Here is a 263,856-nt window from a genome sequence, read left to right on the forward strand (position 1 = left end):
AACAATCCCTGTGGCTACTGTCACAACCCATTGCTTGGGACAGTCCTCAGCACCCTATCCCAAGAGTGGGTTATGGGACAAGATGTAGAAAAACCCTGCCTTACCCCTTAGAGATTCCCTCCCCATAGAATATAGTGGTCGTGGGTTGGGCCCATCAATCTGGTCTCATGCTTCATCTCTACACTCTGGCATGGGAAAAATTATTATTACATGTCCTTCTTTGAAAGTAAAACAACTTCCCTATCCACGCTACTTTCAAAAGCTGGAGATCTGAGGGTGGAGACTCAGGTAAAGCACACGGGGAGGGATTTTCTTCAGAACTCTCCACAAGCATTTGGATAGAGCACAGTTGTAATTCATTTGCCTCACCCCTTCCCCCCTACCCTGCCAAGAGGGAAGAGGGGGTGATGCTGTGGGACCCTGGCCTGAGATATATGGCAGAGCCAGCTGCCCCCTACCCACCTTGTCCCCACTTTCTCCACTCTGCCGATTGATGCCTGCTCCTCCAAACTTCCTGATCACAAAAAGAATTACCCCCACCCAGTGTAGCTCAATTCTGGGCCTCTGGGAGTAGGGCAGGGCTATGGATCTCTTCTTCTTCTTCCTCCCGAAAGTAGGCTGGCTTTCCCTGTGAGCTGGGGGCCTGCTGGGCCTTCAGTGGACACGAGGCTACCATATGGCTGATGCTCTGGCAGAAATGGCACTTCTTGGGCTGGGGTGGCAGCTTGCATTCCTTGGCATGGTGGTCTAGACCTCCACAGTTGTAGCACCTAGTACAAAGCAGGATGGTAAAGTTGAGAAAGGAGTAAGAGCAGAAGCCTTCCTCTGAGTGAGGACACCTGGGCTCTGGTCAATTACTATGCTCACTCCCCTTCCTGGAAACCAATTTCCCCACTTACAAAAGGAAGGACAGGACCATGACTGATAACTCTTAAGTTCTTCAAAATCTGTAATTATTTACATGGATCTTCAGATTCAGGTCAACCTGAAAATACTGAAGTAACAAAAATGGAAATTATGGACCCCAACTGGGAACTGTAATTCAGGAGAAAAGTGAGATGCTACTGTACCCTTAAGAAAGGGTACCTGGTCAGGCAGCATGGGTGGCTCAGCGGTTTAGTGCCACTTTCAGCCCAGGGCGTGATCCTGGAGACCCGGGAGTCCCACATTGGGCTCCCTGCATGGAACCTGCTTCTTCCTCTGCCTGATTGTCTGCCTCTCTCTGTTTCTCATGAATAAATAAAATCTTAAAAAAAAAAAAAAAGGGGGTACCTGTCATTCACTAAAAATAGAGAAAATTAAAGGAGTCAGACTATATGATCTGTTCCAGCACAGAGTGAAGACAAAAGAAACCAGCCATTTGGAGACTTAGTGAAGAAGCAACAGGTATGTACACCAGCTCCACCCCATCACTCAAGATTTTCACATCCACGGTCTCCTTTGCTTCTAAAATAATCCTGTGAAGGGGTGCCTGGGTGGCTCAGTCAGTTAAGCGTTTGCCTTCGATTCAAGTCATGATCCTGGGGTCCTGGGATCCAGCCTTCTTCTTCCTCTCCCACTGCTCCCAAGCTCCTGCTCTCTATCTCAAATAATTAACTCAATCTTTAAAAATGTAATAAAAAATAAAATAATCATGTGACGCTAGCATCACTATCCCTAACTAGCAATTGAGGCTAGAGCTCACAGAACAAAAACTGCCTGTCAAGTAGAAGAGTTAGGTCAAATGCCTTCCTTACCTAGGGCTCTTTCCCCACCTCCCACATCCAAAGGCAGAAACCACGAACACCCAGGTGTTGCTAGGAACCACAGGCTTCATTTTGTCTTTGGCATCCTGGTCCAAGAAAGGGGCTAGATTGGGAGACCTCTCTCCATTCAAGTGGCCTTCATACCTGTCTCCCTTTGATCTGCGCTTCTGCATGTTCTTCCCTTTGGGTCGCCTCTCACTCCCAATACAAAATACTCCACCAGGTCCAGTGACCCGGATAGATTCTAAGCCTTTAGCAGACTTCTTAAAGGTGAACTCCACCGCCTCACCCTCCTTCAGGCTCCGGAAGCCCTCCATGTGCAGCTTGCTCTAGGGAAGGGAAACATGGTAGATTTGAATGTTAGCCTCCATTCCTACACCAAAACCTACATACACACATTCTTGTAAGGTATGAAGCACAAGTGTGAGAACAGTTCCATGTTATCAGCAAAACTGTCAATTCAAAGAGTAACCACAACGAAGCACAAGGGATCCAAGTTATGTTAACAAAGAACAATCATTACATAAACAGATGCTGTAGGGATGCCTGGATGGCTCAGAGGTTGAGCATCTGCCTTTGGCTCAGTGTGTGATCCCAGAGTCTGGGGATCGAGTTCCACATCGGGCTCCCTGCATGGAGCCTGCTTCTCCTGCCTCTGCCTATGTTTCTGCCTCTTTCATGAATAAATAAATGCTGTAACATTTTTGGTAAGTTATTCTCACTTAAACTAAAATAGAACAGATGGAAAATTCTTAAACTTAGCATTCATAATAAATCAACAAATAGGGGTGCCTGACTGGCTTGTTGGGTGGAGTGTGCAAATCTTGATCTTGCGGTCATGAATTTAAGTCCCATGTTTGGTGTAGAGATTACTTAAAGAAAGAAAAAGAAAGGAAGAGAAATCAACAAATATAAAATTACAGCCTTGTACACTTTAAAAATATAAACAGCCTTGTATACTTTAAAAACTTGAGGTCATGAAAAAGTCTGAATAAGTACAGAAACTAAACAATTAAGTGCAAGGCATGCGCCTTGATTGGGTCCTGGAACAGGGAAAAAAACATTAGGACAACTTAAAATTTGCATACAGGATATAGATAAATGTTTCGATGTGAAATGCCCAAATTTTGATCTTTGTACTACTGAGATTATGAAAGAGAATGACCCTAGTTTTGAAAATAGACGCTGAAATATTTAATGATAAAGGTACTTGATGTCTGTAACTTATGATTAAGAAAGAGACAACTAGGGCAGCCCGGGTGGCTCAGCGGTTTAGCACCGCCTCCAGTCCAGGGGATCCTGGAGACCAGGGATCAAGTCCCATTTCAGGCTCCCTGCATGGAGCCTGCTTCTCCCTCTCCCTCTGCCTGTGTCTCTGCCTCTCTCTGCCCCCCCCCCTCTCTCTCTCTGTGTCTCTCATGAATAAATAAATAAAATTTAAAAAAAAGAGAGAGAGAGACAAGTAAGTGTATCTATACAATGAAGAATGACAAGACAATGGGACAGAATATTAAGAACTGCTCAATCTGGTTAAGATCATATGGGAGTTTTTGGGTATTATTCTTGCAACCTTCTTTCAAGTTTAAAATTCTATCAATGTAATGTTACTACAAGGTAAAGGAAAAGACAGTATGATCTGAACAGATGGATTAGTAAGTTTATATATACTTGGATCTCCAAGTATATATAGAGATATCAACAGGTAAGGAAAAACAGTTCAAAACTGTAGAGAAAATTAGCTATCCATTTTGTGTGTTTTTTTTTTTTTTTTTAGCTATCCATTTTGAGCCAGACTTCTACACTTTATAACACATGTACACAAAATACATTCCAGAGGATATAAATATTAAAATGTTAAGAAACCTGTAAAAGTCAAGTCACATAGACTGATAAAGCTACAAGAAAGTGACTATAAAACAGTAAGAAAAAAAAAAAATCACAATATTTAACACCTAATACATTTTTGAATGAACCAATGAGCCAAGAGGTAAATCTGAATTATTGGACTTGGAAAGATGACTAGGTAATACTGATGAAGGAAAAAAAGATCTAGAATGCTTGGAACAATCCCACTAAAACACTATTTATACCAAAATTTTAAAATATCGGGATCCCTGGGTGGCGCAGCGGTTTAGCGCCTGCCTTTGGCCCAGGGCATGATCTTGGAGACCCGGGATCGAATCCCACGTCGGGCTCCTGGTGCATGGAGCCTGCTTCTCCCTCTGCTTATGTCTCTGCCTCTCTCTCTCTCTCTGTGTGACTACCATAAATAAATAAAAATTTAAAAAATAAATAAATAAAATAAAATAAATAAAAATATCAACATCTGCCCGGTAGTCTTCCAAAAAATATAGGAGTTTATCACATAGCTAGCTGAGTGGCAGAAACAGGGTCAGAAGAATCAAAGATTCCTGACTTAAAGCTCATAGTCCATTCCACCTCGCCACTTAATACATCAACAGGTACACATTGGTGGAGGACACAGCCTCTCTTGTATCCTCCCCAGAGTAGACTTCGTTATAGCTTTACTCCATTATAGTCAAACATCCAAGAGTTTGTCAAATGTCAACAAGGTATTGTTGTACAAGATAGGGTTCAGAGAAGCAAAAGGGATCACTGTGCACCCAGTCTTAGCTTGAAGGAACAGGAGTAAGTAACATTATTATATCATGGAGGTGGTGATTGTTAGGAATATTTCAAACTGGACTTACGTCTTAGGCGCAACATGCTCTTTAGCCAGATGGGATCCCAAATTTCTAATTTACATTGCTGTTTTAATTTAGATGGCATTGCTGAAGACAAAGATGCCATCGAGGTAATTGGTTAGGAGCATAAGCTTGAGTGCCAGGCATCATAGTTAATGAAATGCTGGTTCTACCAGTTTTTGGCTGCATGACCATAGTCAATCATTCACCTCTGGCCCTCGCTCCTTCAGAGAATGGGATAACAATAAGTTATCCACCTAAGCTTCTAATGAAGATTATGTGGGCATGGTAACATCAAGAATGTGCTCAGCAAATATTTCAAGTATTATTATCTGTAGCTTTTGTCCACCAGTTCCATCATAGGAATAGCCTCTCCCTTCTTTTCCTTCCCACAGGAACAGCCTGGACAAGAGGACTGCTACCCTCCCCCAATGTTGATACGAAGGAAGGGGCAGAGTTATGGCAGGAAATAAAAACACTGCAGAAAACTGAAGGGCTCTTTCCCCTTTCCTGTTGCACAGAAACCATCCTGATTTGAAGTTAGATTTGACTTGTAGAGGAGATCCCTGGGTGGCTCAGTGGTTTAGGACCTGCCTCCCGCCCAGGACGTGATCCTGGAGTCCCGGGATAGAGTCCGGCATCAGGCTCCCTGCATGGAGCCGGCTTCTCCCTCTGCCTGTGTCTCTGCCTCTCTCTCTCTCTTTCTCCCTCTCTCTGTCTCTCATGGATAAACTATATAAAATTAAAAAAAAAAAAAAAAAAGAGAGAGAGAGAGAAGATTTGACTTGTAGATTCTTATTTAGCTGGGACAAGCAGTTGGGTCAGGAGGTATAATCCCAGGTCCTCCCATTTGGCTAATGGGCTCTGAGGCTGGGAACTCCCAGTTTCAGTTGTGATTCAGAACAAGGGTTTGGGGTCTGAGGGCCTATTCTCTCCTTTCTGCACTGACCTATAAAATGAAGCAAATATTAATTTTATGGAGGAGCTATGAGGTTATGCAGGAAGAGTAGTGAACGCATAGCCCAGCCACATAAATCCTCCATGAGTAGCAATTATCAACCCCTTCAGACTGGATCAGGGCAGAGTAACGGTGACATCCAAGTGTCAAAAGACTCAAACTTTTAACTGTGGTATTTATAACTGTGGAAACTCAGAAAAATATCCATCTACCTCCCAGGCTTACTGGGGGAACAAGACAACAACCAACACCAGTGGGGGCAACGTGAAATTGAATTGTCCTCTCGGGTCACGCACTCCATCACTGGAGTATCTGAGGTCTATTTAAGACTCTCATAGTTAAAAAAATAACCCTGCAGACACCTTACCCTAGCCAGTCAAGATTTAGACTGGTGGTCTCCAGGGGTGGCTCCCTGCCCCCCCCACCCCGCCCCTTTCTACAGCACATAGTTTGAATTCCTCTCTTATCAGATAGGTAATCACTGTGCAGCCCCACTGAGCTGGCCTCACAGGGCCTGCATCAGAAAGGAGCCTGAAATTCTTGCTACCACCCCCACCCCACCCCCCAACCACACACAAAGCAGGGCCCGCCCCTCTCCCCATCCCCTCCGAAAAAGAAAAGGCCTGGGGGGGAGGGGCAAGACTTGAGCTCCCCCAATAGAGCCCAGCCCCAGGAAACAAAGAGTTGACACTGGTTGGTTCTGGTGGTCAGATTCCTGGAGTTCCAGAGGCTGCAGCTTCCCCCCACTACCCCCTACCCCACATTCACCACATTCATCAGTTCCTTCCTCTCCACGTTGGAGTTATGGTCACGGAGAGAAACGGACAGAGACACCTTTCTTCCCCAGTCAAGCCTGCTGGGTTTGCCAGCGTCACCACCAGCAGCCATTCCTTCCTTCTCCCTGACCTGCCACCCCAGCCTTCCACGGATAGAACTACACAGGAAGGACACCCCCGCACCCCCCGCCCCAACTCGTTACCTTTGGTCAAATCCTTTATGCAGGAAAATGAATGAGGGTCATTTCTTCAGACAAATTATTTTAAAGGTTAGTGGAGGAGGCAGGCTTCCTTTCCATCTTCCTTACCCAGTTTGTTCAGGCAGGAGGTGGGCAACACACAGAGGGTGGGGATGGATGGGGAGGGTGGCATTTAACCAGACAGAAAAGTTGCAGGAGGCATTTCTTCTTTTGGATGGCACAGGACTGGGGCCAGTTCAATTTTAGACCTTCTGCTTCCTTCATACCCCAGCACTGTCTACACTAACCTCCCCCTCATCAAATACTCCATCCCAGCATCAAGCTATGGCTTCAAGCAGTTGATATAAAGGAGCTTAGGGACCACTCAGGGAATGTGCAGTAAAAAAGCAGAGGAAATTTCCTTGAAACTTGCTCTACGAAGATCAGTCTACAATCATTTGTAAAAGCTGCCGGTCTGATTCCATGATAACTGGCTCCAACAATGCCCCTCCCCCTTTTTAAGATTTTATTTATTTATTCATGAGAGAGAGAGAGGCAGAGAGGCAGAGACACAGGCAGAGGGAGACGCAGGCTCCACACAGGGAGCCCGACGTGGGACTGGATCAAGCCCTGGGCTGAAGGCGGCGCTAAACCGCTGAGCCACCCGGGCTGCCCAACAATGCCCATTTTTAATCCCATCACTCCTTTCCACTAAAGTGGCAGGGAGAATTTCAGCAAACTTGCTTTGGTCTCAGGGTTCAAAGTTTGGGTTCCTGTGTTTTTGGCAACCTTAGCGCCACTCCAGCTCATGACTGTCTAGTGTGGGTCCATTCCTTCAGTCCTAGACACCAAACAGTACATGAATATTTGTGGAATAAACCAAGTTCTCCACTATCCAAAGTTGCTGACATCTATCCATGCTTACTATAGGCTAAGCAGAGCTCTAAGCACTTAACCCTTATACCAAGCCTGCCAGGTAGGCCTTATTATATGACCCTGTGTTACAGCCAAGGTCACAGAAGCAGACGAGTGAAGCACCTCGTCCAAATTCAGTGAGAGGTAGAGCCACTCTATCTGCAACTAGCCTGACCCTACAGCCCTGTGCTATGCAATGCAACGCAAATCACATATACACATTTTAAAACTTTCTAATAGCTATATATAAGTAAAGGAAGCAGATAAAAGAAATGACTCAGTCCTGAGGTGTCATCATGGGCCTACCTGAGCTTCATTCCTGAAGGTAGGGTTTGGTAGGGGCTAAGGAAACCAACCGGTTCTACCAGAAACAGTTTATTTGAGGATGTGTCAGGGAGGGTTGAGGAAAGAGATCAGTCCAGAACCAGAGGCTGCCAGCACCTCACATACCACTTCTGCTCAGACACAGCCAGGACCACCAGCTCCTGCCTGGAGTTCTCCACCAGATGGTGCTGCTCATCAGTCTGTCTGCTTAAAGGTGGCTGGAGAGACCAAAGGAGCTACCTGATTCTTAATTGAGAATCAGAGCTTTAATCTCCCCACCTCCCCAGGGCAAGGATCTTCTGTCTTCAGGAAAGAGTTTCAAGGGGACCAAACTTTCAAGGTTAGGGAGCTGACTTCTCACTAGGCCCCTACCCACCCAAAGGGCATAGAAGAAAAGGTCCTCACCCAAAGGGCATAGAAGAAAGGGTCCTGCAGTTTTAAGCCAGAAACCCAGTTAGTTGTTCTTGTGCTCTTTACCCTTTACAAAAACCATTTACTCTTCCTAGACTTTGAGTTCCTATCTGAATTAAATAACTCCAAGCTGAGATTAATTTGAAATTACTCTGTACAGGGATCCCTGGGTGGCGCAGCGGTTTAGCGCCTGCCTTTGGCCCAGGGCGTGATCCTGGAGACCCGGGATCGAATCCCATGTCGGGCTCCCGGTGCATGGAGCCTGCTTCTCCCTCTCTGCCTATGTCTCTGCCTCTCTCTCTCTCTCTTGTGTGTGTGTGTGACTATCATAAATTAAAAAATAAAATAAAATAAAATGAAATTACTCTGTACAAAAAAAAAAAAAGAAATTACTCTGTACAAATTATGTACTATTCCTGAAAACTTTCTCCTCCTCCTCCTTCCCCAAACTGCCTGACCCCAAACTTAATATAGATAGTAATTGTTACTCATGCCTGCAGGAAGAAGGGACGGGTGGAGGCTTTGCCTAGAGCAGTCCCCCCACACCCAACAGGCACTTCTAATAGAATTGTTTGATCAGGAATGTTCAAGACACAACCTTGCCCTCGGGAAAGTCACCAAAAACCACTTACCAGCCAGGCAGTAGTGTCACCAGCTGAGAGGTGACAAGTTTCTCATATTGAAAGCTCACTCAGGATAGCGTACAACCATTACACTTGGGGTACTGTCTAGAAAGCATGTGTCTTCAGAAAAAGACCCAAGAAGATCCCATAATGCTCAAACTAACCTCTACCAACTTTCTGAAAATCAGGGTGGTTCACTTACTTTTTAAAAATCTGATTTGTCCTGTTAAAATGAAAAACTAATGAATGACCACCAAACCTGTGGCTTGCTTCCAGCCCATAAGCAAAAACTAGAGGATCCTATCTGGGTCTCAACACTGTGACATTTACACCACAAACTTTCACGGGGCATCTAAGAGCCCAGCCCTATTTTAGACAGCAGTCCGGAAAGAACAGTGATCAGCTAATGCTCTCTCCCTTATCTCCAGTCTTTTTCTCTGGGGGAGGACCTCTACTGACAAGGCCCCAAAACTGTTAATGACTCAGGAGCTCCTTACTTCATCCTCATTCCTTCAGCCCAAATACAGACAAGGGAAGAAACTAACCAGACAGCCAATCCTGCTCTTCAGAAGAGCTTCTAAGTTAGAGGCGATAAGACAAGCACATCACTAACTAGACATGAGACAAGTAATCAGAGGCACCAGTAAGGTTATAAACCATGTGGGAAAGATCTCATTACATTCTCCCTCTCTTCCCCACCCCACCCGAAATCCTAATCCAGACCCTGCCTGAGGTTGCTCTCCCAACTCACCCTTTGCAGAAAAAGCAAGCCACGTGGCTTCAGCTGTTAACAGTTTCTCGGTATTGAAGTTTTTTTCTCCTAAGCCAAACTTGCTCCCTGAGACTTGGGCCTCCAGGCCTTCCAATACAGCCCTTTACCTAGAAAGCCACCTTAAACATATTTGGGTTCTGAGCTGCTGTAGATGAAGCAGGGAGCCTTTTCTTGTTCTCAAATTTGTACAAATCTTAGGGTTTTGGGAGCCACAAGAAACAGGAGTTAAGCAAAACTCTTAAAATGGCTGTGAAGATTTCAAAATTCTTGCTGAATCTTGGGAAAACAGTTTAGGGCTTTCTTGCTCCTGATTTCCCTGTATAACGTTCTTAGTTATGGGGGGTTCTACCTCCCAGGGGGGTTTTGGCACAACCCAGGGATGCCCTGAACAAAGAGTTATCCTTCTCAAAATATCACAAATGTTGAGGTTGAGAAACTTTGACTTAAGGGCTGGGCATCTGCCATTGGGATTCTTAAACTCTCCTAACCCCAGGGACAAGCAGAGAGTTCTAGATCTGAAGATGGGTGTCTTATTTAAAGAGTTGTTTAGAGAAATATCTTTGCCCTGATTTTTTTTTTTTAAGGGTTAAGTGTAGGTTTTCTTTCCTATTCAACTCCTGGAGGACAGGGTTTTGAGAGGGAGCACAAAAACAGTTTAGTGAATAGAATGTTGTGAACCAAATAAGCCCAACCTTGGAAAGGAAGAGAAAACGTTGTTTCCCCTCCTTTTCCTCTTTTCTTAGAAAGGGGCTTCCTGAACCTCTCCCCTGGCAGAGTTTCATCAGGACAATCATCCTTCTGAAAGGGGCTTCCTGAACCTCTCCCCTGGCAGAGTTTCATCAGGACAATCATCCTTCTCACCACCTCAGGCTCTAGGGTACCCACCACCAGCAGCCAAAGAAGGGGAAGTTTTCTTCTTAAAGAGAGCTGCCTTACTCCCACATAGACTTTGGGAACACGTTCCTTCCCTAGAACAACTTTTAGGATCATCCTGCATCTCCTTCATTCCTCTACATTAGATCCCCAAGAAGATATTTCAAATTTCTCAAGTGCAGGGACTTGAGAGAGTAATCACCAGTGTACTGCTACCGTAGGGTTTGAGAATCAACCCAAGTCCCAGCAGCATGCTATCATACCAGGTAAGGCTCAGGGAATTTCCAATCATTGTCCTCTATGACTATTGGTATAGGGTGTTTGGGAGACAAATTCTTGATTCCTTCCCCCAGCTCAACTCCTCTTGATAACTTATTCAACTGTGGAATGTCCCTGGACATTCCAAGACCCTGAAGTCCAGATTATCTCCCAAATAACCTATATGAAGGAGCATGGTACAGGCTCCACTCCCCAAACCTTAAAGTCCCTACTTTCCTCCATACCATCCAATTATTTTCCAATAGCTTTTGACCCTAATGTTAAGTGGACTGAGGGACAGTCCATTTGTTCAGGAAAACCTTCCTTGGGATTTGGATAGCACCAAGGAACACTAGATGAATGAGAGGCTACGTTCCTCCCAGCCCTACTGAGCAGCCTTTGGAAAGGAGGCAAGGAAATGTTGGGTCTCTTTTATTCCAAGCCTCCCAAAGTTGGGGAAGCTGTCCAGTCTGTCTCCAGACCAAGAGATTTTAATCTCTTTGTGATCAGATAAATGGGAGAGTGGGAGAGCTGGCTACCCCGCTGAGGAGGGCCATTCAAAGCTGGTTCCTGTAATAAAGTGATTTAATAGATCTAAAGAGGCCAATTCCCTTCATTCTCCCACAATTACTTCCTGTGGGTTATCATTCACATATGTAAATGAGACAGTGGGGGGGGGGGGACAGAGCCAAAACTAGTTGCCTGATCATGGGGTAAGGGGGGGTGGTTAAGGGTGGGAGGACATGCAGGACACAGCCAGGAGGTAGCTAAGCATCCTGCTGCACACCCTCCCAGGGGATGTTCGAGTAGCCCAGCGACTCCCAATACCCAACAGGAACTGACTTCCTGATCTCCTATCTCTCTGGTTTTGCCCCACCGTGTGCTCACTGGAGGCCAAGCTATGGAGACTCTCCTGCAGCCTCCCACCAGTCCACCCAGGATCTCCCTTCTCCACCCCTCCCCCTCCAGAATACCATCCCTCAGGCTCCAACCCTTAATCCCCACATCCTCCTTTCCCCTCCCCCAAGGCTCCTAAAGCCAACCTCTCCAAAGTAACCCCTCCCTGCCCGGCCTGGGTGTCAACCTACTGGACCTGAGATTATCAATTTCTCCTTCCCGGGTCTAAAACCAAACCTCCAAAGGTGGAAGGGACATAAGCAGCAACTTCCTTTACATGCTTGTTATGGGTGGCTGGTGTCCCAAGACCACCGGAACACTTCTAAAGATATTCAGGAGGGGGTGAGAGGAAGAGGAAGCCAGGGAGGAGGGAAACCTGAAGTCTCCCGCTTCTTGTTCGAGGCTGGAATGTTAGGACAGCAATCAATGGCTGTCTAGGGCCATAAATGCCAAGCAGAGAATAGGTCCAGAGGCTAGCCTCCCTCCACCCCCTGCCCTGCGACACTGAATTTCACCCCCACCAGGCTGCCTTGCTTTAACTGAGAACTTGGGGTTGTGACCTAACTCCCTCCCAGGCTGGACTAGGGATCTTCAAGGCCTGGGCTCCCTAGGTTTTCCTTCTGGGGAGAATTCCAGGGCAACAGCCCAGTAGGTTAACTATGTGCCTAAGATGAGTATTCTGGAAGAGTTTCAAGTCCCGGGTTCTTCAAGGATCTGCCAAACCCACTCAGGCCCCAGGGCTTGAGTTTTGGGTGACCACCTGGGTGGAGATCCGGCTGACTTCTCGGTTTTACCCCTGTCTGATCCCAGAGGGGTTTGCCTGCCTCTCTCCCGCCAGGGAGATGCATTCACACGTTAGTGAAAGACGCTGGGCGCTCAGGGCCCTGCTCTGAACGGGCATGTGCTTCCCTGGCCAGCCTGCTCGCCCTCCCCCCACCGGCAAGCACAATACAACCTTAGTTTCTGCCACATGGGGTCACCTCCCTGCCCCCTGCCCTCTTCCCAGGGGAAAGAGGTAACAGACACGTGGTAAGCCAGAGGGGTTCGGGGAAGGGTTGGGGGTGCTGATGACAGACTGCACCCCACCCCGTCCGGTCGGAGTCAATGGGGACTCAGAAACGGGGTGCCACGGCCCAGATGGGAACGCACAATGAGGGCTCGCGATCTCCCTCAATCCAACAGCCGAGTCGGTCCGCCCAACCTTGAATATGCGCGCCAACATCCCCTTCCCTCGGCAAAGTTCCCAGAATCGGTCTCACCTGGTGCACAAAGACATCCACCGGGGGGTCAAGCGCGACCCCGGCGCGGGCGGTCATGGACAGGAAGCCGAACCCCATGCGCACGTTGAACCACTTACAGATGCCGGCACCGTGCAGCAGCTGCGGCTCCTCTGCCGCCCGGGCGGCGTCCTCCGGCGCCTCCTCCGGCGCCTTGGCGCAGCCACCTGGAGGTTGGGAGGGCGCTCAACTGGGGGGCCACGGAATTGGAGGGCCCTCTCGAGACCCAGCAGGCAGACCCGAGAGTCCACCCCGCGGGTGGGCACCCAGGTGGCTGCAGCTACCAAGCAGCTGGCGAGGAGAGACCTGTCCTGGCCGCCTCCCGCGCACCCCAAGCTTACACCGAAGCCAGCGTTGCCCCCAAAAGTTTTGCTCCTCTTCCCACAACACGTTGCCCAGGGATAGATGGCGGGACAGGCCCCTCCTCTTCTCTCCCCCCGCCCCCGTAGCCTCGGCGTGCACGCCACTGGGACACCAGGGTTCCTTGGTCCAGAAATGGCCCCTGAAGCAGGAGGCCGCACAGACTTAAGGTCCTTCGGTCAGTCTGGAGGACATTTCCCCACCTCCCTTTTATGTGGCTCCTGGGCGCCCCTGAAGCCTAAGGTGTCCCCAGTAAGTCCCGAGCTCGAACCTGCAAACTGCTGGTTTGACACAGAGCCCATGGTAGTCGGCTGAGCCCGCGGCCCCGGGCCCCTGGTCGGGTGGCTGCTGGCCCCAGAGAAGTCCGGAGGCAAAGGGGTGGCTCAGAGAAGAGGCTGCTACATCTTCCCCAGCACAATAGCGGTGGGAGGGCCCACGGCTTTTCAAAGGCTCCCAAATTCTAAAAGACAATGACCCAACCCCCCGCGGGCAGCCCCCTCCCCTCCCCTCCCTCTTCTTTCCCCTCCCTTTCCCTCTGGCTCCAGCTCCGGCCCTCCCCCATCGCTGTGGTCTCTGACACCTCTGGGGTGTCCCTTCTCAGAACCTTGAGGTTTGACACCCCCTCTCCACACACACATCTGGAGATGGGGGTCGTCAGCCCTAGAAGTCTTGAGTACCCCGGAATTTGGGATCCTGTACTTTAACGACTTAGTGGGGGCCCCCAAAGCAGCATACAGGTGGGGGGCTCGTGGGGGGGGTAGTTTTAAAACCATGTGACTGCTCCCACACACACTCACACACCACCCCCACCCCCCGCGCAGATAATTATACATTCCAGAGAGTTGGGGGAGGGAGGTGTGAGCCTGGCAGCGCTGGCCAATCAGAGACTCAAACCACCTGTCAAGGGAGAAATGGATGAGCCCTCCCCCTCCCCCAGCTCTTGAGCGCCCCTCCCCCTCCCTTCCCCTTCAGGCCTCCGAGCTGACCCGGCTGCTTGGCGCTGACCCGCTCTCACCCCCCACCCCCGTGTGCTTAGATAGACCTGGAGTTCAGGACATTAGGAAGCCTGGGATGGGGAAGCAGGGGGGAGGCTGGAGACCCAGCAGGGCTGATCTCCAGTCCTGACCCAGGGCGCTGCTTCTCAAGGGGATGTCTCTGACTAACTGAGTGTCTCTGCCTCCCTGAGTTTCCCACAGTTTTTCTAGATCTCTCAAAGTGCTCCCAACTCAATCTGAGTTAAAAAAAAAAAAAAAATCCTCCCATCTTTCCTTCCAAATCTGTGTCTAAAATTGACTCCACGTGGTGCTTCCCGGGAGAGCAGGAGGAACCCAAAGAGGTTTGAAGTGTGCTCCTCTCTCCTCCAGCTGTCCGCATCCTGTCCCTATCCCAGTCGCGTCCCTATCCGTGGCAGGGAGAGGGACGAAGTTGGATAGGTGGGTGCAGGCATTTCTTCCAACACTCGGGACACTTGGGTTCCCAGACCCGCCTCCCTCCAGAGTCCCATCCTTAGTGAGCTTCCCTCCCCAAGGAGTGAGGTTGGTGGGGGAACTGGAGTAGAGGATCTTCTTACTTGAAGAGGTAACCTCCCCTTCTAAGAGATAAAGAGGGTTGGTCAAGGGGGTGGCTAGTGCCCTGGTCGGAGATGGACAATGGCCGGGGGCTCAGTGCACGGCCCTGGCCCTGCCCCTTCACTTCCGGTGCTCAGTTCAAACTGGACAATGCCAGCTCCGGCCAGTTCCCCTCCCCCACTGCTACAACCCATTTAAAGAGACAGAGCCTGCTTTCGGGGGCATCCGCTTGCTCTGAATTCAGTCTCCTCCACCAAGTGTGCAGAACCTCTCGCGTTTCTCATCCTGAGCCCCTGTGTGTGTGTGCGTGTGTGTGTGTGTATTTGCGCGCGCGAGCCCACATGTGTATTTGAAAAAGAGAGAAAAGGAATGAGTGGGGGTAGGGAAGAGAAAGAGAAGAGCAAGGGGCTGTGGAGAGATTACTTTTTTCTCTCTTTCCTACCTGGAATGTTCAAGAGACTAAAACTTGAGTGTAAGCGATGGCGGATAGGATATTGGGTGATAAAGAGGACAACCGTGCTGCTACTCGGCCTAAAAAATACATATCATTAACAAAAATCATTAGCAATGCCCCACTCCCGACTGAGAACCTTAATTTAGTTCTTCCAAGTACATCAGCCAAAGCCATTTTTATTTATATAATCCTACCCGTCTCAGAGTCTTATCTCCCCTCGTTACTAGCGCCTTTAAAATATAATGCACTTCCTGTATCTCTGTTCTTAAGATTAAAGAACAGGTGACTGAGGTCTGGGTGAAAGGAGGGGAAAAGTTTAGCGGTTTGGTTTCGCTTGGTCCGCTCACAAATGAGAGTTGCTCCCTCCGCAGGCGTGACCAGCCTCTCTGTCCAGGGTCCTGAGAGAGGCGGGAGCCCTGTCCACGGTGCTGAATAAAGCCAAGCTCTCCTGGCTCCCAGCTCCCAGCTCTGAGAATGCCTTCTTGACTTTCCACCTCCAAATCCATCCCAGAAAACCTAATTCTTCTCATCCTTTCAGCGACCCTGACACATTTGAGACAACTGAAGGGATTCTCTTAAACGCCAAAAAAGGGAACTTCCAGCAGTACAATGCTGTGAGAGAGCAGAGTAAATATCTCAAGCTCCCTTTCAGAAAAATGGATATAACTGTTAATTTAGCCACAAAGGGTGAGAAAAGAGGAGATAATGTTTCCCAATTCAAAGGAAACCAGAGTAGGGGCACCTGGCTGGCTCAGTGGATAGAGCATACGAGTCCTGACCTCAGAGTTGTGGGTTCCAGCCTCACATTGGGTGTGGAGATTATTCAAAAATAAAGAATCTTTTAAAAAATAAAATATTTTTTTAAAAAAGGAAACCAGAGGGACGCCTACGTGGCTCAGTGGTTGAGCATCTGCCTTCAGCTCAGGGCGTGATCTCAGGGTTCCAGGATCAAGTCCCACATCAGGCTCCATGTGGGAAGCCTGCTTCTCCCTCTGTCTATCTCTCTGCCTCTGTGTGTCTCTCGTGAATAAATAAAATCTTTAAAAAGAAAAAAAAAAAAGGAAACCAGAGCAGGAGAAACAAAACAAAACAAACAAAAACAAGGGAAACCAAAGTAGGAGAGAAACTAATCTTTGTTTTCAAATTATTTTCCTAATTAATAGGAAAATAGGAGCACAGATGTTGGAGTCAGCCTGCCCATGTTTGAATGTCGAGTCTACTTTCACAGCTCTGTGATCTGGGGCAAATTCATTAACCTCTCTATGCCTCAGTTTCCTCCTCTGTTTGATGGGGATAATGAGAATATTTAACTCTCAGTTATCATGAGGATAAAGTTAGATCATGCATGTAAAGCCTTTAAAATACTGCCTGTAAAAAAATAATAAAATAGTGCCTGTGATAGTTTTAATAATGTAAACTATAGTTATTATTATAGCTATTGTGCATATGATTGTTTCTATGAACCAGAAACTGCTGGATCATTTGCTTCTTAGAACTAGGCCATTCATGTGTTACTTCTTTCTGCATCTTCTCCCACATTCTTACTAGTATCTAGCACAGTACCTGGCACATAGAAGACACTCAAGAATCTCCTGAATAGGCTTTAATTGAAATAATAAATGTCATTAGAATCATCATATTTATTCTCTAGGCTATCTCTCTCAAGTCTACACAATACAACCTGGGAGGCATTCAGGGCCTCATAAAGTTGTATATGTAGAGGCAGCAGATGCTTTAGGAAGGTTCCCAACATAATTGACTCCTCATCCCCAGTGGATTGATTCTATGTGGGAGATGGGGACTCATGACCAAACCTTCTTCTTTTGGGTTCTTGTTTTAGTGAAAACTTGGTAGGTACCCACTGTGATCAGTCAATGTGTTAGCTCACAAGTTTGGTGGAAGAATCAGATAAGTAATATGTACTAAGTAGTATGATGACCAAAAAGTAAAGAAGAAACATGTCCATAGCATCTGGCTGGCTCAGTCGGTAGAGCATGTGACTCTTGATCTTGGGGTCATGAGTTCAAGCCCCACATTGGGAGTAGGGTTTTCAGAAAGAAAGAAAGAAAGAAAGAGAAAAAGGAAGAAAGAAATATTCCTTGTCTTCCAAGAACTTATAGTCTGGTTAGGGAGACAAGACCTTATATAGCTAAGTATTTCAAGTTTCTTGTGTATTTCTGGAAATGATAATCTCTCTGTAGGAAGAAAAAGGGCTCTTTAGACAAAGGTATCTAGTATTAATACAAAGAACATCTACTCTTTAAAGAATTTTGCCAAGTTTTTCTTGTGTAGGCTCATATATTTATAAAAGGAAGAGCTGAAAGAGGTCTTAGTAATGACTCACTCAACATTTAAAAAATATTTATTGAGCACTTCCATGTGGCAGGCATTGTTCTAATTGTTGGGAATACATCAATGTACAATATAAAAAGTGTAGTCTCTGTGGAGCTTATATTCTGACAGGCAGTAATAACAACAACTATTATTTATCAAGAATACAGGCACACTGCTTTACTACATTGTACATCTGAAATTCACATAACACTGTACATTAACTAACTGGAATTAAAATAAAAAGTTAAATAGCCAAAAAAAATTTTTAAAAGAAAGACACATTTCTTATCTCATTCAAGCCTGTCAATAACTCTGAGTAATAGGTATTAATATTCTCACTTTGTAGGAGAGGAAATTGAAGCTCAAAGAATCAATATAACCTGCCTAATGTAACTCAGCTAATACATGGCAGAAACAAATTTAAACTCACGTTTGACTCCAAAGCTCATATTCTTTCCACAGTCCTAGTAAATTGTGACTGGTGTTGTCCCTGTTTTATCAATGAGGAACAGATATATACAAGCAAAAAGACTGTGGAGCAAGCCTGTATGTTCAATACGATTAATAAATACGACCCAAGCTTGTGATTCCTCTTTCTTGTGCCACAGCTCATCTGTCATTTTTATTTATCACCCTCCCCAAAAGTCCTTGGCTTTGTAAATCAAAGAGCTGGCCAGAGCCAAAGCAGGTCTTTTTTTGGGCAATCATCTACATCCAACTCCTGTTTCTTTTCTTTTAAAAAAAAATATTTTATTTATTTATTCATGAGACACATAGAGAGGGAGAGGCAGAGAGAGAAGCAAGGTCCATGCAGGGAGCCCGATGTGGGACTCGATCCCGGGACTCCAGGATCAGGCCCCAGGCCAAAGGCAGACGCTCAACAGCTGAGCCACCCAGGCATCCCCAACTCCTGTTCTTGAAGTGTTTTGAGAACTCTGTGGTAAGTTCCAGGGTGGTGGTTTGGAGTTAAGCCCTGACCATCTGCTAACATGAATGGTGGTGTGCATTTGAAAAAATATTTCCCACAATGTGTCCTTCAGGAAACTAGTTCCATGAGATGATTAATACATTTTACTATTTTTAATAAGTTTCTATAGTGAAATATTTGGAAAATGTTAACTAGATTTCCTACGCAGGGCTTTTCAAAGCCTTAGTATACTCTGTGATTCATCAGGAAGGGAATACAATGCACAGTGTTTCCATTCATTCACCCAATCCCCTAACAAATATTTGAGTATCTATTGTGTGTCAAATGGCACGGTTTAAAGCACTGATGATACATCAGTGAATAAAATAGATGAAATTCCTGTCTTCATTGAGCTTACATTCTAGAGGAGAGGGACAGACCATAAACAAGTAATTAACTAAAATGTATAGTATATATAGTTCAAGCCTGTTGTTTTGCTCTATTATCTCAAAAAAGACACTTGTTTTACCCTTTAAGAGCAAAATGAGGGCATTAGATTATCTGTTAGACAAATGTTTCTTCCAACTCTGACATTCTAAAGCGATATTTGTATGTGTGTGTGTGTGTGTGAAAGAGAGAGGGAGAGACAGACAGACAGAGACAGAGACAGAGAGACCAAGAGACAGAGAGATTGAGAGAGAGACCCCATTCCTAATTACAGGAAGAAGCAATCTGTTTTCACCCATGCTGTCATCTTCATCCCACTCTAGGGACTAGGGCTTCCTACATCAAGTGGAATTGTGTACCTCTCACCTCTTAGGCCTGTTGAATTGGCAGAAGGAGGATGAGCCAAGGGAGTCCCCTTCCTTCTTTCAGTCCTGCTCCCCATGCGGGCCTTGCTTCACAGAGCAGGACGCCAGGCACTTGCTTTCACCAATAATGGCTTCATTACATTGAAAGGAGACGAGAGTGACCTCAGTGAAATAGACTTCCTGACCCCAGCTGACCTCTGACCCTCACCCTGACAGCCTCTAAATCTTTTCCTTCTGACACATCCCCCACAAGGTACAAGCAAGAGGAGGAAATGATGAGCCTGCTATAGCCCACTGTCCAATGACTGTAACTCACCAGATGTCCTGTTGCATGGAACTTGCCATGCCCAACCATAATTTACTTCATGGCTGCTGATCCTTTCAGTGATCTTCACTGTGACTCTAGTCCGGCCCACAGGTCACAGCTCATGCAACTGTCATTCACCTGGTATCCATTTGTATGTGTCCAATGATTGTCATGTATCATGGAGGCTGGAGGCAGGATGTCTAACCAAATGCTGTCATTTCCCCAGTACTACTTCAGCCTCGGCCTTTTACCTTCCCTTTCCTGACTCTGTAGGTACTGTTTATTGAGAGCTGATTATACTCCAGGCGTGCACTAAATGCTTTGTGTGTATTGTCTCTTTTTGTCTTCAACCATCCTAATCTGACCCCCATTTTCCTGAAGAGGAAACTGAGACTTAGTGAGTGGAGTTAGGTGATTTGCCTTGACTCACAAATCACAAAGGGTACATCCCAAATCTATCTCACTCCAATATTCTTCTTCTATACTTTTTTTTAACAGTTAAAATAATTAATGGATGTGATTTAAAAAATCAATTAGTATTGAAAGAATTATAATGAAAAACAATAGTCCCCTGAATACCCTACCCCCTCTGCTCCTATGTAGCAACCACTCTTTGAGCCCTTTTTTTCTGGAGGATACTTCCATATCTCTAAATAATATGTGTGCATCTCTATTCCTTGATTTATCAATTTTATTATTTTATTTTTTTTATTTATCAATTTTAGATATTATCCATTGATTTCCTATTATAGTGGACAAGGACTTGTCTTTCTTACAGGACTTGACTCCCTTTTTCCCTTCTTCCTAGTTGAGTTAAATCACCACTTTCTTTTTTTTAATAAAGGTTTTATTTATTTATGAGAGACAGAGAGAGAGGCAGAGACGCAGGCAGAGGGAGAAGCAGGCTCCATGCAGGGAGCCTGACATGGGACTCAATCCCGGGTCCTCAGGATCACTCCCTGGGCCAAAGTTGGCGCTAAACCGCTGAGCCACCCGAGCTGTCCTAAATCACCACTTTCAACCAAACTGATAACCAATGTTTATACTGTAGGATTATGGAAATGTTCACCATATTGCCAAGTTGTACACTAAGTAGAACAAAATTTATTTTCTTTGCCACATTTTATTTTCCCTGGGCTCTCTTACCATATTTCTTTCTTTCCTGCAATATTTGTAATTGAAATATCCTCAATTATTTTCAAGGGATTCATCACATTATGTTTTTCACTTAGCCCTCATTTTTCCCAGAGCCTCTTTCCTGAGACTTTCCTTCCTGGTTGCTTTCTGGGCATGCTTCATAGCTGTCACCCTGTCACCTTCACTACAGTGGTTAGAGCCACTGATTCCTGGACCCCAATCAATCTCTTTCTTAATCACACTTAAGGAGCACATCCACAAGTAACTGCCTAAGAAAGGGTGCATGGGAGGGAAATTTTCGGGACCTTACAAGTCTAAGTGTGTTGTTTTGTTACCTTTACTTTTTTGATGGTTACAAAGCCATACTCTTTACCATTCTGCTACACTGACCCCCTAGCAAAATGAAAAAAGACACTTGTCTTGCTTTGAGGACATTGAAGTTGGAGATGACTTTTCTAGATTCTGAAGTGAATCCAGAGTTATCAGTGGAACAAAAATTATGACAGTTAATGCTTTTTGATAGTTCACCATGTACCAGACACTGTGATGAGTGCTTTACATAAATTATCTCATTTAATCCTCATACCAAATCTATTAAGATAGGCATGTTCCCATTTAAAGATGAAGCCGGGGATCCCTGGGTGGCTCAGTGGTTTAGCGCCTGCCTTCGGCCCAGGGCATGATCCTGGAGTCCTGGGATTGAATCCCAGATCGGGCTCCCTGCATGGAGCCTGCTTCTGTGTGTGTGTGTGTGTGTGTGTGTGTGTGTGTGTGTGTGTGAATAAATAAATAAAATATTTTAAAAATTAAAAAAAATAAAGATGAAGCTGATGGGACGCCTGGGTGGCTCAGTGTTTTAGCGCCTGCCTTCAGCTCCCAGGATGTGATCCTGGAGACCCAGGATCGAGTCCCACATCAGGCTGCCTGCATGAAGCCTGCTTCTCCCTCTGCCTGTGTCTCTGCCTCTCTCTCTCTCTCTCTCTTTCTCTGTGTGTCTCTCATGAATAAATAAATATCTTTAAAAAAAATAAGCATATGTAACATACTGTGGAAACACTGAAAGCTAACTCATGTGATATGTTATGGAAGGCTTCACATGGAAATGGCACTGCACTTTACCTGGTGTAGGACTTTGAAAGCCAAGGAGGGCAGGGCATTCCAGAGGAAAATCACAGTAGAAATGAAAGCCAGGAGACTGAAAGTGAACAGCTTGATTGAGGAACCACTGCAAAGTTTGATTCCCACATTGGCAAGTCCCCTGTGTCCCTGTGAAGACATACAGAGAGACTTGTCCTCTTTTCATTCAATCTTCAATCACACATTTATTCAACATTTTGTCAGTTGAATGATAAAATGGTATGGTAATAAAATTCTGGGCTCTAGTCCTAGCTCTATCACTAATTCACCGGGTGACCTTGAGCAAATCTCTGGGCCTCGGTTTCCTCAACTATCAAATAGGAAGAGAAGATTTATGATCCTTAAGATCTCTTCCTGCATTTGTGATAATTACAGAGTGAGAATATGACAAAGGGTGTCTGAGTATCCTTGACTGCCCCCCTTAGAGTAAAGAGGAAAATCATATTTGTTACCTTCTGCTAAGTGCTAGGTATAGCCCCCTCCAACCACCCTGTGAGAGAGGTGTTATTTCCCCATTTCACAGAAGAGAAGACTGGGTTTCAGACTGTTTGAATAACTTCCTCAAATTCTCCCAGCAAGTAAAACAAAAAGTAAGCGCTAACATGTATGAGTGTTTACCATGTGCCAGACACTCTGTCAAGACCAACATTAGCTCATATAATCCCCCAACAACCAAAATCAAGGCTTTCAGATGACAAGGGACTGTCCCTTCCCTCTCCTCACCACTGGGTGCCTGTGATTTGGCCATGGTGGAGGAAAGATGACAGAAGGACAGATGTATAGAAGCTGTCTTTTTTTTTTTTTTTTTTTTTTTTGGAGCACCTGGCTAGCTCAGTTGATAGAGCATGCCACTCCTGACCTCAGGGTTGTGAGTCAAGCCTCATGTTGTGTGTAGAGATTACTTAAAAATAAAATCTTAAAAAAAAAAAAAAAAAAAGAAGAAGAAGCTGTCTTTCCCCCCACCCGGCCTCTTCTGAATACAAACAGCCCTTTGAGTTCTGAGAGGAGATGCCCCCAATGCTGTTCTAAAGGAGAGAGTACAGAGCAGAGAGAATGGAGACCCAGGATCCTTGATTCCAAGATTCTCAGGTCAAAAGAGACCTTGCAGATCAGCCAATGCTCTCCCAGGCCCCAAATTTGACAACAGCCATTTTCTAGACTCAGATGCAAACCTCCAGCAATAGGGAGCTTACAGCTTCTGGAAACCTTGCCCATCCTCTGATAGTTTGGATTGTCAGAAAGTTCTTTCTTCCATCGAATTGAAGCTGATCTCTATATCCTTTAGCCACTTGTCTTTAGAACAAGTCCTCTCCCTCTTCTGCAAAGACTCTAGGATCAATCTTTTATTCAAATCCCTGCACCATCCTTCCCCAGTTGTGTGACCTTGGGCAAATTTGTTAGAGGCTCAATGCTTCAATTTTGGTTGATTTCCCACTGTTCCTCTGGAAGCTAAGTTAAAGCCAGATTTACCCAGCTTGATCCTCAGCCTCTTTCTATTGTCTGTGCATTACTTTGTACAATGTTTTTGCAAACACAAAGTGTTTTCCCATTCATTGTCTTACCAGACGCTGGAAAACAGTTGCTGCAAAAGGAAAGAGGCAAGAGGGGTATGTGGTTATCTCAGTTTTGCAGGTGAAGCAGGTCTCTACCCCCAAAACCAGACTTCCCTCTAAACTTATACTCCTGACTCCTGTCAGTTAGCCTTCCAGGGCCTCCATACCCTTGCTCTCCTTTACTTCCTGGTGTTTTTCTGTGCTTAACCCTCTGCCCAAAGCATCAGTTCCCAAACTTCACTTTTCCTTTACTTATTCATTCTTTTTTTTAAAAAAAAGATTTTATTTATTTATTCATGACAGACACAGAGAGGGAGAGGCAGAGACACAGGCAGAGGGAGAAGCAGGCTCCATGCAGGGAGCCCAACGTGGGATTCTATCCCAGGTCTCCAGGATCACACCCCGGGCTGAAGGTGGCGCTAAACCACTGGGCCACAGGGGCTGCCCTACTTACTCATTCTTTTTTTCTTTTTCTTTTTTTTATGATAGTCACACACAGAGAGAGAGAGAGAGAGAGAGAGAGAGAGGCAGAGACATAGGCAGAGGGAGAAGCAGGCTCCATGCGCCGGGAGCCCGACGTGGGACTCGATCCCAGGTCTCCAGGATGGCGCCCTGGGCCAAAGGCAGGCGCTAAACTGCTGCGCCACCCAGGGATCCCTACTTATTCATTCTTTAGGCTCCAACATAGATGTCACTTCATTCAGGAATCTCTTTGCCTCCATCCACTCACTAACCTACCACCCCTCTCACTTGTTCTTATAGTACCCTATACTTCTATAACAGAGTATTTTCCCCATTTTATTATATTTGGCTATTTGTCTTTCTCTCCCATTGGCTATCATAATGTAACACCATGACATCAGGAACTACATCTGTCTTGTTCATTGTATGCCCAGCACACAGCATAAAGCTTGGAAAAGAGTAATTGCTTTTAAATGTTATTAAATGTTTGTTGAATGAATAAATGAAGGCTCAGGCTTCCATGGCTAATAATGACCCAAGAGTAAGATCCAGGTTTTATTTCTAAGTCCAAGAATTCTTTTTACCGTCTTTTGAACCTAACCTAATTCCTACCCTTAACCCCTACTGGCAGCCCCTGTCCCTACTTGATTCATTAGAATCTTATATTGTAAAAATAAATAAATAAATAAATAAATAAATAAATTTAAAAAAGAATCTTATATTGTTTATGTGGAAGAAATGTTAGAGCTCATCTGATTCAACCCCTTCATTTTACATGTAAGAAAAACACACACAGAAAGAGAAAGAAAGAAAAAAGAAGAAAGAAAGAAGAAAGAAAGAAAGAAAGAAAGAGAAAGAAAGAAAGAAAGAAAGAAAGAAAGAAAGAAAGAAAGAAAGAAAGGAAAAAGAAAGATAATGGAAGGAAAGAAAGAAAGAAAGGAAGAAAACCATAGAGGTTAAGAGGTTTGCCTAAGTCCATGTAGCAAATTGCGGCTGTCCTTCCTGACCACCAGACTGGTACTTTCCCAGAGCTCACCAATGAGTTCATGGACTCACAGGTCTTTGTCTTAGGGGTGGGAGCAGTTGCAAGTAATTCCATCCAAGTCCCTGCTTTTATGCTCTCTAGCTGCTCAAAAGTCCAGATACCAAGAGTTTATTCTGAAACATCTCATAGATAAAGTTTCAGGCAAGACAGGATGGAGTGGGGATGTATGTGTTGTGAGGAGGAGCAGGTCACAGGGAGCCAAGGATGCAGACATGAAAACCAGGCTGTGCAGCACAGCCCCACGTTGTGGGGTCCCTTGAGGCCCCCACTGTGGCAACACCACTCCCTCTGCCCCTGATGCTGACCTTTGGGGCCAGAGATCAATAACCTGGGACTTTGGCTTCAGCCCTCTTTAGCCCTCCAGTGACCACAGGCTGCTCAGAAGAGCTAGCAGGACTCAGGGTCATTAAGTAACTGTCACTCTTCCCCAGACCCACTTGGGGCATGGCTGGGGGAGGGGCCAAGAATGGGAACCACTATGGCGAGACATAGGTATGGTTGGTTCTCCTCCCCACCAGAGGAGTGACTTCTATTTCTTCTTGAGCCCTACCCTTTTTCCCAAGATTAACTCCTGCTCTCTCTTTGCTGCCCCTCCATCTTCAGCACTGAGCTTCCACTCCCCTCACTGAATCCCAACCTCTTCTCTGAGCCTCCATCCTGTTTGCTGAGCCCGATCCCTCTCTCACTGAAACCCTGTATTTCTCTTAGTCTAATCTTCTTAGACTCCCCCACCACACATAGACTGTGCTGTATAATCTAGAGATACTTCACACTCTCTCAGTCAAGGCAGTAGACAGGAATTCCTCATCAATTATTTTTAAATATCTCATCCCAGGTATCTATCTTCTCATCCCCCTCTTCTCCCCAAGAGCAAACCCACTCTTCTGCCCCTAACATTAACAGGACATGTTCCAGTAACACACTCACCCACCCCAGCCCAATCCCCCCCAACTTTCCATGATCCCTGACCACCATTCCCTCCCCACAGCCACCCCAGTGCCCCAGCCAATCATTCTCGATTGATTGATTAAGGAGGAGGAGGAAAGAGAATCGATGGAAGAATCTGGGACTATTCTTATTCAAAGCTAAAGGTCCAGGGGGGAGGGATATTAATTGTGGGGAGGCTCAGGGGCGGTCACTATGGAGCTGGGAGGAACATAAGGTGGTTGGCAAGACGCGGGGAGGCTGAGCCCAGGGCTCAGACTATTCCCTGGACGTTGGGAGCAGAGTTGGGATGGAACTCACAGAGGTTAGAAGGCATAAATTGGTAAGAGTCGTAAATGAGGTTGGGGTCCTTAAGTACTCCTCTGATGAGAAATGTATCACCCCATCATTCTTCCGGCAAGGAGTCCTGGGTCCCTGGTGCGTTGGTGTCCAGCAGGGGGTGCTCTACCTCCACATTTCCCCCTTATCACCAGCACCAAGTTCCTTTGTTCATTCATTCATTCATTCGTTCATTCAAAAATACTGAGCTCCACCGTGTGCCAGGCGCTGTACACCAGACACTATGCCACTAGACTGCAAAAATGCAGGCACGAAGGGACAGACAAACAAGGCCCAGACTTTGTGGTGAACTACAGTGAATAAATAATTATAGTGATTTAATTTGAGAGAAAGGGGATCAGGAAAGCCTCCCTGTGAAACTGACTTTTAAACTGAGACTTAGATGCCTAAATCTTGACCAGGTGACAATGTGGAAAAGAGGTTTAAATGGGGTGTGTAGGGGGTGCATTTCAGGCAGAGAGAACAATGTGCAAAGACCCTGAGGCAGGAAAGATCAAGACCCCTTCAGAGGGAAGGAAAGAGGCCTGCATGGTGGCTGCATTCAGCTTTGGTCAGAGGTTTAACCCTTTGTATTGTGGAACAAGCACAGCTGGAGCCCTCAACTTTCCAAGGTTCAATTTTCTTGATAATTGCCTTTTTTTTTTTTTTTTTTTTTTTTTTTTGGAGAAAGGGAGGAGTGAGAACCAGCAGGTCTCTAGGGCCTTTCTAGAGCAACCAAGTTTGGAAGAGAGAATTCCTGCTCACCCCCTTCCTAAGCTCAAAACTTTTTGTCCAGAAGGAGTGGAACAGAAGTAGATTTAGTTTTAGTAGATTTAGTAGATTTAGAAGTAAATTTAAGCTCAGGGCTCCTCCCACAGCTGTGGGGGAGCCAAGTCATGTGTGCACATATTTTTATAAAATGTACATAAATGAGATATTTTAATCACAGTTAAGAATTTGAAGTGTGAAATACCAGTAGCTATTCTGTTAAAAAGTAGTATAGAGGTGCGCTGGACAGTTAATACAAATTTTTTGTGTGTTCTGGTATTTTTTAGCTTTTAAAAGATGTGATTTAGGGCACTGGGCTGGCTCAGTGATTGAGCGTCTGCCTTTGGCTCAAGTCGTGATCCTGGGCTTCTCCCCCTGCCTATGTCTTTGCCTCTCTCTGTGTCTCCCTCATAGATAAATAAATAAAATCTTAAAAAAAAAAAAAAAAAAAGGTGTGATTTATCATGACTTCTTTTCTTATTCTAAGTAAATATTCAGTAGGAGTATACATTTCATATTTATAATTTTTGTTTTCCTTTGTTTAAAGAGGGCCAGGCCCAGTAGACCTGGATCTGCCTGAGTGGGACTCCAGAGACCCGTCTTCTGGCTCCAGATCTCAACGGGCCGCTGAGCCCTTCTGCCTTTGCTCAGTCTCTCCTACCCCTGTGGTCCACAACACCTAGGTGGATGGCTCATGGGTAATGAGAATGCTAGGAGAATAGAGCAGCACTCCCTTTTTTAAAAAAGATTTTATTCATTTATTCATGAGAGACGCACACATAGAGAGAGGCAGAGACACAGGCAGAGGGAGAAGCAAGCTCCATGCGGGGAGCTCAATGTGGGACTCCATCCTGGGACTTGATCCCGGGACTCCAGGATCATGCCCTGGGCTGAAGGCAGACCCTAAACCAACTGAGTCACCCAGGGATCCCCTAGAGCAGCCCTTTGGTTCCTGAGGGAATCATGTTGAGGGCTACAGAGTTTTGGATGGCCCGTCACCAGCCCCTCCTGAGCTGGCCCCCAGAAGAAAAGCCGTCTCCAACTATCCATGGTTGGATAAACCATTTTAGGCTAAAATGAGAGTCTGTGGAAGTGCTGCCATCCACTCATACACTAGTTCATTCCATCAGCCTGTTGACCCATCTAGCAGCTCTAAGGGGCTTTGTTGGCTTTGATGTCTACTTCACAGGCGTGTGTTAGTCCTGAGTCAGAGACATCTCAGATAGACCTATTTCCAGGTTGTGGTGCAGGCAAGGGGGCTCAATCCACTCACTGGAGTTGCATAGGTATTTTAAGATGGGGGGGTGGTGAGAATAGTTTGAACAGTGTAATTTCTTAGGATAGACAAAGAGAGGGGATCCCTGGGTGGCTCAGTGGTTGAGCACCTGCCTTTGGCCCGGGATGTGATCCTGGAGTCCTGGGATTGAGTCTCATGTCAGGCTCCCTGCATGGATCCTGCTTTTCCCTCTGCCTGTATCTGCCTCTGTGTATGTGTGTGTGTCTCTCATGAATAAATACATAAAATCTTAAAGAAAAAAAAGAGAGAGATAGAACCTCTGAGTGTGGGGTGCATCCCCATCAGGGACTGGGTAATCCTGATCCTTCAAACCCAGGTGGAAGAGCCCTAGATATGAAACTTAGAGATCTGGGTTCAAATCCTGCTGCACCACAAACTTAACAGCTGTGCAACATACTCTCAGTTCTCTACACCCTTGTAACCCACATTTGTAAAATAAGGATGTGGTAAGACCATTTTTTTTTCCAACTTCTACATGAAGAGCCAATGAGATCATTGATGCTCAAATGTTTTAACTTTTTATTTTTAGATCATTTCAGATCTATAGAAAAGTCACAAGAAGAATAAAAGTCTTATATCCTCTTCACCCAGATTCTTCAAATATTAAAAATTCTACCTCATTTGTTATTTCCTCTCCTCTCCCCCAGTTCCTCTACACTCAACTGCTTTTTTTTTTTTTTTAAGATTTATTTATTCATGACAGACACAGAGAAAGAGAGAGAGAGAGAGAGAGAGAGAGAGAAGCAGAGACACAGGCAGAGGGATAAGCAGGCTCCATGCAGGGAGCCTGACACGGGACTCGATCTTGGGTTTCCAGGATCACACCCCGGGCCAAAGGTGGTGCTAAACCGCTGGGCCACCAGGGCTGCCCCACTCAACTACTTTTGAGTAAATTGCTGAGCTCATGCCCTTTTATCCCTAAATACTTAAGGGTATGTGTTCTAAAAATGCAAGGACATTCACAAACACAATCATAATACAGTTATTAAAGTCAAGATGTTATAATCTATAGATTTTACTCCAGTTTTTAGAAATTACCAAAGTTCTATTTTTTTTAAGATTTTATGTATTTATTCATGAGAGACGCAGAGAGAGAGGCAGAGACACAGGCAGAGGGAGAAGCAGGCTCCCCACAGGGAACCCGATGTGGGACATCAATCGCACAACTCCAGGGATCACGCCCTGAACAGAAGACAAACACCCAACTACTGAGCCACCCAGGTGCCCCTACTACCAAGGTTCTAACAATATAATTTTTTGTCTAGAATCAATCCAGAATTTAATTTCCATTAAATTCTCACAACTCTTCTCTTCAATCTGGGAAAATTCTTTGTATCTTTTTGTTTCTCATGATCTGGCATTTTAAAGCATATTTATTTTTACACCCCATATGGGGCTCAAATTCACTGAGCCCAAGATCAAAAGTCGCATGCTCCACTGAGCTAGCCAGGCGTCCCTCACCACCTGACATTTTAAAAAGTAATAACCCAATTTTTTGGTTGAATATCCTTCGATTTGTCTGTCTGATGTCCCCTCCTGATTAGATTCAAATTTTGCATTTCTGACTGGCATATCACAGAAAAGATACTTCTCTCTCAGTACATCATATCAGGAAGGAGATGCTATTTATTTGAACCATTGCATGTTGAGTTTGAATTGCTTGGTTGAGGTATCAGGCTTCTCCACTGCAAAGTGCGTATTTTCCCTACAATAATTGTGTAGGGACACATGCCAAGAATGACACAAATGTCTTGTTTCTCACAAACAATATATGTGGACAAAAAGTCCACAGATGTTTTATCTAAATGATCTTAAAGATTTCTTGATTTAAGGATGTTAAAATTCTTTTGCTTTGCTTTGATTTTTTGATATTGATAATATGGACACCGTAAAGATGCAGTATGGAAGAGGTGTTTTAGACCAACTCCAAAAAGCATCTCACATCCACCCTGTAGTTTTAGTATCCCTTAGTTAGTTGCTGAATCATTTTTTTTTTTTTTGTATGTGTGATGGTTACCAAATGGTGGTTTTCTAATTACATTATCTCTGCATTTATTAGAAGAGATCTGCCTTCTCCCATTGTTTGCTCATTTATTTATTTATTTATTTATTATTTTTTTATTTTTTTAAATTTATTTATGATAGTCACAGAGAGAGAGAGAGAGAGGCAGAGACACAGGCGGAGGGAGAAGCAGGCTCCATGCACCAGGAGCCTGATGTGGGATTCGATCCCGGGTCTCCAGAATAGCGCCCTGGGCCAAAGGCAGGCGCCAAACCGCTGCGCCACCCAGGGATCCCTGCTCATTTATTTATATCAGAATGGATTAATGGATTCCCATTTTTATTTTTATTTTCCCATTTTTCAATAGGCTATAATCCATTCCTATCATTTTTTTAAAAGATTTTATTTATCCATGAGAGACACACAGAGAGAGGCAGAGACACAGGCAGAGGGAGAAGCAGGCTCCATGCAGGGAGCCCAACGTGGGACTCAATCCCAGGTCTCCAGGATCAGGCCCTGGGCTGAAGGCGGCGCTAAACCGCTGAGCCACCCGGGCTGCCCCCATTCCTATCATTTTAAAAAATATTTTATTTATTTGACAGAGAGAGAGAGATGGGAGAGAGAGCACGCGCACAAGCAGGGGGAGGAGGAGAGGCAGACTCCTCACTGAGCAGGGAGCTGGGATGGGTGGGGGGCGGTTTCCATCCCAGGACCCTAGGATCATGACCTGAGCCTAAGGCAGATGCTTAACTGACTGAGCCACCAGGCACCCCTATCATTTATTTTGATGCCTAATTGTCCTCAGTTGGGCCAGGGGGAACCCCTTCAGACCGGTGCTTGGGTCCTGTGTCCTCATCTTTCTTTGAGCACTTTCTTACTTTCTGGTACTTCAAGCTGTTCCAGCCTTACCTATATTTTCCCAGCCCAGTGATGAGATCAGCTATCTCTTCAAGGAGCCAAATGTTTTATAAAATGAATGTGATAGGCAGGAGCCGTATTCGTATTTATCTAGGACGTTAAATCTGTAGAACCCAGTATCTCCAATTTCTTTTTTTTTTTTTAAGATTTTATTTATTTATTCATGAGAGACACAGGGAGAGAGAGAGGCAGAGACACAAGTAGAGGGAGAAGCAGGCTCCATGCAGGGAGCCTGATGTGGAACTCGATCCAGGAACTCCAGGATCACACCCTGGGCCGAAGGCAGGCGCTAAACCACTGAGCCACCCAGGGATCCCCCCCCCCTTTTTTTTTTTAAGAGTATCTCCAATTTCTTAAAAAGCCTTTTACCTGAGAGAAGAGCTGACTTTGAACATGAAGTTTGCTTACTGACTTTATGATCCTAGGTAATATGAAATGGGACCCATAATACCTAACCCCCAGAGTTGTGAGGATGTCAACTCCAATGATCATTGTCTGCTTTTGACTATAGTGTCTCCAGCACCTAGCAAGGACCGGTGTGCACAAGGGTTTGAAGGGAGGAGCTGAGGTGACAGGTGTAGAGTGTCAGCATTGTGCCTCATGCTCAGCCAGCCTGCAGGTAAGGGTGGCTTCTTTCGTGTTTACTGGACATGGTCTTCTTTGTGGACTGTTAGTATATGCCCAGAGTTAGAGCTGATCATCAGGAGTGCACTGGTTAGCTGGAAGCCTCTGCCCCTTTCAGAGGGAGAAAGGGTTCCGACTGAAGAAGCAGAACTGAACTAGCTTAAGTGTCCTAGGAAGATGGCCAAAGACAGGCAGTGGAGTCCAGAGGAGGCTGCAGGTAGCAATTAGCCAGCAGTTCAGGAAGGCGTGGCAGAGCTGGACCTGTAGCAGAGGGTGGAGTGGAGAGCCCTAATAGAAGCAGACTTTTGGGAGATGGGAAGCTTTGCCACTAGACTTGGGGAGATAAATTGATGAGGCTGTGTTTTGGAGGCCCCGTATTAAACTCTTGATTTAATGCAAGACACAAGCCTCCTCATCTCAAAGGGAGACCAGGACACGGCCATCTAGGAACTCCTAGTCAGATGAAGGAGACACAGACCTCACCCTTGGGGACCTCATACCCTGATCTCACCACTAACCCCCATCCTCCTCATTCTGCTCCCTGATCCCCCTCCAAATCTGATTGGACCTCACGCTCTTGGCTTGTCCCCCTTCTGTCCGGGAGGCCTTGCAATCTTGCACCAGGCTACATTTCTTAAAAACACCCTCCTTCGCTCAGCCTCTGAGGGTTTCCTGGAAACGGGGCGGTGTTGAGTCTGCTTCAAAGTGGCCAGGGGTTGTTTTGGAAGGTGACACCTTCCCCCTTGTCTACCACAGCCCCCTTCCAAAGCCTCCTCACCTTCCAGCACTCAAAGCTGCTCTAACAGCTGACAGGGGGGAAATGCAAATACAGAAGCTGAATCAGTCTGCTCCAGAAGGCCACAAGTAGAGGGCACAGTGAGCAGCTAGGTTCCTGCTTGGCATGCCCAAGTGGGCACAGGATGGGGAGTGCAAGCAGCCTCTGATGCCACAAAAGCAGTCACATTGCCATAAAGTCCTCTGCCCAGGAGCCTGTCTCTACGGGACTTGGAACTGCAGGTCCCCAGAGACAGGGATGAGCCTCTCTTGTTTGTACCCATTTTAAGGTATGGAAACTAAAGAAATGGATTGAAGAAGTTCCCAGAGCATTGGTGGCAGAACTAGGCTAGAACCCAGATTTCCCACCTGTCCTGTATCTTCTTTCCACAAACCCAATTATCCTTGGCTAGGCATCAACGGAACTCAGAATTTTCCAAAATGTTTTTTGAGACTTCATGCAGCATTCTAAAATGCAATCAAGGCTAGTGATATTTTCACCCTTTGAAATTTATTGGAAAAAATAATAATAAATAAATAAAATTTATTGGAAAAACATATGCATAATAAAAATAAACACGTTTCTATGATTGATCCTGGTGTGACATAATCATTGCCTTTAATTAATGGTATGCCACACCCAAGCACTGTGCAGGGCCCACCGTAATGGCAGAAATCCCTTGCCACATTCTCTCCAAGACCACACTTCCCATGGCTTGCCCCCGGGCAGTGACTGAGCAGGCAAGGGCTGGAAGCCAGGGCTATCTTGGGAGATCAACGAGTCTTCTAATGGGCAATTTCAGATTGAGGAAGACCCCGTGGCTCTGCTGAAACTTTCTTAAAATTTCGTCACAGTCTAAGACTTTCCCAGCCCAATCTTCATTCCTTCCTCTCTGTCCTCCATCCGGGTCTCACTGGCGCCATCTCCTGCCAGCTCTCCCAGCTTCCTCGGCTCCTTTTCCCTCACGAGTCTTTTCCCCAATAAATCTATCCCACCACATTTAATCCCCTCCTGACATTTGCTTCCAGGAGGACCTGAACTAACACATCAAGAAGTCCTACAAGCTTCATGAACTATTCCCCAGTGCACAAATGCATTGCTTCATTTCAACAAATATTGCTTCACTTTCATCTTAATTAATGTGTTCTCCAACCAATACTGAATTGCATTTAAGATATTTGATAATTTTACTGTGTCTTGCAACTAGTCTTATAGTTTCAGTGACTGTGGTGCTCAGTACTTACTGTCTATTCAAAATAGGAATACATTTTTTATCATTTCTTGTAGCAGTTAATTTGTGACACCTCTGTTGTTTTGTGAGAGACTGGGATGTCTCCTTTAATCTGGAGGTCGTGACCCTCTGGTGGTGTTCTGATATATTCTTACTTTAAGAGTGTTCTATGGGAAATGAGTTTGTGAAGAGATGCTCCAAAGCCAGCTGGAACATGTTCCTCCTCAGTTCCTGACACTGCTCAGGGCAATGAGCTTTAGACAACTTCTGGCTGAGGGCAGAGCAGAGACTGGCATTGCCATAATCCACAGGGAACAAGTCTTCTAGAATCTGTGCCTGCCCATCCTGTGCAGAAAAGAGGACCCTCAGTTTCTTCAGCCACCTTGGGTTGACCTCTTTGGTTTTCTTTAAAGTGTTAAGAATGACTAAATCTACAGGTGGTAATACTGTTGGATGCCTTGTGGGTTTTGATCAAGATGAGAATTTTTTTTTTTTTAAGTAGGCTCCACACCCAGTGTGGGGCTTGAATTTATGACCTTGAAGCATGACCTGAGCCAAAATCAAGAGTCAGATGCTTAGCCGAGTGAGCAACCCAGGTGTACCTCAAAAGATTTTTACCGTGGATGGTGTCTTTAAATTTCTCTCATATGTTTTCCAAATTGCTCATTTAGTTCTTAAAAAAGATTCTGTGATTCTTAGAGTTAAGAGTTAGGAGTTAGCTCTGGAGTTAGGCCTGGGTTCAAATTCTAGCTTGTTATATAACCTTGGGCCAATCATTTAAAATCTCTGAGTCTTATTTGCTTTTCTATGGAATAGAGATGCTATCTCCTCTGGCAGGATGAAGTGAGGTCATGTACATTAGTAGTGGGCAGGGAAGGGACTGCTAAACCAGAGGGTCTGGAAAGCCACTGAAGCATGGAGCCATTAGTGACACAGTAAGTTGGCCTTCTCTGGACAGCAGAAGGAAAGCTCCCTGCTCTTTATTCCTTCTACACTTTCTCTGTCTCTTAAAGCTTTTCATCATTGTCCTTATTGTAGTCTGTGGTCCAGACTGGGAGATTTTGGATGGCCAGAAGATTTGGAGTCTACTGAGGTTCAGACACTGTGGGCTGAAATGAATCCAGGAAGCCATTGTGTACAAGGATTGCCCCTGGGAGAGTGAAATGGCCAAGAAACTGAGTAACAGCCACTGGGTCTGATAGGCCAGCAAACCTACTTGTCAGAGCTGAAGGAACTGCTACCATGAGGGGCTCTGATATATCAGAGAGCAAGTCGGGCTGTGTTGGCTCCCCTCTGTTGACAGAAGGGGACCCAGATATGAGAGGGATATTCTTCCCATTACTGAGAGCACAACATTGCTTTGGTATGGTAGGCACGACTTATTGGCTCAGTGTTTGGGGATCCCCAGGAGACAGTGTCTTTGGCTCCCCATGGAGACAACTGGTGGCATCCCTCAGGTAGCATGTTTGAAAGCCCATCAGGCCATCCCCAAAACTCCCCAGATAAAATCCCCCTCACAGTTCCCATTCATCCAGCCTTTTTTTCTGTGCAAGGTGCTGGGTTAGGCACTTTCCATGCACAGCCTGCTACAACCTTCATAACAACCCCAAGATCTATTACTAGTCCTATTTTATAGATAAGGAAACTGAGGCTAAGGCATGTTTCAGAAGTTGCTCAAGGTGCAAGCTAGAGCTCGCTTCAGCAGCACATGTACTAAAAAAGGTGCAAGCTAGAGTAGCAGAGGTAGCATTTTAATTTAGTCCAGTTGACTCTGGGGCCTTGGGCTATTAACCAATATAATGAACAAATAGGCAAAATAACTGAGAAAGGTTTCAAGGTTGGGTTGGGGTGAAATTTAAACCATTTCTTTTAACATATCCTCATTTATTTCCAGGCTTGGTAAAGCCTGAGTGTTTGAGTTACATTTACATTCCGGGTTTGCTACACATCTACCTGGCATCTGTAAATATCTGTTATGACAGAGTTAAGGCAGCAGGAGTCAGAACCATGGGCCTTCCTGGTATCTAAGACTCTTGCCTCTCGTGCGGGAGGAAGCTGTCTGGCCTTGGCAGTGCCTCCTGACCAGGGCTCGGAGGTTCTTCTGGCCCCAAGCATAAACACTGTCTCTCAGTGTCACAGTATCACACCTGTGGTCCTAGATGCTTTGTTCTTTGTACATGAGCCAAAGATGGTAAAAAGCTCAACATACCTGGCCTATGATTCAGCTCTGCTACTTATTGGCAGTTTGATCCCAGCACGTTAATGAGCCTTTCTGAGCTCAGTTTCTTTTCTTTTTCTTTTTCTTTTTTTTTTTTTTTTAAGATTTTATTTACTTATTTGAGAGAGAGAGAGATAGCAAGAGAGAGTAGCAGCTGGGGGCAGGGAGAGGGAGAAGCAGACTCCCCCCTGAGCAGGGAGCCAGATGTGGGGCTTGATCCCAGGACTCTGGGATCATGACCTGAACCAAAGGCAGCCACTTAAGCTGACTGAGCCACCAGGTGCCCCTGAGCTCACTTTCTTATCTGTAAAATAGGAGGAAGAATAGCCACCTCATAGGAATTAATGAGGAAATAGATGTCTAAGATGTAACTCACTAAAAGAAATCTATCATAACAACAGAAAAGTTCCAATTCTTTTTCTCCTCTTGGTTACTATCACCACCATTACTTTGTATGACTTCTGAATCTCATAGTTTCTACAGCCCACTGAGGAAGCTTCTGGGTCTGCTCCCTGCAGTGGGGAGGCAAGTCAGAGCCAGGAGGCCTATGTTCTCTCAGTAAGCCACCAAGTTGCCATGAGACCATGGGCAAATCACTTTCCCTTCCCAAAGATCAGTTTTCTCATTGGCAGGCAGACAGAACAGTGCCTTGCTTGCCCCACTGGGCTGTTGTGAGATTAAAGGCTACAAGGAGCATGAAAGCATTTGTAAGGGGTCAAGCCCTTGAAGAGATTATCGTGTCCCTTGAAAGAAGAGCAAAAGATGCAGGAACCCAGAAGAGCTAAGCTGTCTCCTGCCTCCAAGTTTCTGCCTAGAGCTCTTCCTCCTCTTTGCCTGCTTCACTTATTCATTCAACATAAATTAGTTGAGATCCACATCAGAAAAAGAAAAGAAAAAATTTGTCTCAAATCTTGACTCTGGACCCTGTGCAGACACTCTTGCAAAAACGGTTGACCTAGAACCTTTGACCTCTTCACTTTCACCTTCCAAATTTTACTCAAATGTATCTAGAGCAGAACCATATTCACATACCCAGAGTCCTAACTGCAAGGGATTCTGGGAAACTTAGGTGTTTTTTTTTTTGTTGTTGTTGTTTTGTTTTTTGTTTTTTTTCTTCACATTTCACCTGTGTCCACTTGTGTAGTACAGGAAGTTTGGGGTTGTGGTCTTGGGGCCGTAAGATAGAGCCCTGTGTCAGGCTCCACATTGAGTGAAGAGTCTGCTTGAGATTCTTTCTCCCTCTTCTTCTGCCCCTCACACTTATTCTCTCTCTCTCTCTCTCTCTCTCTTTCTCTCAAATAAATAAATCTTAAAAAAAAAATTACAACCATCCTAATGGGAGCAAAACAGCATTCATAGTGGTTTTCATTTGCCTTTCCCTAATGATGTATGATCCTGAACATTTCTTTATGTTTACTGGCCATTTGTATATCTTCTTTGGAGAAATGAATGCATGAGCATTTTAACCCATTTTATAGTTGGGTTATTTGCCTTTTTTCTTTTAAAAGTCTTTATTTATTTATTCATGAGAGACACACAGAGAGAGAAGCAGAGACACAGGCAGAGGGAGAAGCAGGCTCCGTGCAGGGAGCCTGATGCAGGACTGGATCCCGGGGCTCCAGGATCACGCCCTGGACTGAAGGCGGTGCTAAACCGCTGAGCCCTTGCTTATTAAGTTGTAAGAGTTGCTTTTATATTTTGAATACAAATTCCTTATCAGCTATTATGATTTGAAAATATTTTTCCCATTCTTGGGTTGTTTTTTCACATTTTTAAACATAGTAAAATTCACATCACATAAAATTAACCATTTCTATTTTTTGCTACTATAAATAGTAGGTAAACTAGACTTTATAAAAACTTTTCTGCTTCAAAGGATTCCAAGAAAGGAAAGTGTGTCGGGACGCCTGGGTGGCTTAGCGGTTGGGCGTCTGTCTGCCTTTGGCTCAGGGCAGCGATGCTGGAGTCCTGGGATCTAGTCCCGCATCCAGCTCCCTGCATGGAGTCTGCTTCTCCCTCTGCCTAAGTCTCTGCCTCTCTATCTCTCTGTGTCTCTCATGAATAAATAAATAAACTCTTTAAAAAAAAAAAAAGGAAAGAGTGTCTATAACTAAAAATAAAGGTAAAAGAAGTGTTGGAAAAATTGTAGAGAAATTGGAACACTCATACATTGTTGGTGGAAACGCAAAATGGTGCAGCTGCTGTGGAAAATGATTTGGTGGTTTCCCAAAAAGTCAAACAAAGAGGGGTGCCTGGGTGGCTCAGTTGTTTGAGCGTCTGCCTTTATCTCAGGTCATGATCCTGGAGTCCTGAGATGGAGTCTTGCACTGGGCTTCCTGCTCTGCAGGGAGTCTACTTTTCCCTCTCCCTCTGCCCCTCCCCACCACTTGTGCTCTCTCTTTCACTCTCTCTCTCTCTCTCTCTCTCTCTCATGGTCTTTCTTTCTCAATAAATAAATAAAACCTTTAAAAAAAAGTTAAGCAAAAAAATTACTGTATAACCCAGCAGTTCCCCTTCTAGGCATATACCCCAAGAACAGAGAACAGGTGTTCAAATAAGCACCTGTATACACATGTTCATAGCAGCATTGGGATGGTTGTAATTTTTAAAAAGTATGTAATAAGAGGAACCTGGCTGGCTCACATCTGTAGAGCATCTGATTTCTCTGCATTGTTGCCAACCGTTGTCTTTTATTATATATATACATAACATTTAAAAAAGTAATCTCTATACACAATGTGGGGCTCAAACTCACTGAGATTAAGAGTTAGATGGAGACATTAGTAATCCTTATCTTAGAAGATTTTTTTTTTAACCTTGAAAGATTTTGAGGAAGATTAAATGAGACAATTGTAGAGGTTTAACATGTAGGAGTCACTCAGTAAATGTACCCTTGCTTTTTCCTGGCTGCACAGTGTTTTGTTGCATGGTTGCACATAATATGTAGTGGACATATAGGTGGACTTCAGTTGTTCCATTTCATACAGGGTGCAAAGGACATCAATGTGCATGGTATGTAGCATTGCATAGTGGTGAAGAATATATCAGCCCTACTGGGTTTGAATCCAGTGCCTGTGACTTTTTTTGATCTCCTATCCTCTTGGAATGATCGAGATGAGAGGATGGGTGGGTTCAGGTATTCTTTGAAGACATCTCTTAATTTTGTCCTCAGGACTGGAAGATCACAGGTGGGTGCAGGGGAAGATGCAAGAGTCTTGAGGCCCCTTCTGCAGATGTGAAAGCTGGGGCAGCCTATCTCAGGATCTCCCCACCCTAGGGTGTGAAGCCAAAACGAACTCATTGCATCTGGCAGACTGTCCAGGGAGATGAGATAAGTGAGTGTCAGGCAGGAGGAAGGAGGTGTCAACCACAGAGCAGAGTGAGGTGAAAGCACGGAGCTCCCCACCCTTAGCCCTGTCCAGAGTCACTTCCACACAGCTGCCTAACCCTCTGAACCAATGACAGTCCCAGATCCCCTCCTGACTTGGATCCCTTACCTGGTGTCCTTATAAGTATCCTTGTGACAGAGCTTCAGGACCCATGCACTGAGCCAACCTCAAGAGCTCAGCTGTGTGGCCTCAGGGTTGGAGGTAGCCATAGCTGTGGATTGGAGAAACTTTTGAGGTTTTCAAAGAGGAAGTAGGGCTTTTGCCCGTTGTTCCATTGTTTCTTCCTCTTACTGCACAAGCCAGCCAGACGCCCCTGGGTCTACTTTGCCCCCCAAAGTAGAGTATGGCTATTCTAATAATAAGTCCTGAGAGTTGCATCCCAATTTCTATTTTAGCTGCATCTAGCAAGGCTTCTGGTAACCAAAACGTGAATTTCCAGGGTCTGGGTCATATTTCCATGGGCTATATTCCCAGCAATTAGTCCAACGCTGAGACATAGTTCTCATAGTCCTAAAGGAAATCAAGACTCCACTGTACCACACCTGTGGCTCTTTTTACTTCTTCAAGGTGCCCCTCAAACAAGTCTTCCTTGAGCTTTCCTTCCTCTCCAGGACATTGCAGCCCTAACTTGGGTCATGTGGTCTTGAGCCAGTCACTTTCTTTTTCTGAGTTTCAATTTTCCTGCCTGTAAAATAGGAATATAACTATTCATCTTGAAGTGTCATTGTGCTGATTGGGTTAGGCAAAACATGTCAAAATGCTTTGCAGGGTTCCTGGCACATATTAAGTACCCAAATGCCAAAAGCTGTAATTATTGTAATGTGCAGACTGACATAAGGGCAGGACAGCATTGGGTGAGCACAATGGTCTCCAACTAGGGGCTAAAGAATAAAATGGAATGTAGTTAATCTTTCCAAGTGTGATGTTCAAATTCTGGTCCTCCACGCTGAGCCAGGAACATTCATTACAACTTTAACATTATTAGGAAGCTGACTTGCAGATACTTGCCTAACTAGGGCAAGGGTTGATGTACAATAATAACATTAACCCACGGTTGTCAAGTGCTTGCTTTGGGCCAGGCACTGTTCTAAGAGCTTTACATAAATTAACTTGAGGAATTCTCAAAAAAACTCCATGAAGCAAGTACTATTATTATCCTCATTTGATAGATAAGGAAGAGGCACAGAGAGGTTAAGTGACTTGCATAAGGTCACTGAGGTGGGATTAAGTCCAGCAGAGCTGATATTCTTAATCACTCTGCATATACTTCCATACAGAGGTCTTTTCCAGTCTTGTGTAGAACAGGGAAAAATTGGAAATCCACAATGCAGGAATGCCATATAGTTTGTCCATCTCTGTAATGGAACCCTATACAGTCAGGAAAAAGTAAGAGGCAGCTGTGTATGCTCTGCACGAAATGATGGTCACAGCAGATTGCTGGATACAGAGAACTGCATGCACAGTAGATGTATTGTTATAATCCATGTCATATAAAAATAGAATTTAAAAGTTAATTTATAAGGTGCTTGGGTGGCTCAGTGGTTGAGCATCTGCCTTTGGCTCAGGCCATGATCCTGAGGTCCTGGGATCTAGTCCCACATCAGGCTTTCCACAGGGAGTCTGTTTCTCCCTCTGCCTATGTCTCTGTATCTCTCTCTGTGTCTCTCATGAATAAATAAAATCTCTTAGAGACTCCTGGATGGCTTAGCAGTTGAGCATCTGCCTTTGGCTTAGGGCCTGATCCCAGATTCCCAGAATCAAGTCCCTCATTAGACTCCTTGCGTGGAGCCTGCTTCTCCTCCCTCTGCCTATGTCTCTGCCTCTCTTTCTGTGTCTCTCATGAATGAATAAATAAAATAAAATAAAATATTTTAAAAAGTTCACTTACTTGTTTGTAGGTTCATACATAAATGTCTGGAAGGATAATTACCAAACAATTCACATTGACCACTGGGAAATTGTGAAAGAGGGGAACTTCCATTTTTGTCCTTTTGTTCTCTGATGTTTGAAATGTTTACCACTAGTATGTTTTAATTTGTAATTGACAGAAAGAGAAAGAAAGTAAATGCGCATGAGCCAGGAGCCTGCTGACTTCTCTCTAGCCCTCCAGTTCGTCAGTTCTCACTGGCATCTCTCACTGACCCTGGAAGGCCCCGAATCCTATTTCCCCTCCACGTCCCAATCTCCTTCTTCTCCTTGAAGACTTGGCATGGTCTGGGTCTCTCATCTGGGTCCAGGCACTGTGCAGGTTCCCTGGCTAAGAGGCTGTGGTCCCATGCCTGTGCTACCCACCCCGGGTATGTCCAACATGGTGACATCACAGTTGGGCCAATGACGTCACAGTGGACCTGGAGGCTGACAACACAGAAGACCTGACAGGGCCCAGGAGATGGGAGCAAGGAAGGGATTGGTAGGTAGAGGGTATTTTGGGTGGGAACTTGAGGGACCACCTCCCAGCACATTCCTAGCCAGGCCTTTCAGGGATTGGAGACCCAGAAATCTCCAAGGCCACTTCCCTTTTTGTTTCTAATCAAGAGGTTGTCTAGACTTTTTTGAGAGTTGGGAGCAGAGTATGATGCCAGGAAGGGGTGGAGTTGGTCGGTGGTAGGTGGAAGCCAACAGTGTGTGCAACTCCTCCTTGGAGACGAGTCTGCGGCCTTCTGTGGCTGCCCCTCTGGGATTCCAGCAAGGCTGTAGGGGAGGCAAACTTGTGGCCTTGGAGGCTTGGAGGGCTCTAGCTTTTGGGGCATGGAGTTTGGGTGGATCAAGACTACAAGGGTGTTGTGGGAGGAACTCCTCCATTAATCTGGAAAAGGCAGGAAGCTGTTTACACAGGTAGCTAGCCACTCACATCCTTGACTATTCCAGCCTGAACCCTGTTGCTTCATCTTCTGTTCTGGGCATACATTACGCAGGATTCTTTTTTTTTTTTTTTTTTTTTTTTAATGCAGGATTCTTGATTTTAGCTATAGAAACCATTTCAGGGGGATTTAAGAAAAGCAATTCACTTAACAGATGTTGGGGAAACTCACAGGATGTCTGGAAAGGCTGCAGAGCCGGGCTTAGAGAACAGGCTGGAAGCCCCAGGACCACATGTCCCAGGACCAGCTCAGAGACGATTCTACAACCTCCTCTGAACCCCTTTGTTTCCCCTACTGCCATGGAAGACAACATGGCATCATGTGCAAAGTGGAATCTCCACTGATCTCCACAGAAGCCAGTGGCCCCACTTCAGGGCCACTGGCTTCTGATCCAGTCTGGATAAGGGTATCTAATTGGGCTAGTCCACGTCACGTGTCTGTTTCATGTGCTGGGACGAGGAGTCAGAATTAAATGCAAGGCCAGCCATTTTGGCTTTTATTTATTTATTTTTAAAAGATTTCCTTTATTATTTTGGCTTTTATAGTGGGAGGTGCCTTCTTCCTCCCTCCAGACTCATGTGGGGCGCGGGGGCGGGGCGGGGGGGAAGATCCAAAGAACTGGGCATCCAGAAAACCCAGCAAATGTCTACAAGGGAAGCAAAAATGAGTAGACAGTGGTCCCTGTCCTTGAGATGCTCCCAGACACGCAGGAGTCAGTTATATGGGAAGATAATTATGATAGGAAGTGATGGAGGCCATAGGGAAGGTGATCAGCAGCTAGGGGCTGGGCTGGCAGAAAAAGAGTGACAATATGCCCCTGGCTCATGACAGAGAGTCCAAAATGTCTTTGTGTGTTCCAGGCCACCTAGATGCAATGGCTGGGTGGAGTCTGATGACGGGTTGGGGCTGTGTCACACTGGGCTAGACACTGTGTGACACAGACATATGGACCGGGCAGGGTTTGCGTCTCCGGAAATGATGCACCTTTTTTGCTCATAAAAATAATGAAATTGCTTGGCCTAAAAAGCTGCTCCCTGGCTAATGGAGCCTCCCTTTTGATAGCTAGCCATGCCTCATCAGCTTTTTGCTATGTTCTTGAGTTAACCTCTTGCGCCCACTGGGGCCTCAGTGCAGCATCTAGATAAGAGAGTTTCTCAGAAGAGGCAGATCAGAGTTGGGCCAAGAAAGAGCAAGGTGTTTTTGCTGCCTCCTCGGCTTCTGCTCTGTGAGATCAGGTTCCTACTGTCTTCTCTGCTTCACCCCGTATCCTTCTCTGTTGCCTGCTCTTGTCTGTCTGCACCCATTTCTGTCCCTGCATCACGTCTTTGCCATCATCATCACCACTTGCCTCTATCTCGGCTGGGCTCCTATCTCCAGAGGGACCCCAGCTCCAGCTTTTCAGCCCTGCTCTGTCCCTCTTGGGCTCAGCCATCTGGGTTCTCTTACAGCCAGACATAGCAACCCCCACCCCACCCCACCTCCACACACTGACATTCCAGTAAGCCCGGTTCGTGGTGGTCCAAAATCAGCACTTTGTCTTGTAGAGTTGCCACAGATAGGTAAAGGCTGGTGGGCGGCTCCCTCTCATTGGGTCTCACGGGGCCCCATGCCTGCCCGCCTACCCTCTTCCTATTTGTGGCAGCTTCAAATGTAGTGCCTTCCTGTCATCTCTCACACTCACCGGGGCCCCAACCAGAGCAGCTGGCTGCCTGCCCCACCTCCTTGCATCTTCCAGAGCGAACTTATGCAGAGCCAGGTGAAGAGCCTCATGCCAGCAGGTGAAGAGCCTCTGCTGGGTAGGGTTGGGAGGAGTCGGGGAAGAGAAAAGGGAGACTGGGGTTTGGAAGGCTGAGATACTCGAGTGAATGGACCAGGGGCACTTGAGAAGGAGGGATGTGTGGCTACTGAGGAGAATGGGAAGGAACCTTGGGACACTCGCTGAGCTGAGGTGGTCCCTGTGCTATGTGGCCCTCAGTGAAATAAGGCAGAGAAGCAGAGTCCCAAGTAAGCAACAGCCGAGGAATCAGGGCATCTTCCCATCAGGCCAGTCAGGAGACCCAGAGGGTTCTTGGCCTACTCTCTCAGGCTGTCCCTAGGGAGGGAGCTAAGTCTGGCCCAGCTTCTTCAGCTGCCCAGAAAAGCTGTGTGGATGATCGAGGATGCAGGGGCACCCCTTGGTGGGAAGGTTGTGGTTGGCAGTCATGGAGGCAGAAGTCCCTCCCAGCACGGAAGGAAGCAGATTCTCAATTCCTGGTGTCCTCCAGAAAATCTGGAATGTTCCTTCAGGTCTCTGAGTATACTTGGAAGTAACATCCATGAGAAACTTCCTCTCTCTCTTCTCCCCTGGGGATGAGGATAAGGCCAACTCTGCTTCTCACCTCTGATTGTCTCCATTCAGTCTTCTGACACCTAGCAAGAGAGCATCACTGGCCTCTAAATGTCAGTACTGACTCCTTCACACATCAGCCTGTCCAACCCTCATGTTTTGCAGATAGAGAAACTGAGGTCAAGAGGGGCAGTGACTGGCTCAAAGTCACATGGTGATTTAGTGGAGGGGTCGGCTCTAGGAGCCAGGCTCCTATTTGGAGGTCCTTCACTGCCCACTTATGACCAACCTGTCTTCCCAGGTAGTAAGGGCATAAAGTGGGAATCTGCTCCAGAACGACATTGCCGCCACAAGGCTAAGCCTCTGGGGAGTATAGGGAGCTCTCTGTCCTCCAGCTTGGATTCACAGCTCTGCCAAGGCGACCAGGTAAGGAAGGATTCCAGACTACTTATGGAAGGGAGAGGATGTCAGGATGAAGTGGGGGAAAATCGGAAGGGACCAGATTCCCATCATTCCTTGGTCCTCAGCATCCCTACCCCACCCAGCACATCGAGGGGATGTGCCCTTGAGGTGCCAGAGACCCTCTCCCATGTCCCAGGGGCCAGACTCTTCCTCCAGGGCATCAGAAGGGATAAAGCCTGCCTGCTGGATACTTGGCTGTCTGGCCACAGCCTGGGCCTTCGAGGGAGGGGAACTCAGGGCCATCTTTGGGGGTTTACAGTCTTTGATGAGGATTTTCTCTAAGTTCATCTTGGCTCCATTCAAAACACAGTTGATGGTCTGAGACACAGTGAGGCCAGGGCGGTCAGGAAGGGAAGGTGGAAGAGGGAACAGGGCTCAGGAGAGAGAATAAGGCCAGAACCCCTGGAGAGTAGGAGGGCATACTGGGGTGGGCATCAAAGTGCCCCAGGAAAGAAATTTTCAGATGAGGGATGGGAAGCCCTTTGAGCAGCAGACGTGGTGGAAGGCAGCTCTTAGCTTCTCCTCTCCTTTTATTATTATTATTATTATTATTATTATTATTATTATTATTTTAAAAGATGTTATTTATTTATTTATTTATTTATTTATTTATTTATTTGACACAGAGGTAGAGCCAGAGAGCATAAGCAGGGGGCAGGGGCAGAGAGAGAAGGAGAAGCAGGCTCCCCACTGAGCAGGGAGCCTGACACGGGGCTCGATCCCAGGACCCTGGGATCATGTCCCGAGCCAAAGGCAGATGCCTAACTGACTGAGCCACCCAGGCACCCTTCTCTTCTCCTTTGGGAAACCAAACAAAAGCTGGGACCATCCCAGGGACACAGATGTCCCAGCTCCCCACCTCAAGCCCCTTGCCTCCTGCCTTCCAGGTCTTCTCAGCTTGCAGGCCACTCTCTGACACAGTGGATGCCCGTGGCTCATCCTGTGCCAGCTGGCTGTGCCCCTCACCCCTGGCACCAGCCAGGTCTGCCTTGCTGACCTGTTGCCAAGGCCTGGACCTATACCTGTGCACCCTACAGCCCACACCATTGGGCACAGCCGGGCAGAGTCTCAGAAGTGATGTCTTGAGCACAAGTAAGCCCAGGGCAGAGGGCTGTACCTTGATGGAGGTGGGAAGTGGGAGGCGGGAGAGGACTCTTAAGTTTCAGGACAAGATAGTGAGGGGACCCAGTGCCACTGGTGAGGACAGTGTCTCAGGCACACTTTACTTCCATGTTTAGGCCTGGAGTCTTGGTTTTGGCAGTGCGGGGGTGGGGGGGAGAGGGAGGTTTCAGGGTGACACCTGAGCCAGAGGAGATGGAGAGTGGCTTTCTCAGGCAGGGAGATCTGGAGTAGGTACGGTCAAAGTCCTGGGGATTGAGGATGGGGCTTTGTCTGCCTAGAATGTTTGAGCTAGAGGGTTCTTTTTTTTTTTTTTTAAGATTTTATTTATTTATTCATGAGAGACACACAGAGGCAGAGACATAGGCATAGGGAGAAGCAGGCTCCATGCAAGGATCCTGATGTGGGACTCGATCCTGGGACTCCGGGATCACGCCCTGAGCCAAAGACAGACACTCAACCGCTGAGCCACCTAGGCGTCCCTAGGTGACTCTGACTGGGAGCCAGAGAGCTGAGGGTGGAGTCCTGGTTCTGCTCCTTCTGGATCTGTGACTTCAGGCACATCACTGAGGCCAGTTTCTTCTTCCATGAGAGTAGGATCCCGCTATACCTATATTCTAGGTCTGTTTGGTAGTAATGCACTATCTCATTACACACCTGTGACCTCCTGGAGGGCAGGAGCTTTGCTGCTATGTCCCTCATTTACCCAGCACAGAGCACAGAGTGAAGCAGTTCAGTGAGGTTGGCTCAGTGAATAAATGAGAATCCAAGCAGACAACCTACTTCATGGCATTTTTTTTCTTTTTAGTATTTCACTTTACATCCCTCCTAGCTTATCTCTAGCCTCCCTGGCTGTTGCATCTCAGTCTCCCTTGCTAGTTCTTCTCTACTTACCTCCAAAATATCTCTATGCTCTGGACCTCCTTCTCCAGAGCCTTCTTCCCTCCCCTCTCCCACTTTAGTCTCCTCTCTCCTCTTCTTGCCCTCCTCTTTGCTCTCCTCTGCTTCATGGAGAGTAGCACTTTTTTTGTTTTTGTTTTGTTTTGTTTTTTAGATTTTATTTATTTATTCATGAGAGACACACACACAGAGAGAGAGAGAGGCATAGACACAGGCAGAGGGAGAAGCAGGCTCTCTGCAGGGAGCCCAATGTGGGACTCATCCTGGGTCTCCAGGATCACGCCTGGGCCGAAGGCAGGTGCCAAACCGCTGAGCCACCCAGGGATCCCCTGTTTTTGTTTTTTAAGATTTTATTTATTTATTTATTTATTTTTTTAAATTTTTATTTATTTATGATAGTCACAGAGAGAGAGAGAGAGAGGCAGAGACACAGGCAGAGGGAGAAGCAGGCTCCATGCACTGGGAGCCCGATGTGGGATTCGATCCCGGGTCTCCAGGATCGCGCCCTGGGCCAAAGGCAGGCGCCAAACCGCTGCGCCACCCAGGGATCCCTAAGATTTTATTTATTATTCATGATAGTCACACACAGAGAGGCAGAGACACAGGCAGCAGGAGAAGCAGGCTCCTTACAGAGAGCCCAATATGGGACTCAATCCCAGGACCCCAGGATCACTCCCTGAGCCAAAGGTAGACGCTCGACTGCTGAGCCACCCAGGCATCCCAAGTAGCACGATTTGATAGAACTTCCTGCAATTAGGGATACCATCTATGCTTGTGCTGTTTGCTACCTTGCCTACTGAGCCTTTTAAATGTGGCTGGTACGATGAATACCCACCATTTGCTTTGACGTGGATGGACCTGGAGGGTGTTATGCTGAGTGAAGTCAGTCCATCAGAGAAGGACAATCATCACATGGTTTCACTCATACGGAATATAAGAAATAGTGAAAGGGATTAAAGGGGAAAGGAGAGAAAATGAGTGGGAAAAATTAGAGAGGGAGACAAATCATGAGAGACTCCTAACTGTGGGAAACGAACAAGGGGTTGTGGAAGGGGAGGTGGGCGGGGGGGGCGGTAACTGGGTGACGGGCACTGATGGGGGCACTTGACGGGATGAGCACTGGGTGTTATACCATATGTTGGCAACTTGAATTTAAAGAAAATATTTTAAATATTAAAAGTGCCATAAAAAAGAATAAACTACAAGTGCTAGGAAAAAAAATGTGGCTGGTATGAGTGAGGAACTGAATTTTTTATTGTACTTATTTTAATTAGTTGAAATGTGATCACATGTCAAGTGACTATTTTGGACACTGCCGATCTGGCTCAGGTGGTCTCATTAGGCAGGGCCCCTGGCACCCAAAGGTGTATCTTCAGCTTGGATCTCTCCTTTAAACTCCAAACCATGGGATCCCTGGGTGGCGCAGCGGTTTGGCGCCTGCCTTTGGCCCAGGGCGCGATCCTGGAGACCCGGGATCGAATCCCACATCAGGCTCCCGGTGCATGGAGCCTGCTTCTCCCTCCGCCTGTGTCTCTGCCTCTCTCTCTCTGTGACTATCATAAATAAATAAAAAAATTTAAAAAAAAATTTTAAACTCCAAACCAAATCACCAAACAAACTCCAAACCAATTCATCCACCTGCCCACTTGACTTCACCTAGATGTCTAATAAGCTTCTTGAATAGTTTTCTTTTTTTTTAATATTTTATTTATTTAAGAGAGAGAAACAGAGATATCGAGAGAGAGCTCGAACGGGGCAGGAGAGGGAGAAGCAGGCTCCCTGCCGCTCTGGGGCTCCATCCCAGGACCTGGGATCATGACCTGAGCCAAAGGCAGACTGAGCCACTGAGGCGTCCTTGAATAGTTTTCTCTGTCTAAAATTTTTGAGCGCTGCATAAACACTAGCAGCTTTTGTCGGCAAGCGCAGACCAGGAAGGCTCAGAGAGGGGAAACACCTGTCCAGTCATCCAGCAGGCTTGCAGGCTAGAGGGCTCCCCCACCCCGGGGCGGGCCAGGTTGGATGGGGAGCAGAACCTTCCCCCAGGCTGCAGCACCCTGACCGCCCTGACCATCTTTCTTTTCCTGCTCAGAGCACCAGCCACCAGGGCCGAAGGCCGGCTCCATTGATGATGAGAAACTCAAGGCCAAGTACCCTGCGAGCAGGGACAAGAGGGAACGCGGGCAGAAAAGAGCTGGCGAGGGGGCCCTCTGCTCATCCTTCTCTCCTCCCAGCGGCTCTTCCCCGACCCCCTGCTGGAACAGAAAGAGCCCCAGCCCTTTAGCAGTCTGCCCCTGCCCTCTGCCCACTCCCATCTCCAAAGAGCTCCCATTCTGCCTCCACCCCATCTCTCCTGCATATCCACTTCTGCTTCCTCCTTACCCCTGCACCTATGGGGCCCTACCTTCTGTCCAATGTCCCCCCCTCCTCATGCTGCCCTCAGGCTCCTCCTACCCCACCATGGCTGTGCCCAGTTTGCTGATGAAAGTCAATGAGCCCGGGCACCCCACTGCCCAGAGGGACATCCCGTATCCTTACCCAGGAGCCTCCCCAGCCTCTGGCCAAATCCAGCCTTCCCAGGCCAGGAATCGAGATCCTGGAGCTGCCAGGACCTACTCCCCAGGGCCAAAGAGCACTGGCAGGGTGGCTGCAGCCAGGCGGGCCCCAGCAGGCTCCCGGCCGGGCACCACAGCGCTGCCTTACCTGCTGAAGAAGGAGAACGGAAAAACCCTGTACGAGTGCAACGTGTGCAGCAAGAACTTCGGGCAGCTTTCCAACCTCAAGGTATCTGCCTCCCAGGCCCCCGCTGCTCCCCTCAGTGTCCTTCCATGATCCCCTCCTAAGCTGAGTTCAGAATCAAGGACCTTAAAGCCACAGCAACTCCTGGGCAACCTCTAGGCTGTGATCTGGGATGGTTCCTTTGGCCCCTCACTGTCATGTTTGCAGAGAGGAGACACAGGATAGGATGGCCTCCGAACTCCTCCCCACTCTAAGAGACTGTCTAGGAGAGCTCTCATTTCAGTCAAAAATGGGGCAGCCAAGGGAAGGGTTTCCCCAAGCTCACTTTGGCTTAATGGTGAAGTTAGGCCTTGATATTAGCCTCTCGAGGTCTAGCGCAAAGCCCTTTCCTGAACAACTACCTTTCTGGATTCCCGGTCAAGCCTCCTCTGATTTGTTTGTTTGAAGGTCCAGTGTGGGGGGCACCTGGGTGGCTGAGTGGTTGAGCGTTTGCCTTTTGCTCAGGTCATGATCCCGGGATCTCTGGAATCGAGTCCTGCATCAAGTGCCTCGTGGGGAGCCTGCTTCTCCCTCTGCCTGTGTCTCTGCCTCTCTCTGTGTGTCTATCATGAATAAGTAAATGGAATCTTTAAAAGAAGGAGGAGGAGGAGGAGGAGGAGGTCCAGTCGGGGAATGGGTAGATTTTAGTGAGTTTGGGTCACAGACCTGACAATTAGCCTTTTTCACATGGGATCCCACAAAGCAGCATGGCGCTGTTAGTGTCATCATCCACATGGTCCAGTGGGGGCATCGTGGGCACCTCTCTGTGTGGCAGCAGAGAGGGTTCTAGGCCCATGCTGACAACTCTGAAGTTGAGTAAAAGTTATGATTGTTGAGGAACGATTCTTCTAGGTTCTCCAGGGTGTGAGTTCTTAAGCTTCAATGAGATTCAAACCTGGAGCCCTAGGAAACATGCAGATTCTGAGGTCCCAGCCCCAGAGATTTTGATGCAGCTGGTCTGGGGGCAGGGCCTGAGCATCTGCATTTTCCACGTTTCTAGGTGATGCTAATGCTGCTGGTCAGTGGACCAGACTTTTTTTTTTTTTTTTTTTTTTAAGATTATTTATTTGAGAGAGAGAGAGACCAGGGAGGAGGGGCAGAGGTAGAGGGAGAGAGAGTCCCAGCTGACTCTGAGCTAAGCATGGAGCCCAATACAGGGCTCGATCCCATGACCCTGAAATCATGACCTGAGCTGAAACTAAGAGTAGATCACTTAACCAACTGTACCACCCAGGCACCCCTGTGGACCACACTTTGAGCAGCACTGCTCAGGATATATATACATGGACTATACCTTACCTAGCCTTCTGACACTGTCACACCCCCGCCCCCGCTACTGGGCACCAGAAAGAGTGAGGGTATCTTAGGGAATGGAAGAGAGGCGCTGAGGGGAGTGATAGAGTACCCAGGAGATTGAGAAGCCTTGGTGCTCAATAGAGGTCCTGTGGGAGTGTGGGGAGAGATCTGGACAGGATCCCAGGCTCTGCTGGAGGGTTCTGGGCAAGTTGGCAGCATTTCTCCCACATCTTGCTCAGGTCCATCTGCGTGTGCACAGTGGGGAGCGCCCATTCCAATGTGCCCTGTGCCAGAAGAGCTTCACTCAGCTCGCCCACCTGCAGAAGCACCACTTGGTGCATACTGGGGAGCGGCCCTATGAGTGCCTGGTGAGAGCCTCCTTCCCCTCCCCTGTACTCCTGCAGGCTGGTGAGTAGCTCCAGGCCCCTGGAGGGATGGCACCTATAGCCTCCAATCTCCAATCTTCCTGAGCAAGTGGAGACAGGCCTGGGGGCAAGGGTGGAGGTGGGGAGGCAGGTGGAGGTGAAAATGACCCCTGTCAGCTTGGAAAGACCAGAATGCAATATTGGAAGTTACTCCCTGGGCCTGGAGTGAGGACTAAAGATGTACGTCTATGGGAGGAGGCTAATAAAGCTGGGGAGTCCTGGGGAGTGGAGTCCCAGATAAGTAAAAAGCCTAATGTGTGCAAAGTATGCAAACACTACCAATAACATCAGCTTGATGTGAGCTCCTCTCTTTGAAGTCCTGCTACATCCAACAGCAGGGATTTTTCCCTGTTTTACAGAGGCAGACATGAACAAAGCATAGTGGTTCTCTGTCTTCTGGGCTACTTGGCTTCAAATCCCAGCTCTCCCTCCAACTTGTGTGACCTTTGGCTAGTGGCTCTCCTCCTCTGAGCCTCTGCCTTCTCGATGTAATATTGGAATTAGGCTAGCACTTAGTCATGCCTCTCCAGGGTCCTGGGAAAGACTATGTGAGACCAATTCCTGGCATGTGGCAGCTCCCAGTAAATGTTAATTACGCCCACGAAAGCTGTAGGCCCACGCGTAAGGGTCCTGTGTGATGATCTCATTCTGTCCATCATACCTATGAGGTTAGGTATTAATAGTCACATGTTACCAATAAGGAGAGCAAGGCTCAGACAGGAGATGTCACCTATGGAAGGTCACACAGGGAGGAAGAACCAGGATACTAACCCAGATCTACCTGGCTTCAATGTGCCAGACACCGTGGGTCCCAGGGAGAAATCTACAGGGGACAGCTTCCAGGGTCTGTGCTACAGGGAGGCAGTGGTGGTGGTGGTGTGTGTATGTGTGTGGGGTGCCCACAGTGGGGAGGGGAGTAGAGATCCTGAGCCAGCAAGGTGCACAGAGCTGACACCAGTGCCCATTCCCACCAGATGTGCCACAAACGCTTCAGCAACTCCAGCAACCTCAAGACCCACCTGCGCCTGCACTCGGGGGCCCGGCCCTTCCAGTGCAGTGTTTGTCCACGTCGCTTCACCCAGCACGTTCACCTGAAGCTGCATCATCGCCTGCATGTCGCACGGCCTTGTGGCTACCTGTCCCTGGCATCTCTTGCCTGCTTTGCCCGATGGCACCAGGAAGCACTGGATCTTGTGGCACTGCCATCGGAGAGGCAGACGGGTTGGGATTCAGAAAAGGTCAAGGTGTCCTTGGCACCTGGGGAAAAGTAGGGGCAGCCAGCCTGAGCCCTCGTGCCTGGAGAGGAGGCAGGAGCAGAGCAATTAAAGGATTTTCTCTATGGCAAGTTGAGGCCTCCTGAGCTTCAACACTGGAGAGAGAAGTCACTGTGTATTTGTCAGGCCTCACACCTCACCTGGAAGCAGATCAGGGAACACAGCCAGGGAGAGCCTGTGATGCCCACTTATGGGGTGGGCGCTTGCAGCCATCCACATCTAGCTGGGTTTGGGTCCTGCTTCCTTTCTGGGATCTAGTCCTCCAATCTCAGCTTGCCAATGGATAGTCCACCTTCCAGGACTCTGCATGGTGCAGACTATGTTGCCAAGCACTGGGCCCACTGCCCTCTTTCCTGAACAGATGTTCTAGCACCTGCTGGAACACCTCCATGTACATCAGATGTACATCTGATGCTTCCCACCACCTTCTTGTCTCCCAGTTCACAGGAAACTAGTGTGCCTCCTTAGCTGGTACTCCCTGCCATGATCAGGAGGGGTGTGCTCCTCTCTCCGTACATGCTGGGATCTGAGCCGCCTGTGGGGGGTGGAAGGGCAGGAACACAAGGATGTCAATGTCCACTCCTAACCAGGAAACACCATGCTGCCCTGTGTGCCAGGACCATTTACCGCGAGGGCAAAGAGCTAAGGAGGTCCAAGTCTAGGGGAGGGGCAGAGGCCCTACAAGGAGTGTAAACAGGTAAGAACTGGCAAAGAGAACCCAAACGAGGACTCTCCTAATGACCGGCCTCCCTGCAGTCCCAGAGGATCCCCTCAGGTGTGCAAGGTGTTCTGCACCTCTGGACTCCTGGGAGTTAGCATCAGGTGGGAAAGGACACTGCCTGGAAGCAGGAGACCCAGGTTATAATCAGCAGCTATTACTGAACAGTAACAGCGGGCCAGCTTCCAGCAGGGGGCTCCGTTCGCGCCCCGTGGGTTTGAGCGCGGCTTACGGGCGCTGGGCCAGATTCCCGGCGTGTCGTAGGCTCTCCAGGAGCGCGCGCGGGACAGCTGTCACCAGGAGCCCACCGCGTCAGGGCACGGCGGGGGGGCTTTGGCCTCCCCCGGACGTGGGGATCAAGGTCCGGGTGTGAAGCCCACCGCGTCAGCCCTTTGGCCCTGAGCCAGATGCCGAGCACTCGGGCTGAGCCCCACCCGCTCCGCCAGGCCGCGCCCCCTCCCGGTGTTGCCCCGCCCCTGCCTCCTGGGGAGCCCCCGCCTCCGGGCCCCCGCTCGCGGGAGGTTCCTCTCTCCGCGCCCACCTCGTGCACCGCGGGCGTGGGGTCGCCGGCGCGCGGGGCGCCCCTGATGCCTCCCGAGGCCTAGAGAAGTCGCGCGGACCGCGCGGAGAGCACGGCAAGGGCGGGGAGAAGTGGGGCTCAAGCAGGGGGCCCCAGCAGCCCGGGGGCCAGGGCAGCCTCTGGGTCCGTCCCCCGCCCGCAGGGACTGCGGGCGCGGCCGCTGTTTGCTCAAGGGGGCGGGCCGGAGAAGGCGTTTCTCTGCAGGGGAGCGGATCCGGGTGGCCCCCGGGGCCCGCAGCGCCGTTGAGCCTTGGCCTTGCCATGGCCGAGCGGCACGGGGGGCTGGGGGCGCGCCTGGCCCGCCGCTTGGCAAGGCTGGGGCTCTGGAGGGAGCGCCGGGGGAAGCGGACCCCGGAGGAGGCCAGAGCTCGGGATAGGTGAGGGGGATGGCGGAGGGCTGAAGGGGCGCCCCCGGGCCCTGTGTGTGTGTGTGTGTGTGTGTGTGTGTGTGTGTGTGTGTGTGAGAGAGAGAGAGAGAGGGTAGTGGATGTTCAAATAAGCGTGAAGGAGCGTCTCAGAGCATAAAAAAACGTTGTTAGTGTGCTGCGATTTGGGGTATATGTGAACCCGGTCTTTAGAAAGTACCTGTGCTCTTTTAAAACTTTAAAACAACTTTTGCAATTCCCTAAACAAGCAGGCGGCCGGCGGACAAGGATTTCCTCTCTGTAAAGGCAAACGTGGTAGCTCCTCCCGCTCCTGTGGACTTTGATTGTCACATCACAGGCCAGTTTACCTCTAGTCTTCATTCCCTTTGTTGTGAGCATGACAAGCATCTGAGTTGCCTTAGACTGCACTGCATTTGCCCTTAGATGCCACGGGGACGATTTCCCCTGTCATCCCAGATCGTAATAACAATAAAGCTTTGTTTGCCCCTTGCTTCAGTGCCTTACCTGGATTATCTCATTTAATCCTCACAGCAGTTCTCTGAGGCAGGTAGTTGGAGTGATTCACATATGGAGATGGAAGTTCAGAGAGGTGAAGTCACCTGCCCGGTCACACAGCTGGGAAGTGGTGGAGCTGGGTTGGAAGCTTAAGCAGTCTGACTACTCCTGAGCCCTATCCTGAAGCACTGGGCTGCTCTGTTGCCTGGAGACATTTCAGGACTGCCAGCCAGGGGGCCAGAGCACCATCCTAAGCCTAGCTGCCACTGGCCTTGTCACCTTGAACAAATTGCTTCCTCTGTCTGAGCCCATTCACTGGCAACTAATATCCAGGTGGTAGGAAAAAGGCCCTGGATGGCAATGCTGAATGGCTGGGAGGGACATAGTAAAGAGGACCCCAGTGGTTCACAGGCCCTATATCTGAAAAGAGCGTGGAATATGCTCGCAGGCCTGGGGTGTTGTGTATCTAGGTAGTTACCAGGCAATTTGTTCTGATCTTATCATGACACCACTGTCTTCAGCAGCACTGGGAGGGGTGGGGTACCTGAGGACCAGGGCAGAGTGAGAGGAGGGGTTTGTTCTGCTCTCTCACACCAAAGAGAGAGAGAGAGGAGGGGAGGGCCTAGCCACCCTGGAAAGCCTGGAAGCCTGGGTGCCCCTGGGGGTGCCCACACCCTGCCACTGCCCTGCCCGCCCCCACCTGGAAGACATGCCCTCTCCCATTACCAGGTCGGTTGGTTGGGCAGGAACCTGCCCTATAGGCCCAGGTGGTGGCACTGCCCCTCCCTTTCCCCACTTGAGAGGAGGCAGGGTTGGCATGCAGGTGAGTCAGGGGTTGGGAGGACAGGGGAGGGACTGTGCATGCTCATGGGCCAGTGTGATGATACATCCCATGCAGGCAATTGGACTCGGTTCTCATCAGATGTGGGAAAGGGACTCCAGCATTAAGACACAGACCTCTCTGATCCCTGCAGATTCCCTGGGGTTGGGCACAGGGTGCACAGAGGAGGCATTGGAGGCATTCATTAGTGTCGTGATGTCCAACCAGCCCTTGGAATGGGACAGTTCTAGTGTCCTAACTCCAAGGCTCACCAGCTGTGTGACTCCAGGCAAGTTACTTCACCTTTCTGGGCCTCAGTTTCCTTATCTGAAAAATGGGGGCATAGTATCCACCTTCTAGGATTATTGTGAGGCCTGAAGAAGACCACTTGAGCACCATACCGAAGGCTCAGCTTGGCACTGGGAGGGCCTCAGCAAATGGCAAGTCTTTGAATTATTGAGATGCTGTCCTTTTTCTATATTCTGGCCTCGCTACAGACCTAGTCCCCGCTTTTGTCCTAAGTTCATCCCTGTCTCTTTCTCTCTTTTGGAGGAGTAGACAGCTGTGGGAGGGAGCAGAGGGGAGGCTGCTGTGTAGACCCTACCCCACTCCCAAGGGTTCAGGACCTCAGCCTGCCCGTGTGCCCTGAGTGAAGTGGGCGAGGGCCCCAGGGTCCAGTCTGAGGGTGAGAAAGGAGGAGGCTACTTCACTCCTTTCCCTGTGCTTCCTTCCTAGGCCCTGGGGTGGCCAGAGCTGCCCTGACCTGGCCCAGGGCCTGGGCAGCACCAGCAATGTCAGCCTCCAGGTAAGAGTGAATCTGAAGGGGTAGGCCGGGAGGGGGTTTCAGAAGCTCTGGGAGGGGCTGCGCAGGCCCTGAGAACCCTGAGTTCTCTAATCTTCCCTCTGCCACTGATTCACTATGTGCCGTGGGCAGTCCCCCACCTCAGATCACTCCCCCACCTCAGTTTCCCTATCTGCAAAATGGGAACAATGCCACTCATAGCTGTTGTGAGAAAGAAAGTCATGGATGCAGGACCTCCAGCGAGGGGCCTAGATGCTCTGGAAGCCTGAGCTTCCTAATTCCCAGGCCCTCGGGGAAGCCTGAGGGCCAGTTCCCATGCCCAGGAACCCCCTTTCCATACTCCCTCAGCTTGACCTTGTCTCATCTTTGGCCCCCTTTCCCCACTTCCTGGCACAGCACCTCAGGGGTGAAGCTGGACCAGTGGTCTCACTTACTGGCCACAATTCCCCTGTCTTCAGTGGGGACTTGAGCCATGGCTTGAACAGTGACAGGGTGTCCTCCCTTTGGAGGAGCAGAAGGCCTCCTCTGGAGGTGGCTCAAGCAGCCATGTGTCTGCGGTCCTGAATACCATTAGTAATTACTAGCATTTAATTGAGTGCTCATTATGTGCTGGTTACTCTGCACGGCTTATCTCATACTATCTTCACAACACTCCCAGGAAGCAGGTACTGTTATTATCATACCCATTTTACACACTGGGAAGCTGAGATTGTGGCTAGGAAGTAGCAGAGCTGTGATTTGAGCCTGGGTTGCCTCGCTCCAGCCCCCCACGTGAATCACAGTGCCATCCTGTCTCTTGAGGTATTCAGCCCTTGGGGAACAAGAGGCTGTACCTATTTCACAGATGAGTAAATAGAGGTATTTGGGATCCAAGGCCCCTGCTAGGAGGACTTTTGAGCCCAGACCTGACTCCTTCTTTACCAAGGACACAATCCTGCCCCTGAAGATTAGTGGTTTGGGGAGCAGTGTCCATAATGGGTGTGGAATCCCTGGCCCTCTCCCTTCACTCACTCACATGGCCAGGCTGGGCCGCAGGGAAAGAGAGCAGATGGAGGTTAGGTTTGTCCCACTTTCAAGGGAACCCTCTTCCCTGGCTCCCTCACGGCCCATGTACACCTCTATGCCCAGGTACCTCCTCCTGGGTGTGCTTGGGATTCTCATGCTGCGAGGTACTAGGTGTGGGGGCTGGTGGCTGTAAGCTCTCTGGAAGCCTGGAGTGGGCAGAGGCCATAGACATTGTAGCAGGCATGCCCATGCAGTCCCCAACCCCCAGAGAAGTTGCTGCCGAACGGCCAGAGGTCTGTGGATGCCTGGGAAGGTGGCTGTTGGCCTGAGAGTTGGGCCCTCATTGAGTGACTGCAGTCAAGTGGGTGTCCTCTCTGGACCTCACTTCCCTCAGATTAGAAGCAGGAGAGTGAGTTAAATGCTGAGGTCCTTCCCAGAGCTCTGCCCTTTTGTCCAGTTCTCATGACCTTTAGGGCAGCTCTGCTTGATGTCAGAGCTCTGTTCAGCTTCTCCTGTGCCAAGGAGGGCAGTCAAGGGTGTTGAGAGGTGCTTGGAGGGCGAGGAGTGCTGTCACCATTCTCCTGCTTTTGCATTCCCTTAGGCCCAATCCCGCAGCTGCTCGGAATGGGACCTTCAGGCGGGGAGCCGTGGTTCCTGGCTTTGGAAGAGGCGACACACCTCCGGGGAGTCCACTCAACCCCTGGGGCGCCTACAGAGGCCAGCGGTGGGCAGTGCTTCCGACCTGGCCAACTACGCCTCCGTGGGACGGGAGAGCCTGGCACTAGCGGCAGAGCCTGCTGGTGCCAGGTGCCCCTCATGCCCGGTGCCAGCTCCTGAATGTTCGGAGCAAGGAACCCCAGGTCGCACTGGCCTGCAACCCCCGTACACTGCCCCGGAGGTTCCACTGAGGCCTGAGCCACCGGGCAACCTGGAAAACCTGCTGCCCCGCCCAATGTCTTTCCCCGAGGCAGAAGGGGCAAAGGGCGAGCCTGTCACACCGGAGCCAGCCCTGTCAGATCCAGCCCAAATCCTATGCGAGTGTCCCTCTGCCAGGAAGACCCGCTACCACATCACTATCACCCTACAGGGGCACGGGCAGGCACCTGGGGAGGAGGCTGAGGAGCCTAAACCGGCCCGACCAGCTCTCCACCCCTGCGGCCCTGAGGAATCCAGGGGCTGGCAGGAGCCTCCCCAGGGGCCCCGCCCCATCACAGGGTGCCTGACAGACCTGCCCCGGGAGCCCCGGCGGAGAGCCCCACTGCACCAGGAGATCACAGCCCAGTGGCAGGAGCTCCAGGGCCACTGGACGCCCGGGTCCCCACGCGGACGGTGAGTAGGGTCAGTCCCCACGTGGGCCGACAACGAGAGGGGCAACTGGCCTGACTGCCCCCTCTTGGGTCCCTGCCTGGTCTCTGGGCTTTTCCAACCCAAGGCCCATTCATTCAGCTCCCTGGGCGTGAGCTGACTCTGTCCTGACCACCCAGCTCTGCCCTCCTCTCCCTCCCCTCATCTGCAAGCTACCTCCGGGGAACTAATGCCTCTCTCCTTCTCTGTCAACCTGAGGAGGAGGAGGATAGCTTGTCATGGAGGGGAGGAGGAAGGGTCATCTTCTCCTCAGCAATACCCACCACTCCTTGGTTCTGTTTAGGACACCACAGACCCAGCCTGGGGATAGGTGCCCAGCCAAAGTGCTGGGTGTCCTGGGACAAGCTGCTTAACCTTTCTGGGCCTTGAGCTGTTGAATAGATTTGGTAGCTGGAGGTGAAGAGGGAGGAGGTGGTCATGGGACATGCTTTGAACTCCAGGGAATTGGGCCGCTGAAACAGCAGGGATGCTCATTACTAACGCCTCAGTCGCAGCAATAATTACCCCACCTGGCTCTGGGGTGGGGACCACAGACCAGCCTTGAGGTTCCCAAGCCTCAGTTTTCATTTGTGTTAAAATGACTCTCCTGAATCTGTCTGGTAGGCCCAGAGGTAGAAGGGTGGGTCCCTTAAAACTCAGGAGGGCGTGATGTCTCTAGGGCCACCAGGAAGGGGCACTGGGCCTTATACAGGGCCCTGAGAATTCCTGAGGATGATGGTTGTGGCTGTTACTTATGGCTTGTTTTCTAAGCATCATTCTTTTTTCTCTTTTCTTTTTTTAAAGACTTCTTTATTTTAGAGAGGTGTGTGTGTGTGTGTGTGTGTGTGTGTGTGTGTGTGTGCGCGCGCGTGCACACGCGCAGGGGAAAAGCAGAGGGAGAGGGAGAGAGAGAATCTCAAGCAGACTCTGCCCTGAGCGTGGAGCCTGACTTGGGGCTTGATCCTATGACGCTGAGATCATGACCTGAGCCGAAACCCAGAGTCGGGCACTTCAGTGACTATGCCACCCAAGAGCCTCCTAAGCATAGTTCTTTTTAATCCTCAAAAAGCCCTGTGAAGTAGGCCTGATCTTGCTCACTGCCCCCATTGCCATAGGGAAACTAAGGTTCAGGGAGGTCACATCACTTGCCTAAAGTCAACTAAATTGGGAAAGAAGACGTCAGAACTTGAACCTGGAGGCCTGTGGCTCTAACCACTGCTTTCTCCTGCCTCTCCCAGAGGCTTTGTGGGCCCTGTGCCGCCAGTAGAGGGTTGAGTGGCTGCTGTAGTGGTTTTTCAGTGACCCTGTGGAGGTAGATTTGGCAGCATCAGGAATGCCCAGGCCCCCGGGTGGGAGTCAGGGTGGGTACCTTGTTCTGGGGTAAGGAAGAGGGAAAGGCGGGAGCCAGGCTGGCTCAGACACCTGCTCCGGTGCCCCAGTGGGGAGAGAAGGGCTGCAGAGAGAGGGAGAGTGGGGGGAGGAGGCAGGCCTTGGAGAAGGAAGAAGCAGTAGGTTTGGCTGAGGGGACTTGGGCTCTACCTGCCACACCCCGGCTATTTTGGGACCAGGTAGCTAATGACAGACTCTGGCTGGAGGCTAGGCTCACTTATAGAGGCAGGAAGCGGACCTCCAGGGATATTATCCTTCTCTGACCCCTTTCTGGGCAAAGCAGTCTCTGGGTTAGGATGGGCAGATGTTGGTGGGGGGCGGCAGGGATGTGGGACAGAGTTGGGGCTGCAAGTAGGATTGTGTAAGATATGTATGCATTTGTGTGTGTCTGTGTTCAAGTGCAGGCAAATATCAAGAGGAGGAGGAGGAGGGCTGTGTGTTGACCGTGTGTCCTGTGACTGTGGGCATGTGTCACTAGGTCTGTGTGTTTCTGTGAGTGTGTGACTCGTGCGTCCACCGTGTCTCGGAGTGTCTTTAACTCTGACTCTGTGAGTCTGACCCTGTCGGTCTGTGTGTCTGTTTTTGTGCCCGTGTGACTCGGTGGGTCTGTGTGTCAGCGTGTGCCTGTGTGACGCAGCATGTATTTGTGGGCCTGTGGGCCTGTGGACTGGTTTGGCCTAGTTTGGGGGTGACTCACAGGTAAGCGGGGAGAATCCAGGACTTGTTGGATTAGACAAGGCTCTTTCCCACACTCCCCCCACCCCCTCCTCAGCCTCTCCCTTTCCCGGCCCCACACACCTAGTTTGGAGGTCACAGTCATCCTGCCAACAGATCCATTTCTGGTCTGGGGCCCCAAAGAAGAGAGGGCTCTGGGAATGAGGACTTCTGCTAGCCTAGGAGAGGCATCCTGGGTCATTGGGGTGTGTCTTCAGAGCAAGGACACAAGGGGGCAGCTATATTCAGGCAGATTCCAGCACAGTTTGAAGAACACTCCAGCAGTCATGACTATCCAGGGATAGGACAGGTCAACTGTCAACTGGTGACCTCTATATCCCTAGAAGTATGCAAGCAGAAGCCAATGACCACATGTTTATGGAATGAGTGACTGGCAGGGGTGTTGTTCAGGGGCTGGGCTGGCTTGAGAAAGGCATGGAATTCTGATTGCTAGGAGGTCATTTACAATATCTGATCTGATGACCAATGGCTTCCTTTGAAGATGTTCTCTTGATGCTTTGCCAAAACCAATAGGCCCTTCCAAATGTGGCTCCTGTTTTTTTTTTTTTTTTTTTTTTTTTAAGATTTTATTTATTTATGATAGACATAGAGAGAGAGAAGCAGAGACACAGGCAGAGGGAGAAGCAGGCTCCATGCACCGGGAGCCTGATGTGGGATTCGATCCCGGGTCTCCAGGATCGCGCCCTGGGCCAAAGGCAGACGCCAAACCACTGCGCCACCCAGGGATCCCTGTTTTTTTTTTTTTTTTTAAAGATTTTATTTATTCATGAGAGAGAGAGAGAGAGAGAGAGAGAGAAGCAGGCACCATGCAGGGAGCCTGATGTGGGACTCTATCTTGGGACTCCAGGATCACGCCCTGGGCTGAAGGCAGGCACTAAACCCCTGAGCCACCCAGGGATCCCCTGTGGTTCCTGTTTTTACATCTAATTCTTTGACCCCTGAACTCCTAGGATACCATCTTTGGGTGAACCAAGCCAGGGCCTAACACATCACCTAACACTGGATGAACAAATGAATCAATGAATCAATCAATGACTTAGAAACCCAGTCTCAAAAAAAAAAAAAAAAAGAAAGAAAGAAACCCAGTCTCTGCCATTTAATGTTAATGTCCTCAGGAGCAGGGGATCTCAATGGAACCCTAGTACGTATTATTGCAGAAATAAAGAGGAGACTCAGTGGGGGGCTCAGTGATAGGTTGAAGCTCCTTGCCCGGAGTCTCAGCAGGCACAACAAGGTTCTATTAGAAGGAAAGGGGCTCCTCAGTGAGGGGGGTGGGGAGAGGAGCCTCAGCAAAGGGCTCTGATGTGGGGCCTCAGATGTCTGGTTGTGTCCTGCTCTCAGGAATTCTGGTCTGGGGAAAGGTTTGGAGATTCATGTCAGGCCCCTCCCTTCCCCATATGCAAGGATTTTCCAGGGCCACTCAGATCCTGTCATAGTTTCCCATGGTTCTGGAGTCAAGTCAGGCTTCCCTGGGCCTCAGCCCCTTTCATCTCTGTTCCTCATAAAACCTGAGTCACTTCTAGGGCCACAGAGCAGGATCAAAGTTCTGGGTTCCACTGGCTTCTCAGGAGGGAAGAAAATAGAGGTGGGGGAGGGGAGTTGGGGGAATGGGGGCATTTCTGGCCTTAATGTCCCTTATAATGGCCCGAGGGGCTGCCTCATGGAGAGAACTGGCCTGGAGATGGGCTGGCCCTGAGGCTGAGGATGAACAGCCTGACCTCTTAGATCCTTGGGATCTGAGAATAGGGTTGTCCTGTTCAGCACAGGCTGGAAGTTGGAGTGGGGGCTGGGTGGTCCCTCCAGCACTACTGTGGCCCCCCCCCTTTTTTTGTGGCCCCCTTTAAAAAGTAGAGTCTCCAAACCATAGAGTCTCTGTTCACCAAATAATTAACGTTAGGGAGTTTACTCCCTAATGATGGTCAGGTGCTTAAGGTTGGGGTTCAAGTCTTGCCTCTGCCACTGTGTGTGATTCTGGGCAAGTTTCTTAACCCCCCTGAGCCTTTTTTTGTTCTCATCTGCAAAATGGGGAGGTTTGTTTAGAAATGGTTCTTTGAGGTATCAAATACATGGGATTCTTTTGAAGATTCACTAGGACAATGGACATAAAGCAGTTAGCAAGGTGCTCCGTCCTGAGTAAGCCCTAAGCCCTCAAGAGATGGCTATTGTCGTTATTATTACTATTACTATTAAACCAGAGAGATTCACCTGAGAGTTTCTAGAGAGCTTATTGCTATCCCCTACCCATTAAAGGAGATAATAGAGACCCAGAGAGATCAAGGAAGGATTAGGAAAAAAAATAAGACCCAGGCTCCAGCCCTCAAGGAGCGAATGTGAGATGTGCTTGCTGAAGAGGCTCATGGGAGTAGCAGGATGTGCTCAGAGCCTTGGCCTAGTGGACAGGAGGGAAGATGCCCAGACACAGATTCAAACGGGAATTCTAACCACAGCCTGGCGGCTTAGCAGCTGCACCGCCCTAAGCCAGTCTCTTCTCTTCTCTTCTCTTCTCTTCTCTTCTCGGACCCTCGGTTTCTTCATCTGTACAGATAATCACAGAGGAGAAAATTGAGGGAAAGTACATTCACAGGCAAAGTGCTATGTGCTGCTGGGCTTCATTCAGACTCACAGGTGCACTTAGGCTCCAGCAGCTGTCACCACATGCTTTGGCCAGCACACAGGTGTGCATGCCCGTGAACATTTGCTCACAGTTTTCCAAGGTGATAGTGGGAAATTTTTGTTTTGTTTTGTTTTTGAAGATTTTGTTTTTTGAGAGAGAAGGAGGGAGAGAGAGGGAGAGAGAGAGAGAGAGAGAGAGCACTCGCGCACAAGCAGAGAGGAGCTGGGGAGGGGCAGACTCCCCACTGAGCACAGAGCCTGATGCAGGGCTAGATCTCAGGACCCTGAGATCATGACCTAAGCCCAAGTCAGACGCTTAACCAACTAAGCCACCCAGGTGCCCCTCCAGTGTTTTTGTTTTTAAGCAACTTGTCATTCTTTCTCTCCTATTGGACTTGGACAATAACTATGAGACACATACCCTTAGTATTCCAGTTTTGTGACTGGGGTCCCTGAAGCTTGAAGGGGAGAAGTGGCTGGCCCAGGGTTATTCAGCTAGTAAGCAATAGGGTCAGGGGAAACTTGGCTTTGCCAGAGCCCACATCCCATCTTTCCTTACCTTGCCTTAAAATGATCAGGGACAGGGTCAGAACAGTTGCCTGGTTTCCTAATGTTTGGCTTCTGGAGGACTAGACCCGGGGCTCCTTGGGGCAGAGTCATGGCCCTATCCACAGGCCAGTGAATCCAACCCGTATGTTTTTTTGCTCTCTCCCCTCTGTCTCCTTCCAGGCTCGGGCCTCAGCTTCACCTCTTGAAGGACTCTGGCATTGGGGATCATGTGAAAGTGAGGAGATGGTGGGAGAGCTGGGAATATCATGCCCATTTTACAGATGAAGAAACAAAGGCCCAAAAAGTCAAATGACTTGCCTGGGGTTACTGAGCCTGAGCTTGGCAGGGGTAGTTACTCTGTACTGCTGAGAGCCACCCTCCCCACCCCTTAACCCTGTCTCTCTTCTTCCTGGCACCATCTGCAGGGAGCTGGACCATACTGAGCCAAGGACATCTCTGGACAGGTTGCTGGGACCCGACATGGAGGGGGCAGGTGGGCCCCTGGCTCAGGCTGAGGCCCCAGTGGTGAGCACCACACTGGCGTGGCGGCGGCCCCCTGCCCAGGAAGAGATGAGACACCGTTTTCACAAGGTGTCCCTGGTGTCAGGGGCCCAGACAGAAGCCCCCCGGGAGGAGATGTTGGAGTGCAGCCACAGTCGAGAGGAAGTCAATGGCTTTGCAACCCGGGAAGAATCGACTATAAGTTACAAGGGACCCCGGGATGGGGTTGGCTCCAAGAGCTTCCAGAGCCACGGGCCCATCTTTTCCAAGAAGTACATGCTACTCCCCAAGGAGAAGAGACCAGTGGGGAGACGGAAGGAGGCCGTAGACCAGAGTGACAGCAGCCCCCCAGAGCCCAGGACTGAGCAGGCCAACCCGGAAGCCCTGGCCAGGACAGAGCTTTTGGTGCCCCTGCCCGGGCCCCGGGAGCCCAGCCCCCACCCGGGCGTCAGCCTCAGCAGTGGGAGCTCCCGGAGCCTCGAGGAACGCCGGGTGACGCGCACCGTGCAGACCACCGTGGTGGTGGGAGGGCACGTGGAGCGGCGGGTGAACAGCTCCGTGACCGTGGGCCCAGGGCCATGGGGCGAGGCCCAGCCCAGGGGCCGCAATATTGTTCGCGCAGTACGGGCAGTGGTCGTGAGCCCCCAGGCCGAGGGCTCCCCTACCCGCAGTCAAGCCCGGGAGCTGCTTAGTAGCCTCGTACCTACTGAGCGGAGCCCCGCTGCCAGCCGGCTTCCCAGGCCCATGGCTGTTGTGCCAAGGAATCCGGGTCTGGGTGGCCCAGGGGGCGCGGCCTCGGGGCAGCTGCCTGAGCCAGGGATGGCAGAGCCAAAGGACAGATCTGCTCTGGGCCCTGCAGGCAGCTCGGAGGATGGTCACCCGCCTCCGAACCAGGACGTCCCTGCAGCTCACCCAGAGCAAGACCAGAGCCGAGCCCCTGAGGTCCTAATGCAGCAAGGAGCCTCCGGTCCCACCCAGCCCTCTCCCCAGATTTCTCGGAGCCATGTGTCATTACCCTCCTCTCTCAGACGCCAGACTCCTACTCCCTCCCTGGACCCAGAGCACCCCCCAGAGCAGCCAGCGGTGCCCACATACCCCAGGACCCAGCTTACTCTCAAGCCCAGGGTACCCCAGGCGCGGCCCTCCATAAAAAGGGAGGGGCTCACAGATCCCTCTGTTGTCACCAACCCGCCCATGGCGAAGAGCGAGGTGCTTGTTACCGGCCCTGGACAGTCTCTTGCTCCATCCTCTACAAGACGGAAGGCTGTTCCTAGCTCAGGAGCGCTTTCGGCTCCATCCTCCCCGGGGAATAAGCTTGTTCGGGACTCTGAACATGTCCCTGTCTTCTCCCTTACCCAGGCAGAGGTGGTGGCAGGCCCTGCTGCTCCTGCAGCCTCATCCCCCAAGCCAAGCAAGGTGGTCCAGGCCCCAGCAGGCAGCCCTAGCACCCCAAAAGAGGCTGTCCATGATACTCAAGGTAACCTTGCTTCTTGTCCCAGCCAGGATGAGGCTGTTGGAGGCCTGACCACTTTCACTATCCCATCTCCCCAAGAGGAGGAGATTGTTGAGGGCTCCAAAGTGAGCCCCATCGCATCTCCCACCCAAAAGGAGCTTGTCCAGGGTCCTGGTGCTTCTGCTGCCCCATTTTCCACCCAGACAGTGATTGCCCAGGACACTGCTGTTCCCCCTGCCCCCTCCTCAGAGGGTAAGGTGTCCCCCAGACCAGGAGGACCCCCTGCCTCAGTGCTGATGAGAGCAGAGGCCAGCCTGGAGTCCCAACTTGTCCCCAACTCCACTGATGGCGAAATGCTCCCAGAGACATCCAGGGAGGAGGAGGAGGTGGCCCTGGCTGCTGACCTGGAGATGTTCCTGGATACTCTGCGGAGCATGGAGCCGCCCGAGATCCTCCGCACTCACCGGCTGCCACGAGCCCCCCGGTCCTCCTACCTGGCCATGTATGCTACGCTGCCTGCCATCGAGGAGGACCAGCCCGGACCATGGGTGCTGGGACCCAGCCCCCAGGAGGTGCCCACACTAGAAGGGAAAGAGGAAGAGGAAGAGGAGGAGGAAGAACCAGAGAACCCCTACCTAAGTGACGATGAGAAGCTCCAGCGCAGGCAGGAGAAGGCCGGGCCTAACCCCTCCTGGGACTCTCGCCCTGCGAGGCCCCCCCAGGTCTCTTGTTCTCCTCTGGAGATGATGAAGAAACATGTAGCAGATGCTAAGGGCCCCCGCCCAGAGCTGGGGCCAGAGTGGCAAGCAGGCAGTAGGCCCACTTCTCGTCTTGGAGGCAGCCTTCTCTTCAGTGGTCTGGTGTCTGCCACCCAGGAGGCCCCCATCTTGGAACCACTGGGCACAAAACTATCTGCTCTGCCACCCCATGTGACACCTGGCACCAGGAAGGTGCCAGGACAGCTGCCCCTGCTCTGCAGCGAAAGGCCACCACCAGAGAAGCCTGCTTGTGCCCAGCCCCTGGCGGGGTGGGTGAGTGAGACCTTGGATGAGCAAGGGAGGGTGCCCGGCCTCACCAGGGGCAGGGTTTGGGTGGCGTGAGGACTGTGGCACTGGGAATGGAGTCTGGAGAGGCCAGAGGCTTGGATCTGATGTCTAGTTCTGTGTGACCTTATACAAGCCACAATTTTCTGGGCTTCAGTTTCCCTATTCACACAGCAGGAGGCTTACAACTTTGGAATCCAAAGGGCTTAGTGGCTCTGATCTCTTGGAAGCTGGGGAAAGGGAGTGATAGGCACCTGCCCCCTGGGATGGGTGATGAGGTCCCTGGAGTTAGTGACAGCCTCTGTGGGCAGCTCTTTGGGTATGGAGGCCAATAGGGAGCAGGTGGGATCCTTGGAATGACAGGTTGTGGGGAGGCAGTAAGGAAGCCACACCATAAGACTTTTTATCACCTCCCTCCGTGCCAGAGCCCAGCACTGAAGATCCAGGGCAAGCTGAACACCAGGCCTGGAAAGGTAGGGGGGAAGGCTGTGGGGAGGGGGAGCAGCAGGAGGCGGGGACCCGGGGACAGGGCCTGAGGATTCCCTCTGCGTCCTCTCCAGATGATCCTCTTCTCAGAGCCTGGCTGCCAAGGCAGCAGCAGGGAGGTCTGGGAAGACACTGCTGACACCTCCAGCTGGCCCCGGGTGGCCTCCGTGAGGGTGGTTCGAGGCTGGTGAGTGCAGGCTGCCAGGGCGAGGCAGGGGGCTGCTTGTGGACCTACAGGATTTCAGAGCAATGAGATGTACCTGGGCCAACCTGACCGAAACCCCCTCAGGCACCCCTCCTTTGCTTTGTGGGTACATCCTCTACCCACCCATGACCCTGGGTCTCTGTGCCTACAGCTGGGTGCTATACGAAGAGCCAGAGTTCCGGGGCAGGAAGCTGGTTGTGCCTGAAGGAGATGTGGATTTAGGAGCCCCAGGGCCAGCGTGGAGCACCCAGGGCATTGGCTCTGTGAGGCGGGTTGTCCGGGTAAGTGGTTGGGAGCGGGTACCAGATGCTCCCCAGGCCCTGAGGACGGGGACAGCCTAGGTGCCTGCAGTTGGAATGGCTAAGAGAGCTTATATGGATGAGGAGCCTAGAGGGGGCTTATTATGAGGTCACCTATAGATTCCTGACCTTAAAGCTATCTGGGGAAGAAAGGATTTCTGGGGTGCTTGGCCTGGCTTGGGGAGGCAGGGGGCAGACAGAGGCCAAGCCCCACCTTGGGAGAGCAGCCTGGGAAAGTATGAGCTGGACTTGGAGAAGGATTCAGTTAGAGCAACAGAAATGGGTGGGAGTGGCTATGGGTGCCAGCCCACCCCCCAGGGCCCAGGATCTCCGGCCCACAGTTAGACCCAGGGTGCCACCGCTGTTTGCTCATTTGCTCACCAATGCTGGTTAATGTCTGCTGCATGCCAGGCACCATGCCAGGCAATGGGTGGGTGGGGAGATCTGCTCTCTGCCCTGCAGGACTCATGGTTGAGCTAGGGTATGAGGGTTGGACTTGAAGCAAGAAAGCCAAATAATCAGATTAGGGGTTTATAAACATCCCTCTGGCTACCAGGAGGAGAAATCTGGGACTCAGGAAGGCCAGGCAGGGCTGTGATTTCCAGGTGAGGGGCACCTCTGACTTTGGAGGGAGAAGTGTGTAGTTTGAAAAGGCATGGTCAGTGTTATGGTTTCATATAGTTTTTGACAAAACTGTCTTGGCCACTAGAGACACAGAAGAGAAAGCAGTAACTCTAAAGGCAGGGCCTATCAGACTTTTTTTTTTTTTTTTTAATTAAAGTTTGAATAACTCCAAGACAGAGCTGTTGCAATACTCCTGGTAAGAGGACGAGAGCTGACGAGTCTTAATGAGGGCAGTGGCCCAGCTATGCAAAGGAGGGAATAGTTTTGAAAGCCTCTCCGGAAACACACAAATGTTTGTAGACAGTTTATTGAGAGCTTCTCACGATAAATTCATCTTCATGTAGGAGGTAACGAGGAATAAGAGAGAAAAAAAAAAAACAAGAGCTTTGAAGTCAGGTGGGGGACCTAGTTTGATTTGATTCGTTCAGCATCGATTGGGCACCTGGTGTGTTCCAGGCATGTGGGAGGTGCTGGTTGCAACAGTGAACAAAAACCATATTGCTCTGTTCTTTACCCTGCTACGTACAGGCTTTGTGCCCAAGGGCAGGCCGCTTAACTTCACTGAGCCTCACTTTCCTAGCCTGTGAATGGAGTAATAACTCCTGTTGGGAGGGCCAACTGAGATGGAGTAGGACATGCCCTTACCACAGTGCCTTGCACTCAGTAGATGCTTCATAAGCATCTGATGAAGCAGCGAGGGAATGATATGGTCCTGGCAGGAAAGAAACACCCAGAATGCCGAGAGGATCCTCTGCTGCCTGGGATAAGTTGCAGATAGAAGCCAGCCTGGACTAGGGCAGGAATTGTTTACAAAGGAAGAGTCAAAGTTAGATCTCAGGAAACAGCTGTCAATCCTACTTGTCTCTGGGTTGGAAATCACGGTACCCAGAGGCATGGTACTTGGCAGGCTCCTGCTGGGAACTTTGGACCTTTGGTGCCAAAGGTCCAGCGCCAAAGAGAGGGCTTTGGTCTCAGGCTTGTCTGGCCCACTTTGCAGAGAACGCCCCAGTTACCCTTCTGGCTTCTGTGGAGATCGCCACAAAGGGTTCCCAGAAGCGCTCTGGAGCCCTGGTTGGACACAGTTGGGGAAGCAGTTACTGGCAGGGTGTGGGGGGTGTTCTCTGAGGAGCACTGCTTTACACTTCTTTTTCACCCCTTTTTCCTTCTACAGGACTACAGTACCCCAGAGATCATCGTGTACTCTGAGAAGGGCCTCAAGGGGGAGCAAGTGGAGCTAACCGATGCCTTGGAGGACACCCAGGGCCTGGAGAAGCCCCTGCAGGCCGCATCTGCCACTGTCTCTGCAGGACTGTGAGTCTGGGCTATTCTGGAAACCCTTCATTTTACATTCATTGTTCTAAGTGCTGGGGACACAGAGGTGATGGGACACAGCTCCTGCCCTCAGGAAGTGCTTAGTCTACTGGAGGGGACAGGCAAGTAAAAAGACAGTGGCAATCAGAGTCCTGGTATGGGGCAGCACAGAAAAGCACCGAAGCAGCCTGAGGTCAGAGAAGCCTCCCTGGAGGAGGAGACACCTCAGCAGGGATGAGCCGACCACAGAAGAATCTCAGCATAATGAGAGCAGGGCATGAGGGACTTTGTAGGTTTTGTTCACTACTCTCTCCCTGATGCCTGAAGTAGGGGCTGGCACAGGGTAGATGCCCCTAAATATTAATGAATTAATTTAATGGGGAAGAGTATACCTAGTGGAGGGAACAATACCTGCAAAGGCTCAGAGGTGAGAGATCTAAGCCTCAAAAGTTGAGTCTGGCCCAACCAAGCAGCAGGTGGGGAGATGTGAAGACCAGGAGTATGATTGGGGGACAGATCAAAAGGCCTCTGTGCAGCTGGGCTATCTAGTGGGAAGCTACTGGGGGTCCCTAAGCAGGTAGGTGTGCAGGAAAGAATTCTCCAGCTGCTGTGTGAAATTACAGCGCACTGGGCCAGAGGAAGAGGGATCAGTGGAGTGGCTACTGCAGATTAGGGGGTCCTGAAATATCCTCCAGTGTCCCCTTGATGGGGGCCTTTTCCCCTAAAATTCCTTCTCCCCTCTAAACCTCCCCCCTATCCACCAAACTGTGTCCCTGGGTATCTGGGGTAGAGCTGCCTCTCTGCCTCCTCCCCAGGTGGCTGCTGTACCCCAAACCCTCCTTTGAAGACTCTCCCTGCATTCTGGAGCCTGGAGAGTACCCGACCTTGGAGGCCTGGGGTACATCTGACCTCAGAGTGGGCTCCTTGAAGCCCATGAGATTGGTAAGGGGCAAGTGGTCACAGGTAACCTTGTCCTGCAATTCTGGGGGAAGAAGTAGGGCCTGGGGGCTCCTGCTGAGCATGGGATGGAGAGGGGGGCGTGGAATTAGCCCAAGGGGTGAGGCAGAGGAAAGACAGGGGTTTGGCCATTTTTAGGGGTTTCAGGATCAAGTAAATCCTGGGTTGCCAGCCCCCATCTGTCTTCTTCCACCTCTGGGCTGGTGCCTCAGCTTTGTCTCCTCTGCAGGGCTGCCCAAGCGTGGAGAAGCCGAGGGAGCCCAAGGTAAGAGTCTGGGCTGCACTGTCAAAGACTGCCTTTGGGTAGGGTGTGTATATGCGTGTGGCTACCTTAGCCTGGACCAGAAGACAGGAGAGGAGAGTGCTGGGAAACAAGCTGGCTCTGGGAGGGTGGAATCCTATGGGCTCACTGGGAACCGGCTTTTGATGTGTAAGGAGCAGGTCAGAGAAGAGACAGCAGTTACCTAAGGGATTGGAGCTCAGGTTGAGAGTGGGAGGACTTAGCTCTGGGCTAATGCTGGGCAGGGCCTCCCTGGGCTGGCTGGGTGTTTCGGGCTAGATGGCTCCCCACCACCTTCACACCACCCCTTGTCCCCAGGTTGTGGTTTATGAGGCCACAGGCTTTCAGGGCCAGAGCTGGGAAGTAAGCAGAGACATCTACAACCTCCAGGAGCCAGAGGACAGCCAGAGCCCCCACCTGGCCTCTGTGGGGTCCCTGCGAGTTCTTGGGGGCTGGTGAGGACACAGAACCTTTCCTCCTCTTTCATCCTCGCCTCTTACCTCTATGGGGGGGGGGGGGGTGTTAGGGAGTGGCCCGCGCTGCCTAGGTGTGGGGGCAGCTGTCTTATTATACATTCATGGGCCTTCCATGACCCAGTCCGCTTGTTCCCCTCCTCCTTCCCCCAGCTGGGTGGGCTACCAGAAGGCAGGCTTCCGGGGCCACCAGTATCTGCTGGAGGAGGGGGAATATGCTGATTGGTCACACTGGGGAGGCTATGACGAGGCGCTGACCTCCCTGCGGGTCATCCGGACGGTAAGCAAGGGCAACTGGGCCATCCCTCTACCTGGGGCCACAGCCATACTCCTGCCGCCCCACCAAGTACAATCTGTGGAGGGAAGAGTTTGTTCCCTCTTTCCTAGTTCTCCTGAGTACCTGGAAGTGTTCTTGAGGTCTAGGCTCATGCCTTCCTGCTGCTCTTCCCCAGGCCACACTGATCGCCTTACTCCAAAGTCCCCTGGTGGGCTGTGTCCCCCGGGTCTGGGCACTCCCAGGGGTTTCCGTGGGTGGGCAGGAGAGACCTGACTATCCTCGGGGCCCAGGACTTCGGGGACCCGGCCCTCGTGCTGTTTGAGGCCATGGACTTCGAGGGGCACGCCGCGGAGGTGAGAGAGGCATTGCCGGACGTGGAGCTGGCGCGACACGGCCCCCACACGCAGGCCATCCACGTGCTCAGCGGCGTGTGAGTGACCCCGGCTCCGGGAGCCAGGCGCGGGGAGCGGTTCCAGGGGAGGAGCCGGCCCCGCCCCGCTGACCCACGCCCCGCCCTCCCTGCAGGTGGGTGGCCTATCAGCAGGTGGGCTTCTCCGGGGAGCAGTACGTGCTGGAGAAGGGCGTGTACCGCACCTGCGATGACTGGGGCGCGGGCAACAGCGCCCTCGCCTCGCTGCAGCCGGTCCTGCAGGTGCGCGCCAGCCGCGGGGGGCGGGGCCCCGGGGGCAGGGGCTCGGAGCCTGGGCGGGGCCCACCGCGGGGGGCGGGGCCCACGCCGGGGGGCGGGGCCATCGCGGGGGGCGGGGCTGGGAGGCGCGGGCTCCGAGCGCGGGGGCGGGGCGCCCGGGAAGGGGCGGGGCTAACACGGGCCTGAGCTACCCGAGAACCGTGGAAAGGGTCGGGAAACCGGCTGGAGGCTTGTACCTTTCTTACGTCTCGAAACTTTGGGCCCTCCCTTCAGGTCGGCGAGCACAATCTGCACTTTGTCTCAAAGGTAAGGAACTGTTGGGGGGCCTGTCTCCTCTTCCTCCTCCATCCCGTTCCATCGCCCTCCACTCTCAGCTCTTCCTTTCTCTACCTGCAGATTCAGCTTTTCTCTGGCCCCGACTTCCTGGGCGACCACATCTCCTTCGAGGATGACCAGACCTCCTTGCCCGTCTCCTTCCAGCCCCAGTCCTGCCGTGTCCACGGGGGCAGGTGAGGACGTGAGGGAGGGGAAAAGCGGGGCGCACCTGCCTGGAGTGCTCAACTCAGGTGGGGAATCTGGGCTGCAGGAAGGTCTTTCCTTCAAATGATTTCTTTCCTTTGGCTTCCTTGAGATTACCTGTTCTGTCCCAAATCATTCAATCTTAAAACAAACAAAGCCAAATAAAGTTTTAACGGAAAACGTAAAGCTTGTAGATAGTATAGGATGAAGAACCCCAATCTTGTTTCATCTATCCCTTTGGTTTTTTGGGGGTTTTTGTTTGTTTGTTTGTTTGTTTGTTTTTTAGTGGTGCAATTAAAATTCCCAACCCAACAAAATTTCGCAGGTAAATACTTCAACATATATATATTTCTAATATGAAAGGAGCCTCCCCAACCCACATAGTTGCAATTTATTATTACATCTATAAAAATTAACAATAATTTCTTGATATTACCTAATACAGTCCATGTTCAGATTTTGTCTTTAAAAAAATTCCTTTGTGAAATTGGTTTGTTTTGTTTTTCTCAGGATCCAAACAAGGTCCACACATTGCTTTTGGTCAACGTGGTCTTTAATGTATAGCCATTCCCTGCCCTTCTTTTTGTTTTATACCATTTATTTAAAGAAACTCAATAGGGATGCCTGAGTGGCTCAGTTGGTTAAATGACAAATTCTTGGTTTTGGCTCTAGTCATGATCTCAGGGTGGTGAAGTCGAGCCTACCCACACCCCCACCCCTCTGCCGTAGGAGTGGAGCCTGCTTGCGATTCTTTCTCCTCTCCTTCTGCAGCCCCCCTCCTTTTCTAAACAGGAAGAAAGGAAAGAAGGAAAGAAAAGAGGAGCACCTGGGTGGCTCATTCAGTTAAGTGTCCACCTTTGGCTCAGGTCAAGATCTCAGGGTCCTGGGATTGAGCCCCACATCGGGCTCCCTGCTCAGCAGGGAGTCTTCTCCCTCTCTCTGCTCATGCTCCCATTCTCTGTCTCTCAAATAATTTTTTTTTAAAAAAAGAGAGACAAAGAAAGAAAGAAAAAGAAAACCAATAATTCACCCTGTAAGTTTCCCATCTTCTGAATTTGGCTGACTACTTCCTTCTAGTGCCTTTTCCCCCCTTTGTGTCCCATATTTTCTGTAAACTGGTAGATCTGGTGGCTTGATGAGATTCAGGGTGTTTCATTTTGTTGGCAAGGAGACTATATAGGTGGTACCCTATATAAGTAGTACTTCTTTTTTTTTTTTTTTTTTTTGAAGATTTTATTTATTTCTTCATAAGAGACACAGAGCACGAGAGAGAGGCAGAGACACAGGCAGAGGGAGAAGCAGGCTCCACACAGGGAGCCAGACATGGGACTCGATCCCGGGTCTCCAGGGTCACAACCCGGGCCGAAGGCAGCACTAAACCCCTGAGCCACCCGGGGTGCCCTAAGTAGTACTTCTTACTACCTCACCTCAGGCACATGCCTGGTTGTCCCACTTTTAATGACATCAAGATCCCTGTATCATAACATTTGCCATTTATTTATTTATTTATTTATTCATTCATTCATGAAAGACACAGAGAGAGAGAGAGAGAGAGAGAGAGGCCGAGACACAGGCAGAGGGAAAAGCGGGCTCCATGCAGGGAGCCTGATGTGGGACTCAATCCCAGGTCTCCAGGATCACACCCTGAGCTGCAGGCGTTGCTAAACCACAGCACCACAGGGGCTGCCCAACATTTGCCATTTAAAAAAAATAAGATTTGCCATTTATGGCTCACCTCATGGTTTTAGCACCCACTGATGATAATGACCTAGACTCGTTATTTCTTTAGAGGTTACAAAATGATGATTTTAAGATTTTTTTTTTTGGTATTCCTTTTCCATATGTTAGCTGAAATACCTCTATAAAGAAGAGCTTTTCCTTTTCAACTTTTTGTTTCCCTGAAATAGTTTATACAAAAAAGGCAGTTTGATCCTTTCCCAACGATCAATTTCTCTTGATCAATTTTCAGAATAATTTCTGAGTTGGTAGGTACCCTAGCAACCTCCATAGCTGACTAATGAAATATTTTTTGAATGTTGTTATGAACTTATGGATATATTTGTAATTGAAATGCTTCCATGCATTGGAGCTACTGTTCTTTTGTGTGCTCTAATCATTCTGTCTTTGGCAAATGGGAGCCCCTTCAAATAGTCTTCTTTTGATGCAACTCCAATAGTTTGGGTTTTTTTTAAATAATTTACTTGCTTTTCTGGTACAATAAGATGCCCTGGGATCATTTCATACATTTTTGCCTGAAACTTGGAATCAGTTATCTACCAAGGGACTCCAATTCCAGTGGTATTTAGACGAAAGCTGGATGTTTCAAGACTATAATACCAATATTACTACTAATGGTAAAAAAGCAGCGAATGCTGTTTGGGGTTTCCCATGGTTCTTTTTGTCCTCAGGACATTTACCAGCATCCCATTTGCTATGTGCAGTTCAAAATATCATTTTTAAGATCCTTGAAATAATACTTTTTGTGTGGGTGGTTATGTCACCAACCTGACATACAGTTAGGTTCATTTATTTAAATTTTTAGGAATAATTTCCATTTTTACTTGTTTTTTAATTGCATAAAATATTTGCAGTGTCCCTGTCTTAACTTGGGCTGCTATAACAAAATATCCTAGACTGGGGGGCTTAAACAATAGGAATTTATTTTCTCCTGGTTCTAAAGGCTGGGAATGTCAAGGTACGGCCCATTTGGTTCCCTGGCAAGGACTCATTTCCTGGATGGTGAATAGCTGCCTTCTTCTTGTGCCCTCAGGTGGTGGAGAACACTCCTGTCTCTTTCTCTTTTTATAGGGACCTGTTCCCATCATGCGTACCCACCCTCCTGATCTCCTCCGAACTTCCCAAAGGCCATAATATTTGAGGTTAGGGCTTCAACATATGAATTTTGCAGAGACACATTCAGTCCAGAGTAGCTCCAAAGCCAAGTCAATCAGGAGGATCTACTCTATTCCTGTGATCTTTCCCCCTCCTCCCTCATAGGTAATCTTTTTTTAATTCAATGTTTAGTTAATTCATCCATTGTTTCTTTTTGAAAAATATAAGCAAATATACTCTCATATGTATTTTTTAAAAGATTTATCTATTTATTTATTTATTTATTCATGAGAGACACAGAGAGCAAGGCAGAAACATAAGCAGAGGAAGAAGCAGGGTTCCTGCAGGGACCCCAAGCCGGGACTTGATCCCACAACCCTGGGATCACTACCTGAGTCAAAGGTAGACGCTCAACCACTGAGCCACCCAGGCATCCCTCTCATATATAAATTTGCATAAAGCTATAGAAACTAAATATATTTGTTGCCCTCCTCCCCCATTTCCTTACACGAAAAGAAGGATACTACAACCTGGTGAATATACTAAAGACCGCTGAATTGTACACTTTAAAAGAATGAATTTTATGGTATGCGAATTGTATCTCTGTTTTTCAAAAGGAAAGCATTCTATAAATACTGTTTCCCCCTTGTTTGTTTTTCCTTAGCAGTTTGGAGATCACTTTATTTCCCCTTAAGACCTCTTCCTCCTCCCTTTTTACTGCTGTATTATTATACCCTACATCCTTAGTTTAATCAGCTGTGTCCTGCTGATGGACTTTTGGGCTGCTTCCACTCTGCTGCTGCAAACAGTGCTGCTGTATGAAGAGCTTTGTGCAGGTGTCATTTCATGTTTTTGAAGGAGATTTTGAGATTCCGAGAAATGGGATTGCTGAGTGGTTGTGCGTGGGGTTTTTTTGCTCAGTATTGCCCAGTTTCTCTCCATAGGGGCAGTAGGATATCATCCAATCATTTCTGAAATCTCGACCTCAATCTCTTGCTGCAGGGCCTATTCATCCTTGACCTCCCGTGGACTTGGTGGGGGAGTGGGTCACAGTCAAATCTGCATCCACTCTGCTGTATCTCAGAGGGCCTGAGGGGCCAAGCACAGGATGGGACAAACTCAGATCCCTACTCACATCCCCCTACTCTTCCCCTTCCCCAGCTGGATCCTGTTTGGTGAGAAGAACTTTGAGGGTGACCAGTACATTCTCTCTGAGGGCGAGTTCCCCACTCTTACAGCCATGGGCTGCCTATCTTCCACAGTCCTGGGCTCTCTCCAGAAGGTACCCCTGGTGAGTAACCTTGTTCAGTTCCAGACAACCCCTGAGGTAGGGTGTACTGCTGGGGGAATGCCAGGTACCGAGCCTCTTCTCACTGTTGGCTAGGCTGCTGGAGCTTGAAGTCAGGCTTCTTCAGAACCACTCTGGTTGCCCTGACCCGGAGGCTTCAAAGCCAGTTCCACTTACTAGAGTTGTATTGAGTGGCCACCGTGTCATGTCTTGGGGACACTGAAATAAATCAGACATGGCCCTGCCTTCAAGGAACCCATGACCACACTGACATAAAGATTACATTGCAGAGTGGTGTGTCCCGATATAGAGGTGGTACGGGGACAGTAGAGACTAGCACTCGGGTGGACTGGGGGCAGGCGCCAGACTTCTGACATGCGGGTTCTGTGCAGGAAGGAGCAGAACAGAGAGCCAGCTCCGCTGTGGGTGGAGGCCAGATGGGTAGGGACAAGGCAATAGGTCTACTGCTACAGAAAGCCAGAATAAATGATGGTGTCCTAGACTAGGGAGGAGATGGAGGGAAGTGGCCCAGGCCATATTAAGGAACCAGAGGCTGTAGGACTGGGTGGGCCAGCCATGGCAGCACAGCAGACAGCTGTCCACCGAGCATGTACCAGGCTCCAGGCAGTGTTTAAAAGACTTCCCAGGGCAGCCCTGGTGGCACAGCAGTTTGGCGTCGCCTGCAGCCTGGCGTGTGATCCTGGAGCCTGGGGATCGAGTCCCACGTCAGGCTCCCTGCATGGAGCCTGCTTCTCCTTCTCCCTCTGCCTGTGTCTCTGCCTCTCTCTCTGTGTCTATGAATAAATAAATAAAACCTTAATAAATAAATAAATAAATAAATAAATAAATAAATAAATAAATAAAAGACTTCCCATGTTGGGCAGCCCAGGTGGCTCAGCGGTTTAGTGCCACCTTCGGCCCAGGGCATGATCCTGGAGACCTGGGATCCAGTCCTACGTTGGGTTCCCTGCATGGAGCCTGCTTCTCCCTCTGCCTGTGTCCCTGCCTCTCTCTCCCTCTCTCTCTGTGTCTCTCATGAATAAATAAATAAAATCTTTTTTAAAAAATAAATAAACATAAATAAATAAAAGACTTCCCATGTGCTAAGGCATCTAATCCCCACCGAGACCCTATGAGGTTTGTTACCACCATCACCTCCCTTTTCCAGATGTGAAACTGAGGCACAGAGAGGTGATGTGACTTGCTCCAGGCCACAAAGGCTGTAACAGGCAGAGCTGAGCTCTCCTTAGGCGGCCCAACTGCTGAGCCCAGGCTTTACAGCTACATCTTAGGCTGTGAAGGCACGCACATCTGCTTCTGAAGCCCAGCTCTAGAGACTTGAGCAAGTGGTTAATCTTCTCCAGACTCAGTTTCTGTTCTGTTAAGCAGGGATGATAATAATAGCACCTACCTTATAGGTTTGTTGAGAAGTTATGAGATCAGGTAAAGCACTAACGCAGTATCTGGCATGTGGTAAGCCCTGAATATCTGACAACCGCTATAATTACCCATATTATCATTACTATTCTTAGAAGTACCATTTATTGGCACTGAGGGGAGGTTTGAGGTAGCATTGGGGGCTCAGTCTGAGAATCAGGGGGGACACCCAGCTGCCATTGTCCAGAGCCCTGCAGGGCAAAGCTTAGGAGGGAGGGAAGATACTGATCCAGAATTGGAGTATCTGGAATTTGGGGCCAGGTTTGGGACTGGGGCCAGGGCTCTCTCAACCTCACCCCTTCTCCGTGCCCCCTGCCCCAGCACTTTTCAGAGCCTTCCATTTTTCTGTATGGACTGGAGTGCTTTGAGGGTAAGGAGATCGAGCTGGACAGAGAGGTGCGCAGCCTGCAAGCCGAGGGCTTCAACAACCACGTGCTGTCCCTGCGGATCAAGGGGGGCGTGTGAGTGTGGTGGTGGTGGGGGGTGCTGCTAGGGAGCCAGGGCCAGCCCTGGCCTCTTGCTCCTTCCCACTTCCCTTCCATTACCTGTGCCCCCAGTCAGGAGGGAGGGAGAGGTGCAGGCTGAGGAATGTCTTGGACCTCAGCATGGATCCTCCAGGACCCTCCTCTGCCCTGCAAACCCCAAATGTACTTCCCAGCCTCCCTCTCCTGCCTCGGGACCCTGACACCGGGCAGAAGCGTCTCAGAATAAAAGCAAAGGAGGTGGAGAATGTTCTGACATCCTTGCCTCTTCTTCCCCGTCTGTCTGTCTTCCTCTCTGCATCTCTGGCACCTGCTGGGCCCAGCTGGGTGCTGTGTGAGCACAGTGACTTCCGGGGCCGCCAGTGGCTGGTGGGCAGCTGTGAGATCACCAACTGGCTGACATACAGTGGGACACAGAGGGTGGGATCCCTCTACCCCATCAAGCAGGTGAGTAATGCATCAGATTGTGTGTGTCCATGCCGATCTGTCTGGCCATGCGTTCCCCATGTTTCCCAAGCTCAATGTTTGTGTGCCTTTGTCATAATTTTGCCACACTGTCATTCCTCTTGAACCATTATCTACTCAACATTTTTCTCTAAACCAACTCATTTTTAAAATTCACTTTATCCTTATCCTAAGGATTATTATCCAAAAAATCATGGGTTTGATGTGTATGATTTTCTTTAGTTGACATTATAATAAATATGTTAACATTACATTTTTAGCGATAATGTTTATCCACTTAGGACTAAAAATCATGTCATATGAGGCTAGGAGTAATACATAGGCTCATTCTGGGAAACACTAGAGCCATACTTGGGTTTTTCCAGGTCTGTGAGTGCACGTCTGGACCTGTTTCTGATTCATGTACATGTGCATTGATGCAGAGGCATGGCTGGGGGCGGGGGGGGGGGCACACGCATGCATGTGTGTATGGACACACACATGTCCTCTGATCGTATTTCTGTGGCCATGATGTCATTTGTATCTACGTGTCTGTGCTCTGGAGGTGACATGTGGTTGTGTGGGAGGTGTGGGAGGTGTTGTATGACCACACTTGCCTGTTTTTGTAACACTGTTGAGACCGTGTATCCTTGGATGAGGATATTTATGCTCCCAAGATTCAGAGTCTTAGGACATTGTTGCTAGAAGAAACCTTGGAGGTTATCTCCACCTCTCATATTTACAGATGCAGAAATAAAGGTCCACCAAAGTGGACAAGGCTTTGCTCTGCAATCATGGGCAAGTACTGTCCCTCCACGGGCCCCTGTTTCCTCATCTTTAAGATGGGGATAACATAGGGGCCACCTGGCTGGCTGCAAGAGTGTGCAACTCTTGATCTCAGGGTCATAAGTTCAAGCCCCACGTTAGGTGTAGAGATTACTTACCAAAAAAAACCCCAAATAAAGTCTTTTAAAAAACAAAATATAATGGGGATGACACATATGATGGAGTTGTCTTGAGGATTTGAAGATAAATATTTGTAAAGCCCTTAGAACGGTACTTGAGTGGGTAAACACTCAACACATGTTAGCTGTGGTTCTTCTGACTGCGATTACCATCACCACGACTCAAGATTGGTGGCAGAGCCTGGTCTGATGTGTGACAACTGGGTGTCTACTTTTCCAGTATGGTCATGAGTGTGCACATCTGTGTTTCTACACACATCCATCCCATTAGCAAACATGGAGTGTGGAATAGGCAAGGGGGACCCGTGCATCGGTTAAGACGTGTGTTTGCATGGCCACCTGTGTCTGTGTGTTTGTGTCTGCTGCAAACTTCTGCACGACCATGTGGACTATGAGCGTCTCTGCCAGCGTGTCCCTGTGCACGGGGCTGTGGGTTTCAGTGGTCATGGTGCTGGGTGGCCGTGGGTGTGCACCATGAGTGGCCCCCTGACACATGTGTGAAAAAGAAGGGACTTAGAAGCAGGGCCATGGAAGCAGGGCTTGTGGGCTGGGGATACTCGGGGGGTCAGAGCTGAGGGTGTCAGGTGCCCTGGTGGGAGCATCCCTACCCGGGGACCCCTCACTCTCAGCTCCCCCTACTCACCAGCGCCGGGTTTATTTCCGCCTCTGGAATGCTGCACTGAGGGGCTTCCTGGCGGTGCCAGACCACGTGGAGGACATGAAGGCGGGCCGTGTGGTGGTGTCCGAGCCCCAAGCCGGAGGCAGCTGCATCTGGTACTACGAGGATGGGCTGCTAAAGAACCAGGTACTGGCTGAGGGGCTGGGCCAGGGACACCAGAGCCTCAGGTACCCCGAGGCTCACTGAGAGTCAGGAGCAGGCCCTGCCCTCCAGCCAGAGTACCAGGACCCTGGGGAGGTGGAGACTGCCAGCTCACACCCTGGGCAGTCTGGGCTCTGCTCTGGGCCTCAGTTCCCCAGCTGCAAAACGAGAGCATTGAACCAGATACTTCTAAGGGAACTCCCAGCTCTGCTATCCTGGGCCAGAACTTGGATCTTATTAATCATGATAGAATTCACTCCACACACATTTCCTGCACACCTGCCATGGGCTAGGCCTTGTTCTAGGAGCCAGGAAGACAGCAGTGGGAAGACAGAAATGACTCCTGCCCTCCTGAAGTTTCCATTGTAGTGGGGAGAGACAGAAACCGTTTAAATGAGTAAAATATCTCAGTACATTAGGTGAAGAGAAGTGCATGGGGGGAAAAATAAATGAAAGGGGAGTAGGGAATATCAGTAGCTCTGACGGGGCGGGGGGGACTTCCTAAGAAGGTGGTATTTGAAAGAGGCAACCAGGTGGGTGTCTGCGGGAAGCGTGCTCCAGGCAGAGGGAACAGCAAGTAGAAAGGCCCTGAGGTGACTAGCCGGAGTGAAGGGAGGGAGGGAAGAAGCAAGAGAGGAAGTCAGAGAGGTTATGGGGATGTGGGTTTTTGTAGGCCACTGAAGGAGTTTCCATCGTTTACTTGAAATGAGAGAGAACTTGGCTCTGTGGCAGATGCTGTGTTAAGCCCTTGACACGAATGCCTCATGTGATCCTCAGAGGACGCTGTGGGGGCAGGTGTTATTTTACTCTGTTTCATAGGTGGGGAAACTAGAGCACAGAGAAGTTAAGTAACAGGCTGGAAGTCACACAGGCAATTAGTATGTGAAAGCTTGTCTGATTCCAAGTCTTGTGCTTTGGGAGTCAACCGTGAAAGGCTTCCTGGAGGAGCTCCTTTTCCAGACCTTTTATGATATTTCACATTGAATGCTTGCAGCTGCCAATACTCAGGGATTCCCATTCCCAGGGAACCTGGTGCTCAGAAGGATTAAGAGATTTGCCGAGGGTCACAGTCCATGAGAGCCAGGATTCGAAGAGCTGGGTGTGTGTTAAGGGTATCGGGCGCAGAGGAGTCCCTGTGGGAAGTAACTGTGCCTGATGACCTCCTGGGGCCTCAGGCAGCCCCTACCATGAGCCTGCAGGTGATTGGGCCCCCCAGCCCAGGCTCCAAGGCTGTGCTGTGGGCCGAGAGCCGCCTGCCCCGTCAGACGTGGAGCATCAGTGAATCGGGCCATATCTGCAGCCAGATGTTCGAAGGCCGGATCCTAGATGTGAAGGGTAAGGGGGCCTGTGTGTGGGAAGAGGCACCTGAGGGGTCTGTTGGCACTGGAGTCCTCGGCAATCTCTGACTGTCTCCCCATCTCTCCCCTCTTCCCCCAGGTGGCCGGGGCTATGACCGGGATCACGTGGTGCTGTGGGAGCCGGCCAAGGACCGGGCGTCCCAGGTCTGGACTGTCCATGTGCTCTGACCACCCCTGCTCCCCAGCCCTGGAGGCTTTCCCTGGGATGAAATGTTTTTATAGGTTTTTCTTGTTGTAACATAAGATGTTTTCTAATATGCTCCCAGGCATCCTCATCTTTGTGCACCTTGATATTTGGGGCTGGGGTGAGGATCTATCTGTTCCCCTGCCTTCTTTGCCCTATACTCACCCTACTTCTTCCCTCTCAGCTCTGGTTCTGGGGTTCAGATGTAAGGCCTCCCTCGGCCACCAGAGGGGGCCCTGGGCCCAGACTAAGGGTGAGTATGTTCTCTCAATGCTGTCACCCAAGTGACAAGAGCCTGCTCTGAGCCAGGTCTGGCCCTGAGCTGTGTGGCACAGACATGAGCCAAGCCCCTTGGTACCTGCCCTCAGACAACTCATGGTCTAGTAGAGGATTCCAATGGGTAGGGTGATGTGTTCAGTGACAGGATAAGCATGGAAGCAGAGGGATACACAGAGGAGGAACCTGAACCACTTAGGGGGCACAGGGCCGGCAGGCAGCTTGGAGGAAGAGATGCTCGGCTGAGATGTGGAGGACCGGAAGGGGTTGATCAGGCTAGATGGTGGCAGAGGAAAAGTGTTCTAGTGAGGCAGGTAACCCGAGGGGTGAAGACCTGGAAGTTCAGTGTGATGGGGTCGTGGTAGACCAGGCAGGAGAGGTGAATGGGAGACACTCCCCAAAGGACCTTGTCCACCAGCATTCCTCTTCATTTCCTCCAACTCTGGTCTCAAGACCTGAAGGTTTGGCATCTCTGTCAAAGAAGCCTAAACAGGGGGTCTGGGTTCTTAAGCCCAGCCTAGAGAAGGCGGAACCTAGAAGAGGAACAGCTCCCTCCATCCCAGTCTAGCAGGCACTTCTCAGCCACCCCCCACAAGGTCCTCTAGGAAGACGCAGAGGAGTTCAAGGCCCTTGGGGGCTTCTCTGGAGCTCCCTTCCCTCCTTGCACCTCCCAATACCACCACTGCAGACCCAGGAGGATAGAAGTGGTGGTTAGAGCAGTTGTGTGTCCTTCCCACCTTCCCAGCCTGGGGTAGGTGGGGAATGGGGAGATGGCCTCCTCTTCATCCTTCTCAGCACCCCTGTGGACCAGTCTCCAGTGCCCGGTGAGGACAGGAGGGTGCCTGTGGGGCTGAGACCCCAAGAGATTGGTGGGGGATGTTTCTTTGAATCTACCATTCTGAAGATACCCAGGTACTAGGGTGAGGGACTCTCTGAGCCTCACCAAGTAGGGATGTCCAGGGGCAGGATGGGGGGAGTCCTCTGGGACCATCATTCCCAACACCCAGGGATGGGTGAAGCAAGTGCAACTAAAGAGGATGGCAGATTCTGGGCCATGTCCCTGCAAGGTGATCCTGAGAGTACAGGCTTCCACCCTGGGCCTTTGGGGGTAGGAGCTCTCTGCTGCCTCTCCTGCTGCTGGGGGCACGAGAAGATCCTTGGAGCCCAGTGACCACACACAGCACCCTACCGAGTACAGGACATGTTTATTGACCCCCAGCTGGGTGGTGCTTGCCCCTCCATATCAGTACCTCCCTGTGTCGGTCATTGCCTCCAAGGCACTACCGTTTAATTCCAACAACCTGGTGATCTCTGGCATCCACCCCTCCTGGACCTGTCGTGGTGGGTGGGGGGAGCTTCTCTCGCTAGCGATGGTGGCAGCTATCTCAGGGGGCACAGGGCTAGGGCTGAGGCATGTCACCTCAGCTGAGGTAGAAGAGCTGGATGAGGGTGTTGGCCAAGAAGAGAAGGACACTGCCACCGCCCAGGCTGCTGAGTGCTGGGGTCGCACTCTTGGCTTTCTTGGTGGTCACTCGAGGAGTGGTACTGTTCCCCAGGACTCCAGTTTGTATCTACAAAAGAAGAAGCGGGGCAAGCTCAGGGGCTTTTGAAGCTCATGTTATTTAGAGACCTAGGCCCCCTACCCTGATACAGTAGTTCTCGGTCCACCATGACCACGACTTCTGCCACAAGGTCCTGTGGGGACAAGACCTTCCTCTCTTGATACAGGCAGGGTCAAAAGTGGCCCCTCCACCACGTCCCATGGAAACTGTCTCACCTCCGCCAAGCCACCAGCTCCTCCAGTATGTGAGAGACAGGAACCTGTGGCTCAGCCCTTGACCTGACTAGCTGGGCTGGGAGCTTAGCCTCTCTGAGCCTGCTTCCTCATCTTCTGAATGAGCCCATCACAGTCTTGAGACTGTGTGAGACAAGGCACCTGGCAAAGTGCGGGTGGGTGAGGAGGTGGGGAGAGTGTGACCTCTTGCCCAAGGAAATCGCCAGATGGTGATCAAACTGTTCTCAATGCTTGACTAGGCTACAACTAAAGCTGCTCCTGATGGAGATTAAGCTGTTTTTGATGGTGATCAAGCTGTTCTTGATACTTGATCAAGCTGTTCTTGATCTAGAACTTGATGGCTCTGGTCTCCTATGCAGACGAGCACCCTTAGGACACATGGGATGCTGCCAAAGCTGCCTTCTAGAATTGCAGTTGAATTTGAAACTAGCTGTTTCTGGAGTGGGAGATTTCTTTCTTTGCATTCCCAAACACACAGGCTTTTCTCCCTGGAGTGGTTTCCTGCTATCTCCAGGACCAGGCCTGGCTCCACTTGAACATATCCTGGCCCCTTCCCAACAGGGCCACTTCTCTAGCTTTCCTGGGGATTGATGCCACCCTCCCTCCAAGCTGTCTCCCCAAGTCTCGAAATTCCTATTCCACAATACCCTCCTGTGTGCCTGGTATCCTGTAATGTTCCCCAGCCTCAGTTACAGGATTCTGGTCAGAGGCAGACCTCAAGTGGTCCGACCCCAGTCAGAAGGGCTGGAATGCTAGGACCAGCCCCCCTGAGTCGCTAGTTCCCCTACTGGACCGTCTGCTCCCATGAAAGAAGGCTGAATACCCAGGAGCCTGCATTTACCCACTCCCATGCCAGGCAGGTCTAGGGAGTCCTGGGTGGTGGTGTCAGGGGCTCCGAGGGACTATTCTTACCTGAATCATAACCAGGAGACTGATGGTAAGTAGGAGGAAGAGGAAGCCCTTCATCTTTGGAGAATCTTGGTAGCTGTCTTGATAGCTTTTAGAGATGAGTGCAGAGTTGTCTGCAGGCCTCTTGGCTTGGGTGCTTTTGAACCGAGAGGCATCAGAGGAGGCGGGGTAGAAGCAGGAAGAAGGAGGGCCTATGGGTATGGGGTGGGGTGCTGCTTTCTTTCCACAGACCTCATGATTGAGGACACCAGGTCCTAAGTTCTAAGGCCCTCCATAGATGGTAGGTTCTGGATAGGGACTGAGGCAAAGGTCGGGATGGGAGGTGGGTAAACCAAGGGAGTAGAGCCCTGGGCTTGGAATCATGCAGAGTGGGGAATGAATGTTGGCCTAATCCCCTGTCAGCCCTGGACCTGGCCTAGAAACTGTCCCTCTTTGAGTCTTTTTTTTTTTTTTTTTTAAGATTTTTATTTATATATTCATGAGAGAAACACAGAGAGAGGCAGAGACAAAGGGAGAGGGAGAAGCAGGCTCCCTGCAGGGAACTCGATCCCAGGACCCCAGGATCACATCCTGAACCAAAGATAGACACTCAGTCACTGAACCACCCAGGCATCCCCCCTCTCTGAGTCTTTAATGAAAGAGCTGCCAGAGCGTTAAATACAATATAATTAAGAAGATTGGAACAGGGGATAGGAGCTGAAGACAAGGCTGGGATAGGCTTAGGTTTCAAGGTAAGGTTGTAGATGGCTCCACAGGGTCAGAATGAAGGCTTCAGGAACATGAAAATTTAGGATTAATGAATTTCTGTGAAATCAAAGCATGGCTTTAGGAATCCAGGGACCTGACTTCTAGATGAGCCCATTCCCTCCGGGCCTCAGGTTTCACCTTTCAAGTGAGAAGACTGAAGTGGATTATTATTTTAAGGCCTAGAATTTTGTGATTTGGATACAGAAAATAGCAGATGGGTTGTTTGTATGGTTGACCTTAAAAATGAAACAGTTAGGGATCCCTGGGTGGCTCAGCGGTTTAGCACCTGCCTTTGGCCCAGGGCATGATCCTGGAGTCCTGGGATCAAGTCCCACACCGGGCTCCCTGCGTGGAGCCTGCTTCTCCCTCTGCCTGTGTCTCTGCCTCTCTATCTCTCCCTGTGTCTCTCATGAATAAATAAATAAAATCTTAAAAAAAAATGAAACAGTTACTTGATCAGCAAAAAGCTTTATTGGGGAATAGCAGAGAATTGCAATTCAGAACAAACAAGCTGCACTGAAAACCTGAGTCTAGACCAACAGAGGAGAGAAACCTATTTATTTATTTATTTATTTATTTATTTATTTATTCATTCATTCATTCATTCATTCATTCATTCATTCATGAGAGACAGAGAGAGAGGCAGAGACACAGGCAGAGGGAGAAGCAGGCTCCACGCAGGGAACCCGATGCAGGACTTGATCCCAGGACTCCAGGATCAGGCCCTGGGCTGAAGGCAGGCACCAAACCACTGAGCAACCTGGTGTCCTGAGAAACCTTATTTAAGGGAGAAAAAGGAGGAAATGGGGAGTTGTTTTGAACAAAAGTCTAAAGGAGAGAAGCCAAGTGCAGGGTGCTGATGACTTTTCACGGGCTGAGCTGCTGGGGTAGCCCACTACTTGCAGGAGTGGCCATGGACAGCTTTTCCTGTTAGGGCCTGTAACTGATCATTCTTTCTGTAATTGAGGTTGGGTGGTATGGCATAAGGGCATAAGGGCCCCCTACCCCGCTTCTGACCTCTCAACTCCATTGTAGTGAGGTTTCCTTTTCTTTCCACATTTCCTTCTATTTTTTTATATTATTTATTTATTCATGAGAGACAGAGAGAGAGAGAGGGAGGCAGAGACACAGACAGAGGGAGAAGCAGGCTCCATGCAGGAAGCCTGATGTGGGACTCGATCCCAGGACTCCAGGATCACACCCCGGGCTGAAGGCGGCGCCAAACCGCTGAGCCACCCGGGCTGCCCTCTCTCTCTTTTTAGATTTTTATTTATTCGTGAGAGACACACAGAGAGAGGGAGAGACACAGGCAGAGGGAGGAGGAGGAGGCTCCCCATGGGGAACCGGATGTGGGACTCGATTCCTGGACTCCAGGCTCATGCCCAAAGCTGAAGACGCTCGACCACTGAGCCACCCAGGTGTCCCTCCTTTTGATCAAGATCTTTCTCTACAAGCATCCCTGATCAAGAGTCCAGTTTTCCCAATTCAGTGGCTTTTTGTCCTTCACTGCCAGGAAGGGCCTTCCCTGAGTGTCATTTCCACATCTGGGAAATTGTACAGGTTGGAAATTCACATTCGAGTAAGAAGGAAGGGAAGCAGAACTCTCAGGCACTTCCCACCTATAGTTCACATTTATCAAGAACATAGTATTGGAGATATCTCCTTGTTGGGTACGTCATTTTGGAAAGTTTTGGCAGGCAACAAGTACAGAGCCAAAAGTAATACAATTCCCCCCCCCCCTTTTTTTTTTTAAGATTTTATTAATTCATGAGAGACAGAGAGAGGCAGAGACATAGGCAGAGGGAGAAGCAGGCTCCTTGCAGGGAGCCCGATGTGGGACCCGATCCTAGGACCCCAGAATCATGTCCTGGGCTGAAGGCAGATGCTACATCACTGAGCCACCCAGGCGTCCCTAATACCACAATTCCAAATATATAATTGTGGTTCCAAACCAGGACCTTAGCTCTGAAAGTAGCCAACTGAAAATACTGGCACTTATTCCAACATGGGGGATAAAAGTCCTCCCTGTGGGGGCAAACCCCAAGTCACGCGTGCCTCCTGGAAGTGCCTGCTTAACTCAGCCATTAAAGCAGAACAGTGGCTACTGCAAAAGCCTATTGAAAGAATTGAGTGCATTTTTGAAGATATAGTGCAAGTATGAAAACGAAGCAATAGTTGGTGAAGTTTTTGCAAAACTTCAAATATGCTTTTATTTTTATTTTTTTAAGATTTTATTTACTTATTCATGAGAGACACACAGAGAGAGCAAGAGAGGCAGAGACACAGGCAGAGGGAGAAGCAGGCTCCATGCAGGGAGCCCGACGTAGACTCGATCCTGGGCCTCCAGGATCAGGCCCCGGGCAGAAGGCAGGCACTAAACCGCTGAGCCACCCAGGGTTCCCAACTTCAAATATGTTTTTAAAACAATATTATCTCAAAAGAACTTGTTACAAAATGTATTATCAGTAATAGCCTGTAAAGTTGTAAGAAAATGTGCATTTGGATAAGAATTCAGAGTCAGTTAATAGTCTACGTGAAAAAGAGAGACTTCTGTGAATCCTGAACCTTCTAACAGGCCTGCTCTGGATATCTCAGGAATGCTGTCTGTCTGCTCCAATTCCGGGAAGTCACCAGGTGGTGTGCAGGTCCAATCAGGGTTTGGTGCTTTCCTGATAATGTGTCATATGACTCCAGGACAGGATTCTAGTCCTTGGAGTTTGGCAGCACCAGAGAGGGGACTTTCCAGCGAGGTTGAAAAGCCTTTCTGGAGGTCTCTCTTCCAATAAACAAAATCTCCAGGTGCAAGCTGTGGTGTTTAAGGCCTTTGTCTCCCAAGAGTGCAAGATAAAACCATTGCTCTACCAAAGCATGGTTATTTTTGTTTGTTTGTTTAGAGAGGGTGGGAGAGGGGGAAGGGTCACAGGGAGAGGGAGATAAAGAATCTTTTTTTTCTTTAAAGATTTTATTTGAGAGAGAGAGAGAGCACATGCACAAGCAGGGAGAGGGACAGAGGGACAGAGAAGCAGACTCCCTGCTGAGCAGGGAGCCCAATGAGGGGCTGGGATCCTGACCTAAGCTGAAGGCAGACACTTAACCAACTGAGCCACCCAGGTGCCCCAAGAGAGAGAATCTTAAACAGGCTCCATGCCCAGCAGGGAGCCTGACCTGGGGCTCAATCTCACAACCCTGAAATCATGACCTGAGCCCAAATCAAGTTGGACACTTAAATGACTGAGCCACCCAGGCACCCTAGCATGGTTATTTTTACATTTTAATTTATTTTAAATTCAATTAATTAACATATAGTGTATTATTAGCTTCAGATGTAGAGTTTAGTGATTCATCAGTTGCATACAACATCCAGTGCTCATTACATCACATGCCCTCCTTAATTCCTGTCGCCTAGTTACCCCATCCCTTCACCTGCCTCCCCTCCAGTAACCCTCAGGTTGTTTCCCATAGTTAAGGGTCTTTTATGGTTTGTCTCTCTCTCTGATTTCATTTTATTTTATTTTTCCCTCCCTTCCCCTATGATCCTCTGTTTTGTTTCTTAAATTCCACATATAACTGAACTCATATGATAATTGACTTTCTCTGATTGACTTATTTTGCTTAGCATAATTCCTTCTAGCTCCATTCATGTTGTTGCAAACAGTAAGATTTCTTTTTTTTTTTTTTTTAAGATTTTATTTATTTGTTCATGAGAGACACAGAGAACCAGAGACACAGGCAGAGAGAGAAAGCAGGCTCCATGCAGGGAGCCCGAAGTGGGACTCAAATCCTGGGACTCCAGGATTACGCCCTGGGCCGAAGGCAGATGCTAAACCACTGAGCCACCCAGGGATTCCCTACGATTTCTTTTTTTTTTTTTTTATGGCTGAGTAATATTCCATTGTATGTACATAACACATCTTCTTTATCAATTCATCTGTCGATGGACATCTGGGCTCTTTCCATAGCTTGGCTATCGTGGACATTGCTGCTATAAGCATTAGGGTGCAGGTGCCCCTTCAGATCACTGTGTTTGTGTCTTTTGGGTAAATATCTAGTAGTGCAATTGCTGGGTCATAGAGTAGCTATATTTTTAACTTTTGCGGGCACTTCCATACTGTTTTCCAGAGTGGCTGTACCAGTTTGCATTCCCACCAGCAGCATAAGAGAGTTCCCTTTTCTCTGTATCCTCGACAACATCTAATGTTTCCTGACTAGCCATTCTGACTGGTATGAGGTGGTAGGTACCTCATTGTGGTTTTGATTTGTATTTCCCTGATACCAAGTAACGTTGAACATTTTTTTCATGTACCTGTTGGTCATTTCTATGTCGTCTTTGGAGAAATGTCTGTCCATGCCCATTTCTTGACTGGGTTATTTGTTTTTTGGGTGTTGAGTTTGATAAATTCTTTATAGATTTTAGATACTAGCCCTTTGTCTGATTATACATTTGCATATCTTCTCCCATTCTATAGCTTCTCTTTTGGTTTTGTCGACTGTTTCCTTTGCCATGCAAAAGCTTTTCATCTTGATGAAGTCTCAATAATTCATTTTTACTTTTGTTTCCCTTGCCTTTGGAGATATGTCTAGCAAGAAGTTGCTGTGGCTGAGGTCAAAGAGATTGCTCCCTGTGTTCTCCTCTAGGATTTTGATGGATTCCTGTCTCACATTTAAGTCTTTCATCCATTTTGAGGTTTTTGTGTGTGTGTATGGTGTAAGAAAATGGTCTAGTTTCATTCTCCTATGTGTGGCTATCCAATTTTCCCAACACCATTTGTTGAAGAGACTGTCTTTTCTTCCACTGGATATTTTTTCCTGCTTTGTTGAAGATTAGTCAACCACAGAGTTGAGAGTCCATTTCTGGGTTCTCTACCCTGTTCCTTTGATATACATGTCTGTTTTCATTGCCAGTACCAGCATGGTTATTTTTAATGGAAGCAGTTATGCCTTTACCATATTGAAGTTCATCTCCTTTTATTAACTGTGGGTCAAAGGAGGCAGGGGCCAAGTGCACTGGACCTCCTATGACTATCTTAAAGGGTGAGAGTCTATGTGTTCCCAAGGGGGTGGATCTGAGATTTAGAAGCAAAAATAGCAATGTTTCAGGCCAAGGTATTTGGAAGGTTTCTACAAATTTTGCCAATTGAGTTTTAACAGTGCCATATCTGAGGATTGAGGATGGTATGCACAATGAAAATGTTGCAAAACTGGCCAAACAGCACAGACTTGTCAAAGCAGTCTAGTAAAGTGGGTTCCCCAATCACTGATGTTCAAGAGGGGTTCCCCAGGTAGGGATAACAAAATTTTAGCTACAGAAGGGTCACTGGCCTGTCTATGAGAGAAGGCTACAACTCAGTGAGAAAGCACATAAACCATGACTATAACATATTTATATTGATGGAACGGGGCAAGATATATGAAATCCATTTGTCAAAACTCAAAGTTTTAGTCCATTAGGCTATTTTAAGTGTCTGGGAGCAGGGCCAACAGATTTCCCTAGATTGTATTCTGGACAAGTGGAACAGGTGAGATAGGTACTATGGATCCTGCCAATATCAGTTGAAGATTTTGCCCATAATAAGGGTGATATCTGATCCAATAGGGACTAATGATCAGTGTCCCCAGATTCAGCTATGGTGCCATCAGAAATAGAGCAAGTAAAAACAGTCAAAAGGTCATTTAATTCACCTGCTTCGCCATTTTGATTGCTACTGTCAAATTCTAGAATTATTTCCCCCTTTTGGGAGAAGGAAATTCTGGTATGATACTTCTCTCAAGAAATCTTGGCTGAAGGACACTTGGGTGGCTCAGTGGTTGAGCATCTGCCTTTGGCTCAGGTTGTGATCCCGGGGTCCTGGGATTGAGTCCTGCATCGGGCTCCCTGTGAGGAGTCTGTTTCTCCCTCTGCCTGTGCCTCTGCCTCTCTCTGTGTATCTCTCATGAATAAATAAATAAAATCTTATTAAAAAAAAAAGAGAGAGAAATCTTGGCCTAACAGCCACATGGGTGGCTCAATCAGTTTAGTGTCTGATTCTTGATTTTGGCTCAGGTCCTAGTCTCAGGGTCATGGGATTAAGCCCTGTGTTGGGCAGTGTGAGTCCGCTTGTCCCTCTATTTCTGCTCCTCCCCCTAGTGCTCTCTCTCTCTCTCAAATAAATAAATAAATTAGTTATTTAAAAATAAATAAAGTCTCCCTGAGAGGATCCAACATCTAAAAGAAGACCAGAGTTTTCTTTGGAAACAGTCTGAAATGGATTATGACAGTCATGAACAGGTTCATCAGATTTTTGTGTGCAAGCCTGAATTTTGTTCCAATTAGCAGGTTAGGAAAAGCTCTAACAATTGCTCAGTGGAGGTTTTCAGCAAGCGTTCTAGCCATAGGTTAGGGGCTTATTTATTTTTAATCCTGTTCATGATGTTCCCATCAGGCAAATTTTAGCCAAAGTTTGGCCTGGTCCTCACCAACAAACTAACTGATATAAATCCGAAGAACTAGGTTGGTAAGTATTAATAGATACTAATTCTTCAGCAAACCTGTGATTGTCTTCAGTTGGTTTCATAAGAAATTCTTTCACTATGGCTCAAAATTTGGCCTTCAACCAGGGAGCAGAAGACATTGGGGATTTTTTTTTTCCATTGGGGGTTATTTGAATTCTCGGGAGACTTAACTTTTAAGGGATTGTGTGTTTGGAAACAAAGGAAATGGAAGAGGGAAAAGAGAGGCCTCATAAGCCCTTTTGTCTTTAATTGTTTGTTTGCCTCAGTCCAGAAATTGTATTTTGCAGAGAGGCAATTTTAGATTCCTGATAGCATTTGGAATCTTTAAAATATCAAAAAAGGCATCCCATGCCATTTTGACTATTTTAAAGCCACGGCTGTTCAATTCTGAGAAAAGTAAGTTTGGGGTGATCTAAAGTTCCCCATAATGAGCATTTGTGTTCTAAATTACTTTTGGTTAAGTGATCCATTTTGTTAGAAATGCACATGAAATCTGCCTTCGGCTCAGGTTGTGATCCTGGGGTCCTGGGATCGAATCCCACATCAGTGTCTCCCCAGGAAGCCTGCTTCTCCCTCTGCCTATGTCTCTGCCTCTCTCTATGTGTCTCATGAATAAATAAATAAAATCTTTTAAAAAATGTAAAAAAAAAAAAAAAAAAAAAAAAAAAGAAATGCACATGAAGGGCAGCCCCGTGTGGCTGAGCGGTTTAGTGCTGCCTTTGGCCCTGGAGTCCTGGGATCCAGTCCCACTTCGGACTCCCAGCATGGAGCCTGCTTCTTCCTCTGCCTCTCGCTCTCTAATAAATAAAATCTAATAAATAAATCTCTAATAAATAAAATCTTAAAAAAAAGAAATGCACATGAAAAGGAACTGCAATTTTTAAACACAAAACCAGCTGGGGTGCCAGAAAGGAGGGATACGCTTTCAAAGCATTTTGATTACTGGGATCCCATTTCTTACAGGCTTTTCTAGAGGGGAAAAGTTCCTAAATAGCATAGTTCCAATAGAAATAGCCCAGTTCCCAAAAGCGGTCAAACCCAAAGCCAGACAAGTACTCTTGGAATGGACAAATCCTTAAAACAGATCCTGAATAAAGCCTGGAGAGCACAAGACACAATGAGAGTGGAGCTCAAAGTCCAGCAGAGACTTACCTTCAAACTCCAGTGTGAGAAAGCTTCAAACTCATCGGTCTCGGTACTGGCACCTGTTTGCTCACTGGCCTTGGAGTTGTTGAGCAGTAGGTAGGGAATAAGGTCAGCTCTGGATCCCACTTCCGACACCAAGTGATGTTAACCTTGAAAATAACTCTACTGGGCAGCTTGGGTGGCTCAGTGGTTTAGTGCCACCTTCAGCCCAGGGCGTGACCCTGGAGACCCAGGATGGAGTCCCACATGGGGCTCCCTGCGAGAAGTCTGCTTCTCCCTCTGCCTGTGTCTCTGCCTCTCTTTCTCTCTGTGTCTCTCCTGAATAAATAAATAACATTAAAAAAAATAACACTATCAGTTATTTTGCCAACACAAATGGGTTGTTTTGGGCATAGTAGAGAATTACACTTTAGAACAAACAACCTACAGCAAATACCATAGGCTAGTCCAACAAACAAAGGAGAGAAATATTATTTTATGGAGAAGGAGAAAATTGGGAGGAGGTGTTTTGAACGAAAGTCCAATGGAGAAAAGCACGGGTTCAAGGTGATGACAGTTTCTCATTGGCTGAGTTGCTGGGGTACAATGTACATCTCTTCCTGTTGGGGCCTGTAATTGATGATTCTTTCCTGTTGACAATTTTTCTGTTAGGGTCTGTAATTGGCAATTCTTCCTTAACTGGCCTTGAGTGAGATGGCATGAGAGCTCCCCCTTCTGTCCTCCCAACCACATTTTAATAAGGTTTTGCTTTTATTAATTTTCACAGTATCAATCTAGGATGAGTGGGAGGAAGGCTAGTGGAGAGACAAGCAGGTGACTAAACCTTAGTGGAAGGGATTTGCGTTGGGGATGGCTATGAAGTTATAGTGAGGTGTGGAGGATGAGATAAATCACAAAACTGCTTAGATGGTGCTCTATTCTTTATCTTGCTTTATTCTTTCAGTGGGGCTCTGCAATAGGTTTTCTAATTATCTCTATTTTGCTGATGAGAAAACTGAGGCTTAAATACTAAGTGACCTGTCCAAGGTAGTAAATGGTGGAGCCAGCCTCATTTGAACTTGAACACAGATCTGTCTGAAGCCACAACCATGTATGTAACCTCTGGCTGCCCTAGAAGTCCCTGATTCCCTGCCCTTCTCCCTCTTAGAGGACCCAATGGTTGGCCCCAAGTCCAGCTCTAGCCTCATCCATTCTTTCTTCCTTAGTCTATTTTGTGCCTCATATGCATTCCAGGTAATACAGGAAACACGTCTCACTTCCCTTCTATGGTTTTAAGCCTTCTGTTGCAAGCTTTAGAAGAACTTGAGTGGGCACTTAGGGGCCTCCATCCCTGGCTAAAGAGAAAGAAAGAAAAAAGATCTGAGTCAAGACTGGTGAGAGAAAGCCAGGAAGTGGAGAGGGAGGGGGCAGGGCAGGAGTCTTGAGGCCCCTGCTGGGTGGGATTGGGGAGGTGTAGGCTCAGAAGAGAAGCAGGAGGAGCCCTCAACTACATATCACTAGGGTCCAAGCCCTGGGAGGGAGGGGAGGGAGTTGCAGCACATATTACAATATGGTCTGCCTTGCATTTTTCATCCCCACTGAGAGAGGGCTGTGATCTAATAGTACCACAGAGCACTCTAAGGTAAACCTTCCTCCATCCATCCATCCATCTGCCCATCTACCCATCTATCTGATTTCAGGCAATTTATTGACATCTACTGTGTGTATCAAGCAAGATGAATGAGTGAGGGTCCCTTCATTGAGTTCATAGTCTAAGAGGGAGAGACATGCTGTAATAATCACAAAACTGAATAAAAAATGCTGTAATGGCAGCAGGACTATTAGAATGTGGGGTGTAATTCTGCTTGGGAGAAGTGGGTGTATTCATGGAGGGAGGGACACCTGAGCTAGTTCTTGAAGGATTAAGAAGGATTTTCCCAGGGGGAAAAGGCAAAGGTGGATGTTCTCACTGGAAATCGAGTCCTGAACGCAGGAGAGCGCGTGATAGATTCTGGAACACTGAGAAGGGCAGAGGACAAGATTCATAATCTTAAGGCCCTAAATGGCAGGTTAAACTAGAAATCATGGGGCTTGACCCAAGGTGGCCTTGATGTAGGTGGGAAGAGGGGAAGATGGGAGAGATGGCCAGGGTTTTATTCTGAAAGGAATATATGGACTTAGAGGACTTCTCTCTCCTTTATTATTTACCTTTCCTTCCTCAGCTCCTAGGACCCAATAAACTCTTTAACCCCAAAGGGGTTAAATTGGTAATTGATAAGGGTCTTTCAGGAAATTACCTAAAAGCAAAGAAAACTTTGTCGATTCCCAAGAATAGAGCTTCCAGAACCATCTGGTGCCAGGTCTGGGGTCTACTTCCTCATCTTACAGGTGGGCAAATAGGCTCAGAGAGAGACTTGTTGAGGACCTCCCTCCTCCCAGTCCAGGGTCTGTCTACTGTTGTCAAACAGGGAACATCCACCCTGGGATGGAATGAAAAAGAAGCTGAGTGGCTCCCACCCCAGAAGTCCAGCAGGAATCCTTGGAAGCTAGACAGAGTAGCCTCCAATGTCCTCCAAATACTCAAGTCTTATGTGAGCCTAGAGATCTTGAAAAGATTTTCAGAACCATCTAAGATGAGAAATAGTGAAATCTAAGTCAGAAAAGTGACTATGAGGTGAGCTTAGACTCTTGTTTTGTTTTCATAATTCTATTTCTGGAAAACATCTTTTTAAAATCAATAATGTGACAATGTCATGAGATTTAACTTGCACAATAATCCCATGAGGTAAGGGGCACCTGGGTGTCTGAACCGGTAAGTGTCTGCCTTGGAGTCAGGTCATGATCCCAGGGCCCTGGGCTGGAGCCCTGTGCCTCACATCAAGCTCCCCCCCGAACAAGGAGTCTGCTTGTCCCTCTCCCTCTGCCCCTTCCTCCTGCTCTCTCTCACACACTCTGTCTCTCTCAAATAAATAAATCTTAAAAAAAAAAAGAATCCTATGAGGTGGGTTCTATTAGTATCTCTATTTTATAGATAGGGAAACTGAGGCTCAGTGAAGTAGCTAGAGCAGGAACAGCCAGTTACAAGTGACAGATCCTAGATTTATAGACTTGATAAGTTATGCTGACCCATAATACATCCTTGATAAATGATAGCTATAATTATCTTCCAAGTTTCTTTTTTTTAAGATTTTATTTATTTATTCATGAGAGACACACAGAGAGAGAAGCAGAGATATAGGCAGAGGGAGAAGCAGGCTCCATGCAGGGAGTCTGATGTGGGACTCGATTCCAGATCCCGAAATCACACCCTGAGCCAAAGGCAGACGCTCAACTGCTGTGCCACCCAGGCATCCCATCTTCCAAGTTTCTATGTGAAAATGTATACTTAATTTATTTTTTAAGATTTTATTTATTTATTCATAAAGACACACACACACACACACACACACACACACAGAGGCAGAGACACAGGCAGAGGGAGAAGCAGGCACCATGCGGGGAGCCTGACAGGACTCGATTCTGGGTCTCCAGGGTCATGCCCTGGGCTGCAGGCGGTGCTAAACCCCTGCCCTGTATACTTATTTTATAATAAGGCTTTGACTTCTCCCAATATATTTTTTTAAACTAATAAACTGGCCTGCCAGGGTAGAGGGATCCCACCTCTCTCACGTGAACTAGATGTTTGAGTGTCCTCTGCTCCAGGACCATAGGCTATGCCTCAGGTTCTGGGTAGGAGAGAGGTATGTGGTAAATCCTGATGCCCGGGTAAATGCCAATCCACCTTCCCTATTCTTGCTGAGGAGGGAGGAGGTAGGAAGACGACAGCAGAGCTCCCAAGGCAGACCCCTTCAAGGGCAGAATGAATGTAAACAAGGTGACAGTATAAAGTTGTTGACCATAGCTCCAACCTCCCAGAAACAGTTGGCCCAGTATAACCTAAAGGTTTCTCAACTCCTATACCTCAAGCCTCAGAGAAATTTCTAAGAGAAGCTCAGAGGCAAGAGCACTCTCCCACCTCTGACTTCCAGTTACACTTTCCACCTGAACTCCTCCCTTGACAGGAGGCCTGTACCACTTGCACCTTGGCCTATCTTCCCCTGCCTGTTTCACCAAAGTGGGAGCTTCTAGAAAGAGTACAGAATTTGGAGGCAGATAGTTCTGGGTTTGAATACACTTTTGCTGATTACCTGCATAGTCCTGAGCAAATCTCTTCACTTCTCTGAGCTTGTTTTCACATCTATAAACCTCATAATGTTGGCATCTGGCACTTGGAAGGCACTCATTAATTCCTAGCTCCCTCAGCCTCCAATTGGTGTGTTAGGAATGCCTCAAGAAGCTGGTCCTCTCCTGAATGCAGATTAGACAGTCAAATGGAAAACATTACAAAGTCAGTCTGAGATATGCAAGAGAGTTTTGGTGGTTGAGCCCAGGAGTAAGGAAGTGGGTGCCTGAGAATAGAAGTCATAGATTTTTAGACCATCACCGCTGAAAAGCTGAGAGACACTGATAAAAATAGTTGAAAGCAGCAAATGTTTTTGAAAGCTTACCCTATGTGGGTGTTGTGATAGGTACTATTAATAATTATTTCATTTAATACTCAGGGCAACCCTGCAAAGGGAGGGTATTCTCCCCCATTTTACAGATGAAGAAACTAAGGTGAATAACTTGCTCCAGGACACACAAGTCAGTCAGTTGGACTCCTGCGGCCAGAGTCCATGCTCTTAATCAAACTGCCTCAAGCTGATCTAATCTAACATCTTACTTTTTCTGATGAGACTGGGGAGGGGAATTATCTCTCTCAAAGTCATGTGTTACCCAAAGGCAAAGGGAGTCTCGGAGTCTTAACTTTCACACAAAGGAATTAGGATTTGAGTATCCCTGATAAGGCGCCATCTGGGCAAGAAGCGAGCAGAGAATTTCCGATTTAGGAAACGTTTATTGAGTACTTGCATCATTTCAGTTCATGCTCAAAAAAGGGGCGCTTGGGTGGCTCAGTCGGTTGTCTGCCTTGGCTCAGGTCATGATCCAGCCAGCATCCACCTAACTGCTCCGCGGGGAGCCTGTTGCTCCCCCAGTTTATGCTCTCTCTCCCTGTCAAATAAATAAATAAATATATATATATATATATTTTAAAAAGCACCCCCGCGCTTGGTACTGTACAGATGGGGAAACAAGAGAGTCAGAGGGATAATCTCCCCGCAAATCAAGTGTGCAAAAACAGTGGCACTGTCGGATTACACATTCAGGTTTCAGAGGCTTCACGAATCCAACCCCAGGTTCCCCCCCTTTCTCGGGGTGGGAGGGTGTAACCGGACCCTTCATTTCTCCAGATTTCGAACACGCTCAGGGCGGTGGCTTCTGGGATTTGCAGCATCCCGCTAAGAGTTTAGACCCGCAGACCAATAGCATTCGAGCACAGGCGGTGGGACCCGCCCGGGACCCTCGAACTAGCCAATGAGAAGCGCACGGGCCCTGGTCGCCTGGGAAACCGCGTGACAACAAGATGGCGGCGCCGCGGGACGGCTCCCAGGCCCTGCGCGGTGAGTCCCGGCTCAAAACTTTGCGGCCCCGGCATCCCCCACGCAGGCGGGGGCGCTCGCCCCGAGAGCCCGGGGACCCGCGAGCCTCGCGGCCGGGTCGCCCCGCAGGCTCCCGCGGCCTGGGAGCGGCTTCGGGCCCCCGCCTGCCATGGCTCCGCGAGGAGGCGGGAGGAGGTGACGCGGTTCCCTGGGAGGGGTTGGGTCGTGACTCAAGTCGCGTCGTGAGCACTTCCAGCTGGAGACTGAGGGCTGAAGGCGTGCAGCCGGCCGGGCCTTGTCGGCGCTGGAGAACACTGGGGCCTGACTTGGGCCCCAGAGATGTGGGGGCATGGGGCACAGCTGTCCTCTCCTAGCCCCGGCCTGAAGGGGAGACAGCCCAGCCTGAGGGGGAAGTCACAGCCTGGAAGCCCCCAAGTGAGGGGAGTAGACGTAGCTCTATCCTTAGATCCACCCCCATCCCCAGTCTGAGGGAGGAGGAGACATAGTCCCGCCCTCGCGCCGGAGTCCCCAAACTGATTGGGAGATGCCGTCGTCACCCTCAGAGGTCTCATAATCCATGGGGAAAATTAATCCGGAGACAGTGTGTTGGATGGACTGGAGGTGAGCCGGAAAGCAGGGAAGTCAGCGGCCATCGTGACAGCCCCAAGGAAGGGCAGTGAGAGGGCCGCTAGGAGGGCCACCGTGGGCACAGAGAGCAGAGCTGTGTGAGAGACATTGCAGAGTTTAACCTGCAACGTTTGGCGGTGGGTGGGATTAAGAGAGAAGGAAGGAGAGGAAAATTTTGTAGTTGGGTGATGAGGTCCCATTAAGTAGGGGAAAGTGCGAGGAGCTTATTTTCAGGGAAGGTGTTGGGTTTGGTTTGGGGACCTTTTTTCTGTGATAGCTTTGTTGAGATATAATTCCCATACTGTATACTTTACCCCTTTGAAATGTAAGTTTCAAGTTTTTAGGATATTCATGAGAGTTGTACAAACATCACCGCAATCAGTATAGACATTTTCTGGCATCTGAAGAGAAACTCTGTACCCTTCAGCAACTACCTCTGTTTGCCCCACCCCCTCAGTAGCCCCCAGTCTTAGGCAATCACTGGTCTACTTTCTGTGTCTAGATTTGTCCATTCTGGACATCTTAGATCAATGGGGTTATAACAATATGTGGTGTTTTGTGACTGTCTCTTAGCATAATGTTTTCAAGATCCATTCATGTGGTGACATGGCTTCCGTTGTAAGGATATACCAGACTTCTTTATCCATCCATTGGCTGATGGAAATGGTTGTTTCCATTTTTGGATATTATGAATAATGCTGTTGTGAACGTGTAGATGAGCTTTCGTGTGGACATAAGTTTTCGTTCTCAGGTGGGTGGGGGGATGGGGTGACTGGGTGACAGGCACTGAGAGGGGCACTTGACGGGATGAGCACTGGGTGTTATACTATATGTTAGCAATTCAAACGCCAATAAAAAAATACACACACACAAAAAAGTTTTCATTCTCTTGGGAAGCTACCTAGGAGCAGAATTGCTGAGCCATAAGGTAGCCTTTTGAGGAACTGCCAGAGGGGTTTCCACAGCTGCTGTGCCATTTCCATTCAAGCTAAGGTTCCAATTTCCTCACCTCACCAACACTTGTTAATGTCCGCCTTTTTAAAGTAGTTTCTTCTGAGGGGTCCTTAATGGTGATAGGAGTTTGGAGAAGGGAGGGGTAATCAAGCCCAGTGGAAGTTCACACAGGACAGTGTTAGCCACAAAAGGAACATCACCTGATAGCAGATGAAACGTTCTAAAGATTGATTGTGGTGATGGTTTCACAACTCTGTGAATATACTAAAAACCACTGAATCGTACACTTTAAAAGAACCAAGTGTTTGAGTTAGGTCTCAATAAAGATTTTTTTTTTAAGGTTGATACTGTGTGTTTCCACTTATACAACATTCTTGAAGTAAGAAAACAGTAGTGGTTTCCAGGGGTTGGGGATGGCATGGGTGACTAGAAAGGGTTGGCATGAGGGAGAGCCTTATGGTGAGGGGAACTCTGTGCTGATGGAGTAGTTCTTTATTTTGACTGCAGTGGTGGTTATCTGGGATGCACATGTGGGTAGGATAGCATAAATAGATACACACATAGAGTGTCACTGTTGGGAGCAGCTGAGTGAGGGCAGACAAATCCCCTCTGTACTATTTTCCTAATTTCCTGCAAATCTATAATAACTTTCAAATAAAAACTTAAAACTGGGGGATCCCTGGGTGGCTGGGGGGTCCCTGGGTGGCTCCGCGGTTTGGCACCTGCCTTTGGCCTAGGGCACGATCCTGGAGTCCCGGGATCGAGTCCTGCAACGGGCTCCCGGCATGGAGCCTGCTTCTCCCTCTGCCTGTGTCTCTGCCCCGCCCCCTCCCCTCTCTCTGAGGCATCGGCCTGATCATCTATGTTAAGGAATTTTGAATTTCTTTCCTCTGGGTGAGAAGGAGCCATTGGGAGCTTCATGCGAGACACACACAGAGAGAGAGAGAGAGGCAGAGACAGGCAGAGGGAGAAGCAGTCTCCCTGCGGGGAGTCGGATGTGGGCATTGATCCCAGGACCCCGGGATCACAACCTGAGCCAAAGGCAGATGCTCAACCACTGAGCCAAAGGCAGATGCTCAACCACTGAGCCACCCGGGCACCCCAACGTGTTAGCTTTATGTTTATGAAGATCCCTCTGGCCAGATGCTGGCGCAGGGAACCATGAGGGACTGTGTACTTGGTGCCACACAAACTATTAGGATGCCTGGACAAGGCAGCAGGGACTGGGGGAGGCTAGGGGCAGATTGGGAAGGCTGATGGTAGGGATGAGGCAACACTAGACCTGGTGGGGTATGAGACCCAAACTCCAGAATGAAGACTGAGAAGCTGCCTCCAGCCTCCATGCTGGGCAGCTTCAGGGGCAGGGTGGAAACCAGTGCCATACATTTTCAAAGTGAAACTGCCTTGGATTTGTCCTAAAAAGGCTTGATTCAGGCCCTGATGGGGGTCCTCTGGTTCTAAGATTTCTAGATATTTAGCCACATAATGTACTAATTCACTGAATAGTGTTGGCCTTTATTTATTTTTTTAAAAGATTTTATTTATTTATTCATGAGAGAGAGAGAGAGAGAGAGGCAGAGACACAGGCAGAGGGAGAAGCAGGCTCCATGCAGGGAGCCCGACGTGGGACTTGATCCCGAGTCTCCAGGATCACATCCTGGGCTGAAGGCAGCGCTAAACCACCAAGCCACCCGGGCTGCCCTAGTGTTGGCCTTTAATTCCATCACTGATGTGCATTCATCTTTCCAGAAGGAAGAGGAAAGGAAGGGAATGAACATGTTTGAGTGTCCTCAGTGTATAGCAACAAAAGCCATAACATTAAAAACTTTTTTTTAAGATTTTATTTAAAATTTCAAAATGTATTTTTATTTTTTAAAAAATATTTTATTTATTCATTCATGAGAGACACAGAGAGAGAGAGAGACAGAGACAGGCAGAGGGAGAAGCAGGCTCCATGCAGGAAGCCTGACGTGGGACTCAATCCAGGGTCTCCAGGATCACGCCCTAGGCTGAAGGCGGCGCTAAACTGCTGAGCCACCAGGGCTGCCCATATTTTTTTATTTTTAACTAATCTCTACACCCAACATGCGGCTCAAACTCAGCCCTGAGATCCAGAGTTGCAGGCTCCACCAGCCTGAGTCAGCCAGGCGCCCCCACAGTTTACATTTTTCCATGCCTCCCCTCGGTGTGGCACTGGGCTCCGTGCCTTATGTGTGTTATCTCTGAATCCTCTTGTTAACCCTACCTGGCTGGTACTGTCACCATATCAAAGGAGACCAAGGCACGGGTTACCTGGTGGACGGCAGAGCCTGTGCAGAGCCTGGGCTCTTGATCTCCCTACCACACAGACTGTGCCTTGGTCGAATCCTGCCCGTGGGTTGCTCCTCTGTGGCTCCGAGAGTCAGAATGACAGCTGAGTTCCTGTAGGAGGGAACAGGACACTTGAGCTTTGTGTCCACAGCTCCTTGAAGGATGGCTAAAAGCCCCAGGCCTTCTGGATAGTCTGGTGACCCGGCTCTAAGTTGGGAAAGTCCCAGGCTTCTGGCCCATCTCTGTACCCCATCCCCCTTTCCCAGCCAGTCCAGGGGCCCCCAGGGCCAGAGCAGAAAGCAAGATATTCAGAGGATCCAGCAGATGTCAAGCACACAGATCGTGAGGCCAACCTGCCTCCAGAAACCTCTGCAGGGGCGGTGGGAAGAAGTGAGGGGTGCTGCTCCCTGGACAGTGCTCCCTCCTGGGAAAAGAAACGAGGGAAGAGGAAGTTTCCCTGATCCTGAAGCCCTGGGCCCCCTCTGTCCCCTGGGACTGACTTCCTTCCATCTTCTCAGGGAGTTCCTGACAGCTAGAATCTAGAAGTAGAGCTATGAGCTCACCTTTGGCCTCCCTTGGCAAGACCCGAAGAGTCCCCCTGCAGTCAGAGCCTGTGAATCCAGGGTAAGGAACCGGCCTCAGGGGGTATTTATGTTCATGCCCCTGCCTCCTCTCAGCCCAGTGGACTAGGAGAAGGGCTCCTAGTGTCTCCGGGAAAAGGTGAGGAGTCACATAGCCTTCCCTGACCACCGTATCTTTCTTTTATAACTTCTTCAGAGAGGCTCTGCCGTCTGAGCAAACACTGGGTTGTGCCGTCTAGTAGGGTGTGGGCTGGGTGGGAGCGGTGCGGCACCCAGTTATTCATCGTTCTCGTGTTCATTGGCAAACACCGATTGTAGGACTCCTCTGGGCCAGCCACGTGCTGGTCCTCAGGAAGAGAACGCTTTACATCTGTCTAGCACTTCATCCCTTTGAAGCATTTTTTTTAACCTCTCTTCTTGCTCTTCTGAACACCACTTTGAATCATTTGAAGGCCGGGGAGATCTAGAGCAGTCAAGGGACCCACCTGGGGTTCGCACAGTCATTTTAAAACACAGCTGGGGCTGGGCTTCTGGGCTTGGGAGCTCTGTGTCTTCCACCCAAACCTCTGCCCTTCAGCCCTTCCCCACCCTTCTCCACTGGGAGGAGGGGACACCTCAAAGCCTGTCCCTTGGCTTGCCCCAGTGCCAAGGATGCGATTTGGGAAGGAGATAGCCTCGGGAGGCAGAGGCCCAGCCTCCATCTCCTTTAGGCTTGGCTGGGCACCTAGACTGACCCCCTGGGACATTCCAGAGGGTCCTAACTTGTCTATCTGTCTTTTCCTTCCTGCCTGGGTTCCTAGGAGGCGAGGGATAAAACTCTACGGAGATGGTAAGTGTGGGCTCTGCCCTCGTGTCCCCCTCACTTCCCACCTGCTGGTCTCCCTGGGGTGCAGATGGAGAGAAGGAACAGGATGATCACCCCTGTCAGCCAGAGCAGCTGGCCCACCTGCAGCTCCCTCATCCCTCCCCGAGGACAGGGCTTCCTGGCAGCTTTCTGATTAGGAGGCGTACCCCCTTAGAAGAGATGTCATTGCTAGCATTTGAACCCCTCCACTTACTGTGGGGTGGGCCAGTGGGTGCCGAGAAGCCATAGGGGTCAGACCCCAGCCTTCTCCAGCCCATTACCACCTTTTCTCCCAGAAGTCCCATCCTCATTTCACTGCCCTGCCTCCTGCAGGCTCAGACTTTAGCATCCCAACCCCATTCTTGCTGCCACTGTGTGGCTGGCATTGGCTAACTCAGGTCCTCCCAGGAGCCAGGCTGTCAGAACTACAAGAAGCCTATTCTGGTTGGACCCTTGCTCCCTGACATCCCACATGTTCTATTTACATACACTTGGGAGTACAGCATCCAGGCTGTTTTATCCAGGCCAGAGCTCAGGGGCCCAGCTTCCTCTGGGCCTCAGCCCCAGAGCAGTGACCTGGGCATCCCTGTCTGCAGAAGACGAGGTGGACGTGCTAAATAATGGACATGGCTCAGAAGAAAGGATCTCCATCCCTTCATGCTATGGCGGCGTAGGTGCCCCTGTGAGTAGGCAAGGTGAGAACAGAGGCCTAAAAGGGTCTGGGTCCCTAGCAGCCGGAGAAGGTCTCAGAGAGGGGGCAGCCAAAGGAAGCCCAGAGAGGCACAGACCTACTCTGGCCTGCTGTGGGTGAGCCCACGGTCCCCAGACAGCCCTCCTCGCCTGGCCTGCACCCTCCCCAAAGAGCTGTGGTGATACTCATCTCAGAGGTCCCCAGATGGAGCTCACGGGGCAGCTTCTCAGAGGAGGGAGGATGGAACGGGTCCGGACATGGGGGAGACGTGGGCAGGTAGGGTCAGAGTCTGCTGCAAGCCTGGAGGAGCTGGGAATGAGATTAGAATGTTCCGCTAGCTGTGATATCTTGGGTAGGCAACATTCTGTGTCTCTGCCTCCCATTTCCTACAAGGTCTGTGAGGTGGGGGGCAGTCCTCCACTGAACACTCCTCTGTGTTATAGGACAGGGATTTGAAGTGGGGAAAGGAGACAGAAGAGCCTGGCCCCACAGCCATTCAGGCACAGAGTCAGCCCAGCTGGGGACACTTTCCTTAGTAACCCCAGTAACCAGCTCCTCCCCTTAAGGAGCCATCCCAGGCACTCTCAGCCTCTCCCCTGGCATCTGCTCCTCACCCCACTCTCAGCCAGTGTCTGTCCCCACCGAGGTCACAAACAAGGACTTGCCTGTCCTGTCTCACTTCTGTGCACAGCAGCATTCCACATGGGTCACCGTTCCCTCCTTCTCAGATCACCCTGGGCCCTTGGCCACCATGACACTGCTCTCTCAGATTTCTTCCTGCCTCTGAGGCTCTTTCCTCTCTTTGCTAGCTCCTTCTTTTCCTCCCAGCTTTTCAGTGTGATGCTCCCTCCCCCCTCTCCCTCTCTCTTTTCTTCCTTCTCTCTCTCCCCAGCTCTCCCCCCTCCCCTCTGCCTCAGTGAGCTCATCCATGCTCTGTGCGCTGACCAGCCCAGATGTCTATCTATCTGTTACAAAGCTTTGACTACAAGTCAGAGAAAACCCTTAATCAGTTAGCATGAACCTTGAGGAGGACTTGTTGTCTGGCATACCATGAAGTCCAGGAGGCAGCTCCAGGATTGTTAATCCATCGACTCAAAGACATCATCGAAAGTCCAGGTTTTGGGGCACCTGGGTGGCTCAGTGGGTTAAACATCTGCCTCAGCTCAGGTCATGATCTAGGGGTCCTGGGATCGAGCTCTCCATCGGGCTCAGCGGGGAGTCTGCTTCTCTTTCCTCTGCCCACCCCCGCCCCCAACTCATGTGTGCATTTTCTCTCTCAAATAAATAAAATATTTTTAAAAAAATATTTTATTTATTTATTCATGAGAGACACAGAGAGAGAGAGAATGGCACAGACACAGGCAGAAGCAGGCTCCACGCAGGGTCCCCAGGATCCTGGGGTCCCCAGGATCACACCTTGGGCCGAAGGCAGCACTAAACCGCTGAGCCACCTGGGCTGCCCCAAATAAATAAAATCTTTAAAAAATTTTCAGGTTTCTCCATCTTTCCACTGAGCCATCCTTGGCATGTCAGCCCATATGGCTGCATGGTGAAAAATGCAGTTCCTGCTTCACATACAGGCCAGTGTGCAGGGAAAGGAGGACCTGTTTCTCCCTGTGTGTCTCTCGGTTTCTTTTCCCAAACTTCTTATGTTGAAGAATTTCCAGCCTATAAAGAAATTAAAATAATAGTATGGTGAACACCTCTATGTCTGCCATCTAGACGCAACAATGAGTGACATTTTGCCACTAATTTGCTTTCTCTCTGTCCGTATACACATATCTATGAATGTAAATGTATTTTGTTGATGAACCATTTGGAAGTCGATTACAGGTATCATGACGTTTCACCCATAAACACTTCAGTGTGCCTGTCCTAAGAATAAGGAAACACATGACCACGGAGCAGTGACACCACCTAAGAATGTGGATGATGCGGTGATACGCTCAAGCCTCTTCTGCGCTCCAATTTTCTATGCTCCAAAATGATCTCACAGCCCTTGTTTTTCCTGATCTAGGTTCTAATCGGGGTCATGCACTGTATTTGTTACACCTCCGTAGAACAGTGACTTTGCCTTTTTAAAAAGTGACACTGACTTCTCAAGGAGTCCAGGCCGTGCACCACTTGGAGGGCCCACATGCAGATCTGGGTGCTTGTTTGTCCTCGGTGCTGACTCGCTCCCCTATCCTCTGTGTTCCTGTAAACTGAGGCGCATTGTGGGGACAGCATGAGCTGACATGAGCAGAGTATATAGGATAGTCCCTATTATCTAAGTGGCAGCTACTAGTACTCTTATTTCTGCTTCTGGAGATCCCTGTCCCCGTCCACTGGCCCCCCACGCCTCAGCCTCTGTTGTAGGCCTGGGCTCTAGGACTTTGTCCGTTTGGCAGTCCCTGTATTCCATGACTCAGAGCTGGTGGCCACCTTGACCAGGAAGATGCGGGACCTGGAGCGGCAAGTGAAGTCTCAGGCTGATGAGCTTCTGTCCAAGGTGGGACCCTGGTGGGGAGAGGGCCAGGGTCTGGTCTGAGGGGTGGAAGGGCCCAGGCTGGGGAGGCCAGTGAGCTTACTCCCGCAATAAGCCAGGGTGGGTGGGTTCTAGAACCATCTCTTCCACTGAACCTCCCAGTTCAAGGACCAGGTATGGCCTGAGGCTGATCTGGATCCCTGTGACCTGAGCAGAGGGGTTAAGGGTCTTCTCTACAGCCGAACAAGGCCAGTAGCCTTGGACTAGATGGCAGCAGTGCTGCTGAGCTCTGGAGCACTTGGGGTGCTCCACACCTTTCCTCACCACAGTGGAACCACAAGCATATCTGAGGTATAGGAGCAGTGGCTGTGCCAAAGAGTGGCAGGGGCAGGGTCTTTAAACTCCCCAGTGCCCCACAGAGGCAAGAAGTTTGGATCTTCCCAGCTGAAGGGGGAAGTCCCCAGCAAAGTTCCCTTGCACTCTGGGAACCCCCAAATCTGCCTGCCCCTCCTTGTCTTGCTGCTGCAGGATCGGAAGATACGGGCCCTGGAGGAAATGGTGCAGACCTTCCAGGAGCACGAGGGTAAGAGGCACGCTTGGTGGGCTGGTCAGCCCTCCTGGGGCACCTCCCGTGGGCTGGTGGCTCCTGGGCATCAGGGCTCCAAGACCATCAAGCTGAGTCCTGTAGCGCGGCCTGGACATCTGAGCCCAGACACAGGCAATGGCACACCCAGGACAGTGCCCTCCTCTGTGGGACTGAGTCCCCTGGGTGCACACATAGCCCAGCCCTGAGCACAGGGCACACTGTCAGAAGTGGAAGGAACACCGCCCCGCCCCCTCAGGAGCCTTGGGGGGGGGGTGTGAGGTTGGGGGGCTCTCCTCTCAAGGTCAGGGGGAGAGGCCAAGCAGGCAGTCTTCAGGGGAGCCCTCGAGTTCTCAAGGGGCAGCTGCTCCAAATGCCCTTCTTGGGGTAGAAGGTTGGGGAAGGCCAGAGGTGGTCCAGCGGCCTCCCTGCCAGCCGCAGACCCCTCCTGATCCTCCCCTGCAGGCAAGGTGAAGGCGCAGCAGCAGCAGGAGCTGGAGACCATGTGCTCGCGGCTCCAGCGGCAGGTCGGGGAGATGGAGGTGAGAGACACGGCGCCCCACAGCTGTCCCCCCGCAGGACCTGGCCCGGGGCGCACCCGTCTGGGTCCCCCTCCCGTACACCCCGCGTTTCCCTCCTCAGCACCAACCCAGAGTCTGGAGAGCGCGGGAGGGGTCTGGTGCCCGACCAGCCAGCCCCTGGGTCCCGCTGGGGGCCTCTCCTCTCAGCCCGGGCCTGCCTCTGCGAGACCACGTCGAGCTCTTCCCACCTCCAGGACCTTGGCCCGTGCTGTTCCCTCTCAGAGGGTACAGAGAATTCACAAAATATTTAGATATTTAGAGGGGTGACATGGTAGAGATGAGCCGGAGCCTGAACCGCTTGGCGGGGTGGCATCGGGCAGATCTGGAGGCCGAGGAGGGGCCGGGGAATGAGCGTCAAGGCCGCAGAGTAGATGCGGGGCTCCGCGGCCTGCCTCGCGTCCTGCTCCGCGTCCTGCTCCGCGTCCTGCTGCGCAGACTTTGGTGGGCTCGGGCCTGGCGGGCCAGAGGGAGAGGGCGAGGCGCGAGGACCATCGGGGGGCTCGTCCGTCCGTCGTCGTGCGGGGCTGGATTGTCCTCGAGGATGGGAGACCCTGGAGAGGTCCCAGAGGTGTGGACGGCGAGGCGGGTGGAAGCGCAGTTGGAGTTGTCGGGGCGGCGACGCTGGGGCAGGGGCGCAGCTGACAGACGGAGATCTGGAGGGCTGGGGCCCGGCCGGGCCGGGAGGGCCCACAGCCGTGCCCCAGGGGAAGGAGCCCATCTAGAGAGGCCTGGGAGGCCCGCAAGCGTGGACGCTGGGAGCACGAAAGGGTGCGGGGCGGTCCGTGTTGAAGGGTTGGCCCCGGAGGCCGCTAGGGCTGCTGAGGGGGTTAGGAGAGCAGGGAGCTGCAGGAGCAGCCACAGGAAGTGTAGACGAGTCAGAAGTCTCCCTGCGCAGAGGGGATGGGAGGCCCTGCCCGGTCCGTCCCTGCCCCTCCTCCACTCAGGCCACCCACGGGGTCCCTGCTGCCATCAGGGCCGCCTGCGGAGGGTCCCACGGTGCCAGATGCCCTGCTTTAAGCCCTCCACGTGAATTCTCTTAACTGAGTCCTCCCAAGCTTATGGGGCAGGGAAGAGCCTGTGGTTCCAGGGGGCGAAAAGGCTTCCCACGGTCGGGTGGGAAGCAGCCAAGACCCCCGCGCCCATCCCTGCGCCCAGCTGGCTCTGCGAGCTGACGAGCTGAGGAGCTGAGTCTGAGGCTGGGGACTGGCTGCCCACACCCCCACACACCCCCACCCCCCACACCTGGCCCTTCTCTCCCTGCAGCGGTTCCTTGGGGACTACGGGCTGCAGTGGGTGGGCGAGCCCGCAGACGACGAGGACTCAGAGGACCAGTCAGACTCAGAGGATGGCAAGAGGGACTGGATGACAGCCAAGAAGTTGTGGAAACCAGGTAGAGTAGGGGGGCCACCCCCGACCCCTTCTACTAAAGGAGTTCCCCAGCACCCTCCTTTGGGCCAGCAGCTGTGCAGAGCCCATCTCATTCGCCCCTGACCCAGGAGCAGGGAGGAAAGGCCTCAGGCTCCGTCACTGACCACCGAAGCTGCCTCGGGCCCTCTGCTTGCTCCTCTCTCAAGGGCTCCAGAGACCCAGAGACAGATGGAAGAAGACCTCATTTGTCTCAGGCTCCAGAGTTTACACGGTGTCGTCTGCCCCAAAGTTGTTAAAAACTGAGTCCTCTGCTTTGGAAGCTGCCCGCGGTGCCGGGCTCAGTCCCCTCTTCACGTTCCTTTTTCAGCCTTGCTTGTAGCCGGGCCGTTGAAATCACCCCGGTTCTCTAGGACGCCACCATTCTTTACTCTTAACTTGATGCTCATGTCCAGAGGAATGCACCCCCCAGACATGGGGCCATAGAACTGGCCATTTCTGCAAGCCCAGCCCATTCTCTTCAAAGAACGAAGGTGATTGCCCAGAAGGTGCTTTTCCAGGCTCTGGAGCCAGTCACACCTGGATTCTCATCTCCATTCCACCACCTGTTCCAGGTGTGACTTGGGCACATGGCTTCTGTTCTCTGAGCTCCCAGTTCCCCATCAGTAAGTGAGGGTGTGCTCTTCCCTGCAGAGTTGGAAGGAGTCAGTGGGGTGGATGCAGAGCACCTAGCACCAACCTTGCCCGTCCTTGTGCAAGGCCTACCAACAAATAGGGCTTTTCTTGTTTTCCATGGTCAGGTGGCAGCGGCAGCCTCCTGGGAGCGGGCATGAACAGGGTTCCCGAGGGGAGTAGTTGGAGAATGATAACACGGTCTTGATTCCATAAATTTCAAAACATGAAGAGTCCTCTCTCCCATTCAGGTCTGAGCTTTGAGCAGATCCTCTGAAGTCTCAGGGGACGGTTCCCTCACTGCTTGTTCTGAGAACATCACTTCCCATTTGTACAACACTTGCACTTTCAAAGCATTTTCATAAATAGCCTTAACATGGGCCAGGGGTTCCATTTTATAGATGGGAAACCAAGGCTCCTAAGAAGTCTGGAGACCGTTGAGTGAAGGGGGCAAGACCTGCCGGGGGCAAGACCTGAGGCCGAGAGCCCATTTAGGAGGTGGTTACAGTCATCCAGGCAGGAGATGAGCTGGTGTCTGGTGGAAGGGTGATCCTGGCAGGCACGGTGAGGAGGGGCAGGGCAGATATAGGCGGTGGAATCTGTGGCCTTGGTGATTGTGCATTAGGGAGCAGACAGGAGGAAACGGACGCCTGGGACAGCCCCTCCTGGGTGAGAGGTGGAGCTCTGAAAGGTGACTGCCAGATGCCCTAAGAACGTTCCTGGGGTCTAGGGCCAGAGGCCTGCCAACACCGCACCCTGGTCCCCCACATGCCCCTGCCAGCTGAAGGGCAGCCTTCCCACTGGCCAGTGGGGGGCCTTCCAGCGCCTTTGGGGGTCAGACCAGATAGCTGGTTCTGGACCTGGCTCTGTGGACTCCTGTCCTACCCAGTCCCTGCCAAAAACAGAGCAGCCCTCTCAGGTCTGTGTTGTTTGTGCTCAGAATAAGCTGGCTCTGAAGCTGAGTGCTTCAAAGCTAAAGCACTTGTGAAAACCACCCAGCCATACGCTCCCTCTGTTCATCCTCCTCCTTTTGCTCTCTGGTTCTTAAACAAGGAGGGGCCTCAATTTAGCCTTTTTTTTTTTTTTTTTAAGATTTTATTTATTCATGAGAGAGACACAGAGAGAGAGGCAGAGACACCGGCAGAGGGAGAAGCAGGCTCTGGGTGGGGAGCCTGATGCGGGACTTGATACCAGGACCCTGGGATCACAACCTGAGCTGAAGGCAGCCCTCAACCACTGAGCCACCCAGATGCCCCAATTTAGCCCTTCTGCCAGATGAACAACATGTTTTTCATTTCCAGCAGCTTTTCCTCCTCCCACTCCCACCCCCAACCTCTCTAGGCTTCTCTTCCCCCACTGCTTTGTCCCCAGGCACCAGGCTGCTTCTGCCCTAGGGGCCCTCAGGTGCACAGAGGGGGCCCCTTGCTGGCCCTGATACTCTGGCTCATTCCTCTGTCTCTCCCTCTGTTGGATACCACTTCCCACAGGCCTCAGGCAGCAGGGGAGGGTGGGCCAGGGCATCTGTATGGTGCTAACCAGTCTAGTGCCAGGACTCTTGCTTTGGGGAGGAGGGTCCACTGGCCTGTGAAGGGGACCCAGCACAGGGGAAGCCTTGCAAGGACCTGGCCCCAGGCTGGATCATTCACCACTCCCTGCTCTCCCCACCAGTAAATTGAGCATTAAATAGAATACCTGGTGCTTCAGGGCATGCGGAGACTTGAAAGGGACAGTCCTGCTCAGTCACAAGCCATTGTCAGGTGCTGAGCCTCAGGGCTGAGAGCTCCTTGCTTCCTCTTCACTATCCCCTCTGAGCTCCCCACTGTCACTCATCTCCATCTCCTCTGAGCTCCTCTTCCCCTTCCCTATTTCCTGCAAACTCTTCCTCCTCCTCCCCATCCCCTCTGAGCTCCCTCCCCCTCATCCCTGTTCCCTCTGAAATCCTTGTTCCTTCTTCCATGTTCTCTGAGCTCCCATCCCCCATCCCTATCCCCTCCCCCCCCACTAATCTCCCATCTTCTCTGAGCTCTTCCTCCCCTTTCCATGTCTCTTATGAACGCTTCCTCCTCCTCATCCCTGTCCCCTCTGCAGCTCCTCATACCCCGCCTCACCAAGTTCTTGCCCTCCCTCTATCTCTCCTCCCTCTGCCAGCCTCTGCCTACCCCCTAGCATCCCTCCCCCAAGCCCCAGTCTCCAGCATCTGGGTGGGAGCCTCTTCCCTCCTCTGCTCAGGAAGCCGTATTGACTCCAGATCTTGTCCCTGGGGCTCCTGTGTGTCCCCAGTCTAGACCCCAGGCAGGCTAGTGTCCTCCCCACCCGCAGTATCCCCTCGAGCCTTTACTTTGTCCCCCCAAGTGCCTTGCCCCCTTTTATCCTCTCTTTTGAAGCTTAGCTGAAACCCATCCCATGGAGAACCCGCTGGGAGTACCTGCAGCCCAGCGCTGCCCGTGCACCACCCGGCCTGTGGGAAGGGGCTCTGCACTGGAGTGACTGTGTGGACAGCTCCGGCTGAGGAGCCAGGGGCCTGTGTGGTGAATGCTTCACCTCTCAGAGTCCGCGTCCTCATCTGTGAAATGAGGAGACAGACTGCTGATGCCCAGGCCACTGGGGGCACCAAATGCTGTAGTGCACATGGAGGTTCTCGCAGGCTGCTGGTGGTGGATGAACGAGGCCCGTGAGCCCTGGCCGCTTAGCCCCCGTCAGGCCGCAGAGTGCCCAGCATGGGACACAGTGCTCGGCTGTGGGCCAAGGCTTGGTGGGAGTGCCTGGGTGCCCAGGCCTGGACCATCAGGTGCCCTGGGACAGTCATCTGCACAGGATGAGGTGGGGATGGGTGGCACGATGCTCAACCACAGGGGCCTGAGAATTAGTCGTGACCCTGGCAGTGGTGAGACTCTTAGGGCCTGTTCTCTTTCCCCTGAGGAGCAGAGGGAATGTAGATCCCTAGAGCAGGGCCACGCCTGCAGGGGTGTGGAGATAGCGGGTCTGTTTCCTGTTCAGCCTTTGGTGAGGTAGTGGGGACCGGCATAGCGGCTGTAGGGTGCACCTTAGTATTCACAGCAGCAGGTGTGAGGAACCAGCCCAGAGCAGGCCTACCACTCACCGGCTGGGAGGGCAGGGTCTGGCCCTCCTCTGGGCTCTGCAGCCTCCGCAGTGGTCCTACTTATTACCTGCCATGGTCACTGCTGTCACCCTGTCTCCTTCACTCAAGTATGAGCTTGAGGAGGGCAGGATGCCAGGTGTGGGCATAGCCATGATTCTCAGGGCCTAGCAGAGCTTGGCCACTCTGGACATGCTGGTAGGATGGAGGGAGGGATGGATCCAGTTTATGCTTCGGAGCACCCACTCTGGGCCAGGCCCAGGATGCTCTACTTGCATTCATGGAGTGCCCGCTGTGGTTGGAAAGATGAACAAACCAAAGGACAACAGCCTGTGATAAGTGCCAAGCTCCGGAGTGGGCCCAAGGCTCCAGGAGCTCAGGAGGCTTAGGCTCTGGGCAGGGAGGGGCTCCTGGCAAGGTGTCTCAGAGGAGGTGGTGAGCAAGAGGGTGGGATGTGGGTGACAGCAGCCACCACCTGCCAGGCACCTCCTCTGAGCCTCACAGCCACCTATGAAGTGGGGACTTTTATTCTCCTTATTTTATAGAAGAGGAAGCCAAAGCCCAGAGAGGTTGATCCACTTGTCTAGGACCACACAGCCTGGAAGCTGTACCCCTGGCAGTATGGCTCCAGAGAGGAATGGGGGAACAGGTTGAGGGGAGGCCAGGGAACCTGGGTTCCCAGGGTCTTGGGCTTTGGGCGAAGGAGCATTGTCTTGATCTCCATGCCTCCCTAACTCCCCCTTTATTATTATTATTATTTTTAAATTTTGTTCATGAGAGACAGAGAGAGAGAGAGAGGGGCAGAGACACAGGCAGAGGGAGAAGCAGGCTCCATGCCGGGAGCCTGATGGGGGGACTCCATCCCGGGACTCCAGGATCACGCCCTGGGCTGAAGGCGGCGCTAAACCGCTGAGCCACCCAGGGATCCCCCTAAGTCCCCTTTTTAATAAAATCATGGGCGCTTAAAGTTGGATGAGGCTTCAGAGATGATCTCTCTGCACCACACCCCTCCTTAGAAAAGGACCTCAGGAGCAGTGTCCAAAGAACCAGCACTGATAGGCAGCCTGCATGGTCACAGAGACTAGAGTCTTAGAGTCCCCTGGGCCCCAAAAGCTGCATGACCAGTAGCACGTCACCTTATAAGGCCTGGTTTCCTCATTTCTAAAACGGGAGTGGTAATACCTGCCTCTAGGTGCTGGGCACGAAGTGGACACTCCCGGAGTCATCCTTACAGTCAGTCCCCCCGCTGGATCTTGTTGGGTGGGATAAAGGTTCCTATTCTCTCCCACTCCAGGGAGGGAGAGCTGCAGCTCAGAGAGGAAATGCCTCAGTAGACCTCTGACCTGGCTCACCCCATGTGACCTGGCGACAGGCCAGGCTTCTGTTGTGCATTCCCTGCTAGGTGGTGGCAGCGCTGGGCTTCCTTAGTCTCAGGCCTGGTTTGCCTGGAGCTGCGGCTCTATCTCCTGGACCCTTTGGCTCGCTGCAGGCGGCTGCACCTGACACGTGCCCACCGCACCCCACCTTGACGTCTCCACGCCCTAGGCCCACTAGCTGAGAGCCTCTGGGGCTGACTTTCTCAGCAGACTCTTTTCCTTCTAGCTGCTTCTTGGCATCCTCCCCTGGGCTGCCACCTGCCCCCTCCACTGCCCACCACCCCATGTCCATCAACTCCCTGAAAAAGCCTTGGCCCCAGGATGCAGCTGGATTGGCAGTCACCATATCTGCGGGGTCCTGGCTCTGCTTGGTGTTGGCTATGTGAGCCCAACCCTCTGACCTTTCTAGGCCTCTTTCCCTATCTGGAAGAACATAGGGATAGGGGCAGGAGTTCAACGAGATGAGCTTTTCTGTTGTTATCTTTAGGTTTACCAGTGTGTTCTGAATGTAGTTCTTTGTTAAAGGAGAATAGTGGCTTGATATTGTTCCGACTCATACCAGGGATGCCCAGGGATGTTCTGTGAGTTTTTCTTGGGTATCTCAGGAACTTCAGGGGACCCCATGAGGAGGTGGGGGCAGGTGCAGTCCCTACAACCTAGCAGATCTAGGGGGATGGGGGAGTCCAGCTGAGGCCTTGAGCAGCCACAAGGCAACAGGAAACAAAGCCACCACATCTGTACTTCCTCAGCACAGCCACCACACCTCCAGATTCTGAGGAAAGGAATTGGGCCTCCAGAGTCCTGACCCACATCCTGCTGCAGCCTGGCTGTCCTGGTGAAAACAGGAGGTTTTGTAGGGTTACACCCTGGTGGACGACTTACTTGGGAGCCAGATCCCTTCCAGGGCTGACCAAGGACCCCCAGCCTGTACCCCTCCAGCATCCACCTGCTCTCCAGCTGTTCTGTTCTAGCATCTGTTGTGGCTGTCCCCACCACCCTCTGAAGCTTAGGCACACCTGTGTGTGCAATACTTTTCAGAAGAGGAGGCCAAAGCATGTTAGCTTCTCAAAGGGGTGCGTGACCCAGAAATAGTTGCACAAGCCGAGGTCTGCCACAGATCTGTCCAGCAGCTGTCCTGACATCCACCCCAACAACCTTGTGTGCCTACCCCAACCTCCCCCTCCGGATGGTGCAGATGGGTGGGAAAAGCAGACTCTAGAGTCAGCCCCTCCTCTAATTTGCCAAGTGACCTGGGGCAAGTCATTTTTCATCTCTGAGGACCTGTTTCCTCATGTGTAAAATGGAGATAAATGACTCCTGCGTCATAGCCTCTGGGTTGGCCCAAGGTCCATCTGTGCAAGGTAGAGTTGGCAACAGTAACCCACAGGACAGAGTGCTTGCTCCGAGCTGGCCCTCTCGTGGTCCACCTTCCCAGACCCTTGTAGGAGAGGAGGCTGCAGTGCAGAGCATTACATGATTTGACCAAGGTCACAAAGGTGGAAGCCAAAGAGCTAGGATTTGAATCCAGGCAGATAATCCAGAGCTCTGGGCTGTGCTTTTTCAGCTGCTGACACAGGCAGAGCTGGGATCAAATCCTGCTCCTGCTCCTTCCTCTGTGCATCCCTAGGCAGCCTTTAACCTCCTCTAACCTGTGGTTTCTTCATCTGAAGAATGGGGGTGATGACAGCCCCTACAGCATAGGAGTTGGTATGAAGAGAGTGGCACAATAGTTATTAAGCCCCCAGCACAAGGTGAGTATTCCGTAAAAGAGAGCTATTATGTAGCAGTAACTGTCCCCACCCCCACCGGGCGGCCACTTACAGAGATGCAGAGGCTGCTGCTTAGCGTGCCAGGGGCCATGGCAGTCAGAGCTGCTGGAGCACACAGCTGCCATGAAGAAAGGCTCATGGGTGTTTATCCTCTTTGCCAGGGGACTCATTGGCACCCCCCGAGGTGGACTTTGACAGGCTGCTGGCCAGCCTGAAGGATCTCAGTGAGCTGGTGGTAGACGGTGACACCCAGGTGACACCAATGCCCGGTGGAGCACGGCTCCATGTCCTTGAGCCCATCCCACTGAAGCTCTATCGGAATGGCCTCATGATGTTCGATGGGCCCTTCCGGCCCTTCCATGACCCCTCCACACAGGTAGGAGTGGTGGGGAGGGGAGACAGACCACTCTGGTGGCCTTGCCCCACCCTCTGTCACCATTAGCTGGAGATGGGGGGGTGGGAGGGTGCAGCTCCACCAACCCTCCATAGGTACCCAAGCCCACGTGCAACTTGCAGAGCACGCCCCCCCCCCCCCCCCCCCCCGCTCAAGTCCTGGAACCCTGGAAATGTCCAGAATATGATCCATTGGGTAGACCCAGGGCCCAGAGCCTGCCATCCAGACAGAAAGCAGAGCAGAAGGCACTGCACAGGTCCAGCCGGGCTTCACTCTTCCAATCCCTGCCACAGCGCTGCCTCCGAGACATACTGGATGGCTTCTTCCCCTCAGAGCTCCAGCGGCTGTACCCTGATGGAGTCCCCTTCAAGGTGATGGGCTGCTCCTCAAAATACCCGGTGTGAGGATTTTGGAGGAGGTGGGGATAAACTGCTTCCTTGGACATCACCCAGTTTGAAGTGGGAAGCCACTACCCCCACCCCCCAAGAGAACCCTGGTCTGTTGACTTCCCAGAAGAGGGTGAGCCTGAAGCTAGGCTGAGAAGGGCGTAGGAGGAAGGCTCCAGGTGGCCTCAGTCGCTTCCTTAGTGAGGGCTGCGGCCTGTGGCTAAGCGGCAGGGGGTGCCCCCTGCTGGCACCCTGGAGGCACAGTCTTCAGCCTTGAGGTTCTGTGCAAAAGTGGCCTGGCTTGGCCTAGAAGCTCCTGAGGCCATGTGCTTTTGTGGAAGGCGGCACTGTGGGGGCAAATGTTGGGATTAAAGGACTTGGCATGAGCTGGCCCCCTCCTGGCAGGGGTGGGTGGGGGTGAGATGGGGTGCTGTGGCAGGGTGTCATGATGTTAACTCACCAGCAGCAGCCCGGAGTGTGGTGCGTCATTCCACAGCAAGGGGACATGAGGGGGTGTGCACCACCACCACCTGGGCTTGAAAACCATGTGAGTCATGATTGGGGGTGTTTGAGGCAGTTCATGCCAAGATAAGTCTTTGCCCTCTCCTCACACCCTGGCCCCTTGATTCCTGGCTGGGTCCTGAGAGGAGCTTTCTGGGGAGGATGTTAGTACAGCGGCTCCAGCTGGCGCAGTGAGGAGTACCTGTAGGAGCTGCGCCCAGGTGGGTGACAGTAGCATGAACTGCAGCTCTCTCGCTCTCTTGGGGGCTCAGTTTACCTGAAAAATGGGGATTGCATCAGACTATCCCTTGAGCCTATTCCTGGGACAGTGGGGTGGGGGGCTGGGGAGGCCTCTGGGCAAGTGTGGGGTGGAGCCCAGGGCTACAGGTCTAGGTCCCCACTGTTGCCTTTCCTTCCTGCCAGGTGAGTGATCTGCGCAATCAGGTTTACCCAGAGAATGGGTTGGATCCATTCCCAGGTGAGGGCCGTGTGGTGGGCCGACAGAGGATGCACAAGCCCCTGGACAGGATGGAGCACTCAGGTGAACCTGGCCCTGAGGCTGAGCCAGGGGGTGGGGGCACTGGGCAGGACCAGCTCTGGGTGGCTTCCTCCACTGTCAGCCATCCCTCGCAGTCCCTCCCCAGGCCCAGGCTCCCAATGCACTCCCTGCAGGCTCCAGGATGACTGCTGAGAAGTTTCTGAACAGGCTCCCCAAGTTTGTGATCCGGCAAGGTGAGGTGGTTGACATCCGGGGACCCATCCGGGACACCCTGCAGGTAAGGCCAGCTCTAGCTCCCCCAGACTTCTTGGGCTCCCTGACCCAACCTACCAGAGCAGTGGCTAGTCTGGAGACTCAGGCTCAGGGGCTGCTGAGGAGGGCCTAGATGGAGAAAGGAGGCTCTCAGAGCAGTTCCACTATCTCCTGAAAACAATCTGGGGCGGGCTCGGGTGGCACCCAGAGAGGGGCTGAGTTGGCAGCAGTGTGGCTGCAAGAAAGAAAAAGTCAGAGTCTAGGCCAGGAGTTGAGTCCAAGGCCTGGGTGACCTTGTCGAGGTCCAGACCGGAACATCCAGTTCAGTCCTGGATCCCCCTTCCTGCATCTGCCCTTCTCACTCCCCATCCTGCTGCTCCTCCCCCATCTCCACCTGCGGAAGGGACCCAACCTGTTTCCCACTGCTCTGCCTCCTTCACCCCACATTGCCAAGTCCCGCCTGACCTGTCCATCTCCAGCACCTCTCCCGAACCCGTCTCTTCTCCCCATTCCTTCTGCCCACTATCTGGACTAGGTTCCGGAGTGGCTCTCAAGACACTTGCAGCGGCCTCTCTCTAGCCTGCCACCTCCACTCCTGTCTTGCCAGCTGTCCTCCCCCAGCAGTCTCTGTGCTTCTGTTAAACCTAAACCGCATCTGGGCCTTCCCTGTTGAAACCCTCCAGTGGTTTTTGGGTAAGGCCAAGCTCTCATCCTGGCACTCAAGGCCCACCATCCCGTGTTGGTCCTCTTCCCATATCCAACCTTTCCTCTTCCAGTCCACCTGTCAGCTTCAGTCACATGAACTGCTAATACTTTCTCAGATGTATCATCCCACAGAGAAGTTTTCCCTGACCAGGGATTCTTTCCCTGCCCCCAATCCATTTCTCTGGACTTGTCCTTAGTCACAGCTCAGGTGTCATTTCCCCTGAGAAGCCTTCCCTGACCCATGCTAGATTAGGCCTCCAGCCCAGTCATTGTGCAGGGTTCTGTCTCCCCTCCTCCCCTGAGGGACCTCAAGGCTTCTTAAGGGAACATTGAGGCTGCCTCCCAAAGCTTCCCTTCCATTTCATCCCCCTCTGGCTCACTGGTCTCATCCATCCCTGGTCAGGGAGAAGGGTTGGGGGAAGGGTGTGACTCTGGCAAGGCCCAGGGCTCTGTTCCCTTTCATCGATGCCTTCCAGAACTGCTGCCCACTGCCTGCCCGGATCCAGGAAATCGTGGTAGAGACACCAGCCTTGGCTGCTGAGCGTGAGAGGTGAGGGACTGACTAGTGAAGAGGTGAGGACCTTGGGGTTGGGCCACCAGGGGGGACTGATGGCCTCTAGGCCCACAGGAACCAGGAGTCCCCAGAGTCACCAGCACGCCTGCTCTCCATGCTGCGCATCAAGTCTGAGAATGGTGAGCAGGCCTTCCTGCTGATGATGCGGCCTGAGGACACTGTTGGTGATGTGCGCACCCTGCTTGCACAGGCCAGGTGGGCAAGAGGTGGGGCTGGCAGCTATAGGGGGTTCTCTGGCCCCAGGACCCAGCCTGATCCATTCTGCTGGGTCTCCAGGGCTGTGGATGCCACCACCTTCGAGATCTTCAGTACATTCCCACCCACGGTCTACCACGACGACACGGCCACACTGCAGGCAGCAGGCCTGGTGCCCAGTGCAGCGCTGCTGCTTCGGGCGAGCCGGGCCCCACTGCCTGACCCAGGACCCAGCCCCAGCTCCAAATAAAGCGCCCGCTCCCACACAGGCTGCTCTGTGAGGCTCTCTCAGCCGGGCAGCCCAGCTGGGCCTGGGAGGGGGCGGTGCCGACCTGCCCCCTCTGTAACTTGAGCCCCAGCTGGCGGGCCTGGCTGCTGGGTCTTTGTCCTCTAGTTTCCTCTTTCTCCCCAGATGGGCTAAGCAGATCCAGTGGAGGGAAGGCAGGCTCCAGCTCAGCCTCAGCTGATATAAAAAAGCCTCATGTGCAAGTGTGCCACCAGCAGATCCCTGTGCACACATATGCACAGAACCACAAGCACATGGGGACACTTCCCCAACACTGTGCACAAAGCCACTATCTTGAAAGGGGTGGAACTGCAGCTGTGAACCCACTTCCATGACACTCCCACACTTAGCCAGTCAGCTGCAACACAGGCAGGTGGCCACATGGCATGGTTAATTACTGACAAGCATACAGATGTGCTATACTCCCCAAACTGGGCGTGTCCGGACACTATCACATGCATGTGAATCAGGAGGTGACCCACCCACTGTTTCCAGAAACACACAGTTATGCATATGCCAGACATACACCCACATATGTGCACAAACGCACACAGAGGTGCCACACAGGAGGCTGTTCAACCAACCTGCCCACAGCACAGCCTCAGCACAATCCCATCTACCAGCCTTGCTCAGAGCTAGGGCCCAGGTCATATCAGACAGACACAGTGTCAATGGAATGGGACATTTAATTGTCTCTAGGGTGTTCCCAGGACGGGGAATGCGGGGCCTTTGGCAGAGCCCTGGTTAATGGAACCAACAAAGGTGCCCATCAGCCAGTGCCAGGCAGGGTGGCAGCCTCAGGGCCTGGCTGAGGACAGCCAGCACTTGGGCTGTTGCTTAAGACAATTTTTGAGACTAGTGGGTAAGGAATGTCACCTTTGAATGGAGGAGAGAGGAGGAGAAGGGGCTTGGGTTGAGGGGAGAGGTTCCAAGGTCAGAAGGCTAGGAACAACAGGGAGTTATAAGGTCCTTCATGGCCGGGCGGTGGCTGGGGGATGTGGTGATGGAGCCCAGTGGGCTCAGGCCAATTTCAGGAACTCCTGCAGTGTATTTTGTTCCACAGCCTCCACGAAGAGCTCATAGTCCTAGGGGAGGGGAGGGGAGAGACAGTCACCTGTATGCTGGTGTTCTAGCTCAGGTCTCTGACTTCTGGCCCAGGAGAAGTCCTATACTTCCCCGCTCCCAACCCCCAGGGCCCATACCCCACAGTACTGGTCCCCGTTGACAATCTGGGGTGGGGTGGCCTTGGGGTTGCCCGCCAAGGCTCGCATCTCATCCCGCAGGGCGTTGTCCTGGGAGATGTCCACTAGCTGGTACTGGATGCGCTTCCCATCCAGGATGCGGGTCACCTCGCTCTGCTGGGACTTGATCTGGGGGTAGAGGGCGGGCAGGGATTAGTGAGTAGGCTGGAGGATTTATGGGGGGACCCTGGGCAGAAAGAAAGGGGCTGTGGGCAATAGTTTTTGTCCCCCTCCACACCCTGGGATGGGGTTCTGGCCACCAGAGAGTGAGGAGGATGAGTCAGGCTTGCGGTGGTGCCCGATGAAAGCAGGACCACCTTAGGGACGCAATCAGAATGAAAAAGGGAAGTGGGATAAAGTTCTGGGTGGGGAGAAGCAGGAGATCAGCGAGGGGAAAGCAGGGCAGGCTTGCGTGGAGGCTGGTAAGGGGCCACCCCGGCCCAGGAAAAAAGTAGAGGAGAGGAAGGGCACCATCGGGACGTGATCGGGGTGGCAGTGAGGTTGCTGAGAGTGTGTGAGTGACGGGATGGGCGTGGGCAGCTCGTGTTGGGGCTGCCTAGGATCCAGAGTGCCCCACGGAGGGGTCCGAGCCTCGGAGCCCACCTCGGACCTGACCCGAGAGGCCGAGCCCCTCGCCGCCCCCCCCCCACCCGCCCTCACCCTGGGGGCGGGTCTCGGGCGCCGGGCCGTAGCCGGGCCACCGCCGCCAGCGCTCTCCCCCAGCTCTCTCCCCGGGCGAGCACTCACCTCGCGGGAGCCGGTGACCGACGTGCTGTAGACGCGCAGGCCACTCATGCTGCGGGTGGACGAGCGGGCCGACAGGCGGACGGACGGCGGTAGCGGCAGCTGCACGGCCTGGAGACGACGCCGCCGCGCTCGGGAGCGGTTTCCTTCCTGCTCAGCCCGCGAGTCACCGCTCTCGGGACCAATGGGCGGCGCGGGCAGGCGTGCGGCCGGGGTGGAGCCTGCGCGACCCCGCCCCGCGCGCCGCGGTCCCCCTCCCCTCCCCCCTCAGCAGCCGGGCGTGCCGAGGACCCCGGGGTGCCGCGCAACGCAGCCCCTTCGGCCCTTCCCTGATCTAGGGCTCAGAGTGAGGCTGGGGAGGGGGCCCGGATGGCCAGAAAGGCCAGGAAAGGCAGGGGTGAGGGTTTGCCAGGGGCCCTCTCCTCAGCACCCCCAGGTTTGCTGCACCCAGCTACCCACCCCTGGTGCCGCAATAGTGCAGCACAGCTCGGCAGCTCGGAGCTTTGAAGGCTTGGGCTGTTTTGAAACCTACAGTTCCTTGGCTAGGGAACCTCAGTCCAAGGGACCCCTTCCCACAGTCCCTGGGATGACACATACACATAGCTAACCTCATGGCACACCAAAGCAGGGTCAGCCCCTGCTGGGAGACTTCCCCAAAAGTTCCTCTCCACTCAGGCAGGTTTAGACAAGGTAAGTTGGTGGCCAGAGACAGGGCCACACCCTCAAGGCACCAGATGGAAGCCGAGGTAAGCAGCTACTAGCTCTAGAAAGGGTGGAGGCAGAGGCTTGCCAGGACTTTTGAGGACCTGGCCCCCCCACCCTTGTAAAAGATCCACAGCTAGTCTTAGGGTGGCCCTAGCTCAGCCTCAACCCCAGATGGCATTCTACTCCCACTCCTGCACCCCCCAAAAAACCTACAAGGCTCAGAGAGAGCAAGCTCTAACAACAAGCCCAAATTTGGAGGCTTGGCTGTCTGAGGTTGGACAGGACTCCCCTCACAAGTTCCCCCCAGGTCCAGGTCCAATAGCAGCCCAGGAAGACAAACTCTAGCTCCCTGAGGTAAACGTGCCCTGCCTGGTTGCAGCCACTTCCTCACAGCAACCTTGAAGCAGCTAACTTCCTCTCACAGGATTACTGAAACGCTTTTCAATGACAGACTTGCTCAATGACTCAGGGCAGCCTTACCCAATAGAAAGTGGTGTGAGAAGAGATCTTATTTGTCCCCACAGAGAACAGAGGAGCGGAAGTGATAGAAATACAGGCAGGCTGGACCTGCCAAAGGTCCCTCCTTGCTGCCATCTGGGGAACTTGGCTAACCACCCAGGCTTTGGCTCCAACAAGCCAAAATGAAGGGTGGAGTAAGGGATGGTGATGGAAAACTGAGGAGTTTGTTAAATATTTTATTTTATAATCAAAATAGGCAATACAAACCAGTTGACATAACAAGGATTCATATAAATAACTGCTTATAAACTTTGAGGAAAAATACCCGTGAGCATGGTGGCTGGGCTCCCAACACAGGGTGGAGACCAACCAGACAGCTCTGCTTTTAGGAGGCAGGAACGAGCCCAGAGGCTGAGAGGATGGCTGGGTGGGGCTGCTCTGAATGGAAGGGATACATCATTCCATAAATAAGACACAAAATTGTAAAAACACTTAAGGAGTCTCATTCAGACCCAAGATTGAGGTTCAAGATGTTTCTCTGACAGCTCAAAGCTTAGCAACAAACTCACAGTAGCTGGCCCCTGAATTGCTCAGTGTTCCTCTTACCCTTACAAAGCCCTGGCTTGGCCTGGTTCCAGATCTAGAGGCGGCCTGTGGCTAGTCCAACCACCAGATACAAACAATTGTGTTGTGAGATGCTCCCTAAATGAGGCAAGAGAAACCAGAAAGCACAGGGTCCAGGGGCCCCAAACAAAACCCAGCAAATACAGAAAGTTATACCTTAAGAGCCAAACTATAGTGGGTACTCTGAACTCTCAAGAAGCCCCAAAGCAAGAAAGGGAAAGGATCCTGTCCCCAAACGAGAGGCACAAATCAGGGCTGGTCACCCACCCTAGCCCCAGAATGAGGTGGGGAACTTGACAGTTACTCTGTGGTATTCTAGGGGAAAATCCTGCCCAAACCCAGAACCATAAAGAGTTTACAAGAGACTACCTGACTGGCCGGAGAACCAAAGAGAAGAGAGCTGTGCTAAACACATGGCCAGGACCCCAAGGGACAGGGGACCCCAAGGGACAGATGCAGCTGGAGTAGGGCATCCTGTAAAATGACATGACAGCACAGATGAAGGAGGCCTGGCCATAGTCCTTAGGCCAATTCTAGTGGGTACTTTGCTAATAAACAGATCACCCTGAGGAAGCAGCAGTGAGACCAGGCCTAAGAATACCCAGAAAGTCAGCTCAGATCCCAGGTTGGCTTACTAGCCTGAGCATTCTCATATGGCCGTTGTGACTGGTACTCAGCTTTTCAAGGCCCTTCTACTGAATTCTGGGCATCAGCAGGACCAAGCTATGAAGTGGGAATGAATGTGGATCCATCCTAGAAGATGGAAAAGGGAACTGAGCAGCCTGTTTACCCTTGACATCAGCCTGGGGCTGGGAACACTCTGAGAGGACTTATCAGTCAACCTGCAAAAGTTAATTAGTAACTCACCCTCAAAGGGTAAATCAGGATGACAGGACAAATGCAATCCAACAAGGCAAAGCCAGTGTGGGGCAAGGCAGGCACAGTTCCTTAATCAGCCCTTGGCCCCAGATCCAGATTCTTACCCCCTCCACCCCTTCTCTCTGGGAATAGCAGCAGACAGGAGGCGAGAGATTGTCAGGGCAGGACCTGCCAGACTGGGCTCTCAGCAGACCATATCGTCCCCTGGGGGAACAGAACCTGTGCCATCCCCAGCATTCCTCACTGTGTGACACAGTTTTCTCCCATATCCTGGGCATATCTGTCTGACATGGTGGTCCTTAAGTCCTCGATGTCACGGCGCAGCTGTTGAACCTCTTCTAGTTTCCTCTTGATCACATCCGGCTTCTGCAAATCCAGCTGAGTCCCCGGGTGCTGCGCAGCTGAGTAGGAGAGCATTTCAAGAGAATTGTTAGTGAGTCAGTTACGAGATGCTTTCATGTGGACAGGGCAGTGTGGATAAATAGTACTTTGAGGCCCATGATCTTAGGAAACGGCACGTTGGGGTTTTTTTGTTTGTTTTAAACAATGCAGAGCTTGAACTCATGACCCTGACTGAGATCAAGACCTGAGCCAAAATCAAGAGTCAGATGCTTAACCGAATGAGCTACCCAGGCATCCCAGGACATAGCATGCTTTTAGAAAGGTAGATTGGGGGTGGGGGTTGGCTCAGCAGTTGAGCATCTGCTTTCGGCCCAGGGCGTGATCCTGGAATCCTGGGGTTGAGTCCCACATCAGGCTTCCTGAATGGAGCCTGCTTCTCCCTCTGCCTATGTCTCTGCCTCTCTGTAAATAAATATAATCTTAAAAAAAAAAAAAAAAAAAGGTAGATGGGGATAGTGGGCTGAAAACTTGCTGCCTATGGGCCATTTTCTGTTTGTCCTGTATTCAGGTATCCATAAAGATGCCTGTTTCCAAAAAAAAGATTTACCATCTACTTTGCAAAACACAGGAACTTCCAGGGAACAGTGACCAAGCCTACAAAGCCTTATTCACATATTACCCTAAGGATGGGAAAGCTGGGTGGGGGTGACAGGAGAATGAAAGCCACTCTCCTGGGTACCGGACTGGCCTAAGGACTCACAGTGAATGCCTAGGAGCAGGGAGAGATTGGGATCATGGCCCTGGGCCCTCTGGGTCACAATGCTACAGACAGCCTGCAGATCTTGAAGGCAACTGGCCAACTCCTGGTGCAGCTCAAATGCCAGCTGGGCTGTGTCTGAAGATGGAGACCCTGGTTGGGCCTGGCGCAGGTGTTCCTGGAGTGTCAGATTCTTCTCAATCAGGTCTTGGTTCTGCACTGAAAGCTGAGTAGATAGATGGGCAAACACATTAACCCAGGCCCAGGGAAGGGCAGAGTATCTGTACATGTGTGTGGATATATGAGTCACAGGTGATATCCCTCCCCTCCTCACCCCTACCAACAGGCCTAGCACTCCCCCCCACTCCCAGTATTGGGCCTAAATTCTCCTGCAGGTGGGTCAGGCCCGTAGCATTGGAGAGGAAACCACTCCCCAACAGACTCTGAGTCATCAGCCTCCAGGTTTCTGTTAAGGAACCAGAGAAGACACTCCTGCCCCTCGGAACTCTATCTGAAGCCAGTCCCTCAGCCAACTCTGTTAACCAGGCTATTAGAGAAGGCTTAACGTGAACTGTGAAATCTGAGGAGACACTGGTTTCAATCTCTCCCTGTCACCCTGACAAAAGTGGCCACCAGCCAGACTGATCAGTGTGTGTCAGAGGAATAGAGGGCAAGAAATACAACAATACAGCTAGCAGCCACTGGGTGGAGGGCAGGAGAAACTAGGAACCTGGAGAACACAGTGTTAGAATGTGTCCTGCCTGCCTTTTCACACCTTCACCTCAGTGGACTCAGGCTTCTCTACAAAAAGTTTTAAGAACTGTCACTGAAGAACATTCATGTATGTCTGTTTCCTTCCCTGAACAGCTTAACTCATTCTCCCCTCCCTACCTCTATTCTGTTTTAAAGACACTGAATAGAGTTCTTCCTCTAGTCCCAGTCCTTCACCCACACTGGGCCATGTACAATCCTAGCTCTGAGAGACTGGTTCCTAGGTCAGTGAACTTGCTCACCCCTTGCTGACAGCTCTGTTTACCCATGAGGACCACCAAGCTCTAGGTCTTCTTGGACCCTTCCTCCCCAACCCCACAAACCTGTGGCTATCAGAAGACAAAGGGACAGAAACGGACTTCCCACATCCAAAAGGTATTCCTGGGTAATTATGGCCACTCAAGATGGGCTTAGGGTCTTTAATATATAGGATGATGCAATGTCTCTTCTCATTCTTCCACCAAAAAAGCTCAGCAGGGACCTCTCAAACATGAGGGCTCCTGTGGGAGCCGGGATGGGGAGGTTTCTCAGAGAACTCAGGTTTGTGGAGGCTAGAGAGGCCCAGCTGCTCACCTCTTTCACGGCTGTGCGCAGCTGCTGCAGAGCTGTCTCCCTCCGCTGGGCCTCCTCTTTTAGGGCCTGGCTTATTCCTTCTTCCTGAGCCACTTCTTGCTCTAGGCTCTGAATCCCACGGCAAGGAGGGGTAGGATTACACATGTAGAGTAACAAATTTGGTTCAGACCATATCATCTCTGGCCTGCACTAAACAGTAAAGCCCCACCCCACCCCCACACTGCTAAGAGATTACCTTAGAACAGCCCTGATCTGCTACTTCCCTTTGAAACTCTCCTGTAAGTCACTGACCATGTACCAACTAGAGGCCAGCTTTTCAGCAGGGCATTCCAGGCCAGTTTGGCCCTTACCTACTTTTCTAGCCATATTTCTTTTTACCTTCCACACAGCCTCCACTCCAGCCACACATAATGACTGAACAGCCTTCATTCCCAAAGGCTCTAGGTCCAATGAATGCAGGTGCTCACTCTCCTTCCCCTCTGCCCAAGCTACTCTTCTGCTCTGCCTGTCACCTAGGAAACCTTCAAGGCCCACCTGAGCCTTCCTCAATCTGCAAATCAGATCCTATTTTTTTAAAAGATTTATTTATTCATGAGACACACACACACACACACACACACACACACAGAGAGAGAGATAGAGAGAGAAAGAGAAAGAGGCAGAGGGAGAAGCAGGCTCCATGCAGGGAGCCTGATGCGGGACTCAATCCCGGGACTCCAGGATTACACCCTGGGCAGAAGGCAGATGCCCAAATGCCAAGCCACCCAGGCTGCCCAATCAGATCCTATTAATTGTACTCTTGCCCTGCTACTTATACCTCTGTCATGGTTCATGAGTACGTTTGTTGGCTGTGTACGTAAACCCCCCCACTCTGTAACTTTCTTGAGGGTAAGGAATGTCCATTCAGTTGAACTCAGTATTTATTGAGCACTTATTGTGACACACACTGAGGATACTGAGAATACCAAACAATACCGGTCTTTGAGAAGCTCATACCCAAAGCCCTTGAGAATACTGTATAGTAAATGCTTCTGACAGAGATAAAAGGTAGGAGGGTGTTCCCACAGGTACCTAATCTAGTTAGGAAGGACGGAGCAAGGGAGGGGGAGAGAGAAAGAAAGAGAGACAGATGCGGGGAGGAAGGAAAGAAAGAAGAAAGAGAGAGAAAGAGTGTGTATAGGGATGGTCAGGAAGAAGGAGGTATTTACACTTGCTGTTTTGCCTCTTATTCTATTGATTCCAATCCCCTATCCCAAGTTTGAAACTTATTTGAATAAAGTATTTAAACATTTTCTGAATTTTCCCATTTTATATTAATAAAAAAAATTTAACTGCCAAAGGAGAACATCTCATCACCATGAAATATCCAAGGCGACCATTTAGAATCTACCTGATTCCAGCAAATTCACCTGATACTTTAATTTGCCTAAGGAGTTTCATCATGGGTAAATGTACCACTTAAATGTTGAGCTTTTTCAACTTTTGCGGAACCTGAGGGTCTCAGGGAGTGTATCTGAGATATATTAAAAACTGTACTAAGGGATCCCTGGGTGGCGCAGCAGTTTAGCGCCTGCCTTTGGCCCAGGGCGTGATCCTGGAGACCTGGGATCGGATCCCACGTCGGGCTCCCTGCATGGAGCCTGCTTCTCCCTCTGCCTGTGTCTCTGCCTCTCTCTCTCTCTCTCTCTCTCTGTGTGTGTGTGACTATCATGAATAAATAAATAAAATCTTAAAAAATAAAATAAAATAAAAACTGTACTAAGAATCTGGGATTTAAATGGGTATAAACACTTACTAGGCTTGACTATCCTAACAGGACTTGAAATAGGGGAACTAGACAGCATAGCCTGACCCACATGATGGCAAAGGCAGAATGGCAGCTTTGAGCTCTTCTCAGAATGAGTGCCTTTCACTTGTTCTGACGTGAAAATCTCTTTTGGAGTCCAAAGAGAACCTGAGTGAACCTGCTTTGCCTAGGATTTCTTGAAGAACCCATTAAGGACACCCCCCTACTCTGGCCCAAAATAGACACCAGGAGTCGTCTTTAATTTTTCCTTATTCTTTAACCCCCTACATCTTGTCAATCACTGATTCTTCTCAATTTTACCTTCTAAAATTTACTTAAATCTGTTCCCTCACATCTTGCTATGCTGCCTCATGCCAGGTTCCTTCATCATCTCTCACCAGAATTTCTGCAATACTCCACCAGCCTCCAGCCTCGCCCTTCTCCAAGTGCCAATCTTCTTTCCACACTCAAGCCAAAATTGCAAACCTAACTACATAACACCCAAATTAAATTCTTTTTTTTTTTTTTATTTATTTATGATAGTCACAGAGAGAGAGAGAGAGAGAGAGGCAGAGACAAAGGCAGAGGGAGAAGCAGGCTCCATGCACCGGGAGCCCGACGTGGGATTCGATCCCGGGTCTCCAGGACCGCGCCCTGGGCCAAAGGCAAGCGCCAAACCACTGCGCCACCCAGGGATCCCCCAAATTAAATTCTATAGTAGATTCCCATGGGGTGCCTGAGTCACTCTGTCAGTTAAGCATCTGACTCTTGATTTCAGCTCAGGTCATGATCTCAGGGTCCTGAGATTGAGCCCCAAATAGGTCTCCACACTCAGCGAGGAGTCTGCTTCAGATTCTTTCTCTCCCTCTGCCCCTCCCCTTGCTTGCATGTGCGTGCTCTTTCTCTCTCTGAAATAAATAAGTCTTTATAATAGATTCCCATCACCTATTGAAAGAATAAAAGCAAACTTAATTGGATGAAGCACTTCCATAGCCCAGTTTCTAGTCACCACCTTACTTTAACAATACCAAATTGCTTGCAGCTCTATGTGGAAACTCTGCTGTTTCATGCCTCCATGTTCCTACCAGTGCTATTCCTTCTATCTGGAATTCCAAAACCAAACTATCCAGCTTTTCTTTGCCTAACTCTTCTTCCTCCTTCCAGGCTCATGATCTCCAGAAACCCTTCCTTACCCTCCCCTGCTCTGACTCTGTTCTCCCAAAGTAACATGCATATCGCTCTCACAATACTGTACTGACACTCCTTCCCAAAAAGACTGCAGGCTAAAAGCACTGATTGGGTCTCATTCTTGCTATACTCCTAACACTAGCAAACTGCATGATACAGAATAAAGAGTTGAATTCCAGAGATTCCATCAAGTCCTGCCCATCGTGTCACAAGGACACCAGCTCACCTGTACTTGTAAATGCAGCTGATCCATCTTCTGCTGTTGCTTCTCCACAATCTGAAAGCAAAGTTACCAAGGAAGTCTATAAATACAGGCTGGCAGTGAGGTCAGAGGGCAAGTAACTACAGGAGGATCTGTGGTCTGGCTATTAGCCCCATTGGTTATAGCCAATCAGTAGTGAAACCAGAGTGAAGACAATTTAGCTCTACTTACAAAAATATAAACCAGACTCCCTATCCTAGTTAAATAGCTTCACAATTCTGTGCTTTACTCACAAAGAGGTTTAAAGAGGAATGCAGTGTAGATCTATGACCACTACTTGGGGGAAGAGGGGAACCCATCCTGATAAGTGTGGGCCAGTGGAATAAACTTTATATATATATAACCAGTGTACATTCTGGTTCTTTAGTAAAGGGCATAACTAAAAATTCAGTTTAATGCAGTCTGCCCTATCCAGGGCTGTGATGGATGCTATTATTTATAGTTTTGGTCACACTGACGGTCTAGGGAAAGAACCTGAACGGGTCTCCTTTGAGACCTCAGATATTCTCTGAACCATTTCCAGGTCTCCTTTTTTGCTGATCTGTCATTAGTCTCACCAACAGGGTTGGAGACTCTCCTCTCTGCTGAAATACGCCACCTCACTGGTCAGATCTCTGCCCAACGCAAGAGGTTCTGTATGGGGCCTAAGCCATGAATGAAGGGCACCAAGCTTCAGTGTACCATTTTAGAGTACCTAGTATTCTAGTTGCTCAGAAGCATATCCTCCCCTAACTCTGCTTGTCTGTCATAAAGATAAATATCTAAAACGCAAACTTTATATAATGCAGGAGTGGCTTCTCAGAAAAGGGAGGAAAGCTCTGGGTAACACATCTTAGGTGGCCTAGGGCCAGAAATTCATGGTTCCTTCCCAGTACAGAATCTTCTCTTTCCTCTCAGCCTGCCCTCTATTACAGCCTGGATACTCTCAGTCACCTTTTGGAGTGAATCACATTCTTTCTGCCAGGACTCCATTTCCGCTTTTGGACCTTCTCCCTGTTGGGCTGGACCTTCTCCACTGGCCTCCTCCACACACTGCTTATCTTGTAGGCTGAAAAACAGTGGCCTCTTCAAGAATTTTGAAGTCAGGCAGATGTGGCTTTGACTCCTTATTCTATTATTTACTGTATATTTTGGGGCAAGACACACTCAGGCCGTTCCAAGCCACAGCTGGGGATAATGTTAGGTCTGTTGTAACAGAGGGTGTGCCACACACAAGCTGCCTAGTGTATGTTAGTTCCCTTCCCTAGAGGCCAGCATCTATCTAATGTGCCACCAATTTTCCACCTGCCCAAAGCTCTTTTATATTTGTTTTGATATTCAAAAATAAATATTCACCTCATGTACTTAGATTATAAAAGTCATACATGTATACTGCAGAAATTCTGGGAAATAAAAAAAAAATCTTTTTTCTTGGCACACATAGTCTGGAGCAGAGTCAACTTTGACCCCAACCTCTCTCTGACTCCAACCAATCGTCTCCTCCCATGGATCCCCACAATCACTTTCATCATGGTTCATCTGCTGAGATAAACAACAGGGTCACTGTGGTTGGATATGGGATGAGAAATCCAATCCATCCCATTAGAAACTGGATTTGGTTCAAGAGGCTGCTGAAACAGCCATCACATTTTCAAAACTGCAATATGGAAGAGGCTCTCAAGACACCCTGAGAGTACATTATGGCATCTTGTTTTGTTCTTAGATCCTGTTGTGACAATCGAGAATAATCCCTAGGGCTGAAGAGAAACAGATGTTCCTGGTAGCCTTTAGCTTACAAGGTTCAAAATGTAGATAATCTCTTTCCTCTCCATCCTTAACACCAGGATCTGCTTTTGCAAATATACAGATAACTAATTTCCCACTTTATAAAGTGGTTCCCTTCATCTAACACCTACATACTCAGGGATTATTATCCAGTATTATTATGCTAGGCACTGGGCTGTACCTTCCGAAGGATACAATAACAAGCCCCCACTACACCACTATATCCTTCACTCTCCATCTCAAAGACCTCTTCCTTACTTTATTGCTAAAATATACTAATCATCATCTGAGCTTTCAGTAAGTCTTAATCACTGATCACAGATCACTCTAACAGACATAATAATAATGAAAAGAAAGGAGAGTGATTTGCCCAAAGTCACACAGGTAGTGAGTGGAGTAGACTTAGCTCTCCACTCCTTTCCTCAACCACACTGGGGTATTTACCTATGTCTAGCGGAGAATTCTGTTCCTTTCTGTCTCAGGCTTTCCAATTGAACCTCCTTCTCTCTGCAGGCTGCCTGGGTCTCCTCCAGCAAACTCTCCAGCTCGGTCACTCTCTCCTGCAGCTCTGTACTCTTCAACTCAGAATCCCTAAGCTGAGAGACAGGATCCCACACTTAGGTCAAGGAAGAATATCTGGGTCTCAAAACCTTTGCAGTCCCGGCGCAAATTTGACAGATAGGAGTCTGGATATTACTCCTTTGGGATTTTCCTTTCAGGAACCACAGGATAACTGCATACAGCAGAGGCTGAGAAAGTGCCCCTGCTTGCCCACTCCCTGTTTGCCCCACATATACCCAGAAATTGCTGCTACCTGCTGGCTCTGCTTCTGATGGTCTTCCAGGGTGGGCAGGTCAGCCAGGTAGCGCTCCAAGGTCTCAATACGCTGCTGCTTCTCCCGGTTCTGCTCTGATTCTTTCTGACATTTCTTTTTCAAATTATTGATATGTTTGTCACGACCCTTTACCTGGGAAAGAAGTGTCAAGAATCTGTCTCCATGGACTCCTCTAGGACCCAAACATATTTTTTTCAGAAGTGACCACTGTCTATGCCCCTAGGGCTGTAAATGTTGTTTTACTGCAATCAAGGCAGGGAGCTGATCAAATTTTGCCATTTAAGATTAAGGCATAAACTGCAGAGTAAACACATCTGAATTTTCCAATCAAGGGTAGGGAAGAAGGGCTCCCTGGGCAGTTTTTAAAAACTGGTAGCAGTTCTATATACAGGCATACCTGGGTGACACTGCAGGTTTGGTTCCAGACCACTAAAATAAAACGAATATCACAATAAAGCAAGTCAAATGAATTTTTTGGTTTCCAGTGCATGTAAAAGTCATGTTTATATTGTAGTCTATAAAGTGTACAATAGTATTATATCTAAAAAAATGTACATGTCTTAATTTAAAAATATTTTATTGCTGGGATGCCTGGCTGGCAGTTGGTTAAGTGTCCAATTTTTGGCTTCAGCTCAGGTCATGATCTCAGGGTCATGAGACTGAGCTCTGCATTGGGCTCCATGCTCAACATGGAGTCTGCTTAGATCCTCTCTCCCTATCTGCTCCTCTCCCCAACATTTTCTCTCTCTAAAATAAACAAATCTGAAAAAAAACACCAAACCTTTATTGCTAAAATATACTAATCATCATCTGAGCTTTCAGTAAGTCTCAATCACTGATCACAGCACTGTAACAGACATAATAATGAAAAAGTTTGAAATATTTCAAGAATTACCAAAATATGACACAGAGAAATGAAGTAAGCAAATGCTGTTGGAAAAATGGCACCAACAGACTTGTTTGAGGCAGTTGCTACAAACCTTCTATCTGTAAAAAAATGCAGTATTTGGGAAACACAATAAAATGAAGCACAATAAAACAAGGTATGCCATGGGGCACCTGGGTGACTCAGTGGTTGAACATCTGCCTTTGGCTCAGGTCGTGATCCCAGGGTCCTGGGATTGAGTCCTGTCCTGTACTGGCCTCCCCACAGGGAGCCTGCTTCTTCCTCTGCCTATGTCTCTGCCTCTGTGTCTCTCATGAATAAATAAATAAAATCTTTAAAAACAAACAAACAAAAACCCAACAAGGTATGCCTGTAATAAAAAATTTGTCTGATTTTTGTCTTGGGCTTCCAGTAGAAAATTTCTAAACTCTTAGAATTTCCCAAATAATGGAAGCATCTTTGTTATTCATGGTGGTCTGATCTGTCCTGGTGAGATAGGTAATGCATTCTTCCTTAAACACCACTCATGATTTAAAGCTAAGCAACCGGCAGCCCTGGTGGCGCAGCAGTTTAGCGCCGCCTACAGCCCAGGGTGTGATCCTGGAGACCTGGGATCCAGGCTCCCTGCATGGAGCCTACTTCTCCCTCTGCCTGTCTCTGCCTCTCTCTCTCTGAATGAAGGAATAAACAAACAAATAAAATAAAGCTAAGCAACCAAGTGGAAGGGTTAATGATACTCTCAACTTTTTGAGAGGAGCTGTATCCATTTTGCTCATTATCATAGTCACAATACATAGCACAATGCTTGGCATAGAGTGGACACCAACCAAGATTTGCCGAAATAGAGACCTTTTCTTCATTATTACGGTTTTTTCCTTTGGCTTGTGAAAAAAGGATGCTGAAGAAGCAAAAGAAAGCAGAGAAATCTACTCAGGAAAATCTCAGGCAAATCTACTGATGTCAAAAGGAAACACCTAATTTAAAAAGGAAACCTAACCTAATTTAATCCGAAGATAAGAAAGTACTAAGAGTAGATACCTGAAAAATCAGCCAAAGGCTTTACGCCAGGTATAATCTGTACCCTTCAAAGCTCTAAACCAATGATTCTCACATTTTAATATGCATCAGACTCAACTGGGAAGCTTACTGAAAATGCTGATATCCTTGAGTCTGGAATCTCCCTCATCTGATTTTTCCAGAGAATAAATCTCCAGTCTCCTGTTGGGGAAATCTTTGAATAAATGGTGAATTACCCAGAGACATTTATCTCTTCTACTTTTCAAAACATTTCTAAAATGACAGGAAGGAAATAAAGTATTAATTTTTAAAAGTTAATAAAGGAGGAAACAAAAGTGTATGAGAGATTTCAATGTGTTTATAGAAGATCAAAGTAGACAGGAGATAAATTACTTAGAGGAAGAGTTATAACCTGCAGTGGGAGTTACAGACTACATGGAAAACAATGAGCCCTTCACACCTCTGTACTCAAAGCTCCAAGTATGTCTGAGCCAGGCATCAGTCATAGATCTGAAAACAGGGTACTCACTGGAGGTCGACATACAGGTTAGCTGGATACCATTTTCATCCTAGGTTTCCCCAACCAGAGACTGGAGATTTATTTGCTGGAGAAATCAGATAGGGGAGATTCTGGACTCGGGTACATAAGTCATAGCAGAGAGAACGTGACTGGGTTGAAAGTAAGTATAAGTAAAAATGTATGTACAGAACTGTGGCACTCCAAACCTAACCTTTCTCAATATTGAGATCCTAAAGGCCAAAAAAGCATTCCTGGCCTTAGCCTCCCAACTAGGCAGCAAACTGAAGATTCTTTTCTGGAAGAGAAAAGATAAGACAGACATTCAAATACTAATATTTGAGGGTTCCTAGGTGAGAAGGAAGTCTAAATCTGATTATCCTATAATGTAGTCCACCAGACAATTATCATGAACCCAGAGCTTCTATCCAGCTTTTAAATATTTCATTCTTTTTCTAAAAAAAGATTTTATTTATTTATTTATTTATTTATTTATTTATTTATTTATTTATTTATGTGAGAGAGAGAGAGAGAGAGAGAGAGAGAGAGAGAGAGAGAGAGGCAGAGACACAGGAGGAGGAAGAAGCAGGCTCCATGCAGGGAGCCTGATGTGGGACTCGATCCCGGGACTCTAGGATCGTGCCCTGGGTCAAAGGCAGGCGCTAAACCGCTGAGCCACCCAGGTATCCCCTAAATATTTCATTCTTAAACATGAGTGCCCATTCATTCAAGGATCACCAAGCCTCTGACATGAAATAAACAAGAACAAAAGGTTCTGAAAAAAAAAAAAAAAAAAAAAAACAAGAAATAATACTATAAGCAGATGTAGATATCCCAAAAGATACAATCAATATCATCAGAGAAAGAAGATATTGTACCCATGAAACAAAAACAGCAAAAACCTCAAGAATACGACTCAGAAATACAAAGGTATGTCAGGAGAAAAAGAGTTAAGGATGGAAATCTTTGTGGAAAGGGGCTGGGTACAGAGCTAATTTTATTATAAATATACTGGTATTTGATGATTTAACTTAGATATATGTACTTCTGACTAAAAGTTTTTTTGTTTTTTTTTTTTAAGATTTATTTATTCATGAGAGACACAGAGGGAGAAGCAGGCTACCTGCATGGAACCTGCCTGATATGGGGCTCAATTCAGGACCCCAGAATCACTACCTGGGCCACTAGGAGCCCTAAAATTTTTTTTTCAAGATTTTATTTATTTATTCGTGAGAGACACAGATAGAGACAGAGAGAGAGAGGCAGAAACACAGGCAGAGGGAGAAGCAGGTTCCATGCAGGGAGCCTGACATGGGACTTGATCCCGGGTCTCCAAGATCACGCCCTGGGCTGAAGGCAGCACTAAACCGCTGAGTTATCTGGGCTGCCCTAAAAGTTTCATTTTTAACAAGCTTCTAAGTCCTTGTTATACTAGCGACATAAACATCACGTGTGTTAAAAATGCAGGATCTCAGGCACATCTAACCCCAGAAGTACTAAATCTGGATCTACATTAAAAAAAAAAGGGGGGGGGGATTTTATTTTTAAGTACTTTCTACATACAACATGGGGGTCAAATAACTCCGAGATCAAGAACCACACACTCTACTGACTAAGCCAGTTAGGCTCCCCTGGATCTGCATTCTAAACAAGATGACCCAGTGATTCTTAAGCACATTAAAGTTTAAGAAGCACTGCTCTGGTTGATCTTGATGCAAGTGGTCCAGAACTAAACATTACTACACTGGTCCCCCAAGAACATCTGCATTAGAGTAAGGTGTGAACAGAAAGAAAAGATTTTGAATCAGCTCCTTCTATGATGACCAATCTTACCTTAAGGCAATTCTAAGAGTACTAGCAAAAATGTACAAATTTCCAAACTGGATGCACACATGGAATTCTTTTCTACTTTTTAGGTAGAATAAAGAAAATCCAGGCTGAATGATGTGAATTTACCACAGATGTTTAAACATCTTGCAACAGTACCATCCGGTATGACTGCTCAAGCTGGTTTTCAACCCAAGTCAGTTGGAGGCATATCACAACCTGGGGCAGTGAGGGACTTTCTCTGTCTGTGGCACTTTTGTGGAGATGAAGTGAAAAGGAAGGGTGCCATTTCTAGCAGCCCAGTCCTGCATGAAAAGTCAATGTAGGATCTCACCCAATTGGCTCCTCCTAGTTCCAAGAATGGGGGCCAGAAACAACTTAGGGTTTGGCAGGAAAAGGCTGACTGCCAACTCCTTTGTGAGTTAGAAAGCTACCAACTCCTTAGCTCACCCTTTCTTCCTGTTTCTTCCCCTCCTCTGAGTGCTTCTGCAACGCCACTTTGAGTGATTCTCTGATGAGCTGGATTTCGACTTCTGAAGCAGAGAGTTTCTTTTCAAGCTCGATCTTTTCTTTGCTCAGGGCTTCTGTCTTCTGTGCAAACTGTGCACGTAAGAAAGTGTTCTCTCGCTGCAATTCCTGCATAAAGATTCTCGATACATAAATGTGCCTCACCCTTACAGCCCCATATACTTTACTTATCCTCCGTATACTTTATGCTCAAATATCAGCTTTCTGTAAGAATTTCTTCAAGCAGTGCTTTTCACAGTGGGGTCCTAGGACTAACATCTTCTGCATCACCTGGGGATTTGTCAGAAATAAAAATTCTTTTTTTTTTTTAAAGACTTTATTTATTTATTCATAGAGACACACACACACAAGAGGCAGAGACACAGGCAGAGGGAGAAGCAGGCTCCATGCAGAGAGCCTGATGTGGGACTCGATCCAGGGTCTCCAGGATCACGCCCTGGGCTGCAGGCGGCGCTAAACCGCTCTGCCACCGGGGCTGCCCAGAAATAAAAATTCTTGAGCCAACTTCTAGGTCCCTGAATCAGAAACTCTGGGGATGGAGCTCAATAATCTGTGTTTTAACAAATCCTCCAGGTGATTCCAATGCACACTCAAATTTTCTCCTCTACTCATTCTATATATGATCTTAGGCAAAAGTTCTTCCTCTTTCTTGGGCCCCAATCTTTTCATTAGTATATTAGAGGACTAAGCTAGATTTTATGTAAGGACCCTTCTCACTCTAACATTCTAATTCTGTAAGATAGAACACTATTTTAACAGGCCCACTAGGTGGCAAAGCCAGTACTATAATCTAATACCCATCACTCAAAAGCCCATATTGCAGAAGTTAACAAAGCAGGCTTTTTTTTAAAGGAGCCATTACCCTCAGGGAAAACATGGCTTCCTTTAGTTGCTCCTAGACATGGAAAAATAAAAATGAGAATGGCTCTAAATCCCATTACTGGGGCAACCTGGGTGGCTCAGCGGTTTAGCGCTGTCTTCAGCCCAAGGCGTGATCCTGGGGCCCCAGGATCAAGCCCCACATCGGGCTCCCTGCATGGAGCCTGCTTCTCCCTCTGCCTGTGTCTCTGCCCCTCTCTGTCTCTCTCATGAATAAATAAATAAAATCTTAAAAAAAAAAAAAAATCCCATTACCTCTGCTTCTCCCTCCATTTGGCTAAGGCTCGTATATTATTTATCAGAACATTTCCCAACTCTAGAACCTTACTACGTACCTTGCCCTGCCTTCATTTTTTCCCAGTATGTCCTGACACCAAGGCATACCTGATTCTACCCTCGAGCCTTTTCTGCCTCCAGAAAGGCGGAACAAGGGATGCTTTATAATTAGGATGCCTACACTTTGAAGGCAAGGATACCTTATATCACTTGATCCCTTTTCTATGTCTTGGATACCTACTAGTACTAAGCAAGGGAAGACACAGAGTTAAGATAACCAGAATGCCATTCTGGCTGCCAATGCTTACCTGCAGCCTCAGCAAGCAGACATCCCCAAAGGGGGCAGGGCGGCCCAAAAGGGCACTGTGGACTTGCAGTTCACTTTCTCGTACTTTCTGCTCCAGCTGAGAGATGTGCTTTCTCTGCCTGCAAAAGCCAGTAGAATGAGGTCCAGGGTCCTGACACTAACCCACTTGCAACATGAACCCCCACCTTCCTTAGGTGGGTACAATTCATACTATGTAAAGCAAGGCCTTGTGTCTGGGCAGTACTGTTCTGCTAAAGGAGGAAGAGCAAATAAGAAAGCTGACTTGGGGGAAATGAGGAAAGATCAATTACAAAGAACTGGCTGCCCGCTTTAAGGACTCCCAGAGCCCCTGCAGAGGATACACAATTGGCCTATCACATTAGTCAGATACAGGACTGGTTGCTTATCAACCTAGCTCTACCATGAGGCAAGGCGTGGACCCAAACAGAGAGGGATACACTATCCTTTGGGAGACCTCATTAGGTGCCCTCAGTGGGGGCTGGGAGAGCAAAGGCTGATCCTAGGGCACCCCTTGACCTCTTACTTGTCAATGAGGAGCTCCTTTTCCTTCAAAAGGTGTTCATTACTGTTTAAGATGCTGATCCACTGTGCTGGTTCTAATGTGGGCAGTGATGGAGCAAAAGCAGCAGGATGGTGGCAGATGGCTCCATTCTGAAGCTGGAAGACAAGAAAGCCCAGAGGGGCTTGATCTTAACTACAGACACCTGAAAACACCTGAGCGGTATCCACTTGGGTCTCTAGTCAAGGCTCACTTTGGCTCAGCCTGAAGAGGCCCAGTGTTTATGAATAATTTTAGCTCTGATGCATGACTGGAAAGAACCTGCCAGGGAGACTTCTGCCAAATGGACACTCCCTGCTTATAAAGGCTCCAGTTTCTAAGAAAAGGTCACTTATCTTGCATTATCTGGCAAGAGAGACAAACCAGGAGCTAAGATGTCCTCACCAACCAGGAAAGGAGACTATGTCCTGCTTCTTTCCTTCCCTTTCTTAAGCAGCACAAGGCCTTTTTTTTTTTAAGACAAAATTGGTATATGGAAGAAATATACGGTTTCAGAGGTGGTTTTAAACCCTAGTTCTGCTGCTTACCAGCTTTGTAACCCTAGACAGATTATTTATTCTAAGAAACTGGTAAACTGGGACGCCTGGGTGGCTCTGCTCAGCGGTTGAGCGTCTGCCTTTGACACAGGGCATGATCCCAGGGTCCTGGGATCGAGCCCCACATCAGGATCCCTGCAGGGAGCCTACTTCTCCCTCTGTCTGTGTCTCTGCCTCTGTCTCTCATGAATAAAATCTTTAAAAAAAAAGAAAAAAAAAGAAAGAAAGAAACTGGTAAATTTCTGTATTTACCTCATCAAAGGTAAAGGATTAAATAAGATGCTGTAAGCAAAAGTACGTAGCCTAGTGACTGGTATATAAGCACACAGTGCTAATGACACACCTTTTGGGGTCTTCCGTTGTAACCCTCTACTCTGGAGGATCTACCTAGTATTGAATTAGACCACCAACATATTCAATGGCATTCACAAGCTTTCATTTCCCTTTTATTTATTTATTATTTATTTATTCATGAGAGACAGAGAAAGAGAGAGAGAGAGAATGAGAGAGAGAGAATCAGAGGGAGAAGTAGGCTCCATGCAGGGAGCCCGACATGGGACTCGATCCTGGGTCTCCAGGATCATGCCCCGGGCTGAAGGCAGTGCCAAACCGCTGAGCCACCCGGGCTGCCCTCATTTCCCTTTAAGAAACATCTTCTATCTTTCTTTTTAAAATATTTTTTAAATCTATTTATTCATGAGAGACAAAGAGAGAAAGAGAGGCAGAGACACAGGCAGAGGGAGAAGCAGACTACATGCAGGGAGCCCGATGCGGAGCTCGAACCTAAGACCCCAGGATCAGGCCCTGGGCTGGAGGCGGCACTAAATCCGAGCCACTCGGGCTGCTCCATCTTCCATCTTTCTTACAAAAAAATTTTTGAGTCAAAATTTATAGGACAAAATCTATATAGTTCTTTTTTTTTAAGTCAGTGTAAAAATCTATATTTCTAAGATCTGCAAAGAACCCACAAAAATCCAAAGAAAGAAGGGCCTCTACCTGCATTTGTTCCATCTGTAAACGGATCAACTCCAGCTGCTGCCGACAAGTGCTGAGCTCACAAGATCGCTCACGAGGGTGCCAAGGGTCAGGGTTCGGCTGCCATACCTGAGAGGGTAGAGGCTTAGAGAAGCCAGGAGCAGGCTGGAGTCCCAAAGGGAGCACTCCACTGCTATTAGGGTGAGGTCCATTCCGCTCACATACCACCCCACTGCCCGGTGCCTTCTTGGTCTCAGGCAACACTTTGTATAACTCCTTGTTTGTGTCAGTTCTTGGGTTATGAAAGTGGACTTGGTAGTGGGGATCTGAATATAGTGTCTCCATCATTGCCGACTGATTAAGGGTAGATTCCATACCAGGAATATCAAACTTCCTCATTTCTTCTTCTCTTTCATGGCCCACTGCTGGAAACCAGGACTGCTCAATTCCATTTTCTCCAGTAGCACCACAAAGGTATGTGAAATCTCTAGACAGGCCTGGAGAACGTTTCATTGCACCAAGGTCTCCATTTCTTGTCATCCCCACATTTTCAGCCAGCCCTGACAATGGGAGTTTGGAGGAAGAGAGTCCAGCAGGTAGAGAATTTGGCTTGGCAGGAGAGGTCCCCAAAGTAGAAGGTATCACGTGGGCTGTTGGAATGGTTATGTGGCTTTTGATGGGCTGGAAAGAAGGGCTGCTACTCGAGCTACAAAAATCTGCAAAGAAAATAGTCTTCTGTAAGTCAAAACTAAAGCAGCAAGCTTTGAGTCTGGCTGCTATGCCCGGTGTTCTCTGCCTGTCCTGAGACCAGGCAGGATATAGACACTATCATCACAAGTACCAGGCAGAAAGACAGGCAGCCTACCTGAGAAGTGTGTATTCTAGAATCTCAAATGCCATTCACAAGGTAAACCAACAAAAGGCAACATCAGCTTTACTTTCAACTTAAACTCTGTCCTTTTTATTTGAATAAAAAATCTTACCAGTCAAAAACAAAGCTGAAAAATGAACTTAAAAAAACAAAAACAAACAAAAAAAAACCACTTACTTAAGGGAAATGAATTAGGTCCTATTCTTCTGGGAGCTGGTCAACTCTCAAGCCATAATCCAATCCAATAAAAATATCCTTTCCAAGGGCTGCCAAAATCCTCTGTGGCCTCCAAAAGCTTCCCAGTGAAGGTAAGCAATGAATCTAAACTATCCAAAGAATAGGCAAAGTGGACAGTGCTGCTCTGTATCCAGGGCAGGGAGTATAGCATCTGAATCAGGATTCTATTCTCTCTCCCACACACCAGACCTGACTGCCTGGATATGTGAAGTTATTCTTAGTAACTCTCAGGTTTCACTCTAGCACAGTGAGCACTCTCAAGTGGGTACACACTGAAATCCTCTATTTTGTATTTGCCTTTCACTTCCCCCTTGTTTATATCCAATTATAACTTTTCATTTTTCCTTCACACTGGATTTATGCTTCTTTTAACTCTTGTCTAGTTTTGGGAGACAACTCTCTGATTAGACCAGCTGCAGAAGGTATACATTTCTACATTATTTCCAACTTTTAAGCTCCACTCTGAAGACTGTAAGTTCACAGAATTAATGTGCCAAGGCAGTGGGCTTCAAGCAAATAAGAAGACTGGAATGTTAAGAAACATACATGTTACCTTCAGCAGGGAGAAATTTGATTAAGGGGACAAGGAATATAAATGTCTTCCTTTTTCAACTATGTCTAGTACTCTTTTCCAAACCAAACACATCTATCGTGGAGAAGAGTAGACTACCAATTTAATTCATTTCTCTTTTTTCTTTCCATCAACCAACACAGAACACACTCAGCTAATGAGGACAGATATTACAACCTTTCCCAGAATTACTACGGATCAACTACCATCTTCTCATATGGGTTTGTGAGTAGCTCTTTAAAAACATGGACATGGGGGGACGCCTGGGTGGCTCAGCGGTTGAGTGCCTGCCTTAGGCCCAGGGTATGATCCCAGGGTCCTGGGATCAAGTCCCATATTGGGCTCCCCGCGTGGAGCCTGCTTCTCTCTCTGCCTGTGTCTCTGCCTCTCTCTCTCTGTTTCTCATGAATAAATATAATCTTAAGAAAACAAAATAAAACAAAACAAAACAAAACAAAACAAAACAAAACATGGACATGGGGCACATGGGTGGCTCAGCTGAGTGTCCAACTTTTGATTTTGGCTCATGTTGTAAGACTGATAACCCCAAGCCAGACTCCATGCTCATGCTTGAGATTCTCTCCTTCTCTCTCTGCCCCTTAAGCCGCTCATACTCGTCTCTAAAATAAATACATTTTTAAAATATTAAAAACAAACAAACAAAAAGGCGGTGCCTGGGTGGCTCAGTCAGTTAAGTGTCCAACTTTTGGTTTAGGCTCAGGTCATAATCCTGTGGCTGTGGGATCTAGCCCTACATCAGGCTCTTCGCTCCGCATGGAGTCTGCTTCAGATTCTCTCTCCTTGTCCCTCTCATGCTCTCTTCCTCTCAAATATATAAATAAACCTTTAAAAAATACATAAAAACAAACAAAAACCCCCAAACCATGGACATGCCCAATTATCCCTTATAATGTATAGGATAATGCAAAGTATCTAATTTTCTATACTTAGGTGATCTTGGGGATATATATAAAAGGCCATACTGAAACAACAGTAATTTCTGATAAATGTGTCTGCCTTTATATATTTATAATAAGGAAATTAGCCATTGTGATAAATTACTATAAAATATGTTAAGTTACAACGTAAGTCTGGTTTGTATTTTGAAACTTTTTTTTTTTTTTTTTTTTGACAGAGAGAAAACACAAGCACGGAGAGGGGCAGAGGGAGAAACAGACTCCCTGCTGAGCAGGGAGCCCGAAGCAGGGCTTGATTCCAGGATCCTGAGATCATGACCCAAGCCAAAGGCAGATGCCCAACCCATGGAGGCAACCAGGTGCCCCCTGTATTTTGAAACATTTTAAAACAAAATAGCAACACTTATTTTCAAAAAGGCCACTTATTTTTACAATTTTCAAAGGCTTTCAAAATGGGATATGTGATTTTTAGAAAAGTCTGCAGTTCTCAGAATCACTGGGTTTCTGCCACTTTAAGGATATTCATATTTCTAAATCTCTCTTCTCTTCAATCATACCCTCTGCCTCAACACCCAATTCTTTTTAACAGCCCTGCTTTCTTGTTGAGGGGTGGATTTAGCTATTTCGCTCTTGCTAAATCTTACTGGTTTCTGAAGTAAAGTAGTCTGAACTAAGCCAGTAATTATTTCAGTCTGTAGCAAAGAGCCGAAAGCCTTCTGGGTTCTTCAGTATCTACTTCTACCCCACCCCTTGAGAATCTTCAAGGTAAAACTTTTTTTTAAAAGGATTTTATTTATTTATTCATGAGAGACACACAGAGGGAGGCAGAGACATAGGCAGAGGGAGAAGCAGGCTTCTCACAGGGAACTTGATGTGGGATTCAATCCCCAGACCCCAGGATCATGCCCTGAGCTGAAGGCACACGCTCAACCACTGGGCCACCCAGGCATCCCAAGGTAAAACATTTTAATGAATAGTGGAATCAAACGACCTGTCCAGTTTAAAGATGAAACGATGACTATATTTTATACCAGTCATAAGGGTTCTTGTCAACAGGGCTCTAAATAAAACCAAGCTAGATTCATGAACAAAATGAGCAAGGATTAAAAAAAAAAAACAAGCAAAGATTAAGATAAAAGCCATTGTACTAACAAACACAGCAGAGAAGACACCTTGGATCTTTTATTTATTTTTTTAAAAGATTTATTTATTTAGAGTGGGTGTGTGTAAGCAGGAGGGGCAGAGGAAGGAGAGAATCTCAGGTAGACTCCTCAATGAGTGCGGAGGCCAATGAAGGAATCAATCTCACAATCTCACATGATCTCAGCCTGAGATCATGATCTTGGCTACAATCTAGAGTTGGGGGCAGCCCAGGTGGCTCAGCGGTTTAGTGCCACCTTCGGCCCAGGGCATGATATTGGAGACCCAGGACTGAGTCCCGCTTCAGGCTTCCTGTATTGAGCCTGCTTCTCCCTCTGCCTGTGGCTCCCTGCATGGAGTCTGCTTCTCCCTCAGCTGGTGTCTCTCCCTCTCTCTCTGTGTGTCTCTTGTAAATAAAAAAAATTTTTTAAATAAACATAAAAAATAAATTCTTAAAAAAAAAAAAAAAGAGTTGGATGCTTAAATGACTGAGCCACCCAGGTATCCCACCATGGATCCTTTAAAAAAAACAAAAAACAACTTCTAGACCAATGGCTTTGGCCACTACATCAAGGCTACTACAATTTATTTTTTTTTAATTTTTTTTAATTTTTTTTTTTTTTAATTTATGTATGATAGTCACAGAGAGAGAGAGAGAGAGGCAGAGACACAGGCAGAGGGAGAAGCAGGCTCCATGCACCGGGAGCCTGATGTGGGATTCGATCCCGCGTCTCCAGGATCGCGCCCTGGGCCAAAGGCAGGCGCCAAACCGCTGCGCCACCCAGGGATCCCGGCTACTACAATTTAAAGAGAATGCACTACACAGGACATAGATTTCCCCCCAAAGGAATAAAAAGCGCACAGTCTATGTAACAATGTGACTGAATTAAATACTGCCAGTCAATTCAATAGGGGGAAAATCTAGACCATTGTTTGATTTTTAAGAAATCTATTATTTAGTCAAAGTGAAAAAGGTCCCATGATTGCACATGTAGACAAATCTTAACAAACAACTAAATTGACAATAACACTTGATCATACAAGTGACAGAAAGAATACCACAGCTGGGAGACCTGAATCTGACTGGTTGTGCAACATTAGGCAAATTATTTAACCCCTCTGGGAATTTTCGTTCCTCACCAGCAAAAAGGAACTGGATTAAATGACTTTCGAAGTCCTGCCTAAAACATAATCTATAATTCAGTACTGCTCAACTGCTGAGCACCATGCCCATATACATACAGCTATCAAACTATTAAAATTAAATGTCATGTGTCTAGGAGTCAATATTAGTAAATATCTGTTTGATATTTTTTTCTTTTCATTTCTATTTTCAAACATTTCTAGCCTTTTCTTTTTTTTAAAGATTTTATTTATTTATTTGAGAGAGAGAGTATGAGTAGAGGGGAGGGGGAGGGGCAGAAGCAGACTCCCCACTAAGCAGAGAGCCTGATGTGGGGCTCAATCCCAGGACCCTGAGGCCATGACCTGAGCAGAAGGCAGATGCTTAACCGACTGAGCCACCCAGGTGCCCCCATTTTTGCCCTTTTCTTAAGAAAACAGCTTTACTGTGGACTATAACTCACATACCATTAAATTCACCCACTTGAAGTTGTACAATTCAATGGTTTTTAGTATACTCAGTATTGTGTAACCATCACTACAATCAATTATAGAATATTTTATCACCCCCCCAAAAAAAACCTTTTACCCTTTAACAGTCACATTCCATTTACCTTAACTTTCCTAGCCTTGAACAACCACTAATTTATTTTCTGTCTCTCTAGATTTGTCTATTTGGATATTTCATATAAATGGAAACAGAAAGGGGCGCCTAGGTGGCTCAGCTGGTTAACCGTCTCCCTTCGGTTCAGGTCATGATCCCAGGGTTCTAGGATCGAGCCTCGCATCGAGCTCCAGGTTCCTTGTGGAGCCTGCTTCTCCCTCTCCTTCTGCCTGCCATTCCCCCTGCTTGTGTTTTCTCTTTCCCTGTCAAATAAATACAATCTTTATAAATAAATAAATAAATAAATAAATAAATAAATAAATAAATAAATAAATGGAATCATACAGTATGTGGCCTTTTGTGTCTGGCTTCACTTAGCATAAATGTTTAAAAAGTTCATCCATTTCATAACATGTTTTAGTACTTCATTTCTTCTTATTGTGGAATAATATTCTATTATATAGATATACTACATTTTTCTCATCCATTCATCAGTTGACAAACATCTAGGTTGTTTCCACTTTTTGGCTACTATGAATAATATTGCTATGAATATCTGTGTAACAAGTTTATGTGTAGACATATGTTTTCATTTCTCTTGGGTATATAGGTAGGAGTAGAACTGTTGAGTCATAAGGTAACTCCATGTTTACTCTTTTGAAGGTCTGCCAAACTACTTTCCAAAGCAGCTGGAACATTTTACACTCCTACCAGTATTGTACAGAAGTTCCAATTTCTTTACATTCTCACCAACACTTGTTATTATCTCTTTGATTACAGCCATCCTAGTATGAGTGACATCTGATAAAGTACTAAAATGATTACTTTTGTGACTTTAACTAAGCCATCTAATCACTTTGAAATTCAACTTTCGGGGATCCCTGGGTGGCGCAGCAGTTTGGCGCCTGCCTTTGGCCCAGGGCACGATCCTGGAGACCCGGGATCGAATCCCACATCAGGCTCCCGGTGCATGGAGCCTGCTTCTCCCTCCGCCTGTGTCTCTGCCTCTCTCTCTCTCTCTTTGTGACTATCATAAATAAAAAAAAATTAAAAAAAAAAAAAAAAAGAAATTCAACTTTCTTGGGGTGCCTGGGTAGCTCAGTCGGTTGAGTGTCCAATTCTTGGTTTTGGCTCAGGTCATGATCTCATGGGTCATAGAATCAAAGCCCTTTGTAGGGCTCTGCACTCAGCAAGGAGTCTGCTTGAAGAGTTTCTCCCTCTACCCCTCCTCCCAATCATGTTCTTTCTTAAATAAATCTTAAAAAAAGAAATTCAGGGATCCCTGGGTGGCGCAGCGGTTTGGCGCCTGCCTTTGGCCCAGGGCGCGATCCTGGAGACCCGGGATCGAATCCCGCGTCGGGCTCCCGGTGCATGAAGCCTGCTTCTCCCTCTGCCTGTGTCTCTGCCTCTCTCTCTCTCTCTCTGTGACTATCATAAATAAATAAAAATTAAAAAAAAAAAAAAAGAAATTCAGCTTTCCCATCTGTAAAATAGAAATAATAAAATATTTCATAGAGTTCTTAAAGATGTTAATGAAAAATGGAGAAAAAATTTAGTACAGTATCCATCATAAAGTATTTAATAAATAGTTATTAATTATTATCATCAGATCCTCTGTCCTTTAGGAACTATCTAAATGAAAAAATAAAATACTCTTGCAGTGCCTGACTGGATCAATCAGTAGAGCATGAGACTCTTGGTCTTGGACTCATGAGTTTGACTCCCACATTGGGTGTAGAGAGTACTGTCTACAGGTATTACTAAATTTAAGTAATAACTGCCCCAAATGGCAGACACAATAAAGACACAAGATTTCAGAGAGGGATATCAGTAATGGGTGAAGAGATTGGAAAAGTCCTGTCAGACACTTCACTAGTTTTTGAAAAATAAAATCAGCATAGCTGGGAAGGGCAAGAGGAGGTATAAACAGCACAAACGGGCCCAGATAAAAGAAGGAAAGAGCTCAGATATCCAAAAACAACAACAAAAGTTCTGTGCTTTTTCATTGCACAGTAAAACATCACACTTTGTAACAGTAAGAAATGTATCTGAATGGGTGGGATAGGGCCAGATCACAGAACAAAGACCTCTGAATTTTATCTTCCAAGTAACAGCAGTAGTCAAAAATTTACTGGAAAGGGAAACTATGAAATCTTTTAGAAAGATTAATCTGGCAGTAGAAGTAAAGACCTAAGGCCAAAAAACCTATTAAAAAGTTGTTTAAGATAGGACAAGGAGTAAAAACTGAGAGGAAAGGGCAGATGTAAGAAACATGAAGTAAGAAAAATCAAGCACTCCTTGGCTGAAGGGACAGTTATGAATATTCTGGAAATGACAACACACCTGGAACACAATCTGAAAATGACAACACATATTAGTAATCAAAACATTAATTCAAACTTACCCTCTGCAATATCTGAGCATGACGTGCCAATGGCTGTGTCCCCACTGTCAGCAACACTCGAACAGCGGCTAAAGCGACTCCGAAAAGCCTCTGAGATAACTGGGGTCTGCCATTCAGTCCCCAGGGAGCTGCCCTTTTGAATTACACCGGATCCTGAAACAAGTGGCATTTCCCATCTTTAGTGTGAACCAACTGATGTAACCTCACAAGACTGTTTAAATAGAACACTTAAACCTATGGAAAAAAATAGCATCACTCTACCCTTTTCTCTCTCCTATGCCTATTTCAGCTACTCTTAGTTAATTTTAAATGGAAACAGCATGAGAGCTGAGAAGTTCACAAACAGAAATAAGACTTACCAAGAAGCCAGGGATACTACATAAAAAACAATACTATCCAATAGTAGCCATCATTTTTTGAAACCTAGAAGCCACAATACTTTACCAACATGATTTCATCTACTTACTGAACAGTATTCATCATCACTGTTTTACAGAGGATAGAGCTGAGATTTGAACCCAATTTGTTTTGATTCCAATATCCACATTCTTTCCTCTCAGAGGATTTCTCAATAGGTGCTTCTGGCATAGTGGACATGACAATTCTTCAATGTGCAGTCTATACATGGCAGGATGGTTTTTTTTTTTTTTAAGTTTTTTTTTTTTATTTTTTATTTTTATTTGTTAATGAGATACACAGAGAGAGAGGCAGAGGGAGAAGGAGGCTCCATGCAGGGAGCCCTATGCGGGACTTGATCCTGGGACCGCAGGATCATGCTCTGGGCTGAAGGCAGACACTCAACTGCTGAGCCACCCAGGCATCCCTGCAGGATGGTTTAGCAACCCTGGTCCCTTATTAAATGCCAGTAGCAGTCCTAATCCTATTCCACCAACACAGTGACACCTGAAAATATCCTCACATATTTCCAAATGCTTCCTAGGGTAACACGCAGTCCAATTTCTCTTGAAAACCACTGTTTAGGGGCCTGCGTGGCTCAGTCTGTTAAGTGTCTGCCTTCGGCTCATCAGGATACAGGGTCCTTGGGTCAAGCCCCACATAGGGCTCTGCTCCCCTCATTCATGTGCATGTGGGCGTGCTCTCAAACAGAAGGGGGGTGGGGAGGGCACCAACCATTGCTTGGCTGAACTGGGGTACTGTGTGGGCAGGGTAATCCAGATCAAGGTAAGTCTTAAAAGTCAATCTGAAGAGTTTAAGACTTTGCAATGCAAAGAACCATTAAAATTTCTGATTGGGTAAGACAGATGAGATTCATTTAACTTTATTAGCTTACTACTTGAGGGCTAGAGGGTAGAAAAGTGTTCAATAAATACTTGGTTTACTTGTATTTATTGTTAAAAAACCACAATTTTTCTAGGCTTTTATCTGATGATCCATGTAAACAAACAGACAAGAAGGTGGCTACTTATCCATTTAAAGTGTCAGAGTTTGAGTTGAAATCAGAAAAGAAGGTTCTATAGACTCCTTGATTTGGTGGGAAGCAAATGATATTTAAACACAAATCACCTTATTCTCTTCTTCCAATTTTACTGCTTCTCCCATCTTTTTAACTCACTTTCTTCTAATTTTGCTACCCTGTGCATTTTACGGAAGGCACTCTTGGGGTCACAGTGGACTGCTTGATGTGAAAGAATCTACACATATGCAGCAATCGGTAATAACCTTTCACAGAAGACCTACCCAACAATCAGAGCTTCTGATCAGCATAAGAGCAGCTGGTGTTACTATCTGTACTAAGTATAACTCAAGGTAGAAGGAAAAAAAATTGATTCTTGATAAGTCTATATGGTGTTATCTCTCTAGTCAGTAGACAATTTGCCAGGTCTTTTGAAATAATAAAAATTGATTGAAGGCCTTTATTACCATCTTCCTGTCCTCTTACTTGTTAATAGTACTAATCTTCCATTCTTTACCAGTACTTTACTATCTGCTCACTCCATACATCAATTCTGAAGACATATTTAGTAAAATAAAAATGTATTTTGAGGGGCACCCAGCTGACTTAGTCGGTAGAGCACCTAACTTATAATCTGGGGTTGTTAGTTTGAGCCCCACATTGGGTGTAGAGATCACTTAAAACTTTCTACTTCCTATTTAAATATACCGTATCTACTTAATATGCTTATTGGGTGTATTTATTTACATATTTCTGTATTTATATATGTTTAATATATATACTTAATATATCCACAGAGCTTTCAAAATCTTGTCAATCCATTCTAAAGATAAATTCCCGAGTCTCCAGTGACAACATAACTGAGTCTGTTGGCATCCAAGAAGAATTCCAATCTTTGTGGGCCAGCAGATGACTGACCCACCCACAGGACTACAAAGACAACATAGAACACAGTAATTTATGCTGTGTTTTTCTGATTTCATTTGGAACTATGTTCCAAAGTCATTCTGTTCCTTCATGTGTCCTCCCCTCCCAATCAATCATGTGGTCTTGTTGGAAGCCATGTAGGACCAGAGATAAATAGTTGCTCTTTTAGAGAGGGCTGTTTTTCTACTCAATATAGCTTTATGTTATTTTTATTCTTTAAGTACCAGCATTTCAGTAAATGTTTTTGTGCGTAGTATTTCCTTTAAAGGAAATTTCAGTTATGAAATAACAGAGCAAAGGTCAGAAACTTAACCCAGAAAACTCTGACTACTCACCTGGTGAAGTGACATGAGAGATCCTCTCACTTGGGTATTTCTCCTGCATGGCCATCAACACTGTTTTTTGAGCCAACTGTAGAATGAAGGAATAACCAGTCAGATCTATCTTTTATTTTTTTATTTTTATTTTCTCAGATCTATCTTTTAATTCCTAATTCACTCCCATTCAACTGAAACTGTCAAAACCACACGCAATAGTCCTCCACGTGTTTTACTCTTAAATATATTTTTTAAGGTAAAGCAACTCCTAATACTCTATCCTACTTCTCTTCCTAAAATAAAGGACAGAAAACCTAAAACCAAATGGAGATTTCCAATACTGATCCTATAAGGTCCTAGAATTCCTCAATTGTTGCAAAAATTAAAAACAATTGGGATCCCTGGGTGGCTCAGCAGTTTAGCATCTGCCTTTGGCCCAGGGCGTGGTCCTGGAGTTCCAGGATTGAGTCCTGGAGTCCTGCATTAGGCTCCCTGCAGGGAGCCTGAGTCTCCCTCTGCCTGTGTCTATGCCTTTCTCTCTCTCTCTCTCTCTGTCTCTCATGAATAAATGAAATTTTAAAAAAGAAAAATAATACTTTTATTTTTTTAAAATACTTTGAGAGAGAGAGAGAGCACGAGAGGGGAGGAGCAGAGGGAGAGAAGCGGACTTCCCACGGAGCAAGAAGCCCAACTCAGATCTCAATCCCAGGGCCCTGGAATTGTGACCTGAGCTGAAGGCAGACATGTAACTGATTGAGCCACCCAGCCGCTTCATATTTCTTTTAATTAACAAACTTGGCCAAGGATTTTTTGAGCCATGAAAACAGGATGGGAGAGTAAGGCAAAGAAAGAACCAAATAACCAAACCAACAGAGAAGTATTATAACTTCAATTATGATTAACATAAATCTCCCAATTCTTCTAGTAATGGAAGTTAGTTATATGATACACAAATAGAATTCTTGATCATAAGCAGAACCCCAATTCTCAGCTGGGAACGTGAAGTTTTCCTCCCATTTCCCTACTTCTTAGAACATTTATATTTATTCTAATGATAAGCTGTGAGAATTCAGCAGAAGTCTGATTTCTATCTGCGTAAACAAAAGCTTTAATTAACTGTAACTAACAGAAGCAAATACTAATAATATATTTGCATAGTACCTGAGAGTCACGGAAGTGGTTCAGTATATGCACTCAAGATCAGATAGTTTAGGCTTATTTAGATGACGAGGCATTTGGCTACCTTAAGAGAATCATAGTTACTCCCGCTGTTTACCCACGCTTCATTGAATTTCTTCCTTTGACATTCAGAGCACTGGCAGAAATCAGTTTAGGCTTAAAGTCTGACTTAATTAGCTGTGTAACCTTGGGCAAATTTCCTAATATCTTTGTATCTCAGTTCCTTCATATAAAAATAAGGATGGGGGTGCTTGGGTGGCTCAGTTGGTTGCATATGTGACTTTTTTTTTTAAGTTTTATTTATTTATGAAAGACACAGAGAGAGAGAGAGAGAGAGAGAGAGAGAGAGGCAGAGACACAGGCAGAGGGAGAAGCAGGCTCCATGCAGGGAGCCCGACATGGGACTCGATCCCAGGTGTCCAGGATCATGCCCTGAGCCACCCAGGCTGCCTGGATAGGTGACTCTTGATTTTGGCTCGGGTCATGGTGTCAGGATCGTGGACAGAGCCCCATGTTGGGCTCCTCACTCAGTGGGAAGTCTGCTTGAGATTCTCTCCCTCCACCCCTCCCAACTGCTTGTGGATATGCACTCACTCTCTCTCCCTCCTTCTCTCTCTCTTCAATAAATAAATCTTAATAAAATAAAATAAAATAAAATGGAAATTAGGATAGGGCAGCCCGGGTGGCTCAGCAGTTTAGCGCCACCTTTCAACCCAGGGTGTGATCCTGGAGACTGGGGATCCGGTCCCGCATTGGGTTCCCTGCACGGAGCCTGCTTTTCCCTCTGCCTGTGTCTCTGCCAATCTCTCTGTGTCTCTCTCATGAATAAATAAAATCTTTTAAAAAAAAAGAAAAGACAATGCAGATAGGAGCACCTATGTGACTGTCAGTTATGTGTCCCACTTTTTAAAGATTTTATTTATTTATTCATGAGAGACACAGAGACACAGAGACATAGGCAGGAAGAAAAGCAGGCTCCCCAGAGGGAGCCCAATGTGGGACTCGATCCCAGGACCCCAGAATCACAACCTGAGCCAAAGGCAGATGCTCAACCACTGAGCCACCCAGATGCCCATGTGTCCAACACTCTTGATCTCAGCTCAGGTCTTGATCTCGGGCTGTGAGTTCAAGCCCCATGTTGGGCTCTATGTGGGGTATGAAGCCTACTTAATCATCATCATCATCATCATCATCAAATGAGGATAAAGACAGGACCCAATTCATGCTAATTCATTTATTTTTATTTATTTATTTATTTTTTGCTAATTCATTTAGAATTAACTCACAATAGTGTCTGACACACATTGAGTCCTTAATTATGTTATTTCTTGGCAGTTTACATCAATAAAAAGTGGCATATGGGGGGGTCTCTGGAAGATAAAGTATGAATTTAGAAACTGAATTTATAAGAGCCCCCAAAGAGTTTGGGACAAACTCAGTTGATAGATCACAATTCTTAGAGGAGAAATCCAACTTTGGTAAGAAAACAGAGGAGATATATATGTATCTATATCTATAAATTCTCTCTCTATATATAATTTCTCTAATGTGCTTTACTGACCTCTAGAGTTTTCTCTTAGTAACAACAACCCAAACCCTAATTCACTGCATCTACAACAGAAATGGTACCATCCCCTGAAATCCCAGGTCTTCACATAGTGGGTAAGAGGATTATTCAGTCAAAGCTTCAATTTATGGCTATTAACAGTTAGTGTGTTAATGGTAACACAGAAGGATTAGATTGTCTACCTAGTAGTGATATCAAAATCCTTTTCTTCACACATTTCTTTAAGGCATAACAAAATGATAGTAGGTCCATTGGATTCTGAGACCTTTCCAAATTCAGATGAGTTGAAAATAGGATGAGAAAAGAACTCAGTTAAGCAGAGTTACTCTATAACTCAGCAATTCCACTCCTAAGAATATGTTCAAGAGAAATAAAAATATGTTCACACAAAATTTTGTACATGAATGTTCAGAGCAGCATTATTGATAAACCAAAAGGTAAAAAAACCTCAAATGTCCATCAACTGATAAATAAATTCCATTTATGTGAAATGTCTAGAACTAGCAAATCCAGATAGACAGTAGATTAGTAGTTGCCAAGGACTAAGAGGAGGTGGGTGGGGGAATCGGGAATGACTGCTAATGGATATGGGGTTTCTTTCCAGGATGATGAAAATCTCCTGATATTAGATAGCAGTGGTGCTAAAAAAAAAAAAAAAAAGTGGTGGTGCTGCACAACCGTGTGAATGTACTAAAACCACTGAACTGTACACATATAAAATTGAATCTTATTGTACATTAATTTTGCCTCAAAAAAAAAAAAACTCTCAAAAGAAGTAAAACAGTATGGAGGAGATAATTTTTTTTCTTAAGTAGACTCCACGCCCAGCCACGCCAGCACGGGGCCCGAACCCATAAACCTGAAATCAAGACCTGAGCCAAGACCAAGGGTCAAACACTTAACCGACTGAGCCACCCAGGCGCCCCGTAAGAGATAATTTTTGAAGTCCTACAAAGTTCACAAGTAAATGAGGTACTGGTACAAGTTTTTAGGACCATTTGAAGGATATAAAGATTTCTTGAGATAAAAGTGAGAGAAATGAATTGTAATACAAATAATCAATTATACAGCCAAGAAAGGTAGGAGTGAATGGAAGCAGACAGAAAAAAAAGCACCCAACATTGATGGTTTATATCTTCAAAGCCTTTTAAATTACCAAAGTATTCATTCAACAAATTTAACATATGTTGAGTACTTATTTCCTACGAAGCACTGTGCTAAACACTCTATAGGTATAATGTCTTATGTTTAATGCTCACATCAAACCTGTGAAGCAGATACTATTATGACCCTTATTTTATGGATGAAAAAAATGAAGATTTAGAGAGGTGAAGGCCATATAGCTAGGAAGAGACTTCAAAGCCAGGACTGTGCTCTAATGTTATACAGTCTAGTCAGCATTCTTGTGTGACAAAAAGAAATAAAGTAAGTTACCAAGGTACCATAAATTGGGAGTTTCTGCTTCAGACACAGCCAGAGCTGCAAGCCCTAAAGAAGTTAGGGGCAGGAGAGCTCATACGATTTCTTCACGTTGCCCTTTGGTCACCACCCAGGCCCTATTTCCCAAGTTGCCACCCAAGACTTAGGCTTCAACTGTTACAAGTATTTCCCCCCTTAAAGAATTATAATCTTAGGATGGAACGTCACACTTGGCAGCTGCTGAGAACCACATCAAGACTGTGGAGGATTTGAAGGGATACACAGCTGACAAAAGCACATTAAGAATCTCACACCATCACACTATTTTCATGACCTTGATCTTTCATTAAACCAGACCCAAAGAAAGAGAAAACAAACCCTGCCAAGTAGTTGCTTTTACAAAGTCCTGATACATACAAGGCCACCAGACTATTATAAAACCTACAAGGCCTAAGGGCAGGTAGTGAGGCATGGTTATCTTAATCATCCTGGTGGTATCATCACCCCTCCCTACCTAGCACACAGTATTCATCAATCAAAATTTACTGAGGGCCTACTATTTGCCTGCCTCTGTACCATGTACTTTTACTGCTTTAAAAGACAAACGGGGTTCTGATCCTCCTATTTTATCCTGATGAGGTGCTGAACACCCTCTATTGAACAAACTCGCTATAACCCACTAAACTTGTGGTTCATCCAAAGCACCAGTTCCTCCTTGTCTAGAGCAGGGTTCCTCGATGCTCCTGATATTTTAGGTCAAAGAAGTCTTTGCTGGAAGGGGGGGCGGGGAGTGCTGTCCTGCGCACAGTTGGATGTGTAGCAGCAGCCCTGATTTCTACCCACTAGACACCAGGCGTAATCTCTGAGTTGTCGCAACTAAAACTGTCTCCTGACACTATCAGATATCCCGTGTGGAGCAAAGTCGGCTCGGAAACTCCAGCCCAGTGCGTTCACAAGAGCTGTCTCCCCAACCGTCCCTATTCATCCTGTAACCCTCCACCCCCAACTTCCCTTCCTTAGGGAGGGCTCCCTGCCGTCCGTCTCCCACTACACTGGCGCCTTGTGCCTAGGGCCGGGTTCTCCGGGCCACACCACTGAGGGTTAACCTAGCCGTCACCGGCTTCACGTCTACTCTTCTCCCCGGATCCTCTGCTCCGCGAAGGCAAGCAACGTGCTTCCCGCCGTACCCCCGCCCCGGCGACTGGCACAGGGCCTACCCTTTACAAAGGTAAAGCAACTGCTGTGGAGTGGACCGCGGAGGAAGCCCGGCGAAGAGGGCGGGGAGGCGACCGAGTCGCGAGGGGGCGTGTGCGGGGCGTTATTTTAGGAAGCCCAGAGGGTGAGACCTAGAGGGGACGGTTTAGCGGCTCTGCGCATGCGCTCCGCTCTCCCGCGGCCCCCGAAGAAGGGTAGGTCATGAGTGTCTGGGCTCCTCCGGTGCTCCCCAAGGCGGGGCGGGCTCTACCAGCCCGACAAGGGTTCCCCAGGGGAGGAGGACTTACGTGGGGCCGAAAACGGGCAGCGAAATCCCTCACCCAGGGACGCTGACTGCAGCCACCACGTCAGCCGCGGGCGGCGGTTCAGTCACCCAGCTCCCCTAACGGCCGTTACACGCCCGCCGGGCCGCGCGCCTGAGAGCGCGCGCCGCCCCGCCCCCGCCCCTTTCTGACGCCCGCGGCCAATCAGGAGTCGGGCCGCGCCGATGTCCCGCCCCTGCACGCTGCGCTCGCCGCCGGGAGCGGACGGATCTCTCTGCGCATGACCCCGCAGCTCCTCGGAGCCTTCTCTGGAGCCCCAGCCCGGGTCTCGCCTGTGGGCGGAGCTCTCGTCCCTCGGGTCTGCAGTGACTCGCCGGGCTTGGGCTGTTCGAGAAGCTGGAGGCCAGGGAAAATCATTCGGGAACCGCCCCCCCCCCCCCCCCCCCCACACACACCGCCTCACCCTTCTCTCATTCCCCTGTCAGTCCTCCTACCTGAAATGAAGCAGGGGGTTGGGTTGTGGTCCCGAGTTAGGGTGTGACCTGGGTCACTGCCTTGTCAGTGTTAGGGCTCAGTCCGTGGCTGGGATCAGGGCTAGCGCTGGTTGGGTCAGACAGTAACCAGCCCTCGGGTTGAAGGGTAACTAACAGATCGATCTTGCCTCCCTACCCAAACTCGGTCTCCAGGAAAAGTACTAAGTTCGTTTGCGTTCATATATACTTAAGAATCAGACTGGGGAATTGTTAAAAGGAGGAACAAAGACATGAGCCAAAGTAGTGAAAAATTCCAGGTTTCTGGAAACCTGACTTGAGGGGGAGAGGCATTAAAAAGTTGTAGGATTTCTTAACTCTGAAGAACTGGGCTTAAAGAGAGTTAATTACTGGATGAAATTCACTCTATAGTTAGGACTCTGGGGACGTGCTCCAAAATTCTATTCCCGGCCCCCGGCCTCATATAACATTTTAAGGTAAAAATATAGAAGGCATAGAATAGGTTTAATGGATAATGAACCTAGGTATGATGTGATGGATGCATTTAGGGGATATTCTCTGAAATTAGGACCAAACACTTTTGTTAAAACAAATGGTAAGAATAAGTATCTAGGGATCCCTGGGTGGCGCAGCGGTTTGGCGCCTGCCTTTGACTCAGGGGGCCATCCTGGAGATCCGGGATCGAATCCCACGTCGGGCTCCCGGTGCATGGAGCCTGCTTCTCCCTCTGCCTATGGCTCTGCCTCTCTCTCTCACTGTGTGCCTATCATAAATATAAAAAAAAATTTAAAAAAAGAATGAGTATCTAAATGAATAAACTTGTGGACTAATGGTAGGAAGTAGACTGGTGATGGAAACATCTACTTGACTGCTTCTATTTCTTTTGTTAAAAACTTCTGTGAAGAGAGAAAGCAGGGGCATGTAGTGGACTGAGAAGAGCAGGGAGGATTTGAAGAGCTGTTGCAGAGAATGGAAGACAAACCTGACTGGAAACATAGTGGAAGTGCTAAGATTTAAATTTACAAATGGCAAATAGTGCATTTGTACAGTTTTCTCCAGTGAATTTTTTAAAAGATTTTATTTTTAAGTAATCTCTACAACAATGTGGAGCTCAAACTCACAACCTGATCAAGAGTTGCATACTGGGGATCCCTGGGTGGCTCAGCGATTTAGCACCGGCCTTTGGCCCAGGGCGTGATCCTGGAGTCCCGGGATGGAGTCCCACATCAGGCTCCCTGCATGGAGCCTGCTTCTCCCTCTGCCTGTGTCTCTGCCTCTCTCTCTCTTTCTCTGTGTATCTCATGAATAAATAAATCTTAAAAAAAAAAAAAAAGAGTTGCATACTCCACCGACTGAGCCAACCAGCCATGTGACCCAGATATCTGTATTTTAAAAGTAACTCTGTTATTTTCAAATTTGAAATACTACTAATTTTCAAGTGTGAATGAATCTTCATATTTTAATAAAGATTTGGTGTTTATTTCAGAGAATATTCACAATCAATTTTTAGGTAAGAAATAGTTTTAAGTCTTAAGTTATTTTATTATTTTAAAAAGACTTGCTGTAAGGGGCACCTGCATGGTTCAGTCCATTGTCTGTCTGTCTCTCTCTTTTTTTTAAATTTAATTTTATTTTTTCCATTGTCTGTCTCTTGATTTCAGCTCTGATCCTGGGCTTAAGCTCCCATTGAGCCCCACAGCTCAGCAGGGAGTCTGCTTGAGATTCTCTCTCCCTCTGTTCTTCCCCTACCACATGCTCACTCTCTTTCTCTCTAATATATATATATATATATATATATATATATATATATATATATATATACACATATATATGTGTATGTGTCAATTGTGTGTGTGTATATATATATACACCTCTAAAAAAAGACTTGCTGAAAATTTAATAAAATGTCAATGGAACTATCACCTGACATGACTGAAGAAGGAGCCAGATATGTCCCACCCAGCTTAATCAAAGAAATAGGAAAATAAACTAGATGCAGTTAGTTATAATCATCATTAGAGCTACCACTTTCACATGCATAAGTGTTGTCTAATGGCTTACTTTATAAGCATCTATTGTTATACAGCTCAGAGGCTTCTTTCATGCAGTCAACTAAGTATAGTTTAAGTTCAATAGTTTCCTTGTTTACTTAATTTTGTTTCATTCCATTTTCTATTGGAGATATTCAACATAATATAGCCTTTATACTTTAGGATATATATTTTTTAAGATTTTATTTGTTGATTTGAGAGAGAATGGGAAAGTGCATGAGAGGGAGAGGGGCAAAGGGAGAAGCAGACTCCCAACTGAGCAGGGAGCCTGACATGGGGCTCAGGACCCTGAGATTGTGACCTGAGCCAAAGGTAGAAGCTTAACCAACATGGGGCCACCCAGTTGCCCCCAGGATATATTTTAAATAAGGGCAAGGATTAACGCCTTCACCAACAGGTCTATTTAAATACTCATAAATAAATAAATAAAGGACTCCAGACCTATAAAGTGAATATGAATTCCCAATGAAATATAATTACTTGCATGCTGATTTAATAAATGTGTGCCTTTGGTGTACATAAAAAAAATAACATGGACTGATCATCCAATTTAATTTTTTCAGGAGCTGTGAAAGCATTAAATAAAAAGAAAAGCCTTGAAAATAAAATGTTAGGACTGTTGAGACACCTAGGTGGCTCAGTGCTTGAGCATCTTCCTTTGGCTCAGAGCATGATCCTGGGGTCCCAGGATTGAGTCCCGCATCGGGTTCCCTGCAGGGAGCCTGCTTCTTCCTCTGCGTATGTCTCTGCCTCTCTCTCTGTGTCTCTCATGAATAAATAAAATCTTTAAATATAAATAAATAAAGTTAAATTTAAAAAGTTAGGACTGCTAAATTTAGCTTTTATTGTTGTTTATACCAAAGTATTTTCCCAAGAAATTAATTTCCAAGATGATCATGGATAGCAATCAAAAATAGTATTTTATTTCAGGAACAAAACAGGGAACCCTGGGTGGTGCAGCGGTTTAGCGCCTGCCTTTGGCCCAGGGCGTGATCCTGGAGACCCGGGATCAAATCCCATGTTGGGCTCCCGGTGCATGGAGCCTGCTTCTCCCTCTGCCTATGTCTCTGCCTCTCTCTCTGTGACTATCATAAATAAATAAATAAATTTTTTTTAAAAAGCAACAAAACAAACAACAAAAAGAGGCCTCCTTGTGATTTTGTGAAAGTGCCACCTCTGCCAACTTATAAAGCCTGTCCTGTTTCCTGGTCTGGTCCACACCAATCAACTATCCTTTCTGTAAGGTTTTGACTGTGTCTAATGTACTGTTGATCCTCAGGGCTTAACATGGGAATTGGTACACAGTAGATTCCAACCAATTTTTTTTTCCAACCAATTTTTAAATGGATAAATGATAGTAGCACAAACACTGCTCTCTATTTCCGCCTCTACTAGGAAGAAGGGGGTTATGAGGTCAGAAATAATAGGCAAGATAATGTCATGTGGAATCATTTAATCCTAATTCTGAAACTGAATAGCTCTTGTCCATTCTGCAGAAGAAAGGAGACAGGACCAGTTGGCCATGGCCCAAGAACCTTCCCTGGAACCAGAGTCCCTGTGTTGAAGCCCAGATCATCTGGTCAAATTCTTTAACATATAGGAGAACCAAAACCCATAGAGAATAAAATGACTTCTCACATATGCATATTCCTCGTTCCTCATAAAGTGCTGAAGCTTTGTAGTCAGATCCTGCCCTTGGAAGAGTTCCGGAGATGGGAAGGGATGGTGGGATGAAGCGCAGCCCGAGGCTCAGCAGCCACATTTCTTACCAGATAGTAGTTGGGACCCATGGGGGTTCCATCTTCACTCTCTAACAAGAGGATAGACTACTTCTCTTTCCCTAAGTTTTTCTCCACGCCATCCTTACCTCAGACAACAAAACTAGAAGCCAAGGGTTAGAATTGGGGGATATATCTGGGCAGGCTTTTTATTATAGCATCACACCTGTTACCATCAGAAGAATGGGTGATTCAGGCTCCTGCAGAAAAGAAAGCAATGATTACAAACAGGATTCGATGGCTTTGGGAGCCTTGGAAACTTTTTAGGCTTAGATATTCCACTTTGGGGAATTCTTTAGTAATCCATTCACGCATTCTTTCAACAAAGCTTTCCTGGAACCCCATGTCCCAACTGTCTGACATTCCCTCCCTTAAATTGGGGGTGAGGCAGATGGAGTATAGGGATGAAATGCACTCTCTAGTTCAATGGGGACCCCACTCAGCCTCTCTCATTTATTACCTTACTGGCCCAAACCCTGTACTCTAAGTTATTTCTGGATAGTCTCCGGTTCTCATGAGGTGTAAAGCTCTGTGACTACCAACAACCCCACAGTGACAGCTCTGCCATGTACTGCTGAGTAAGCTGAGATTTGGAGAGGGTAACTGACTTCTCCCAAGTCACACAGAGTTGAGCAGAGACAGGTTCCAAGACCAGCACCAGCCAGAACCCAGTGTGCACCCCCAGATGCTAGTGCATCTACCCAGAATTTCACACCAATACCTGTGTACCAACTTGCCAAACACCTGCTTCTGGAGGCTTTGGACTCTGAAACCACATAGAAAGAAAGACTGAGCTTGAGAAACCATCCTGACAGGATTCTCATTGTTTCATCAAGATTGAAGGGGCCGACCCTTTGTTGAAGCAGAGCCTCAGAAGAGTGTGATGATGACTCTTCTGTCTCTAATTAGAATGGGCTTACTAAGATAGGCTTTCCTGGGAGGGTCGAAGCTTTGGAGGACTGTTCTGGAATATTAAGAAGAGACTGTTCCAGACCAGCTAGGAGGATATATATAAAAGCAGGCTGGCACAAGGGACAGACTAGAAGAGTGAGCTGATGTGGCAGGAAAGGTAGGAATGAGAGGAGAGGAGTAGAAGTTGAATGAGAACAGGATCTGTGAGGGGAGAGGACCCCTCTAGAGCAGAGAAGTTGAGGACCTAGGTTTGGGGAGGATATGGACCAGGATTGAGGGAGGAGTGTGAGGACAAGAAGGTAGGAGGGGTCTCACAGAAGTCAGTGGGAGGCTCGGCAAGAGGAGCCAAGGAGACTCCTAAATGACCCAGTTACCGCTTGTCGGGTTGGGCTTGAACACCATCCAGCCCGCCCGCTCTCCAGGAGCTCCTGGGCTGGGATCTCCCAAGCTTCATTTCTCCCAGGTGAACTCTCCTGCCTACAGGTCTGCGGGGGGGGGGGGGGGGGGGGGGGGGAAACAGCATAAAGGTAGCGAGGTCCCTCCCAGCTTCAGCCAGGGAAGCCCTTCGCCTGAGACAACAGGGAGTTGTGTTTCCCCCAAATCCCGCCCCTTAGTTCTAGCCACAGGCCCCTAGCGCCACGAGCCCCGCCTCCGGTCCCGCCCCCGACAAGATAAGCCAATCCCCGGCACCGCCGTCCCCCAGGCCCCTCCTTGGTCCCGCCCCCGGGACGGCGGCATTGGTCCGTTGCGCGGGGTCTGGCTCCCCAGTGGCGGTCCCTAGTGGCCAACCCCAGCGACGCCAGCGATGCCCCGAGGCCCCGCCCGCGCGTCACACGAGGTCACCCGGCTGTGCAGGTAGAGCGTGTCGTTGGTCACGAAGTGGAACAGGTTGAACGAAGGTCATCGTCACCGGCCGAGAGGCCTCGTGGGCCCGCAGGCCCCGAGCGGCCGGTTGCTGACTGGGCAGCTGTGGGGAGAGGCAGCGTCCCCCACCGTTAGGAGAGCCGGCTTGGGCGGGGTGTGGACGCAGAACACGGATTCCCGCCCCCCCCCCCCCCCCCCGTGCTGTTTGAGTGTAGATGCTGCGTCTCACACACAACTTTACGTGCTTGCTTTCATTCCATCCTCGCATCAATCCTAGGAGGAAGACTATACTTTTGTTTTTTCCCTTTCTTTGGCTCTCCTCCGAGTCCGTTCTTCCCCTCTCCCTACTCCTCCCCTCCCCCGCCTCTCTCCCCTTTACATCTTTTCTCTCCCTCTGTTTTGGTTTCTTCTTCTCTTCACTATTATTATTTTGATGGGTGGTGCCCGTAATTCATGGCAAGGTCAGCCTGCTTCTCCCTCTTGCCTGTGTCTCTCATGAATAAATAAATAAAATCTTTTTTTTTTCCAAAAATATTTGAGAGCCAGAGCCAGAGAGAGAGCACAGGCAGAGGGAACAGCAGAGGGAGGACAGACTCCCCTTTGAGCCAGAAGCCTTGATCCCAGGACCCTGGGAACCTGACAGACTAAACCCCCCAGGTGCCCCCCAGGAGACACTTTATAATAAATTCTCCTGTCTTCCCTGACCAGCCTAGATAGTTTCTGTTACTCATCTGGCAAGTTTATTTTTTTAGAGATACTAATTTGTTTTGTTCTTTGATTTCCTTCTCATTCCAACAGGTAGTCTGGGCCTTGGGAGTTTTGAAGGACCTAAACTGTTTGAAGTCAAGGACACTTTCTGTCTAGTAAATGTCGAATCTGAGGAGACAACGCTGGAGTACCAGCTGCTATAGGCAGTGGAGCGTGCCACTCTTGATCTCAGGGGTGTGAGTTCAAACCCCATGTTGAGATTATTTAGAAATAAAATCTTAAAAAAAAAAAAAAAAAAAAAAAGAAGAGCTAGCCCTGAGGGTGGTGAGGAGGGAAGGAGAGAAGGAGGAGGGAGGGAGGGAACAGGGAGCCCCTTTGGAAACCAGGAGGAAGGGGCATCAGCATCTTCAAGGCCTCTTTAAGACTTCTTAGTCTCATGAACCAACAAATTCTGTTTCATTTTCTTTCATGGTTTCAATTTATTTATCTATCTATTTTGCTCAAGCCAATTGGAGTTGGGTTTTCTGCCACTTGCAGTACATGGTGTCCTGATACATGTCAAACAGCCATGCTTTGGGGGTGATGAAAGAGAAGCTAATACTTAACCCTTCCCTTCTTTCTGTGTCTGCTCTCTCCACACTTTCTATTGAATTGGGGATGAACTGTTTAAAAGTCATTAAAAAGCTAAATGTAGGGTGGCCCAGGTGGCTTAGCAGTTTAGTGCAGCCTTCGGCCCAGGGAGTGATCCTGGAGACCCGGGATTGAGTCCTATGTCGGGCGGGCTCCCTCTGCCTGTGTCTCTGCCTCTCTCTCTCTCTCTGTCTCTCATTAATAAAAAATAAATAGGGATCCCTGGGTGGCGCAGTGGTTTAGCTCCTGCCTTTGGCCCAGGGCGCGATCCTGGAGACCCGGGATCGAATCCCACGTCGGGCTCCCGGTGCATGGAGCCTGCTTCTCCCTCTGCCTGTGTGTCTCTGCCTCTCTCTCTCTCTCTCTCTCTCTCTCTGTGACTATCATAAATAAATAAAAATTAAAAATAAAGACTTAAAAATAAAAAAGAAAATATTTAAAAAATAAATAAATAAAATAAAAAATAAATAAAATCTAAAAAAAAAAAGCTAAATGTAATGGAGACACTAGTGTTAAACGTTTCTGGACTCTTTCATTATTTTGAATTTAAAGACTTTTCTCACTTTCTTTTTAAAAGAAGCTCGCCATTTCTGCTTTGGCAGGTATGTTTGGTCAGAGGGATGGGTTACAATTTGAGGGGCAGGTGCGTTGTACCAATGTGTGTTCAGTGGGACAGGGTGGGGGTTGAGTCAGTCACATAACTTTCTGCTATTGCAATCGAAAGTATATGGTGATACCGAATGTCAAATAATAATATCAATAAAGCTAACCCTCAAACACGAATGCTATGCAATAAACTTGCTCTTGGGCAGCCCGGGTGACTCAGTGGTTTAGCACTGCCTTCAGCCCAGGGCCTGATCCTGGAGACCTGGGATCGAGTCCCACGTCGGGCTCCCTGCCTGGAGCCTGCTTCTCCCTCTGCCTATGTCTCTGCCTCTGTGTGTGTGTGTGTGTGTGTGTGTGTGTGTGTCTCATGAATAAATAAAATATTTTTTAAAAAATGAAATAAACATGCTCTTATTAACCCCAGCAGAAGAAAATGAGGCATAGTTCAAACCCAGTCTATCCTGCAGAGTCCGTGTTCTTACTAACCTGGAAAAAAATTAACACAAAAAGAAAAGCTGTCTCCTTCTCAGTGCATGAAAACACAATGATATATTTCATAATTTCTATGGAGGGATAAATGCAGTATTTTACAAATGAGCACACCACCCTGGTCTCACCAATACAAGTTGTTGACAACTTGTCCCCTTGTTGTCCTCTTGTTGACAGGGACAACTTTCTAATGAGCCCTGGGCTGGACTCATCACCCCAGTCACCTCTGCCTGCCCAGCTCTGCATGACTCTCATCTGAATTCCTCTCTTCTACAGCCAGCTATATTCCATCTTCCTACAGCCAGCTATATTCTACATAAATATTCCTCAGAATGAGGATTCTAGGGACAAACAGTCTTGGGAAATATATGCTATAATTTGCCTTAAAAATATGGTTTTTGAGGAAGTCATAGTGGATAGTGGAATATTAAAGGCTCTGACAAGTCCTGCAGTTAAGAAACCATTGTATTTAATCCATTATTTTTTCAATATATTTAATAATAGAACCTCACCCTTTATTTATTTATATTTTTTGGTAATGTCTATTGAAACCCCAAAGCACTGGTGTCCCATAAAACACATTTTGGGAAAAAAAAAAAAAAAAAACACATTTTGGGAGACACTGACTCCTAAGTTGAGCACTGCCTAGTTTTGAATATAGTGGAAGCTTCATTCCAAGACTAGATTATCTAGAGACGAAAATAGTAATACCAAAGAAGTATGTTTGAAGGAATTTGATATTTTAAAAAGCCGAGTAGTCATTTTAGGAAAATCAGAATTTTATAAAAAACTTAAAGGTTTGGGAGTTAGAATTATTTTGACTATGGCAGACATATATTTGGGGGACACCATCATCTTTTTGATTCCCAGGACCCGGTTTCTGCCCTGCCAGAGGATAAGCCTGGGAGTTACTTGCACCGCTTGAGGGAGCCCCTGTGAATTCAACCTCTCTGTAATATCTTGCCCCAACAACTACCTAGCCCCTCTTGCCTCTGCTGGGGCTACAGCCTTTGTTTTTGGTGGATCATCAGCTCCTTCTTTTAGGAAGATTCATTGTCTGGCCAGTAATTGGGATCCCGGGGACTGGGGGCTGATGAATCGTCCATTCTAACTCTGCTACAGAGTTAAATGTAGCACACGTTACCTTTAACATATGTTAAATCCTAATACCTAATAACAATGGGTATTAGGAGATGAGGCCTTTGCGGGTGATTAGGTCATGAGGATGGAGCCCACCTGGATGGGATCCATGCCTATATCAAAGAGACCCTAGAGAGCTCCCTTGCTCCTTGTACTATGTGAGGACACAGAAGAAGACAGCTGTCTCTGAACGAGGAAGTGGGCTTTCACCAGATACCTAATCTGCTGGTGCCTTTATCTTGGACTTCCAGCCCCCAGAACTGTGAGAAATAAGATCCTGTTGTCTATAAGTCACAAATTCTGTGGTATTTTGTTCCAGCAGCCTGAACTTACTACGATAGCCTCATGTGCTCAGCTACCTGTTCTCTTACTAGAAAATCACCCGTACTCCAACAGACTCTTTAGATGCCAATGTCTGGCCAAACCTCATGGGCTCTCCCATAGCCATTGGACACACACATTTGTCTGGGCCTTCCCAGGGTTATCATGTCCACTCTGGCCCCTGGGCTCTTCTTTGCTGTACAGACATGAGGTGCTCAGACTCACCTGAGTGGGCATAGTAGCTGTCATTGCACATGCAGACTCCTCCGCCAGCTGGGTACTCATCCAAAGCACGGGCTCCTGGTTCAGGACCACTGCTCTGGGTGCATTTAGGGGAAGCTTGACTGGACCCAGTCATGTCAGAGGACTAGGCTGTCCCCGAGGAGCTGGGGATTAGGGCTGTCGAGTGACCAGCTGCCATCTCAGTGACTTGGCTGCTGTAGTGCCAGCACTAGGAGCTGATTCCACTGGCCAGGAAGGTGTCGGTGTGGCCATGCTGTGATGTGTTTCAGACAGCACGTTCATTATGAGGGCTATTGCTGGGGTTCAGGGCACAGCTGTAGTTTCCCCTTCCTGAATCCCAGACATGGTTGTTCCGGGAACAGTTGTCCATAGGATAGTCAGGGTGAGTGAAGGGGTGTGGATTACTGCATTGGTTGTCATGGGTAGAGATTCACATCAGTGATCTTGTTCAGTGTTGTCAGGGATACCACTGTAGCTGACTTCTCAGATACAGTGGCTGTCAGGGACCCCGATGACGTAACGGCATCACCTGGTATATTTATTGCTGTTAGAACTGTGATCGTGGCTGATGTCTGAGAGTCAGTGAACACTGATGATTCCAATCCATTGATTATAGAATTTGATGCCAAAGGGACTGTGGTTGGAGCTCTCTGATTCTGTTTTAGGGCTTAGCTGAAGGGGCCATGCTGGACAATGCTGTGCCTCTGCATCTCTCATCCTGAGTCTTAAGTATTGGGGTTGTCTGCTCAGTGGACCCAGCAGAGCTATTGGCTTGTGGTGAAGTGGGAGGAGTAGCTGGTGTTGGACTCTTGTGGAACTCTGACATTGTTGTCCTTCTGATTGTTGGGGAGGTGTTAAGTGGCACCGCAGAGATGTTGTCTCTCCCATTGATGGATAGCGCCAAGGTTGTCAGTGAGCATGCTGCAGGTCCCTTAAGCACAGAGACTTTGGTGGAGTCCATTGTATTTGACTCAACCCCCTGAGTTGTAATAGTGCCTGTAAACAAACAAATAAACAGAAACCAATACACTTGTTCCCTCCACCAATTCAGAGTTCTTTTCTTTTTTATTTTTTTAAAATTTATTTATTTATGATAGTCACAGAGAGAGAGAGAGAGAGAGAGAGAGAGAGAGAGAGAGAGGCAGAGACACAGGCAGAGGGAGAAGCAGGCTCCATGCACTGGGAGCCCGATGTGGGACTCGATCCCGGGTCTCCAGGATCACGCCCTGGGCCAAAGGCAGGCGCCAAACCGCTGCGCCACCCAGGGATCCCCAGAGTTCTTTTCTAATGTTCTTAATTAACCAAGTATCTTTATTGGAAAATTCAATAAAAATCATATCAACACCAGCTACATTATTGCTGGCTCACATTTCGTTTATGTGCCAGCTCTGCTAATAGACCTTAAATAGTAAATGATCTTAATTCATCTTAACTGATTACTTTTACTAGTGCTGGCAATTATGTCTCCCTCTGCTCAATGACTACTCTAGGGACAGAGTCAGCAAAAGATGAAAATCTGTCATTGCATTTGGTCTTTGGTATCTGGATGCCTTTTTTTTTTAATGTGAGTTTCCTACTGCATTGAATATGGTTCTAAAATTTAAAGATTTTACAATATTTTGGTATAATATGATCCCTAATTGCAATTCAGGTGCTTCATTTAATGCAATAGCAATCTAGGATATTTTTTTACATCATTCAGTTTCACCTTGTTCAAATAAGGTGCTGCTGCAATGCATGAGCATTGGTGCATTGAATCCTCACAACCAACCCCAAGTAACGATTATTATTTCTATTTGTCAGATGAAGAAACTGAGGTTCAAACAGGCAAAGACATTTGTGCAAGGTCACAGGGCCAGGAAATAGTGGCACTGCATTTGAAACGAGATCCATCAGACTCAAGAGCCCAATGTCTTCCCTGTCACACTGCACCGCTTTGCAAAAATATAGCTTCATTCTCATGGTTGAGCCAACCACTCTAGAGAGAAAGGCCCAAGTCAGCTAGATTTGCTGAGCTGGATCTCTTGGATACCTTCCTCTTTTCCCTGGGCAATGGGCAGAAATAGGTCCTTTACCTGATGCTCTGTCATTGCATCCTTGGCACAATTGTCAAAGGACTAATTCCAAAAACTAGAGATGACCCAGACCAGGTGGCAGGCTCTTCCTTCCCACAACCTCAATCTGAGGAGACACTGACCCTTGCCTTCAATTCTGCCCATCCAGCACTTGCTCCTTCCACACACTTTATTCCAGTCCTATGCAGAGCTAAGGGATCACAATAGGGCAGGAGAGCTGGCCAGAATGTGTGGAAAGAGGACGAGCTAGGTTCTAGACCTAGCTCTATTATTGACTTGTGTAATCTCGAGAAGACCCAACCCCCTAGTGCTTCCATGTCCCCCTTCAAAACAGTGAGGGACTGGGATCAATCTTGTATAAGTCCTCTAAGCTCTAGTGACCTGTGGGTCTATCCGCAACAAAAAATTCTGGCTATGGGCAGCCCAGGTGGCTCAGCGGTTTAGTGCCACCTTCAGCCCAGGGCCTGCTCTTGGAGACCCAGGATCGAGTCCCACGTCGGGCTCCCTGCATGGAGCCTGCTTCTCCCTCTGCCTGTGTCTCTGCTGTGTTCTCTCTTGCTCTCTGTGTCTCTCATCAATCAATAAATAAAATCTTTAAAAAAAAATTCTGGCTATAATGAATAGATGTCATGCCACAGAGATCTCAAGGGTTTATTTGCAGGGAGGGATATTTCCATTGGATCTGATTTTATGGAGTTCTTTTTCCATGCAGTTAACCAGTTGTGCCTGCTGCCTTATGGAAACGTCCATCCTTTCTCAACTGATTTGTCATGCTTTCTATCATTATGTATCCAGACTGATTTCCATACTCTTTTATTCCTTTGGCTCGCTTGTCTATTGCGGCGCCAACACTATATTATCTTCTTTTAAATCTCAGCTTCTGGTAGAATGAGTCTCCCATCTTGCTCTACAAAATTATCTTGGCTATTGTTGGCTGTCGGTTCTTCCGTATATTTTAGAATCTGCTTATCAAGTTCTACAAAAACCCTGTTGGGATTTTGTTTGGAATTGTGCTACAATTAAAGATTTGGTAAGAACTAACAGCCTTATGATAATGAGGTTTCCTACCCACAGCTGGTGTTTTGAGAAGTGGAGTATAGACTGGCCTCTGAAGTTGGACCTGGGATAGAATCCCAGCTGTGATAAGGGACATATCACTTCATGTTCATGAGCCTCAGTTTCCTCAGCTATACAACAGGGATAATAATAGTACCCCCTTCACTGATGGTCATGAGGGTTAAATGAGATAACACCAGTAAAGCACTGAGCACAATGCTTAGCATATAAGATGCTCAATAAGTAGAACCTGCTACTGGTAATGATTATCCTTTCTGCTCCTCTCACCAAGATTGGTATCTGTTTCCTGGTGCTTTGCCAAGGACACTTCTCTCTGGCAAAAGTTAGGGATTCATAGGAATGATGAGACATGCAATTTTCTGCCACCTTCCAATATCTTCCCCCATGTTCCTACCTCAGGCTCAGTGAGTCATTAGAGGTGGCATTTGTTCCTCATTGGAGTAGGCAGCAGGGGTTCAAGGCCCTGGGCCCCCAGTTCTGCACCATCTTGAGAGGGAACTGCCCAAGCTATCTGCCCAACACAGGGAAGGATAGACAGCAAGGGAGAGACAGCTGGGATGATAGACAAGATGGAGGGAATAGACAAAGATAGTATCCTGGAAGAGGATGGATGAGCAAAGCCAAAAGCTCCTTGGAAGTTATCCTGTCACGCTCCTGCCTCGAAATTCATTGGTGTCTCAAGCCATTCAGACAATTTAGGGTCGGGGTGGGTAATGGCTGAACTCACGTTATAATATTTTCTTGGGGACACTACCTTCTGTCTCTTCTTTTGTCACCTTCTTCCCTCTTTCCCTCTCATGCCAGCCAGAGAAAGGGCTGTGAGAGCCCCCAGAGAAGGACAGATGGAAAGGGTATAATGTGGGTGCTCACCAGAAAGACTGAGGGCTCCATCTGCAATAAACAGCAGCAGTAGCAAAAGACACTAGATGCCCACGACTCTGCTGGTCGATGGTCCTGGAGGGCACTGAGAAGGAGTCTTGGTTCCAACAGGGGAAAACAGACAGCAGCTCCAAGATGATGAGGCACTGCTGGCACTAGTACCATCTCTCATCTGCCTCCTGAGTATATCACCCTCGTCCCCAGTCATCCAGACTCCTTCCTGACTGGCCCCCAGGGGCTTTACAGGGCTGGAACCACTGTAGATAAGAAGGAGATGAAGGGTGAAGTTCCCCATCAGCTTCAATGAGTGGGCCTCTGGGGACTCCCATTCCAACTGATGAATATCCCCAAGGCCCCTAAATGTCACCCTTTGCTGACCAGCTGGCAGAGCTCTGGGCCTTCCAGCCTTCCCCCTCAACCCAACACCAGGGAATCAGAGTCTCAGTGACATGGATGAACTTACTGGTCTCCCAACTCCTGGGCTAAGAGCTGGCCAGTTGATTTTAGAGCTGGAGATCAATCTGACCCTCTCCCCACTGCACAGATGGGGAAAATGAGGCCCAGTGACTTACTCAAGGACGAGAATCCAGTCCTCCAAGGCAGCTCTTCCTATTGCCTAGGACTGCTGCAACTTTCTCAAACTCCTGGGTGGCCTAGCTCAGGAACTTGCTGTGGCTCTCAATAGTCTTTAGTCTGAAGGTCCCAAGGAGACCTCACAGGTCCCAAGTACCCCACCAGATTTCATTCACCTGACCCACAAACTCCTCCTCCTATCTTCCAGCAAACTTCAGTGCTCCTCACCTCTGGAAAGCTGCCAAGATCCATGCTTTCCCAGTTGCTCTCCATTGTCCCAGGATAGAAGTGCCTGTACCTGTATGACTTGGTCAGTGGGTGATCTCATCAGAAAAGAGCATCCCAGAATGAGGGCCAGTCTTCTCTACCTTCAGGCTATCTCCTTCATCAGACTGGGGTTTCCAGCCATGAGAAGCAGATTCCCACCCCCTCCCCCAACAAAAAAATTAGAACACTAAGGGGAGATTACGTTTTCAGGGTGCAGATTCGCTCTCCCATCAGACTGAAAAGCTCTAGAGGGCAGTCAGCAACTCTCCCTCTAGACAATCAGGCTTTTTTTTTTTTTTTTTTTTTACAATCAGGCTTTTAAGGGGCAAGATCTGTCTTGCCCATCAGACTGAGGCAAGATTGCCCCAAGGGGATTGGAGATCCACCACTCAGGCATATTGATCCCAACACACAAAACTTTATTGTCAGTACACAGATGCCTGGCCCCACTGGCCTCACCTTTCTCCTCTTGGTGCTTAAGCCCACTTAGGCCCCAGCTAGCTCTGGCCTCAAGCAGGGGGCTAGAGATGTCCACCCTTAGGACAAATCCTGACTGCCTTGGCCAGCACCCCCCTTCTGTGCTCATCCTTGCTGTGGGGCTCCCTCTCTTCTCCAGCATCCTTGTCCATCTGAATTCCTCTGGACCTGGGGCTCACAGGCACAAGCCCTGGAGCCGCCACCCCCTTTACAGCCCCAGGCCTCTGCCTAGGTGTAAGGGAGAGGATGGTCTCAGGCCAAGCTGTGCCAAGTCATGCAGAGATGCAGGAAGATGCAGCGGCTGGGTGTGTGTGCTCAGGCCCTTTGGCTCCCATCCTGCCTCTCATCGGCTAGTCTTGTGTTTGTTAAGGAGTATGTTCGGGTTGGATTCCTGAACCTGCAAACCAAGGGGTTTGTCAATCCCCTACCTTCACACGGCACACACTCCCTCACTGCCCTCCACTAGCTTCAGCAGCTACCCCACCAGGCTTCCCGGGGAAGTCTTCGTATGTCAGACTCTAGCTGCCTAGTATCCTCTCCCAGCTTGGGAGCCCAGGCTGTGGACATTCACAAGGCTCCGGATCATTCTAGCTCAGTCAGGTGCAGTGGGAAGCAGAGAAAGTAACTAAGTCATGTGGGTGTGTGCCTTTTTCTCCCTAGAAGCTTCCTCCCTCCGGAGGAGTCTGTTCTGATGCACTCTAGCGAGAACCCAGGGATCCCCTGCCCACCGTGGGCTTAGGTATCTGCCACAGGGCAGAAACTGAGCTGGCTCCAGCCATCCTAAGAAGGGGTAGGTTTGAGGGCAATAGAGACTTAAGTGACTCAGTGGGAGGAGCCTGATGGGTGGGGGCAGAGCCTCTCGGAGGAGGAAAGGGTGGAGGAACCTAACCGGATCAGCGCTGGCTGCTGCAGTGCGTGGGAGTCCACGCAGGGGATCAGATCTTGGATTAAACAGAAAGTTTGACTAATGGGGCAGAGGCTAGGCTGGGCTGGGGGAGGGAGCCGGGCGAGCACTTATTGGGTGGGAGGGGGAAGCTGCATGCACCTTTTCCCTGTTGATGAGCGCAGTGATCAAGTCTTGCTGGCAGGTCATGTCCCGGATGTCCAGGGAGGACCCGCTCTCCACCGACCCGTTCAATGACAAGTGCTTGTGCATCAGCTCCTCCTCCTGCTCCTGGTTGAAGCGGATGGAGCGTACCTCCTCCACTATCCTGGGGGCGGAGGGGTGAGTACTTTCCAAGGGCTGGGGGAGCGTGGGCGGGAGCGGAAGAGTGGGCTGCCCTCCCACCTCGTCCCTGGCATCCACCCCGCTTCGCCCTCCCCCTTCACTCTATGGAGATCCAGGCCAGGCTGTGAGCTCCCGTGAGATGGAAGGAACAGGGTGATCTGGATTCCCGCTCCTCCACCCACGGACCCCCAGCAAGTCATTTAAACCTCTCTGGGCCCCAGGGTCCACATTATAAAATGGTGAGGGCGTGAAGCCAGAAGAATCTGAGGCTCCGCTCAGCGGGGACTCACGGGACTCGGGGTACCCCCAGTACCCGCCCTACGTGTTGAGCTCATCTCGAATCTCCTTGTACTGCATCAAGTTCTCCTGTATTGCCTCGAGCACCAAACAAAAGTTGTCACAGGTGTTTTCTGAGAGGTTAGATAGGTTGCCCCCCGAAAATGGCTCCAGAGGGAGGCCAGACATCTCCAAACGGGCGACCACACAGTGTACCAGTGGCAACTCGTTTCTTCCATCCTCCACCTCCTTGCCTCTCTGGGAAGAAGGAAATGGGGAGGAGACAGACAGCTCAGCTGCCACCCCTCCCCCAGCTCCTTCCTGCTTGGCTAGGGGGGAGGATGAGTCTCTTAGGACACCAAGGTTCTAAAGCCCCTCATCTCAGCTCCAATCTTAGCACCCCCTACCCTGTCGTGGGTCCAATCTTAGGACCCCCTACCCTGCTGTGGGAGCTCAACTTCAAATGCATAAGCCCCTCCCCCACCTCTGAAAATTCTCACTCCTTTTCAAAACTTAGTGTCCAGTTTCACTCCTGATAAATCCTACCCAGCAAACTTCTAAAGCCTGGCCAACTCTCAAGTCATAGCCCACAGTCTATCGACACTTTGGAAAGTACTCCACCCTCCACTCCCACCAACCTTTTGGAAGTTCCACCCTTGAATGAATAACCCTGTAGCAAACATTTAATGAATTCTACATGTGTGCCAGCTACTGCTCATTCATTCATGTAATTCTCATAATAGTCCTATGAGGGAAGTATGATTATTATTCCCATTTTACAGAGGAAGAAATCGAGGCTTAGGTTGGTTACCTGCCCTAAGGTCACCCCACCACTCAGTTTTGAGTTGCCACAGAAACAAGACATCAAGGAAATCCACACCCTTCAGATGGCACTTAAGGTAGGGGATGCTGCCCCCAGGTCTCAGGCTTGACTTTCTCCAGGCCCTTGAGTGTGCAAGCGTGCCTGTGCGCGTGCATGCGTGCACACACACACACACACACACACACACACACACACACACGGGTGCGCTCAAGTCAGCACTCATACGTTCACCCTCTCTTCCCTTCTGCCCTCCCCAACCCACTCACCTCATTGAAGTTTATTTGACACAATTTCCCGTGCTCTCCTGCCTTCATCATTTGCTCCAGATTCGTGGTCACCACAACGACCAATAAGTTGATGCCAATGAAGGCACCGATGGTGATGAAGGTGGCAAAGTAGATGGCGCCCCCAATCTCCATTGCATACTCTCTTGTCTCTATCCTGGAGATGGCAGGCAGGGGCCCCATCACCTCCCTGGACTTTTGAGTCTCAGTTTCCCCATCTATGAAATGGGGTCATTATTTCAAGGCCTACTGGGACTTCTGCTACCTCACTGCTGTTGGGCAGATCTAATGCCCGCTCTGACCATCTAAGTACCATCTGAGCACCTGCTGTACTGCCTGAGACAGGCATGGGCCTCAAGCCAGCCCTCTAAAGTGGGACATCAGCATTATCAAGTTTAATCTATTGGCCATACTCTTTATGTTTTTCTTATTATCATCAAAAGTAATTCAAGCTCATTATAGGAGGATCAGAAGGAAGATATATAGGAAAAAAGCTTATCCATTCTTAACACTTTATTATGAATCTCCCCTAAAATATTTTCCTAGGTAATAAGGTCTTTCTCCCTTTCTCTCTCTTTCCATACACACAACACACACATATATATGTGTATATATATATTCTGTGCCAGGCTCTCTGCTAAGAGATTTGTACAGCTTTTCTCTATTGATCCTCATAGCAATTCAGACATAGTTAATTATTGTAATCCCCAAGTGGCCGGTGAACAAGCTGAGGCTTGGAAGAGAGACAAAGTAATTTGTCCAAGGTTGCATGGCTAGTGTCATGGAGCAAAGACTCAAAAGCCCAGTCTCCAGTTTACCTTTATTGCACACCCTATGATTTTTCTACTACCTATATCATAATGGACAATGCCTACAAAAGCCCTTTGCCAACTGTGCTTCTACTCTCACAAGTGATAAAAAGAAATCAGTCGGGGGACCCATTCCCTGGAGTGGACTGGACACAACTAGGGTTTAGATGTAATGGAAAAGAAGTAAAGAACAGAATCTGGTGACCATCTGTGACCAAAAATGACCTTGGGCAGCAAGTCTAAGAGTGAATAAAATGAGACTCTAAATTCCCAGGAGTCCAGGCAATGGGCTTGAATGTGGGCTGGGAGGCTGTCCTGAAGCCTCAGATCTGCTTTCTTGCTCAACTACGCAGTTGTTGAGCTTGACAGGGGAAAATATTCATGAGCAGGTCTGCCTTAGGATTTCGTAGGGGTGAATTTCAAGGGGGACAAGGCTTCAAGCTGACCAAGACCAGTCCCAGGGGTCTCCTTTTCACCAGTTTGGAGCCCCAGGCAGCCCCCTCCTGCTGGGCCATTCTGTTCCCAAGCCCTACCCCCACTGACCTGCCCTGCTTGGGGGGGGGATGGGGGAGACACCCCTAAGGCACTCACTGAAAGTCGTTGTAGATGTCCACCCAACCATCCTGAGTGATGCAGATGAAGAGGGTATACAGGGCAACCTGCATGTTCTGGAAGTGCATGGGCAGAAACGCACCAAAGAGGGTGACCCCAAACACAGAAAACACCTGCCCAAGAGACCAAAGAAAATGGCTAAAGGACCTTGGAGATATGAACATGCAAATGCCATGCAAATGAATGCTGGCAAGGGAACCACAGGGATGCAGGCCCATAGGCTTCTCCTCTTCTCCAGATACCCCTGTATCCCCAGTGACCCAAGGGACCCTGTTCGGGGAAGGGGAGCAGCTGGGGATAGGGGAGGGCACTGACCAGCATGAAGAAAAGGATGAGGGTCATGATATTGGCCATATCAGGCACCGACTGCAGGATGACACGGATGATCCGGGCCAGAGGCTCCACCGCCATGCATACATGTACCAGACGAAGCGCCCTGTGTCACAGCCTCTCAGGGGTGCCCCTCGGCCCTTCCGAGACCCTCCTCCCCACTGCCCCCTGACCTGCCCAGATGGGCAGAGATGATCCCCACCATCCATCTCTTTCCCAGGGTCCAGACTGGTCCCCCCCTTTTTTTTACTGGTCCCCTCTTTACCCCAGAGTTCCCGGCTCACCTGAGGGTATAGGTGATAGCGATGACATTGAGTTCATTAATGAAGAACCCCAGGAGCAAGATAAAGATGATAAGGAAGTTGAGGATGTTCCAGCCGTCCTGGGAGGGGGGTGGGCCAGCCCCAGTGGGGTCTATCAGGCCCAGCCCCTGGGGACATCCTGGGTCTGCCCTCCCACCATCCCAAGGATAGGAGTGTCAATGTTCCTCTCAGGGCAGGGCTGGTCATCTGCCATCCACTGCTCTTACTTCTGCTGCCCCCCAAATGTGCCACAAAACACACAGGCACTCGCTGTCTCATATGCACGTCAACAGCCAAGTGCCACCTCAGAGGCATACAGTGGACACTCACATACACACAGCTAGTTTCTAAGCTGAGCACCCACCTTGGCTAGTGCAATGCTGAAAATGGCCTTGCCCTACAGTTAGGCGATGGGAGAATGCTTGGATGCTTCAGGTTTCATGTGACACACACGACAATATTATAATACAAATAAATACTAAGAAAAACATTAAAGAATACTGCTTCAGTGGTCCATTCAGAAGTGAACTAGCTCTCACTGTATGAGAGAGAGAGGGAGAGAGACAGAGAATTTTTACAAGTGCTTTGTCCAGGAAGGCACAGAGTCATATAGGAGCAGGGACAAAGGGTATACCTGGGTGGCTCAGTCAGTTAAGTGGCTGCCTTTGGCTCGGGTCACAATCCCATGACCCTGGGATGGAGCCCCATGTAAGGGCTCCCTGCTCAGCAGTGAATCTGGTCCTCTCTCTGTCTCTCCTGCTTGTGGGCACACATGCACTTTCTCTCGGTCACTCAAATAAATAAAATCTTTAAAAAAAAAAAAGGATAAAGAAAAGAGTGGGGACAGAGGAAGGAAGCTCCCATGTACAAAAAGTTCAAGCAGAGCCACCAAAGAAGGGAATTTAGGTAGCAAACAATGGATGCATTCACCTTTTTTTTTTTTTAAAGATTTTATTTATTTATTCATGAGAGACACAGAGAAAGAGAGAGAGAGGCACAGACACAGGCAGAGGGAGAAGCAGGCTCCATGCAGGGAGCCCGATGTGGGACTCGATCCCGGGTCTCCAGGATCAGGCCCTGGGCTGAAGGCAGCGCTAAACCACTGAGCCACCCAGGGTGCCCCAGGATGCATTGACTTTTTAACCAGTGATCCCACTTCAGAAAATCTGACTCGTGGGAACTCTGGTCCCAATACAAAATGACATTTGTGTAAGGTTAAAAAACAACTCAGGTGTCTGGCAATGAGACACTGGTTGGGTAAACCATGGAGCACTATGTAGCCAGAAAAGAGGAATGAGAAGGATCCATGTGCTGATGATATAGAAAGGTGACCAGGATCCATTAAGTGACAAAAGCAAAGTACAAGGGAAGGCGGATACAGGAAAGTGAAGGTTAAAACATGTACATATTAGCTTATGATTGCAAAATACACTGTGAGGATAAACAAATGATGATGAATATAAACAGATTACAGGGAAGGGGAGGGGAAGAGATGAAGAGAAGGAATGGAAGGAAATATTCTCTGTGTACCTTTCAATATAGTTTTGACCAATCTGTATCTGCATTAAATATTCAAAAAGGAAACTATTTTTGAAAGATATTATTTATTTATTCACGAGAGACATACACAGAGAGGCAGAGACATGGCCAGAGGGAGAAGCAGGCCTCATGCAGGGAGCTTGATGCGGGACTCAATCCCAGGACCCCAGGATCCCCACCTGAGTCCAAGGCAGATGCTCAACCACTGAGCCACCCAGGTGCCCTGGAAACTATTTTTTAATGGAAAAAAATGTTCTTAAATGTATCGGGCATTCCAATGAACACAAGCCCTCCTGGTATCCCACATTCCGCATGCCTGTGCCTACACATCCAAAAGGAGATGTAAGTCTGTACAGATCCAGCCCCCTCCCCAGTCAGTATGAAGCTCCTACTATATGCCCAGACCCTGAACCCAGAACTGGATCGTGAAGAAACAGGATTTCTGCCCTGTGGGGCACACAGACTATTTCCAGGAAGAGAGATAGTAAATTTAAACTCCATGTGAGAGAGATAATTACACAGTATCAGGGAGGGATAGCAACACCAAACTGGTCTAGCAGAGACAGGAGGACTTCCTGGAAGAGAAGACATCTAAACTGAGTATTAAGCTGTAAGCAGGAATAAAGTAAATGAATAAAGTGTCAGGGAGCTCTCTTTTTCCCTATCTGGGCTAGGGGTCAGCTTGGACAAAAGCATGGAGGTAAGAAGCAGCAGCTGTGTGTGTGTGCGTGCATGTGTGTGTGTGTTGGGGAATGCAACTACAAGCAGTTTGGTGGTTGGTACATCAAGGGCAGGGCACAGAATAATAAGGCTGCAGAAGTAAGCAAGCCACATCACGGAAGGCCTTCAGCACTATAAAGCAATTGGACCCGATTCTATGAACAGTAGGGAACCACTGCAGTAATTTGAAGGATTTGAGAAATATTTAGGTGGTGAAATAGTGATTAATAGGCTGTGAGGGTGAGGAGGAGGAAGGGACCCCACAGGGAAGAAGAAAGGAAGAGCTGGGGACAAAATTTTGAGGATTCCTGTGGGGCTGGGTAATATTTTGAGATATTAATTTACAGAATTTCCTCCCTTTCCTGCATTTCCCCTTTCCCTCCTCTTGCCTCCCCTTCCACAAGAGCCATTCAACAGGGAGCAGGTTTTGTAAACCAGGACCTAGGGGAAGGGAGGGGGGTGAGGAAGGAGGAAGCAGAAGCAGTCTCTAACAAGCCCTGGCTTTTGGCACTGGGATCCTGGACCCCATGAAGGTTAGGGTTTAGGACATTAGCGCTTAGCCCGGGGATGGTTTTCCCCTTCAGGGGACATTTGGAAATGTCTGAGGACATTCTTGGTTGTCACAACTAGGAAAGTGCTAATGACATCTAGTGGGGAGAGGCTGGGAATGCTTCTGAACATCCTCCAGTCCACAGCCCCTACTACTAAGGATTATCCAGGCCAAAATTTGTCAGTAGTGCCAGCCAAGATTGAGAAACCTTGATTTAGGAGATAAGCAGAGTGCCTCAGAGGAACACAAGATTCTCAGTCAATTCTTTTGTGCTAACGAAATGCTGGGGCTTAGTCTTGAAAGTACAAGCCCCCTGGGGCACATGGCTGGCTTAGTAGAGCATGTGACTCTTGATCTCAGGGTCATGAGTTCAAGCCCTACACACTGGGAATAGAGTTTACTTCAAACAAACAAACAAACAAAAGAATAAAAAAAAAAAATAGGGGCACCTGGGTGGCTCAGTGGTTGAACATCTGCCTTTGCCTCAGGTTATGATCCCAGGGTTCTGAGACTGAGTCCCAAATCAGGCTCCCCGCAGGGAGCCTGCTTCTCCCTCTGCCTATGTCTCTGCCTCTCTGTGTGTCTCTCATGAATAAACAAAATCTTTTTTAAAATTTTAAAAAACAAAAAAAAAATTTTAAAAAACATTGTTAAGAAAATGTGGACTCCCTAACTCTGCTGAAAAGAAACCTCAAGAAGAGATGAAGAAGGAGATGTTTTCTCTTAGGGAACAGGTGTCTGCCTGTGCCCTGGGGCTAGTTCTGGTAAAGTGGTACAATGAAATGGTGACAAAAAGCATGGCACCTACTCTCCTCTTAAGTGTGGAAACATGTAAATATGCACCAGCCCATTCTTTTCTGTTAATAAACATCACTGCAAATGTTATTTGCACAAAGCAGTCTTTAAGACATCCAGACTTCAGAAATGTTCTGGGTTCTATGCTCTGTGTTCTATGGAGTGAAACCTCTAACCCCTGGAAAGCTTATAATTCTAAATGGTTGTCCTGGTAATGGTATTTATTTATTTTTAAAATATTTTATTTATTTACCTGAAAGAGAGAGAGAGAGAGAGAGAGAGAGAGAGAGAGAGAGAGAACAGGAGCAGTAGGAGGGGCAGAGGGACAGACTCCTCGCTGAGTGGGAAGCCAGCCAAGGGGCTCCATCCTAGGCCTGGGAGACCATGACCTGAGCCGAAGTCAGACTCAATGGATTGAGCCACCCAGGCACCTCCTGGTAATGGTATTTAGATGATATTTCCTTTTTATGAAAGGTATAAATACTTGACAGTTCTTTTTTTTTTTTAAGATTGTATTTTATTTATTCATGAGAGACATAGAGAGAGAGAGAGAGAGAGAGGCAGAGACACAGGCAGAGGGAGAAGTAGGCTCCACGCAGGGAGCCCGACGTGGGACTCGATCCCGGAACTCCAGGTTCATGCACTGAGCTGAAGGCAGACACTCAACCACTGAGCCACCCAGGCATCCCAACAGTTCTTTTTTTTTAGATTTTATTTTATTTTTTTATTTTTTATTTATTTATGATAGTCACACAGAGAGAGAGAGAGAGAGAGACAGAGACAGAGACAGAGACAGAGACAGAGAGAGACATAGGCAGAGGGAGAAGCAGGCTCCATGCAGCGGGAGCCCGACGTGGGATTCGATCCTGGGTCTCCAGGATCGCGCCCTGGGCCAAAGGCAGGCGCCAAACCGCTGCGCCACCCAGGGATCCCTAGATTTTATTTTTAAGCTGTCTCTATACCCAACCTGGGGCTTGAACTCACAACCCTGAGATCAAAAGTTGCTAGCTCTACTGACTGAGGCCCCCAGGCCCCCCGGATAAGTTTTTTTTTTTTAAGATTTTACTTATTTATTCATGAGAGACACAAAGAGAGGCAGAGATATAGGCAGAGGGAGAAGTGGGCTCCCTGTGGGGAGCCTGATGCGCCACTTGATCCCAGGACCCTGGGATCATGCACTGGGCCAAAGGCAGACAACCACTGAGCCACCCAGGTGCCCCTGATAGTTTTTTTTTTTTAATTTTTATTTATTTATGATAGTCACACAGAGAGAGAGAGAGGCAGAGACACAGGCAGAGGGAGAAGCAAGCTCCATGCACCGGGAGCCTGACGTGGGATTCGATCCCGGGTCTCCAGGATCGCGCCCTGGGCCAAAGGCAGGCGCCAAACCGCTGCGCCACCCAGGGATCCTGGTTTTTTTAAAGCCTCTTCTCAAACATGCCCAAAGGCAAAATACATCCCTTGACTTCAGAAATCATTTGACTGTAGAAGTCCTATTAGAAGAAAGTTTGAGTCTTTGTGTCATTTAATGTAGCATTAAGACCTGTTCCCACCCAGACAGTTCGCTGACACTCTCCAGAACTGAGTCAGCAAGCTATAGCCGGTGGGCCAAATCTAGCCAGGGGCCTTTTTTTTTTTTTTCTGTAAGGCCCTCAGGCTGAGAATGGCTTTCATATTTTTGAATGGTTAGGGAGAAATTCAAAACAATATTTTGTGACAAGTGAAAATGATATAAAGTTCCAATTTCAGTGTCTATGAGTACTACTTATCGAGAACACAGCCCTGCTCGGTTTGTCTGCACTGTCCGCAGGGCTTTTGGGCTCCGCCGCAGAGGTGAGTGTTTGTAACACAGACTGTATGGCTCACATAGCTTAAAGTATTTATTTGGCCCTTTACAGAAAGTTAGCTGACTTCTGCTCTTGAACTCTGTAAATTAAGGTGAAAACCCTCAAACTTATTTCTCAGATAAGGAAATCAAGGTTTTCCCAAGATCACAGAGCAGGGGAAGGCTAACCCAGGGGCTGGGACTCAGGGAGGCTGCAAGTTATTTTCTGCTGCATCACAGACGTGTCAGGAATAGTCTCTCCACACCACACACACACACACACACACACACACACACACACACACACACACACATTCAGCTTGTTAGATCGAAAGCACAGGGGTGGGGTACAGTCCCTAAGGAGGAGTTGGGGCAATGGCAGGGAGGGCCCAGGATCTCACCTTCCAGAAAATCCAGAAGCCATTTAGCCAGCCGAGGAGAACCTCACAGATAAGGATGGTCAGCACAATGTCATCTATGGTAGAGAACAACTCATAGTGTTTCTACATGGAAGACAGAGAAAAAGAGAGGTCAGGGAGGTCAGTGGAGCAGAGCCTGGGTGAGGCCGGAGAGAGGAGCACCTGTGGGGGAAGGAAGGCCCATATCCCTGCTGCTCTTCATCCTCAGCATCTTTGCAGTTCTCATTAGAGCACATTTTCCATGTACATGTGTCATTCATGGTAGCATCACCATCGTCCTACAAAGTTGGTTTTATTCCCATCTCAAGGAAGAGGAATCAGAGAGTTGCCCAAGGTCAGCCAGTTAGCAGTAAAGACTGTTATCTGACTATAAACCTTTGCTCCCAACCTCTAGAGTAGGGGTACTTGAGAAAGAGAAGTTGGGGAGAGGCAGGACAGGCTCCAGGATTGGGAAAAAAAAGCCCTGGACCCTGAAATGTTGGACACCAGGCCCCATCCTTCCTTCTCTGCTTGTCCCAACTACTCCTGATGCTCCAGCACCCAAATTCCCCAGGGAAGGCCTGACCAGACTCCTGCACATCCCTCACACTCATGGATCCAGTTCCCTGGGTGGACTGATGGATGATGGATGGAAGATTTGATGACCTTGAATTCTTTTTAAAATCCAACTCACTTTCTCCCAGTCTTTCATGAGGCTATGACCCTACTATAGTTTGTGACCCCACTAACAGCTCCCAGCCCTCAAGTCCACTTTGGCAGTTACCAAAGTCTTGTAAGGACTCTTCCCTTCCTTCACTTCCATGACCAACAGACTCGGTGACTCAAGAGTCACTGCTACACACAGAGGCCTCCTGGTTCCCACACTTTGCCATCACCTGTATCCACTGGCCAAAGAGAGGCTGGGCAGAGCTTCTTAAACCCAGACAGGAGGTTAAGGTTATGGGCTTCCTACCTGTTCCAAATTCCCAAAGGGCATCACAGGCCAGGGATGTCAGTCTACAATGAGGAAGCACTTCCTTTTCCCTCATCTGTCCCCTCAGCTCCATTCTGCTGGCCCCAGGAGGCAATAAGCCCTCCTCCCTGTCTACTGCAAGAGCTTCCTAAATAGTCCTTCTTCCTTCTTCAAGTCATGAGCATCTATGGCTAAATCAGAGTTGCTATCTTTACCCATAAGCCTGCCATGGCTCCCAATAGCCTGCAAGGCAAGGTTCAAAACCAGTCTGGCATTCACAGGCCCCTAGGATTTGACCTTCATGGATACATATCCTCTACCAGGGCCTTTAGCATGTTTGACTGGGACCCACAGTAAGAGATGTGTTTTATATTTCACAGCAAAATACTCTGCCTCCCTCTTGCTCCCACCTCCCCTTCTCCTTCACATACACACATACAACTTCTATTTCATTATTTTTCATTCTATATCAAAATGTTGGTATCTGCAGTCTGAACTGATTTCACAGTTGACGGATGGAAGCACATTCATTCTGCCATCTTGGCTGTTGGGTTTATGCCTCCACCACACTAGAGGCCACTCTTGTCAAGGCCACAAGCATTAAACCCAGGGATGCACCATGATCCTTCCCCGGCCTCCTCTTGTGCCTCTTCTGGCCCTGCACATCCTCCTTGACAGCACATTCTCCTGGGGCCTCCCAGTCCTCTGGCCACCCGTCCTCAGTCTCCTTTTGTGCCTCATCCTCTATTCTCTGTCCTTCACTGGGATGCTCTCCTCAGTGCTCTGTCCTGGCATTCGTCCCTTCTCACTGGATACTCTCCAGGTGGCCTCCTCTACTCCTTTATTATTATTATTATTTTTAAAGATTTATTTATTTATTTATGATAGACATAGAAAGAGAGGCAGAGATACAGGAGGAGGGAGAAGCAGGCTCCATGCTGGGAGCCCGACGCGGGACTCGATCCGGGGACTCCAGGATGGCGCTCTGGGCCAAAGGCAGGCGCCAAACCGCTGAGCCACCCAGGGATCCCTCCTCTACTCCTTTAGCTTCTGGCAGCCATCCACTCAGATGCTGTCCACCCTCATTTTGCCATCTCTACCCCCGACCTCTTGGCAGGGTTTTAGAATTGACCTCTAACCTCTCCCTAGACATTTCTGTGTGGATTTTGCATGCACATCTCGAACACTACTCAACTCAAACTGACCTCAGCATCCTCCCCAAAGCTGCTCATGGTCCTATGTCCCCCATATCCCGACAAACACCATGGTCCCCGCACAGCTGCTCAAGCTAGAAATGAAACTCCTTGCTCTCCCTTTCTCTACATGTGTGAGGTGACAAGGTATGTTAAACAAGGCAGCAGGTAATAAGTGCTCACTAAGTGTTAGTTGTAAAGAAAAGCAGTCAGGGGATGCCTGGGTGGCTCAGTCGGCTGGCTAAGTGACTGACTCTTGATTTCAGCTCAGGTCATGATCTTAGGGTCCTGGGATCTAGCCCTACCTCATCAAGCTCCTCACTCAGCAGGGAGTCTGTTTGTCTCCCTAGCTCTCTGCCCCTCCCCCTGTTCACTCTCTCCTCTTTCTCTCTCAAATAAATAAATCTTTTTTTTTTTTAAAGATTTTATTTATTTATTTGAGAGAGAAAGAGCATGAGCACAAGCACGGGGAGAGGCAGAAGGAGAGGGAGAAGCAGACTCCCCACTGACCAGGGAGCCCAACGCAGGGCTCAATCTTTGGCCCCTGGGATCATGACATGAGCTGAAGGCAGACACTTAACTGAGTCACCCAGGTGCCCCAATAAATAAATCTGAAAGCAAGCAAGCAAGCAAGCAAGCAAGCAAAGCAAAGCAAAGCAATCAGGAAGGCCCATGAATTTGACTCCTTGATGTATACAATCTCTTTTACCCATGACCCTTGCCCAGATCTAAGCCCCACCATCTTTCACTTAAAATCACAATATAGTCCTGCTGGCCCATCTTTTCCCGCTCCTAGCACCCTCTCTTCTATGGTCCACCCTGTGGGAGTGAGTATAAGTTTTCTAAAACACATGTCTGGTCATGTGACTTCCAAGCTTTAAACCATCTCCTGGCTTTCCAATGACAGAAGCCATCCTCCTTAAGATAACATAAAGACCCTACGCCAGCTTGCTGCTAACCACCTCTTTGAAATCATCAGCCGCCACACTGGACATTTTTAAAATACTGATTTCAAATGGTGCAATTTGTGGATGTAGTATACTCCTTGTAGGAAATTAAAACATCAAGGATAGGACCAAAATCATACTGGACTTCAAGATGGACATACAGAACTTGCTCACAAGCTGTTTCTTCCATCCCCAAACATGCTTTCCCACTTGTTTCTGCCTGGCTGACTTCCACTTACTTTTATTCTCATCTGAAGCATTCTTTTTCTTCCCAGGAAGCCTTCCCTGATGGTACAAATTAGGTTTGATGCTAATTCTGAGCGCCCACGTACTCCGTGACACTCAGGCAGGCATTTATAATGACACACTTGTGTCTGAGACAGACTTAGGTCTGCTGTGATCATACCTAGAACCCTGGCACAGAGTGATCTTCTCATGGTGACTATTAACTAAAATGGGATACCCTTCCCCACCAGGCACCCATCTGTCTGCCTCTGCACACACCATTTTCCTCCTGCCCTGCCTCTCTACAGATTCAACGCCTTCCTCAAATCTGGGTCCCCTCCACCATGAAGTCTTTCTTGATCTCTAGTTCCCTAGGTCAGACCTGACAGGCCCTTGAAGAACATTCGATGCAATCATCATGAACAGATGAGGAGCCTGAGGCCCAGAGACAAAAGCGCCTTGCCCAGGTCCACCGTGAGATCAGTGGGGCCAAAGGTCAGGCTGGAGTCCCACCTGGCCAAGGAAGGAGTTGGTGCGCAGAGCAATGGTGATGGCGTTGACCACCAGCAGCAAGGCCAGCAGGAACTGGAAGGCCGGGTGTCGAAGCAGCTGCTTGACATACATGCGAGTGATGAACTCCTGTATGTCCCAGGCATCCTGGGAGAGGGTGGGGGACCTTCCTTCAGGCAGGCGTCACTGTGGGAGGCCTCTGCCTGAATGTTTGTTCTCAGTGAATGGGGGCTGTGGGGGGGATGCTGCTCTAGGGGGAGAAGTTGCCAGAGAGGGGTCATGAAATGGGGTCATCAGTGTAGGAGCCACTACCTAAATGGCCACTAAGAGAGGGTGACTGCTGGGGGATCTTTGTGGGAGTCATTGCAAGGGAGACCTTTAGGGGCTCTGGTAGAGAGTGACTGTCATTATATAGAGGCTCCCGTGGGGAGCACTGCCAGGTGGGTCCTAACAAACCATGATGGGGTCACTGCAGAAGTCACCGCTGGGGAGGGTCCTCAGGGAGGATGTTTAGAAATTAGAAGAGGGAGAGTTATTGTGACAGCCTGCTGCCTCCCCACTCCCCGGGAAATACTGCTGCACAAGGGTGACCGTGGAGGCGGGGAGCCTGCAGGTGCAGCCCCAGCTTCCTCCTTACCTTTGTGCTCATGATGTCTTGGCGGTTGATGAGCACTTGCTCCTCAGGCCAGGCGTAGGGCTCGTGAGTGGCCCTCTGCAAGGGTGAGGAGAGAGCCCATCGGTGCAGCCTCTGTCCCCGGGACCCAGCACGATGCACCTGCACCCCCACTCCTCCACCCCCCAATGTGCCCAGCTTGGTGGGCCAAGGCAGGGGCCACCTACCATGACATTAAAAGGTTTAACAGTGGTGTCAGTCCACTGCTGCCACCACTTCTTTTGGCTGTCTATCATAGCTGCTCAGTCTCCTCCCACCTGTCAAAGAAACTTCATTCCAAGTGGTCTTGCTCCCCCTCGTGGTGATATCATAGAGGACTCTGTGACCTCCAGCTGTCCACATTCCACCAAGGAATTCTTGAGCTTCAAGAAAAGCTCCTCCCATTGACTCCCCTGGGTACCCTACGGAGGAAGCCTGGGGCACTGAGGGGCTGGGCTGGGGTCAGAGGCTGATGGGAACAAGTCAGGTTTCTTGTACACCCCTGGATGGAGACAGAGGGGCATGGCCCTACTCTGGGTCCAGGAGCTGGAGGGGAGACTGGGAGGAGGAAGAGAAGAGATCCTCTTCCCAGAAGACCTCAACCTGTACCTGTCCCCACCAGCTTCGCCATCCACAACCTGTCTCAGGGCCATCCACCCTGTCCTTCCACATAGGTATGTTTCTCCATCGAGAGAGAAAGGCCAGTCTCTTGTTTCTCTGTGCCTCCCTGGGGACGGGGCAGGAGAGTACCCCCTGGTTTCTGAAGGGTGGGGAAGAGGTGGGTATAAGTGGAGGCCCTCACTGGCTATGGATCAGCAGCTCTCATCCTGTGAGGCACAGAACTTCAGGAATAGGGCTCAGGCCAGTGGTATGCACACGTGGCAGACCAGTTACCAAGAGCATTGGTAACTGTCCTTTTTTTTTTTTTTTTTTTAATAAATATTTTATGTATTTATTCATGAGAGACAGAGAGAGAGAGAGGCAGAGACATAGGCAGAGGGAGAAGCAGGCTCCATTCAGGGAGCCCGACAGGGGACTCGATCCCGGGTCTCCAGGATCAGGCCCTGGGCCGAAGGCGGGGCTAAACCGCTGAGCCACCCGAGCTGTCCATTCCTGTCCTGATACCTTTCCATCCTTGTCCCCTCTGGGAGCAGATTCCTGGTTCTAATATGGAAGGCAAAGGCACATGTGGATTCATTTTAGATATGATTGATTTTATTTTGTTGAAAGTGTTTCTTGTGTAAAATGAACACCTATACAAGACTAGGCGGGGAGTGGGTTTGTGCCCCCACAGGTCAGAGGATGAGGTGGGAGAGAATTTCTCGCAGGCCAGCTTCCCACCACTTCATTGGGAAGAGAGAGGATGGCACAGAGTTCACTTCACTTGACCCCACTCCAGGGGAGAGAGGAGCAGAAATGGTGGACACTTAGGCAGAGGGGGCCATCTCGGGGTAGCACTACTTCTGACCTTGAACAGAGCTGGCAGGGGCCCTGTCCTGGGCAAGTCAGAGGCTGGGGGGTTGAGGTGGTCTTTGAGGCCAGAGGTCAGGAGCCAGAGTACTGACCAAGGTCAGAGGTCAGGAGGCTGGAGGTTGCTCTCTGGGGTCCGGGGGCAGAGATGGGACTGCTCCTCAGGGTCAGAGGGCAGGGGGTGGGAAGGCTGTTCTCTGGGGTCAGAGCTCAGGACTTGGGAGGGGCCTTCAGCTTGCACCACTGCCCCGGCCCCCAGGCTCTCCAAGTAGAGATCTTGGTTCTGCTCCTTCCACTGTCGGAACTTCTCTCCTGTCAGCTCGGGGTCACCCAGCACTTCCTCCAAAGCCTGAAGCTCCTGCAGCTTTGCCTGTGAAGAGAGTGGGAGCTCGGGGGCATGATCACCTAGGGAGAGGGGCAGAGCCCGAGCTCAGGGCTCACTCTGGGGTCCAGTGCTTGGAACCCAGCACCTGGCCCGCTCCAGCCCCAACCCTCACGAGGAGAGGCTGGCTCTGGGAGCCTGGAACTGGTTCGGTCCACAGCTGGGCCCAGAGCTCAGGCCAGGAAGCAGAACCACAAGCCCAGAGCCCTGTCCTCCACCATGCCCAGTGCCCTCCAGCTGACCTTGAGTGTGCTCTGTAGTGCTCGTACGCGGTGCACTAGCTCATTTTGCTGGGGGTCTCGGTTGCGCCGCATGAAAGAGCTCCGCCATTGTTCCTGAGTGAGGGGCTGCGGCTGGCCCAGGAGGGACACGCCACCCTGCCTCAGCCCCCGCACCATTCCTTCCAGCGCCCCTTCACTGTTGTCTGCGGGGGAGGGGGGCAGATGACCATGTGCCCAGCCCTGCCCCACCCCCTGCCCTCCATCTCCGCTCCCAACCCCAGCACAACACCTGTTGGTGAGCCAAAGGATGTCCGTGGGCTGCCCTGCGTCGGGGTAGCTGCAGGTGATGTGTCTCCATGGAGCGGACCCCAGACTTGGGCTGGGCAGGGCTGTGGGCAGAACAGAAGTGGGTATCATTCTGAGCGCTATGGATGTACCCCACACACACACACTCATCTCCTACTCACCGAGGCCGATCGGGACCCAGCGTCATCGTCCGGGTCTTCTGCTTCTGTCTCACTGTAGCAGTCTGGGGGAACAGGAGCAATTGGGAGCCCACTAAGCATCACAGGGTTTTAGGAGGCCAGGGAGTGGGCTAGGGCATTGGAGTTCCCAGCCCCATCCCAGGAAAGACAGAGGCTCAGCTGAGACCTGGTGAGACCTACCCCTGTGAGACACCCACCTTCTTCTCGGGGCAGGGAGGCCCGGCGTGGAGACTGGTACTTGGAAATGCAGGTAATTAGATGGCGCACCCACCTGTGTAGGGGCAAACGGGTCTCGGAGTTTCCGTCTACTGTATGCTAGGGGATTTTCACCTGTTATCATCTTCTAACTTAACCCTCAGAGTACCTCTGAGAGGTAGGAACTCAAACTAACCCATTTTATAGATGATGAAACTGAGGCTTGGAGAAGTGAGTGCCTTGATCAGCCACCATCAGAGAACAGGGATCAGAATCCAGGTTCCTGAGCCAGGCTCACAAGCACTCATGTGGAAGCTGGGAGGTAGGGGGGTGGGGATGGGGGCTGGCACTCACATGCTCAGATCCTCCAGGGTGTCAGCAGCGAAAATGAAGGGTTTGTACACGTCATGGGTGAGCTGGAACACACTGCCAGGGAGCACAGGGGCCTCACTCAGCCTGGCTGTGCCCATCCAGAACCTATGAGGCTGCACTGGGAACCCTAGCTACCTGGTGCATCCTCCTCCCCCCTACTTCTCCTTCTTTCTCTCCCTTTCTCAGCCCACCCCCCAGTGTCACACTCCAAGACTTAACTATTTTTTCTTCTGATCCTGACCGCTTTCCAGACTGTAGTTGGAAACATTGATGAGACCTTCAGCCTTCTCATCCTGGGGGGAATTACAGGGTGAGGGTCAACCTGCAGCCCCAAGACCGTGGAGGCCCAGTCAGGCTCCTGGGGGTGGGGCGGTAGAGGGGCAGCTCCTGAGCTCTCCAAACACAAATCTCCCAATGCCTCGAGCTCAGGGCAGGAATCTGGGATGGGGCAAAGTGTGTGACCAAGGGGTGCCTTTGAGCCAGGAAAGAGGAGCCAAAGATACCCAGGAAGACGGCCACAGAAGAAAAGACTGCTTATGCATTTGTTGTGTTATTAGAGATGCAGGAAGCTGCTCCATACCCCTGAACTTTGCAAACTCTCTTCTCCCTTCCTGGTTTTTTCATCTTTCCATCTGACTAACCTCCAGGCATTGATTTCTCAGCCTTCTTGATGCTCCAGGTTGGACTGCCCACCTCTGCAGGGCTCCTACCCACCCCTGGGCTTCTCCTTTATCATAGCATGGGTTCGCTGAACTGGCCTGGGGTGTGCACTCATCCTCACTACTACCAGCCTGGAGTAGCAGGGACTCTCCCATCCTCCCTCTGTCCCTAGTACGCAGCCCAGAGCTGGGTACACAGTAGGCACCTGAACATTCATTGAATGAATAAGCAGTTGAACAAATGGCCCATCACTAGGATAGACAGGGTAACAGAAGAGGAAGGAAAGGTGGGCAGAGTAAAGGTGACTCTCTCTACACTGCCCGTGATACCTTTCTCAGGCTGCTCTTACACACATATTAGTTCATCTTTCTCCAAAGAGTGATCTTATTCTATAGATAGGGCTCAGGGAGGGGGTCCTGTGGCCTTCCTGTGACCACAGGGGGAGCAGACTGGTGGAGTAAGGATGAAAATCATGGCTCTGACTTACTTGCTAACCCATGTATGTGGTGGGGGGGCTCACCTGGGGCTGGTGGTACCAGTAAAGCGTGTGTCTCTTGAGCACAAACCAGCAGCGGCGCCAGCGCGGGCCCATGAAGCCACCAGGCACCTTGCGCAGCAGGAGCCAGCCGTCACAGTCTGGCTGGCCCAGTTCCCGGCAGGACACCCGCCTGCGACTCAGTCGAGTCGCCACGCCTGCAGCAGCACAGCACGGCCTGGGTGATTAGGAGCTAACAACGGTGTCCTGGACTCCCAAACCTGCTCCCTGCCCCCCTACCAGCATTCCCAGCTGATACTGCTGAACCCGTGCTCTGTGCTTGAAATGTCACAGGTGTCTGCCTGAGGTAGAGCTGATTCTTCCCATTTTAGAGACGAGGAAATGGAAGATCAGAGGATGAGCCATTAGCTCAAAGTCACAGAGCTGGTGAGAGGCCCAGGCTGGAAGCACAGGTCTGTCACACCCAGCTGTTCAGGGGAGGCTGTGTGTGCAATGTGAGGGGTGGTCTTGCCAGACACTATAAAAACTTTGAAGACCTCATATCAAGGGACCCCCACCTAGTCAAGTACATCTCTTACCTTTTGATTTCTTCCGACCAGGAACAGGACTCTGAAAAGGCCATAAGGGGTTACAGAAGGGTCCTGGTCTGAAGCCACACAACTTGTCCTTGCCGAGCCCTCACCTTACCTTGTCAGGGTGTTCTGGGGGCTTCTGAGTATCTGCTACTCCTGCTGGGAGTGTGGCTGGGGATGCAGGGGGAATGGGCAGGGACTCAAGGTCGAGGGAGGTAGAGTCTGTCAGGAGGAACGAGAGAGAGGAGGGTCCATGAGCCCAACCCCAGGCTAGGCAGTAGGGTGAGGATGTCAGAGTTTGCGGGTCTGAGCCAGGCATCCAACATGTCTTGCCCAGGGCATCTGCTACCTGGTGGGACTTTGAAACTACCTGTCCAGGCAGTGCTGGGTCCAGGCCTTGGGTTTGAAGTCAGGTCAAAGGCAAAGATGTCTTCAGACAGGGTGCTGGGGAGAGCGAGGAGAGATGAGTGAGCCCAGGGCACTGACACCAAAACCCACCTGGGGCAGAGCCTGTTACCTGGGAGATAGTGGAGGGGAGAGCCCATTACCTGGGAGACAGTGGGGGGAGAGCTGGTGAGGGGGGTGACAGGATCGTCTGCTGTGGAGAGCCCAGGGCTTGAGGAGAGGTCTGGGGGAACAACCAGAAATGGTGATGGAGCTGGTGACAGGGGTCTGAGAGCAGGACAGGGGCAGGGCTGGGGGCAGGTACCTGTGGAGGGGTCTTTGGCACCGGGACCTTCTTCAGCACTAAGGTGGCCCCGGCTGGCTCCCGCAGCAGCTCCCTCATCACATTCTTATGGGGCCAGCCCACCTGGGGGACAGAGCAGGGGGCGGGCAGGGGTGCTGGGTTGCTGGAACTGCCCAGGAGGCTCTGAGCTAAGCCAACAGCCCTTGCCCTCACCCTCCGCCTCCTGCCACTCCTCCTTCAGGAGGCCCCCACCAGCCCCTTCACCTTGACTCTACCAAGGCCACTCTGACCCGGATGGCAGCCCCCATAAGCCTGGTCTCCACAAGGGGCCCTCCCCACCCACCAGCCCTGGCTTCTATTCAGTAGTCCCTTCACTGCCGCCCATCCCCTATGTCCCTCCCCTTCTCACTCACCACCACCTGCTCATTGACCTGGACAATCTCGTCTCCAGGCAGGATCTGCAGCCGAGTGTCGGCAGGGACCTGGTAGGTGGGGTAGGCTCATAGGGTTTGCTCTCCATGGGCCTGAAGTGGGCTCAGCTGGAGGGTAATAAGGGGGCCTTGGGGCGGGCAGCTGAGAAAGGCGTGGGATTCTCACCTGGGTTCCCACACGGGACACAAAGTGCAGGCAGTTACTGGTGGTGTGGATTCCCAGGCCCTGCCAAGGCAGAGGCGGCAGTCACCGAGAGTTATGGGGGACCAGAATTCTTGGGTGGGTGGAACTGGGGAGCGAGCTGGCCCCAGGACGGCACTGCCCAACCTGCTGTGTGACGTTGGGCCTGCCACTCTTCTCTGGGCCCGCCTCCTTCTCCAATAGGGGCCAGAGGGAAGCGGAGCTTGTGGGCTAATGAGATTCTCAGCAGCCCTCCAGAAAGGATAAGCAGGGCTGGGGCAGGGCTGGGGCAGGACAGGGGCAGAGCTGGGGGCTCTGGTTTTCTCAAGCAGTCAAAGATTAAAGCAAGAAAGTCCCAGTCCCCTAACCTGCCGTGTCTGTGTCCCAGGGCTGGAATGTGTCACCTGAGACCACACCAGCTAAAGCCCCTCAAGATTGGAGAAAGTACTTAACGACATGAGACCCCAGGAAAGCCCTCTGGGCCTTTAAGAGCTGTACAGAATACAGGATTCTGCGGGTTCCTAGAGCCATATTTCAGGGCCCAGACAAGGCTGCCAAGAGAGCAGGGCTCACCAAAGGGTCATCCAGCTGCACACGCTCCAGCACTGCCCTCTGCTCCAACAGCTCCTGGGGGCTGCAGCTCAGGATGTTGTGGCAGATCCCGACCACGTGGCTGCACTGGGGGAGGGGGAGCAGGATGGCCAGCCTGAACCTCGTCCCACTGCCACCCCAACTCCCCACTCAACCAAACCCATACTCACAATCCTCAGGACTTTGCTCTCCTTCTCAGCCGCTGGAGTGTCCTAGAAGCAGAGAGGGCATCAGCCTTCCCCGAGTCAGGGGCACTGCCTTCTCCCAAGGGCAGAGGGGGCTTCCCTATAGTCCCACTCTGTCCTGCGTGCTGGTCTCCTTCTAGAACTACACAGCCTCAGAGCTTTGGCTCCAAGGTCTCATCCCCTGACGCCAAGCCCAGAAATCACCATACATGCCCTCCCTGGCTCCACCTTTTCCTGAGAGTTAAACTTCCCAAGCCACCCCTGCCAGCTAGAAGACCCCACACCCCCACTACCCCTACCCAGTGGCCTGGCCGCCTTTCTTCCTGTGCCTGCCTCTTCCCAACCCCCACACCTGATCCTGTGCTGATTCATAGGTTATAAAAAGCTCTAGCCTGACTTGGTCTCTATGGCCCAGGCCAAGGCCGGCCCTTGGTTCTCCTACCTCCTGCAAGGCCTGGCCCAGCTCCCCGCACAACTCCCCAATCTTCTGGCAGGCCGAGAAGTCATTTAAGTGGGAGAAGAGGTATCTGGCAAGGGGAAGGGTGGAACAGTGATTAGGGGGCTGTGATGACCAGTCAAGTCATGGAACCACTCAGAGCCAACTACCCATCTGACACATGGGGAGAGATAATATCCGCCCTGATGGGTTTTGGTTGGGGTAAATGAGATGACTGATAAATCTAAAGAGCTTAGCAAAGGACTTATTTGTCAAGTGCATAATACACGCCAAGCCCTGTTCTAGGCACCAGGGAGACAGACCTTAAACCTATGATTACATCAATAATGATATGACTTGATCTGCTGTGAAGTATAGGGAGCTCTGAGAACATATAACAGGGAAGGCTTCCCAGAGGAGGTGACATTTGAACAGGGACCTATGGGATAAGCGGCAGCAGTTGAAGGGAGTAGAGAAACTCTTCATGCAGTGTTATGACTGTTCTGATTACAAGCTGGGGGTGGGTGGGAAGCCAGGTGCCCTGATGCCCCCAACACAGACCAAATAATCTTCTTGCCCTGCTCCACATCGGAACAGCCAAGCTCTGTTCTTCATTCCCAGGTCCCAGAGGAGGCCAAGGATGAGGAGGGTCCCCCTCACCAGCTGGCCCAACCAGGGTCTTAGGAGGAGCCCCGGGTACCTGTTGAGCCAGAAGAGGAGGGTATGGGCCTCATGTATCAGTTTCACAGCTGCACTGAGGACATGGGCAGGGGGCTCCACACAGCCCTCCAGGTGACCTTGGACTAAGCCCTGGAAAGCATAGGTCCCCTCCAGCAATCTCTCTGTCAGGCTCTGAAGGTTCTCTGTCTGTAGCCCAGAGCTCTGCACCAGAAAAAAAGGCAGGTTATCTCCTGGCAGTGGACGGCCCAGATGGGTGGAAGCTGCACAAGTGTGGCCACCATTCACTCACCAGGGCTCGGAGCTGTTCCACCCCTTCCAGGATGAGCTCCTGGTGGCCCAGAGGCCACACGGTCAGAGCCTCAAGGCTTCGGGGACAGAGCTGGAGCAGGTACTTGCCAGGCAGTTCCCATTCCTCAAAGCAGTAGTCCTGTAGGGAGTCATCGAGGCCTAGAGGGAGAGCAGGGCTTTCAGGCCACTTCTTCATTCTCACAAAGCCCTCTTTCCTCCCATCTGCTCCTAACAACAATCCTGGGACCCAGGGTGTGTTCTGCCCATTTCACAGATGAGACTACTGAGCAAGTAATTTAATCACTCTGTGCCTCAGCTTCCTCACCTGTGAAATGGCAACAATAAAAGCACCTACTTTCTGATCATGTGGGTATTAAATGACATGGAACACGTGAAGCACTTGGACCATTCCCTAGTTCACGGTAGACAGTAACAGCTGCCATGGTATCATCACCAGACTCTACCCTGATCAACAAGGCCCTGTATGATCAGGCCCCACCTGACTCTCCAGTCTCATCCTCTGGCACAGCCCCTCAAACTCAATACTCTAGATCCAGAGCCCTAACACCCTGGAGCTCCTGGAATGCTCTTTTGCCTCAGGGTCCTCGCATGCACTATTTCTTCTGCCTGGATTCTTCTAGCTCCTTCACCCTCCTTTTTAATCTAACTCCCTCCAGGAAGCCTTCCATAACTCCCCAGGGTGGGTCGGGATCTCTCCAGCTCCCACTGCCCCTCATGCTCTAGGCCATCAAAAACTGTTCCTTCTTAACTCTAGCCCATGCCTGGCACAAGGTAGACGAGGCAGACCGAAGACAGGAAAAATTCCATTGAAAGCTTATGTGCTAGGCAAGATTTTAAGGGTTTTCTATGTAGTAACACTTTTGGTGCTCACTGAATGTAGGAGGTAACGACTATTATTATCCTCATTTTATAGGTGGGAAAATGGATACAAATAGAGATGAAGTAGCTTGCTCACTCTTTGAAGGAGTTCCTTCCATCCCAAGTGAGGCTCCATCATTAGGGAACGTGAGCGGTCATTAATAGCTCTTCTTCGTTCCCCGTGTGACATTAAGAACACTGGACTGGGAGTTGGTGGACCTGCTACTCCAGGGCTCCAGCCCTCAGGCGGCTCCTCTGCCGAGGACGGTGACCTTGCTGCGCCGCCTTCCTCCCAAGTCTACCTTGAGCCACGCAGGCTAGGCACCTGCTGCGATGGTCTCTCTTTGTCTACTCCATGAGATGGCTGTTGACTTTCTAATCTTACGGATAGAGAAACTGAGACCTCTGGTCGCAGAGCTGGTGAGTGGAGCGGTGGGGCCTGGAACTCAGCCTGGGAGTCGGACTCCAGCCCTGAAGCCCGGCTTTTCCAGGGCTGCTCGGCCTGGGCCTGCCAGCAGGGAGCTCCACTCCCCTCCCCGCTCGAGCTGCCCGGGAGGGCTGTCAGGACTCCCCTCCCCTCTCCCAGCTGCAGTCTGGGCCCTTTCCCCGCCTCCGGGGCTCAGTGACTGGCCACCACGTCCTCTCCCCCGAGGCCCCAGGATGCGGCTGTGCCAACCCCTTCGGTCTGCCTGGGCCTTCTGTTTCTCTCAAAGTGGAGAGAAGGGAAAAGACAGGAGGACGGGCCCCGTTGCCCAGCCCAAGCAATCACTTCCTGGCTCAGTGCGTCAGTTTCCGCTTCTGATAAATGGGTTTAATACCAGCCCACTGAGCCCTGGGGCGGAGGGAAGGTGAAGGCGGTTGGGCGGCCGTGGGCGCCGGCCCGTCCCTCTGTTTTCATCCCCCAGGCGCCGCCTCCCCCGCCCGCACCGCGGCGGCCCCTCGCGGGGCGCTGGGGGACCCCAGCTGAGCCCCCGGGCCCCGGGTCGTCTCGTCGATCCCTCCGCCTAGCCCAGGGCCGCGTACGCGGCAGGCGCCCCGAACTACTTGTTGACCAAGCCGCTGACAGACCTGGCACGTCCCTTCTCCGTTTCGTCTCCTCGTGCCAGCGCCCCTCCAGCCCGACTCTGCCCAGGCCCACCTCTCAGCCAAGCCGCCACCTTCCCGGGGCTCCAGGTCGCTACTGGCTCCATGGCCCGGACCGCCCGCCCGCAGCCGCTCCCGCCGGGCCCGCCCGCGCAGGAATTTCCGCTCCCGGAGTCCCGCCTGGGGAGGGACCTGGGGAGGGACCCGGGCCGGGCCCCGGGCGGAGCCAGCGGCACACCTGGGCGCACGGGCACGGCCAGGTGAGGCGCTGCCGCTGCCATTGGCCCGCCGCCGCCCCGCCTCCCGCCACCGCGGGCTGCCCGGCCGCCTGACCCGGGGGCGGTGCCGCCGCTGTGCGACCCAGGCGACTTTGGAGCGGGCCGCGATCCCGCCCCAAACTGCACTTTGACCTCAAAAGAGGCTCCTCAAAACAAAACAAAAATAAGTCAGAGCACAGAAGGAGCCAGAACCCTGGCAGCGAAAACCAGCTTTGCAGCTTGTTAGCTCCAAAACCCTACCCACCGTGCATGGTTCTCCGCAAAATGGGCTGCTGTGCCGAGCACCTGTCTTAATAGCGCTAAAACTTTTCGGAACAGGGGTTTCTAGTCCCCCTCTGTTTGGGGCACACATACAGACCCTTCTGGAAGTCTGGTGAAACCGATGGACCCTTTCTCAGAATTGTGCTTTTGGAAGCATTAAAGAAATGCTGAAGATTACAAGGAAGAGAATCATAACCAAAACATATTTAAAACACGTATTTATGATTGAGGTGCCTGGCGGGCTCAGTCAGTAGAGTGTGCAACTCTTGATCTCGAGGTTGTGAGTTGAGTCCCACGTTGGGTGTAGAGAAAAAATAACGTCTTAAAAAAAAATCCATACATTTATGATACAGTAATGTTTATCAGCATTAGATAACAAGACTGTTGGGTAACTGGGTGCTCAGTGGTTGATCATCTGTCTTTGGCTCAGGTGATCCCGGGGTCCTGGGATACAGTCACACATCTGGCTCCCAGCAGGGAGCCTGCTTCTCCCTCTGCCTATGTCTCTGCCTCTCTCTGTGTGTCTCTCATCAATAAATAAAATCTTGGGATCCCTGGGTGGCTCAGCGGTTCAGCGCCTGCCTTTGGGCCAGGACGTGATCCTGGAGTCCCGGGATCGAATCCTGTGTCGGGCTCCCCGCATGGAGCCTGTTTCTCCCTCTGCCTATCATGAATAAATAAAATCTCAAAAAAAAAAAAAAAAAAAAAAAGTAACAAGGGAATGCCTGGATGGCTCAGCAGTTGAGCTCTGCTTTCGTCTCAGGGCATGATCCTGGAGTTCAGAGATTGGGTCCCACATAGGACTCTCTCAGGGGAGCCTGCTTCTCCCTCTGCCTGTCTCTGCTTCTCTGTGTGTGTCTCATGAATAAATAAAATCTTTAAAAAATATAACAAGACTGTTAAGTTAAATTGTCCTCTTTAATGTTATCAGCGTGGTGTTCAACTTGAAGAACACTAAACTGTGGGTGTGATCTTTGATTCATCTTCTCTCACATTATCAGTTAACAAGTAAACATAGGGAATGCAGGAGCATAATGGAGAAGCCTGGGTCACCAGTGTGAGAACAGGCAGATTCACCATTTGGTCACTGACCCTCTACTAGACCTAGAGGTGCCCAATCCATGGCAGCTACATAGCAGGAGTGTCTGAAATGGGTTTATAACTATCATGATTTTGAAATAATTATGAGCATATACAATGTTGAGATATTTGAATAACTATAATTTGGTATAAAAATATCTGTGATTTTGGGATCCCTGGGTGGCGCAGCGGTTTGGCGCCTGCCTTTGGCCCAGGGTGCGATCCTGGAGACCCGGGATCGAATCCCATATCGGGCTCCCGGTGCATGGAGCCTGCTTCTCCCTCTGCCTATGTCTCTGCCTCTCTCTCTCTCTCTGTGACTATCATAAAAAAAAAAAAAAAAAAAAAAAAAAAAAATCTGTGATTTTAATAGGTGACAAAGCCACAGATACTGTTCATACTTCAATCCATGTACAAAGAAATTGTAATTTTATTTATTTATTTTTAAGAGATTTTATTTATTCATGAGAGAGAGAGAGAGACAGAGAGGCAGAGACACAGGCAGAGGGAGAAGCAGGCTCCATGCAGGGAGCCCGATGTGGGACTCGATCCCGGGACTCCAGGATCACGCCGTGGGCCAAAGGCAGGCGCTAAACTACAGCGCCACCCAAGGATTCCCGAAATGGTAATTTAAAAAAATATTTTATTTATTCATTTGAGAGAGACAGAGAGAGCACAACCAGGGGAAGAGACAGAGGGAGAGGGAAAAACAGACTCCTGGCTGAGCTGGGAGCCTGCCTCAGTGCTCAATCCTAGGACCCAGAGGCCATGATGGGAGTCGAAGGCAGATGCCTAACAAACTGAGCCACCCAGGCACCCCAGAAATGGTAAATTTCTATTACAAGTTAGCAAAAACATATCATTTTTTCCCATCCAAGTTTATGGGCCCCCTAAATTCTAAATCCCAGTTAGGAGCCTTTCTCTTAAAACAGTAGCCTGAAACATACTGCTTATTGTTGTCACCATTATCACCACCATCACCACCATCACCACCATTATCCAAGACCAGGAGACTCCCAGGAATTTGGAATCAGAATCAGTATCAGTATCATTTGCTGTGTGACTGTGCCTAATCTCCACACCTCTCTGAACCTGTTTCTTCCTGTCCAAAACAGGGACACCTAGACCTTAGTGCTGTGGAGATTTGCTTGAAGTATTTTGAAATCTGTCTTATGGAATAGAGCTGAGTTTTTATTGCTTTAATTTTGTGGAGAGGAGCCTGGGCCTCCGACTATCCCTTTGGAATCCCTACCAGGGGTGCAACACCCAGCCTTCAAAGCCTGTCATGATCTTGCCCCAAATCCAAATTCTGTACTTGGCCTATGGATGGCTCATATAGTGTGTGTGTTTCAGTTGTTATCATTCCATAATTTCACAGATAAATCCAGTTCTCTGGAACTTGGCCAGCTCTGCTGACCCCTTCCCATCTTCACATGTGGCATCAAACATGAATGCAGATTGTTGGCTGCTATTTTCAACATCTCTGCAGGTCCCTGCAGGCCTTGCTCCCTCACTGGTGAACCAGTAGGCTCCAAAGGTGCAACACAGCCCTCACCTCTCTGGTTCCCTCCTTTGCTTCATGCCCCTCACACCCTGTGGGCACATGCTCCTTCATCACTCCTCCGTGCTGTGTCCCTCTTTCACATTTTTGCCTCTCACTTCAACGACCTGCCTGTGGCACTTTGGGGAAGCCCAAAAAACAAAGACCTGTCTCCACCATCTTAGTTCCATCAAACACCTACCCTGAGTCAGCCAGCCCCTGCCTTCCCTGAACACATAATCCTGCAGGGGAGAAATGGACAGGAACTCACCACTTGTGCTCACGTGCTCCCCTAAAAGGACTAGGGGCCTAACATTCACGATCTTGCCTTTATTTTGTGCCCCTGTCACCTGCCAGGGCTAGGGAGGTAAGGGCAGAGTAAATGGTAGCTTCTATTTTAAAGATAGTTTTCTGGGCAGCCCCGGCGGCTCAGCACCGCCTTCAGCCCAGGGCATGATCCTGGGGTCCCGGGATCAAGCCCCATGTCGGGCTCCCTGCATGGAGCCTGCTTCTCCCTCTGCCTGTGCCTCTCTCTCTCTCTCTGTCTCTCATGAATAAATAAAATCTTAAAAAAAAATAAAGATAGTTTTCTGAGTTTATAAAAGTTACTTCTGCACGTTTATTGTAAAACATTCAAAGGTTAACAGCAGGTCATTATATCTCTATTCCATTCTGGAGTGGGGACCACTGTGAAGTTTCTATTCTCTACACAGGCAGATACTTTACATGCTACTCTGAAAATGTGCTTTTTTAAATATTTTTTTTTCATTTTATGAGATAGTCAATACCAAATGAAATAATACACACTTACTGCTTAGAATACTGCCTAGCACAGTCAGCTACTGTTTTTTAGCATGCCATGGACAGCTTTCTCAATCAGTATATACTAAACTCCTTTTATTACTGTCCCCAAGCCAAGAATAGGAAAGTCCCTGCGGGAACTTCATCTTGGAGAAAGAAGCAATATATGCCCTCCCCCAAGGTAGGGGCCGTTGATCTAACAGAAACCAAGTGAAAAGGATTACCAATGTCTGGGGGGAGAAGGCGGATTAATAAGACACCCTGCCCCTCTTTTGCTGAGGGCTGACTGGTGATATCCAATCACCTGAGAGGTACGGATAGAGCCAGGACCCAACTCTGGTTGGGTCTCCTGTACCTGGCCTTCTAGTACCTGGTCCAGGTCTAAGACTCCCAAGTGCTATCAGGCAAGGCCTCTCCTGCTTACCCAGCCTGCCCTCCGTGGTGAGTGGGGGAGGTGCCGCTCAGGCCTGATGCTGATCTCTCTTGACAGCTGCTCCTGAGGCTGGCAGGACGGGCAGGAGGGGGAAGGGACCAGATTTAAAGGTCCATCTGCCCCGCCCCCTGCCAGACCTGGGAGGGCAGACGCTGGTGAGCATCCTCTGAGGCATGGCTCTCATGTATATGAGAAGTCGGAAACCTCTATGCCCGGATTTCTGCTCCTTGGTATCATGAACACCGCTATCCTCATTCCTGCTTCCATCCCACAGGCCGCCAGGGAGACTAGAGGCATCCACCATGAGATTTCGACGCCTGACCCCTGGCTACTTCCGTGTACTACAGGTAAGTACCTCTCACCGATGGCTTCTGGCACCGACCCCCTACTTTCCCCTACCATCGCTGGGCTGAAACCCCCAGAAGCCAGGCGGTCACGTTTCCTGCCGCCTGAGCAGCCAGGGCCCAGATGGGCAGTGAAGCGAGAGGGATTGGGGTGGAATCTCCCTGGGGCAGCAGTGGCATCCGTACCTTCTTCACCCAACTGTACCTTCCAGTTCCTTCCTACCCACTACCTTCCGAGAAGTCTCCAACTGACCCCTCAGATGGACCCTCTGTGTACCTTCAGATGCAGATAGCTGGGGAGCTGAAAGCAGAGCCCCGGAGTCCACTGGCTGGGATTGTGGCTACACTGCTGGCTGTCCTTGGACTGGGTGGCTCCTGCTATGCTGTCTGGAAGATGGTGGGGCAGCGGCGGCCGCCACAGGCCTGATGATAAAGTAGGCGGCCTCCCACCTGGGTCCTGGGGGAGGTGACTCAGCGGGGGCTGCAATCTTGGGAACACACTTCTTTTCTGAGGGTCAGTTCCTGCTCTCATGGGGAAGAGGACAGTATTAACCAGACCCTCCCTCTCTCCTTTACTGACTTGGGCTCCCTCTGGAGGCTCCAGCTCAGATGCCCAGGACCCCTGAGGGAAGGCAAGGCTGTAGGGAAAAGCTGGACCAAGTGGGGAACAGACACCCTAGGTCCTGTAAACAAGAGTAACAGAGAAACCCCACAGCGCAGGAGTCTGGGGGAGTGGCCTGGAGATTACAGTCAGAGGCAAGTCTTCTCTATCCAGTTCCTTTATTGGGGGTGAGAGCACCCAGGAGAGGCCATCCACTCCCCAAACCCAGGGCCCAAAGAGGCCGGCACAGTCCCTCTCAGCCTAGCCTTTGCAGTGCTGTCCATGGGCAGCTCCCGCACTTTGCAGCCTCAGGTCATGCAGGGAGTTGTGACCATCTCAGGGACCTCAGTGGATACTTCCGTGGGCACTGCCAGTCGCTGGGGTGTCACATAAGAGCCCATACCCGCTGCCCTTTCCGCCTCCTCCTGACTGTAGGGCTCCACGCTCAGCTGCTTTAGCCTGGGAGAAAGAAGAATGACAGTTGGGAGCTGACCAGATGCAAGCCCTGTGTGCCCGGCACTCATCCATCAATCCTCTCCTTACTCCATACCTTTTCTTGTGGTCTTTGGATCGGAAGTGGGTCTTCAGGGTGGCGGAATCAATGAAGTACCTCCTGCAGCGATGGGAGGCGGGTAAGGAGAAGAGTGAGCTGAAGCCTCTCAGGTAACGCCTACCTCCCTGAACCGAGCTCTTCCTGACGCCAGGCTGCGCGCCTGAACGGATGGGAGGCCAGCCCACCCACGGGTCCCACGAGAGGAGACCCCGCGCGTCCCGCGGGCCGGACCACACGCCCCCGTCCCGTCCCGCCCACCCTTCTCCTCCCCGGGCCAGGCCCGGCCGGGACTCACGCGCAGGCCAGACAGCGATGCAGGCCGCCCCCCGGCAGGTCCGGGTCGGGCTCAGACGCTGGGTCCGGCCGAGACCGCGCGGGGACCTGGGGCCGCAGCTCGCGGTGAATCTCATCGAGATCGGGCCGCCGCCGCTTCGCCTTCATCTGGCGGGCCAGGGAGCGGGCTCGGTGCGCACCTGTCCGCCGGGCGCGACCCATGGCCAGGGACCACGGGCCCGGGGGGCCCAGAGCCGGCAGCGGAGCACACGTGCGGGCGCTTCCGGATTGCTGGGTGACGTCACGTGACGCCCGGGGGCGGCGCGGGCTCCTCCGGACCGCCCCGGATGACGTCATCGCGCTTCGCAGCCGGAGCGGCCCGGGCGGCGGTCGACGTCAGTGACGGAGGCCGGGCGGGGCCCGGGCCCAGGGCAGCGTCCTCCGCCTGGGGCGAGGCTGTCGCCGGGTAGCGGCCGGGTGCAGCGCGCCCCGGGCTTCCGGCCCCCGCCCTCGCGCCCCGCCGGGCCCAGCCTGCCTCTGCGCCATCCCCTGGCACCGTGTCCCCTTGCTTGTTCCCAGATCTTGGATTCCGCGGTCAGTGGGAAGAGGGAAAATGCCTTGAGCATCTCCGGGAGGCACTGAAAAATGTCCGTGATGTGAATAAATGAATTAATGAGTGAGAGTGAGTCAGTGCGCCGGCCCCCACAGGATTCGGGAGATCCCTCCAGATCCCGACGAAGGCCTTCTCACCACCTCGCCCTGACTCCCTTGGTCTCCATCCTTCATCCGCCCGCGTCCAGATCCCTGAGCAAGCCGTGTTCCTCCTCAGGAAGCACAGTGCTCAGGCTCCCCCTCAGACTGACCGGGGGTCAGCTTCTCCCCGAGGAGGTGCTCACCGAAGGACCTTCCCCCTTTTCTGAGCCCTGGACTCCCAGGCATGGGCTAGCAGCCAAGGCGGAGAGCCAGCCTAGGGGCTGTGTGATCAGGGCGGGGAGAGGGCCAGAGAGCCTCTCCCCATTCATCGGAGCCTGGTGCCTTCCTGGCTGACCAGAGGAGCTCAGCAATAATTCAGGGACTCCAGCTCTTTGGAACCTGTTGCCAGGGAACAGGGAGACATGCACGTGCATCCCTGGGGAGAGGATCAGTTTCCAGACCAGACAAAGCAGTGAAATGTAAGCTCAGGGTGCCAACTGGGGGCCTTGGGACCTCCTCAATCCAGTTCACAGCTAAGTAGGGATATAGGGCAGGCCCCTCTGAAGGCACAACTGGTATGGCTACAGTCCCAGAGGCACCAGTCCAGTGTGGGTCTTGGGCCCAAGGACTTTATCAATGGACTTAGTGGCTGAAAGATTTTTCTGGAGCCATTCCAAGAGATCAAATTCAAGTACCCCTAGGGCCAGGAAGGAGGACTCCATAGAGATGTCTTCATTATTCTTGGCCAATATGGGTCAAGACAAGGGGCTGAGGCCACAGAAGCCAGTTCTGTCCCACCCCCACCCCAGACTCCTCTGGATCAGGTTCACCTGCTGGGCACTGTGCCAGCTGGGGAGCCTGGTGCATCTTTAATGAAGTCACCTGATCCCTGGGACAGGCTCTCGGTCTCACCAAGTTCCTGGAGCCAGACCCACTGGGTGCCCACTGAGTCAATTGCCTTCTTGAGCTTGGGTGCCAGGTCAGTTTCCCCTGCAGCCATGAACCAGGCATTTTGGAAAACCTACAAGTCCAAAGTGTTACAGACCCTCAGTGGGGAATCTGAGGAGGACCTGGCAGAGGAGGTGGGTACCATCCATGTTTGCTGGGTGGGTCATGGCAGAGGGGCAGCAGGAGTGAAAGGTACAATGAAGGACAAGGGACAGGCTTGGGGTGGGGGCATATTTGTGCAGAAGCAGTTGGCACATTCAGAGATGACAAATGGCACAGTATAGAAAGCCAGGGCATTTAAGAAAACTGAGGAAGAAGATTTGGGGGCCACCAGAAGAATGGTTATTGTCTCCAAAGATCTCAATGGCGACCACATGGAAGATATCCTTCCAGGACCAAAGGGCAGTAGCCACACAGGGTATATGCAGCTTGACACAACTTTCTAATGAGCAGGGCTGCAGAACTGGGATGGCTTGCCTTAAGAGGGAGTGAGCTCTATGGTGCTGGAAATAGGAAAAGTGGTGCTTGCACATAGGTCACTGTCACAGCATCAGATTAGAGCCAGACTTGGATCATGTTTATCCTAACATTAAAGATAAAAAAAGCTCTGAAACTGGGAACAATCTTGCATCTAGAGGCTGTGATAAGTGGCAGTTGTGCAAACAGATATCACAGGGACGGGAAATATTTCTGAAGGGTGTGTGTGTATGTTTGTAAATAAGTTTATGTCTAGACCGCTTGGTGTCCAAGGAGGGGCTTGTGTAGAAGTATCTGTGGGTCAGTAGTAGGATTGAAATCCATGTAAAATACCTCATGAAGTTGTATGTGTAGGTGTGAACCAGATATAAGTATTTCTGGGTGTGTGTAAGTCTCTTCCTGAATCCCTCTGTGAAAGCATTTGCAGGTCTCAGGTTTGTATAGCGTGTGTGTGTACATGTCTGTCTTCGTGTCTGTGGATGGATGCAGAGGTTTAGTGTGCTGCAGGTGGGCCTTGCCACAGATGTCTGCATTCGTATAAGTTCACAGGTATGAATGGTATAACTGTGTATGTGTCCTTATGTAGGTGCTTCACAGCATGTACATCTATGTACAGGTGAAGAGGTATAGCCGTGTGGAGGCATGCGAAGTACGGGTGTGTGTCCACATCAGCATGCATACCCTTGTCCACACATTTTTGGGTGTGTGTGGATATGTCTGTGGGAGGGCAGGTATGTGTGCTCAAGGGTGTCTGCAGGGATTAACTATACAGGTCAGGTATGTGATTGGGAGCTTTGTGTAGAGGTATAACCTGGATGGATGGATGGATGGATGGTGTGAAGGGACTAGATGGGTGTTTAGGTGTGAGGGTTTGGGGTGTCAGGGTGTGCATACCAGGCTAGCAGTGGAGGAGGGAGGTCCTGTTCGTCTGGAGCCTTTCTCATGCTAGGGAGGGGGTCTTGTGTCCCAGCGAGGGAACCCAGCGTTAGTGGAATCTGAGCCAGCAAGACCTGCGGAAGAGGCTTCCCATCCCATGTCACAGCTGGCCCGCCGGGTGAGTTCTTCCTTCTTCATCCCAACTCCTGGGGGTGGGGGGAACCTGGTAGAGGCTACTGTGGAATCCTGGGAGGTGGTGCTGTGACCCCTCCCTGATTCCCAGCCCCTTCCTCCCAGGTTCAGGGGGTTGGGGTGAAAGGTTGGCTGACAGTGTCGTCTCTGTTTAACAAAGAAGATGAGGACAAGCTGCTGCCACCGGAGCCCTGTGCTGACCAGTATGTGTGTGTTGGTGGGGGCTGGGATGGGCCTGGGGTCCCCCTTCTCCCATGTCCTTTCTTTCCGGTCTATTTGTGTATCTTTCTGATCAAGGAGGGAGGGGAAGGACCAGCCCCTGGCTGTTTCAGTTTCTCTCAGCAGGAAAGAGGCCAAATCAACATATCTGGAGATTAGGTTAGATCTCAGGAGGACTTAAAGGGCTGTTGGGATTGAGGTGCTAGAAGGTATTTTAGGTGCTCTCTCTCCCCATCCACATGGGAGGGGCCATCTCCCTACAGTCAGGGAACAGAAAAGTGAAACTTTAGATGTTTGGAACAGAGGGTGGCCCAGATCAGTGATTCCCGATACCGGTCTAAACCCTCATCCTCCTAGGGAGTTTGTGCCAGACCCTCCTTCAAAGATTCTGATTCAGCGGATATGGACTGAAGCTGGGATCTATCTATGCTTGCAGCATGCTCCTGAGGACCCGAGGCACACTAATTTAGGAACCACTGAATCAGAAAGGCTTTGAAGCTGAGGGGTTAGGGGTTGGGACCCCAGGCAGCTCCTCTCTCCTAGCTCTATTCCGGCCTTCCCTCCAGCCCAGCAACGCCCCCTTTCTTTGACACTCCCCTCTTCCTTCCTCCCGGGGGTCCCCCAGACCCACCCATCTCTCCAGCCGCAAGGTTTCCTTTCTCCCTCCTGGCAGTCACCGCCTGACCCTCCCAGGGCTCCAAGGACTCTTCCTCAGATCTGAGGCTCCCACCTCAAGACTACCCTTCCCCCCACACTCCCTGCCACCCACCCCCCGCCCCTCCCCACTAAGCCCTGATCTAAGCCTTTCTCATTTCCTTGGGTCGCTCCACCCGTGCTTTTTTCTAGTGTTCCCTCATTTTCCTAGTCCTCCTTTCCCTCCATCACAGACCCTCATCCCCGCCCCCGCCCTGCCTCTTTCCCCGGGGCCGCAACCTGGGCTTCCCCGACACCCGCTCCCGGAGCCTGACCCCGCCCCAAGCGCCGCTGGGCCCCGCCCCTCTTCCCGGGCTCCCCGCCCCGCTCTCCACACCTGGCGCCTCGCGCTTCGCCGAGGCCGCGCGCTCTCCCCGAGTCTTTGCTAAACTCTCTCCCCGGGGAATCCCGGTGTCGCCTCCCTCTACCCAGACCCCTCACCTAACCCCCTGACCCTGTCCCACCCTAGCCCCCTTTCCCTGTGCCTCTGAGCTCCTCCCCTGGCCTGCAGTCACCCTGCGCCCCAGGTCACCAGACCTCCGCCTGGCTCGGCCTGCCCCACTCCTAGCGCCTGCGCCCCGTCTCCCCCTCTTCGTCCTCTCCCCGGGCCTCTGGGCCGGTGACGCTCGTCCTTCTCCCGCAGCCCGCTGGCGGCGCAGTCCCCCTCGCAGGCGGTGACCGCGACGGAGGCGGAGCCGCGCGGCCCGGGGTTCTGGGACGCGTTCGCCAGCAGGTGGCAGCAGCAGCAGGCGGCGGCGGCGTCCATACTGCGCGGCGCCGAACCCAACCCGGAGCCGGACCCCGAAGCGGGGGACGAGGCCGCGGAGGAGGCTGCCGAGCGCCCCGAGCCGGAGGCCGACACCGTGGCCGGCTTCAAGTGGGGCTTCCTCACCCACAAACTGGCCGAGATGAGGGTGAAGGCCGCGTCCAAGGGCGACTAGCCTGCGGCCCACCAGGGCACCCGCTCCTTCCTTCCCCCGCGCCCATAAAAACCCTGACCCGACACCCCGTGTGACCGCGTGTCTTTGTCCGGACAGCGGGGATGACTGCTTTTGGGTGGGCAACCTCAAGGCCGGGTCCAGCTCAAAGGGTCTTCCCCGTCCCTTCTCCCACAAACCTACAAGGGAAAAATGACCAGACAGTCCTGGTGTAAGGAAAGATTTAGTCCGATTTAGGGCGCAACTTTCCAGGAAACTGGGGGGCCCCAGAGGACAGGCTTCATTGCCCTGTTCAGCCTCTTTAATTCGACAAATAGCCTGTGGCCCTGCTATGTGCACCATCCCTGTACAAGGGGAAGACCAGCGGGTCCCACACAGGTGACAAGTTGAGTCACAAAAATAAGGCTGCACTTGGGAGCTCGGAGGAGATGAAGCCGACTGGGGAATTCAGGAATTTCTGAGGGAGAATGAATAAATGTAATCTTGGAAAGATTGAGTTGATAGAAAGGGGAAGGTAGGCCAGGCAAAGAGGGGAACTCTAAGCAGGGACTTGAAGGTGTGGTCGCATGAAGCAAACAAAGGACATTGCATGTCTCTGAGGGAAAGGAAGATAGTGGCCAGATGTGAGGCTGCAGTAGCAAAATCCTGGTTTGAACGGGTCCCTTCAATTCTGAATTCTTCCTTTCTCAGCCCATACATAGCTAGTAACCAAAAGGAGGCTGCACATCTCCAGGAATGGGGCCCCTTTTCGGGTGGGGGACCCCAGATTTCTGGAACAGACCTCTCCCCAAAACTCTTCAGAGGCGGTATTCCTGGCTCCTGGATGTGGTTGGGACCGACCTGGGGTCGGTGGAGGAGATGATCACAAGAGTACTAATCAGTAGTGGTCTTAGCGGCTGTCGTTTATCGAACACTTTCTATAATGCAGGGCACTTTGCAACGGTGCTTTAAGACCGTTTCAAAAATACCCTGACCATCGAGGGGTGCAGCTGTGCTTCGAGGAGGTTAAGTGCTTCCCCAGGGTCACACAGTGAGCCTGGAACCCACACTCCAAAACCCACGGGTGTAACCCCGCAAACCCGGCCCTCCTTCCTCCATACCTGCTCTCTAATCCAGCATCACGACTCCTTTATTAACGTTTTGCCTTTATTCAGTAGATTCTCTGATCCCCCACTCCAGGCTTCTCTCCCCAGACCCGGCCTCCACAGGAGCCACGTAGCTGCCCCCTCCCCCTCCGTCGTCTACTCTGGGAAGGGCCTTCGGAATGATTTTGTCCCATCCTCCCAGGGTTCACAGGGAGAGACCGAGGACCCAGAGGGAAGGGCTCCCTAGAGGCACCCGGCGCGTCGGAGGCGGGGCGTCCCTGCCCATGCCCGGGACCAGCCCTGCGCCCACCCCTTCACCCTCCTGGGGTCCGGGACCCCCCGGAGCCCGCTCGGGCCGCAGCGGCGGCAGTCACACCTCCGACTCGCGCGGCGGGCCGCGGGCGCGCTGGCAGCCGTACAACCACTGGATGACGCGCGCGTTGCGCTCCACCACGGACACCGGGGGGCGCCCGTCCCGCGCCGAGCCCGCCGCCTCTGAGCCGCCGCCGCCGCCGCCGCCGCCGCGGTCAGCACCGTCCGGGCGATCCGTGTCGCCATCGCTGGACGTCCAGTCGGTGGTGTCCCCAGAGCCGGGCGGCGGCGACGCTCCGGGTTGGGGGCTGGCGTCCGCGCCCCAGCTCTGCGGAGAGAAGCGCTCAGCGCCCAGCACCTCCACCAGCGCGCGCTCCAGGCCGCAGTAATTGAAGAAGCGCTCCTTCTCCGACAGCGGCAGCGAGCATGTGGGGCACAGCGCCCGCTTTCCTGCCGCTTCCGGGGCCTCTTGGGGCGCTGCCCAAACCCCAGGAGCCGATGGTAGCTCCGTTGGGCCCGGACTACTCGAGGGGGCGTCTCGGGGGGCGCCCAGGAAGAGGCGCCGCACCAGCCCCTGGCCCTTGGCGTTCTCTTTGTTCACCGAAGCCTTGCAGTCCCGCTTCTGGCGGTAGAAGATGAGGGAGTCAGGCCTGGGCAGCCGCCTGCCGCTGCTCCGGCGGGCGGGTCTGGGCGTCCTGGGCGATGCAGGGGGGCCCAGCTCATTGCAGGCGTGCGGGGTGAGCGGTCCGGGACCCCCACGCAGAGCTGGCTCCTGGCGGCGTGCTATCACCTGGTGTGTCTTGACATACTTGGCTTTGTCGGCCTCCAGCCTCTCCACCGCGCTGGGGGTCCGTCCCCTGGATGGGGTGGAGGGAGAGGCCAGGATCATCTTAGCAGAGCTGGGTAGGATAGTACCCCATAAGCCACTGGAAGTAGGCAGCTACTTGAGGAGCCGAGAGCAGTTGGCTGGGGGAGGGGGATGTCCCCCTGGTGCCTACAGGGAAAGAGGAACAGTCAGTCAGGGAGAGAATAGATGTCCCTGCACCTCTCCTGCAGGCATTCCTGGGAATAGGATCAGTCAGCCACCCCTCCCCCAACTAAAAGGGCCAGACCGTGCCTAAGGGGCAGAGGTTCAGGCTACCCCTTCCCCCCTCCTTTATCCCTCAAAGACATTGAGCAGGGGCACTCTGGTCACCCAGAAACATGCCCCTTTGAGGGTGCCCCAATCTGGCCAGAGAGCCATGCCAAGCAAGCATCAGCAAGTGGGACACTTGGAAAAGGAAATGGGGCTGGTCCCAGTTCAGTTCCCGAAAGTGGCCTCAACCGGAAAAAATACCTCTTCCCAACCCAGCAACTTTGAGTCCAAGACAAGAAGGCTCCCCAGCCACAGGCTGGCTCCAGCAGGGCCCACCCTTCCCGCCCCCAAGCACCGAGGTCAGGGATATAACCACAGGGTAGGAGCCTCCAGTAATTGCAGCCAACTGCCCTGCCCAGTCCCAGCAGGGCCAAGGGGGAAGAAAGAGAGGTGGCCACCAGGTCATGTCAGTCAGCTACTTGCCACCTCTGTACCCCTGCCAAGGGAATTCCTCAATGCCTACCTGTAAACACCACCTCCCCTACCTCTGCATTTTCATTTACAGAAAAGGAAATTGGTAGAGAGGAAGGGGCTTGCTCAGGTCTGAGAGTTAGAGACTGGGGTTGAAACCCAGGTCACTAGCCTTGCAGTGCAGAACTAGTTCAGATGGCTTCTCTCATAGCCGATCAGAACTTCCCTCTTATGTTTTGCTTCTATTCTTGCTGCTATAAAACCAAGCTCTTTCCATTAGACATGGGCCCTTTGCCTCACTAAAAAGTTGCTTCCACAAATTCTTCCCAATAACGGCGCTCCCAGAAATCTGCCCTTAGGGTCCCTGCCTTCTTCTCATCCTGAGACCCTGTGACCCTTGTCCGCCACCTCCCCTCTGTCACTGGGCAAGGGGACCAGGAGGGGCTGTAAATCAAGAGCTGACAGTTCTGTTGGCAGTAACAGAATGGGCCACCCACACAGCTCAACACACCCCATACCACCCCGGCTCCCTCCTTCCCGAATCCTCCATTCATCTGAAAGGAGCACAGAAGTTCTGAGAGCTGAAGGGACCTCCAGTCAGGAGGCAACAAAAGAACAGAACTTGCAGGGTTGGGGGGAGCCCCCCACCCCAGACCTGTCCTTGCTCTGTGTCTGTCTCTGTCTCTGTCTCTCACAAACCCCTATCTAGTGTCTAGTAAGTCAGTCCATAGGTAGTTGGTAACTGGGAACCCAGGCAGCAAGGAGAGCCTGGCAGTGCTCTCAAGAACTCTACCAGGCAAAAAAAAAAAAAAAAAAAAAAGAACTCTACCAGGCAATGGGTCAGATTCCAAGGTCTCAGGAGGGCACTGTGCTTGTCTGACCTTATGGGTATCCTCCCAGCGCTCTCTCCTCTTCCCAGCCCTGAGCAGCAAGGCTATAAAAAGTCCCTAAACACAAGGACCAAAATAGTCTGTGTCAACCGTCTCTTCCCTGCCTCCTGGGTTGGCCCTGATGCTCACCACGGACGTTCCACCCTAGAAGCCTGGCAGACATCCTTGTGCCCTCTGTCCCTTCACCCACCTCCTCCCAGTCCTGTGGTTAGTGGTCTGAACTTTGCCCATGGCTTCAGCTCTGGACGTGGGCTGGGGACTTGCTCACTGGCTTGGCGCCGGCCTCCCTGCCCTTGGGTCCCCCAGTGCCTTCCCACCCCAGCCCTGGGTTCAGGACACACTCACCTCTGGGTATGGAGGCTAAATGTAGGGGTCCCTGGGCAGGATCAGACAAGGGCAGAAGGGACAGCAGGGACTGGAAGTAACTTTGGTGGCAGCCAAACCTCACTCTCCACAGGAAAAGGAGAGAGAGCCTCCACCCCCACCCCCCCAGATTAACCCTCGCCTTCCTGACCCAGAGCCCAGTCTCTAGTTAACTCCTTCCTGGTCACAGTCTCAGTGCTGGAGAGGACCTTTGGACCATGTCCAGCTTCTTTCATTATTTTATACAGATGATCACACAGGCCCTGACAGGTTATGCGATCTGCATGAAGGTGCAGTGAGCTTGGGGTACAGCCAGGACCCAGACAAGGTCTCCTGACTCCCTAGCTTCCTCCAGAGGCCTAGGGTAGGGATATGCTATTCATAGGGGGGTCAGCCTCCTCTGCTAGGTTTCGGAAGAACCTGTGGGTTAAAATGCAAAGGCAGAGCAGGGTTCTAGCTGACTGTGCTTATTTTCCTCTGTAGCAGGTTTAGGCCTGTCCTAGTTGGGGTGTGTGGATGGTGGCAGGCCCGCTCTCCCTAGAGGTGAGGCCAGGAATCTGCAGCCGAAGGGTGAGGGCACTGGTGCTGCGGATGTGCAAGGTGAGCCAGTCCTAGCAAGTCTTGGCATGACAGTCACCTCGGAGACTATTTGAGGTGCCTCTGCCCAAGTCCTCCCATGGCCAATGGAATTGGATGGGAAGAGGGTTATGAATGGATGATTCCAGGGCCTTTGGCCTCCTTCCTCCTTTGCCCTATTGGGGACTTCTCTTGTTTCAAGGGAGAGCCATGTCCCCAAAGCGCTAGTGCCAGGAGATCACCTCCCCTCTGCCTAGTAAACTGCAGCACCCAGAGCTCAAAAATCAACCAAGAGGCCAAGGGGCCCCTGCCTCCCTCTAGCTGGCCACTTCCCACAAAACTTTTCCCCTTCCAGCGCTCTCTCCTCTTGGAGTTCTTGTAGAACTTGTAATGTTTGCAAAGCACATTTGCACCCGTGCTCTTGGATCTCCTTTGTCTCTCCCAAGAATTCTAGAGGGGGACCTAGGAGGGGTGACCACTCCACTTGATGGATGAAGAAATGGGATCTTGCCAAAATCCAGTTCCAAAACCACTCTTTACACTGCCCGCTCTGCCTGTCAAGCAAGATAATGAATCTGATAAAACAGGAGGCCCATTTGTAGTAAGAGATTTTTTTTTCACCTTGTTAAGGGAAGGTTTTTTGTTTTTTTGTTTTGTTTTGGGTTCTTTTTTTGGGTCCATGATAGTTCCATATTGTACGGTTATGGCCCTTTGCAAAATACTTTCATCCACATGATCACAATTCATCCCTAAGACAATCTTTGGGGAGTAATGGGTTTTATTTCCTCACTTAACAGCTGAGAATACTGAGGCTCGGAGGTGTGAAATGACCCATCCAAGCTCACATAATGAGACTAATAGCTAACTTTTATTGGGGGATTAATATATGCTAGGCACTGTTCTGTGATTAACTACAACAACCCAGTGAAATGGGTGCTTTTATTCTAATTTTACAGACAAGGTTGGGGTACAGGCCCCTAGCACTGAGATCTGGTCATGAAGGGGTTAAGCATGGAGGCAGGGCAGGGCCCAGCTGGGATGCTGTCAATGGCAGGAAACCTGGCCTGTGAAGGAGGGGGAGGATGGGGCTGTTGTGTCTGACTTGATACAACCCCCATCCCTTTGGTCTTAAAGGAGTATCCGGGTTGGGTGGAAGGGCAAGTGGAATGAGGGTGGGAGGTGGGGGGTGGGCTTCTCAACTCTTTTCTAGGGACCAAGACAGATGCTGAGCTACAGAAAAAGGAGATTCAGAGTGGAACACAGGTGCCACCCTGGGGGAGCCCCTGATATGAGGACTGGAAATGACACCACCTCTTTGCAGGAACACTCCGTGGGGGGGTTTCTGGAGACCAGCTCCAGACCTTGGAGTGCCCCGTCAGAGAGGAGAGACAGGAGACAGAAGCTCTGCCTTCAGGAGTCCAAGGTGGGAGGTGGTCAAGGAGCCTTGCTCTCAGGAGCTCCCAGTCTGAGGGGGTGACAGTTCCCTGTTCCAGGATGCCAATGGACACAGACCCTCTATCGACCGACCAGAGTAGGCTCTTAGAGGAGAGGTCAGACTGGATTGGCTTTCTGGGTGAAAGAGCCTTGAAAGAGTCAGTGGGAGCAGGGAGATCATGAGGGTGCTGTCTGCCCTGCAGGGTGTCTTGGGCACTCTTTCCGTGAACAGATCAGCTGTCTTTCTGATCCTGGATCCCTAGGGAGATCCTTAAAGTGGCTCCTTCTGGTGCTAGAGCCAGGACCTCGGGCCAGTGGGAGGCCAAATCCGAGAGGTGTTTCCTTCCTATGTCCAAGCTCATTCCCGGATCACCTTGATGATCGATTGGAATAAGCCTGAGTCAGAACCGGTTCCTTCCGGAGGAGACAGTCAGGGAAGGCTGAGGGAGGAGCTCTGGTCAGTGTCGGGAATAAAGAGATGGCTCAGGGGGGCCTTGACATCTAGCCACAGACCCCAGACCCACAGTGGTACCTACCTCCCTTAGCCACCAGCTACAGCCCTCTCACCACACCACCCACACCTCAGCCCTGCCTTTGATGCTAACCCTGGTGAAACCACTCACTGGCTGTGTGGCCTGGAGCTCGAACTTAACCTCTCTGAGATTCCTTCTGTGTAAAATGGGAATGACAAGACCCAGCTCCTGAGCGGCATGAAGAAGTAATGGCTGTGGCAACTGAAAGGTCCCTGGTGCCTTAAGGGGCTCATAAATGTTAGATGAATCTGCGTTTTACCCCTTGCCCTGCATCGACACCTTGCTGACGCCTCCGACCTAAATCCTTTCTCTCTAACCCCAGTCTCAGCTGCTGTCGACAAGTCATTCTGAACATGCTCTGTGCTGTGAGGTCAGCAAATAGGTCAGACATGGTTTCTGCTCTCAGGGAGCTCAGCCTGCTTAGGGGTTGGGGTTGGGGGCACGGGGCAGAGGCATAATAGACTCATCCCAACTCCAGCCAGGGCAGTGCTTCTGTGACAGAGGCCATCAAAGCAGGGGACAGAGGAGGACGTTGGTTCTGCCAGAGAAAGGGGATGGGGCAGGAGGAAGCAGTGTCAAAGAGTGGGTATCTCTGTGCCCCTGGAAGGGATTTCTGGCCTGGTTGGGATGGGAGGTGGGGGTGTTGGGGGAGAGATGGTGAGAGCTACAGGCCTAAAGTCAGCAGGAGCCAGAGCCTCCCTGAGGGGTCAGGGAGGGACTCTCAAGTTGGGAGGGGATCAGGGATAATGTAAGTCTCTAAGGAATTTTGGAAGCAAGGTTTCCAGGACCTTGAGGCTAGAGAAGGAAGGAGCTGGGGGGGACGGGGGTGGGGGGTGGGGGGGTGGGGCGGGGAGACAAGAGAGAGAGAGAGTGAGAAGGGAAGGAAGAGGGAGGGAGGAAGAGGCTCAGCAGAGCTGAGAGGGAAGACAGGGTACAAAGAAGGGAGGGGATCTGTGAGATGAAAGAGGTGATGGGGGTCCTGAGAAAAGGGAGCTCACAGGGGAGATGGGGCTCCAGGTGGGGTCTGGCTCAGCCAGGAGGAGGGGCTCACGCTGGCGTCGGTGGGGCCCCCTCCGCCCGCCCTGTGCACCCCCACAGAGATTAGAGCAGCTATCCCGTAATTCGGGGCCTTCCGTTTAGGAAAGAATCTCAGCCACAACAATGGCCTGGCTCCCGCTCTCCCCCGGTGAGGGGCGCGGCCTCTGGGCAGGGCCGGCGCCCCGCACCCACCGGGGGCGGGGGGCGCGGAGAGGACGGTGTCTGCAGCGCTGCTGGCGGAGCCCCTCCGCGCCGCCGGCGAACCGAGCGAGTGAGGGATCGGCCTCGGCTCTCGCAGCGCGGACGGCCGCGGCAGGATGAGGAAGCCGACCCGACCCGGCGCCCCGCGCCCCGCGCCCCGCCACCTGCTTCCCGCGCAGCCCCCGCGGACGCGGCGGGGGGCGCCGCCCAGGCGGGAGGGGCGACTCAGCGGGGGCCATGCAGCCGCGGCCGGAGAGCCGGGCCGCCCCGGGGGCTCCGGGCCACCGCACCCCACCCCCCGGCACGCCGGCCTCGGTCCCGCGCGCGCCTGCGCCCCTGCGCGCCTGCGCCGCCGCCTGGAGGAGGAGCCCGGAGGCTTCCGCGCGGGCGGGGCGGGGGGGACCCAGGGCAGCCCCGCTGGGCGCTCGCCACCGACACCTGGTGCCCGCCTCCTCCTCGCACCTGCGTCACCTCCGTCCTCACCTTCCACCGCTGTGCTCAGCCAGGCGCCTCCAGATCCAGGACCAGGGACAAAAACCATCCGGTCTCGACCCAGCACGTAGCGAGCACGTGGGCAAGGAACCGGGGTTCCCGTGCAGTGCAGCCCCGAGAAATCTATCCTCCTGCAAATACTGACAGATACACGGTCCTTAATGACACGTTGAAAAATGTTTTGATTTTTTTTTTTTTTACACAAAGTCATGAAAATATCAAACATGACTGAATGTAATTGTTATTGAACATATTTGTGGGTATTCTGGTCAAGGGCCAGCTGTACTGGATGGGTAAGAAAATAAAGATGTGAATAATTCACAAATTGTTCCATCTTAATTCCATGAAATCTATTTTTTTTTTTTCTTTCCTTGATTGGAGCAAAATGACCAAGTATGTTACTATAATGAAAAATTTCAGGGGCCCTGCCTGGCTCAGTCATTAGGGCATTTGACTCTTGATCTCAGTGTTGGGAGTTCAAGCCCCTATAGAGTTTACTTAAAAGAACAACAACAAAAAACCAAATGTAAGAGTAAACTACATTATTTAACATTGCAAAAATGTTCCTCTGCCGTCATATGTTACTACTGCAAAAATCATCTACTTGTTTGAAACTCTTGAAGTGGAGCAAGAAAATGATGTTCAGCATTTGCTGGGGGATAGTATGTTCTCGTTACAGCATTCCTGCTCTCAGAGAGGAAGAATTTGACAAGAGAGACAAATTCTCATTTGTCTTACCTAAGGTCCCTTACCACTCCGAACTCCACAGCCTGGAACCGTGGCTGTTTGTGATGCCAGCAGCTGTGCAAAGCTTCATGGTATTTGGATGCAGTGATCTTTTGTTTCAAGGACAGAGAGCAAGAGGCGTGGAGAAGCATTTGTTTCCCTGGGGCTGAATGATGTTAGGTATGATAGCAGATGTTGAGGATTACAGTTTACACCGTATCGAACTGAGATGTCTGTATGGTCTTTAATAAATGACTTTGGGGGTGATTTTGATATTGGAGGGCAGGGATCCCTCTAGCTGGTTTTAAGGTTGGCACTGAGCTATGGCCAGAAAGGTGTTGTGTCACATTGAATATACCTGATGGTGGGGACCTGTCCTTCTGTATATGAGCAAGTTCCCAGAGAATGTAGAAGCTGAGATCTAGGTAGATGCCCAAAAAGGTGACCTATTATTATAACTGATGTAGGAAAAGGCGTTAAGTTTCGAATCTGACCGGCAAGAAAGAATTGAGATGTCTTTGGTGCAAAAGGTGATTTTATTAAAGCATGGGGACAGGACCTGTTGGCAGAAAGAACTGCCCTGGGGTCATGAGGAGTGACCTACTCTATACTCTCAAAGTGGGAGGGGGTCAGGTATGATAGTGTAGGTCTCTAAGGAATTTTGGAAGCAAGGTTCCCAGGACCTTGAGGGGGCTAGCTATTGTTGAAAAAGATCATTTATTACCATCTAATAAAACCTTAGGCAGGAGACTCTTCAGATGTATATCAGTGGGCTATATGCTTGGGAGGTGATTGCCAACATGTATCTTGGGGATATTAGAGATAAAAGAAATTTCTAAAGGAATTTTTATACATTAAAGTAGACTTACGGGATCCTGGGGATTAGGCTAAGATTGCCTTTTGCCCTTAGCAAAGTATTAAGATGAGGCAGTTAAGTCCCTAGAGGAATGTAACTGCCTGTTTCAAGGACTTGTCAATGGGCTGTAGGTAGTAAGGAAATTTAATAATTTCTCTTCTGCCATTGTTTCCCACATCAATAACCATCGTTGCTAATATCCTGCATTGGTTTTTTTTTTAAGATTTTATTTATTTATTCATGAGAGACACAGAGAGAGTGAGAGGCAGAGACACAGGCAGAGGGAGAAGTAGGCTCCATGCAGGGAGCCTGATGTGGGACTCATGTGGGGACTCCAGGATCATGCGGCGGGGGGGGGGGGGGGGGGGGGGGGGGGAGGCAGGCACTAAACCACTGAGCCACCCACGCATTCCTCACCATAGCATTGTAACACCTTAATGTTACCCCTAGATTATTGTTATTATTTTTTTAAGATTTTTAAAATTTATTCATGAGAGACAGAGAGAGAGAGGCAGAGACATAGGCAGGGGGAGAAGCAGACTCCTTGAAGGGACCCGGATGCGAGACTTGATCCCAGGATCAGTACCTGAGCCGAAGGCAGACATTTAACCACTGAGCCACCCAGGTGCCCCTTACCCCTAGATTAAAATCGTCGCCTCCTTCACAGTGATTGTCAACTTCTCCATGGTTCCTAGCACTGTGAACATTGGAGGCTTTTGCCATTCAGCAATTGCTCTCATCCTGCCCTGACCTTGGCCACCTGTGCTCTCAGAGTGGTGTAACTGGACTCAGAGTGGGGCACTTGACCTAGGCTTGGGTCAAAAAGCCTATCGCGTTTCTCTGGTCCCAGCACTTCATTTAAAGATGGGCATATAACTCACAGCCAAGGGGACTTTTGCTGAGACTGCAGAGACAAATCTCTATCTCCCCTGCTGTGCAGGAATCTAAGCAGACAGAGCCCAGAGGGTCTAGCCTGCCTGAAGACTGAGTCAGCAGAGAGAGAGCAGCATTAAGAGTCAGAGAGTGAAAACCGGACCTTGAGGAGTGAAGCTTCTGTATCTGGTCATGTCTGAAGCAAACCTGTAGCGGTTCTTATAGTTGGGGAAGCCAATACCTTTCCTTTTGGCTTAACCCCTGCTGGGTTGGTTTTTCAGTCACAACCAAAATAAACTGGAAAAAAACACATCAAAACTAGGGTCACCTTTATCACAGGGCTTGTAGCATTGGACATGTGCAGCTTTTTTTGGCTTATCATTGCAACCCATCTCTGCACAAATTTCTGGAGAATGCTGAACAAATGCCTCCAGGTTCACTGTAAAGCTGGCTTGAAAGAGCAGAAGTTCTCATAAGGAGTCAGGACACTAGAGTTCTGGTCCAATTCACTCTTGGTCTGAAGCAAGCTGCTCTCTCTCACACCTCAGATTCTGATCTGTTAAAAAAGGAAGAAAGTGTATTAGACCAGTGGTCTCCCAATGCTATTCCTTGGTGGATTCTGGTTGGCTACCTCAAATTTACCTGTGGAGCTTGCTAATGAAACAGATGCCAGACCTCTGCCCTCAGAGAATCTAATTTAGTAGATCTGGTGGGGAGTCAAGAAGGAAAGAATATAATAGTTGATCAGTGTGATTTTATTGATATGAATGCCCTTACTAGAGCTTCTAGATTTAATGTGTTACCTCTCGCAGCTGAAAGTAACTTGAATATTGCTTGTTGAGTTGACGGAAACCCGTGTTCAACATGACCCATATACACTGAGGTTGAGATATCAGCATTTCTCTGGTTAATGTCTCTCCTGTTCAAGAAGACAGGAGTATTGGAGATTTATCACATGAGACTGCATCTATTCCCTCATCCCATTGAGGACATCCCCCAAGTGCTTCACCTTGCTGTTGAGATAAGCACAAGTGAGAGCAACACCAGGATCCTTGAGAAATTTTATGGTGGATGTCCTCTGCAGTTTGGGTATACCGGGAGAGGCAGTGCTGAGGTGGCTCCCTGATTTCATTAGGGGTGATGAGTTCCTGAAGGAGTAGAGGGCAAGCGGCAGGGCTGAACTGCCAGCGTCAAGGTAGATGCTTTCACTGCAGGATGAAGTGATCACCAGGATGTTTTCACTTGCAGGGACCTTTGATCAGAGTTGCCCTAGGAATGAAATAGATGAGCAGCTTATTAGATATCCTTGAGTTACATAGAACAGTAAAAGCTCCATGTCTTATGGCCAGAAATCTAATGTGAATTGTCACAATGGAACATTCCGGCCTTGCGGCTAATTTCCACACCCGAGCTGGCTCACAGAGCTGAAGTCCCCACTGAATAGGAGGCCAGGTACCTTAAGGGAGGACCTTGTAGCACTGCTACAAGGGGGGAGTGTATAGTGTATGTCTTCCTCAAGGAAGGGGGATGGGAAAATTCAGACCTATTAGACATTACTAGGCATTGACTTTGAATTGATGCTAAGATCTGGGAACCCATGATTCAACGTGTCTAAAACTCAACTACTCATCTATCTCTTATCCCTCCAGATCCATCTCAGCGTTCTTCCAATTGCTCAGGCCAAAACCTTGGAGTCATTTGGACACATGTCTTTCCTTCACATTCCACATCAAATCCATTCGCAACGTCTGTTGGCTCTATCTTTAGAACGCACCCTAACTTAGGTCACCCCTCCCACCCCACTCCTACCGCCTTGATCCAAACATCATCCTTCCTTGCCCGGATTGGATTGCCGCAATGCAATAGCTTCTGGGGCTCCCACCTAACTTTATCTGCCCAGCAGCTAGATCAATCCTTTCAAAGTGGAAGTTAATCACCTTATCACTTCTCCGCTCAAATTCCTGAAAAAGGCCCCACTTCTTTTTGCTGGAGTGAAAGTCAAAGCCCTCAAAGGCTTGCAAGGCTTTCCAGGACCCAGATCTTCTCTCTGGCTAACCTCCCTCTCACCCACCCTGCCCCAGGTCCTTTGGTTTTGTGGCCGATTCCTGGAACACGCGACCATGTCTAACCTTAGGGCTTTGACCCTTTGCCTGGAATGCCTTTCCTTTAGCGCTCCACTTTGCTAACTCCTTTATCTCCTTTAAGATGTGGTTCAACTCTTGCCGCGAGATCTACCCTGACCACTTCATTTAATAATTTGGCCAGCATCTTTCTGCAGCATCCCCAACCCGTTTTGCCCTGCTCTACTTTTTCTTTGCATCTTCTTGTTTGTTTGAACTTAGCATATTCTATAATTCTAAATAACTTCTTGATTTATGCTCATAAATGTCTCCCCCACTAGAATATAAGTTCAGTGAGAACAGGGACCTTCATTCTGTTCACTGATACATTCTGAGCACCTGGCACTGTGCCTTGTGCTTAGCGGTGCTCAATACATTTGTTTCATGAATGGATTTCGAAGAAATCATGGAAAAACTGTGGAAGGGGCTTGAGAGGGTCTCTTGAGGGTCTTGGGACCAGAGCGATGCAAGCTTTGGGCCCCTGAAGGCCTTCTAAAATCACATGATTTCCTTTTCTGGCCAGTGAGATGCAAGGAAGTCTCCTGCAGGATCCTAGGGAAAATTTCCCTGCTCTCAAGGAGACACAGGAAGAAATGGTCCCTTTTCTCCTCTAGAGGAGCTGCCTAGATGTGATTTTTAGAATGATTCTGGTCATCTGGGGATCACGAGTAGAGTCAGTCTAAGGAAAATGCAGCGGGTGGGGGGTGTGGAGCATCTGGGTCCTTTACTCAGGCACCCTCAAGGAATGGCTCAGTGCCCTCATCTGTGGGCAGTGCAGTCAATTGCCTGTGCCTCTCACCTCCTTTGGTGTCTTTCTCAACTGCTGAGAGCCCCTTTTCGCAAGGTCACGCCCTTCCCCAGGTGGCCCACATCTGGTGACTGAGGCAGGTGAGGGTATAAAGATCTGCCCTTTTGGTCCCAAGTGGGACACCGATGAACATTACTTATTCCAAAGCATTGACTAATTCAAAGACCTTTATGTGGCACTGTGTCCCCATAGGAAGAATAGAGGAGTACAGGAACCAAGGGTGAAAGCAGGAGTGACCCCACTATCAATCTAATATCCCACTGGAGACCTCGTGCTTCCCAGTCCTGCTGTGGAGGCTGAGAAAAATTAAGGCCATCCCACCTAAAGTTTAGCATTAGCACAAGTACAGCCATCTTAGGCCCCTGTGAATAAGAGGTGAACTTTACAGGAAAAACTGCAGAATGTCCTCAGCAGGGAATCCCACAATCAGAAAGACAACAGAGCTTAGAATTGCCCTCAGCAGAGTTCTGAAAATCCCCTAGACCAGCCTATAAAAAACCCAGCTGTAACCCACTTCGGGGTCCAAGTCCCTGCTCCGCTGTGTCAGGTATACTTGGACCCAAGCTGGAGCTTGCTAATAAACCCTCGTGCGCTTGCATCGGTGTCGGCTCCTTGGTGGTTTCTTGGATTTGCAATCTTGGGCACAACACTGCCACTCTGGGCTCTGCAGGGTAAGAGGTCCTGGCCCTCAGAGGAGGCACATTTTTGTCAAAAGGAGTTGCATTAGATTATAATCTGCCTGCTGCGTGTTCTGAGCTCCTTGTATCCAGGGACTGACAGAAAAGGGGCCACTGTCATGGCCAGGCGGCGGAGGGGGAGGGGTTGACCTTGCTTATAAAAGGAATAAAGCTGCTGTTACACAATTAGGATAATCGATTCCAGGTGATCTATTTGAGTGTTTCGTGATACTCCTTGGTACAGCTGTGACTATAAATGGCCAGATAATACAACTGTGGCCTGAGAAGGTCCTGGAGACCAGGGGCTCAGGCTCCTCGAGGAGGAGGGGCCGGATCATGCCACCAGATGAGCCACTGAGGCCAGCTGACAGTAGGGTGGAATCTAGAATGGATAGAGGAGAAGAGACATGATGATTATCAGCTGCAGCGCTGAGACCGTCTGCAGTGGTGGGGGATCTAGTTTGTCCCACTAACATTCCTCCCAGGTTCTCCTCCTTGGACTCGCTGGCCAGTGGACTCCTGAATGACTCTTAGTGGACTCTTAGAATGTTTGCGGGGAAGCAGATTCAGGCAGCTCCAGGGCAGTCTGTGGTAGACACCAGACTTTAGAGAAGGGGCTTGCTGCCCATTTGTGGTGAGTGCAGTCGGCCGGAAGCTGTCCCCTCCTTTAGGGCGGGCCTCCCCTGCCCAGATCCTCCTCAGGTAAAGTCATACCCTTCCAAGGGCAGCCTGTTACCTGCTGACTGGCAGAGGTGGGGTGTGAAGGTCGAGGCTTTCCAGCCCAGTGCAGGACACGGACTGACCTAGCTCACGCCAGAGCTCTGGGCAGGTCCTCTGAGCCAGGTTTTGCCAGCCTGGACCATGGTTCAACCCCTTCCCCTGCCCGAGCCAGCTTCCTGCCCCTTCTCTCATAGGGGTTGAGGCCCTAATAAACATCCTTTACCCAAACTCTGTCTCGGGCTCTGCTTTCAGAGAACTCAGCTGTGACATCAGCGACGTATTACCTTTGGAACATAACGAGCCCCCAGGAACAATTCGCCTCTGTCTCAGGCTTCTCCCCAGAGCCCAAGGCCATCTGAAGGGGGCTTCTGAGCAGCTCCTCCAACACGGCTTCCCACTCTAGTTGAGATTTACACATCCTATCCCTCCTCCTTCCTTCAACATTTGCTTTGCAAACAAATATTAAGCACCCACTAGTTCCAGAGCCTTGACAATTTTTAAACGCCTTTCAGAGAGAATGGGAGTAAATATTTTCTCCATAAAGGGCCTAAACCCTGCGTGGTCTGCTCCACTCGGCCTCCTGAGGTTCCAGCCACAGGTAGAGAGGCCATCCCTGCCAGTCCTAGCGATCTGAAACAGGTTGGTGGTTAGGAGCCTAGGCCACGTCCCCTCCCTGGCATCTGTGGTTAATTGCTTCTTTTTTTTTTTTTAAGATTTTATTTATTTATTTATAAATAAATATACAGACAGATTTTCTTTATTTATTCATGAGAGACACACAGAGGCAGAGACATAGGCAGAGGGAGAAGCAGCCTCCCTGCGGAGATCCTGATGTGAGACTCAATCCCAGGACCCCAGGGATCATGACCTGAGCCACCCAGGTGCCCCCCACCCCTTCTTGGGAGGGTGCCCAACAAGCCTCTGAGATGAGGCGAGCTTGGCACTGTGAGACACAGACCACAGTGATAATTTTGTTTCCAAGTCACCCCACTCTACCCTCCAGTGTCTGCAGGAATCATGAGCCGAGGGGATGTAGGGGCTTAGGCTGGGGAGAGGTTTCCCAGGGACAGGCACGGAGCACCTCGCGTTTGCGCCGAGTATCCCGGGCGCATCCACCAGAGGGCAGGCTTCAGCCTTCGAGAAGCCTTCCTGATTCGCCTTCACCTACGGACTCTCTTTTCCAAGCTCCCATAGCCGCAGGGTCCACAGGGCTGCCTGGCATTACTCGGCACTCCCGGGCATCTCAGCGCTGCTGTTCCCTCTGCCGACCACTCCGACGTTATTTACCTTGATGCTGGGTGCTGTGCAATACCAGCTAACCGGTAAGAGCAGCCACTCCTTCATTTATATTTTTTCTTGTAGTTTATGAAATACCTTCACATGCATTATTCTCATTTGGTTTGCAAAGCCACTTGGAAAAATAATTTATTGTAGGGCCACTTTTTAGCAGAGGTGATGAGGCTTACAGAGGTGAAGTGGCTACACTTGGAAAAGTCACATAGTGAGTTCCTGGCGCGGCTGTCATTGACACCTATTGGGCACTTTCCATGTGCCAAGGATGATGTACAAGCTGGCTTGTAATTTATTTAATTCTGCAGTAAATGAGACCATGAAGTATTGACAGTAGGGATAGACAAATAGATGACTGGGACATATAGAACTTATTAATGACATGGTTCAAATCTCCCATCTTCCTACTGAATTTGTTTGTTTACCTAACCTATTGATTACTAGGATTGGTGTGTTAATATAGCCCATCATAGGATGGTGGATTTCTCCTTTTCTCCATATTGGTCCAAAGCATTTTGAGGCTATGTTATTAGATGCGTACCAGTTTAGAAATGTTCTATCTCCCTCCCTCTGGTGAACTGAACTTTATCATTATATAATGACCCTCCTTATCTCTAGTGATGCTTTTTGCCTTGATATCACTTTTATTTATTTATTTAACCTAGTTTTCCTCTTCCCCAACTTTGTCAATCTGTGTTCTGATGTTTTAGATCTGCCCTTTGTAAACAGAACATCATTGGGTTTTGTTCTTTTATTTGATCTGACATCTTTTATCTCTGAACTTGTTTATTGAGATGAATTTATTTTTATTTACTTTTCTCAGCTTGTAACGTGCATTGTATTTTTGTACTCCCCCCTCTATTTTTTTTCCTAAAGTTTTTTAAAGATGTGTTTATTTATTTGAGAGAGAGAGGGAGAGAGTGTGTGTGAGCAGGGGAAGGGGCAGAGGGAAAGGGAAAGGGTGAAGACCTCCTTTGCTGAGCGCAGAGCCTGATAGGGCTCCAACCCAATACCCTGAGATCATGACCTGAGCCCAAACCAAGAGTTGAGCGCTCAACCGACTGAGCCACACAGGTGCTACCCTCTATTTTCTTTCTTTCTTTTTTTTTTTTTTTTACCCTCTATTTTCTTAAAAACATTTTTTGGATTGATCCCCAGCCCTTGCCTCTTTTCGTTTAGAATTTACAGGTTCTATGTCTTTCAGCTGTTACATTGGCCATTCTAACCTGATGATTAGTCTGCTGAATTTTCAATTTCAATCAGCATGTTTTTTTTTCATTTTCAGAAATTGGTTCTTTTTCAAGTTTACTACTTCCCAAATACATCAAGCTTCTCTTTTATTTTCTGAACATATTAAGGTTATTTTATATTGTGCGTCTGGTGATTCCGATATCTTTGAAGGTCTGTTTCTGCCATCTCAATTCTGTGTTTTCCCTCATGTGCCTTGTCACCTTGTGTGTTTGGTTCTTTTCTTACTGTGAGCTGCTCACATTGCCTAGAAATTTGTAGGAATTATTTGAGGCCTGTGTTGACATCAAGTTCCTCCAAAGACAATTTGCATTTATTTCTGTCAATAATGGTCTGGTACTACTAACCCATACCACCTTAAATTAAATTCTTTACTTGAGGATTTTAAGATTACATAAGTAATGTGATTTGACTTCCTATTTCATGAGGGAGCTGGCTTGCAAATTATGAATTCTTTTTTTTTTTTTTTAAGATTTTTATTATTAAGGGGACACCTGGGTGGCTCAGTGGTTGAGCATCTGCCTTTGGCTCAGGGCATGATCCCCGGGGATCCTGGGATTGAGTCCTGCATTGGGCTCCCCACGGGGAGCCTGCTTCTCCCTCTGCCTATGTCTCTGCCCTTCTCTTTGTTTCTCTGTGTCTCTCATGAATAAATAAATAAATAAAATATTTTTTTAAAAATTTTATTTTAATCTCTACACCTAACGTGGGGCTCAAACTCACAACCTAAAGATCAAGAGTCACACACTTTACTGACTGAGCCAGGTGCCTTTCTTTCTTTCTTTCTTTCTTTTCTTTCTTTTCTTTCTTTTCTTTCTTTTCTTTCTTTTCTTTCTTTTAGATTTTAATTTATTTATTTGAATGAAAGAGAGAAAGAGCAGAGAGAGCAAGCACAGGAGCAGGGCAGGAGAGGCAGAGAGAAGAAGCCAACTCTCCACTGAGCAGGGAGCCTGATGTGGGGCTGGATCCCAGGACCCTGAGATTATGACTTGAGCAGAAGGCAGATGCTTAACAGGTGCCCTACAAATTATGAATTCTTAAAGGAAATTTTATTTGCCCCTTTTTCCCAGGGCCAGAATTGACATAGGAAGTTTTAACTCTTCTCCCTTTTGGGTGCTACTGTTTGTTTTATATTAGTCCTTGTGCTGTAGTTATAATCCTTTGGGGTCTCATATTAGTATTCCCATCTTGGAGAGGCCCTGGGATTTATCTGTCTCCTATATGTCCTGTGCAGACAGGGAAGGAGGATGTTATGGTGGGCAGGTGTTGGCAGGCACCCTGAGGGTTAAAGATAATTTGTGCATTTACTTTCCATAGTTCCTGGTTTTACTTCATTGTGGGGCAGGGCCATACTCCTAACTTTCATGGCAGCTCAGCAGCATAGTAAAAAAGAATTAAAAAGCACCAACAAGGGATCCCTGGGTGGCGCAGCGGTTTAGCGCCTGCCTTTGGCCCAGGGTGTGATCCTGGAGACCCGGGATCGAATCCCACATCGGGCTCCCGGTGCATGGAGCCTGCTTCTCCCTCTGCCTGTGTCTCTGCCTCTCTCTCTCTCTCTCTGTGACTATCATAATAAAAAAAAAAAAATTAAAAAAAAAAAAAAGCACCAACAACCCTCCTTTATACAACATTTTAATTTTTTTCATCAGGAGGGTTATTTAGGTCTCTAATCCACTATATTGTTGGAAAAAAGTTTAAAACATGGATTTCATGATCACAACTCACATTTGTTTCATGACATTTTTATAGTCTTCTTACATTTTAATGGTATGAGTTTTATATGGTATGACTGTGTATGTTATTTATAATGACATTTAACTCTCACAACTAACTCAGGGAGGGAGCTATCTTTATGTTTTATTTTATTTTCAGTATAGTTAACGTATGGTGCTATATTAGTTTCAGTTGTACAATATAGTGATTTGACACTTCCACATTTACTATGGAGAGGTAGACATTATTATTTTTTTTTTTTTAAGATTTTATTTATTTATTCATGAGAGACACAGAGAGAGAGGGGCAGAGACACAGGCAGAGGGAGAAGCAGGCTCCATGCAGGGAACCCAAAGTGGGACTCGATCCCGGGTCTCTAGGACCATACCCTGGGCTGAAGGCAGGCACCAAACCGCTGAGCCACCCAGGGATCCCCTATTATCTCTGTTTTACAGATAAGGAAATGTAGGCTCTGAGTTTTGCCCAAGGTTTCACCAACCATATGGGTGAACAGGGACTTAGCCATTGATATTCACCCTCCAAAGTTTCTTAGCCTTTGGAAGACATGAGCCCACATATGAATCTGATGAAAGCTCTAGCTCCTCTTCCCAAAAATATGTACATTGATACAATACACTAAAATTGTAGGGGGTTCCAGATGCTACGAAGTCCATCCATGGATAATACCATGGAAGAACCTATGTGTGTTATAATGCTGAGAGTAGATGCTAGCACAAAAAGACATATTAATTTTTTAGCTTTGATCACAAGTTCATATTCCTCTGCCTGTCTTCAAAGACCCTTCATATTCTGATCCTGCTGTCTTCATCCATTTTTTTTTTTCCTGACATACATTCCCTGAAGTAGTCCTTCTGGGCTCTGTTTGTGGCTTGCCTCTGTGTGGGGAGAAGCAGTGACTAAGATTACAGGCTCTCACAGTCTGGGTTCAGATCCTGAGCAAACTGTAGACCACAGGCAGGTTATGTACCACCCTCTCTGTGGCTCTATTTCTTTTCTTTTTTCTTTTTTAATTTATTTATTCATGGGAGACACACAGATAGAGGCAGAGACACAGAAGGAGAACCAGGTTCCTCGCAGGGAGTCGGATGTGGGACTCGATCCCCAGACCCAGAATCACACCCTGAGCTAAAGGCAGATGCTCAATCGCTGAGCCACCCAGGCATTCCTTATTATTATATTTTTGAAACCAAACATTGTCACTTTAGGTTTTTTTTTTTGGTAGTTTCAAGTTTTTATTTAAATTCCAGTTCATTAACATACATAGATTAAATAGTTCTCAAAAGTATTTTAAAAAAAGTACTGGGCACACAGTGGTGCTAATTTCTTGAAAGGCAATTTTCCTGTTGCCATTTGAAGAGGGTAATAGTGCGTTCTGTCCTGGAGTCCTAGGGGTTCACTTGTCCCCGTGGAGAGACAAGTGCTTTGCTTTTCAAGTCTCAAGGGTGATGAAATGGCTCAAAGTGTTACAAGATGGAAATAAGCAATCCTACCTACCTCTGCAAAAGTGGGACTTCCTGAGACTGAAGGGGTGGACATGTGGTTGATTTCTTTGAGAATTGAGTTCTAATAGTGACCCATGGCAGCGAGACTTCTAATGGGATGGAATGGGACTCAGGCCTCTGTGTCTGAATAGGGCTGGCCTAGGGATCTGGTCACTAGGCATCTCAGTGGACAGAAGAGGACCAGAGGACTTTCTCCAAGTCTGATGGATAATTCTGGAAAAATTCCCTATAATCTTGACTGTCCTAGAAGGATGAAGGAACGTGACACTTCTTATCTCTTGGTGTCTTTGAGGAAATTTATAACGATACACTGTGTGTTTTGTTTTCTCAACCGAGGGCAGGGATATGTGACCTTTCTTTGTAAATCTCATGATCCTTTCATTAATAATTTTCCATGTTGAATTGAATCATTGAATCTTAGAACTGGAAGGGCTATTAGAAATTATTCCTAGTAGTGCTGACAGTAATTATTATGAAGGCAGAAGACACTTCCCTATTGGACTCTTTGGGTCCTATGTCCCTAAAAGATATCCTGAAGTTGGGAAGTTTCTTGTCTAAGGACCCAGGCCTAGGCTGAAAGTGAGTCCAGATAAACATGTAATTTATCCTCAAAGAACATTTTCTTCTCCACAGCCCATTGTAGCCCACAGGCACTGACATGCCTTTGGGAAAGACTAGAAAAACCACTGGTATTGATATGGTTAGAGCAGAGGGGTTGAGGGCCCACCAGATCTCAGCCTCAGGAAGTAAGTCCTGTCTGCTAAACTGGAAAAGGCATGGCCCAACCAGTCGCTGGAGCAGGCCAATTAGTTTGTGAGCCAGCTGGAGAGGGGCCAGAGCCTCTGCAAACAGAGTAGTCTGACATATAGACCTAGGCAAGGATGGTTGTCAGTCACTCAACTCCAGCCTGCCCTCGGCCGATTGGTGACTTAGTTTCCCAATATGTTTGGTGTCTATTCTTTTCTTTTCAATGTCTATCCACTCCATGTACCCTGCACCCAGAGTTCTCATGAAGTGTTTCCTGATATGACTTGCATGGTGGTTCTTAGTCTTTTGGGTGTCTTTAAGAATTTGCTAAAAACTATGAACTGTCCCCATGGAAAAATGCATATTCACATAAAATTTTGCTTACAATTCTAGTGGATCCACTGATAAGACTGGATTCCTTTGGTGGATTCTTAAAAAGCCTGGCTCTACGATAACATACCTGATAGTGATTTAATGCATTACACCTTCTGTTTCTCAGAAACACAACCTGTGTTCTACTATGAGGCAGACAGTCTGAGTGAAGATAGGGACTTGAATTCGGGGTGGGGTGCTGAAACGGGTCTGGGCGTTGGTTGCTAGGAGGTAAGCGAATCTAAAAAATACTACTATCTATGACTTTTATTCCTACCCCACAGTCTGACCAATACTATTTCAATTGTAATATTTTACCATTTTCACATTAGAATTACTAATACTTAAAAAATACTGTTGAGTGCACGACCTACTGAAATTCTCACTTTATTAATATGGGATGGATCCTAGACATCAGTTTTTTAAAAATTTAAATGGCTTTATTGAAGTATAATTGATGTAAAATAAAGTACATCAAATATAAGTGCAGTTTGGTGACTTCTGATATATGTATGAAACTCACGAACATACCCATCATCCCCAAAGTACCCCCTGAAATCACAGACAAATATTTTCCTGAGGAGAGGATGTAATGCCTTCATCAGATTCTCCCAAAAGGAAAAGAATGAAAGCTACACCTGAAGCCTGGCTTATTGAGAATCCATTCATTCATTCAACATATTGTTTAAATCAGAACACAATGAACAACAATGGCTACCATTTGAGAACTTAATATGCCAGGTACTATGCAAGGCACGTTACGGGTATTTGACCCTTATAAAAATTCTGAAATGTGCGTATCACCATCTCTGATATAGCAAACCTGTGCTTTAGAAGCCAGGCTGTGATGCCCTCAGTAATACCAAGTTGCCTAACTTCTGCTCAGAACAAGCTAAGGTTGAAATACCAGGGCTGAACAGGAAGTGAAAGAGTGAAGTCAAAGACCTCTTTTTTTTTTTTTTTTTTAAACAATTTCCTTTTGACCAATGAGAAATCATTGCAAAAGAGAAAGTACTGCCTTTAAATGACGCAAGACGCACTGTGCCCTCAAGAGGTGTGGCGGGAGGTTTTCTCAAGTAGAAGTTATTATCTAACCACAAACCAACTGTCTATCATTACACTGCATTTTAGAGGACATCTATGATTGGTCGACTCAGAGAGCAACATTTGAATTTAAAGACCAAAACAACCAGGGGTGTTCCTTCAGTGAGAAAGATAAAGCTTTGTTGTTAGAGAAAACTCCAACTGGAGTCTGAGATTAGGCATTAAAACCCTTATAGCGGGGACACCTGGGTGGCTCAGTGGTTGAGCGTCTGCCTTTGGCTCAGGTGGTGATCCCTCGATCCTGGGATCGAGTCCCACATCGAGTCCCACATCGAGTCCCACATTGGGCTCCCTGCGTGGAGCCTGCTTCTCCCTCGGCCTGTGTCTCTGCCTCTCTGTCTCTCGTGAATAAATAAATAAAATCTTAAAAAAAAAAAAAAGGACAATTAGCGGCCTTATATACAGTAGTAATTGTGTTTAAAAAAAAAAAACCTTACACCAATATTTCATTCATTTTCTCATCAAAAAGCCAGTCTCTATTTTAAGATATGTAAACACCACTGAAAAGCTATGTAAACACCATGTGAAGGCTCTTTGTAAACTGCAAGTGATTATGTAAAAGCTAGTAAATGCAAGTATTTATAGTTTAAGATACAATTAAAAAAATTAATATCTAAATAGAAAGCAAAATTTGCCTGTCAACAAAGGCTATGCCAGGGGAAGGTGGCAGAGTCAGAAGCAGCCGCAATTCCTGATGCCTTCTTTCCTACTTGTTGCTAGATCACATACAGCACTGTTTTCTTTTTCCCATTTCTCCCTCTGGTGGTCCACTGGACCACTAAGTGCACTGTCTTCAGTACTTGTTTATTCTAGAGAATACAGAATAAAACCTATAAAAGAAAAAAAGCAGGTCAGATGACTTTATAGAAAGGAAACTATGCCTTCAAGTTATGGGTTGAAAAATTACTTCCTCTTGGTACATTTACTATACTTCATTCTGAGTCTGGGATGTATCCTTATCTTAATGATAGAAGGATTAATGAAAAAATCATTTATTTCAGGCAGTACAAGTTCTTCTGACAAATACAAGATAGTAAGCATTAAAATTTGAGAACTTGAAATGCTGAAAGAAATTCCTAGAATTCAATAATCTTTTCCTCAGCAATCGCTTCTATTACAGAAAGTTTCACCTAATAGATAGGGTGAAAATGACATTGATTCAAATATTATACCCTCTATTTTATGTTCATGAAGTAAAGCACTATAGAACTATACAGAGCCACCAAATTCAACAATATAAAATTTTCAGGGTGGGTTGTTTTTTTGTTGAAACTCACTTTATTAAAAAAAAAACAGTCATGAACAATAAATTACAATCATTTCCCCCTTTTATAAATTCTTCATAAAATATATTTGACAATTTTAAAAGAAAATCTCAAAAGTTGCTTTCATTTTTGAAGTGCTGATGACTTATTTTTTTGACCATTTTGTCATGCTGGTGAATTATTTTGTAGCTGCTACAATAGTTTGATTGATAAACGTTTTACAATTAAAAACAACACCAACAACAAAGAGGAAAAAACAGACCAGCAGAAAGAACTATTCAGTGTGCTATTTATCTGACACTTAACATTTACTTCATCATATTGACAAAGTATCCCTTAGCACCAAAAATCTACAGGAACCCCTTCTTTCTAAGTGACAACTAGTGCAAAATAACATTCTAGGAACTAACTGTACAACCCCATATTTAACTGGCCACAGCTGCCTATAAGCTTATTTGAAATATTTGGTCTTTTTTTCAATTAAGACAAATTTCATAAAACACTATAAACCATGGCAAGAGACTCTGAGGAATAACTGTTTATTGAGTACCTATTATGGGCAAGGCACTGTGCACAAATTTTTGCTTTCATTTTTCCTCTAGCAAATATCTAGGAATTTCCAAGTATCATTAACCTTTTATTTCTTACGCCTAGCTGCAAAAGGCCTGTGGCTATATGCCATTTTTAAACTGTCATTTTACCAACTGACCTTTAGTGCTGAGCTCACAGTAGGTACTGAATAAAATACCTTCTGATTGAAAAAACAAAGACAAAGAATTGGTATCATAGGCTATTTTAGAATACAAGGACTTGAGAAAATTCTATGAGAAACTTCCTGATCACCTCATACCTTTGCTGCCAATGAAAGATTCACTTCACAAGTGAAACCTTTCAAAATAAATGATAATCGTTAACTATTTTAAATGAGGCAAGACCAAAAACTATGTACTTAGGAAACCATGGCTCCAAGTACACAGATATTTGAAGAGCAAATGAAGCACTGGCATACTATCACCTGAATCATCATGAATCTCTGCTGAAGTGCCATGTTATTGATGCAACATTATAATACTTTTCACTTCCAGTAAGTCAGTCCCCTTGGCCAGATCTGTGTTACAGTGATTTGGTGATCCAGAGGGTCAATTATCATGAGGTTCCAGTGTATTCCACCTCTCATTTCCAAAAAATTTCTTACATTTATTAGCTTGAAAGTGATGTTAAAAATATATGATTTTTATTTTAAAAGGTTATTAGGTTTATCCTAATAAAACCTTTCAGTCCAAATTTTAAACTTCCAGACCAAGTAACGCATAGTTCAGAAATTTTATATACTTTTAATTTTTTGTGCTTTTTCTTACCTTCTCTAGTTCCCAAACACATTTTAAATAAGGAAAGAATTATGATACCAAAATTCCAAAAATTATGGATGTTCCAAAAAGCTGGGGAGACACACTGAGTGTCAACTACACTTTAATTAAATTAAAGGTAATTATTTAATTAAATACCTTAGGGAAAAAAAAAAGCTGAGGAGACCGCAAACTATTAATGATTTCAGTATTCTAATACTTTTTTTTTTAAACTTTGACCAAAGATTCTAGTGCTTTATAAAGACCAACCTAGATGCAATGGTCTTAAAGTCTATCTAACCTTAAAGGCTAATATTCTGTTTTAGCAAAACTTTCCTTAGAAAGTTTATCTATCTGCATTTATAGGAAAACAAATCGGAGACAATGATATAGGGTTAAAAATCAAACTAATTCAATTAGAGTAACAGTCTACTGGTTTTTGACATAGACCATACCAAGTGACTGTATAAAATCAATAACTTGAAAGTTTCTACTTGAAAGATATAGTTGATGCGACAATATTTTATCCATCTGCCACACTGTATAGGTATCATCTCCTCACTTTAGAAAAAGGTGATCAACATTTAACACAACCATATCATCATTACTGTGTTAAATTAGACAAGAGAAAACAGCATTAGTGCCAAAATGAAAGGAATTCCAGTGATTAAACAAGAGACCATATCAGAGCAGGCAATGTGAGGGTGGAGCTCATTTGATTTCTTCAACTTTATGCTGAGGCTTAGACAGTCTTGAAATCAAAACTTAATATATCAAGTAGGATAGTTCATATATATTGCAGAGGAATCCTGTGTTCAGATTCATATCAGATTGCAGATGCTCAAGTGCAGACATGTTCCAGTGCAGTGGTTCAATTGGTTAATTGAATGCTTGGTTACCTCAAGAAGGTATAACTGAATCAAGGTCCTTGCCAACCTGCTACCACATGATTGCATGGCTAATGCAACTCCTGCAGCTATAGGGCACTGGAGAGCTCAAACATACTTCAGCAGCTTTGGATCACTTAATTTTGTTTATGTTTAATTGGATAATTTTAGACCCTCCAAATGATGCCTTAAAAAAAGCTGTATAATATTACAAAAATAAAAAATGTAGTATGATTTCATTAGAGGGAGGGACAGGGTAGGAAGATGAGGGAAGGTTCTTTTATTTTTCATCACTGATTTCACCAGCAAATCTCAAAAACCCAAACCTACATCAAATAATTTAAACAGAAGTGGCATTTTCTTCATATGGAATGCAAAATGCACACATTCACATACTTACATATACATAAATATATACATATATGTTTCCTTTACAAAGCTTCAAAGGTTGCATTACCAGCATGCAAACCTCTTCTTCCATGGAAATTCCTAATACTGACAAGGAATGTCTAAAATACTTAAGAGACTTATTTCCAGAAAACTGGACTTTCTTCTCTTCTTGGCTCTTAGAGAATTTTCCTGCCAAACTTCTACCAATGATCATTTTAAAAAATGTACACCCACATTGGTAATACACATTTAAAACATACTAACAAAATGGCCAGCTTGGACTTAAGAAAAACGAGGAAAAAAAAAAAAAACACCCCACAATAAAATCTAAACCCTTAGAAGGTGGAGTTTAGCTTTTTATATTCTTTTTCAGCCACATTATGTTGTTGCATCACTGTTAAAACATAAGCAGCATATCATCCAAGATATTTGCAAACAATATATGTGTCACGTTTCCCAGCTGTTATCTTTAAATGCAATTTGTACTAATCTGAGTTCTAGTTCAAAAGCATCTGGACGATCCTGAGGGTTTGCAGCCAGCATTTCCTTAATCAGTTGTTTCATTCGCCCATTCATAGACTTCTTCTTCACAGGAATGAGAAGTTCCATTTTGGGATTTTCCAGAAGCGCCTCTCCAACAGGCACAATCTCAGTTCCTTGTTTTACATAACTCCCCAAGAGTTCCTTCTTTGTCTCTGTGTCTATGAATGTGATCCTTTCCAGCATTGCCCAGATGATAATCCCCAGAGCAAAGATGTCAGCTTTTGCTGTGTAATGTCCCTCCCACACTTCAGGAGCCATGTAGAAATCTGTTCCACAGGCTGTGGAAAGGAAACACTTGTTTACACTGACAGGTTCTTCTGGGTTCTGACCAGAGGCCGAACAAACTTTACTGAGACCAAAATCGGCCACTTTCAGTGTGGGTTCCAAGTCACTGGTATCCAACCTGCTTTGCGAAATCAGGATGTTATCAGGCTTAAGATCTCGGTGGATGATCTGGTTTTTATGCAAGAAAGCCAGAGCACTGCTCAGCTGAAGCATAAAGCTGGTGTTAGTTTTACGGTTGGGTTTCCTGGACAACAGATACTCATTCATATCTCCGCCGTCACAAAAATCCATCACAAACCACAAGTAATAGGCGCTTCTGGGATCAAAGGCAATTTCTCCTTTTAATGAAGTCTCTACAAGCTATAAGAGGGGAAAAAAAGATTACAATCATGTGCAGTTTATACAATTCAGCTACAGAAAAAAAATAACTGGTTTAGTTGGACTCCTTATTTTATTTATTGATTTAAAGATTTTATTTAAAGCTTTTATTTATTTATTTATTTATTTATTTATTTATTTATTTATTTATTTAATTTATTTATTTATTCATAGAGACACATACACACACAGAGGCGGAAACACAGGCAGAGGGAGAAGCAGGTTCCATGCAGGGAGCCTGACGTGGGACTCGATCCCAGGTCTCTGGGATCACGCCCTGGACTGAAGGCAGTGCTAAACCGCCGAGCTACCCGAGCTGCCCGGACTCCCAATTTTAAATGGAAAATCCATGAATGTTTTATTTGGTCAGTGCTTTCATATATGCATTTTATTTTAAATTTCAGTACTTCAAACTGTCACTTTGCCCCTAATGAACACATACCAAATCTCTAAGTCAAAAGAGGTAAAAGCATATTTAAAAATAGCTTTAGGAACACCTGGCTGGCTCAGCTGGTAGAGCACGGGACTCCTGATCTCAAGGTCATGAGTTCAAGCCCCACGTTGGGCATAGAGCTTACTAAATAATAAATAAGTAAATAAATAAATGCTTTATTTTGAAAAGTGTCCAACTGACTATATATTTTCTGCATGTGTTAATGGAGCTAAACTCTACCTACATAGCCAATAGCTTCATGAAAAAACTGGTATTTCAGCAGCTATACCTGGGAGATTGCCAGTTGGTGTATAAACATCAATTAGGAAGTTCTATTCAATTAAACTGCCTAAAATATGTTTCTTGTTCATTGGACATACACCATCAACATTATATAATCTGTAAAATTCAGAGAAAAATGATCAAGGAACATTAGTTGTTTCAGAAATAAAGCCTTCCTGTAGTCACTGATAAAAATAAAAACTGCCATTATAACTTCATAAACTTCTATAAGCAGAATGCAAATATATCAGCAATCTCTATCACTGGATAGCTTCTAAAAACCAATTTATAAAAAACATATTTACATTTTAATATAAAAATTCAAATATAAGTTTGTATATTTCTTTGCTACAAGCTGAAAACCTAGAATAAATCACTATTTTATCATTATCAAATTATAACTATTACCTAAAATTCAAGAATATTGATTACTTCACCAAATATGAACTACCATTTTAAAATACAGCATATAGTGCTTTGAAAACATTTGTCCCATGGTGCCTTTTCAGACCCACTGAATAAAAACTCAGTAGGGAAGCTGGAGAGTTGTTGAAGAATGAATGAACTGCTAATTTTACATTTAAGTCTACTAGTACTTCCTCTTGTCATTTTGGAGGTCAGAAGCAAAGAACACCTTTTCACATCTCCCCCAATGGCAAACAGCTGTAATTGCAACGGTCTGCAGATGTCTTTTGCATGCATTTTCTTTGTTGCATGTGTTTGCCAGTGAGCCAGAAAATGAAAGACTAGAAAGTTATAGATCACACAATTATTTACCAGATGCACTGTTAACTAAATATGCTGAGATTAAAGACCAGTGCCATCATCACTCTTACTTCATTTCTTCTCATCTTCTGTATTTACTCTCAAAAGCAAACTTCATGCAGAGTCCCAGCATTCAAAGAATGGCTTAGAGTAAGGGCAGACAGTAAATATTTTAGGCTTAACAAGTCACATAAGGTCTCTGTTCCATATTCTTCCTTTTCTTTCTTTTTCTTAAACTCTTTAAAAATGTGAAAACTAGTTTTATCATCTGGGCCACATAAATACTGCCTGAGGGCAACAGTTTAAGGGCCACTGGTTGAGAGATACAGAAGTACAGTGCCCAATCCACTTATTTCCCTGTGTAGAGGATGTCATCAGCCATAGGTTCTCTTGCCTAAAGTCCTTCAACAGCTTCCCTATTCTCTTAGGATACAGTTTAAGCTCTTTAACATGGGCTGTGGGATTCTCTGACCCTGCTGATCTTTCTGGTCTCATTTAAAACAACTCTCCAGGTATAGTAGTCTTACTATTTTCTTTCAATTCTTAGAATGCTTTGTACTTTTTGCTTCAAGACATTTGTATGTCAGTTCTTTCTGGCTGGAAAGTCTTCTCACTCACATGGCTCACTCTTTAACCTTCAAGTTTTAGTTGTAACAGTTCATAATTCCTAAATCCTCAATTTATGTCAGGGTCTCTTTCATATGCTCCTATATCCTTCTGTACCTCTCATTCATGACACTTAGCACAAGTGATACAGACTGGCCATTAAATTCTTATGTTGAAACTGTAACCTTTGTTAATTACTTTGCACTTTCTCCTAGGTGAGTTTTTTTTTAGCTATTAGGAACTGACTTAATCATTCAGAACAAGGAAAATATCTAGAAAAACAAAAATTTGTGTAAGGAATGGAGAAGGCCATGCATAGGGACTCTGTGGTCATACTATAGATTTGTTTTTACTAGATATAAATTTAGAGAAGGGACTTGCTTATTAATAAGTGTGTTGATCAATGTTTTTTTATTTTAATTTAATTAAAAAATTTTAAAGGTTTTAAAATTCATTTTGGGGAGAGAGAAACAAAGGAAGCACAAGGAGGGGGAGAGGCAGAGAGAGAGAGGGAGAAGCAGACTCCCCGTTGAGCTGGCAGCTCCATATGAGGCTCAATCCCAGGACCTGGAAATCATGACCTGAGCTGAAGGCCAATGCTTAAACCATCTGAGCCACCCAGGTGCCCTGATCAATGTCTTGTTCACTAAGTCCATAGAAAAGACAATTTTCATAGAGGTACTATTACTGAGTACTTCCTATGTGCCAAATATTATACCTGTATCATCTCTAATTTTGACAACTTCCATGGAAGGTAAAAATTATTATTCCTTTTTTAAAAAAATTATTATTCCTATTATACATTTGAAGATACAGATGCTGGAAGAGATGAGTTAATTAGCTAAGATCATACAGCTAGCAAAATGCTACAAGTCAAACACAGGCCTATCAGGCCTTAAAAGATAAAGGAGAGTACTCAATAAAGAGGTGCTTTAGATTAAAAAAAAAAAAAAATCGGGATGCCTGGGTGGCTCAGGAGGTTGAGCATCTGCCTTTGGCTCAGGGTGTGATCCTGGGGTTCTGGGATCGAGTCCTGCATCACGCTCCCTGCGAGGAGCCTGCTTTTCTCTCTGCCTGTGTCTGTCTGTCTCTAATGAATAAATAAAATCTTAAAAAAAAAAAGACTAAAAAAATAATTGAGTCAAGTTTGGAAGTACTTTACATCTTATTAAGTAATCTCTACACCCAACATGGGGCTCAAACTTACAACCCTAATATCAAGAGTTGTGTGCTTTACCAACTGAGCCAGCCAGGTGCCCTAATACTTTACACTCTAAAGTCTAGAAAGAAAAAAAAAAAAAAAAAAAAAGTCTAGAAAGACTACCTAATGCCTAATTACTATAAAGGTTGCTTGATCTCAAGGATACCATCGGCACAAAGTCACATATTTATTTATTTATTTAATCTAAAAAATATGTATGTATTTATTTATTTATTTATTAATTATAGAAATAGAGAGAGAGAGGCAGAGACACAGGAGGAGGGAGAAGCAAGCTCCATGCCAGGAGCCCGATGTGGGACTTGATCCCGGGACTCTAGGATCGCACCCCGGTCCAAAGGCAGCCGCTAAACCGCTGAGCCACCCAGGGATCCCCGTTTTTTTAAGATTTTATTTATTTTTTCATGAGAGAGAGAGAGAGAGAGAGAGAGAGAGAGGCAGAGGGAGAAGCAGGCTCCATGCAGGGAGCCTGACATGGGACTCAATCCCGGGTCTTCAGGATCACACCCTGGGCCAAAGATGGCACTAAACCGCTGGGCCACCAGGGCTGCCCTATTTACTTTTTAAAGATTTTATTTATTTCAGAGAGAGAGAGTTCAAGAGCACAAGCATGGAGAAGGGGGGAGGGGCAGGGGCAGAAGAAGAGGGAGAAGCCGACTTCTCTCTGAGCAGGGACCCAATGCTGGCTTGATCCCCATCCCAGGACACTGGGATCATGACCTAAGCAGAAAGCAGACCTTCAACTAACAGCCATCCAGGTGCCCTCTAAGTCATATATTTATTTATTTTATTTGCTTATTTTAAATTTATTCTTTAAAAGATTTTTTTTATTTATTTATTTATTTATTTATTTATTTATTTATTTATTTATTTATTTATTTATTTATTTGAGAGAGGGAGAGGGGCAGAGACACAGGCAGAGGGAGAAGCAGGCTCCATGCAGGGAGCCCGACATGGGACTCGAACCCGGGTCTCCAGGATCATACCCTGGGTCGAAGGTGGTGCTAAACCGCCGAGCCACCTGGGCTGCCCTAAATCATATATTTAAATATCTTTGTAGACCAAAAGAGATTGTACATCTTGTCTCCAAAATTCAATGCAAAGTTCATCAAGGTTCTATTCACTTTTAAGAGGGAATGGGGTAAGAATGTTTCTAATATTTTCTATCAGTGCAACTTACATACTAAGCACTTTTAGAAAAGTAAATAATAAATGGAATAGAGGCTAAATAGTTGTGCTTAATAGTCACTGCCTTAGAGGTAAAACTTCAGGACACAGCATGCTAAAACTGCAATATAAATTAGGTTCTCAAGATTGGTATTTATTCACCATATAATGAAACCAGCAAGTTTCTAATTACACAGATTAATGTGTTTGTTTTCTTTATTGTTCCTAGTCCAAAAGCTTTTGTTGTTTTAAAATCATACTTCTGAACCTTGAGGGTAAAATTCTGAATTTAGACATACTAATGGAACGTTGTTTCTTTTCCAAGAATGACTGGACTTGGAATTTTTTCTCTGGTCTTTAACTAACAATGTCTTAAGTGTCTTTTCTCTTCAGCAAATATAGACCTACTAGGGATTTTGATCTATGCCAGAAGCCAACCTTAAACAAACAAACATTTTCTGTTTTCCTATGTTAATGCTTTCCCCAGGTCTACAAAAAGTAATTTGAGAGCAAGAGTAATTTGGAAGTTAAGGGAACAAAAGTTTTAGCAGTCAGATACAGTCCTACATTCAGCTCCCAATTCTGCCATTTGCTGTATATGTGACTTGCATAGATTATGTATTCTAAGCCTCTGTTTCTTCATCTATAATGATGATAATAATAGTACTATCCTCATAGGATTGTTCTGAGCAGCTGCCTTTAAAATACTTAGCAGAGGGTCACCTGGGTGGCTCATTGGTTGTTTGCCTTCAGCTTGGGGCATGATCCCGTAGTTCCGGGATCGAGTCCCACATCCGGCTCCTTGCATGGAGCCTGCTTCTCCTTCTGCCTATGTCTCTGCCTCTCTCTCTGTGTCTCTCATGAATAAATAAATAAAATCTTTTAAAAATAAAAAACAAAACACTTAGCAGAGCGTGGAACTGAGTAGGAACCCAAATGTTAGCTCTTAGCACTATTAATAACATTCTAGTGTTGGGACACCTGGGTGGCTCAGTGGCTGAGCATCTGCCTTTGGCTCAGGGCATGCTCCTGGGGTCCCAGGATCAAGTCCCACATGGGGCTTCCTGCATGGAGCCTGCTTCTCCCTCTATGTCTCTGTCTCTTTTTCTCTATGTCTCTCATAAATAAATGATATCTTAAAAAAAAAAAATTCAAGTGCCATGCCATATACTTCATGAAAATTAACTAGAGTTGCATGGTTAAGAAACCACACAATCCTCTAAAATAGAGGAAGCTTATATTCAAACCAGATTTATTTAAAAATGCCCAATTATCTATATGGGTGCTGCTGATTGTGGAGTTTTTCCTTTTCTTCTGGCTTCAGTTCCAAAAAAAAATTGATTTCAAATAGGTGAATTTATTAGACTCTAATCTCGATCACTTCTCTAGCTCCTATGTTGTCCCATTCCCATGCAGACTGGCAAGTATCATGGCATAACAGGTGGCTTATGTTATTTTTAGGTATTTGCATCACAGGTTTAAATAAAACCTTGTTTTAAAGAAAACATCTACTCAGTTCTTGGCAGACCCTTACCTACTCCTAACTATATAAACACCTGTATTTAAAGTAAAAGTTCACACAACACTTTTGTTCCTCTTCTTGCTGACCAATGTGAAGTTCAAGTCATTTCTATTTCCCATTAACCATACATACCTGTAAATAAAGGGAAGAATTAGAGCCGTGGGACATTTTTTGCACCATCCCATCTTTTTGTAGGATGCATTCCTCCAAGTGAATCACATTTGGATGTTGGCTCTTGATACTGCTTAGTGCCCAGAACTCACGCAGGGCTAGTTCAACATTTTCAGGTGCATGGCATCGAATTTTCTTCACTGCCACCCGTGCAGAGGTCTTTCTGATGACTGCTTCATACACAACACCGTAACTGCCTCGGCCTACCTCCCGTATTAGATCGTACTTTGGCTGGCTACTCACCATCTTCAAGGTCAAAGTTTCTGGAAAATCAACAAAGTGCTCTGTTGAAATTAAGTATACTTACTGGTTTGTATACCTTCTTATGTATGATTTAATTATCTGTCTCACTGTTTGCAATGCTTGAAAAAGATTTGTTGTATCATGGGCAAATCTAAATATTTGAATAATAATAATAAAGCAGCTAACACTTTGGTATTACTTACCATGTATCAGGAACTGTTCCAAGCACTTTTAATCCTCAAACAATATTATGAAATAGATATTATTACAATCATTTTATAGTTGAGAAAACTAAAGCACGAAGAATTTAAGCAACATGCCTAAGGTCAAACAGCTACTAACTGGTAGACCTGGGTTTTGAAACCTGGCCACTTGGCTGTGACATTCATAACCATAACCATAACCATTACACTATACTGCCTCTTGCACAAACTGCTTCAAAATATTACTGTTAAAAATAAACCAAAGAACTCATCATTCTTATGATGAGCACTCCACTGCTTCTCCTTAAAGCTGACACACATAAAAGTTCATAAACATGTCAAAACAAAAAAAACCCTCTCACAGAAATATAACTGGCTTGTGCTTAGGGACTGAAAGTGAACCAGGTTACATATAGAACTGAAAATATGTAGTTTTTTTTTTTTTAAAGTAAACTGTATATGTCCCTATTTTAATTTTGTTATTTCTCATTTCTTGCAAAATAAATGAAGTTTGTGGAGAAAAAAAATGGTCCTTTAAAAATAAAGCAAGCTACTTAGAATATTGTTACCTTTCTGTTGTTAAACAACACCTATTTATTTATTATTTTATTTATTTATTTATTTATTTATTTATTTATTTATTTTTAACAACACCTATTTAGATGTAGGCCATTTTTGCCACCAAAAACTGTCCTCTATATGATGGGGCTCCTGGACAGAGTGCTTTCAAATTCAACTTGATAAATCATTTAAAGGCTTAGAAGCAAAGGCCTGACACAGAAATGCTGGTGAGTTGAATCAAGAAATTCTGAAGTGTGCCACCTCATTCTCCAAAGAATGTTAAGATTCTCACGCGTTTCTGGAACAGATTCTCATTTGAGGATTGCCACGATGGGCAAGAGATTGTACAATCTTTACAGCGTGCAGTTTGGAGAGGAGGGGAAGAAGCTATTGACTGTTGAGCTTGAAAAAGTGGGTACAGCTACTTTAAGTTCATAGGATGGATTTAATAAAGAAAATGAAAGCTTCTGCGATTACTTCTCGGTCCCACTTCCTCTAACTGGAACCCCCTTCAAATTCCTGCCGCAATTCCTAGCGTCTGATGCCCTGCCACGGACGCCTTGCCCCAGGTCCACCCAAGGCGCTCTCCCCTGCTCCCCGTGGAGCGCCAATTACTCTGCAGCTCAAAGCGGCTCGTCTCCTGCAAGCTGTCCCATGGCCACGCGCGAAAGAGCACCCGAGGAAGGGGGAGGGGGCGTTCACGAAGCCCCTGGACGCGAGCCCCCGCGGCCGCCCGGCCGGCACTTCCCCCGCCTCCCGCGGGCCCCGCCGAGCCCGCGCACCGCCGCCGGCGGGCCAGGCCACACACCTGCCGGCCCGGGAAGGGCCAGTCCCGGGCAGAGGTGTTGCCCGACGCGGCGGCTCAGCGCCCCGCTCATTGGCCGAGTATCAGGCCCTCCCCCTCCCGGCGGCGTCCAGAGGAAACCCGGAGGGGATCCTCCCGAGGCCCTTCGCCCCGAGGAGCCAGTCCCGCGGTGGCCCCAACTCCTCGGGGCTGGCGGCTGAGGCCCGGGGCCTGGGGAGGAGCCCAGGGGCAGGAGAGGAGGCCGCAGCTGGCGCCGGTGGCCTGAGGGGTGCGGGCCGGAGGCCTGAGCAGCGCGGGGCCTTCCCTAGGATGACTCCGCTGACAGGTCTGTGACAGGCCTCCCGGGGAGGGAGGCGCATGCAGGGTCCTTGGCTCTGCAGCAGGGCCTCAGTGCCAGGCCTAAGGGCCAGATTTACCTCAGGGTAGCCGCCGCCGCTTCTCCCTCTCACGGGCGCTGCAGGCCGCCATTATCGGGCAGCTCGCGCCTCAGCCGCCGCGGCCTCCAGTCAGAGACCGGCGCGCGCCCCCGTGGTGCGCGCGGACACACCCCCTTACGCCGTGCGGCCCCGCCCCCCTCCGGCTTTCCGTAGCGCGAGCCGGGACGCCGAGCGCCGTCCCTATTGGGCGCGCGCCCCGCGCCCCGCCAGCCTCCTCCCTCTCCTGTGGCTCGCGGGAGCCGGGAGTCGCCGAAGGTGTGCGCGCCCCGGAACGCACCACTAGTGCCCCTCCCTGCAGGGGTGGCCGGGCCCGGGAACGGGGAGGCCGCTGCCCGCCGGGGCTCGGTCACCGTCCAGCCGCAGCGAGCGCGCAGGGCCCGCGGCCCCGGGGGACAGTCTGCGGCAGCAGGTCCGGGCCTGGGGGTGCGCGCGCCCGGCGCGCCTCCCCGCTCCCTCCCCGCCCCCTTCCCACCTACCGAGCTGCGGGCAGGTGTGCGGGGGTCGCTGGGGCGGAACGCCTGGTGCATCTTCTTGGGTTCGGGCCTGGGGTTCCTGCGGGCCGCGGAGCTGTTCGGCTGGCCCGCGGGGAGGCGCGGCCCGAGCTGGGAGGCCTGGCGTCCGCCCCGCCGGGAGGGAGGCTGCACCTTTTGTCAGAGTCACTGAGCCATGTTTGCGGACGGTGTAGTTGCCCAGGCGGCGGCGGCGCGGGACTGGGTGCGATCATCTGGGAGGACGCCGTCCCCTGCCCCGCCGGCGCGGTGGTATCTCCCTTAAAGAAGCCGGCGCCTCATTGTTCCCGGGCCGCGGCCGCGGGGAGTCGGGGGCGCCCTGCCCGGCGCGGGGCGGGAGGGACGACGGCGCCCGCACCTGGCCCTGCCCGGCGGCGGCCCCCGCGGGGAGTCGGGATCCAGCCGGCGCGCGGCGACAGGCCGGTCTGGGGCGGCCGGGGGCCGGGATGGGCCGCGGAGACAGCGGTTCTCTCGCGGCGCGGCGGACAGCGGCTCCTCAGACCCCGGCACGCAGTCGCCTGACAGCCGGCCCGAGACTGTCCGTGACTCAGAGCCTCGGGCCAGCCCAGTACTCAGTCAGTCACACGGACCAGTACGCGTCCGCCTGAAGCGTCCGTCCCTTCACTGCTGAGTTCTGCACCTGCTGTTTGTCAGTAGAGTGGTGGTTCCTCCCCAGTGCGGCGTTAGGCTCCATGTGCGGAGATTCCCTGTCGGTGCTCTCAAGATCAGCCACTTACCCCTTTTATTTGCTGTCCTCTATTTATGGACGTTGTCCTGAGAGTCTGGGACTGGGTTAGGTCTTTCAATTAGCTTTTCTAATCCTGACCAAATCCCACAGGGTAGGCTTTATTACTAACCCTGTTTTTACAGGTGAGGACACAGATGCTGCCTTATTTGACCAAAAGTTGTGTAGTTTGGGGCGTGTGTGTGTGTGTGTGTGTGTATTCCGGTGTATTTAGGATTTAACCTAGGATTGAATACCTTGAATACCCACTCTCCCGGTGTAATTACCCCGCTAAAAAACCCAACAACACCTAGCTCTGTCATCTATTAAGACTTTTGTCCTGAGTATCATAGATCAGTCTTCATCAGCTGTCTGCTGGGGTATTGATGCCAGCCAAGGCTTAGTTTCTGCCCTTGAAAGTAGAGGGAAACTCTGGAAGGCCTCAATGCCTGTGTGGGTAATTGATCAGAATCAGGAGAGTGGTATCTCCTTTGGTTAGAAGAGCTTTTTTTTTTTTTTTCCTTTTTTTTTTTCCCCTTTTGTCTGTCTCAGTCATTAACTATAGGAATCCCTCTTCTCAAGCTGACTGCAGAACTGAGACTTGAAATCCAACTTGGTAACTCCTAAGATAGGCTGACTAAAGGTTTTTTTTAAAAAAATATTTTATTTATTATTTGACAGAGGAGCACATAAGCAGAGGAGATGGGAGAGGGAGAAGCAGATTCCTTGCTAAGCATGGAACCAAGTGTGGGGCTCCATCCCAGGGTTCTGGGATCATGACCTGAGCTGAAGGCAGACTGACTGAGCCACCCAGGAACCCCAGGATGACTAAAGATTGTGAAGTGGATTCAGGTCATACAGAGCCTGAAGCTTAAGAAATTTGAGGTGTTTTTTAAGAAAAAGATTACAGAATGGTCCCATGAACACATAGCTAGGGCCTTGGAATGTGTCTCTGTAAGGCAGGGTCTCAGGCTTAAGCTTCATTAGCTTCGTGGTAAATCTGCCTCTGCTTATTACAAAATATCATTATTAGTTTGCCCATAGGACTTCTACTAGACTTGAGAGTTCCTGGGGAAAGGAACCTTGTCTATGATTCATTTCTGAAGCCTCCTCTGTTATGGTACCAGAATACACCTGCGGGTAATACTGTCCTACATTGCTTGTGGGAAGGCAGAATGATGTAACTCATTAAGAATATTTCGCACACATAGCCACTTTACATATATATTTACTATTTCACCTCGCAATCCTAGGTTTAATCCTAAATTTCTAGGAATCAATCCTAGTGATATTTTGGCAAAAATACAAAAAGTTGTTCATTATGGTACTTTTGTAGTAAAAGATTGGAAGCTGCTCACATGTCAATAAAGAACTGGCTGAATAAATTACAGTACATGCACAGAATAGAGTGCTATGCAACTCTAAAAAGATATGTGGGAGACTTCTTACATATACTAATAAACATGCTAATCTGGAGTGTTGTCCATATATATTGTTAAGTGAAATAAGCAAGGGGCATAATAGTGTTTATATCACCCAATATTGGGATGATATAAATAAACGTTAATTGCTTATATTCAAAAGTTAAACAGAAGAATAAACTCCAGTCTTCTAAAAATGGTTTCCTTTGTGGGATGGAGAGGGTAGACATGTAAATGAGACTTCTGTGAATGTACCTTATTATATAGTGACTATTTTGGAAGCTTGTAAATGTTTTGCATATTTATAAAACAAAATTCAAGAAAAAGAATAAAACACTCCATAAAAATTAGAAACAAATGAGCCATCTGCATGGTATAACTACACAGAGAAAATAATTTCAAGTGGCTTTATAAGTCTTTTGACTGTACCTCCCTAATGGGCTATAGTCTAAGGACAACTAGAACTGCATACAAATATTAAATTTCACTCATTCGTCTTGTTATAGGTAATATTGACATTGCTGGGGTCCCTGGGTGGTGCCGTTGGTTAAGCATGGGCCTCTTGGTTTCGGCTCTGGTGGTGAGATCAAGCCCCATGTTGGGCTCTGTGCTCAGCACAGAGTCTGCTTGAGTTTCTCTCCCTCTCCCTCTCCCCACCATGCCCTCTTTCTCTCAAATAAATACATCTTTAAAAAAAAAGAATATTGACATTGCTATTTTGAAACTATGATAGATATATTTAAGGATAAGGCAAGTAAGGATGTTAATAACATTAGGCATCAAGATTTTCAACATATGAGAAAAAGAGTTAATATTAAGAAAGCCTGGGGCACCTGGGTGGCTCAGTTGGTTAAGCCTCTACCTTCAGCTCAGGTCATGATCCTAGGGTCCTGGGATCGAGCCCCACATTGAGCTCCCTGTTCAACAGGGAGCCTGCTTTTCCCTACCCCCTCTGTTCATGTGCTCTCTTTCTCTCTCTCACAAATAAATAAAATCTTAAAAAAACAAGCCTAGGATGGGGTGTCTGGGTGGCAAAGTCAGTTAAACATCCTACTCTTGGTGTTGGCTCAGGTTGTGATCTCTGGGTTATGAGATCAACCCCCACATCAGGCTTTGCACTCAGTGTGGAGTCTGTTTAAGACTTTTTCTCCCTCTACCTCTGCCCCCTTCTATGCATGCCCCCATGCATGCTCTCTCTCTCTCTTTCTCAAATAAATAAATCTTAAAAAAATATTAAAGAAGCCTAGGGGGCAGTCCCAGTGGCTCAGCGATTTAGTACAGCCTTCAGTCCAGGGCGTGATCCTGGAGACCCGAGATCAAGTCCCACGTCGGGCTCCCTGCGTGGGGCCTGCTTCTCCCTCTGCCTGTGTCTCTGCCTCTCTCTCTCTCTTTCTGTGTCTCTCATAATAAATAAATAAAATATTTTAAGAAAAAATAAAGAAGCCTAGGATAATCTTATATCTGACTTAGCAGAATGAATGAAGTTTGTATGTTCCTCTTAAAAAAAAAAGTGTTTTCTGCTGAAAAAGCCTAGAAACAATCACCAATTCAGTAATAATGAACACCCCTAATATTACAGATTTGGTCTCTAAACACCATTTTACAGTTTAAAAAAATTAAAAATTAAGCAAAGAAAATCAAGGCTCCAAAACAAACAAAAAACAAAAAAGAAAATCAAGGCTCCTTTGATAAATGGCTGATTCCAGATCTGGAGCCAGAAAGGTGAGGTTGGGTCATCTTGTGCCTGGAAGCCAGGAAGCTATCAAATACTATTGGGGTCATGTGAAAATGAAGAATCAATATGAAGGAGCCCTACTGGCCAAAGATGGAACAGTTTGAGCTTTAAGAGAAAAATAATAACTTCCCTAGATCATAACATAAATATATTAAATATTTTATTTTATGAATATTTTATTAAATATATTAAAAACCCGCTCCTGAGCAGGGAGCCTGACGTGGGACTCAATCCCAGGACTCCGGGATCACGACTTGAGCAGGCATTTGACAGATTGATCAACTCAGGTGCCCCAATTAATAATGATACTTAAGGATGGGATCCCTGGGTGGCGCAGCGGTTTAGCACCTGCCTTTGGCCCAGGGCGCGATCCTAGAGACCGAATCCCACGTTGGGCTCCCGGTGCATGGAGCCTGCTTCTCCCTCTGCCTATGTCTCTGCCTCTCTCTCTCTCTCTCTCTCTCTCTCTCTCTCTGTGTGACTATCATAAATAAATAAAAATTAAAAAAATAATGATACTTAAGGAAAACACATTTGTTATCAAGGGAGTTATAGGGAATCAACTAATTGAATGTTGATAAAGAGAAATAAACATTTTTCTGGTCATTCCTTGATCGGTTATATTGCATATAACCAAATGGTAAGTAAGAAAAAGTTATTTTTTGTAGAAGAATTCTAACTAATAAATGCAAAAGAAACAGTAGGATTAGAAAAGCCCAACTTTGCAAACCTTAATGAAATAATGAGTTTAGGCAACAATCATGAAATGATGCTTAAACAATTGGATGATGGGTGTTGGGGAACTTTGCAATGGAAAGCTTAGGCTGACACTGCCTGAAGCCAGTGACCCAACTTAACAGTACCAAGAGGGGGATTCATCCCTTTCCACAAAATATTGTTGCCTTAATAAGCAAAAAGCAAAAAGCAAAAAAAAAAAAAAAAAAGAATCTAAGCCTAATCAAGCCACCATCTGATTACCAGTTTATCAGAAACCAGGGGGATGGACAAATATAATAATCAGCCCAACTCAAAATGTGGGACATTCTACAGGACAAGTGACCTGGTTTTTGCAACAAATTCATGGCATGAAGTTATAAAAGGAAGATAGAATGTTAAAGCATAAAACTCAAGACACTTGCCAAATGCAATAACCTTGTTTGAATCCTGATTCAAGTGCACCAGCTGTCAGAAGACATGTGTGGTACAATTGGAAATTTGAATATGGACTGATAAATTATTATTATTTTTTGGTAGGTGTGATAATGACATAGTGCTCATGGAAATAAAAGCCTTTTTCAGTTAGAATGGCACCTTGATGTGTTATGGATAAAATGCGATGAGGTCTGAGCTGTGCTTTACTACTCCACAGGCAGTATAGCAAACAAGAAGGAGGAAGATTGGCAAAATGTTGATGGTTGTTGAAAGCTGGTGCTGGGTAAATGGGGTCCACTATACTATTCTATTTATGTATATGTCTGAATATACAAGTAATATATACAAGTTGATTTTAACAAGTTAGACAAGTACGCTCAAAAAATGAAATATCACAGATAGGTGGGAACTTGGATGTAGCGATCCTGCCCCCTTGTGGTAGGTTCCATTGGTACAGCTGCTGCCCCAGCCTTGAAGGCAGGCCTGAATTCCCACAGCTGTTAAGAGTGACATTATAAATCTCACAAGAACCCTAGGAAATGGGTAGTAATAGTATACCTTTACAGCTAGGGAAAGGGACTGAGTAAGTTAAGTTTCTAATAAGTCACTGGTAGAGCCAAGACTCCAGGTTCCAAGCCCCATAAATTGCTGTGTCTCCAGACTTTACTTTTTGTATTTAAACAAAGGGGTCCCATGAAAAGAGACAAGTGGAGATGCCCATAATTAGAATAGGTCCACAGGAAGCAGATAATCGGGCAGCAATTTCGCCTATAAAATACAGATAAGTGATGCCCGGGTGGCTCGGTGGTTGAGCTTCTGCCTTCAGCTCAGGCTGTGATCCTGGGGTCCTGGGATCGAGTCCCATGTCAGGCTCCTTGCGGGGAGCCTGCTTCTCCCTCTGCCTGTGTTTCTGCCTCTCTCTCTTTTTCTCTGTGCTTCTCATGAATGGATAAATAAAATCCTTAAAAAAAATACAGATAACTATCAATAGGTACTATAATTGTAAATAAAAATAGGTAATCATATAACCCCCTGTGCCAGCGCTGTGCAAAGTCTGTTTATACATGATTTCACTTACTCTGCATAGTTATCCTGTGACGCATTTACTGTTATTACTCCCCTTTTACAACTGAGAAAATGGAGTTTCTAAGAGGACAAAGTCACGTAGCTTGGAAACGTCTGAATTGGGACTTGCACCCAGGTCTGACTACAATATTTTATGTATTTTTTACTTACTTTTTTTGAGATATGGTTTATATACAGTGAAATGCTCACATCTTAAGAATAGAATGCTTGTGTTTTTTAACCCCCAGTAAGTATTGTATCCTGATTATCTCACTTTTAGCGCGAATACAAATATGAATTTTTTTTCATGGATAGTTTTTACATTTTTTTCTACATAGGAATGGGAGCTATGAAAGGGGAAAAAATGATCACCAAAGGAAGGGTGCATGGGTAAGGTGAGAGGTCACAGTTCTGCCTAAAGCTGACCATCCCTCTAATGATTTTTTTTTCTTTGTAGGAAAGGGTGGCTCCTATTTTTATCTCCTCTCTTCTTTTAGAAGAATCTCCATCATGCTCTCTCAACCAGTTAAACATATAGTTAAGTCAGGGGATCTCAAATGGGGCAGTTTGCCTTTCAGTGTGCATTTGGCAATGACTGGTGACATTTTTGATTTTCACACTTGGAGGGTAGGCACCACTGGTGTCCAATAGGTAGAGAGTGAGGGTGCTGCTACAAGGCACAGGACAGTCCCCCACTGCAAAGAATTATCCTGCTCAAAATTCATTAATGTGGAAATTGAGAAGCCTTGATCTACGTGATAACGGTAGACTTGCTATGCAAACACACCTTCAGAGAAGGTCTCTTAATCTCCTTCCCCCCAGATTACTGGCCCTAAATTTCTTCTCTGTGGAAATTCTGGAGGCATCACTGATGCTTCATCAGAGACCTAGTACCCTCTGAAATCCTCTTACCCTGGGTCAGCCACAAGGTATTATTGACATGCTGCCAAATTATTTTTTTAAGATTTTATTTATTTATTCTTGAGAAACAGAGAGATATTGAGAGAGAGAGAGAGAGAGAGAGAGAGAGAGAGAGAGAGAAGCAGGGTCCATGCAGGGAGCCTGATGTGGGACTCAATCCTGGGCTTCCAGGATCACACCCTGGGCGGAAGGTGGCGCTAAACCACTGAGCCACCCGGGCTGCCCCAGGCTGCCAAATTATTAAATACAAGTAGGGGCACCTGGGTGGCTCAGTGGTTGAGTGTCTGCCTTTGGCTCAAGTCATGGTCCTAGGGTCATGGGATCAAGTCCTGCATTGGGCTCCTTGCTGGGAGCCTGCTTCTGTCTCTGCCCATGTCTATTATGAATAAATAAATAAAATCTTTTTTTTTTTTTTTTTAAAGGACGAGTAAGTAAGTAGGTGTACCAGTGACTGGGGGAGCAGTTCCTATCTTGCTATAGCAAGAAGAATCCCCATCCATGCTCTCTCCCCTCTCCTCCCAGCCCCAACTCTGCAGGAGGAGGCTGATGGAGAAACTCCTTTAAGGAGAACGCCAGCTCTGGCACTGATATGCTGTGTGACCTTGAACAAGTCTCTCTGTCCCAGCTCAGTTTCTTCATATGCATAATGAGGGGTCTGACCAGCTCATCTCTACAGATCCTTCTAGCTCTTTCATTCTGATTTCAGTCCTACACCTCCACTATGCTTGTATCAAGAAGCTTGAAATGCTTATTTCTGATCTAGCCCCCAAACAAGTGATTTAGGGGCCCAGGAAGGTCATGTGCCAGCCACAGCTTTAGCTGTTGTGTTTTTGGATGGGTCTTGGTTGTCTCCTCCATAAGAACTGAGAATAAAAAAAAAAAAAAGAATAAAAAAAAAAAAAAGAATAAAAAAGAATAAAAAAAAAAAAAAAAAAAAAAAAAAAAAGAACTGAGAATAGCTGGAGCTGTTGGTAATTAAGACCAAGCTCCAGGGATGCCTGGGTAGTTCAGCGATTTGGCACCTGCCTTTGGCCCAGGGCATGATCCTGGAGTCCTGGGATTGAGTCCCACGTTGGGCTCCCTGCATGGAGCCTGCTTCTCCCTCTGCCTGTGTCTCTTCCTCTCTCTCTCTCTCTGTGTGTGTGTCTCTCGTGAATAAATAAATAAAATCTTTTTTTAAAAAAAAAAAGACCAAACTCCATATCCTCTGCCCTAGGGGTGCCAAGAGCTGCTGCTAAGGGGTGTCCCCATCTGATAGCCATGATGGTTGAGTTGAGAGCTGCAAGACAAGGTCCCAAAAGCATCTCAGACTGAGAATTCACAAAGCTCCTCAGCAGCTACTAAGATGTTGGAGCTTTGGCTGCCTTTGACCCTTTTGGATATTGTGTGATACAAGGGCAGAAGCCCAACTCAAACTGACTTAGAGGGAATTTTTGGCATGTGTGTCTAAAAAGAATTGAGATGGGAGTATGGGTTTCAGGAAAGGTTTGACCCCGCAGCTCACATATTGCCTAAAGACTCAGCTTCCTCTATTCTGCCTTCCATTTTGCTGACTACGTCTTAATACTGGCCTCTCAGATGGGCTCAGGTGGTAGGCAGCACCTGGGGATTGAGCCCCAGGAGCATACACCTGTAGGAATGAGAAAGTCAGTTGCTCCATTCCTCAAACAACCTGCTTCTCCCACTCCCTCTGCCCCCTTCCCCTTGCTCATGTTCTGTCTCTGTGTCTCTCTCAAATAAATAAATAAAATCTTAAAAAAAAAAAAATAGAGCAGAGGCTAAATGCTGTTTGGGGGAAAAGGTAGAGGAGGAGGCCCCAGGTAACCGTACTTAGCTTCCCAATGGTCCTGAGCAACCTCATCCTTACAAACCTGCAGAGTGCATATAACAAAACAAAAAAGGCTTGCTACTCAGTGTAGCATCAGATGTTACTTGGGCTTATCCCTGACCTCCCACCCCCAAAGCCTTACCCACATTTTCCTTCCAACAGTATACAGGACTGTTGAGGCACTGTGCCAGGTGCTGACAAAACATCCAAAACAAGCTGCTTTCATGGAGCTTACCTTCCTAATTACTTCCACAAATGATCAAGCAATGAGACACAGAAGTGCGGTTGTGGAAACTCTAGAGGTCCAAGACTTGTTAGTAGGCAGGTAGCAGAGGTAGGATGGTGGTTTGGGTCATGGAAGGCCTCTCTGAACATGGGACTTTTTTTTTTTTTAAGATTTTATTTATTTATTTGAGAGAGAGTGTGCACTCTCGAGTGGGGGGAGGGGCAGAGGGAGAGGGCAAAGCCGACTCCCTGCTGAGCCAGGATCCCATGGGGGACTCAATGCCAGGACCCTAGGATCACCACCTGAGCTGAAGACAGACGCTTAACTGACTGATCAACCCACAGGCCTCTGAACATGTGCCATTTCTGCTAACAAATGATGAGAAGCGATTAGGCAAGTGAGCAAGGGCCTGTCTCTGGCCCAACATCTTAGTAATAAAGCTCGGATCCTCAGCAGACCACCTGTCTGATTCCCGGTCCTATTTCTCAGTAGGGTCTGACTCCAGTTGAAGAGGGTAGGGGTATGATGATCAGCCTTAAAAGGCCAACACACACACACACACACACACACACACACACATACATACACACAAAGGCCAACACAAGGCCCGGGCTAGATCCTGCAGGACCTTGTAGACCTTGTTATGGATTTTGAGATAGAAGGAATGGGTCATTGAAATTGTTTTTTAATTGTGGTGAAATATATATATAATATAAAGTTGACCATTTTTAAGGGTATGGTTTGGTGGCATAAATACATTCACATTGTGGTGCAACCATCACCACCATCCATTGCTAGAACTTTTGCATCTCCCCAAACTGAGATTCTGTCCCCATGAAACACCAACTACCCATTCCCTCTTTCCCTCAGCCTTCGGCAACCGCCAGTCTGCTTTGTCTCTAAGAACTTGACTATTCCAGGTACTCCACAGAAGCACTGTATATTTATTTGTCCTTTTGTATCCGGCTTCTTTCACTCAGCATAATGCCTGCAATTCACATAGCATGCGTCAGCGTTTCTTCATTTTAAGGCTGAATGACCTTCCATTGTATGTATACACCAATTTTGTTTATCCATTCATCTTTCCTTCACCAGAGGGGTTTAGAGATTTTTAAAAAAGATTTTATTTATTTATTCATGAGACACACACATACACACACACACACACACACACAGAGAGAGAGAGAGAGAGAGAGAGAGAGGCAGAGACACAGGCAGAGGGAGAAGCAGGCTCCATGCAAGGAGCCAGACGTGGGACTCGATTCCGGGACCCCAGGATCAAGCCTGGAGCCGAAGGCAGACACTCAACCACTGAGCCACGCAGGCGTCCCTAAATAGAGATTTTTAAATGAGATCAGATTTCTAGTTTAAAAGATCACTTAGAGGGGTACCTGGCTGGCTCAATCAGGGGAGCATGCCACTCTTGATCTCAGGATTGTAAGTTCAAGCCCCACGTCAGGTGTGGAGCCTACTTAAAAAAATTAAAAATAAATAAAAGATTACTTAGCTGCCAGGTGCCAGGGTGGCAAGAGCTAGAAAGATCTAAGCCAGGGCAGCCCAGGTGGTTCATGGTTTAGCGCCACCTTCAGCCCAGGGCGTGATCCTGGAGACCGGGGATCGAGTCCCACGTTGGGCTCCCTGCATGGAGCCTGCTTCTCCCTCTGCCTGTGTCTCTGCCTCTCTCTCTCTCTCTGTGTGTGTCTCTCATGAATAAATAAATAAAATCTTAAAACAAACAAACAAAGATCTAGGCAGAGGTGATGGTGGTGGAGTGGCCTGGGCTATGACCAGGAAAGAGGGGAGAAGTAGATTTAAGGGCGGGTAGGAATTTGCACAGGATCTGGGCTTTGGAAGTGTGCCGTGGGAAGGAAGAACCACTGAGGAATGCTGGGCTGACCTCAGTTTTTCTTAAGGACCCAGATCTGAGGGAATCCATTGAGCTGCAGTTGAGGTGTCCTGTCGTTACAGCTCAGTGTTTCCTTCTCACCAGCTCTGCCTTCTGGGGCACAAGACTGAGCCGCCAAGAACCTTCCTCGTGATTTGGCTTTCCCTGTGGCCTTCTAACAGAGGGAGGGCACGCTAGTCTTCCAGTACGCACATTCTGGTTTCTTTCACTGTTCCGTGTACCCCTGTAAATTCCTAGATTGAAAGCTGCTTTAATGACTGAATCCGGCTCTGCTGCTTGGTTATTGTTCATCCACCAATGAAAGATGACTCCTCGGGCCGCCTGCGTGGTTGGTTAAGGTGCAACTCTTGATCACAGCTCGGGTCCTGATTTCAGGGTCGTGAGTTCAAGCCCCTAAAAAAAGAAAAGAAAAATGATGAATCCCCTGAATCCCTTTGTAGTATGCTGGGAGAAGTCAGGGTTCTGACTTGTATAGCCCAGCCCTAAACTCAGGACCAAGGGGGATCTTGTCTTGTGAGTCCTTCTTGTGCCAGTTAAGCTTGTTGTGAAGACACCCTTCTGTATCATATGCTGAGCATTCTAGCTAAAATTCTAGGTAATTCTAGTCCAGAAGGCAGGTGACTGAGCTGGACTCTGGTTATGCTGTGTGCCTTGCTCTTCCCACTGCTGGTGGAGCTCTATAACCTTCTAGGGAAGCATTCTGTCAATATTTACTAAGCACCGTTTCAAAAATCGATCCCATTTCTGAGAGTCTAGGCTAAGGAGATAATTAAAAATGTCCCTTCCTTGTAGCACTGTTGATAACAGTGAGAAACTAACAGCAAAATATGTGTCCAACAATATATTGATAGGATGGAATATTCAGCAGCCTTTAGAAAGCAGGCGTTCTCGAAAGAGTGGATCCTCTTCTTAAACAGGTGAAACTAATCTACATGGAAGTGGGGGAGCGGTTATTAATGGGGAAGGTGAAGGCATCTTCTGGGGTGACGAAAATGTTCTGGGTCTTAATCTGGGGGCAGTTACATGGATGAATATATGTGTAAAAATTCATTGAACACCTTCCTATCTCATTCATTGAACGCGCTTCCTATCTGTGTTCTCTATTGTACACGATGAGACCTCCATAAAAAAGAATGAGTTCTGAAGGCAATGTAGCAACACTTGCTAGAATGTAAGCTCCTGGAGAGAAAGGATTTGCCCTCTCCTGCTGGTTGCTCTGTGCCCAGAGCCCAGAACACTGCTCAGCATAGAGCAGACCCTCAGTAAAATCCTACTGAATGATTATAGAAAACGTTTAGGATAAAATGTTAAATGAAAAACACATCCTGGGGCACCTGGGTGGTTCAGTCGATTAAGCGGTTAAGCATCTGACTTCAGCTCAGGTGATGATCTCGGAGTCCTGGGATGGAGTCACATTGGGCTCTGTGCTCAGGGTGGGGGGAGTCTGTTTCTCCCTCTCCTTCTGCCCCTCCCCCCACTTGTGCACTTTCTCTCTCCCAAAAATAGTCTTTTTTTTAATTTTTAATTTTTTTAAAAGATTTTATTTATTTATGAGAGACACACAGAGAGAGAGAGAGAGAGGCAGAGACACAGAGGGAGAAGCAGGCTCCAAGCCGGGAGCCTGATGTGGGACTTGATCCCAGGACTCCAGGATCAGCGCCTGGACTGAAGGTGGCGCTAAACCGCGGAGCCACCGGGCTGCCCCTCAAAAATGGTCTTAAAAAAAGAGAGAGAAAAAGGAAAACAAGTCCCAAGTCCCTTTCCAGTACACTATAATTATAGTGTTGTAAAAATGACAGGAAGATAATTGGAAGCAAGTGCAGCAAAATGGTGTTGGTGATTGTGTTGAGTGGCGGGATGGAGGAGATGATTTTTTTAAAAATTTCCTTCATGAGTGTCTTCCCTCCATTCTGTTATTCTGTGTGGAACCTCATTTGGAAATAGCAAATGATGGAGTGCTAACACTGATTGAGTGCTTATCTGTGCCAGGCTTTTATGCTCAGATGTATGCTTTACATTTATTAACTAGTTAATTTTCACAACAACCCTATGAAGGAGATATTTATCCCTATTTTATAGATGGGGAAACTGAGTCCCAGAGCAGTTCAAGAACCTTACCAAAGCTACACAGCCCTAAGTGGCAGACCTGGGAGCCGGCCCAGCAGCAGTCTGGCTCCAGTGGTGAAGCAACCACTATCCACACTGCCCCTGGAAAGCTAATGTCAAAAGCCTAGATTAGAGACCTTTGTGACTCTGAGCCACTGGACAAATAGGCCTTTTTGCTCGCCTCTCCCTGTGATTGAGCCTGTCTCTCCCAAACAGTCACCTCAAAGGAGTGAAGAGGTGAGTGAGAGCTAGAGAACCAGAACCAGAAGAGGTGAGCAGAGGGGTGAAGGGCTACTGCAAGGGGAGCGGAGTTTTCCCAGGGCAGGAGTGGCTGTTCCTGTCACCTGACTCCCCATGCCAGAAGTCAGGCGAGGGCCCTTCTTCCAGCCTGTCCCTGTCTCTTGGGGCTTTCTTGAGGCCTGGGCCAAGAGGTCTGGTCCGGTCTGGTCCTGTCGTCCACCAGAAAAGTGGCTTCCTGGAAGCTCATCCCCTCCCTCCACTGTACCAGTCAACTCTGCTCCTGGAAGTTAAGGGAACTGGGCCACAGGGCTTACTGGCACCTGAGCAGGACACCTGTCTTTGGCTCCACCACCCATAGGAGCGCTTGCTGCTGCTGGCAGATAGATTTGAGCTCCTGCCCAGCTGCTCCCCTGCTGTGTGGCCTGGGACAAGTTACTTGACCTCTCTCCAGCCTCAGCTTCTCTGTATAGTAACTGGAAGTACTAAAAGTACCTGAAGGGATTGAATGCAACAGCGTGGGTGATGCGTTTAGCACCAGGACACTCAAACCAGAATGGCCCTTGTTATTATTATTATTATTACCCTGCCACCCTTATCCTCTTCAGGGTCATAGAAGGCTGGGAGAGATGGGCTGAGAGGCATTCAGACGTCTTGGCTGCCAGGAGGGAATGCCTTTCTAATCAGCACAAACGTCAGACTCCAGTTATTAATACCCTGCCGGCCCCACCGGCTCTTGGATTTAGCATTCCAAAGAGGAGGTGCAGAGGTGGGGAGGGTGGATCTGGGGAACAGGTGGCTGAGGGCTGGGGAAGGAGCCCTCTCTCCGTGGGAACAACCTTTCCCAACCTCGCAGGCAGACTTGGCCCGTCCCCCAGACACCCTCCACCTGTGGTCTAGGGTCTGGGAAGGTGTGAAATTCCTGCCTGAAGCTGAGCTCCAGGCAGTCAGCCTCTCAGTCCCCTAAGGGCACAGCTCTATCCTTCCAGGAATCTAACGTCTGAGCAAGCAGGGCCCCCCAACCGGGCCCCCAGGAGAGACAACCCAACTCACGGAATTATGGAATGTTGAAGGTGGACAGGGCCAGGGGACCCCCCAATCTCCCCTCTCAGAGCTGGGTGACCCGGGAAATCTATATCCTCAGCTGTTCCCTGGGAATAATAATAACTTTCAACCCTTTCACGTAGTAGAAATATTCTCACTTGGATGTTGAAAGAACAAATGGAATGATTTATGTAAAACACAGGGCTTAGTGGGCAGTAAGGGTCCAGTGAAGAGAGGATGTTGGGAGGCCAGTCCCTTCATCTTATATATGACTTCTCGTTCCTTTCTGAGTGGCGGCAGACCTTAAGGAAGAAAGATCTTTCACGAATTTCCTGTTTCCCCACCTGAGCTAACAATTATATCAATGAAGGCCTCTTTTCTTTCCTTTTCTTTTCTTTCTTTTCTTTAAGATTTTATTTATTAATTTGACAGAGAGAGAGCACAAGCAGAGAGAGGGGGAAAGGGAGAAACAGACTCCTCGTTGAGCAGGTGCCATGTGGGGCTCAATCCCAGGACCCCAGGGTCATGACCTGAGCCGAAGGCAGATGCTTAACCAACTGAGCCACCCAGGCGCCCCTCTTTTTTCTTATACTAATATTTGAAAAATTAATGACCTTTTTAAAAGAGCAGTTTTATGTTTGCAGCAAAATTGAGCAGAAGGTACAGACAGTCCCTATATTCCCCTGTTTCCCCCACTCCCTGCATCCTCCATCATCACCCCCACTGAGGCACCAGTGTGGTACATTTATTGCAATCAATGAACCCACTTTGACATGTTTACCCAAAGTCCATAGTTTATATTAGAGTTCATTCTTGGTGTGTATGAGTTTTGACAGATGTATATAACATGTATCTTACCATTATAGTATCATGTAGAATATTTTCACTGTCCTAAAAATTCCATGTACTTCACCTATGAATCTCTCCCTCTCTCTAAACCCCAGATAACCACTGAACTTTTTACTGTCTCCATACTGCCTTTTTAGAATGTCATATGGCTGGAATAATACAGTATATGGCATTTTCAGATTGGCTTCTTTCACTTAGTAATATCCCTTTGAATTTTTTCCATGTCTTTATGTGGCTTGATAACTCACTCTCACTCTCTTTTTGGCCTGAATAATATTCAC

At 48.6% G+C, this 263,856-nt stretch overlaps 13 protein-coding genes and 1 non-coding gene across 33 annotated transcripts in view; 6 read left to right on the forward strand and 8 right to left on the reverse strand.

The window, feature by feature from the left end:
- LIN28A (lin-28 homolog A) overlaps positions 1 to 13,489 on the reverse strand; it is a 15,598-nt gene extending 2,109 nt beyond the window's left edge. The window contains exons 1-4 of the mRNA XM_026014386.2: positions 13,345 to 13,489; positions 12,696 to 12,880; positions 1,890 to 2,074; positions 1 to 770 (exon numbers count right to left, since the gene is read on the reverse strand). The exon at positions 1 to 770 is cut by the window's left edge and continues 2,109 nt beyond it. Coding sequence (XP_025870171.2) covers positions 551 to 770; positions 1,890 to 2,074; positions 12,696 to 12,880; positions 13,345 to 13,375 — 621 coding nt within the window. The 5' untranslated portion in view covers positions 13,376 to 13,489 and the 3' untranslated portion in view covers positions 1 to 550. The remainder of the gene's footprint in view (positions 771 to 1,889; positions 2,075 to 12,695; positions 12,881 to 13,344) is intronic.
- A 30,312-nt stretch (positions 13,490 to 43,801) lies between these two features.
- ZNF683 (zinc finger protein 683) lies at positions 43,802 to 52,783 on the forward strand. Its single transcript, XM_026014389.2, has 6 exons — positions 43,802 to 43,913; positions 44,763 to 44,887; positions 45,811 to 46,015; positions 49,032 to 49,723; positions 51,253 to 51,381; positions 52,413 to 52,783. The coding sequence occupies exons 1-6, from the start codon at positions 43,880 to 43,882 to the stop codon at positions 52,707 to 52,709; spliced, it is 1,482 nt and encodes a 493-aa protein (XP_025870174.2). The 5' UTR covers positions 43,802 to 43,879; the 3' UTR covers positions 52,710 to 52,783.
- A 573-nt stretch (positions 52,784 to 53,356) lies between these two features.
- CRYBG2 (crystallin beta-gamma domain containing 2) lies at positions 53,357 to 83,126 on the forward strand. Of its 4 annotated transcripts, none has more exons than XM_072750677.1 (22): positions 53,357 to 53,409; positions 56,447 to 56,516; positions 58,120 to 58,847; positions 64,574 to 67,133; positions 67,571 to 67,618; positions 67,706 to 67,818; positions 67,988 to 68,117; positions 69,931 to 70,070; positions 70,886 to 71,012; positions 71,257 to 71,292; positions 71,626 to 71,762; positions 71,934 to 72,060; positions 72,348 to 72,487; positions 72,583 to 72,709; positions 72,980 to 73,012; positions 73,103 to 73,215; positions 77,219 to 77,348; positions 79,104 to 79,243; positions 79,588 to 79,711; positions 81,320 to 81,478; positions 82,669 to 82,828; positions 82,931 to 83,126. In XM_072750677.1, exons 3-22 carry the CDS (start codon positions 58,471 to 58,473, stop codon positions 83,017 to 83,019), a joined length of 5,010 nt encoding a protein of 1,669 aa, XP_072606778.1. In that variant the 5' UTR covers positions 53,357 to 53,409; positions 56,447 to 56,516; positions 58,120 to 58,470; the 3' UTR covers positions 83,020 to 83,126. The 4 variants fall into 4 exon arrangements, 3 of the variants coding, with proteins under 3 accessions (XP_072606778.1, XP_072606776.1, XP_072606777.1); XR_012000093.1 differs by lacking the exon at positions 53,357 to 53,409 and adding an exon at positions 54,181 to 54,387 and having other exon boundaries at positions 82,673 to 82,828; XM_072750675.1 differs by lacking the exon at positions 53,357 to 53,409 and adding an exon at positions 54,181 to 54,387.
- Positions 83,127 to 99,817: 16,691 nt separating this feature from the next.
- Positions 99,818 to 123,704, forward strand: UBXN11 (UBX domain protein 11). 6 transcript variants are annotated; one of them, XM_072750682.1, is made up of 16 exons: positions 99,818 to 99,916; positions 104,305 to 104,410; positions 105,168 to 105,196; positions 105,808 to 105,906; positions 108,293 to 108,393; positions 108,898 to 108,952; positions 109,418 to 109,494; positions 110,797 to 110,923; positions 117,974 to 118,188; positions 118,500 to 118,577; positions 119,059 to 119,139; positions 119,517 to 119,634; positions 119,766 to 119,869; positions 121,026 to 121,099; positions 121,178 to 121,318; positions 121,400 to 121,584. In XM_072750682.1, the coding sequence occupies exons 2-16, from the start codon at positions 104,340 to 104,342 to the stop codon at positions 121,566 to 121,568; spliced, it is 1,539 nt and encodes a 512-aa protein (XP_072606783.1). In that variant the 5' UTR covers positions 99,818 to 99,916; positions 104,305 to 104,339; the 3' UTR covers positions 121,569 to 121,584. The 6 variants fall into 6 exon arrangements, with proteins under 6 accessions (XP_072606783.1, XP_072606786.1, XP_025870340.1 ...); XM_072750684.1 differs by having other exon boundaries at positions 99,859 to 99,916; positions 104,305 to 104,506; XM_072750685.1 differs by lacking the exons at positions 121,178 to 121,318; positions 121,400 to 121,584 and adding an exon at positions 123,569 to 123,704.
- On the reverse strand, positions 122,273 to 123,725 carry SH3BGRL3 (SH3 domain binding glutamate rich protein like 3). Its single transcript, XM_026014557.2, has 3 exons — positions 123,593 to 123,725; positions 122,807 to 122,974; positions 122,273 to 122,689 (listed from the first exon to the last, which is right to left on the reverse strand). The coding sequence occupies exons 1-3, from the start codon at positions 123,638 to 123,640 to the stop codon at positions 122,624 to 122,626; spliced, it is 282 nt and encodes a 93-aa protein (XP_025870342.1). The 5' UTR covers positions 123,641 to 123,725; the 3' UTR covers positions 122,273 to 122,623.
- A 1,248-nt stretch (positions 123,726 to 124,973) lies between these two features.
- Positions 124,974 to 159,608, reverse strand: CEP85 (centrosomal protein 85). 5 transcript variants are annotated; one of them, XM_072750678.1, is made up of 15 exons: positions 159,054 to 159,213; positions 153,405 to 153,480; positions 150,729 to 150,881; positions 142,884 to 143,578; positions 141,316 to 141,449; positions 140,773 to 140,890; positions 139,232 to 139,417; positions 137,169 to 137,252; positions 134,514 to 134,666; positions 134,144 to 134,295; positions 132,869 to 132,983; positions 131,900 to 131,950; positions 128,700 to 128,807; positions 127,359 to 127,581; positions 124,974 to 126,657 (listed from the first exon to the last, which is right to left on the reverse strand). In XM_072750678.1, the coding sequence occupies exons 2-15, from the start codon at positions 153,457 to 153,459 to the stop codon at positions 126,497 to 126,499; spliced, it is 2,388 nt and encodes a 795-aa protein (XP_072606779.1). In that variant the 5' UTR covers positions 153,460 to 153,480; positions 159,054 to 159,213; the 3' UTR covers positions 124,974 to 126,496. The 5 variants fall into 5 exon arrangements, with proteins under 5 accessions (XP_072606779.1, XP_072606780.1, XP_025870339.1 ...); XM_072750679.1 differs by lacking the exons at positions 137,169 to 137,252; positions 159,054 to 159,213 and adding an exon at positions 159,524 to 159,608; XM_026014554.2 differs by lacking the exon at positions 137,169 to 137,252 and having other exon boundaries at positions 159,054 to 159,242.
- A 15,345-nt stretch (positions 159,609 to 174,953) lies between these two features.
- Positions 174,954 to 189,858, reverse strand: CATSPER4 (cation channel sperm associated 4). Its single transcript, XM_026014483.1, has 11 exons — positions 189,790 to 189,858; positions 189,587 to 189,661; positions 188,953 to 189,096; positions 185,105 to 185,206; positions 179,257 to 179,354; positions 178,958 to 179,078; positions 178,622 to 178,755; positions 177,204 to 177,378; positions 176,161 to 176,372; positions 175,656 to 175,821; positions 174,954 to 175,007 (listed from the first exon to the last, which is right to left on the reverse strand). The coding sequence occupies exons 1-11, from the start codon at positions 189,856 to 189,858 to the stop codon at positions 174,954 to 174,956; spliced, it is 1,350 nt and encodes a 449-aa protein (XP_025870268.1).
- Positions 189,859 to 190,794: 936 nt separating this feature from the next.
- Positions 190,795 to 200,199, reverse strand: CNKSR1 (connector enhancer of kinase suppressor of Ras 1). 7 transcript variants are annotated; one of them, XM_026014489.2, is made up of 21 exons: positions 199,953 to 200,199; positions 197,937 to 198,094; positions 197,667 to 197,848; positions 196,973 to 197,057; positions 196,516 to 196,557; positions 196,328 to 196,432; positions 195,740 to 195,799; positions 195,574 to 195,624; positions 195,164 to 195,265; positions 195,003 to 195,082; positions 194,825 to 194,898; positions 194,570 to 194,676; positions 194,461 to 194,491; positions 193,907 to 194,079; positions 192,946 to 193,019; positions 192,709 to 192,780; positions 192,357 to 192,430; positions 192,142 to 192,203; positions 191,964 to 192,063; positions 191,696 to 191,877; positions 190,795 to 191,441 (listed from the first exon to the last, which is right to left on the reverse strand). In XM_026014489.2, the coding sequence occupies exons 1-21, from the start codon at positions 200,176 to 200,178 to the stop codon at positions 191,172 to 191,174; spliced, it is 2,310 nt and encodes a 769-aa protein (XP_025870274.2). In that variant the 5' UTR covers positions 200,179 to 200,199; the 3' UTR covers positions 190,795 to 191,171. The 7 variants fall into 7 exon arrangements, with proteins under 7 accessions (XP_025870274.2, XP_025870273.2, XP_025870276.1 ...); XM_026014488.2 differs by having other exon boundaries at positions 195,556 to 195,624; positions 199,953 to 200,198; XM_026014491.2 differs by having other exon boundaries at positions 195,556 to 195,624; positions 199,883 to 200,067.
- Positions 200,200 to 204,592: 4,393 nt separating this feature from the next.
- On the forward strand, positions 204,593 to 205,061 carry ZNF593OS (ZNF593 opposite strand). The gene is made up of 2 exons (XM_072745286.1): positions 204,593 to 204,637; positions 204,918 to 205,061. Exons 1-2 carry the CDS (start codon positions 204,593 to 204,595, stop codon positions 205,059 to 205,061), a joined length of 189 nt encoding a protein of 62 aa, XP_072601387.1.
- Positions 205,062 to 205,397: 336 nt separating this feature from the next.
- ZNF593 (zinc finger protein 593) lies at positions 205,398 to 206,407 on the reverse strand. The gene is made up of 3 exons (XM_026014529.2): positions 206,084 to 206,407; positions 205,786 to 205,848; positions 205,398 to 205,694 (listed from the first exon to the last, which is right to left on the reverse strand). The coding sequence occupies exons 1-3, from the start codon at positions 206,281 to 206,283 to the stop codon at positions 205,544 to 205,546; spliced, it is 414 nt and encodes a 137-aa protein (XP_025870314.2). The 5' UTR covers positions 206,284 to 206,407; the 3' UTR covers positions 205,398 to 205,543.
- Positions 206,408 to 207,478: 1,071 nt separating this feature from the next.
- On the forward strand, positions 207,479 to 211,108 carry C2H1orf232 (chromosome 2 C1orf232 homolog). Its single transcript, XM_026014328.2, has 4 exons — positions 207,479 to 207,836; positions 209,150 to 209,233; positions 209,353 to 209,450; positions 210,803 to 211,108. Exons 1-4 carry the CDS (start codon positions 207,627 to 207,629, stop codon positions 211,098 to 211,100), a joined length of 690 nt encoding a protein of 229 aa, XP_025870113.2. The 5' UTR covers positions 207,479 to 207,626; the 3' UTR covers positions 211,101 to 211,108.
- Positions 211,109 to 211,967: 859 nt separating this feature from the next.
- Positions 211,968 to 215,378, reverse strand: FAM110D (family with sequence similarity 110 member D). The gene is made up of 2 exons (XM_026014416.2): positions 215,276 to 215,378; positions 211,968 to 213,488 (listed from the first exon to the last, which is right to left on the reverse strand). The coding sequence occupies exon 2, from the start codon at positions 213,381 to 213,383 to the stop codon at positions 212,553 to 212,555; it is 831 nt and encodes a 276-aa protein (XP_025870201.2). The 5' UTR covers positions 213,384 to 213,488; positions 215,276 to 215,378; the 3' UTR covers positions 211,968 to 212,552.
- Positions 215,379 to 235,602: 20,224 nt separating this feature from the next.
- PDIK1L (PDLIM1 interacting kinase 1 like) lies at positions 235,603 to 248,571 on the reverse strand. 2 transcript variants are annotated; one of them, XM_026014430.2, is made up of 3 exons: positions 248,329 to 248,571; positions 245,565 to 245,866; positions 235,603 to 239,420 (listed from the first exon to the last, which is right to left on the reverse strand). In XM_026014430.2, exons 2-3 carry the CDS (start codon positions 245,847 to 245,849, stop codon positions 238,680 to 238,682), a joined length of 1,026 nt encoding a protein of 341 aa, XP_025870215.1. In that variant the 5' UTR covers positions 245,850 to 245,866; positions 248,329 to 248,571; the 3' UTR covers positions 235,603 to 238,679. The 2 variants fall into 2 exon arrangements, with proteins under 2 accessions (XP_025870215.1, XP_025870216.1); XM_026014431.2 differs by lacking the exon at positions 248,329 to 248,571 and adding an exon at positions 247,832 to 247,951.
- Positions 239,934 to 240,006, forward strand: TRNAR-CCU (transfer RNA arginine (anticodon CCU)). Its single transcript has one exon. It is a non-coding gene; the product is annotated as a tRNA-Arg (tRNA).
- Positions 248,572 to 263,856: the final 15,285 nt, after the last annotated feature.

Source organism: Vulpes vulpes, chromosome 2, assembly GCF_048418805.1.
Source record: "Vulpes vulpes isolate BD-2025 chromosome 2, VulVul3, whole genome shotgun sequence".
In the NCBI taxonomy this organism is placed as follows: Eukaryota; Metazoa; Chordata; class Mammalia; order Carnivora; family Canidae; genus Vulpes; species Vulpes vulpes.

Bases quoted from the DNA above. Each gene is read 5' to 3' on its own strand.
- ZNF683 (XM_026014389.2), top strand. From the start codon at position 43,880: ATGCAGAGCCAGGTGAAGAGCCTCATGCCAGCAG. The intron at 44,888-45,810 runs GTAAGGAAGGAT...CCTGCCTTCCAG, and splicing joins AGCTCTGCCAAGGCGACCAG to GTCTTCTCAGCTTGCAGGCC. The intron at 46,016-49,031 runs GTAAGCCCAGGG...TTTCCTGCTCAG, and splicing joins AAGTGATGTCTTGAGCACAA to AGCACCAGCCACCAGGGCCG.
- CRYBG2 (XM_072750675.1), top strand. From the start codon at position 54,272: ATGGCCGAGCGGCACGGGGGGCTGGGGGCGCGCCTGGCCCGCCGCTTG. The intron at 54,388-56,446 runs GTGAGGGGGATG...CTTCCTTCCTAG, and splicing joins GAGGCCAGAGCTCGGGATAG to GCCCTGGGGTGGCCAGAGCT. The intron at 77,349-79,103 runs GTGAGTAACCTT...CCCCTGCCCCAG, and splicing joins CTCTCCAGAAGGTACCCCTG to CACTTTTCAGAGCCTTCCAT.
- UBXN11 (XM_072750682.1), top strand. From the start codon at position 104,340: ATGAGCTCACCTTTGGCCTCCCTTGGCAAGACCCGAAGAGTCCCCCTG. The intron at 109,495-110,796 runs GTGAGAGACACG...CTCTCCCTGCAG, and splicing joins GGCAGGTCGGGGAGATGGAG to CGGTTCCTTGGGGACTACGG. The intron at 110,924-117,973 runs GTAGAGTAGGGG...CCTCTTTGCCAG, and splicing joins CAAGAAGTTGTGGAAACCAG to GGGACTCATTGGCACCCCCC.
- SH3BGRL3 (XM_026014557.2), bottom strand. From the start codon at position 123,640: ATGAGTGGCCTGCGCGTCTACAGCACGTCGGTCACCGGCTCCCGCGAG. The intron at 122,975-123,592 runs GTGAGTGCTCGC...CTCTACCCCCAG, and splicing joins CGGTCACCGGCTCCCGCGAG to ATCAAGTCCCAGCAGAGCGA. The intron at 122,690-122,806 runs GTATGGGCCCTG...CCCCTCCCCTAG, and splicing joins ACGGGGACCAGTACTGTGGG to GACTATGAGCTCTTCGTGGA.
- CEP85 (XM_072750678.1), bottom strand. From the start codon at position 153,459: ATGGCCATGCAGGAGAAATACCCAAGTGAGAGGATCTCTCATGTCACT. The intron at 143,579-150,728 runs GTAAGTTTGAAT...TTTTCTTTGCAG, and splicing joins ATGCTCAGATATTGCAGAGG to ATTTTTGTAGCTCGAGTAGC. The intron at 128,808-131,899 runs GTGAGCTGGTGT...CGTGGGATTCAG, and splicing joins AGCTGCATTTACAAGTACAG to AGCCTAGAGCAAGAAGTGGC.
- CATSPER4 (XM_026014483.1), bottom strand. From the start codon at position 189,858: ATGATAGACAGCCAAAAGAAGTGGTGGCAGCAGTGGACTGACACCACT. The intron at 177,379-178,621 runs GTGAGTGCCTTA...TGCCATCTCCAG, and splicing joins GACATCTACAACGACTTTCA to GATAGAGACAAGAGAGTATG. The intron at 175,008-175,655 runs GTGCATGCAGCT...CTTGGTTTGCAG, and splicing joins CGCTCATCAACAGGGAAAAG to GTTCAGGAATCCAACCCGAA.
- CNKSR1 (XM_026014488.2), bottom strand. From the start codon at position 200,178: ATGGCAGCGGCAGCGCCTCACCTGGCCGTGCCCGTGCGCCCAGGTGTG. The intron at 192,064-192,141 runs GTGAGTAGGAGA...TTCTGCCCACAG, and splicing joins CTGGGTCCCGATCGGCCTCG to CCCTGCCCAGCCCAAGTCTG. The intron at 191,878-191,963 runs GTGTTGTGCTGG...CCTCCCCCGCAG, and splicing joins ATCCTTTGGCTCACCAACAG to ACAACAGTGAAGGGGCGCTG.
- ZNF593OS (XM_072745286.1), top strand. From the start codon at position 204,593: ATGAGATTTCGACGCCTGACCCCTGGCTACTTCCGTGTACTACAG. The intron at 204,638-204,917 runs GTAAGTACCTCT...GTGTACCTTCAG, and splicing joins GCTACTTCCGTGTACTACAG to ATGCAGATAGCTGGGGAGCT.
- ZNF593 (XM_026014529.2), bottom strand. From the start codon at position 206,283: ATGGGTCGCGCCCGGCGGACAGGTGCGCACCGAGCCCGCTCCCTGGCC. The intron at 205,849-206,083 runs GTGAGTCCCGGC...CCATCGCTGCAG, and splicing joins CATCGCTGTCTGGCCTGCGC to GAGGTACTTCATTGATTCCG. The intron at 205,695-205,785 runs GTATGGAGTAAG...TCTTTCTCCCAG, and splicing joins TCCAAAGACCACAAGAAAAG to GCTAAAGCAGCTGAGCGTGG.
- C2H1orf232 (XM_026014328.2), top strand. From the start codon at position 207,627: ATGAAGTCACCTGATCCCTGGGACAGGCTCTCGGTCTCACCAAGTTCC. The intron at 207,837-209,149 runs GTGGGTACCATC...CTTGTGTCCCAG, and splicing joins AGGAGGACCTGGCAGAGGAG to CGAGGGAACCCAGCGTTAGT. The intron at 209,234-209,352 runs GTGAGTTCTTCC...CCTTCCTCCCAG, and splicing joins TGTCACAGCTGGCCCGCCGG to GTTCAGGGGGTTGGGGTGAA.
- FAM110D (XM_026014416.2), bottom strand. From the start codon at position 213,383: ATGATCCTGGCCTCTCCCTCCACCCCATCCAGGGGACGGACCCCCAGC.
- PDIK1L (XM_026014430.2), bottom strand. From the start codon at position 245,849: ATGGTGAGTAGCCAGCCAAAGTACGATCTAATACGGGAGGTAGGCCGA. The intron at 239,421-245,564 runs GTATGTATGGTT...CCCCTCTTATAG, and splicing joins ATTCTTCCCTTTATTTACAG to CTTGTAGAGACTTCATTAAA.